This window comes from Pezoporus flaviventris, unplaced genomic scaffold, assembly GCF_033815535.1.
Source record: "Pezoporus flaviventris isolate CSIRO_AGI_PZ_B2104156 unplaced genomic scaffold, CSIRO_AGI_Pfla_v1 ptg000057l, whole genome shotgun sequence".
Taxonomy (NCBI): Eukaryota; Metazoa; Chordata; class Aves; order Psittaciformes; family Psittacidae; genus Pezoporus; species Pezoporus flaviventris.
Genome location: NW_026892605.1, coordinates 1197103 through 1485460, shown reverse-complemented (window position 1 = coordinate 1485460; position 288358 = coordinate 1197103). Strand labels below are relative to the sequence as shown.

Below are 288358 nucleotides of genomic sequence, written 5' to 3'. Positions count from 1 at the left end.
AAGTGAGCCACCCTACTGAAGGAGCTTCAACTTCCCCTGATGTTCAGAGGGAATCTGCAAAAGCCATGCCCTGCAAATAAGTGTGACTTGGGCGCCTGATGTCTCTCATTGTAGCTTCAGATTTGTATCTGTCCAAAACAAGGCAGAATTGATGGTGTAGTCTGAGAGTAAGAAGAGGAATTAGGGATAAATCAGACAAGCGCAAGACTGCTGCATTTGACAGCCTCTTCCTGTTCTCTAAACTCTTCATAGTCTGAAGTGTCACAGGCATATAGTGGAGACAGTTGAAAAGTACAATTCCCAGCACAGCCCTGAGTGAGCTGCCTTGTTTTGTTTTCTTAGCTGAGGTCTTTGGAGACAGTGAGGAAAGGAAAACAACAACAAAACTCTCAGTTGTTCACTCTTCTTTACTGGAAGTGAAAAGGAAAGAATAACAAGCAATGTAGAGAAGGAAGAAGATAGCAGGAGTAATTTACAGGTTGCAAAAGGGAGAAAAGTTGCTCAGAAAGAGTGATGCAGGACATGAGAATGCTTGGAACGATTTAAATAGAACTCACTTGAATGAAAAACTGGAGATTTCTTACATTTTCCCTCTTGCTTCTGTGCCTCATTCAGGAAGAGGCAAATTCAGAAAATGAGTGCAAGCTGGACACAAACAGGTTAAGCTTAGAGAACAAAGTAGTAAAGCCAAAAATATGGTGACAGATCCTGCTCTTGTTTATCCTGGGGTAAATCTTGAATTGTCCCACTGGGATGACTCTGGGTTTGCCTCAGCACAACTGAAAGCAGAATGTGGCCCTTGCACAATACATCCAGATGTTGCTTTTTTCTATGATGAAAATGTGAGAGATTCAACGAGATCTCTCAGACTGATGAAATTCACAGCCTCCACCCTCTCCTCATGTAGCTCTCGTTAATTCAGCTGAGTTACACCAGAGACAACTAGGCTTTTGGCTCATGGAACTTTTTTTTTTTTCATTGTTTTACACTGCAAACCTACTATACAGGTTTGTTGGTGCCTGCGGTTTAGCAAACCAAAGACATCACAGTGTTTTTACAAAGAGGGCTGATCTAAGGGAAACCTTTCTGATGTCTAGGATATCAACATTTTTCTTTCCTTCTTACCCTATCTGCAGTCTACAGACATTAACAACAACCTGCAGAAGGAAATATTCCCCTTGTCCCTCTTGAGCACCATGCAAGCAGCAGATAATCAGCAGGCAGAGAGGTAATTATTCATTATTTGCTGCTGAACTGCTTGGTGCAGGTATATATCCTTTACTTCAGCTGTCTCTCACATTGTTTCTGGCTGAATGATCTCATTTTGCACAGATTTCCGGAACTTTGTAAAGAAGCCCAGAGATATAGAAGGGATCCATCATTTTACACTCCCTTGCCAGATTTTGGCACTATATAAGCAGGTGCTCAGACATGTTGGAGAGTCAGAAAATCAAGGTAACTGCAAAAGAAGATGGATGGTGGATTTGACTCACTGAGCTTACATGGATGTGCCTCATGCTTATCGCAGGAGCCAAATATTGCCCCAGTGAAACAGTGCACAGATCTGGGGACAGCACAGAGTGGAGAGAGCTGGGGTGGGTAAATGTGTAGCACCCTGCTATTCTTCTTCCTCAGAAAACTCTCCGCATTGTGAGGCTGAGGGGATTGTGGGTAGGGAGCAAAATTGCCCTGTACTGCCTGGGAGCACAAGCAGCTGCCTTCTCTGCCTTGCAGTTAAATGCCAGGGCCTGCCAGACTCTGCCTGCTGCCAGCTGGACCTGCTCAAACCCGGAACATGTCCCCTGTGGTGGGGCTGGCCAGGCACAGACTGCATGGCTGCGGTGACTTTATGACACTCACAATCAACCCTTACCTCCTTCCTTCAACAGTATCTCATTGACTGTCCCCAGCAGGTATGTCAGATCTGACATGTGAGTCACAGTTTTGTCTGAGAATCAGAGGATACTTCACTACCATCTTCAAAACAAGATGAGCTAAGGGTGGCTTGTCCTCCACTAATCCAGCTGCAGACAGAGAGGAGTTACTTGGTTATGGACAGGGAATCACCTTCCCTCTGTCTCTACCTTCACTCAATTTACACAACCGCTGGCATCATGCTGGCACAGTCTTTGCTCTCCTGTCTCTTTTTGCCATGCAAACTTCTCCATAATTTTGTCATATGCTATTGAAGCTGCAGGTCCTGATCCTGTCATATCTGGGGTCTCTTATGGCCCTCAAAGTGCTTCTGCTTTCAACAGGCCTAGGACCTGTTGTACTACTCCCAGATTTGGGCAAATGAAGACAAAACACCTGGATGTGCGGTCATAAGGCTCATCCTGCTTCCATGGAAGTCCACAAGAGACTCCCATTATTTCACTGGGCACCTGTGTAGGCTCCCTCCAGTTCTCCCAGTGAAAGATATCTTCTACAAAAGTTTTACCTCAGCAAGCCAGGGCATTTTTTAAACCAATAACTGACCAAAAAAAAAACCAAAAACAAACAAACAAAAAAAAACAACCCAACCAACCAAACACATGGTTGTGCAACAGTGAAATAACTTTTTTCTGCTTCTGAAACAGGAAGTTCTCTGGTGGCTCCTTTCCTGGAGCACCACAGCATCCCTTCTTGTTGGTGAGAGTGTCCCTTTGGTTTGCCATGGTGGACCTAGGCTGCATCATCGTTGCTTTGCCATCTGCAAGCTAGGTGACCAGGAAGAGTGGGGCAGGCATCAGGGTTCCCAGCAAGACTTTCCCCTCCCGCACCAGACCCCATCAGGTGACAGGATCATAACAGGGCTGGTAGGGTCACGGAGTTGTGCAGAACCAGGAGAGAGGCTTGTGGTCCTGGACTAGTGTCACAAATCACCTCTCATGTATTACCCTTGCTCATGGAGAACCTCCTCACAGATGATGTTCTTGGGCACAGTAAGCCTGACATCAAACTGTGTGTCTGTATCTGGGGTTTCTGTCTTAACATCCCACCCTACCCTCCCAGGGCAGTGTCCTTACAGCAGACCAATATGGCCCAGCAAACCCCATGTCATCTGGGACTGCCATTCTATGACTCACTGTTTGGGGTAAACTCACTTAAATCAGCACCTATCGGCACATGCTTCAGCTCCTGTCTGCTTTTACTCTGCAGAACTGCAGAACCACAGATCCACAGGACAAACACACTTTCTGGTTGTGTGCTTTCATGGTGTCCCCCACAGTGGGGCTGTCTACAGAGGTTTCCCTAACACACTTGAGCAGACTGACCAATAGAGCATGCAGGGAGCTGAAATAAATCCTCTGTGCTATTGCTACCCCCCTTTTTAGCTGCCTAATCAGGGCATAGCAGCAGCAAAGTCAGAATTGTTTAATAACTTTTGCCCAGCATGAAAGACACAGAGAAATACCCAGATACCCAGGGAGAAAGAAGCTGCCCTTGGGCACAGGCTTTAGATACACAACAATGAGACACAGGAGGGGGCACGACACATGACATTGCCTCTGGCCAAAATCTATTTCTCAGGGAAGTGTTCAGCAAAACAACAGCCATCACCACCACAGAGCTCTCCGGGTTGTCACAGGAGATGATTACACTGGTTAGCCTTGAAGTTAAAATCAGGAAAAAAAATATGTTTGGATCGATTCTTGCTAGCAATTGAAAAGAGAGGCTCAAACTGCCCTATATGGTAAAAGTGCAGCTCACATTCAGTGGGAAAATGTGGATTTTATTTTCTTCAGTTACAGTGGTTAATGCTCTCAGCTCATTTTAATAATGCTTTTTATAAGCCCGCTTTGATCCAGATGTGCTATGTTATATTGTGTTCTTTTTGGGGATACTGGGCACTTAGTTCGCATTTACAACACATTAATGATGCTCACATAAAAAGAAGGGATCCAAAAGCTATGGTCAAATAAATACTTCTAACTTTTTTCCAGCACTTTTTCAAAACTCCTGAATTTGCTTTATCTCTACAGGATAAGGCTTGTCTATATACCAGGTCTGAAAAAATATAAAAGATCCTGGTTTGACCTGAGGTTGACCTTTCTGTACACAAGCCCCGCTATTGTAGAGGAACCAAAAGCAGCAGTGCTTAGCAAAACCAAACCAAACAAGCCCAAGAAGCAGACGGAGGGGCTGGAGCGGTCGCCCCACAGAGAGGTGCAGCTCAGATTGCCAGCCCCTGCCTCTGAGCGCCCTGGTGCCTGACTGCCAAATCTCAGCGAAGACCTCAGGGAGCGTTTGTCAGCTGTGAGCCCCAGCAGCCACGTTCCTGTCCGACTTTAGAAAGCTCATGTCTAAAAGCAGATCCAAACAACTGTAGTGTTTGCTCACATCTACTCTTCAGAAGAAAAGGGGTTTTGGTTTGGGTTTTTTTTGAGTCAAACTTGCTGTAAGCCTCCTTGGTTTCATCATCCTGAGAAAGGCATGTTCAAAGCAGGCTGCAACTGCTCACAGATTGCTGAAGAATCCGGACTTGCAGTTACTTGCAGGAATTTGGATTATTACTCATCCTTTAAATCTGAGACATTTTATACCCATGCAAATCCTAATTACAGAAGCTGCATCCACTTTGTGATTCCCTGGTTTTTAATGGGTCCTGTTATGTGATACAAGGATTTTTCACACAGACATGGAAATACACTCGTGGCTTCCTGGCCTAGCTCCCACATTTGAACTACTGGTGCTTTGACTTCTCTGCAGGAAGCTGCTGACCACACTCCTGCTCTGCAGATCTTTGCTGTGCTCTGCACATCTCTGCTGCTTAGCAGAACAAATCAGGAAGGGATAGTTCCCTTAAGAGAAAATTGCCTGCAACTGAAAAAAAAAACAAACCCACCACTTTTTAAAGAATTGCTTTGTCAAAATACAGTTATGTTTTTGCTGGAACAATCTGAAAAGTGAGTCTTTGTGTAAAAAACTAGAGATGACAAACTCACAGTTTAGGGGGTACTCTGCAGTAAGGGCAGTTTCAGGGATGACTGCAAGATGAGATTAATCTCCCTTCTTTGGTGCTGTGAGCCTGCTGTAAGGCTGGATGATGCCTTCAGGAGGCATGGGTCTGGAAGCCTTTTGCAGCCCACCACAGACCTTCTCCCCTCACTCCCACTAACACTCCATTGGCTGGCCTGTTCAGAAGGGCTGAAACACCCCCTGCACCTTAGCAAGAAGCTCAAGAGGGGATTTTGCTCCAGGGCACCCTGGGCCACGCTTTCCCAAGGCCACACAAGCAGCCAGCTAGTCTCACTGATTTTAATGCAATTGCTCCCATGAGTGACATGATCAGGATTAGGCCAGAGAAGTCCCACTCCTACTGCTGGCTATACAGATCCCTGTGTCAAAACCAGTTTTCCTTACAATATTCAGTGCTTCCTTTCACAGCACGGGCCAGTCTTGGCCTCCCAACACACCAAGAGATGAAGAGGCTGAGAGGAACAACCTGACTGACCTTCTCAGGACTCACAAAAGCTGCAGTTCAGCTTGTGCTCTGGAGGGAAGTGGTGGTCTTACAGTATCAGAAATAGTGCAGCTGCCTGAGCCACTGAAATATTAACATGCTGCATCAATTTATGTGCTTCCTGAATGAACTATATTTTACTTTTATCAGCCATCTGTTTTTCAGACTTGACATTGGTGGTTTCAGTTCTGCTGCTAAAATGCACTTTGCACTCAAGAAAATATTTCCTGTTCTGATTCCTTCCCGGTGGCTTACAGAAACTGTGAGATCAGACAGCAATGGAAACTGTGGCCATGTCCTCCTGCAGCTGCTCAGCAGCAGAAACACAGATGTAGCCAGCTACTGTTCCTGAGAGGGGGCACACACAGTGAAACCACCTCCTGCCCGGTACCTCTGCTAAACAGGAGCCCATACCAGAGCCTGGCCTACATGGAGGATAGAGCGAGACTGACAGAACCATCTCCCTCACACTCTGGGTTGCTCCCCTGCACCCTGTCTCTGAGCAGAGGCATACTCTCATGTACAACAGCAGGGCCAGCAGGAGCACGTCTGCCAAGACGTGTGTGCCCAGGCACAGCTGAGCCTGGGATGTCCTCCAGTGCCTTGGCCCTAGCATGTGCCCTCATTGTGCCCTGACCTAGCTGCCCCTTCATGGGACCACCCTGTCCCAGGGCATGGCACCCTGTCCCAGCCCTGTTCCCTCCTCTGCTTTGTGGCATTCCTTGTGCAAACCCAGCTTCTCCCAGGGCAGGGGCTGCAGCGCTAAGGAAGCAATGGGGAAGATGTCTGGAAAAATGAAAACAGAAGCCTATCGAAAGCCAGGGACATTTGTCTTCACCTAAATAAACAAATTAAGCTGATTTATGCAGTGGCAGGCAGTTTCACACTTTAAATTAGACTGCACCTATACCATCTGATTGGGATCAGGCTCTATGTAAACCATGAGTGATTTCACACTTCTATCACATTTAGTTCTTGCTATCATTTAGATCTAGTGTAAAATTTCATAAATGAGTACAGAAACAACAGTGTTGCTCAAAAGGCGCTAATAACAAACCAAGGAAGGGGAAGTCTTAAGAAGTCAGTGTACTTGGCCAACATGGCTACAATGGTTATGTTGTTAATCAAAAACTATCGGAAATGTGTATTAAATGAGGCCAAGGCATGTGTAGTAGTACACTGTGACAATACCAGTGGGGGCAAAGTTAGTCAGACCAACACTTCAGGTGCTTTATTAAGTACTGGTGAATAATGTAGAAATAGCCATCAATAATTTAACCAGTGATTCACTGAAACACTGAGGAATTTAAATTATTAAACAAGTGCTCTTTGACTAATTTATAGAGCTGGATCTATAAGATGAAAAATTATTATTCAATTTTATTATTTGACCACAGTTAAACAATACACAAACATGTCATTTGTTACTTAGATGTATTTATGCCCAGTGCTGAAGCTCTTCTGCTGTGGGCATGTTAATGGCTGTCAAACACATATGCCTGCCTTGCACATCCCATTATGTTCATGGCACACATTGTCCTGCTGCCATAAACACACTGGAAGATATGAAATCAGTTTAAATACGTTTCTCTTTCCCTCCATGATCCATTTTTATGCAAATCTTGCTATTAGCTGGTTGACACCAGTAAGAGGTGTGAACAAAGCTGTGTGGCCATTCCAGAGTCTATTTATCCTGAGCAAGGCATTTTGGTTTAGCTGCCACTGTCTGCTCAACACTTCTGGGAAGGCAGGGTCTCAGGTGCAGGCAGGTACTACCAGGTTGCTCAATAGCTTTCTGGATTACCATCTTCTCTTACAGACACTTTTCCTGAAGCGTTGGGTATCTAATTGCAACTAGAAGATTGAAGTTCTTCTTTGAAGTCTCTTTGTCTTTTTTTGTCTCTTCGCAATTAATCTGGACTATAGTGTATGGTCTTTTTTTTTAACTTTGCCAAACACAGGCTGCTTGCAATTGATACAGAAAGGAGGGAAGAAGAAGAAGATAGAAAGAAGGAAGGATTGCATGTTAAGGTCACTGGAGCACAAACTAAGATTTTGGATATATGAAGAATATCCAGCATGATGAAGCATTCATCTCTTCATATGACTTTCATATGATAGTCACAACAAACTAACAATAATTAATCAAGGTAGCCAAGCTATTTTCTCCTTACTTAATTTTAAAGTGCAACATAGCTGTTTACACAGCACTCTGTGAGAAACACAGATGGCAAGTACACATTGAAAAGGCAGCTCTTTCATGGCATTCACCTGGCTTGCTCTTGAACAGACAGCATTCTTTATAAAACAGCAAACAGAGCAACACAGGAATCTACAAATTGTATCAGACTCTTGCAAAAGAACTGATGCTTTATCTTAATGTGCATCTGCAATTATAAAGGTTGTGAGAAAGCTGCAAAATAAACCACAACCCTGGAGGATCTGGTTCTGCACCTCTAACTGAGGAGAGCTGACAAAAGCCTCTTTATGTGAAGCTCAGAAAGCAGTGAAATTTGAAAAACAGTCATATGTTCTTTGTGTATCCGAGCTATTGCCCAGAAAGTCTTAAAGTTTTAAGGTTAGATTTTGTACTGAAAAAAAAAAAAAAAAAGTAGTCGCCTTCGCAGTGACAGCTCTGTGAAAAAATAATACTGTGAGAAAGCATACTACATATTGCATCATGAGGTGGTTCAATTAATTAGACAATATTAGTTTCTGCTGACATCAAGTATTCTTACTTAACAAATCAAATCACAGAGTTTCACAATCAGAACAACATGTTTTTCATCAGAGGAAGAAATAGGCAATTATGTTTTAACACCATGGCCTCAGTTCTCAGGTTGTATTAACCTGCATTTCATGAAACATTTGTGGAATGGATTTTACCTTGGACCCCCACCAGCCAGGGCTTCCTCTGCTTTCAGAGGATTATGTTTTCTTCATGTTACTAGAAAAAAAACAAGCTATGTCAGAGCTGCAAATTGGGTACTCCATCTTCATCAGCATAATTTGTTGGATAAATAATGTGGTCTGGCAGCTAGAAAAAGGCCTGGGAGACATGTCTCCTGGCTTATGTGCCCGTTTTTGCTACCACTGTACTTTACAAACACTCAGCAATCTCATAACCTTCCTGTGCTTCAGTCTCCTGCTTTACCAATGAGGCTAGTAGTAACTTTGTAAGGACTTTGGAGAGCAGTGGGTAGGTGTTATCTCCAGCCTATAGATTATCATTGTTAACTACCAAAAAAAGCCAATAAAAATGGTTGCAATATATTAAGGAAAGAATTTTTTTTAAATTAAAGGTTTAATAGATGTAGTGTTCTGGATCACATGGCAGAGGAGATTTTGTACCATAACAGTTCAGCTGACATAAAATCATAGAAAAGTAGAGCTGGAAATTACTCCAGTAACATTTCCACATTATAAAGATGTATCATGAGTAACCACAGCATCCCAGACAATATTCATACAGAGACAGCAATATAGGTTTAGGAAAGACATGGTTGCCACAATGATCCTAAGAAATCTATTTAGACAATAACTGCCTGTTCAGTTAGAAAAGTTTTCCTCCTGTCTAACTTTGCTGACCTTCAGTTAACTTAATTAAATCTCATCCCACTCTTAATGAATTTGGCAAGCAATTTATTCTTGTATTTTGTTCCAGGTATGCATAGTGTGTCCCTTTTCAGTCCTCTCTTTTGGAGTCAGAGTAAATCCAGCACCTCACAAGCTGCATTTTCTGTCATTGTTATCTCTGAGCTTCTTTGGGCTTCCTCTTAATTGTTTACAACTTTAAGTGCTGAGTCAATAAGTCGAAAATTCACTCCTGCTGAGAAGCCTCACCCAAGCAAATAGAGTAGAGTTACCTCCCATGACTTTCACATGGTGGTAGCTTTGCAGTGCTGGCTCCACTACAACCTTGATGTCCCTTGATGGCAAAACCAATGCCTACCTGTTTTGCATTTTATATTGACCTCTTCTTCATAAATACAGTATATCACATCTGTCTTTTTTAAATGTAATTTGCTCATTTTTAGTCCTTTTCCCAGTCTTGAAAGGCCTTCCTTTTTTATTATCCTGTCCTCTAAAAACCAGGCAATCTTTTTCAACCAATTTTGCAAGTGCTCTCTTTATTCACTCATCAAAATCACAACTGAAAATACTGTATATAGACAGTACTCGAATACAGACCACTGTAGGCATCAATGGAACATCAAATTATTGATGGCACCTTTCTGAATACAACATTTTAGCTGATTGTGACTGAAACATAATGCATACCATTATGTCCTTAGTTTGCTCATCGTAAGAAAGAGTGAGCAAATACTGGCATGAGATAGAAATCACAGAATATCAGTTCTTTAAATGAAAACCTATTACCATGTGGAAAACATGGACTGTTTCCATTATATTTTCATCATATTTCAGCCTTAAAGAAAGGCAGAACTGAACAGAGTTGAAGTAATCCAGTCCTGTTTGCATACTTAATCACAAAGGTCTCATCCTGTAGCAGCCAGTACTTTCACAGCCACCAAATTTTAAGTTAACTTTTTGAATGTGGGTGTGTTGCACTGATATTTACATGTAACATACCCCTGAATCTGGGATGGCCCCAGTTCAGAGCTAGCTGTATCTTTAACCTCTTTCAATCTCTCCTGGGCCATTTCGGTGACCGGGCTTCACCTCTACCTCTTTATAGCAAAATCTTGTCACTCATCCCTCAGTCTCACGGCAGGAGCTTCTCCCCTACTGATACATTAGCCACGTGCACTCAGCTTGCCACAGCAGCCTTGCAAGACATCCCTTTGGGAGCCATGATCACATTGATCATCAAACATTCTTTTCCTAATAGCATCATTAATTTCTATAGAGGTTACTGCAGCAAAGAGCCCACACTCCCAGAGGGAGGAAAGCTCCTTTAGTTTTGTATCCTGGGAAGGTGGGGGTCTGTTGGGTTTCCCATTCACCCAGGCACTAGGTGCCAGGGCTAGGCAGGGAGCAAAATGCCTTCCATATCTGCATTCCCTTTAGCAGGACTCAGGCTTATCTGGCCCTGCATGAGTGCAAATAGCAAGATAAACCTGCACCTCTGGAAGCAGCAGGTCACATTGTCAAAAATGGGACCCCACATTAAAATTCCCAGTCCAGTCCCATTTCCAAAAGATGTTGGTGCCTTATTGCTCCCACGGGGCTTATTTTGCATTGCAGACCCACTGTTATATATCATGGCAGTGATGGAGCTGGAGACAACTGCTGGTGCTGGGGCACATACTCTACCAACTAACCCAGTCCGACCGCGCAAGTGCAGGAATTATACATCTGTACAAACAGAGGAAGTTCCTCTGGTGGCAGAGGCATGTGCAGAGAAAGTGACTTTGCCAATACAGTCCTTACCCTCTTGCAGTGCTAATGTGGATTGTGCCTTCATCCAGCTGCCCTAAAATGCAGCTAAACCCATCCACTTGCCTGTCTCCTTTTGACATTAAATGTGTTAAACATCTAAATGGCAGGATATGACTTCTGTTTTGCACTGATGTAACAGCTGGTGGAGGCACTGGAGAAATAGATTCTCCTCCAAAATGTACTGTCTGACAACACTGCTGATGTTACAAGCTTAATGCAATAGCTTAATAACATCCAAAGTGCAATCGTCACATTTCCATCCTGAGCTGCTAGCTCTAGATGAGTGGATATTCAGCTCCCCCAGACCCTCCCTGGTAACAAAGGAGAAAGGCACATTAGAAAAAACAACGTAGCAAGCTGTTTTTGGATACCGCATTAAGGCTAAATGCCACCCTGCCTCTGCTGAAGATCTGAACATTGCAGCTGAGTCAATAATGTCTTTTCAAATCAGCTTATTCTTTTGCAGGCAGTTGCCCAAGAAAGCACTTGGAGCTATCAATCCCAGCCCATGGAACCTGGTTTCCACAGGTGCTTGCTCTCAGCCGCAAGGTAAACTGCAGCTGGCTCTGTGTGTATAGTGAGCACCCTGCAGCAGATGTGTTAGAGACTCCCCTTGGAAAGACAGCTTCGGGACAGAGGAGTGGCTGCTTTCACGGCTGTCATGTGGAACTGCTGAAATCCTTGCGGGCTGCAACCTGAGCCTCCCCACGCCACAGGGGTCTCCTATGCTCATGCAGTACATTAATACAAACTCTGCCCTCAAAGACCCTGTCTGCTCTGCAGGTGCTTTACCTCAGATGCTGCTGCAGATCAAAGATCCCACAAAGACCAGGGGAACAGCAAAACACTGTTTTCAAGTACTATGCTAGTTGTGCGTGTGCAAAATCTGCCTCTAGTACAAGCACATCCCATATGCAAGCTGTCTGGCTGACCGGGGAAGTGCCAGTTGGTGGATCCAAACGTTTTGCCCTGTGTGAAACTCACCAGAAACTCCTCTTGAACATGTTTTCTCCGCTAAATCACCTTGTACATTTCTCTAGCTTTCAGGAAACTTCCACACAGCAGTTGAGTGCAGTGTTAAATGAATTTCCCTCACTATGTGGCACCTACAAGAGCTGACAGCTCAATATGGCCTCAACATAGTTTATGATAAGGTTAACAAGCTTTTGGGTTTGCTACTTGTGCTTCTTGCAAACCTGCCCTCCTTTTCAGATATTTTAGCTATAATAGCTGCTTAATCAAGGTAGAAGAAAATAGATGCGCTTTGTCATCAATAACAGCTGGTGTATCACAGCCATTTTAAGCCTTTTTTTGCCATTGGTGGAGAGCAGATGATCTTTCAGGCTCTTTCCAGCCTCACGGTTCTTTGATCCTGTGAATAAAGAAGTAACTTCCTAAAGGCAGTTGCGCTGCATGCACTTATAGATGTGGTTAATTCATGAGATTGTCTATTAATAATAAAGCAGAACATTGCTACAGAGAGAATATTGTACTTATTACCAGCAACTCTCAAGAGATCTGTTGGGTGCAAGATTCTGCTTTTCTTAATCAATAATATATAGCTCTGTTATTTCTATATTATTATGCCACTAAAGAAAATCTCATTTAACCAGCTCTGTTTGTCATCTTTCTCCTCTATACAACTGTTGTGGTTTGTTTAGAGAGGATTACTTATCTGCCCTTGTCTCCTCCGTGAAACGACGACAATCTCTTTTCTCTGGACTGTTAGAACACTCCATTTTCCAAGGGGACAGCATTTATACTGCACCTGATATATTATCCAATATCCAAATGATATTAGGCAACATGTCTGCACAGATAATTCATCATGCTCCTGAATGCTTGTCCATGTCCATACTGAAATGCAGAGTTCCAGTTGTTTCCTCTCTCCCAGAAGAGAATTAGCAATGTTTAAGGAGTCAAACTGGAGTCAGGACCCTTTTTAGCTGCTCATACTTGAAAAGGTGGTAGCATACAAAGATGACATAAGGTAAAAATACAAACTTTCAGAAAGCTAAATTCTCTTCTGCTTCAAACCTGCTGTACACTTCAGTTTCATTCAGATTTGGAGATCAGGGAATGGAAGGCCGCTACGTTGCCATGCAAAAAAAAAGTGGCAGCTCTTACCTTATGACACTTCATCTGACATGAGTAGGATAGACACACGTCTGCAGTAGGAGCTTGATAATTTGTTTCATTGAAAAAGGAGTATTTCTTTAAACCACTGATATGCTCTGACATGGTGTCAGATTATATCAGGTCATTTTCCATAAACCAATTTTGCATATGTGAGAGATGCTGTCTGTGACAGGCTCACAACTGAACTAGATAAATATTTAAATTATTTAAATATTTAGTTTATGGATTGTCCAAAATACTAATTTCAGTTCTCTCATCTTTCCCTAGATAATTCAGTGTGTTTCCTTCTCTTCCCCATGACTAATTGTCTGCAGCCTAAATATATAGAGGTCTGTGTGCTTACCCACAAGGACATTTATCAACAAAGAAAGGTCTCCTGTTCAGTTTTCACCAATGTTGTTCAATATGAAAATAGAATATACTTTAAAATCATGCCCATGTTGTTATTTGAAAACCTAAACATAAAACCAAAAAGTATTATCTTTCATCTAGAAGCTGACCTCAATCCCCTATCAGGCAGTGGAAAAAACTTCTGTTAGCAAAAGAGGGGCAGAATCAACACTTTCTGGAGAAATGTGGGTCCTCCTCCAGCTCTGATTTCTGTCTGTATGGCAGGGCTCCTCTCTTCTCCTGACTTTGCTTAAGGTAACAAGGGATGCCCCTGAGTTTCACTTTAACTATCCCTCATAACAGAGACACGTGAATTGGTTTCAAATTCCCCCCAAAATGGTGGTGGTGCGAAAATATCTAAACAAAATCCTCCATGTCATATAATAGTGTATTTAAAACAACCACACATCATGAAGTTAGAAGTACATGTTGACAAGGCCCAAACCAATCAGACATTTCACAATGGGCTCCAGGAATCATAACTGGATAGGTCAAGAATCAACTGTGGTAAAAGAGTGTACGTGTGTAAAACAGCATGTCACACAAACGTTTCGCAGGATTTCTGAGATTGGTTTAGGTCTGCTCTTGTGAAAAGCAATGAGCGCAATCTGTTCACAGCCAGCAACTGGACGCAGTGGTGTAAACTGTGACAGCAGCACAGTGCTTTATGAAGCTGCAGGTGGGGATGCCCAATGAGCTCTGTCCTGCGAACACGGCCACACTATCGCAGAGAGCAGATGAGTCAGGCTCAGAGGCCTGCTGCTGCTGCCAAACTGGCCATGAACAATTTGGGAAATCCCTCTTACTGACCTCTCCTGCAGCATGCAGACCTGTTCTTCTGATTCCCTCACACCTTGAGACAAAACAGACACCTGGAAGTCAAGCTGCAAACATGCCAGGCCAGCACTGTGCAGGAAGCACACAACAAGCAGAATTTCAAGCTACGTCTAATGTGAACACATCTAAACGTGAACTGATAAATCCATTAGACAAAGACACCCAAACCAGACCCCAGGCTGAGGAACTCTAGCACTGCACACACCAGTTTCAGGTGCCTATCTGCAAGAAAACAATTATTTCAAAAACCCGTCTAACCTGCTGAGGCACTTGAAATACCAAAAGCACTTACAGTTCCTGGCAAAAACATCCTCAGGCAACAGTAGCTGTGCTATCTTGCATGCCCAATAGCAACAATCTTTTGGCTGGTGTGACTATCAAGGTACCTATCTTCTTGCCTGTGGCTCTTAAGGTTTCAGAAATTAAGTGCCCTATGCCTAAATCCCCTGAAGAGCATGAATTTTTATGCATACCAAAACACACCTAACACAAACTGAGAGGCTACATGTATTCTAATGAAGAAAATGATTTCTCTAGCCCTCAGGGCAGTTAGCATGGCAGCACCTGAGCTTACCTGGCTTCACCCTGCTTGCCTCCAGAGACGAGTGGCCACATTCAAGCTGTTCCCTGGGAAGGAGGCTGGCAAAGGCTAACCCTGAGCTGCTCCTGCCCCTCACCTCCTGCACCCTGGGCTCTCAATGGCCAAAACCCTGCCAGGGCTCTGAAACTGTCTGAGCATTATGGACAGTTGCAAGCTGCTGCTTAGGTCTGTGTCTGGCCTCCGTTAGTTTATTAGTACAGGCTCCCTGTCCTGAATGATTCATACATTAGGGTGTTCCTCGCTTCACCTTAGACTATGGGTGAGGGCATTTGGCAGGGAACACCTTACAGGGGTATGGAGAAATGCGACTTAATTTCAGATCCCGTTTTCCTGATTTCAGATATAAGCAGAAAAAACCCAAATGGTTAGATTTCAGATCAAAACTGGAGATTCACATCTGGATTTTTGCAGTGCAGAGGGAAGTGCATGGAGGACAGCAAAAGGTAAACTGTCCCTGTAGTTCCCTGCCCAACTTCCCATTGCCTACTGTCAAGGCTACCACTGCTGCTTTGTTGTAATTTCATAGGTTAAATTTTTTGTTGTTGTTGCTGTTTCCATTCATAGACAGATCAGAACTACAGGAGTATGCTAAATGGGTCATGCTTACTCCACGCAGGACACAGCAAGAGTCCTTCTCTTGCTCTATTGCAAGCTACCAGTGCCTGTAGCCTCCAGAAGGCAACTCTGTTTTCCAAGCTCAGGAAAGAATTATGAAATAGTAACCTGTCTAGAAAGGATTTTGATTTCCTGATCTGCCCTGGGGGCAGAGGGCCTTGTCTGGAAGTCCTTGCCCTTCACAAGGGAAGGCCCATGAGCACTGTGAACCCTGCAGAAAGAGGCTGCTCCCTGGGCTGCTTGAATGACAAACTGCTTGAGGGTCCAGCCTGAAGGATGGGGAGGGGTTCATAATAACCCTTTCTGCTGTGTTTCATACTGTTCCACATAGTGGTTATGACAGACTTCACAGAGCTCCTTCAACGACAGCCTGGATTAATGAATAACCTCAGTCTGGGCAGATCTGGAAATCCACCCTTGTTAGCCCTGCTCTTAGCCATTTCAGCTGAGAAGCAGCAGTGGTATTTCGGCTGGGGAGATTTAGGAGAGGGTGCAAGGATAAAAAAACAAGAGCATGGGAACAAGAAGGAGGGAAAATAACTTCCTCATGATTAGGAATGATTGGTAACGAGAAGTAAGCTTGGAGATGGCTTCCCCTGTGGGAACAGGCATGCAAAAGTGAGGAGAGAAAGATGCTAGTGCCACACAGGCCTGCACATCTGTAAAGAAAAAGCATCTTTATGCAAATATTACTTTACTGACATGTTCTGCAGCTGTAGCAGGCCACTCTTGCTTTCTGCTTATGAAATATGATGAAGTCTCACTCCTGACTTGCAGCAAGAGCAGAGAGGCAACCTAACCCTTCCTAAAGGATGCACATGATCATCTGGCTGAAAGAGAGGGAAAAAGAAAAAAAAAGTGAGCGCCCAGAAGGACAGAATAAGAATGGGACATTGTCAGGCAAACACTGGACACAAACCTAAGACTATGTGTCTGTGCTTTAAGATCCTGTCTAGGAGACAAGGTCAAAAGCAGATGGAAAGGTAAGATGTTTGAGGATGCTTGTGGTGGAAAAAAAAACCTACCAAAGATGAAAAGCAGGAGAGGCACAAGTGAAGAAAGGAGCTAGAAAGAGCAGGGGGAAAAAACATGAATGGCACACTTAGGAAACTCATAGCACTCCAGAAGGAGCACTCCAGAAGGAGCTTTTGCTCCAGCAGAGCAAAACTGAAAACAAGAAGGAACGGGGATAAAGATGGAGGGAGAAAATCAGTGATGGGTGAGTGCAGGGGAATGGCTGAGCATGGAGGTCATGGGGACAGAAGCAAGGCCAGCACCCTTATAGGCGGAGCAGAGGCAAATGCACTCATGCCTTCATGCCTGTGCATTAGGCTCAAACTCTGGCAGCCACCTCTCTGCGCCAGCACCGTTTATTCCTTGTTCTGAGATAAAGCGAGTTGAGCGAGGTTGCTGTGGGCTGATCTCCATGCAAGGTCCAGGAGGAAGCTGTCGCTGGCAGCGACTTACTGGGCATGGCACTCAGGGGCTGCTGCTTCAACCCATGCTTAGCAGTTGAGCAGGGAGAGACTGCCGAGTGTGAGTCCAAAGCTGAAAGGAGAGTAAGTTGCCAAACTGACCACCAAAGTTATTAGGGAAAAAACACCTGTCAGCAGCTCTTAAACAAATATATTTCATAAACACACTTGGGCTGCATCACTGGGAGCATGCGTGTGTGTTGCTGCCATTAGTTCATGTATTTGACTTTCAGAGATTCAGGGACATGTGTGCTACATGGGCCTGAAACTGAAAGATGGTGAACACTCTCATCCCATGGCTGCCAGCTCCAGTGGGTACCATGTCCTCTACAGCATCAGGTTGCTCCAAGAAACTCCCCCACCAGGGCTGGAGCCACACACATTTTGAGAGGGATGAACAACACTCCTCAAGAGCTGTGTGCCTGTGTGGCCGGTGACTCCAGTGTGGAGTCATGAAGAGTTACAATTTAGTTATACAGAGCCCTAAATCACAAGAAGGGCCCCAAAATTTAAAGTGAATTAGGCCTTGGAATGGTCTGCTATTTCTAGAACAGCCTGCCTCCGTTCCATTGCATACTGTGTGCTTTCCTCTCTGAGGACTTACATACCCCCAAATGAATGCATCTTTATACATAGGTAGCAATATAGCTTCTACTCCGGGGTGGGCCTTGGAGCATATAGTCATCAGACATACAATCTGAGCTGCTCTAAAAATTACTCCCCTTTGTCAGCTAGCTCTACACCTCATTGATGTGTCACGTTATATATTGAAGGAATGTAGTTAAGAGGGCTAATAGGATTGATCATTTTTCTTCCATCTTTTTGGACTTTTCACCATTACAATCAGATTACTCCTGTTTGCCAGTCACAGAGTCCTCTGTACCATGAGCTGCTGAGCTTCATTTCCCCTTGCCTTGGGCACAGCCACACACTCTAATTCACTCACATCACATCAGTGCTAGCACGGGTCAGCTAAGGTACTGGTGGCTTCACACAGCGCTGCTCCCCTCTCCGTGGTGCGTTTCGAGGAGGTGGTGCTGCCCCGGCATGCTGGGAGCCTCACCGAGGTGGGAGATCTGAGAGTGTTGCCTAAGAGCTGTAGGTTCTTCTGCTGAACTAAGGTTTTCCTGAGGTCTTTATTGTGCAACCACAGCGATTAAGGATTCCATATTTTCAAAAGGAAATGAATATTTTGAGGGCTACGTAAAGAAGAATTTGGGAATTTAGGAGGTTAGGAAGGAAGAAATACAGAAGCCTGTAATTGGGTGAAGGATGAAATGCTTCAAAAACTGCTTCAAATGTTGCAGAATGAGAGGTTAGTTGACAGCAAATTCGCTGAAAGTTGTGGTAGCAGAAAGAAAAGATTTGCAAATTTTGGCTGGGTTAACCAATCACCTTCATTTAGGAAACAGAAGGCAATCACATAAAAAGTTAAAGTGTTCTGAAGATTTTGAATTCCCATGATTCATTCTGAAAAGTCAAGCACTACTTTTTCATATCATGGAAGCTTTGGTTTGAGTTTGTGGGGTTTTGTTTGGGTTTTTTGTGTGTGTTTTTAATTATTATTTTTATTATTTGGTAAAGGCCCTTTAAAATAGACCTAAGCGCTAACGAAAAGATCAAGGAATGAATGTGTATCTTGAAACAAAATGAAATATTTTGGGTGAAAAGAAAGAGAGCACTTTGTGGAAATTATTTTTACAGGAAAAATGAAAAATCCCATTTCAGGTTGACCTGCCTTGCAACTGTTCTTCACTATTTGTCAGCGTGGCCCTCAATGCAGGAACTCTAATTAGTGGTATAGTGAGCTCCAACTCCTTCTCAGGATTACCCAGTACAAAAGGTGGATCTCTTGTGTGAAACAACATTATTACTGGGAAGCATCCTCAGTACTGAGGGTTTAGCATACCTTATTATCCTTGGCAACTCTGGGGATCATTGTTGTGCCAATAATCTTATTGAAAACACAGAGAAGGCAACTTGGCCAATTATTTGATAACCAAAACTAATTGCTAAGATCTGAGTCCAACAGTGGGGTATGGGAAAGATTTCCATAACACTAGCTCTCTGAAAAATATTTATCTCGTTGTTCATTTTTTAAACAAACTATACTTGAAATATAGCTTAATTTTGTAAGATTTTGAGAACATGTGCAATTCTTAAAATCTTTCAACAGGTTCATCTCTTATGTCTCACATTAAAAACACAAACTGAAAATCCTATTCTTCATTCTTTTACACCCTGTATAGAAGGTATATTGGTAAAGTCCCAGTGGAATATAGGAATGCAGTGCATGTAATTCAGACTGTGTAATTTCTGACTGTGCTGCAGAGGTAGTTTAGGCACAGTAAGAGCTCCCTTCCTAAAATAGTCTATAATTCATTGTCTAGAAAATCCAAGGAGGCGCTCAAGCATTCACTTCAACTTCTTGAGCAACCGGGTCTAGTGGAAGGGGGTTAGAAGAAGATGAACTTTAAGGTCCCTTCTAACCCAAACCATTCTATGATTCCATGATTCTTCATAATAAGTACCATTGTACTGCTCAAAGTTTAATGAGCTTTAATAGTACCACTTGAAGGAAGGGTGTTTCCTCCCTCCACAGAAACTGCCTTGTGAATCTTTACAGAAGTGTCCTGTTCTTCCTTCAGTGAGCTAAGGCTTTGGTTAAGATCAGTTTCAGTGGTGAGGTTCAGGATTCGGGGAGGGGGGGAGGGAAGGCACATTTTTATACTGCTGAATACACTGGAACATTTTGCTGAAATATCTCCTTCTATGATGTAGCTGTAGCTGCACAGGAAAATCTAATTAAAATATGTTTTGTTTATAAACTCCTCTTGAAATAGAGGAGACTTGAGACCAACAAACTCATTTAATAAATGAAAGCAGGAGGGAGTACTTGATCTTAGATAGGCACATATTGTTTTCTGTTTTGATTATAGGGTAGAAAGTGTAATCATAGGGGCAATATAAATAATACAATAATGGGTACAGTGAAACTGCATTTAATTAGTATCTAATTAATCAGAAATATTAGAGAGATCAGAGGCAGTATATTGGGAACAAAAAGAATCCTCAAAGAGAAGTGGGAGTTAAGGCATCTGTGAAGTCTGAAAGATTATAGACAGTTAATTTAAAGGTAATAAACTGGAAATGCATATAAATAGCTGCCTGTTGACATTTCTTGTCATACCTAAGAAGTGGGAGAGGAACCAATTTTAAATGTTAGAACTGGAAATTGTCTTTTTCCTTAGTGCTATTCTTTGAAACTCAAAGCTGGAAGATAGTATGGCAGTCAAGATCTAGGAGGAATTTTGTCTTTTTGATGTATCTAAGGAAAAACATATGAAAAGAGGAAAATTGCTGAGCTTCATGGTACAAATCATCAGCTAAGAAAACAAGGAGTGACTAGTTTGTGGATGTATTTTTCATTTGCAAGGTTTCTTGCTTTTTCCTTTACAGTACTTACTCCTAGCTTCTCTTGGAGGCAGGATGCTGGACATGAAACAACATCTGACTGACTCCATGTCTATTCCTATTGCATTCCCCCTGGAAAAAGCCAGTGGATACAGAGCACTTTTGAGTAGGGAAAAGAGCCAAGATAACGTAGAAAATTTTGGTCTGCTGTGCATGTGAGATATAAATATTCCCTTGTTGTGGCTTAGGAGGTTTGGGAGGCCTCAGACTGACTGGAGACACCATGTTGTCACATGCCAGCCTGTTGGAAAACAGCTGGGAAGTCACCACAGAACAAATTACTATTCATGAGGCAAAACCCTAAAACAAAGCCTGTCCTTCAAGTCCTGGTGGCCCAGTAGGATGCATCATGGCTAAGGACACTGGGGCATCAGCTGCACAGCTGAAGAACCTCAGTGATGTATCGCCAAGAGCCCTATGGCTGTGTTTCGTTTGCATGTGCAGGGTTGGATTTAAGCAGAGTTCAGGGCACACAGTTACAGTCCTGCCAGTAAACACAGCATTTCTTCAAACCTACAGACAGAAAGGGTGTGTGTGGTGATTTGATAGGCAGGGGGACAAGATGTGCCAAACCAGCAGTAGACATAGCACCCAGCCTCTGAAAGCATTGCCAGCTTTATTTCTGACACAATGCAGGGCAGTTTCAAACTGTTTGGTGATTATATTCCTTGGGCTTGTTCAGACCTGTGAAATGAAATGCCTGCTCACAAATATATTAGTATTTCCAAAGAGTCCTGTACAAACAGCAGTTCTCACATAATAACTGTCATCAACCAGGCAGCTGTACAAATTCACCTAGCAAAGTCTGGGCTACAGCACCATTACTTAATCAATTCTAACTCAGCTTTTGTCTCAGCTTCTTCTAGGGTTTTTCCAACCCTTTCCTTCCAGGATAAGAACACTCTGAGACATGCTCCAAACTCTCCCTTCCACTCCTCCTGCAACTGGACAACAGGGATTGGGCATGTTCAAACAGTTGCCTCTGCTGAGCTAAGAAACCCTATGACTTCTAGTTGTTGATTTGGAGCCATTTGGGCTTTCCTTTTGCCTGGAGCACCTCGGTCTTCCTAGCCATGGGCTAGCACGCCTGTGAAGCAACAGATGTATCAGGCATGTTTCTAATGGCAGCTCATGTGCAAGGCCTAATGAAGAAGGCAATAACCACAGGAAGATTAGTAGCAGGAATCCGGCTTACAGAAATGGGAGAGTGAGTCTCTGCTTCAGAATCATCAATTCTGCATGTTGAATGTCTGAATCAGAGAGGTCCCTTCAGCAAGTGACTGCAAGTGCAGGTTCAGTCTTATCACTGAAAGAGCACAAGGGATCCTGGGCAGATGCTTGCCTGGCCGTATGCCTCCTATGTATGTTGGGGAGGAAATCATCGTATGCCCACGGGAGGATTGTAAAGGCATAATGAAAAGGGTCACACAGGGCCCTAAGCGTGTTGTCTAGATTACCTTGGAATCATCAGGTCAAAGATACTCCTAAATTAAGGAGAAGAATTGCCAGACTAGGAATGGGAGGTAGAAAGAGGAGTTAGCATGCATATTGCTGCAGAGGAGGATTTAGTGGTTCTCATCAAGAAACAAGCACACTAGTAATGGCTTTCTTCTTAGATGTTCTAGTGGGGAAGACTAGATTCTGAAGAGACTGATGCTCCTGCAGTGCAGTGGGTAGATGTAAGGGAAAAAAAACCTGGCTGTCTGACATGCTCAGTTACTGGAGCACACTGAAGCGTGACATTGCCAAGTGCTTGCATTAAGGTCTCATACAGTGTACACTTATTTTTCTTATGCACTGTGGAAAAAACAAAGAACATGCTGGAATCCCTTGTCCACCTGCACTCTTGGTCTTGCCTTAGCCCTGGTGAGCCCAGAAAGACCCACGTTCAGTGATGTTCCTCACTGAGGTAACTCTCCAAACAGTGTGGGGACCAGCAGTCTGTAGGCTAATTGGAGGCTCTGCCATGTCTTCTCCTTTTTCACCTGTACAAATCAATGTGTCTGCAAAGAGCTTGAATGGCTGAACAACTGTCGTCTTAGAAGAAAGTTGCAAAGCTATTTCATTCTCAGTCCTGAGGCTACAGAAGAAGTTCACGTAGATACACAATTAAGCTGGTATGATCAGAGTTGCTCCTAATATTCTTAATGCCAACAGAACAATTCTTCTCATATGCATATCAAAATGCTGAGAGATGGAGTGTACTGGCTAAAACGCAATGCTTTATGTAACTATGTTTCTACAAGACTCTTACCCAAGGATCGTATTATTCTTTTTGTGCCTCCAAAGTTCAGACTTGTAGGATAATTGGTTTATTGCTCCAGCTGGGACACCTTCTGACCTGCAGCAACTGATGTTTTATTTCGTCCAAATTCCAAACATAAAGCAATATGGTATTTTGCTATTGCTGGTTATGAATCTTTTTTTAAAAAAACAAAATGAAACACCACATAATAGTTATTGCCTTGATTTTCATTGTTTCTCATTGTCATTGGTGGCTGATGCTATCTCTGCTTGTCTGAATGTAATTTGTGACCTAGCTACGCTCATTTTAAGCTTGCTTGACTTTCTTCATGGCAAAGTCACTTACCATTACTGTCTCATGCAACTGCTTCTTTCCTAAATGGATTCACTTGCAAGATTTTACAGAGATTTTTTTCCTACATAATTTAGGACTCTTGAAAAATAAAAAAGATACAGGCTAAAAAAAGAACATGGAAACCTCAGAGAGCATTCCAATGCACGGAAAGCACTGGGGGAAGGTCCAAAAGGCTACAGGAGTGCTATGATAAATGCAAAAGCTTAGTAAGGGCCTGAGCTGTCTAGGTGTGTATGTGTGTAATCTGGGTCAGCTGGAAGACCATGGCAGCAGCCTATGGAAGCAAGGCAGTTCAGAAAGCCCTAGAAAAACCAAGAAATCATCCTGAATGAGCACTTAGGGAGAGCAGTGCTTCCAAGGGAGGTTGGAGGACAGTCAGGAGACAAGAGTCACATCTTCAATGACCTGGATGGAAGCAATACCTTGGGTCTTTCCCTGCATAGAGTCCTCTCTGGTCCTTAGTTGTTCTCAGCACTCCTCAATGAGATACTCTCAGCCACCTTCAGTGCTCCAGCATCACTTTGTGTGCATGGCTATTCAAACACTCCGAGAGATGCATTTGTACCACATATGGACGGAAGCAGTCTGCCTGGTGATGACAGATGACAGTTTGTCACCTCTTCCCATGACCTCCAACCCTCACAAGTGGCCTCTAGACAGGGTATTCCCCTCTGCACAGCCAAGAGGGAATCACATACTGGAAAAGGATGGGGAGATCTCACTCACCATCTCAGATTGGAGGTTGCAGATTTTGCTGTAACCCCATGGCCATTGGCCTTGGCTACAGAACTCATGGGTTCTCTTGCCTTGTGCCTGATTATCTGCCACACTTTCCAGCGCCTTTTTCCAGTGTTTGCCTTCCTGACTTGTAAACCTGGTTTACTTTTGTGCCCAGGAGCATAGTCATAGAATCATAGAACAGTTAGGGTTGGAAAGGACCTTAAGATCATCTAGTTCCAACACCCCTGGCATGGGCAGGGATACCTAATCATATAGTTGGCTTTTCTGAAACATTACTTGCCCACTGCCAACCCCACATAGCCCCTTACCGTGCATCATCAGCCCAGCCCTCTTCCACTTCTTAGTCATCACGTCGATTGCAAATTATGTTTGCAGTGCTATTATGGTTTTTCCCAAGCCACTTGATCAAATTATAAAAGGGTACAGGCTGCAGTGGAAGTAAATTTAACTGGTAAATTTAATTGGTAAATTTAGCTGGCTCACATGGAATGACATTTGTGACATATTGAGTATTTAATTTATTTAATGCATTGATGTGCTATTGATGCTTAAACAAAAGTATCATACACAACCAAATTAAATGCCTTTTTACGTCAGTAATTTCACCAAGAACACTCAGCAAACAGTCTCAGAAAACCCAACAGCCTACCTTGGGAAGATTCAGTTGTCAGAAATCTGCGTACTTTGACTTAAATTATATTGTCAACTCTCTAACCATTTGTTAATTAAAAACTATGTCAACATTATTTTCCAAAGATCAAGATCAGGATGAGTCCTAGACTCATTTAGTTGTTTTCTCCTTTTAAATATTAGCTCCAAAATAGCTGCCTCACAGTTCTCTGGAACTTCTCTAGGGCTCCAGAAGGTACTAAAAATAAGAAGTGATGATCCATAAGATTTTTTTAATGTTTAGATGCGAGTTATCTGGATTTTCTGATTTACCAATGACTTTCTAATAGCTCCAGTTTTGTATTATCCCTAATTATCTTTGCAATGAAGAGTTTTGTTCTGATGAATACTTTCTTTTTAAATATGTACTGACCAGCTGTGATATTCCATCATTGTTATTGACAGTTCCTCTGTTCAATCCACAATTTTATGACTTACTTTTGTTCCTGAATATCTGCTGCTACCTGTATTAGATTGCCTCTTGTGTTCTTTTCCTTCCTCTATTAGTCTTTCATGGTATCTGGCTTCCTCTTTTTATTCATTGTTATCAAATTTCCCCATTTCTCCTTTTTATTTTATATTTTCTTTGTTCTTTCTTTTTTCTTGGTCTTGCACTTTTGTAAAGATGTTTTTAATCAGTGTATATTTCTGTTCTGATTATAGTTTAGCATTTTTAAAGCTACATATATTTGTAAAGAAATCTCTGCTGTTAGTCATGGTTTCCCATTTATGTTTTCCCTCTGAGTCAACTTACAATTATTTTCAAGTTTGAGAAATAGTGCCTTGAAAAGGACCTTTATCTATATATTTATTTATATATATTCAAATACATAGATGTTTTTTACACATAAAATAGCAAAATCATATGTCCTAATCATTTTTTTTTCTAAACAAACATTAGCTTGTAATTTGCAAACAATTTTTTCTTTATCTCATAATATGAGATGCAGAATTCCCTGGGTTCGATATAACATGTTTTGAGGCATTCTTAAAATTCCAAGGACACTGAAACAGTGACAGCATGAGACCACCAAAAAGTCAACAAGAGTTCACCGATCTCTGCAACATAGGCTGGCATTTTCCTTGTTTGGTGGAACTTGATCAGTTCTGGAAAATATCCTGCCTGGAAAACCTGTGTATGTTTGAATTTTAGCACATGCTGAATGACTTTTCAGAATGAGACTGAATTTAAATCATTGTAAAATGATTCCCTGGTACCTCTAGAGAAAAAGGATAGAAGTCACAAAAATACAGAAAGAGCAATTGGTGTTGGCAAATATTATCTAAATGTCTAAAATTAAGCATATCCTTAACATCACTGCTACACTGCAGCAGGTGTGTTCAGACTGTAGCTTGTTATATACTGCAGTATAACATCCATAGGTGATTAAGAGGTGAGATACAACCATATTTCACAGGGTTCACATCTGTGTGTTTGCAGATGAAATGTTGTGGTCTGCTCTCCGTAGCCTTGATCTACCAAGGTATTTGTAGATCTTCAGAGATGAGAGCAAGTAAATGATCCTACTCAATCACAGAGCTATTGCTATGTTTAAAGGCCTTACTGATTGAGGGCTATAAATAGCAGAGTAACAGAATTTACAACAGTAACAGAACATCCAAATTTCTGTCATTAAAACCTGCCATCACTCTTTCTGAAACAGCGCCTGTCAGAGCTCATCAGTGTCCTGGCTAGCACATCTACCACTGCTTATCAGTCTTGTATAGAAACAGTTACTTGCTGAAAATGTGCCTTTGCTGAAATCAAAAATAGCAGCAGATCTGATGCAGTGTCAGCCACAGCAATCAATGCTCCTTGGCTCTGGGAATGAGTTTCTAGAGAAGGAGAACGGCAGAGAGAGTTCATGTACAAGCCCTGCCAGAATTGCAGACAGGCTGATATTCAGAGCTTCGCTTCACCTGGAGAGGGAAAAGCCCCCTGCTGTGAGTGATTTACTGCCCAGGGCAAAACCCATTTTACTAGCCTAATGAATATTTAATTACTTACACAGTGTGAATCAATGGCAGCAGGAGAAAGTGCATCCTAAATAAATTCCCAATATCAATCAGATGGAGCAATGTTCCAGGTGCTCTAAAAGGGTGTCTTGATGAGCAAGTAAATTACTATACTGGTGTTGGTAGGGATCAGAGATAGGTTTTGCCTCCAATTTCTGGCTGAGGAAGATAAAATATTAAAAGGAGTGTTAAGATGAACACATACAGCTCCTTTATTGCAGTATTACATGGCAGGACCGGAAAAAAAAACAAACAACCCAAAACAGGCTCATATCTCTAAGTGTAAATTACCTGAAGGATGTGGAAGTAAAGAGCAGCATGAAGCAGAGCTGCTTGCAAAGCAGAAGTGGATGCAACCCAGACCAAATGAATGTGAATTTGCAACGACACCATGAGAAGTGAGAGCAAGTGCTCTCCCTGTGCTTTGAGGAAAGGGCCTAAGGGGGTGAAACCCCAGAGCTTCTTCTCCAGAGGAAATGGATCCTTGCTCAAAGCAAGAGGGTGAAAAAAAGAGGAGTTTTTCCTTTTCTCTTCTGTTCCTTGTCTTGTTTTAGGTCATCAAAACCTGTGAGAGTGGTGGGACTCTTCTGTTCCTGCTGGACCTACTTTGACTCAGAAAGCAAATTGAAAGCATGGATTACCTAATCCATTAAGTGTGAAGTTTAATGAAATGAGAGGCCAGGGCCAGCCTCCCAGACAGCCACCGCAGCTAGATCTGTTATAATAATCCCTACAAGCCCTGCCATTTTGGAGAATGATCTAAATTTTTGAATCACTCAAAACTTCAGTCTGATTTGAGGAATGATTAGCTCCAAAACCATGTGAGGTGCAAACATACAGTGAGTCAAACTGCGTACGCAGAAAACAGTAACCCCCTGAAAGTCATTTAAAAGCAAGCCTGAGTAGAAACGTTTTGGGGTTTCTGTCTTTACAAAATGCAGGCAGTAAAGGTCAGTTAATGCAAGAATCAACCAGTATGTGCTGTTGAATGAGGAAGGACAGAAGTGAAAAACTGGTTTGCACTGACCTGTTGAAAATCCCTAGAGGTACTGCTGGACACCCTGGTGTAGCAGTGCTTTGCTCATGGGCCAGCTGACCCCTTTGAGCATGGGTGCTCTCCCAAGCCATGCACCAGGGAGCATCCATGGGCAATGCACTACCAGCTTAGGAATGTTGCACTCCCGCTGCTCTGTTTTCTCAGTTGTCAGCTCTGTTTATAAATTGTCCGCTTATAGCAAATCCAGCACCTGCTATGGACACCTCAAGCTGCCAAGTGCTTGAATGTATCTCAAAAAGAGCTCTTCAATGCTTTAGCCCATAAGGCTCAACTCTCTGGTTAAAGCAGCTTCTCAGCATTTCTAAGGGCAAGTTTAGGCTTTTGTGAACAAACCCCTACAATTTTTTTGAGGTAGACCTAACATTTACAGTATTCTCTTTCAGAACAAAATGGCAGATCCACTGGGTCTTGAACACACTACCCTCTGTAAGTGTAGAACATTTGTCTTTTACACACCATTTAAAGATGAATTGAGAGCCGTAATTCAAACAAATAAATATATAAAAAAGAATCCCACTGGATCTTTTGCTATTTAGTTCAGCTGATTCACACTTTTGATATTACCAGAATATGATTATTATTTATGAATAACTCCCAGGTGGAAAATATCAGATGCCTGGACCTGTTCAGACTCAAACAGCAATGAGCAAACAGTTGGTTACACACAACAGAAGACACAAAAGGATTGTATCAGCCCCACTGCTTGACTGGCTCAAGCACAGTCCAAAACACAAGTAGCATGACCCAGCTCCTGCTGCAAAAACAAAGCAACCCTGAGAAAAACTCTAGCTGCCAATCTGTGAAGATGGAGATCCTAGAATTGTTCATATCTGGCTGACAGGGGAGCTGGGGCTGGTGCATCTTCAGCTGAAGGAGGACTTCTAGGAGGCTGCACAATGATGCAAGGGCTCCTGGGTTTTGGAATTCACTCCTCCACCCCTATGGCCAGAAATAACTCTGAATTCTTGACCTCCAGGCATAGTATAATTAGCCTATTTATTAGTCTGGGCTTTTGGGAAGGCTTCAAATGTACAAGGGGTGACAGGGCTCAGAGATTAATGATTTTCTGGGGGTAGTTCCTTTTCACTGGGGTTCGTGATTTGTTTGTGCATTTCTTGCACTTTATGTGGCATAAATGGAATAACTTGAGGCTGCCAGAGTATAACATAGGCTTTCCTCATGTAGCCTAGTCAGAACTCATGCAGAGGTGAATGAAACGTGACTTCAAATGCTTTGAATGTTATAAATTTCTGATTCTCTCTGGACTATTCATCTCATTTTCTCCACTGCAAAGTTGGATCATAATGCTACTGAGTAAAAATCCTTGAACAGTAGTAGCCTTTTACCCAGGCCAGGCTGGCAGCACAAATCATCAGTGACCCTGGCCTACAAGCCTTGTCTTGCTGCCTTGCAGCTGGACCATGCTTACTCAGGAATGGTCTTCATACCATGAACAAGGTGGACCTGGTGGTCTGTCTTCAGGGAAGCCAGCATCCAGTGATGTTGAAGTGTAGAAACACTACACTAATCTGTGAAGCTCACTGCCCCAGAATAAAAGGAGGTCAAGTGCTTAAAAGGACTCCAACTGGATTAACTTTTATACTGTTCCTGCAAACTTCTAATTGTACTAGACATTCACAGACAATAGCAGAGGATCATTCGCACTACAAGGTATTATCCAAGCTTTCCTGGAGTTAAGGAAGGCAAAAAAACATTGTCCAAACAACTTCTCAGGAGCAACTGACAAGGTATAGTAAAAGAGAAACAGTCCACCAGGGAGACACAACTATCATAGAACCACTCCTAAATGCCTCCCAAGTGCCTTCTGACTTGCCAAAGTTAAGCACGGGGCAAGCCCCCATCACTGCTTGGCTGGACCAGGAGATAGTGATTGTGCAAATTATCAACAACAGGTGGAAGCAGAGGTTTAATTGGATAAGACTTAGTGCAGCGTGGATGCGATGGGCTGGCATGACCAAACACAGCAACCCAGACACCTTGCAACTCATGGGAGCAGTGGCAGCAGCCTGGGCCCTTTGCAAGGAAAGGGAGTGAGCTGCCTCCTGACATGTTGCATGTATACCATCAGACAGATCCTACTATCCAGCCGTAGGCACTTACCTCAGAGAGGGCTTTGAATTCCTTCCAAAACACTGGTAAAATTGTTTGAAATACATTGGTGTGGACTGTGTTATTACCAGCTTCTTCTTCCCCTCTAAAATCAAACGGACAATATGCAAAAAAAACATTTATCAGGTTTCTCAGATTTTACTTAAAAATCTGAAATAACATTTTTTAAAGCATATGACCCAGACCTTAACACACAGTTTTGAAATACGTTTCTTTCCTCTGTATTTATTATGCAGAGAAATAAAAAAATAAATTCAGAATCTTGAAATACTTTCTAGGAATTTAATGCTCTGAATTGACCCATGTCTAATGTTGCTCCAGGTAATCTGAAAAAGCCTTAAATTTAACACTCTCTCTCCAATTTTAATGTTACTCACTTTTGTGATTATGTTTTCAAACCAAGGTATTTAAAAATACAGTGCAGGATGTGAATATAAGCTCACTTGCAGACCAGTCTTTCACACCGCAGGTTTCAAAAATCATTTCTAAGCACTTAGGTCTAAAAATGCATTACTTCTTCTGAGCATGGATTAGTAGCCAAGAGAGATTATGCAGATCTAAATTCACCTTCTGCTACCAAATATAGGAAAAGGGAACCTTTGAAGCCCAAGAACAGCTAAGAATAATTGCCAGTAAGAAGATGGAGTCATGTGGACAGGAAGCAATATTCACGTTGCAGCCTTAGGCAACTGTCAAGCTGAAATCAGAAAACAGAGTTTTCAATTCACCAGCAATGTTTAGGTTTACTATCCTACCTATAGTACTCCTACACCTGTGAATTCTTTCAGATGAACTGCTTTTGTTTCTTTTCTTTTTCTTGTCCTTTTCCTTTTACTTTCTTTTTGGTTTTTTTTTGTTTTCTTTTCCTTCCTTCCTTCCTTCCTTCCTTCCTTCTCTTTTCTTTTCCTTTTTTTTTTCTTTTCTTTTCTTTTCTTTTCTTTTCTTTTCTTTTCTTTTCTTTTCTTTTCTTTTCTTTTCTTTTCTTTTCTTTTCTTTTCTTTTCTTTTCTTCTTTTCTTTTCTCTTTTCTTTCTTTTCTTTTCTTTTCTTTTCTTTTCTTTTCTTTTCTTTTCTTTTCTTTTCTTTTCTTTTTTCTTTTCTCTTTTCTTCTCTTTTCTCTTTTCTTTTCTTTTCTTTTCTTTTCTTTTCTTTTTTCTTTTCTTTCCTTTTCCTTTTCCTTTTCTTCTTTTCTTTTTCTTTTCTCTTATTTTCTTCCTTCCCTTCCCTTTTTCTTTCTCTTTTCTTATCTCACCAGTGATTAAAATTCCTTTCTCAATAAAATCCTGGAATATTCCATATAGACATACAACCATGTTAAATCCTAATAATCAATTAATTATAGTTCAGGAAATGCCCACTGAGGTGTACTGATACAATCAAAAATGTTTACATGAGCTTAGAAACCACAACAAAACCTATTCTCAAATTAGGTTAGCTCTCAAATGCACATTAACATTTGCTCCCAGTTCTTCAAGAAAGCTTAAAAGGTTGTGTGTTATGAGTCTTTTTGGAATGTTGCCATCAGTTCCACTGTGAGGGTGGCTGGGTGTTGAGTGAGCACTTCTGAAAGTGCTTTCCAGTCGTGTTTGAGAGTTGAGTATTGGAAAGCATGACCTACTCCAAAAATCTGGCCCACTGCATAGGGCAACAAAAATATGGTAACTGTCAAGGAGCTCAAGTAAGCATCATGCAATACATCTTTACATGGATTACTGTAAACACTCACTGCTCTGGAAGTTATTAGATTGGAATAGGTTTCCAATAACAGAAATGCATTAAGGAAATCATTATATACACCTGGATGGTGGTGACTCATGTCCAACAGCCATTCAGTAACAGAGAACAAATAACTGTTGCAGGCTTAAGGACGTTCACATTTTCAAGGTTAAGGTCTTCCAGTGTGTTCAGATACTTGAGAGAACACAGTTTTAGGTGTCACATTGTATTGACATGACAGATACCTGCACTCATGCCACACAACTTGTGCAGGCATGCAGTCCTTAAAAGAAGCAGCAGCTTTTGGCTCCAGTCAATAGTACGTGCATCTTGACACATTACTTTTAAGATCTTGGCTGGGAGTCCAACCTTTGGGTCACTGAGTCAGTACTGCACAGAAGATATTTTCCTGTATTTGGTAACACCAGTTTTTTCAGAAACGTATCAGTAGTGCTAAGTCCATATTTCGTTTTCATATTCCATATTCTCATATGTGCATCTTCGTGGATGGCATCATATACCACCTATGTATGCTGATCTTCGGCAGTTCCACTGACCTCTGATATTTCTTCAGTGCCAGTTGCAAGGATTTTGCTGACGAATATCTGAACCCTGCCTGGTATGTACCTTTTTCAGTAGAAAAGTTACTGTGCAACTGGTCATGCTCTGTTGCTGAGATGTCTCTCTGATGCATTGGAACAGGTAGCCTCACTCCTAAATCTCCATTGGATTTTGCCTGACACATTGTTATCTGCAAGAATTAGTATGCTAATTGACGTAAATTTGGAATCCTTTCTCTTACTGCAAAACAGTTCCATGCTGTGTGATATTTCCTCCCCCAGTCTACATGAGAATACTGCAGCTAACTATACAAAACTTTCTTAACTTCAACATTCTTTGAAAGCCATGAGTAAAGCATCAGGCCTGAGTTGCCCATACAGAACAGACCCGAACTACAAGTGATAGGCAACACACCTCAAAACGCTGTACAACTGGTTCCTATGCAACTAAATGCCTCTTTCTTTAAGGAACAGGAATTAACATTGCAGCACACATAGAAGACAGAAGCCTTCAGCAGCTTTCCTTCAGTCAGTGCTCAGCTTGAAGACTGAAAGAAACTTCACAAGAGCACCACCAGCTCCAGCTCTGGTCAAACTGAGATCAGGGGGTAGCTTGTGAGATCAGGCCCTTTGTAACAGGCTAAATCCTGCCGTGCTAATTCATCTTTTGCACAGTCTAGTGGTGGGATGCAGATCAAGAAACCCACGCTTTCTTCACAGCTAGTTTGTCCAGGAACTGGCTGAGTCACCTCACACAAAGCCCTTTATCTCAGACTTCAGTGGCTGATTTAGATGCCTTCAGATAAGGAGCTTCCAACAGAAGACATTACTTCCCTGCAGACAGCTTGTTCTAGAAGCAGTGCTCCTCAGATCTTCCCCCTACAGACTCACGAATAAAACATGCTGACCTTCATGGGTTTCATTTTGGGTGACTGCTTGTCCCTTGGGAAGAGCCTGGGCTGACTCTGGAGCAGTGGGAGCACTAACATTATTCATACACTGAAACTACTTACTACAACACCTTAGAGTGGCTTCCAACTACAGCTCCTGCATAGCTTGAATACATTCTACCATGACCTTTCCTAATACTTACGTGGAATCCCTGGTGCACCTCAGCAGTGTACTCAGCAGAAGCCTATGAAAATGGATGAGATAAAAAGAGCTGCTTTTTTTTTTTTTTTTTCAAAATTCTTCAGTTTTCTGTCTGTCACAAGTAGTCAGAATTCCCTGTCCTATGGCTGACGTACTATTGTTAAGCCCTCCACCCAGCTCTAAGATTGCTATAGCTATAAAATGGTTCTTAGTGAGTCCTACTTTCTTACTTGTGGGAAAAGAAAAACAGTATTATGTCCCACAGCATGTCAGGCAAAACATATTTCATTTTAGACTACTATAAAAGCAAACACTAAAAATTGCTACATGAAAACCTCAAGGTATTCACCAGAACACTTTCTGGTCTTTTTTTTTTTTTAATAAAAATGGTTGTGTTTTTCTTCCTTTTATATATAGATAGAGGACACTTGTTCACTTGTTTCCCAGGGTGCCTTTCTGAGGTTAAGACTTTGAATGGGGGTAGAAGTTAAAATTAGGGTTATTTATTTATTTATTGTATCTAGGTACATGACTGGCACTTGGTTGCATTGTTTCCTCTTACAGTAAGTAATCAGTGTTTTTCTTTCTCATATAGCATTTCAATGTTCATTTAGCATTAGTTTAAACATATCAATATTAACAATTGTAAGCATACCCTGAAATAAACACACTATGGTGCAAGATGCCTCGTGCTCTGCTTTTAATTCCAATTAAAGGTTTAGTAGAAACTCTCCTGGAAGAAAATATAACCTCAAGCAAACTATTTTAATGCTGTAAGGATAAACAAACTCTCATGGAAAGCTAAACACAGCTCACGGTAAATTACAGGCCAGTCTTTCCCAGAGTATGAAAGGATATAAGCAGACTAAACTGACTTTCTCCACTCTCACAAAGGAGAAAGAACATGTGGCAGAGAGAGAAGTCATGTGTCTGACCCTGAAATAAAGACCCAAGGTAATGTTATGATTACAGTTGTGGATATTCTCAATAGAACTGCTCTGCTTTATGCCCATCCCTGCAGACAGATCTCAGATGTGCAAGCATGCTCCCTTATAAACAGTTCTTCCATAAAAGACTAGAAAATATGAAAAATGTGAAAATGAGAAGAAGCCCACTTGTAACGTCTAACATTAGGCAGGGATTTGCTAGACCTGTACTCTGACTGATATCAAACACAGACCCTGTAGGGCCATTAGTTTGTGTTACGTATATAAACAGCTGCTCCTGTGCCCTGACTTCCAAACCAAGAAGATATTCTTGTTTACGTTCACAAGGAAAACAGAAGTAAAAAGTGCCTGGCAGTTTTTGAAGGAGAAACACCTTAATTACATGGAGACAGGCAGATTGCCTGTCTGTGGAAAGCTAAGTCTGATAGCTAGGCTTGATATAAACTGTCCACCTCCTGAAGAGCTTTCCCTTTTAGCATTCACTTACAAGATAGGTAACCAAAGTGAAACCCCTTGTATTTCATTAATAGATGTTGTAATTAAAATGAAACTGTTTTCCTGGATACATTTAAATAAAGCTACCCAAAACAGTCGCACACCTCTGCCAAAAATTTAATGCAGTCCAAATTCCCATGGAAATCATCACTGTGTAGTATTTTCTTCAGCCGATGTATAATTACTGCTCAAATGAAATGCCATGTACCTCACCTGCAGTCCAGGAGCCACTGCCATAATCCATAAAAAGGAGGCTATGTACCATACTTCTTTTTCGTGTTGTGTTGAAAGGAGAATGCCTATAATAATGAGGCATTTGAGGCAATGCTGTACTATAAGGGTTGTTGAATATATCAAACAGAGAATACAGTCTGTTCTAAAAAATTTGGCAATGGCTCTACATCAAAACTAATATGGTCAACAGGAGTACATAGAGAAATCTGGAGTCTAAGGGCCAAACTTTATGAGATGCAGAGTTGTCTCATCTTACTCAGAGCATTAAGCATTGTGTCGTCTCTGTAACTAGCCCAGTTACAGAAGAATAAATGTAATAACTCGTATCACAAGGTCAGAAAGACTAATACTGATACTAAAAATAAATAGTTTCTTATGTATTTTTAACTGTCCCAGACCCTTAGTTTATAGTCATGGGACACTACTACTTTAACTGAGAACATGTTAATCTTCCTATTTGCATTTCAGTATAAGTCATCTTGGGGTGCCTTGTGTGACCCAAGATTGCTCTTTGGAGCTGTTTTATAAAACAGTACTTGTGGTTAAGCTTCTACATTCTGATATCTCTGTTAGCTGCAGCAGTTTGTTAGTGTGATAGGTTGTGCTATTAGCATTTAATTTCAGTATCTTTTATGAGCTTTGTGTGAGGCTCTGTTTTGTGCATTCCTTTCAAAAAGGACAGGATCAATACTGTTTCAATTGTGATTTGGTTCTTTTTGTGTGCAAGATACACAAGAAACTCTCATCCTTAAAAGCATTTCCCTGCAATACAACACTATTCATTGTGACAGGGATCAGGAAACACTGTGGAAACTGGGGATGGGGGATGAAGTCAGAAGAATGTAATTATGTAATGGGAAATTAGCTGCAGCAATGCTTTTCAACCTCTTTCTTTTGGGAGCCCCTAAAAATCTGCAAGTGTGTGTAAATCACTTTTTGGAACAGAAGTTACTTGCTAACGTACTGGTGTTTGGTTTGTCTTTCACAAACCCTTTAGAAGAGTAACTGCTAAGCTACAACATTATTACAGATGTTCCTTCTTCACAATCTGGGAAATGATAAGGGTTTTTTGTCATGACTTGCGGTGAGAACCACAGTTACTAGGATTTTAACCACTGAAAAGATATTTATTTCAACAACAGCATGCACAAACACCCTCCTGATTTGAACTGTTTCAAAGAAAAGCCATATTGGTATCTTCTGACAGTTATTTGGATTTTTCTTGGCCAAATGCTATACAGCTTTAGTAATACTTAATTTTATATTTCCTGTCATCATGGACTGAAACAATCTATTTCCACAGTCATTCTTAATTGGCAGTATTAACTAACATGGATTCTGTTGTTCAGTGGTTATACAGCTATGAACTTGCTGAATGTGTTCTATAATTTGACTGTACTTACTGAATAATTTACGTCTTGAATATTTATTTGTTCATTTTTAAAATATAAGGAGAATAATGTCAGCTTCTGTCTCTTTTTTTTCCTCTACAACTTCATCTAGTAAATGTCCTATCTACACTTCATCCCTCTACATATCTGAAAACAAACATATAAGTTCTCTGAGAGATATATGGCACAGATGATCAAGTATCATTCTCAAGAAAGAATCTCGATCAATTCGCATCCCTGCTCTTTTGTATTTAGATGACTAGAATTCCATTATCATAATCACATATTTCAGAGGGACTTTAGACTCCAATACTATTTCCTATTCAAGCACAGGAACTATCCACATTGTAGGAATTCTTTCTTTCATAAATATCCAGTCAAGATTTATTCCTTGCACACAAATGCCCTCCTCCTCTGAGCTTTGAGAAACTGCGAATCCTTCCCAGGGTGAATCATAAATAAAGATTCTTGCTACACTAAATTTCTACATAAGAGCCCCTAGCCTTCAGCCTTAGTAATCAAGCTTGGTTACTAACATATTTGGTTATTTTTGGTTAATGAGAACTTTTGAAGTTACACTTGAATGTTTGGTTTTTTCCTTTCCCTGAATCTCCATGTTCATAGCATTTTCCATTAGCAGTTGTGTCAACATGGCTTAGAGAAATTGGAAGGAAACAAGCTGGAAGACTTTTAGCCTGTAGTCACTTTGTGGTAAAAAGGTACATATACAGATTATTAAAAAATTTTAAACACCTGGTATGGATAAAAGACACATGAATAATTTCTGATGGTCCATAATCTTCTTACGTTTAAGCAGCCATTGCGCTCTGTTTGGAAACAGAATTTGGTTATTTATTTTCATTTTCATTAGAAACCAGTATTTACTATTTAGCCTCTTTAGGCATCTTTAGTCATCCTTAAAAGTATTTCCTTGCAACACAACACTGCTCATGGAAATGGGAGATTTGTGTGAAGAAATGAGAAGGAAGTAAACAAATTGACATCACAATTGGTAATTTTGAAACGAATGTTACAACATAAAACCATTTTTATGCTCCATAACATAGCCCTGGGTTTCAATGTGACTGCATGGACCATCCAGCTTTGTGCGGGAACCAGGCTGCCACAGAAAATATTCCAGAATTTCTCCCAGTAGCTCGAGCCTTCCTCAGAGCTGTAGGAAGTGTTTTTCTGGTTTTGAGCATACACGTAAATGTGTAGCTTGATAGGTTCAAATTTATTACAGAAAGATGTGCTGTCACGGGCAGCCACTGCAGAGTCTATTTCAAGCATAATTTTAGCAGGAAGATAATGTGCAACAGAGAACTTCAAGGTAAAAAGACAGTGGACTATATTATTTATTGTGAAATACAGTGTCCTCACGTAAGCCCAGCTTGAGAGGATGGGTTTTGTTCTGACAAGGAACTGCTCGAAGGCTTCTCTTGATTCCTGATGTAGAGGCTTCAGTGTCACGTGGAAATGATCTAGGATATGTACTGAGTGGATATTTTCAAAGTGAGTAGTTATAAAAATGAAAAGTGAGTAGTTATAAAAAAGTGAGTAGTTATAAAATCTTTCCTCACATGGAAAACGATCTCATTGAAAGAGATGGTTTGAGACAAATGAAGTTTAAATCTGAACACCTCTGGAGAAGTAGCTAACCAACAAAGCAGCTGATGATCTTAATGAGTCATCTGGAGATTTAAGGAAATAAAAGGTAGGTAATTTCTTAGAGGAAGAAATGATGAGAGATTGTACACTTTAGGAGATCAGTTGTGTTCGTAAAGTCAGCAAGAGAGAAGGATTCCAAACTCCAGCCAGTAGAGATCCTGATCTCAGAGTACCAAACCCAAATTTGTTAAAATGTGAAAGAAGTAGTTGTTTGATTTACATATTTGTTGAGCCGCTCAATGTGCTACGTGAGTCAGGGGTTGTTTGCATGGAAAGAGAAAGCAGTGAACTGAAGCACTCATTTGGTCAGACTCCTAGAAAGCCTCGGCTGCAGACATGAAGCACTTCTATGGGCACCCAGACCACAGAGTCCTGTTAATCAGCTGGACAGCAAAAGGCACCTGGGAAACCATAGCTCAACCACCCTGTGATGCAGGAGCCAGGGATTTAGCTGGGGAGCACAGAACAGTCCTTGTACCTTTGCAATCTGAGATTGAAAATGCTTTGGGGCAGGGATTGCCTCACTGTTTCTGGTATTACAGTGGGATTCACATCTCGAGCACCACAATAAAGCAAATGATGACAGTCATCTCCCGTAAACCTACTGAACCCCTGACTCTATTTCAAGGAAGGCATCAGGATTATTAGTTCCTTGCTGGGTAACAAGTATAAACTCTTATCATTCATTTTGCCCTCTAATCTTCTTTCAAGCTTTTTTTTTTTTTTTTTTTTAGTTAACTAAAATAAACCGTGTTTTAACGGATAGCTTTGTAGCAGGTAAATACAGACAGTGTATTAAGAGTTAGCTAATTTGAATTTGAATTAGCTACTTCTGTCCTTACCTCCGTTTTAAATGTACCTCGTCAGAGGGGAAGCTATAAATAATGTAATCGTATATACTCTGTCTGTAGGACAGAAAATGCAAATGTCAGTACATGCCTGAATGAGGACTGGAATTAAGCAGACTAGCCCATACTAACATTTTGATGAGTTCTTACACATTATTAACATATTAATGTGTTAGATACCATGGAAACACCTAAGAATGGTCACAGAGGAATTAAGGCTTCTCCCCTGGAAAAGGTGGTGAAATCAGCAGCCCAACTGAAGTGTATCTACACCAATGCACACATGGATGGGCAGCAAACAGGAGGAGCTGGAAGCCATTGTGCAGCAGGAAAACTGTGACATAGTTGCTGTCACGGAAACATGGGATGGTTCGCACAACTGGAGTGCAGTGGATGGCTATAACCTCTTCAGAAAGGCTGGGCAAGGAATAGCCTTGGCAATGGAGTAGCCTTGTATGGTAGGGAGGGTTTTGATTGTTTAGAGTTTAATGATAGTGATGGTAGGGTTGAGCGTTTATGGATAAGAACCAGGGGGAAGGCCAGTAAGGCAGATACCATGATGGGAGTCTGTTACAGACCACCCAACCAGCAGGAGGAGGCAGGTAGATTTTCTATATGCAGCATGAAGAAGTCTCACAGTCGCTAGCCCTTGTTCTCATGGGGTGCTTGAACTTACCAGGTATCTGCTGGAAATACAACGTAATGGAGAGGAAACAGACTAGGGGGTTCCTGGAGAGTGTGGAAGGTAACTTCCTGACACAGCTGGTGGGGACGAAGTTCTGGCTGAACAGAGAGCTTTGGATGGGAAACAAGGGAGCTCATGATCTTTGGAAGAAGGAACAGATAGCTCAGGAAGACTAAAAGTATGTCATGGGGTTACGTGAGGAGAAAATTACAAGGCCCAAAGAACAACTGTAACTTAACCTGGCCACAGCTGAAAAACACTGTTTTCATAAAAATTGTTTCTATAGATACATTATCAACAGAAGGAGGGCTGAGAAGAATCCCCATCCTTTATTGGATGCAGGTGGAAACAGTGAGAAATGATGAAGAAAAGGCTGAGGTACTTAATGCCTCCTTCGCCTGAGCTTTTAACAGTAAGACCAGTTGTTCTCTGGGTACCCAGCCCTCTGAGCTGGAAAACAGGGACAGGGAGCACAATGAAGCCCCCATAATCCAAGGGAGATGGCCATCAACCTGCCACACAACTTAGACACAAGTCCATGGAACCAGATGGGATCCACACAAGGGACTTAGGGAAGTGCTCACCCAGCCACTTCCCACCATGTATGAGCAGTCCTGGCTAACCAGGGAGGTCCCAGTTGGCTGGAGGATAACAAATGTGACTCCCAGTTACAAGAGGGGCCGGAAGAGGATCTGGGGAACTGCAGGCCTGTCAACCTGGCCCTGGTGCCAGGGAAGGTTATGGAGCAGATCATCCTGAGTGCCATCACACGGCACAACCAGTACAGCACAACCCGCTGATCAGGCCCAGTCAGCATGGGGTTAGGAAAGGCAGGTCCTGCTTGACCAACCTGATCTCCTATCACAAGTTAATGTGCTTAGAGGATAAGGGAAAGGCTGTGTGTATTATCTAGACTTTAGTAAAGCATTTAATAGAGCCTTTCTACCCTCCAGAAGATCAACACTCCTGCCCAGCTTTTGTCATCTGCAGACTCACCAAATCTGCACTTGGCCCCCTTGTCCAGGTCACTGATACAGATATTAAACAGAACTGGAGAAATGGCCCCAATATTAAACCCTGGTATATTTGATATCAAATATATCCGAATCAAAGTGGTATGATAGACAAATCTAACCAAAGTTTGTCACAGATTTTCATGTTATGAATAATCCCATCTAGCTATTTAATAGTGAGCAAAACACATGAAAAATAATCTACAGACACTTTTATAACAGAGCTATTAAAAAACCAGGCTCTTCTATAAGATATGCATCTTAACAGCTGCTGATTGTGAGCAATAGAGAGGGCGAACTACTTTCTAAAAACCAGGCTATTTATTTAACTGCTCCATGTGGACTTAGGTGCATGGATGTAAACATGTATTTTAAAATCTTTAAGTCATGTGGCCCTTTCAAGTATGGATCAAATTATGATCAGGCAGTCACGTGCCTCAATTAAGTTCAAGAAAGGCTGCAGCAGCACATTTGACACTGAAGAAGGGCTCAAATGGTCTAATACTTGCATGAGAAAGGAGGACAGATACTGCATAGGCCTTCATGCCTTGACTTGTAACCTCATTCCCCGGCTCTGATCTGCTGTAAAGCTGCCATTAGTTCAGTGCCTGGATGTGCTGGAAACCATTGATGGAGTCACTGTTTTGACAGTGAAAAATGTTAGGCTGACAATGGCTGAATGTCTCCCACTGAGCACATGGCAGTCAACAGCAGGCTCTCACCTGGATTCATCTGTATTTCTATAGGGTACAAAGTCTTTCAATCCTATGTGCCTTGCAATTATTCTGTGTATGTATAAAATTGGGCATCTCCCAGATGACTTTTAAGGGGACTACAGGCTATTATTTTTACTTAATTACAATAATGACTCATAAATCATTATCAGGACTTGGTCACTTCCTAGCAGCTCAGCCATTCAGCTGTACTGATGCAGGATAAGCTTCTCATTCCATTACTTTCTCAAGGCCCTGGGTCATGTTTGCCACTGACACAACCGTTGCCTTGAGGCCACAGGTCCCCATCAGTCCAGGGGTGACCCTCTAAAAGGTCTAGCTTAATCTCTAGTATCAGGTAAAAAAAGAGACAATTGGGTGGGGGTTTTTGAGGAAATGACAGATCTGCAGTTTGGTCTAATTAGTTCCCATGCTATCCCTCATTCCTCAGAATGCAACAGGGAATGAGCACTCCTGAAGCCAGCGGTCTGAAATCAGATTGTTGCAAAGGCAGTTATTCTCAAATCATAAATTCAAGAATTAGAAATAGATGTCAGGCTGTTGCGTTCCTCTCACCGACAGTTTCCAGTTGTCAGAACATTTTTTAGCTGTTGTCTGACAGAGAGCTCTTAACTGAAAGGCAAACATGGCACCTTTCTGAACTGATTCTAAACTTCCAATTTGTTTAATGGGTGGGGAATTGAAAATGACATTTCGAAAGCCAAACAAATGTCTCTATTTTCCATCCTGTAAAGGCTGGAATGCTGCTTTTTGAAGTGTACAAAATAGTAACACATGCCGACATTTTAGTGACATGTCATTTTGATAACTGGTCACGCAGCATTATTTTATCCTGTTTGCTTTTGGGGTACTTGATTTAGGTACTGACAACCAGGATGAGTGTGAACTCTGTTTCATATTCTATGACATATAAATAATCTCAAAGAAGACAAACACAAGGCCGTCTCCATCTTGTGGGGCTGGTTAGGTTGCAGATATTTTAAAAAAGCAGCAAGTTATAATTTATATTAATACAGAATTACTACTGAGGCTCTTATAACACCAGTAGTCTCTAAATCAATGTAAGGATGTAGAGGACTGGTCTGAGGAAAACGAAGTGTGTGGCTAGTATTTCCACAGCCAGCCACTGACTTTATAGCAAATTCCTGACTGAGATACTTAAGACTGTAAAATTTCCCCCATAAGAACTTAGATTATTCGTGTCAAAGAAGCTGGTATTAAGTGAAAGGCAGAAACATATAAGACTTTAATGTCTTGACATCTTCAGTAGATTACACTGTTTCTTCATATAATTAGTCACACAGATTGGTCACGGCATGTTTTGTAGCACTTTCTCCTTTTATTGCTGGTGCTCATACAACAGAAGCTCCTGACAGCACTTACATTTTTAAAAGGCTTCTGTGAGTTCTTACCACAGTTTAAAAATTATACATGATGATCAATCCTTTTACTAAATCTGGAAAAGAAAATACATAACACTTTTAACTGCATATTCCAAACAATCAAAGGCAGCAGTAAAAACACAAGAGGTCTGAATAAGATACTCTTTTTGTCTCTTCATCACTCTTTTCTGTTGGTAGTGTTCAGATTTGTTTCCCAAAGCGTAAGCAAACAACACCCTGAATTTTGTAAATACATCTTTGTGATCACAGCACACAGGTTCAAACCATGCAGAAATAATATGTGTCCACTTACAAAAGATAAGGCTCAGACCTTTGGTCTGCCTGCTTTCTGTCTCCAGTCTTACACTTCTGCTTTTCTGTCTTGGCGTTTTATCTCCTCAAAGTGGCCTTTATCTACGCTGTGTCTTCTCCAGATTTTCTTTCTCCCCTAGGTACTGATTTGGCCCTGAGTGGCTTAGGGCATTGAAGACCCCAAGGTAACTTCTTGTCTAAGGACAGAATAAGATGAACTACAGAACACAGCAGAGGAATGCTGTCCTAAACTCAGCATTAGCCTCTGTTTTTTAGGACTATCCTATCTCCTCTGTGATCAGTGTATGTCATCCTTGTGAGTACGCATGATGCCCTTGCTACAGCCTTGCATTTAGGGCAGCACAGGAGTGTATAATCATGCACACCTTGAACCAAATTTTCCAATGTTTGGGTCCACAAGCCTGCAAAAAGCTGAAGTGTAACTTGGATGTACTCAAACCTGCTTCCAGACTTTTGTGTTTTTTCATTGCATGTATTTAAACAAGGCAAGTCCAGGTTGGACGGGGCTTTGAGCAACCTGATCTAGTGGAAGATGTCCCTGCCCATGGCAGGAAGTGTTTGAACTACGTGATCTTTAAGGTCCCTTCCAACCCAAAGCATTCTATGATTCTATAAAACACAAATGCATCAAGGTTTACTTAAGTCAACCAAAGGATTAATGAGTCTGGATCACAAGTGTACATCAGGTAAGTTTAAGTCCAGAAGAGCAGCTCTGTTCCCCTTGGCTCACAGCTCCCAGGAGCATTCTATGCATGAGTGTATCTGAAGTCCTTCTCCATGCTTTCAGCAGAGCAGGTTCAACCTGATAAGGATGATGAGTTTCCTGAAAGAAGAAACAGTCTGTTGCACTGAAACTCCAGCTAACCGGAGAGCTTTCAAATCATGTTAAAGAAATCCAAACATAACATGCTCTGTAATCCTTCAGAACCTGATGATCTAAGTCCTATAACTGATGCATAGACAATCTTGAAGATTTTTCAGGGTTGCATTAAACTCTGCACATACTCGTGTAATAAGTACTTCCTAAGTAACTACAACACAATGACTTTCATGGCCAGTCAAGTAACCTATCTGACATTCCCCAAACAATGGGACATCAGGAAGCATTCTGGCACAGATACTACCATAAGCACCAGCTAATTTAGTTTGTTCCAACAGCATAAGGCAGTGATAAAACTTTTTGTAAGCTGTCTTTAGTATTTTGCAAAATACAGCTTGGCCAAATGTATGATTCTGAGTTTTGTATTCTCTTTTTTGAGTCCAGGAAAGTATGTTTGACCCTGAACAATCACATTAATATAAAAACCACTTCTATTTAGATTAGACACTGCTTCTTTCTCCTCTGTCAATATCCATGTGTGACTTTATGTTTTTAAAGGAAAATTAACTTTCCTCTGCCTTTAAGTGCCAAAGGAATACGTTTTCATATTCATTCCAATGCAAATTTTATGCCAAAGTTTGTAATGAAGACAAGTACTCCCTAATCTGTCCCTCTACCCCTTACAGTATCTGGTATACTACAGACAAGCAGGGCTGAAGCCAGTATGGACAGTAAAGTTCAGACAAGGCACCACATGCTTATCCTGCAGCAACTAGCTATAAGAATGATCTGGTCATATATAAATTGTAGATTTCTTTCCCTGAACATAAGGCTTTGTTGTGCATCAAACTGCATCAAAAAGAAAGTGCTTTCAAGTGTTTTCTTAGGGAAACAAAACAAAAAACAGAACGAAAAACCAAAACACTAAAAAAACAAAACCCCAAAAGACTTTTTCCGATTACTTTGTTTTTTCTGGACTTGAAGATTATTCCCCCAATTTTCTGTTGGGGTAATTGATACCATGAAAAACAAGTTGAGAAGAGATGCATTAAGCCTGAAATTTTCCCTGCTGTGCCAAAAAGCCATAAATGGTTTGGCAGAAAATAAATGACTTAAATTAGGCTCCAAATCTCTTTCCAATAAAGCCATTTCATGGCTTAATAAAAACACTATGTTTCTGTGACTGGAACAGCTATGAAGCTCCCTTATCTAAGCAGTACATCACAGGTTACCTGACAAAAGCACCCATTTGCGAATACAGTGTTACCACTGCAATCCTTTCCTGCCCTGGGAGTCTCAACCTCTCATTTAGAAAGATGATTTCTCCTCATGATCATTCCTTAGTCCCAAACTGTCAATTGCGTAGCAGTAAAGATGGGGATATGTAGCCCTTAAGATATGAAATACTGGCATTTAGAAATCATACAGTAGTCTTTTTTAATTACTGTCATAATCTACTCCAGAGCAGAACTAAATATCATTCTAACTGATCTAATTATTCTACCCCAATCTAATTGTCTGCAAAATGACCAATACCTTTTACTTTTTATTTTCAGACATGGTCAGCCACCACTGCCTTTTGTCTAGCAGCTTGCTTAATTGACTACCTCTGTATGAAGCTATAAAAGAAGAGAATAAATAATAATTTTAATCTATGCACAGAATGCTTTCAGTTTGTTGTTTGTTTTTTTTTCTCCTCTTATTATAAGTGTTAGAGGGCATATTTTCATGGACTTTCTGAATAGGCATTAAAAAAAAAATAGTTTTACATAATAAAAAAGTGAAATAATAAGAAAAATTACTGCTCTACCATCACTAATCTTCAATTTCCTTCCAGAGAAGTATAATACCAGAAACATGCTTTGAACTAGATTTTTCTAAGTAGGTAGTCTTGAGTGATTAATGTGAGTAAAAGGTACATTACCAACCCCCTCCACCACTTCTTACATACTGTGAAGAAAGTATCACATGTAGACACAACTGCATTCTTACATGTTTTTTTAAAGCACATTTTGCATTCATTTTACACTTCTGGGGGAGAGACAGCACCCAGCTGATGAGCGTCTGCACAGATCATATAGCTCTTAGGCTTTAAAACTGTCTTAATTACGAGTAGACCCAGAGCATGGATACCTTCAAACCTATTTAATCCTTGTTGAAATGAGTTCAGCTTGTCTAAACACAAGGTGCTCCCTTTGCACATTGCTTATAAGATAATGATTGCTCTAAGGGGCTTTATAATGCATATTCCCTTTCAGATCTTTGAATTTTGATCTCCAAAATGGCTTTAGTAGTACTGTTCTTGTGTTACAGGTTGTTAAAATATGTGAATGCACTGTAATTGGAGGAATATTGAAATTTTGCATGGCTATTCTGCATTTACTAAATGTACAACTTCAGTGCTAAGTACATGCAGCTGTATCCATACGATCATGTTTCATCTTCGTCTTTCTCAGCTGCTAATCCCCTGCCAAGTTTCACTGCTGGCAGTTTTGTATAATATAGACTTGAAATCAGTATGCAGTTGGCAAAAATTACAGAAATGAGTTAAAGGATCCCAGTCCATTACTTATTTTTAAAGTGTCTGGACAATTTTCTTTCTCAAGTTAGTAGCATAAATCATCCCTTTTGTGTCTTGGGGTAGGCTTCTTTCAATTGCTGTTTCACAATATCAGTTTCACAATGCTGAGGCAACAGACAAACTAGTCTGCCTTGGTGACAGACATTGCTATCGGTTCACATTTCCTTTTAAATATTGCTGGAAAATTAGGGAGGAGGAGGGTTGCTGAAAAAAAAAATTTTAATGTCATTGTCATTGTGTTAGACATGAGACTAATGTTTATCTTTGGCTACAATTGCAAGAATTCGGTATGAGGTGTAATCAATGAACCTTGATGTGACTTCAGATGTCTCAAGGTTTTTCTTAGCAAGGACATGAGAGCACTTGGATTTTGTCACCTCACAGGGGGCAGATGGAAGAGCTGAGGTGATGACCATGGGCTTAGGTAACTGGGATCATATCACTAAGTCGAAACCCCAAAGGGGAGGTACTGCTGGAAAACACATTATCTGGCTGTTGTAACTGGCCTGACAAGGCCTTTGTCTCATGGCTTCCTAGAGCAAAAGAAAGCATGCTTTGCTGCCAATGCCAGTGTCACAGGCTTGTAGTGGGGCATATTTGTAGCTATCAGTACGTTTATAACAAGGACCTCTCCATCCCTTGCAGCGAGCTGTGCTGGCCATTAGCATCCTGCTGCTGCTACAGGCAAAGGACTTCCTGCCACTACAAAGCAAGGACATACGGTGATTTCTTTGTCTGCAGACATTAAACTGATCATTTTCTCATTCTTTTTATTTACACAGGAAAACATCAGAAGTCACAAACATGAACAATGCTGTGATGACAGTCATCTCTACTGCCTTCTTCAAGGTCTTTGATGTTTCAGTCCCCAATAAATTATTTCTTTTGTCTCATGTCTTTAAGTCAGTAAAACTTTGATCTACATTTAAATGTGTGTAGTCATGGCCTTTATTTACATAGTTCAGATGTTAGGGAAGAAATGATGCTTCCGATCTTGAAGGCTCTGCCACTGGACTATTAAAACTCTGAGCATATGGTCCTTATATGTCTAGCTCACAAAATGCAAGCAGACTCTCTGTTTCTTACCTCTGTTTGCTGGCTATTGTGGTTGGGTAAAATGAGTTTTAGAAGTGGTTTGGATAGAAATAAGGGTGATGTCTCAGCGTCCCACTGCTCTGTGCAGCACAGGATGGGCTGTGTTCAGACCTTTTGTCAGACTCTTTTGGCTTGTTTCTCTTCAGAGGGAAGGGACCTGGCTACTTAACACGCCCCATGTCAGCACACCCTGCTCAGAGTTGCTTTCAAACCCTGCCTACCAAAATGTCCCGTGTGGCAGCCACAGCCAGACATGGCAGACAGAGCTGGGTATGAGTGGGGGGGGGGGGGCAGTCCCTCCCTGGAAAGCATGTCAAGGGTGGATAAGTCTATCCAGAGCTCCAGAAAAACTGCAGATCCCCCAGGCATCCTCCCACCAACTTCTCCGACTGAACTGCACTGGGTCTCAGTCACGCCAGGATCTCCCACAGCTGCGGTCCTGTGCACGCAGGGCATCAATGAGGTTTGAGAATGAGGATGAGAAGTGCTTGTAAGGCCCATCTGACAGAAGATGACTTTGTCAGGGTGGGGACAGCAGCACATATCTACCTGTAGATAACAATACAAGGAGATACTTACAGCTAGTGGACCGAATTGCCATACTAAAGCAGGGTGTGGCTGTACATCAGCTCTGTAGAGACAGAATGTGGTTTTCAATTCAATGGTTCCTTGTTTCTGCCTCCCGTGCTAGAAGCTGCCATCTCTCTGTTGTGCCAGTAGCTGTTGCTGTGGCTGCTACTAAACTGGATATGTTTATGGTCTGAATCAGAAAATAGCAAACAAACCAGAAGGGTGGTCTTTAGAAAAGGTTCTAATTCACCAGGGGGGAAAGCATACCTTGGGATGGCTGACTAGGTCATTACTGACAATTTCATTTGCCACTCCCCAGTTGCAGAGATGAATATGAACAAGCTGAATATGAACCAGCATGGTTTACAGCAGAATTTGAAAGCAAACGACACATTATCATTTGCAGTATTTCAGCAGCTCATCTGTCCATGCACAGAGGAGAGTGTTCTGAGACGCCAGCCTCAGCCATGCTGCATATGCTCAGGAGTCAGTGCTCTTGGCAGAATTTGTTGGGGTTTTAAGCAGGGTCATTGCACAACTTTAATTTAGACAAGCCACATAAGAAACAGAATAAACACGACTGTAGGGACAGAAACTTTCGGGATGCTGAGACCAAGCTGCTGGGCTTAGAAGTTTGGTAATACCTTGAATAGATCTGCTCCCAACAGATTAGTCATGTGTAATGGGAATCCAGTTTGGATGCAGAGATAACCCAGATGAGAGTGTAGGATTTGACTATGACACAGCTTGTGATTCAGAAGTCTATAAAAGGAGAATATATGCATTCTGCAGTGCCAGTATTTGGAGGTTTATGCTCTCAAAATTTTCTGGGGTTTATGTGGTGAAAAAAAATAGCTGTGTATAAAAAAAAAAAAAACAACCTAAACTAAGAGAAACTAATAAGAAACATAAGTTTATTCAGTTCAAAATGAAGCAACAAAAGAGCTTTCTTCATACACCAATGCTTTAGGAAAAGTTAGAAATCTATGGAATATTCCTGTAAATTCTTATTTGCAGCAAGTTCTTCCACATGTATATCTTAATTTCCTGTACTGCATTCTTCTTTAAATACACATTGCCAGAAAGCCTGTACATCCTCTTTCCTTCTGAAAGTATTTTAAAGTATCTTTCAGAATATCCAACAAAAATAAGATTGTTGAACGTGAAATTTCACTTAATTTATTGCATATCCATTTTTCTTGATGGATCAAGTCACATCAGATGCATGAGCTGACAATTTGTCAGCTGTTCTTCATTTGATGGTGCTGTGAGAAGTTACATAAAAGGATGACATACGGCGTTTGCAGCAACAAAAATCAGCAGGACCCTTGACATCTTAAAATATGTCTAATATATATCTGTTGATACGTAAATTATTTTATTTTTCAGCAGAAAAAAAAATATATAGGGCTTTGGGTACGTCTTCTTAGCATCTTGCTACTTTTCTGTAACTGATAATTTCTAGAGTTGTGAAATAGCCACAACGAACCTATGCCTAGCAAGAACTCCAATGTCCTCATGTTGATATTGTCTGCTTCTGATTTTGTCTTGATTTGTGCATATTTCTTCTAGTAAGATACTGTCCTGTGAAAGAGCTTGGCAGGAGATGCTGAATAAATACCATTATTAAATACCACTTTCACTCTAAACAAAATAACTTCGACAGCTTCGATAAATGTCCCTCCTAATTCTGCTTTACTGTTGCTCCAAAAACATTCAGTTCATCATCAGCTACTCTGGGAGAACTCAGCAATATACAAAGGCTGTTCATGGTTGTACAGTGATATTCAGAAATGTTTGAAGCCAAATATACTTTAGGTGTCCCCAAATAAAAAGCCTTGAACATAATTTATTCAAAACCCAATACTTCTACCCAAAGGTTACTACTGCAGTCAGAGTAAAAATTCCCAATGATACAAAGGAAGCCAAAATTTCACTTGTCTCTAAGAGCCTTCCAGAATCTTACAAGTGCAACAGCAATCCACCAGCAGAAGAGTTTCTTCATTTAAAAATCTGATTTTCTTTTGAATTCAAAATTAACACTCCAAGGGAAAAGTCTGAGGAGAAAAACAAATTAGCTGATATCAACATAAATATTTTGTTCTGATATTTCATTTCAGGTTTGACTGCTAGATGATAAATTTATATACTATAATATGAGATAAAAACTTAAAATGCACAGAAAAAATAAAGTAATTAGAAAACAGCAGACAGGATGTTTATACCTTATCAAAATCCTTACAGGGCTTCTTTACCCAAACAACTCTATGACAAACACTGCTAGAGATGTGATTACATTTCTATGTAGAAAATGGTTCCCGTAAGTGTTTCTGCCTGGCTCTAATTAATAGTAATGCACAGTATACTTGTGAAAATGGTTGCTTCAGATTAGCTATGCCCTACACAGAAGGTAACATGGATGCTTATATTTCTTTTGCTTTGTCTTTTTTCCTTGTGACAAAAGGGAAAGACAAAATGTCTTCCCATTTCTGATAAGGCATTGATAATAAAATGAGTCTGTGGTACCTTTCCCATACTTGGATTTTTCTTGCTAGTTAGTAACCTTTAAGAGCACTGGGCAAAAAGAAATGGCAAAGGTTACAGACCACAATACAGATCACAAAAATTGCTGATCTACATGATTTTTAATTTTTTGTTGCAAAGGAAAAGACAAATCCGAACAGGAGCTAAGTACCATTTCTAACAGGATCTCTTCACTTATAGAACTGGGTTAATGACTGCAACTTATTAATAAAATGCTTCAGCACCGCCTTATACACGAGATTTAGTTTATATGGAAAACTGATTCTTTCCTTGACATAACAGACAGCATACCATAGCAAATCAAGTGTGTTCGTTTTTTGAGATGAAGAATTTCACTAACTTGGCAATTCTACAAGAGTTTATCCATTCTCACGCTTTCTTCTTTTCTCAAGATACTACAGGCCAATCCAAATATAAGATCCATTGCATTAACACCAAGTTTGAAACTGCAAGACTGTAGAAATGTTGTTTGGAAGGACTCTCTTGAGATTATCTAGTCCAACCTCCTGCTCAAAGCAAGACTATTGACAGCATTAAATCAGGTCAGTTGTGGTGGTGTCTAACTAAACCTTGGAAACCTCCAAGGATGGAGATGTCACTACTCCCCTCAGGTTCCAGTGACAGACAAAGAGTGTTTAACAGAAAAAAACATCCACCAGCAGTCCACAACTTGACAGCTCAATGTTAGAACAGCCTTACTGAAAGTATAACCTGAGCTTATGTCTGCATCCTGAAGGCTGGAAGGAAAATAGGATATTGCATTCACTCATTTTTATTGCTTCTTGCTCCTTCTTAAATTAGTTGTGTGCTTACAGTTTGGCTGGTTTATGTTCAGCTATAGCACTGTATTTTGGCTATTAGATGGTTATTTATGATCTCAACATAACTTCAGAGCTAATTTCTGTGGTCTGACTTCAGTGGAAGAAGAGAAGCTCTAGACATTTTACAGGTGATTCTAATATATTTTTGCATAGCAAAAAGTAAATTCTAAGAGATGGACATTCTGTTAGGAGCTAACATTATATAAAACATACTTTAAAGTACAGCAAATAAGACCTATTATTTTGTATTTTTTTTTTAAAGTTGATTATGACTACCATGAAATCACTGGCACACCATTATAAGGTTAGCAGAAATGTGATCCTCAAAGCACATTCATGGCAGGAAAACTTGGAAACCCCATGTGGCTTTGTGGTTGAAACACACTGAATTGGACAGACACAGGTTTTTATTCCCAGCTTTCTACTTGCCCGCATTAGGCAAATCATTTCATCTGTTCCCCATCTGAAAAACAGAGTAAATGGTAGTGACCTACTTTATAAACTTCTTCGAGATCTATTGAATTAAAAAAAAAAAAAAAAAAGAGAGACTTTGCTGATACAAAATAACAGGCCTTATCTCTGGAAATTACTTAGAGGGGCTCTGAGTCAGCATACAAGAGGATTGCTCTGATTTAAATATGTTCCTTTATAAAGTGATTGAGTTAAATCATTGCAATTTCTGTGGTATAGACAAGACCAAAGAAAAAATCTGAAGCAGTAAGTACAGGGGGAAGGGAATGTATTAATAGGTCAAGCAGTGCAGAGCAAAATTCTCTGAAGCAAGCACTTTATGCACAACCAGTTCTCACCAGCTTTCACCTCGTCCTGCTTTAACTTTGGATCACACTACAAAAAAAGATCCAGCCCTTTTAACTGAAGATCAACTACACATTGCTCTGTGCTGCAATATAAACCATTCTTGTAACTTTCTGTAGATCATGAAGCCACAGAGCATAATTAAAAAGAGCTAAGGAACAACCTGTGCTTGACATGGACTTCCTAGTATATTTAGAAGCAGAGATGATTCATTCTGGCAGCAGTACAAAGCCTGAGGCGAGGGGGCAGGGGGAGAGGGGGAGAGGGGAGCAGGCTGTAGGGTGCTTAGCCTGAAGGATAGATGGTGTTGTCACTGTCATACTTCCTCATAGTTTTGTCTGGAACAGCTTAAGAGCCTTTTCAGCAGAGCATGCTGAATCAACTCATTCTTGGCCAGCTCAGTTTGCTTTTTGCTGAGTCCAGTGCAGGCAAAGAGGAGGGTGTGACCACCACAGCCTCTTTATTCTGCAGACTTCCTAGCCCATTTGTCATGGTTTCTGCTACCTGGATCTAGTGAAAATTGATCTGTGTCCATTGTCCACTGTGATTTGTGATAGGAGTTGTAATTTTTATGCATGCTCTTAATGTGCAAAAAATCTTTGTAATTTACTACAATGCTTCTATAAGCCCCCTTATCTGATGCATGTTATCAAAAAATTATTAGATCTTAAAAATATTCATGTGGGCTTTTTTGACTGTAACAAGAACAGGGAATAAGTGACATAGAATGCAATGGCTAGATTAATTAATTCAATCCTGGATGACATTCTATTAATTTGTGGGAGAAATGCACATGTTTGCAGCAGACCTTAGATGAGTCTGTAAGGATTCTGGTAAGAGTATTTTGATGCTTGTATCCAAGAGAAACAGTATCTAGCCAATCTACTATTTTAACTGAAATCAATGGCATTTAGACTAAGAAGCACTGTACAGAGCACTAGATCTCTTTCTTCGAAACTTTGTTGCTAAGGCAAAGGGCAAGCCCAAGCCATGACATGGAATCCCCCTAAATCCTTTATCTTTCCACAAGAAGACATGCCTGGCCTAGTAACCAGAGCAGATGTTCTTACGTTCAGGTTAGACCATGAATTTTCAGTTGTTTCACTTGTCTGCTTTAGAATCGCTGTTATACAAATAAAGTCTGGATATTCAGAATTACAGAGTTAAAGGTATGGGGCAATCTTAACACTTTACCTGGCAATGATTGCTTTGCAGTATTAATACAATATGCCACACACCTTTCATTCATTAGACATATAGGAGGATGACACACAGTATTTTCACGTATCTTTGCCTTATTTAGATAAAAATACCTTTCATTTTTTTTAAGAGGCACTTTTAAACATCTCACAGGGACAAGATCCAGAACTTTAAAGTTGGGGTCTGGGCAAGAAAGGACTTTAGGCAGATATTGCCTTGACTGGGCTCAGGGACCTTAACAGGAATAATAATAGCATCCTTTTCCGCCACTGGAGATGAACCACCTGGACCATGACTGTTGCCCTGCAAAAGCTAAGCTGAGATTGCAGTGGAGAAGTGGACAGATTTTGCCTTTTTTTGCTGTAATTTTGGAGTCTCCATATATCATCTCCTAGACCAATGAATGTCAAAATACTTAGACAATCATACGGTAAGCTTGGGCTTATTAGCACGATTTTCATTCATACTTTCCCATCTTCTGCAGCAAGTCTAGAATGCAAGATATCACTGGAATTCAGACCTACGACCTTCTGAATATTCACAATGAACACGCTTTAGAAGCATTATACACTTCAGTCTCAGGACAGCTTTTGTTGTCTTTGGTGTGGTACAATTACTAAAATAAGATGGTTGGAATGCTTTTCCATGTACCAACACAGACTACCAACATCCTCACACAGCTCATGCATCTGACATTAAATCTAGTTTTAGTTATGGTTTCAAACAAATTAATTGACAGGCTTATAAAGCCAGTCTAAGTCTCAGATTATGAATCTTTATTATTCCAAATAACAGTTATTTATTTCATGCTTTGTTGGAGGCAGGCAAAATAGAAACATTTCTACAACTTCGGCTTTCAAGACATCATAAAAACGCACTTCAATTTAGCTTCTCTACTTTTAGTACTTAAAAAAAAAAAAAATGTAAAGAGGAAGGAGTCAGGAGTTTATGTTACATATATCTCTATCATGCTGTCATTAGTAAGAGTTTTAGAATGAAAAATAAGAACTAAATATAATTTTAAGGAGAAAAAATTGCAAAGAATTTTGCATTTGTTGAATGATTAACACACATGTTCACATGAGTTAGAGAAATGGTTCTATTTTAGACATGAATTAAGTTGCTTTATACCACTCACATTAGGGGAAGTTCTGGGTTTAAAATATAGGATTTCTGTCTCTCTGCAGGCATTTCTAATTGGCCATATTCTTCTTTCACAATTTTCTCAAGTGCTACTTTTCTAATACTCTTCAGCTTCCTTCAAATATTGGATAAATTAGAATGGTGTGCAAATGTGCTGTGATGTTCTCTGATACCCAGACTCATATAGTAGGGTAAATATTACGCCAAATCCTTCAAAATCCGAAAGAGAAGCTTCTTGCGGACAAGTATAGTGCTCCATAGAAGTATGTATCTGACCATTGTGTTAAGATTGAAAATTCCCCTAAACAAAGTTGAGTTTTAGAAACCTGAAGGGATTTTTGGAAATGTGGAAAAGAATCAGGACTCTACTAGTCAGGGAGATAAGAGAGCTATGTACTGATTAGTGATGCAGTGAGTGGCAATCTACTGTATTAAAATTTAATTGGCAGAATAAGAGAATAAAGGATTAACTTGAACTATGAGGCTGTTTTAACATATGAAAAGTACCTTTTCTTAGGGTTTAACGAGTTTAAAGTCTGCCTGTAGCTTAACTGACATGGAGAGCTGGAGAGATGGGCTTTCCTCACACTAAAGATGTTGCTGCAATTACATGAGTTTCCTCACACTTAAAATAAATGTTGCTGTAATTATGTGTAAGAGCTTTCACTGAACTAAACTCAAGTAAATCTAGGTTTTCTGTGAAAAAGAAGGAATATATATTGTCACAATTCTTAGTAAATAGAGGGACTTAGAATATACAAGGGAATGTGGGAGTAACTCAGAAAGGCTGGGCTTTAGGAAATTAAAAATAAGATGAGGTGTTATTTTCTTTATTTAGCTTCTTCACCCTTCACTTTACATTTTGTATCTCTCCATACTTAAAATATACATAAGTATGATGCAGAGGATGAAAGGAGTTATTAGAAAGGGGCCTGCAGTAGTTCTTACTGTAGGCTGAAAGGTATGCTACCACCCTTAAAAGTTTTGTTTGTTCTGGTAAGGATTCTTTGTTCTGGTTAAACAGAGCAAACAGTTACAATCTCAAGACTTCTGTGTCTGAAATTTATTTACATATCTGACTAATATGTAAATGTGTTAATACACATTCTTATCTTGCACAGAAATTTAAAAAAAATTGTTCTTTTCAACATAAAGCAAACAGTTCATGCAGCTTTATGATTAAGATGCTAGGGTCTACATAATTAAGTTAATATAATGAAATTGGTGTTAATATTTGTAAATAAAATTAATTCCAGATGTTCTGTCTAGAGGACAGAAAACTAAGAGCAGTAGCTCAGTAGTGCTCCTTTGTTAAAGAAGTTCAAGGTAAAACCGTGACATGTATTTTTGGACTCATCTGACTTGCACTGTTAGGATCACATACGACAAGCTTGATTAAGGCACTGTCCTTGAAAAGCAGTTGTGCAACTGACTGGAAGTGGTTTGCATGGTTAATTCCTTCATCAGTAAGTGGTCAGTCATGCTCTTTGAGACTTGCAAGCCTTTGGCCAAAATCTGAAAAGTTTTGGCTTAAACCACAAAGAACAAGGAAGATAGGCAATTTATCAAAATATATTATTTGTCCTGCCTTGGCAAGCATTAAATTAATGCCCTCCCCCAGATCCACAGAAACATCATCAGTCAAGGTCATTCTTTGCTTCTCAAGGCCTTCCATAGTGCATGTAAAGTCAGCTCAGTTTTATAGCCTGACAATGTTTTTGGTTACAACAGCAAGATAAAACGAAATCATCAAAATCAAAATTGCAAAATATAAACCCAATCTATTAAAGAATCAGTATATGTATGTTGTCCATATTATAATAGGTTGTCCATATGTTTATAGTAGATACATGTATTTACGTTTCATGCAAATTACGTTTGGCAGTGCGAAAGATGATCAACTAATACAACACCTATTTTCTGTGATTTCAGTATCCAAAAGAAAGATGGCAAATATGCTGAAAGCAGAGGATTTATCTACTGGTGGGATTCATTAGTTTCTACAAACATGAATTTAAATGAACCGGGTGTAGGAAAGGAAGTTATGATATAGGGCAACAGTAGCCCTGATCAGATCTGAAGAAAGGTATGAAATTTGTTTTGCAAAGTTACATTTTATTTCACTGTATTTCTTTTGGAGCCAGTTATTCATGCAATGTAGAGGTAAGTTGTTTGGTTTTAATACTATCCAAATACTAAGACTGAGAAGTTATTTTCTCCAGAATTCTCCAGTGCAATCTTTCTTTTTTCCAGAAACTGCCTTGGAAATATTTTTGTGACTCCTGGGCTCTTACTTACTTCTGTATGCACAGAAGAGAAGACTGTTGAAGCAACACAACATTTAAATTACTTTGTCTGAGGATAGCGAAATGCCTACTGCTCATGTCCACATCATCTGGCTCTGGAGGATGTTTAGTTTAGATCGCAGCTTGGGAAACTGTGATTAACTGTCTTTGGAAATACCTTTTTCAGGAACTGGCATTGGCATGCAAGCGATAAAGTAATGTTGCACCTACTATATTTGCTGGAGAGAATAACTTAAATTTATGAGCTTACTAAAAACATGGTGCAGCCTTTTCTAAAAAGGTGATAAAAAGGTGGGTATAATATAAATCTGACTGTTCGGACATAAAAGATCCCATAGCTATTTTTAAGATCTGTGGACTCCCTGTCATCATTACAGCAAAAAATGCTGTTTGATTCACTTCTGCCACTGTGACAGAAAATTGACAGGCCTGGTATAAAGGGATCACACAATGAGCTAGGCACTAATGTCACTGCTGAGATTCTCTTACTCCTTCTGACATCTGTGAGGGCCTTGGCAGTTCTGTCTGCTGGATTAGGGAAGAGGAACAGCACTGCCACCACTGCTAGCCATCATGAATGAACGCATACAGATAGTATTACTAGAGGGGCAGGGTGGGATGAATAGAAATAAAAAGGAGGGAGAGACTGAGTCAGGCTGGATGCCATTACTGTACCAAGAAATGGTTATTCATATATATACTGGCTCTAGAGAAAGCAAGCAGGATACCCCGTGGAAGTTGCTCTTGCCAGTTCTTTGCCATCTGGTGATTATTTAGGGAGGCAGTTATCCAGAGGTAGCTGTCAAATTGTGTCACTTTTGTCTGCTCCTCTTCTACAGGATTCTCATAAGGCTTGTGTGCTATATGCTGGATATACCAACCACATGAGACTGTCGTTTCACAGCCACAGCCATGCTGAGACACACCAACAAGACTTGGTCTTGTTTACATTTGTTGATGGCTGAATCGTTTGTGCTGTTGTCATGTTACTGTCCTCTAGTAGCTGAAGTTTATTGTTGGTATTGTACGATTCTGCTGCTGGCAAAAGGATGACAGAGCAACTGGCAAGGGAAAAGATTAACTGAAGGGTCTCTGATGAAAGGGAGAAAGTGGTCCTTCTTCCATTGGCCTTTCACAGTCCCTTTCAGTAGGCTGCTGTATTGCCCTCAGAGACAAAAATAAGAGTGAAACTCTTTCATCTGTTACCTTGTAATTTGGAAATCTATAGCTTCCAGTGGAGAAAAGCTTCCACAGTTGGTTAACAGCTGTGCTTGTATCTGTCCCTTTGTCTCACAGAACAGAAGCAACAATAAGCACCATCTGAAAAAGATGTAACAGCCAGTGTTAGTAGTGGGGTAAAGGAAAACTAAGCTATTGCTAGTCTCCTGAGTCTGAAATGGTACAGTTACTTCCCCCTGGGGAGGGAAGAGATAATGGTGCTAACTGCAGATCCAGGCAAGATCTATGTGGTCAGTCAGGAATCTGAAACAGTGTAAGAGAAAGAGCTGAGAGCTGCAATAGTTTTGTTAGCTCTTCGTAAGTGATGTACAAGAAGAGATTTAACAGGTCTTGCTCACTTCATTACTATATTTCCTTTGAGCAAGGTTCACCTGGAAACTTGGTATTAAATCCCTTGTGTCAGGCCTGAGGTAGGTAAATGTATTTGTCACTCAGTTACAGTTGGAGAAAATTGATCCATGAAAGGATGGTGACTTATTCAAGGTCAGAAAAGTCCTTGGTAGCACAGCCAAGAAAAATATTCAAAATAGACACCAAAGTAACAATATCTTAAAGACTGAGGTCACAAAATGAACTGATTTTAGTAGTTAATGAAAGATGTACAAAATGGTGATCAGAAAAAATCAAGCAGCAGATAGATTTCAGCTGTACAAGGACTGCAGTCTAGCTTGATGATTGCTCTGTTCCTTGTCTGCCTTCATATTTAAACTGCAAATTCTTTGTAAACAGATTACCTTTGGGTTTTGGATCATACGGTGGATAGACAAAAAGATTCCCCAGTCCGTAAGTAGATGATACAGGAAGAAAATTGATAACTGTCATGAATGTGACTAGACAGTGCAAGGCTGCTAGAAGAAACATTAGCACTCTTAGTTCTCAAAAAGAAACAGTAAACTGTTATCACATGTTTTGGTAGAAAAAGGAGATTTAAGTCTTATATAATGTGTCTGACACGTAGGTCATGACACGTTCTTAAGTTTTGTGGATCCAAAATACATTTTTAATAAAAGTTCAGCTCTGTGTGAGGGAAGAAATTTTTAAACACATGTTCCATGGAAATCAATGCTGAAATTAATAGGTAAATCAGTATGAAAAATACTTAGGTAACAGTGAGACTAGATAATTCTCAGTGTCTCTACTAAATCCACAGAATTTCCTGTAACAGATTCTGATTTTACTCTCCTGAAAAGTCATATGTCATCCTGATTTTCTGAGGTGGAATTTCTTCTAAAAGGCATACACTGTGAAGTTAGAACTGGGCATCAGCAAGATGGCAAAGCATTTCTACAAGTGAGACACCAGAAGATTTTCATCAGGTCCTAGGAAAAAAGAATGAAAAGGACCTCAGATTCTATGTCCTAATTTAGCTGTTTGACTTCTCCATTACACACAGGAGTAAACAGGAAAGGATTATGGCTTAGGAGCAAGACTGTTTTCCCTTTCTCATAATGGAAAGAATGAATGGAAGATCAAGGTTGGGATAAGTCTTTCTACACAGAAGTACAAGACTGGGAGGATCTAGTTTGTATGCAGTATTAAAGTACTTTTTGCATGTTTAGTCAAGATCAGAAGCTATGGACTGTGTTATCTCTCATATTTATTCTGCTTGCGGATGATGATGCCTAGGTTATGTATTCAGGGGCATAGCAGATTCCTATCTCTAGCATGTTGAAAATTGTTGGTAATTCATGACACTGTTACAGGTTTTGTGCAACAAGGAAAACCCTTGGCTTGCAAAATCTGAGTATGTTCCCAAACAGAAGTTTCTTTGTGTACAACAGTTGATGTTCCAAATGTTGCATGATGCTAATTTGAGGCCAAAGGCTTCTGTTTCATAACAAACCCTGGGTGCTGCTACTTATGACTTAGGGGAAACAGGCCCTCTGCAAACTGCTAAAAGTCTCATGTTACTCTCCAGAGCTGTACTTTAGTTAGACTGAGAAACAATCTGTGCAAAAGGTAACTGACTGTCTTTCTGAGCTCTTCTGTAAATTTTATGCTTTTTACAAAAAGGTCAACCAACTCACACTGATTAAGCACAGAAGGATTTTTAAGAGCAGATCATAAAAAAACCACAGCTGTCAATCAGCATTTTCCAATACTGACTTCAGAATTTAGTACTTCCATTAAAGTCTCAACATTGTGCATAAATCTACATTGCATACAGGCACTGCAGTACCTAGAATTCTGGAGTGAGGCCTTGCAGGTGTTTTCTTTTTGCTGCTGCACCTGTCCTGGTCAAAGTAGAGTGGAGAAACATCCATCTGAAAGAGTAAGGTGAACTTAAGGTTCATAGGCAAATTGTAACTCATTAGAGTTGGATTTCGGTCAGTAATCAGGGTATAAATAGCCCTTATAAGTCATGCCATGTATTCTTTAATGACTAAATAGCGAGGTTTTTTACACTTTCCATCTTATCCAAAAGCAACTCAAAACTTTGATAGATCTGGCCTTACTCAAAAGGCAAATTCATTCCTTAAAAGGGAAGGTGACAGTACTTGTCTGCGCTTTATTATTTCTTATACTGGTGCCTCCCACTGTCCTTGGAGTTCATGTTTTGCCCTGTTTAGCTGCTTTCCAGAAAGCATTTCACCTCAGTGCACATGCACATTCCTCAGCACCCATTGCCACCCTGACATTTTGCCTTGAATTTCCCAAGTTTTCTTCTCCTTTAAGCCTTGTTGGAGCCTTGGCACTCTGGGAGAGGTGTCCCATAGGACTTTGTCAGCCTGAAAGGATGTGTATGCACTCTTACCTCCTAGATTTACTTTTATTAGAAGTTTGCTTTTTCTTCTCTGTATCCTTTTCCAGCCACTTGCTATTCAAAGCTATATTCCTCCTCTCTGTGAAAAGTGTTTACTAAATTCATAAAGCTGTTTTCTCTTTAGAGTATTTTTAAAAGCATTGGTTTTGAGGAGTTGGGGGGGGGGGTGTTTGGTTTGCATTTTTTGTTTGCTTTTTTTTTTCACATTATGGCAGAGAAGAATATTTGAAAAATACATTAGTGTAGTGTTTGTTGGTTTATTTTCCTATATAAGACTAGAGAATCCTGTGTACATGCAGGTTACACTACCAACAATTGGTAATAATTTGGTTTTGTTTCAACCATCTGCTTCAGAATTTGCATGCAACTAATCTCACGCTGCTTTTTCAAAGCACTTACTTTGCTCTCTTCTTCCGTGCATTTAGTAACATACTCAATTTGACAATAAGGCTTGGTTTAGGAATCTTCCAGAAAACTCTAATTTATAGTAGAGGGTTTAAACAAGTGCTAAATACTATCTCTATGAAAATCAGAATTAATTTCTCTTTACATGTGCATCCCTGAGTTGTACATTATAGGAGCATATTTTGATGACCTGCTTATCCCAAAGGCACCCTACTTACAAGATAATAATGACGAAACTTTCTCACAACAACCTTCACTGAGAAACCCTCACATAGGTGGGTACAGTGTGGCATCTTGACAGACCACCTAAGTGACTCATTTAGTGTGACCTTGAGCATACTGACACTATTCTGCAGTTACATCCAGTGAAAAGAGTTTCCTCGGGCTTTTCCTTCTGCAAGTCCAGGGGTAAAGACTTGTTCTAAATTGCCTGTTACACCGTTTAGCAAAGACTCTTAGGTCAGTATCTGAACACGGATGTAAGGCACGAAAGAATCTGCCTCTGTTAGGAGGCACTTCTCACTCAACTAGTGCTTCAGATCAAAGCAGTGATCCGAGCAAAGCGACCGTGCTAATAATCATTGCCGAAGTGCTTAGTTAATGTTACACTTGGCGTATACATAAGCAAATTCCGAAAAACAAGGAATTTATTCAGCTAACGAGAAGCACTTTGAACTGCGTGACTTCTACGTGCGTGGAGAATCACTCCAGTCCGAAAACAGCCTTGTTAACAGAGTGACATTTCATTTTCCTTCCCTTATCTCAGATTAAATCAGCAAACATGTAGGCTTGTTTAAGGGCAGCAAAACCTTTCTGACAGCAACGCGCTCCACTCTGTTCTTGTAAAACTGTAAGTCCCTTCTCTGCAGCCCGGGGGTTGAAAGCACAACCAGCCCGCTGTGGTCGGGTGGAAATCTAGACCAAGAGTAAATTCTGCTTGGACCTCCCCAAGGTTCTGGTCATGTGATGTCTCCTGCCTTTCTTCTCTCCCCCAGCCTGCTGGGACGCAGCCGCAGCGGTCGGGGTGTGTTATAACCCAAGTTGGATGTGCGTACGTGTAGTTACGGTGTGCTCCGCGGAGATCAGCGCTTCTGAGTAGTTACGGGGATGGAAAAGCGGCCGGGGACGGGTGAAGCGACGCCTGCCAAGTGAGGGCAGCCCCGGGAAGGACACGTGGAGGCTGCAAGCAAGGATGCGCAGTGAATTTCGAGCTAATCCCACAGAGGAATGAGCAGGTAAGCTCGGGCACAGCAGCGACTTCCCGGCGCCGAGGCACCGCGCGTAACTCAAAATGCCTCCTGCCCCATGGCTAGCTCCCTCCCGGAGAGCGCCGCCTGGGGATGTTTTATGGAACGGGGGCACACACCAGGGTGCCGCGACGCTGCCCGGAGCCGGCGCCACTTTCGGGAAGGGCTTCCCCGGGCCTCAGCTCCTCACGCGACGGCGGCTGCTCCCCAGAGCCCCAGCCGCTCCCTTGCACGTGGGAAGGGCCCCGTGGGGGCGGGGACGCTCTCCCCGCCCGGCGCCTCCGCCGACTCCCTGGCGCGGCCCGTCCCATCGGTTCGTCTGCGGGTGGCCGGTCCCGGGCTGGCCCTTCCCCTCACGGCCGGGTGCGGCGGTAGCTGGCGCGGCGCCGCTAACCGCCAACACCTGCGCGGGGGCGGGCGGGGCGGGGCGCTGCACCTACAAGAGGCCGGCCCGCCCCTCGCGGCCTGCAGCCACCAATCAGCGGCCGCCTCTCTACGCCGGTTGCGCAGGCAGCGCTGTTTGCGCAGCGGGTCAGAGTGCTGTCTCCCCCCCGGTCTTCGGGAGCCCGATGTGACCCGCCAGAGAAAATGGCGGCGGCGGCTGGGAATCACACGTCGTCGTCGGGTTTACCCTCGGGCGGCGGCGCGGAGGCGGCCGCCGCCGCCTGCGGGAGCCTGAAGGGCGGCGCGGTCGCGGGCAGCGTTGCTGGGAGCGGCGGGGGGCTCTTGCAGGAGGCGGGCGGCGGCTGCCGAGAGCAGCGCTCCGACTGGAGACGGAAGCAGCTGCGCAAAGTGCGGAGCGTGGAGCTGGACCGGCTGCCGGAGGCGCCCCTCTTCCTCGCTACCGCCCCGGCCGCCGCTTCCTCCTCTTCCTCTTCATCTCCGGAGACCCCCGAGACGCTGCTGCTCCACTACCTGCCCGGGCCGCCGCGCTCCAGCCCCGCCAGCCCGGCTACCTCTCCTAGCCGCTGCGCCGAGCTCCTGGAACTGCTGACGGTGGGGAGCCCGGCGGGGACCGACCCCGCCGCGGAGCGGAGGATGGAGCCGTCCCCTCCCGGGAGGTGAGGGAACACTGGGAGGAACTGAAGCGGTGTGCTGGGCTCGACCCTGAGAGGTGGCGGTGACAGCAGTGGTGGCCCGGCTGTTTGTCGGGGAGAACTCGAGGTGGGCTCCGACGTGCCGTTCCCCGCGGCGGGTCGGCTGCAGATCGGCGGGAGCTGCCTGCGGAGAGCAGGGCTGGGGCTCATGGGCAGTCGGTGCGGTGTTGGGGTGACCGCAGTTGTCAGCGGCGGCGGCTGCGCGGAGCCCGGTAGCCGGAGGAGCGGGTCGGGCTGCGGGGCGTCCGAGCCGCGGGGGGTGGCTTGTGGTTTTGCGGGGGGTGCTTTTGTGTTTGACTCCTGCCGGAGTTCCGAAAGGCTTTGAAGTGTGAGTTGGGGTGGTGGCGGGGCCCGGGCCGGATGTGTCGGCTATTGGGTGTCGGGGCGAGCGCAGCCCGTGAGCTCTGCTGCAGCTCCGCCGTGCGGGGCAGGGAGCCGGCTGTGCTCCTGCCTCTTCGGTGCTCACCGGGCACCTGGCCACTGCCTGCAGCTTTCCAGCGGTTCGCTGCACGAAAGTACGGGTTTGTTTTTTCTGTTATTGTTATTATTGAAGGACGTTTCCGAATTCCTAATTATGATTTGTAGCATCGTGATATTGCAGAACTGATTTCTTTATGAACGGGGGGGCGGGTGGGGGCTAGGGGTGGGGAACAGATCCTTTCATATGTCCACTCATTTCTCCAAGAGAAAGTATTTCTGTGGTGGTTTCCTCTAGAGTATGCATTCCAGTGAATTAATTTAGTGCATTCGTGTTTGTAGCCCCGATTTGCCTTCCATAAGTATTATTTGTTAAGTCCATTTTCTTGAGGTTTTATAGAACTACTTTTATTCTGCCTATTTGACATGTGTAGAAGTATGCAGGATGAAAGCGAAGTCATGTCCGTGGTGAAGCACTTTAAGTACTTCAGAATACTTTCAGCTTTAACGTGCAGTTGATAGGTCTGGCTGATACATGTGTGGGAAGGCACTGCAGTGGGGATGGTGTAATTTTAATGTGAAGTTGACAGATTCATATGGATTTCTTGTATGGTTTTGTATGATGTGTACTACGTAGTTTAAGAACTTAGTATCAACATCCAAGGACCTGTTTTAAAGCTGCCTTATAGTTTGTGTGCCTAATTGTTTAAACTCCTTAACAAATCTAGTTTCAGCTTGGACACATGACTTGTGTATTTTCAGTTGTGCCTTACATCAGGTAAACCTCAAGGATATTTTTTAAAGGTCGACTTATCTTGGGACTACTGTAATAATAACCGTTTTGTAGAATAATGTTCTATTTAAATGAATTCCAAGCAATTTAGATGGATTTGGGTCTATTTTTAGGACAGTATAAAAATACGTAATACAGTGCAGTCATAACAGGTAAGAAATATCTCTGTACTTAGAGGATTAGTGAGAAATCTTGTGGGGGGAGGATAAAGTTTTAATTTTAGTGAATTACTTGTCTTTTTATGACTCTTAGCACTGTCTTTGTCTCTATCAAGTAGGGAAATTATAATGTACTGTATCTCGTATTACAATTGTAACCAGTTTCATGACTTTCAAAGAAAATAAGAATTGGTGTCAGGTTGTGTTTAAAATAAATCGGAGCCTTATGGTGATAGCAAGTGAGAGTTAGGTTTGATATTAGAGGTTCAGGGAGGTCAATGTATGTTGCATTGATGCTAAAACACTTGAGTCTGTCCTTACTAGTCAGTCCCACAGCAGCAGTGACAGAGGAGCTGTGGACTTCTTTACTTTCCCATGGACAGTTTTGCTTACTTTTAAGTACCTGCCTTTGGAGTATGTATACAAGTTAACCTTTCTTCTAAATGTTCTGACATTTTGACTGGGAATGTTAACAACTCATAGAAAATACTAAATGCCAAGTGCTTTTCTGTCTACTATTTTAGTAAGATAATCTACTTTGAATGTATCGTAAGTACAGTTGAAAGTACATGGCGACATTAATAGTCATTGTTCTTCAGAAATATCCTATACATGCTCGTGTAGAGTAGATTCTGTATGTCATGTTACCAGTAAACAGATGTTAGACAAAGTACTACTTTGTCTGGCTCTATCAAGAATTTAAAACATCTCTGCCCTTATTGTGATATTAATTAACTTGCTCTAGCCAAAGGAGGGAGGTTTAATTTTTCTGTAAATGTATTGCACATTAAATTTCTACGTGCAGCTGTTGGCCAGACATTTATTAAGAAGCAAACTGAAGGGGGCATAATCAAAATATATTATGTGGAGGTTTCCTGATCTGTTTTCAAATACAGTATTCATACTTTCCTGTAGCGATCGACTGTTAAAGATACTGTGCTTGCTCTGAAGTCCCCCTACCAGTCTCCCTGGTATTACAGTTACTTTCCTTTTAAACAGATTTTCTGTTTCTGTTTATGCTGGAAGACCTGCATGAGCCTCAAAATGAACCTAAGAAAGGCAACTGACTCTGCTGTTAAGTTCCAAATATAAATATTACCTTTTTTCTTTACTCCCTCAAGCATTCTGCTTGTTACAGCACACAGCAAATACCTTCACTAAAAGCTGTGAAGGTTGTAAACTATCTTTCTGTATCACTGTAAGGAGGAGGTGGTAGTTTTACTAGTAATTGCAGCTTCAACATAAAGTACTTCAGACCTCTTATTCCATGTCTGTAGTGACAGTATGTTGATTTGGTTTATATTAAAAGATTCAAATAGATCAGTTATAATTGTAGTATGATTTCTTGTAACTTGAGGGAAATCCATGAAGGCAAAATGCACCCCCTTCTCTGCAGCCTTAACAAAATTCTTTTAAAACATTCAGACCCTGTAAGTGATACTTACTTGTGTCTGAAATTGGTGTAGGTGACTTTACATCTGTAAATACAGGATTAGTTATACTGCCATGACCATGTTTTTATAAAAAATGAAAAGCAGGAAATGCTGCAGTTGATCTCAGCATACAGTAACTCTGTGGTTTATGTGAAAATTGTTTGAATTTGAAAATGTATATGCTAGATATGGCAGATTTATCACAGTTCTGCTGCAAAACAGTCTTGACAGATATTTATACTGTATTTTCTGCAGTTGCTGTTTGCTACCTGCTAGAGACACCAAAGACACACAGTGAAACAGGAATTTTGACTGTATGGGCAAGCGTACTATTAAAAACTTATCTGTTTTAGCTCTGCTCATCAATTTGTAGCACCTTTGGTGACTTTCAGAGGAGGGCACAAATGCTTTAGAAGAGCATTGGACTGGGCAGTGGAATGGGAACAGAGAGCATGTACAGTGAAAGTACAGTGTAGCCAAGGTTTGGGTGTTGTTTTGTTTTGTGTTTTTTTTGTTATTGCACTGAAATGATGATGACTTTGTGTTTTCTAAAATGCAGCTAGGGTAAAAAATGTAGCTTGGTATTGACCTTTGGTATTCCTAGCTAAGGTAAAATATTTTGTGTTTTAACCAAGTCCATAATGCTACATCTTTTTAACTGGCTGCTTAAATAACCCACCAATTTGTCTGCTGGTTATAGCTGTGAGAGAAAATTCACTTCCCACCTCTTCTATGCTCTGTAGCTTGAGAGTACTTTTGGAGAGGGTCACCCTCTACTGTGTCTGATTTTTATCACTCTTAGTTATTGCAAGTGGTAGGGTTCTGCTTAAATGGTCTGATGTGTTATGGCAGTTTCTTTGTTCCTGTGCAAAGTAAATAGATTGTAACTAACTAATCTGGAGCTTTCTGTCTCATTGGATTTACTGATACTAAAGGTTCAGTCTCCACTGTCAGTCAGTGGAGTCTAAGTACTGCTCAGTGCAATACCTGTGTGCAGACATGCGCAATTTGTGCCTTACCCAAAGGTCAAACATGTAGAGCTTGAGACTAGAAGATCAGTTTTTCCTTCTGTGTGATAGATTTGAGCTTCATGGGGTCTTTCATTATTGCTGATGCACTTATTTTGAAGTTGGAGTAAAGGTGATGGTGCAGCTTTAGAAAAGCTTATCCTGGTGCAAAAGAGAATGAGGCTGGAGTGGAAATAGGCTGCTGGGGGTGGGGTGGAGTGGCTGTGGGAATGCTGCTTTTGGCTTTCACAGGCTTCCAGTATTGGTGAAACTTGGCTTAAGCTTGTTTAAAATAGAAATTATACTTTGGCACGTAGCTGTTCTTTAAACAAACTTGTAAAGCTTGTTTTCAGCAGCAGTGCTGATAAGAGAATGGATCTGGTTTGAGTTTCTAATGCTAATCTCTATGTTCTTGCAGGAATCTCTGCAAAGACCATAAGGTCATCTTATTTTACTTTCTATCTGCTCTCATTTAAAACTCTAAAATTACTGTTTATTCTTTTGCTGAAGGCAAAATGGACAGAAAGGCTTTAAAAGGGCTTCTGTAAGTTGTGCATAGCTGACTAGGAGAAGATGGTTAAGTTGAAAGTTGCTTTCCGTTGCTTCCCTCTCTACTTATCTTTACCCGGAGGCTGAGTGTGTTGCCTGCAGGATGCTTCCAATTTCCTGTCTCACTGTGCTGCAGAACTGGAGAAACCTGGTCAGTGATGAATAGTCTTGGTTATTTTTTGTCTGAGAGACATGTTTGGGGGCTTTTTGTTATTGTTTGTTTATTTCTTAGTTTGGGGGGGGGTGTGTGTGTATCGTTTTTTCTTGGGTTTTGGTTGTTAGCTTTTTTTGGTGGCGGAGTGGCTTGTCTAAGTTTTCTTTTTTGAATCTTGACTGAAAAATGTCCTGAAAAAAGAGCAGTGCTATTTACTTGGTACTTAAGAGCCTTTTGAAATTGGGATTTGTTTACCTTCTGTCTGGAAACGGATGAAGCACTTCTCAAATTTTCCTAATAAAAGCTGATACAGCCATAACTCCCTGTCAGAAAATTGGACACTGCTGAGCAAAATTTATAGTGCTTAGCATCTGATGACTGAAGTTTGAAGGTGTTTGCAAAAAGGGACTTTTTTTAATTTTTTTTTAATGTAAGATGTCATTGAGTATTCCTATTTCTCTGCTGTGAGATTAGGCTGGTAATCAGGTCAGTCTACCTTTGTTTCATACCATCTCCACGTATCGCTTTTGTGTCCCTAAAGCATTAACTATTTACATCATTCATGGAAATATAATGCTGTTTGTTCTCATCTCTGTTATCCTCATATTCTAATTTGTAGTGAAATGGCTGCTAATTTACTTGACAGGTGACTACAAGTCTTTTGTAGTACTTCTCATCAGTAGATTTTTGCACTGCCCTTGATACTGCAGTTCCTTGTAACTTACACAGAGCCACTGTGGAAGGTGGGAGTGCTGGAAAAATGAATGGTGTCTGCTAGAGTACACTGACATCCACCACATCTGACATCTTCTAAGCTCTTTCATCCTTTTCTTGAGCATCCAGTCATCTTGTTTTTGAGCAAACTGTAATTAGTCTTTTCTCAGCTGTCAGCAGTGATGATCAGGTCATTTTGTGAGCTGGTAAGTTAACCCTCAAAGATATGCAACTAGTACTCCTTGTTTCAGCCCATAGATATGCTTTTAATTTCACTAGTTATTTCTCTCAATATCCTCTTAAACCCAGAGGGTTTTTTTTGTATGTCCTGTATGACTATTGTGCTTGTATCTTCAGGATTGTTCTTTTCAGACACTGAAAAGTCTTAGTGTAAATATTTTGGGTGTTGAAGGAAAGAAATAAATCTGTAATTACACCAAATTGAGAAGGTTTGTTTTTTTATTTTTTTTATTTTGTTGTTTTGTTTTTAAATTAATTGTTGCCACCCATTCTACTGCCAATAAATGCCTGCAGGACATTTTCTTAATTTTGTGTTTTCTAAAAGCAGTGATCCAAACCTCAGTGAATAAATAATAGGATTTCCTGATTATGCCCAGGTAATATTTAACTGTTCTGCATCTGGAGAGGCATACAAAATTTGTGGTGAAACTTGTAGTGACCTCCAGTGTGCAGTTCATGTAGAGTTTTTTGAGCTTGTCAGATTAATACACTCTAGCAGGCAAGTGTTTGTTTATTGTTGTGGTTAAGACAACATTCTAATTGCTTTGGATTATGACAGTACCTAAATTTCTGGTTGCTGAATCTGTACTTCGAAAATTCATGTGAGTCAGTGGGTTTTCTCAGTTTGTCAATTTATGTTGGTTTTTTTCCTAAGTTCTTCCATACTTTTAGACCATGGAGCTGCTAGGTATGATAATATTCTGTTTGATTTTTTCTCTTGTTGCAAGTTTTAACTTTATCACCATCTATGTAATCAGTATCTTAAATGTTCCCATAAAATACATCTGAAATAAGTTTATTTCACTAAATACTTCTGCAGATGTCTAGCTTATGACTAAAGACTTGTTTGCTTAATATATGAAAATATTGCAGTTATCACTAGCATTGAGGCTCACCGAAGTAGTGATAATGTGTTCTTAAAAATTTTGGAAATGATCTCCCATATTAAAGATATGTATTGCTTACTGATTTTTGTTGGATTATTCCTATAAATAAAACACAGGTGGTGGCTCTTACAGTTGTGTCAAGTTGTTATGCAGTTCAGACTTGAAATGGAGATGTGAACAGCTGGTTTTTAAAAGGAGTGGAGCTGGATAGTATTTCTCTTAGAACTTTACTAAGATGCAGAAGTTTATTTCTAAAAGTTATTTCAGTAATGCCAGCATATAGTTCCAGAACAGGAACTCTTCTGTAAATATAGGATGGGCATTAATTTCTTGGGTTTTTAACTGTCAGTTGTGCATTTATTCTGTAAGCTCAATATGGTAGGTTTCCTGATCTCTGCAGGCGCATCAGATGCCCCAGCCTGTAGGAAGTGCCTGAGCGCTGCAGTCTGTAATAGGTTCTCCATGGTAAGTGTGAAAACTAGGTTTTCCTTACTGCCCAGCAAACACAGCCTGGTTCTTCATGACCTGCCCAGCAGTGGTGGCTGCTGGCTTCTGGCAAGCTCACTATAAGGAGCAGAATGAACTTTTCCTTTGAATCTCCAAGGTTATGGCCAGGATTTTGTGCTGTGGGATGTCCTGCTCCACACAGCTTTGTTCACTCCTTCTTCTAAGATGTTCCTAAAACCAAGTGTTCCACTTTCTTCCCCTGACAGGAATTTGCAACTACATGTTTCTTATCCCTTGCAGAGTCTCTTCTGAGGAAGAGCTGGGGTACATGAAGAAGGGGACTTAGACATGCATATTGGTCTCTGTATGTTTTAAGCCGATATTACAGGAAGAGGGAAGGAAGGGAGCTCCCGCTCCCTCCGGCCTTGTGTATTAGAAGGCATGAAACAAAACTCCTTAAGCCACACAGACCTCTAGCAGAGAGCAATGCAGATAGTTTTTAGGGTTGTTTTAGAACTGTGGTTTACTGAACTGATACAGAGGTGATTGGGTGACTGATCTATTTGGTTTCTCCCACTGTGAAGAGACATTCAGACTGCCCTTTTTTTTCTTTTTGTGGAAAGAAGGCAGATAATCCCCATCAGGAAGCTGAGTAATAAAATTTTTTGGATTAAACTAAGATGTCTTCCATCTGTTCAAAGTTGTAAGGTGCTTTCATCTAAGAATGTGTTCAGTGTTGTAAACCTGCACATACTGAATCCCTCAGCGAGCAGAGTGAGGAGAAATAGTAATGGCTGTCAAAGTGTTTGGCTTGGGTGGTACAGGGCAATTTAGAGTTGCGCCAGTGGGTTACAGTGGTGTCATGTCTGACCATGGCTTTTTGGATTCTGCTGCAGGTCAGCATGCCTCTGTTCACAGTGGTTACTGTTATCAGTCATTTCAGCTGTGTGGTTGATAGTGAAAGATTCAGGTTTTGGAGACAGCTTTTTCTTTGTGTAGTTACTTTAGAGCCAGGTGGGTCCAAGTGACTCACTTGGGAATGGAAAACTGGGGGAAAGAGTTAGAAAGCAGATCAGTAAAATAAACAAATGTGAACAGTTCCCTTGTACAGGCGGTGCTCATCATTTCAGCCCAGAAGAGTTCTCAAGCCAAGCTTTTTTTCTGTCTGCAAAAGAGATTCTTGGGGTTGTAGACTGCACTCCTAAACTCTGATACAAATTCTCTTCACAGTGGAAGCTGGACTTCCCTTTCTGAAGAGGGGAAAAAAATTGTTGAAAGGGTTTGAGCTGAAAGTTGCCCTGTGAGTTGTCCATGGGAAAGGTCTTGATGACCTTATTCAAATGTTTACTGTCTGTACCTAATACATCAATGGCAGTAACTTTCCTGGGCTGTGGCTCTTGCAATACTCTCTCCTTTTTTTTTTTTTTATATCATTGAAAGTTTGTGTTTCTGTACTCAGGGTATAATTATTCTTGGTCTTGAAATAACATTATTTACATTGAAAACTTTGAAGTATAGATTAGCTCTTTCTAAAGTTATGTGTACTTATGGGAAAAGAGTTACTGTTTCTTCAGTTTTGTCCTTTAAGCATGTGGTTAAGTTCCAGCATGTTCAGGTACAATAGTAAACCATCTCATCCTGGTAAATATGCTGAAGTGTATAATTCACCTTAGTATCTCAGCAGAAAATTAGTATGCTTTACTGTTTGCTTGTTCAGACTTGCTGAGCTGCATGTTTATGGCAGAATTTTACAGTTCTGCCACTAGTGAGGATGCCCTGCAAAATCAAGTAGGGAAGGACAGTTGCTTCAGCATTTTGAAATCAGCTATGTGTGAATTGTGTTCTAGTATTTTAAAACCAACTGCAAAGGGAATATAGGTCCAATGTAGAACCTTGGGAGGCGAGGCTGCAAGGGAGAGCATATCCAGCACTTCTGGCTTCCTTTCAGCCCATAGGGTGGACCACCAAGTTGCTAAAAAGGGGAAGTAGTGGGAAATGTGCCAGCTTCTACCATGTAGACAAAGTTCCATTGGAGCTTCATCAGAATGGGTCTCTGACTTTTTCTGGACTTGCCATTTTTTTTAAAAGGTTTTTTTTTCTAGGCATTAGTTTAGCTGTATGCATAAGTATTTCCACTGTCTTCAAAGTACTCACATGTGCATAAGTAGTTGAGACCTAAATAATCATAAATAGCTGGGACTTAAACAAAAATACAGGTTTTAATCTTGTGAGTGAGCCTCTAATAAACCCCTTATGCAGTGGTGGAGCCTTTTAGGCTTTTTTGGTATCCTTTATAAGCAGTTAATTTCTTGTGTATATCTCATTTGCAGTATTGGTGCCTTAGACTGAGTAGGTGGAACTATTCCAAATTGGTTTTTGTTCAGAATGTGAATCCCAGTTTAGAGGAAAAACAGAACTTGGTTTACCACTATGCTCACCTTGGAGTTGCATGTCATTCGTAGGGCTCTGAGGGAAGCTTCTCTGCTCACCAGCTCTGAAGCCTCTGGCAGCAGGCAGTAGTAGCATAAAACATGTTGCACTCACAATGACTATGTAAATCCTGTGCATCTTCCAGTCTTTGGGGGGGAAAAAAGAAGGATACAGGGTCTGGTAGTGTAGTATGTGTTACAAACTGCAAGACCTCCTGGTTCAAACAGGATCTCCACATATAAATGCATGTTTGAGTTTACATAGATTTAATACTGTTAGGTTGCTTTTGCCTACACCATGATAATAGTGTTTTGGTACCTGCTAATTTGTGAAATATGTAAAAATGATGAGTTTCTGTTGATTCAAAGGATGTAACGGTGAAAATTGGCAAAAATACGGTGTTTTTTTTTTCTCCAATACACCCAGGAACTTTTTAATTATAAATAGCTATACTTAAGGACCCATAAGATTTTCAAAATAATTTGTTTCTTCTGTTACTCCGAAATAATTTATCTTGTTTGTAAGGGGTAGACTAGTGAACAAATTTGCCTTCTCTGGTTGCCACTGGTACAAAACGTACCCTAAGTTTCTGTGATCATAGTACTGCACCGGCCACATGTCTCCCTCATTTACAGTCCACTTTACTTAGTAGGTAAACTGGGTTGGAACAAAGCCAAAAACCACATGGAGGACTGATTTATGCGGTTGCAGCATTTTCAGATCTGAAACATGGTTATCTGCCTAAAAGGTCTGCTGGTTATACTAGTTGGGACCAGCTGTGCTCTGTCTCCCCTCTGTGGGAAGAATGCAGCACATGTTATGGGAGCTGATACCTTAAGGAGGCCAGGCTCTTTAAGTATTCTCAGTTAATCTCTAGGGAAGAAGACACCATTGCCTCTGGATTTCAGAACACTTTCTTGTGCAGCAAATACATTTGTGATTTATTAGAGACACAAAGCAGGCCTGTGGATTTTGCCCTAAAGAAAACTTTAAAACTTTTTTTTTCACTTGAAACCCCAGATAATTAGTACGTAATCATAAATGCAGTCAAAGTTTTCATTGTAGTTATAATTGTGTAAGGTTTTGTCATTTGTCAGTAGAAGTCAGTCTATACAATTTTTCCTCTAGTTTCTTTACAATAACTTTTGGAAAATAAAATATACTATGCAGAACTTGTTCTTCCCTCACCCTTTATTCCCCACCCAAGTTCACTTTAGAGAATCAACATTTCACTTTCTCTTCTGAAGGTCCAGTGTCTGCTTTATTGCATTTCTGAGCCTTATTGTGACAAGGTCTGCCTTTTGATACCTAAAAGGAAATAGGAAATGAGGCAATATGCGTCCTTTCCATGTTCAAATAAATGGCATGTTTTTATAGCTGGGAGGGGATAAAGCTGGCTCTCACAAGGGAAGTGGTTAGTGTAGCTGGTTCTTACCGTGGTGACTTTTGATAAGGATTTGTTGGGTTATTGTATACTTCTTTGCTGTTGCTAAAATAATCTGTAATTACAGGATTTAAAATGTTGGAGTCTTTTAGTTTAACTGTTCCTTCAGAAGCTGCAAATGGGAAGTCAGAATTGAAACCTGCTTATCCATATTGAAGCTGTGTGTAGAAATTTGTGTAGATGCGTGCCTGGCTGGCTAATGCTTAACCCAGACCTATTAAGCAAGTAGATAGGAAGGCTCTCTTTTGAAACTGTTGACCTATCTGCAGTGTTCAAAGAGCTACAGTTTGGGTCCTGTATCTGAATGTTCACCTAGTATTTGTTGCTAGAAATATGACTGAAGCTGACTATGCAAATACCTTTAGTCTTCCAGGGTAGGATTACATGACAGTATGTTCTTCACTGGTCCTGTGCAGTCTGGATTGAAGTTGGCCTTGTTCTAACTCTGTTTCAAAGGTGCGTTTTCCTCTGACATCTCTGTGGACATGGGACTCCAACACCATAGTCATAGGCTGCCTGTCAGTTTAATGTAGCCATTAGTTTAACAGGTGACATTAGTCTTTATCTCCTTTTTTACAGCCAGGTCAGTTCCAGTACACAGTGTAAGATTAACTTGTTGAAAAAGGCATTTCCATAAACAGTCCATTAGTAAGACACAAGGGCGTGACTTGTGTCACACATGGACTTTCCCCCAACTGTAGTTCCACTAGTGTTTCCTGGAAGCTATTCTTTATTTCTGAAACTGTATCACATATATGAGACCATAGTGATTTGGAAAGCACTTACACCCCTGTTTAAACAATTATGACTGCTTTCTCTGTTACTGTCCCATTCTTAAGAGGTTGCTTCTGTGATACAGGTCCCCATGGTAAGAAGTAAAATGAGTCTGAAGTCTTTTATGATCTCAAATGTTTGCTAACTTTTTGAATATTTAATTAAAATTTAATAAGGAGTTTACCTGTGTGTTAGAGAAAAGCTTTTTACTTAGACATTTGTCTTGTAAAGATCTTTCAGAATAGCATTCTTCTCATTGACCTTAAGATCATATTGCAAATGTGTTTCAGTAATATAAGACATCTAAAATGTCTTACAAGTTTCACTACTACTAACATGATCGTGCATTGATTTGACATAAAATTCCTTTTGTAATTTCTCAATATGTGGCAATGCCGTTAAAGTGGAACGCCTTCCAGAATTGTACTATGTGTGGATTTTTTCCATCTGTTTTCATTCTTTGCAAGTACATTGCATAGCAGAGTAGAGAAAATGAAATTTGATTACAAATCTCTAATAATTAGACATATTCTGTGATAGATTTCTTACTGTGTCATGTTAACACAAGTTGTTTGTAACTAAGGGTGAAAGTCCATTCAGAAGAGTTGTAACACAGCAGGGTGGTCACAAATGGGGCTGTACACTAGTTGCAGCTGCCATGCTGGTCAGACTGCTTGGCAGGTCACCTGTTTAACTTGTTGCTGCCTTACCTGCTCATATGCTGAAGCAGAGCTGATGAGTAAAAGCTTTCTTGGTAGAACCTCAGGGAACTACTTCAGATTCAGTTGTTACAGAGGAAGTATCTTTCACCCAAAGGAAATCAGTAACAAGGGGGTTAATTTCCCTTCAAGTTGGTTCAGTGAAACCTTGCAATCTCATTTCCCATAGTTTGAGTATTTCACTACTAGAAATTACTAGGTATTACTTTACTGCTTCAAGTCACAGTCTGAGTTTGTTTCCTATATTTTTTGTTTGTTAAAAACAAAACAAAACTCGCACACAAAAAAAACAACCCAAACAAAAAAAAGAACACTCTGCTTTGAATCACTACTGATTTGCGCATGGATTCAGATTTTAAATCCTGAAGTAGGTGGTGGAAGTGTGGACAACGTGCAACTTACTGAGATTTCATTTACGACTTTCTGGGAAAAAAAAACTATGACACTTATAGAGGAAAGCTTTATAAGGCAGACTTGACAATTTGATATTTCCAAATAAGAAGAAATGAGCTTGAAGAAAATTAACTCTTCATTTAATTTAGAGTAAGACAGTTGCAGCTGCTTGCAAATAAGTCAGTTTAAAAATTGTGCGTTGGTCTAAGTCAGGTACTAGACCACTAGAGTGAGCCACTAATAACTTGCTTCAGAAGAAAGAAAAAAATGCAAAGTCATTCATATGGACACTCTTTTGAGCTGTGCATGTTTAGATTTTTTACAGTGTGAAGATACTTTAACCTAATTGAGTGTACAGAGAATTACAGGAATCAGTTCAAACAGAAATGAATCGTGCTTCATCAAATTAAAAAAAAATCAAAAAAAGGATTAGGTGAGTTGGGCCTCACGTGTATATTAAGTACATGCTGATACTTGAATAGGATCACAAACCAAGCCAAAACTCCTAGCAAGCAACTTCTTCATTTGGTTTTTTGTTTGCGGGGTTTTTTTTTATATCCAGTTGTATTCTTACTCAATGTTGTCTCATTTTCCTCATGATTAGGCTTTTTTCGAAGTAACTCATATTCCTTATTCAGTGTTCTTTAATATTGGACTTCTAAAACACATTCTAAGTCTTCTGTTCCTGCATTCTAGGTTTATATAGAACTTCCATCTGAATGTTCATACAAAAAAAACAAACCAAGTTACACAAATTTTGATTACATTCGAATAAATAGTTCGGAATTTCTCTTGCTAGTGCTTGCTTTATGTTTTCTGGAGATGAATGCATTTTCTGTTTGCTTTACTGTGCCCTCTTTGATTAGAATTGCTTGTGCAGAAAGTGAATGTTGGGTTTTAAGTACAGCTGAAATGTGGAATTAGGTACTTAATTTTTTTTTTGAAAACCAGATTACTCCTATGGATACTTCCATATGAATTAGGAAGCTTTTGTAATGTGAAGGCAGGGAGGAGAACCATCCAGAACAGCAGTCACTGGTAACCTTTCACCTTCAGAAATGTGCTGCTGTTGTTTTTCTGAAGCCAGCAATGGGAACAAATTAGCAGAAGAGTATGTTAGCCAGTTTGCTCAAGTGATGTGGTTTATTCTGACTTTTCTTAGGATTGAGTGCACATATTATGCAATGCTATTTGCATTATTAATTTGAAGTTGGAAGCTGTTAAGAGTCGTCTAAGTATAATGCCAGAATTTTACTTTTCTTTTGCTTGAGGTGCTTTTTTAAGTGTTTTTGAAGAGACACTGGTTTGGCCTTTGTCCACCAGTTTGAAAACCAATAAGATTTTTTTTAAGGTTGTTATTCTAATGGACCAGAATTATTTGTTGCATGAAGAAATTTTCTGTTTGAACAGAAATGCAAGATCCGGTCAATGTTTGTATAACCTTCCCTTAGACCACTGCTAGAAAATTTACTGGAAAAGCTCCAGAAACCAGATTAATATACACTTGAAAGCACAGATTCACTTAGTCCCTTTCTTATTTTAGGACATCATGGTGATCAAAACTACAGTAAAATCTTCAGGAGAAACTAGTAATAGATGGAAGAAAAAAATGCATCAGGAATATATGCATTTGTTTCAGAAATTTCTGTTAAAACTACAGTGCAGAAATACGGGCCCTTTGGACCTGTTGGAAGATAAAATGGTTTCCCAGCCAGCCTCCAAAGTTGTAGTTTGTGTTGGTAGGGATTTGTGTCTGGCAGTGGGATGTGGGAAGAAAAGAGACAGGTCTTGGCATTACTAAAACTCTGGAGCTGGTTCAGCATTGTTATTTATGGCCAGTTCTGGGTTTGCTTTTGTTGTACATGTATATTTCAAGTATTTTCCATTTGTTGTTCTTTACTGTGCTAAACAGTACGATCAAAGTTAAGGAAAAAATATTTCTGTAGTTAGGTTCTGTACTAGAACCTAGATCTTGGGAAGTGGGTTTCTGATTTTGGAATGAATGCTAATTTAAATAAAGATGGTTTTGTAGATGCAAAACCATGTAGATGGCTTTCGAACATAACATTAAAAAAATAAAGCACATTCTTCCTTAATTATACCGATGTCTAGGTGAAATGCTGTTGTTTAAAACCCTTTAAATTTATGTAATATTTTTGAAATGTGTCTACTACCAAGTCAGTCTTGCACTTTTAGTATTTTGGGGATGGTTTCTTAAAGTTTTAAAATTGGAGAAATTGTATAATTATGCAGTTTGCTTTCATCAGAGATACAAAAAGCCTAACCTCCAGTGTAAAATTTTCTATCAGATAAACATTTACATTGTGTCTCATGCATGAGTTAGAAAGGTGTCCTAGATACACGGGGATAAAATCACACACAGTATTTGCTATGAAGTAAGAAGTCTGGAAGCCACTTCTAAAGAATAGAGGTTAAAAAAATAAAAAAAAGTGGGAAACAAATATAAAAACTCCAGGTAACTAAATTGCTTCACACATTGATCAGATTTTTTGTTGGCAATGCATTAGTGTATGGGCTACTTTACATGCTCAGCTTTATTCTCAGTAAGAACATTGCTTTTAAGCTAATACTGTTACATAGATGTGAACACCTCTTTTTGCTTATTGTGCCCTGGTCTGAAGGGAATATGGTATGCTGTTGTATGGATAAGAGATACCCATGTCCTATGGATGTGTAGGTAGTTTACTCTTTAACGCACTGTGAAATTGGAGCTGGTAAATTGCAAATGGAACAGCCAGCTGCTACTTGCCTAGTAACATCTCTGAAATTAGCTAATGGGTTTTTTTTTTGCTGTACTGCTTCCAACTAGATGTATTATATGTGCATGACACAAGATTTCTTTTCCTGTAAAGACAATAATTTTGTAAGAGAAATATTTGCATTTTGTGAACTGTAAAGTGACTCTTCTTAAAGGCAGATCTGAGTTTGTTGCTCCTGATGAACTTTTAAAAATACTGCTGTAAAAGCCAGCTGAGATAAATTGCAGGTGGCAAGTGTCTTGTACTTTTTTAGCTTAACTCATGCAGATGAATCTTTAGTGGATGGTGACTTTGCTGTGGATGGAGTTACATGAAGTAACTAACCAAATGGTTACTGTATAGAATGGGCCCAGCGAGTGCATTCTGCAGTGCAAGGAAACAAAGTCCTGATCTCCCCTGAAATGCTTCCTGTTGTGTTCTTAACAGCTCTGTGGCAGTAAATTGTTTATTACTTAAAACAAGTAGTCTGAGGAGAAGCTGAATTGTGACAGATTGTATAGTGTAGTGAAGTTCAGTTCTATGCTGATCATATCCAGTTTATTTAAGTATTATATATTCTAAATTGAGTCAGCACAGTACTGTGCTGTTCATAACAATTCACTGCAAAAATCATGTAAGACTGTCACATGCGTTTCCCTTTTTATAATTGTTGAAACACTGTATTTCTATGTTGTCCATCCATTCTGGCTCTTTGGGTGTAATGATCCATCAGAAAAGAATCATGTTGTGAAACATGCTGGGATGTTAGAACAGTACTTGAAAATTCTGTTTTCCAGATTTCTGGCTCCCGTTAACTGAGTTTCACAGATTTTTTTTGTGTGTGTGTATGTGTGATACACTAGGAAAGACAAGGGTTTTTCTTAGCCAGATAAAAGAACCTGAAAGCATGCAGCTAACTTCTGCAAAATACCTTTTCATTCTCCACTTCCACAAGGGAAGGAGAACTTACGAAGCTGCCTTTAACTTCTGTTAGTAACTATCTTTGTCTTCATGCTGTTTGTGTTACAGCGAATGTAATTTGAAATTCCTGTCTTTTTGTATTTATGTTTCAGAGAGAGCATGAGACTGTGTTTCTTTCTGAATGTCTGCTCTTGTTCTGTCTAGGCCTTGGGAAGAGATTGCCTATTTTTGTTGATGCCTTGAGGAATTTGAGGATTTTTTGTTTTGTTTATCTTTAATTCTGCTGTCCGCTTTCCTTCATGGTGTGTTAATAAAACACTATCAGCATTGAGGTACGATAATCTCTTCATGTCTGTCTGTTAAATGTCGAAAAAGGGACAGTCATTTTGATAGCTTTGCAAAGCAGGAAATTGCAGACTTCTTACACTTTGTCAGAAACTTCAATGCCTAGAGCAGGAAGAACTGCTGAGATCCATAAGAACATGTTCCAAGATACAGTGTTTCTGTTTTAGCTTCACTGTTTGTGAGGAAATATTTGACTGAACACTTTTTTCTTTTTCTTAATAGTTTGTAGTAATTGATAATTATCTTTGTATTTGTTTAGGTATGACTTGCAAGTCATTTTTCAACAAGCCAAGGTGTGTTTGGACCTTACTTCTAAGAATTCATTGCTAGTTTAGATACCTCGGGGAAAGCCTTCATGAAATGGAATTTTTCTGCCTTCATCTCTTCTGGGCTGTATGTATGTGATAACACTGACAAATCTATTTGTTGAATGTCTGGTTGCATGGCCAGCTTCTTTCAGAGGTTTAACATAAACTGTAGTTGTACAGTTTCTCCTTGTTCCCTCCCCCACATGTCATGTAGGTCATTTGGGATTTTCCATTTGCCAGTTTGATTTGAGTGAAGCTTACTGAGTACATCAAGCATTTTGTGGCAATATCAGATGTCCTAATCTTAAGTACTATTTCTCTTCCTCCTCATCCATCTTTTCCCAAAGGGGGGAGAAGTGTTAAGGAAAGCTAAGATAGATTACATATACTGCTAGGAAATGCTGTCTGTGTAACTCATGGTAATATATATTGGAGTCTGTTGTTCTTTGCATTGGGAGAATTATTTGGGGTTTGTAGTTTAAATGCAGTTGTATGTAGTGCATTTCTTGTGTAAGATTTTTCTAAATATTTAAACAGTGGGATTTCTTGAGTATTCTTGTGTATTAATGACATGTAATTAAGGATATGCAATGTCTTCTACATAGAGAAGGTAAGTATCTTCTTAAGATAAACTTACTCAAAGTAGAAATAAGGAAAGCAAAGCCTGTACTTTGTGTATCAATTAGTTTTCTCAGCACTTGGAAGGGTACCCGAGTACCCTCCTCCTTCTTGACTGCTGCAGGAGCGGATTTGATGATTACAGTTTTTGGTTTTTTTTATCTTGCCTCAGGATTTCGAAAGAAAGGAGGAAGCTCAAAGTGTGTGTATGTCTTTATGGGAATTCTTTAAGTTATTTTATTTGTAGGCCTTCGATATTTTGGTTTTGTAACAGTGAGTTTTGTTCCCTGACCTACATTCGTACAAAAACTGGCATGTAAATTGAAATAACCAATGTGCATTTGCTGCTAACATAACTTCTGTTAGTTTCAGCTGTTTTTCCCTGAGGTCAGCCCAGCTTTTTTTAAACATCTCTGGTTACTTCATGTGACATACCTTTGGTTTCTAGAGTGCAGACTACCTACAACCCAGCAGAGGAGAGCTTACATCAGATAAGGTCAGTTGGGTATATTCACATAGAATCATCCTCCTCCAATTCCTCCCTGGAGCAACGCATTGCTGGTGAACATGGGGAAGAAGCTAGGGGAAGAGGTTGCTCAGAGGTTGTTCCTGTGGTTTTACTACAGCATGCACAGGCAGTTGCTGTTTGACATAGAATACTGGGCTGGGTGAACTTCTGGTTTGGTCTTGTAGAGATGACAGACTATGTAGCTGGGAGCCGTGTAAATGCACAAGGGTCTGCAGCTGCCTGTAAGCAATAAGCTCTGCTCTTATATTTATCTTTGAGTCACGCTGCTGTGCTTGCTTTCTGTCCTGAAAATATAGTGGTTTATTCCTATCATAAATTGGAAACAAAGGAAGTAGTTATTTTTTGGGATCAATCTATTAAACAGAAAACAAACAAAAAAGTAGTATTTGCTTTCAGAGTGTTAAGCTTTCTAATTCATAGAATAATAGAATGGCTTGGGTTGGAAAGGGCCCTAAGATCATCATTTAGTTCCAGCCCCCCCCCCCCCCCCCCCCCCATGGGCAGGGACACTTCACACTAGACCATGTTGCCCAAGATGCTGTCAAACCTGGCCTTGAACACTGCCAGGGATGGAGCACTCACAGCTTCCTTGGGCAGCCTGTGCCAGTGCCTCACCACCCTCAAAGCGAAGAACTTCTTCCTTACATCTAACCTAAACTTCCCCTGTTTAAGCCCATCACCCCTTGTCCTTTCGCTACATATCTAATCTCATGGCTGCAGGACATAACCCCAGCTAACTTGCTGAATAAATTCAGGTTGAGGAGCAAACTTCAGATTTTGGGGTCTGTGGTTCCTTCTTCTGCAGCTTCATTTTAATAATAAAACTTTCTTCATCCTATGAAACTCTAGTATCCAGTGTGATAAATCCCACTGCATGTGGGGCATCTCCTCTACTGGAATAACTTTGCCTTCACAGCATGAATACTGTTAAAATGGAGCACCTTACTATTACGATGTTAGAAGACTGACTGAAGCTTATTCATCAGAAATGCCATTGTGTCTATTTTCTTGGGAAATTGGTGCAAGACCATGTTATGATTGTACTGAGATAAAATCCAGTTAAGCAGTTTTCCATTTTCTTCTTACCAACCTCAAATTTCAGAATGTGTGGTGTTGGTTTTAGGTTTTTTTTGTTGTTTTGTTTGTGGTTTTTTGTTTGTTTTTAAGTCAGAGCTGTATCAGCAGGGAGGAATAGAAATTAATAATTGAGATGGGAGCAGGAACTCCTCAAACTGACATTGCTGCTGAGAAGATGGTATATGGAACTGTTTCAACAGGTTACCTATGCAAGTTAGATAACTTCTGGCCCCTGCTTCCTCTGTAGTGGCATATATAGCTGTTCATTCAGAACCTAGGTATTTAAATTACCTAATGTGTTTCCAGGCTTGTTACCATGCCAGTTCTAATGTTAGTACTTGATCTAAGAATATTCTAGCAGCAAATTCAAGTTTCTTCTTGCATGTAAATATTTTATGGACCTTCTATTATTTTTTAAATACTGTGGTGTTTGTTGTTTTTTTTAATGCTTAAAAGAATTTTACCCTATGTAACTTAAGTATTTATGGCTGAAATTTAGGTCCATAACTGAGCTGAATAACCTAAAGTACCCACAACAGCTGTAGCTTGGCTTTTCTTTAATTGATACGAAATGGCACTTACAAGAAATTATATTTGGATGTCTTGCTCAAGTAGGTTTGGTTTTAGATGAAAAACTTAACTTTTTGCTTTTCATTCCTCACAAATTTTGAAAGCTGCTTAGTAAAGAAACAAAAAAAATGGCAATTTTTTTTTGTGTTGTCCCTGGAATAAATTTTCAGTAATCATTATGAATCTCCAGTTTTACAAATGTTCTGTATGTGGTTTGGTTTGCCAGCATTCCCTGAGATTCGGTTCAGCTATTATTAAAGACTGTATTACAATGTTCTACTCATTCTGTGGTTCTATAATGTTAAAATATCTCTTGTCACGTACTGCTAGTAGATTGGAAGTGTTTAGATCTTTGTTGCAGACTGCTGTGAGCTGATTAATGTTGCAAAAAAAATGCAGTACTTGTCATTCTTCTGTTTTATGATCTAGTTCAACTCTGGCCTGTAATTTCTTAAAAAAGTCTAATTTCACTTTTGTTGTATGAGTACATCATTTGGAATATTGAAAATATTATTGGAGCATTAAAAATATAATTGTCAGCTTTACTTGGGTTTCAGTTAAAATTCAACATTCCTGTTTAGTTGATTTTGTGTTTTCTGATGAGCTAATTAGAAAAAATGTTGTATCTTGTGTTTATGCATGACAGGATTTAAGAAATGAATTGCAGAGTGTTTTTCTTATCAGCTTATTTCTTAATGTATTGAACTTTAGGAAGCTGAACTTAAAAACTGCTGTCAGGAAGTAGTTATTTTGAACAGAGCTACAGAGAAAACAAAGCTTTCCATTGAGGCTTATGTTTGAAATCTGCTGCTTTCATGTGGTAGCTAGCTCTATGCCAACAATATATCATTTCTTAACTGTGCCTCTTTCCTGAAAAGGGGAGCACAGCAGTCCTCATGAGTCTAAATGCATGTCACACACTGCTGTAACTGCATTTTGTCACTAGCACTTGAACTAAATTTAAGGATGGCATTTTTACAGTAGCGTGGTCTCCTGGTCTAACCGCATGTTTGCACACACCACCAAGTGCTGAATTCTGTATTACATCAGTTGCACTGGCAGTGCTAGGCAATAAGTTGAAAACTGGTGTGCTCTGGGAGTCAAGGGCTGCAATTGTGTTGCATCCCCCTAGAGCAGGTGAGTGTGGCTGTAAGCATGACCGTATTTCCTGCCTTTTGTTATATTTAAGTTGTCTGCAATACAACACTGCTGGGGCAGTTTAATATAAAGTTTAATATGTTGGCAAATACAGGTAATGGGTAAAACACATCTGTGCATTTAAACAGTGTTCCTGTTAAAAGTTCCCTTGTGCAGGATACATGTGATATGCTTGCAGCAGCATCCAGAGTTGTTCTGCTTTTGAAACTTGACGGAACTACAAAAGTACTGTCCTGTACATAGGGAATTTGTAGCAGGCTATCCACTTAACGTGGATTTCTAGAATGTTAATGTATTTCTGGCAACAGAATTTATAATGAAGTACATTCATTTTATGATCCCTTCATAAATGAGACACTTGTACCGGAGACTGACACAGTTTTAAATGCTTTTCCTGTATTACTTTAACTTCCCCTGCAAGTCCCTTTTTGTAAAAATTAGAGAAAATAAACAGTTTCTGAAGACAGTGGCAGTACATGTGAAACTCTGGTGGTACTTTACTTTACAAAACCAAAGACATGCATGGATAATATGAATAAAATACCTGCTATTCAGGACCAAAGCTTCTATTGAGCCGTTTTACTTAAAACTGCAAAAATGTTTTCAGTTCCACTGCTGCCTGAATCATGCTCACTAATTTCTAATGATCATAGAATCAGCTAGGTTGGAAAAGACCTTTAAGATTATCAAGTCCAGTCATTACCCCAGGACTGTTGTGGTGGTGGTGGTAGTGATGACTAGGAAGCAGAGAAATATAAGCAAAATATTTGTAATATGGCTTTCTCTTACTTCAGAATACTTCAGGATGGGCAATGTTGGTTGGGGTTTTTTGTTTTTTTTTTTGTTTTTTTTTTTTTAGGGAGCATATTAAGAAATGTAGAAAAACAGTAGTTGGGACAAGGAAGTATTTTCACTTGAGTGTGTTGCTGATGGAATTCTGTGTGAAAGATTTCAAGGGTTAAATGTAGATGAATGATACGCAGCTATGTAAGTTATGCTATTAGTCTCTAAATCTCCTTAGTGATGGAAGACACCTTACCAAAAAAAAGTGGATGTTGATATTTCACTCTTTGTTTCTATGTTCAACAACAGGCACTCCTGAAACAGGGACCCATGTATTTCTCCAGGGTTTATAGCTTAGTTATATTTCACAAGTTCTGTAAAAATTAGCAAGGCTCTTCTATACTAAGGTGTCATTTTAAAATGAAGAATAGTCTGCAAATCAAGATGTTCAAAAACCATGCTGTGAATTTGGGCTTGGTAAGAAAACATTCTATAGAAAACTTAATTTATTGTTTTAACTTCATTATGGCCTTGCTTCTCATGTGTCGTAGTGAAATGTCATCTTCCAGACGGACGACAGGAGGTTTCTCTTTTGTTTATACAACTTTCTCAAATACGTATCATGCAAAGTTTGAGAAAAATGTGGAAATTCTTTGCATGTGCGTGTAACTAAATGATCAGCCTATCAAAGCTGGTTTTAACAATTTTAATCTTGGCACACTGGATCAAGTTTTCTTTCTATATACCTTAGTTTTGGCTTTTAATAAAGTTGCTGTTATAAACACAAGTACATTCTCTTTTCTGGTCTCAAGGAGGCAGTACCACTGCTTTCACTTCACTGTAAAGTTCAGATAAGCATCAATATTTCGTGATAGCCTGACCACATGTTTTATATCAGTTTTTTTTAAATTAGTGCTTTTGGGTGGGGATGCAGTGATGAAGCAAGGAAACCTTGTCATTGCTGTACATGAATACTTAGGCATTATGAACTTCACATGGGAGTATCCCAGCATTCTTCCCTGTACTGGGAATATTCATGAAAGGGCCTTGCTGTTGTTGTTTTAGATTTCTCAGTGTAGGTTGATTGATAACATCTGAATTCCAGAGAACTGCTCCATTAAATTTTAAGACTTGATTTATGGAGTGTGAACACAATTGTGGACTGCAGATGGATGTTTGAGGGTTGCATTCATGAGCTTCCACGAGTAGTCCACGAAAACTTAGTGTTAGCATTGCACAATGAACGCAATTTTTGTCTTTTGGGCTATGTGAGAGAGCAATTTAAATATCTGAAAGTACAGCTGTGTGTTAATGTTTGTCTGTTTTTTCTTTGAAGCCATGGACTTAGCAGCTATCTCAGCTGAAACGGTGCTTGAGGGTACTGCACAAATGGTTAATAACCATTTGCTCTCTTGCTCTTCAGGGTCCTTTAGCATGTAGGGATTGCATGGCAATTCTTAGACAAATTTTAATTGCATTGCTTGCTGTTTCACAGCTTGGAGTCTTTCTGGCAGTTCTGCTTTGACTAAGTTAATCAAAAAGCCTGAGTGGCCCCAGGCTTATTCTGTAAGCTGCCTTAGAAACTGTAAAAAAGTCATATTTACTGAAGAAAACTTAATATCACTGGTGTTCAGTGGTAACTGATAACTGGTCAACAACAAACAGGAAATCAGAACCTGTTAGTTTGAATGCTGACAGCCAATTTCTGATGAAATAAAAAAGTTAAATAGGCAGATAGTTTAAAGGAAGTATCTAGTATCATGCATTTGTAGTTAAGTATTCTGTTCTATTTCTGATGATTGTCAGTATTAAATATTTAAAACAAGTGCCAAATAAAGCAAAACTCTAATTTTAAGAACATTATTGTAATCCTGTTTAAGTTCCCTTTTCAAGTGCATTCAGTATGTGAGAGAGATTTTTGTCATTGAAAACATGTCTCCTCTGCCTGATGTATACGTATGTCTCTCTATTAGTCTGCTTCAGATAATTATCTTGCAGATACACTTGGCCTGCATCCCACCGAAAATACCTTTTGTGCTTATTTTATAACCACTGCTGTTGAGTGCAGGTCTCTCAATAAGCAAGTAAATGCTTTTTTTTTTAAATCATACTTATTTTGTAGCTTCACCAACATAAGATTACTTCCTCTTCTAAAACAATGGTTGTTTCTTTTTTTTTTTGTGCTTGTGGGCAAGGATAAATGAAAAAGCTTTCTTACAAGTCACTTTAATGTGATACCTGTCCGTGGCAATAAAGAAGACTACTTGAGTGTGCTGCTCTGATGTTTTTGAAATGAGTGTGTTTGAGATTTTTGAGTTTCAATTGTTCGACTTTTTACAGTTTTTTTTGAACTCCCTTGTATGTCCACAAAACTTGGGTACCATGGTTGCCTGTGCTTATTCCTGTCCATAAATTCCATGGTTTTCCAACTTTTTTTCCTCCTTCCTGGGTGATCCGTTTCAATCAGACAAAGATGACATTGGTAAATTTACCTGTTCTGATTCAACAGTAGTATATGAAAGTTGGAGTTGTTACAGTTGTAACTCATTTTAGCCAAAAAGGTAAAGAGAAAACTTTGATTCCTTTTCAACAGCAGTAAGAAATGGTTCATCATTCTGCCAAACATACAGTTGGCATGACTTAGTTTTACTAATTTTAAAATATTATTACTTATTTCCAGTCTATTTTGTGACCTCAAAGTCCTACATGAGTTTAGAGATAGATTTGTTCCCACTGCTATATAGGAACATATACCAGAATGTTCAAATAATGCAATACGGGGAGATGGGTGAATATCAGTGTAGTCTTGGGGTTGTTCTGTAATGTGGGGGTTTTTTTTGTCCTGTTGGTCATGTCTTAATCTTTATATACTTCTTAGATACAGGATTGCTTTCAGTGTTCAAAGTGGTGTAGTGGTGTAATCAGTTACATTTTATGAATTTTTACAAAACAATAACTACACAATCTTGATGGAAGGAAAAAGACTTCTTGTACCTGGCAAGCATGGAGATCCTAAAAAGTGCTGTCCTTGAATCAGAAAGTGCTAGTTCATTTAAAAAATAAATGCAAGAAATAAGAAGTAGCCAAAGCATTTTCTGCTGAAAGGCAGAATTGAAGTCACCATCCCCAGCTTCCGCATATCATTTACTTTATTTGAATACAAAATGATATTTGATTTTTTGCGGAAAAGTGTAATGCTTTTTTGTGTATTTTATTTTTCACTTACTATTTTGCCTTTAATGATTACTGATCCCAGAGGTCTTGATAACGTGGGGAGTGTGGTCAAACTGGGATGCAGAGAGCTGGTTTGTAGAGCTCTACAAACTGAGCACTACTGTAGCAAGGAGAGAGATGACAGTGCTTGGTGGCCCACAAAACTTGCTGAGGGTTGGCAGTAATCTGGGAAATCAGTGGCATAACAGAAATCTGAAGGTAGTAAAGGCATTTTTTTTCACTACTCATGTCTATTTAAAGCTTTGCACATTGTCAAATAATGTTACTCGTTCACGAAACTGGACTTAGTAAGACCACATACATCTCAATAGATAAAACGAAATCGTTTAAGATTGTTTCATAGGGTAATATAAAATATCCAGTTAACCCAATAGCTTTTACTTTTTACATTCCCCCTCAAATACTGTAGAAATGCTCAATACTGCTTCTGTTTGCTGTTGCATATATTAGCATGTTTTGCATAAGCATAATATCTATATGTTTTCATATGCATGTATCTTTTCTAGATGTATGCAATGCTGTTTTTATCTGTTTTGGCAGGGTGCCCATTGTTTGTGAAACTGTTTTTTTCCCAGGTGCTTGCATATGGGAGTTCATTTTGTGCTTAGGAGCCTGCGAGGGAATGGCTAAACTGAAACTCATGTGCAAAACCTTTCTGATCAAATTCTGTTCACATGTAACTTAGTGTCCTTTCTCAAATCACTGATGACAAGCTGAAGCTCTTCTAGGTGATGTCTCTAGTGTTATGCTTTCAGACTGCTATGTGAATATGTTTGCAATTTGTATGTCAATTTTTAAGCAAATACTGAAGATACCCCTTTTCCTTTATCTGGGCTCCTTTTGAAGGAATGTGTACTCACTGCATTTTCACTCTATGTAATTTATAATTAATACCAAGAATTTAATTTCTAAAGAAGCATGTGTTACTATAAATTAAAAACCTAAGTACATTGTTAAAGTGAGATATGAATGCAGCAGAATGTTTTTCCTAAAACAAAATCTCAGAAATACACTGAGGATGATTTAAAAAAAAGTATATTTTTGTTAAGGAATAGTATGTATACTTACTCTCCTGTAATTGGCTTCCTTGTTTTGTTATCACAGGCCTATATGGTTATTATGCTTGCTATAACATTGATTTTTAAATTATTTTTATTTTTAAACTCAATACTGCCTCCTCATCAGATAAGATTCCTGCTGTTAGTTTCTGTACTATAGATTTTGAAGAAGCTGAAAGAGGACTTACTGAAACTGTAGCCATTTTTAGCCATATGCTTGCAGAAGTTTTGAATGCCTTTTCCTGTCATTTTTTGTCATGCTAGCTTGTTTTATCTTACATAAATAAACATTTGTAATAGTAGCTGCCATTGTTAAAGTGGGTGTAGTTACTGTATGCTTGGCCTGTGGCTAGATTAGTTGACAGATACCACAGGAAAGTCTCCTTGTCGCACAGGGAGATCATGCTCTCCCCATACATGCAGAGCACTTGACAGGACATGTACACATGTACACACTGATGCATTTGAGTTGGTACTGGGAGATTAAACAGCAGAAGGGATGAGAGCCCTAGGAGCTTTTTGCAATACTTGTTTCAGATATCCTGTAACCTTCTTAGGAAACATGAAGAAGAGAAGTCCATTTCATTAACTTTGCAGCAAGCATCTGTTGCAAATACGGGCTAGTATTTATTTGCGTGTTTTGTAGGACTCATTTTCAGTGGCTCTTGAACAGTGCCAAAATCTCAAAGTGTGGCCAGGTTCCTTCAGAATCCAGCCAATGGAAGCAATACAGAGAAGCTGTTTGAGCAGCCAGGGATCAGGTTAGGAAAGCTAAAATCCTGATAGAATTAAATCTGGCCAGGGACGTTAACAGCAATCTGCAGGTACACTGCTGATAAAATGAAGACTAAGGAAAATGTGTGCCCACTCCAGAAGAAAATGGAAGACCTTATTACACAGGATATGGAGAAGGCTGAGGTACTGGGAGAATAAAGAACACTCACTGTAAGAGATCATGTTTGAGATCATCTAAGGAACAATAAGGTCCACAAGTCCATGAGACCTGATGACATGCATCAACAGGTCCTAAAAACTGGTGGAGTAGCTCAGCCACTCTACATCGTGTCTAAGAAGTTTTGGCACTCTGGCACAGTGTGCTGGCTAAAAAAGGGGAAACATAACTCCCATTTTTGCAAATGGAAGAAGACGTGGGGAACTACAGGGTAGTCAGACTCACCTCTGTGCCTGGCATGATTATATAGCAAATCCTTCTGGAAACTATGCTAAGGCATGTGGAAAATGAGGTGATTGGTGACAGCCAACATGGCTTCATTATGGGCAAGTTTGCTGGCCTTCTGCAACAGGGTAACTGTTTGTGAACAAGAGAAGAGTGACTTACATCATTTACCTGGACTTGTGCAAGATTTGACACTCCTGCATGATATCCTTGTCTCTAAACTGAAGAGGATGACTTGGTGGATAAGGAATTAGCTGGATGGTTGTACTGAAAGAGTTAATTCTTCTAATCTCTGTACATCCATCTGAGCTCCTCCCCAGTGTTGACTGTCACCATATATGACATTGGGACTGAGCAGAATATATGATTTCTTGTATATTTGTGCCGTGTTTTTCAGTGCTTTTCCACAGAACCCAGGGCTCTTGTTCTGACAACCTGTTGTTAAATGCATTAATTGTTCTGATGGAGCTGCTGTGCAACCACTTGTTCGTGAATATTTTCTGTGGTCACCAATGGTTTGACCACTGCTGATATGCAAGTTACCTTACCAATGCGCTTCATACAAATGTAAAATAAATAAAAATAATTAAAAAAATAATAAAATGACTCAGCAGCTTACAACTTTTTTTCCTCCCTTTAGGTATTTGTGGATATAGCAGACAGAGCTTTCCTTTTCTTGGTGAATTGACTCTTAGCTGTTTCAGAACTTGCCATTTTCCTGTTTTCCTGCTGCTCATAAAATCTGGTCCAGCTTGGCTACTGAATAAAGCTGCTTGCCCAAATACAATAGCAGAGAAGCAAAGAGCTGTATCTAAACATTAAGAACAGGAAAATTATTTGGAACTATGATTCAGCTTTCCCAAATTGTTATATGCCCTTTGTAAGAATAATACTTGCAGAGAATAAGTATTAAATTTACTGAGCTATTCAGAAGTGAGTCTTGCTTGTGCATTTCATAGTAGTTTGCTAAATAACAAGTGTATTGCATGCCTTGTTTTAAAATATTGAATCATTGATCCATAGAGAGCAAGTTGTTAATGATCTAACTATTCAATTACTCTTTGCAAGTCTTCAGAATTAAGACAGAAACAAAGGGCAATGTTTTGCCTTCTTTATTGCACAAGATGTTCAGTTGATTCTTTCCATGCAGTACGTTAATCTTATTGTAGTTAGTTTCATAGCTCACGAAGCAAATAGTCCAAAGTGGATAATGCAGTTACTAATGTGCAGACCACTGAGCTTATGCATTAAAAAAAAAGGCAGTTGTCACACTGTTGAGCTTGCTTATTACTTTAGAATTAAAATTTAGGTTTATTTCCTTGGCATTTCTTGACTAGTAATACAGGAGTGATGCTGTTGGTTTGAAACTACTGATGAAAATAATTGAGAAGATCTGTAATGCTGCCCTTTTGGGAGGGTGCAAAGTTTGAAAGTGAAGTTTTATCTGGAATAAAAGGTCACTTCTCTTTTTCTTCTGATTCATGAGAAGCTGAAACATTTGAAAGCAAAATGCTTGCTCCATTGTGAAGCAGGGGTTGGGCTGTTGAGAAACAACAGGCACCGTAGTCAAAGCTAGAGTTTCTCTGAGATTTGGATTTTGGCCTGCTCATTAGTCACTGCTGTTCAAATAAAGCGCCACCTGGCAGTCACTTCAGCACGTCGTTACCTTGATTTATGAATAGGTTTTGCTGTATGAAGATCAGAATGCTCCCTATGCTGCAGGATTAAATCCTCAGTGGAATATACTCCGGATTTATTATTCATGCATTGTTCTGAGGTACAGTGATAGGGAGACTGGCAACCGAGCCATTGTGCATCTTACAGGGAAACTTCAGCTTGCCTGGAATAGATGAGGGGTTTGCTTTAAATTAAATTAATAAGAATTTTAAAAGTGCAGGTTCAGGGACACAAAATAAAGATTTCTTGTAGTATTCAGGAGCTCTTTGCAGTCACAGGGAAATATTTTTTTCCACAGACCTAACAGCATCAGAATAGTCAATAAATATTTTAGCCAAGCTTGAGTTAAAATATGAAGTTTTCTTGAGCACTTCAGAAAACATTCTATAAAAATACATGTAATACTTCTGCAAAAAATATAATCATGGTTTGCTCAGCAAAACCTTTCAGACTTGGTTGGTCTTTCCCACCTGCACAGAGGAAAGGCACAAGAGTTCTTTGTGCAGGCAAGAGTAGATCGGTTTAGCTGTCACATGAGAGGAAGATAGCTGCTTCTGCTTTTTAGAGAACAAGCACAGATTGTGAAGCCTCTACTGTTGTATTACATTGTTCAAGGGCCTCTAAAAGGCCTTTTTTTTTTATATCAGTAGGGAAGTTAATCATGGTTATATGAACAAATGAAATACTGTGTCATTCTTTCACTCCTGGGATAGTGTTTTCTGTCTTATACACAAAATACTCGTGCAACTAAGATGGTTCATGTAATGGAATAACTAACATAAAAAAGAGTATATTTAAAACTTGAAGCTGTATAATTTCAGAGCTGTACTGTTCTTTAATGCCAAAATTTTTGTCTTTGAATGGATTTTTTGACTGAGGACAAAATACGAAGTTGACCCTTCTTACACATAAGCTGTTCCCTTATTTTAAACTTTTAAGGCACATTCTCCATTTGAAGTCATCCTGCTGCTATTAAATCTTTGTTTGCCATGAACTATCACTACAGGGTTTTCTTTAATCTCTGTTTCTAGAAAGCAATAGTATGGAATTCGGTGCTGGAACATAAATGTCAGTCAGCACTAGTTTTGAAGTTATGCATTAATACTTAACTGCTGAAAAAAATCTTAGGTGGATTGTGTTTCTCTGTATAAACATTTTAAAGTCTTTAATTGCTGGACAGAGTTCTGAGTGTCTAAGATCAGTTATTAACAGTAGGTTTGGATGCTGCTTGAAAGAAAATATATTTTGTTTACAGTATCCATCTGCTTATTAAGTTTCAGCACTAAACAGGAAGACTTATTTCCTGCCTCAGAATACTTTGTTTCCTTTGTCTTTACAATGAGAGAAAACAAATATAACAGGAATGCTCCTTCTGACCAGGGAAAACTTGTAATTTTTCTAAGTAGGGTTTTGTCATAAGTAAACCGTAGTAATGCATTGCTGATGCAGATAGGAATTGTAATTTCAACATCTTATTGCAGTGAGTGTTACAGGGAGTATGCTGTAGGTCATCATGGCATACATAAATGTAGTTTGAACTGCATAGATAAATGTTGTAGAAGCTAAAGGCTACATGCATGAAATCAGCGGTTGAAACTAGTATTATAGCCTTATCTCCTCCCACTTTGAGTTGTGATTTGATTTTTTCAGATAAAATTTCATTTTGAGACTTGGCTTAATCAACTTGCTTACTTATAAAGACAGCTAACTTCAAGAAGATGGGTGGGGATCATGTGCTGCTGCTTAAGAGTGTGGTTTTCTTGGTGATTTAGTAGATAGCTCAACAGAGTCAGGAAATCTTCCAGACTCTTCGTATTTTTCAGTGTCTGACAGTGTTTTTTGCTTTTTTGTTGTTGCCAGCAATCACAATGAACTACTTTGCTGTAGTTCAAAAAGCACAAGCCTAAATGGATTACACTTTCATTTTACAGATATGAACTTGCTGTGAATTCTGCTGTAATTATATCTGACTTGAAGAGCTATTGAGTCATCAGTCACTTGGAAAGCAGCTCTCAAGGCCAATAGCCATGAGTTTAAACATACATACAGTGTATTAGTTTTGAAGTAGTTTTTTAAGGAAAAGTTCATGTATAGGAAGAGGCGCTGTATACATAGTTTCACACTTGTGCACTGTATGAAGGCAAAAAATTTTCACCACTGATTTACACTGATTTTGTAAACTGTTTTAAGGCAGAGACTGCAAGCTTTGAATTGCCAAGGGCTCCACGAACCACCACAATGCTCGTGAAACCTTTGGTGAATTGCATGACATGTAGGGTTATTTTTGTATTGGTTTAGTATTTGCCAAGACTTTCCTTTTTACTGGGTGTCCAAACAGAATATGCATTTTAATGGAATAGCCCTCCAGACAGGTATGCTGCAAATGGCAGACTAGCAAATTATTCTTGAAAGGCTGGCTGCAGTTTGTTGGAAGTAATGTTTTAGCAGCTGCAGTGTAAAGAGAGGGAGAACAGGATGGCACAAAATTTAGGAATGTTATGGTGGTATACTTTAACTAAAATTAATTGTGTGTATGACTTTTGTTGGTTTTATTTTTCTTTGCTGTAGTCGTGACATGGAGAATAAAGAAACCCTCAGGGGGCTGCAAAAGATGGATGACCGCCCAGAAGAGCGCATGATCAGGGAGAAACTCAAGGCAACATGTATGCCAGCCTGGAAGCATGAATGGCTGGAAAGAAGAAGCAGGAGAGGCCCTGTGGTAGGTGGCACTTATGAAATGGCCATATCTGTAACACCTGTTACAAATTAAAATCCTTTAAATTCCTTTCTATTAGAAATCTTGTTTTCTTAACAATTTGCATACTCATAATTATGGTCCTCCTGTTCTTTTTTTTTTTTTCAAGTGGTTTCACAGGAAACTGTAGGTGACTTTCTGAAATGTATGCATTTCTTAAGCTGTATCTTTTAGGAAAAAGGCATATAGCTGAGCAGCTGACTTGTGTATTATAAAATACTGGGACAACACTGCCCTCTAATGTCTTTAACAATAGCAGCTCCCGTTCATTAGGTTAAAACCCACGCCTATGTGCAAAACTGCACTATGGTGCTTTATACTCCCTTGATACTCAGAGGTTTCATGACTTCACTTTTCCTTAGTTGGAAAGTGTTAATCTTCTGTGTATTGAAACAGAAATATATGGAATTTTTACTAGAAGGAAAATCAAACTGCAGTCTTACTAGAACCAGGCAAAACCAAACTTGTGTAACCCCTTCACACAAGTCTCAGCTCTGCTAAACTTTGGTTGCCAGAGTATTCAAATAGCCTTTTGGGTAATGCTTTTGAATGAATGGCTCAGAAGTGGTTTTAAGAATTGCAGGTAGATCAAATACAAAACTTACTAACAGAGTAACAATTCTATTTAATATAATGCTCACTAATTAATAGCCATTAGTTATCTGTTGGTGCAGTTGCATTGATTCATGTGATTCCCATATACTGCTTGATGGCAGTGTTAATTTAAAGATAAAAGCATCTGATTCAGTAAAAAAGTGTTTGGGGACAGCTTTTCTAGGACAGAAATAAGAGGGTTCTGTGGTTAACTTTTTGTCATTAGAGAGAACATTGAAAATAGTGCACCAAAAAAACAGTTCCTCAACGGGTCAAATAACAAAACAGTTCTTTAATAATTTTTAAATGCATCTTGGTTACTGCATAACTTGAAGTTGTTTCATTGCTCAGGCCACTTCCCTTGAGGTTTCTCGTATAACTTGTCCATAGGCACATGAATCTGCATTCTGACCTTCCAGGAATGTGAAAGCGTTACAGGAATCAGTAGGACTTGGAAAAAAAAAAAGAAAAAAACAAACCAAGAGGCCACCCTGCTTTTTATACTTCTCTTTTGTCCTGTTCACTTTCATAATCAGATACCAATCTCTTAAACAGTATAATGCCTTTTTAAAGTAAAATGAGCAGTTCTTGGGTCAAGGCTATAAAAGTGGGTTTTTCTACTCTTAGACAGTGCCTAACTATTATGTCACAACCTCCTCATTGTCCTCTTCTCTGTAGCCTGCTGAAACTGAAATGCATTTCTGGATAGTGGAATAGCTTCGGTTCGATGAGTTAAATACTTCAGTTTAAAATAGCATTTGACCTTGTGGATGCAGTCCAGATCATCAGGTAGAAAGGCACTGAGTCTGTGTATGTCTTTCTCCTTGTACCCCAAGCAGAGGAAGCCCCTTCCATTTTTTGCCTAAACCAGAGATCTCTGGAACTTTTAGGAGAGGTCTGCTCTTAACCTGAGGTGTAACCTGGAGCTTCCTTCCAGCTTTGAGTCAAGCTCTAAGACATGGAAACATTTAGAACTAAAATTACCCTCTGTGACTGCTTTTAATTTGATTCCAAGGGCCTTATGCATTGTGTGCGTCTGAGAGGCAGACAGCCGAAAGTTGTCTTGAAATATTCCATACCTCACTGTCAAAGTGCAGTGTTAGTACAACAAAGCACTTTATTGGGAGTGTATGTACTCACTTCTGCTTGAGCATGTATCCACTCTTGTAATGCAGCACTGTGCACAATGGATTAGCTCAGATACCAGATGTGGCATAGCTGTTTTACTTCTATGGCAGGCAGAAAACCCAGGTGTGCTTCTTATAGAGCACGGTACACCTTAATTCTGCTTCAGTGTCTCCAGGTTTAAAGTAGTTTTTATTTTGCAACAAGCGTGCTGAAAAAATAGCAACCATAGTTTTCTCAATTGATACTGTATAAAACAGATCCAATGTTTTGGCTCTTAATAAGCAGGCAATGCCTGTAGAAAACAGTCTTTTGGCTCCAGCTATCAAAATTGGTGAACTGCTGTTCTTTGAGATGTCATGAATGACAATTATGGAAGTACTTTGAGAATCAAATCAGTTGCTGCTACAACTAATGTAAGCAGCACAAACAGAAAAAATTCTCACTTTTTTTTGTTGCATGTAGATTAAAAGATAACCCATATTAGATGTTGATACTAGAATCTAGGAAGTAAGCAGACTTCAGATGTCTGGATAATGTATTAATTACATAATGCTAGCAAAACAACTTTTAATGAATTTTGCTGTAGTGTAAAACAATCAATTTGTAACTCTAACATGTTTTAATTTCTGCAAGGTGGTGAAACCTATCCCTGCTAAAGGAGATGGATCAGACATGAACAAACTCTCTTTAGAACCTCAAGCTGAAGGACAAAGTACTGCTTCTTCACCTACACAGAAAGGAAGACGTAGTCCTTCTCCTAGTAGCTCCTCTTCATCTTCATCTAGAACGGTTAAATCTGAATCACCCGGTGTTAGAAGAAAAAGGGTATCTCCAGTGCCTGTAAGTAGCAAGCTGTGATGTAATTTTCAGTTTGCCTATATTCTGCAATCCTTTGCTTACAGAGGCAATTAATCCTCCTTGTGTAGGGCAAAATGCTGATACAAATGAGTTATGACAGGATATCACTTGAGTGAGATATGCAGAGCGTCTGATGTTACATTTCTCGTGTATGCAATTTTAGTCTCTAAAGTTTGAGGTTTTTGTTACTTCAGTCCTGCTTTAAATTTTTATTTGTAGGAAATAAAAAAATATAGATACTTAGTCATGAAGATGTGTATTTGCTCTTAACTTGATTTGCACAAGGAGGTGCTAATACTTCGGGGTTTTTCCTGCAGTTTTGCATGTCGGTTCTCCAGGCAGGTATATTCCATCAGGGACAGCATTATTGACTGTATTAAGATTCCTGCAGAAAAGCATTACTGGTATGCTATTTGTGATCCTCTATTCCAGAACTGATCTTTATGTACAGATTAATAAGATTTATGATATATGCTTTGTTAGTAGACTAAACTCTGTTATGGCATTTGAGAAGATCTGGAATAGAATGTCTTGAGCAATAGTAACTGACTTCATTAAAGAAGATCAAGAGTATAATGTTTTGAGTGACAGTGTTTAATGGGTTTCCTTGTTATGAAAATGCTCATCCACAATTAAGCTTCAGTCGACTTGTCTAAAACTTCACAGTGAATTACAGCAAGAATACAGTCTTATTTGCTTTTATTGTCCTGTTGCTCTAAACAAGGTTTCCAAACCAAACTCTGTACTGCCATTCCGCATTCCTCTGAACTGGAAATGAGTATCGCAAGTTACAGTACTTCTATTGACAAGAGAAATTGAAAGGGGGGGGGGGGGCAGAAAACCAACCAGAAGAAAAAAAAACAGAAAATTCAAAACCCCACCAAACTATTTAGACTTTGATCCATATTTACTTGATTGGTTTTCTTTGTTTTACCTTAACCTTTCACATGGAAAACCTTAGAAGTCTAGACTGTCTCTTACTTATCTGATGGACAGTAAGTTTATTATAACTTGTATTGTAAAATAAAATTCAAAGTGGATGTAAATCAAAGCAGAAGAGCTGAAGTTCAACAAAGTCATTAATGCATATTGTAGCATTAGAAAAGTGAAGAATTTAAATGAAAAAAAGTTTAAAAATGTTTAGGCCATTGAATTTTTGATCATGGGCAAATGAAACACAAAAACCATCCTGAGCTGAAAGTTGCTTTAATTGTGCAAAGGAGAGGAAGCTGTGTCCTTTTTCCTTTTCTTTGGAATTTCTTTTGTTCTTCATTGACTGTATGTTCCCTTTTGTAAACTGTAGTCATAGGATTTCCTCATTTCTGAAGTGTGTTAGCATTATAACCTTATATAACAATTTCCTCTATTAAGTCACAAGTCTATGATTATCTTCTGATTGAATTATACTTGATAATTCCATAGTAATATGGTAAGGCAACCGATGAAGGCTTGAAAACAGAAGCAATTTAAAAGACTTCTGTAATAATGAAAAAATTTCAGTTACCAAAAGCTTCAGTTTTCCTTCTGCCCTCAAATTCTGGGCATGGAAGAAAAGAAATCTTTTTATTATCATACAGTCTAAGCAGGTTTTCGTAGTTTCAGGGACCAACAAAACCCAACAAAATATACCCCACCAAATCAGCACCTAGTTAAACTTGCTGTAATCCTGGAAATGCTTATGATGGTACTGCATATTTAGTTTCAGACTGGACGAATAACACCACCTCGACGAGCTCCATCTCCAGATGGCTTCTCTCCATACAGCCCTGAGGAAACAAATCGTCGTGTCAACAAAGTTATGCGAGCCAGGCTGTACTTGCTGCAACAGATAGGACCCAACTCTTTCTTAATTGGAGGAGACAGCCCTGACAACAAATACAGAGTGTTTATTGGGCCTCAGGTAGAGAACATCTTTGTGTTGTCTGTAGCTTTTATTAATTTAGACTTTTATGTATTTATTTATTTACTCTTGGAAAACTGTTCAAAACCAAATTTGGTCAAGTTAGTTGCCAACCATGATAATGGCTGTGCAAAGTAATGTTTAAAAGTTGTAATCTGTGCTGATGTAATGATCAGCTTATATTTTGTCAAATACATAGCAAGTATCTTAGTTTTGTCTTAAGTCTGTCTTTAAAGAAAGACTCCAGTCTTTTTCTCCTTCCTAGAAATGGCTTCAAATTATGTCTTAAGTACTTCAGTAAGAATTCGGCCACTTCATTTTCCTAGTTTCTCACTCTGAAACACTTTATTGCATCTGTTCATGGGATATATATAAATGACAAGCACATAACATCATTCCTTTAATATTGTGATAACTTCGTTAATAATACCCAAAGTGAGGTCCTTTTTGTAGACTTTAATAGTACTAATTTGATGCTGCATTAGGGAATATTTAGGGTTCTGAGTAAACAGACGCATCTCATTTAAGTTTGATTGCTGTCATGTTATGGATATATGGAGATTATATGCATAAATCCTTTCCAGTAGGAAGCATAGCAAGAACTTCAGTCGGCGTTAAAAAAAAAAAAAGTTGGTTAAAAAAAAAAAAATCAGTTGAAAACTGATGTTGTAATTTTCTGCTTTTCACTGTATATTCCCGAATAATGCTTTAGGAAATATTGTAGGCTGTGTAAGCCATTTATGCCTATATGTGAAATATTTTGCATTAACTTTTTTTTTCTTCTCAGGGCTGGGGGGCAGTATACATTCTGTGATGCATTTGAATGTGTGAAATTATCTATGTAATTATCAATTCAGTAGAGCTTTAGCATATACTTTCTTTGCAGACTTGTAGCTGTGGCCGTGGGACGTTTTGTATTCATCTGCTGTTTGTTATGCTGCGTGTGTTCCAGCTTGAACCCTCAGATCCAATGCTCTGGAGAAAGACACTGAAAAACTTTGAGGTAATCGATTTCTAAAAGATCTAAAGCAGATCTAAAATACACACTCTAGGTAAAAGTCTTTAGGACAGTATCTTAAAAATGCTGAAAGCCATTGCTTTGAAAAGCAATAAGAATGTATGTTTTTAATTATATCTTTAATTCAATCTCAAGAGCTCTCTAAATAGAAAGAAAGTAGCTGAAAATAAGAGACATAACTAAGAGGAACAGTGGAGAGCTGTAGTTTAGTGAGCAATTCAAATTCTGGATTTTCTGCTCAAGTTTGTTTACCTGTCTAACCAATTAGCTGAAAAGTAAACAGAATGAGGGTCTTCAGAAGTAATAGTGTGTATACTTGAAGCTCTTGTTTAGTAAGCAAATAAGTTTTTTCTTGTAAAGTGTCTTCTTTGATCTGTTTGTAAGACTTGTGAAATTCTTGGTGCTGCTACTGCTGCTAATGCATTATTGTGAAGGTGAATAGAAATTTTGTAGCAGTAGTTAAACTTTGGTAATGTTACTTTTAATTACAAGCTATTCATAGCATAAATACAACTGTTGCTATCTCTTTCTGATGTTAGGTTGAGAGTTTGTTCCAGAAATATCACAGTAGGCGTAGCTCGAGGATCAAAGCTCCATCTCGTAACACCATCCAGAAGTTTGTCTCACGCATGTCAAATTCTCATACATTGTCATCATCTAGTACTTCTACATCTAGTTCAGAAAACAGGTTAGTATTTTTCTAAAGGAATTAAAAGCTTTATTCTGTAATTTTCTTTGAATTTTGGAGGTTTAGAGTCACCTGCATTCTTTTCTGTTGAAAGCTGCTTTCATTTCAAGCCATGCTAAGTCTCTGTATTTGCAAACAATTGACTCAAGCATGCGTTAGTCACTGTGGGACCAAGTGGGCATATTTGCTTTAAACCCCTGTTTGAAAAATGTTAGGTAGAGCTGTAGAAAGTGTTTAGTTTTGTTTGGGTTTTTTTCGATTTTTTTTTTTTTTTTTTTTTTTCTCTTTTTTGGACCTTTTATGAATTTGGAAAACAAACTTCTGAAATGTAAGTGCATATATTAACCTTGGAAACCTATTTGTGTGCATTTGTTCAAATACAGCACTTGTGCAGAAGTTGAGAAATGAAGAAACAGGATTTTTCTTTTTCTCTTACCCCACTTTGGAGAATGCTTGTGTCTGTGATAGTATGCTGCAAAATTTTTGGGCAAATGCACTCTGTTTGTGTAAACATATAAAATACAGGTTTACTTACATTTTTATATATGTATATATAAAAAAAATCATCACCTAAAATGGGTGGTTACATTATTTTGAGAGCTGTTAATCTATTAATTTTTTTAAAGTTGATATAATATTAAGCAGTGCCTTATTTATCAATGTTAAGTGAAGTTTGATTCTTCAGTTATTTTTCCCGTGACTCCTTCTAGAGTGCTTTTGCATATTCTTTTCCTTGATTTTGAAAAGATAATGGTTAATTTTTAAACAAGTGAGCTGTCCATTCATTGCTGGGTGAGCTAAACAACCTCTAGAATTGTCAAACTATAGAAGGCAACCTAAATTGTGTCTTGAGTAAAGTGAAGCATAATTTAAGGAGTACATTGATAGGTTACTTTGTGATAATAAGCTTATAGTTAGATTAATATATTCAGACAGGTTTATAATCCTGATGTACAGATTGAGACCTTCATTTCCTATCATCTTTTATTTATTTTTCCAGCTTGCTCAATTGTGTCAGCGTAAAAAAAAAAATTGCATAAACAAAGCAGTTAAATATGTAGTTTCCTCTGGAGCTACTTATCTGTCAAGCCAGTTCCTTTAAAAAAGGAATGTTTTTAAATTTTATTTTATAGAATTGGCTTCATTGGACTGTGAACTTCACTACAATAGTTCTCATTTTTACAGGATGAAAGATTTTTCAGCTGTTTCACAGTACAGCTGATATTAGTTCCTAGCATTACTGGTTCCATGAGATAAGTTACTGTTTTGTGCAAGTCTAATCTTGCATGATGTAAGTATGTGAGCATCAGCTTCGAGATAAGAGTTTACTCTGTTCTTGTAATTATTGTGACTTGCAAATATCTTTGGTTTATTGCTAATTCTTCAAAAACAAGGTTTAATTTAATACTTGTCTTTCTATACTTGCTGTGGAAATGAGTTTGTAAGATTATTTTTGTGGATTTTTCAAGGCAAAAAGCATCAACCATTTGCAAGGATGTAGAAGTAAATATACGTGTATAGAAATTAGGCATGAACAAATTAATTTAAAAATACATCAGGTATGGGGTTCCAGCAGACTTCTGGACACTCACAAACTATAACTTAAATTTTTGCTGTGAATAGTAAGCTTTGTACATTTAAACAATATTACTGAAGATTTAAATCTGTGTTTTTCTCTATGTGTTGTTTAAATTCAGAATAATTTTTCTAAGTCTTTTGTGATATGTACTTAAAAATTAAGGTGAGGATGAACAAAGTGGAAGCAAGTGTAAAATAGAATTTTTTTTTAAAACAAGCTACATGTGATGTGTGTTCACATGTATCTGTTGCATCTGTTTCTGCTAGTGGCAGAGAATTATTGAGGGGCTGTTAACTTCTGGTAATTTTTTGTGTATTATGTAAGTTTGTTAAATAGTATTTACAGTTTCCTGTAATGGGCTAAAAACTACCTTGTGACTCAATACTGTGAAAGGATTGTGATAAAAAAAAATGTGGGTAGCTTTCAAAATAGAAAACAATCAAGTTTTTTTCGAAACCAGATGATGAGTGAAAAAGTAAAGGTCGGTTCATTTTAAGAAGAAACCTTAGAGGAAAAAAGAAAGTGCCCAGCACTGGGCCTTTCAATCTGATTGGTATCTGACCTAGTTTGAAGAGATGTCATGGGTTTTATGACTTTCCCTTTCATTTTAACAAAGTGTTGTTTGTACGCAGTGCTTCTAAAGTTTGATGGCTTAATTATTCAGACCAAGGTTCAGCAGTATGATTTGTAAATAACTGTAGTTATTCATAAGTGACTTTTTCAAAGCTGGAAGTTGTTTTTTTTTTCACTGTTACAGGATGTTCTGAATTCTGATACACCACTTTTACAATCACAAATATCTATTTTTGTAGCATGAAGGATGAAGAAGAACAGATGTGCCCCATTTGTTTGTTAGGCATGCTGGATGAAGAAAGCCTAACTGTGTGTGAAGATGGCTGCAGGAACAAATTACACCACCACTGCATGTCAATATGTACGTTGTCATCTTTGTCTGAAGTTCTGGTGACTCTAAATGTGCAAAAGTTTTACAACTTAGTGTGTTTTCATTGTTTTTTTTGTTTAAGTCAAAAAAAAAAAAAAACCAAACCTGCTCATAAGTCATGACTGGTATTTCTATGTGAGAGTTTGGTATCATCGAGGTTCTGTTGATATTCCTTACTTAATCAGCTATTCACAAATAAAATATGTAATTTGATGCTTTGAGAAAGAAGTTAACTGCAGGGCTAGAGGTTTGAGCCTCTTTCGCCTGAGTGAAAAGACTATGTCCAGTTTTGAGCAATGTTAGGAATAGATTTTTAGATTTATAGATTATATAGTGAATTACGAAGTATGCTTACATGCTACATTAAGTATATGAATACTTACATTTTGCTTTAACAAAAAAAAAATCCATCTCCTGTATTTTAATACTTTTTAAAAAATTGCCTATATTTGAGGTTCAAAAGGAAATGCATTTCAGTTCATAACTTTAAATGTTAATTGTAGTGATAAACTGAAGCATTCCTTCGTGCAAAAAAAGTGTAAATGCCTGTATTTATCAGGCTGTTGCAAATGGCTCAGTTCAGAAGTGTCTATGCTGAAACTAACATTCTTCAGTAAAACTTTAAACCAGAAGATGGCGTTACTGTTTCTATACACTGTAGAACAGAAGTATGCATTATCCTGTTGCTGTGTTTCAGGGGCAGAAGAATGCAGAAGAAACAGAGAGCCACTTATTTGTCCTCTTTGCAGATCTAAATGGAGATCTCATGATTTCTATAGGTAAGGATTTAGTCTGTGTATAACAAACTGTTTCTGGATCCTAAGCTGATGTTCCCAAACGTGTTGAAGTATTTACTTCAGTACGTTTAATTTGTTAATCCACATCATTTGTTGTGCTCTGTAGTCATGAATTGCCAAGCCCTGTGGATTCTTCTGTTCTCCGTATGGTTCAGCAACAAACTCAGCAGCAGTCTACAGCTGGATCACAGAGAAGAACCCAAGATAGCAGTTTCAACCTTACTCATTATGGAGTCCAGCAGGTCCCTTCTGCCTATAAAGATTTAGCTGAGCCATGGATTCAGGTAATCTTACTTTATATAAAAAGCTTCAAATGTAAAAACTGATTTTTGACTGGTTTTGCCAGATTCATCATAGCAATTCAGAAATTTTATTCTAAATCCTATCAGCTTTGTAGTTGATTGGAAAGCATTATATTTAATGTGCATAAGAGGAGAAGGTTTTCCAGTCTTGTTTAACTGGAGTTTCAGTTTTGGACTTCATCTCAGGCCCCAAATGAAGGGTCCATGTAATAAAATGTAGTATTCTAATTTTGCCTGTGCAAGTGTGACATCAATACAAAGCTGGCATTTGTTGTTACTCAAGTTGTGCTACAAGAGCTGAATGACATTCTAGTTAACATCTTCTAGAGGTGGGTTCAGCAGAGCAGGGGGTCACACACTTAAAAGTGGGAGAACTTGTATTGCCTTTATTTCTGCTGTTGTTTTTGTCCAGTGTAGCTGCATTGTTAATATCTGTGTCTAGAAACAAACTCCATAGTGCGTAATTAAAATTCAGAGTGAATGAAACCATGCAGTCATCCCCTTCCTTCTCTTAAGAAAGTTTTTGAAGAACCAATAACTTACCATTTATGACGTTTCTTTTCTGTCACAGAATCTTTTTTTTAAGACACTGTACCTTCTTACACATTTTTATTGTCAGGCTTCTTGAGGTGTGTGTTTGTTTTTCACCAGAAACATTTGTTTGTTGTTCTTGATTTCTCTTCTTGGGTACTTAAGTTGCAGTATCACTCAGTTTGACTTCTGCAATGTTGCTTGTTCCTTGGCAGGTATTTGGGATGGAGTTAGTTGGCTGTTTGTTTTCTCGGAACTGGAATATACGAGAGATGGCACTTAGACGTCTTTCCCATGATGTTAGTGGTGCTCTATTACTGGCTAATGGTGAAAGCACAGGAAATTCTGGAAGTAGCAATGGAAACAACACAAGTGCTGGAGCTCTGGGAGCAGCTAGTGGGTCATCTCAGACCAGTATCTCAGGAGATGTGGTGGTGGAATCCTGCTGCAGTGTGCTGTCCATGGTCTGTGCTGACCCTGTCTACAAAGTGTATGTTGCTGCTTTAGTAAGTAGTTGTTTTCTTGTTGTATCCTAGTAGGGGAGGGAAAGGGAGGTGATGGATGAAGTCAGGAACCCTAGTAATCATTGTCGGGCACCACTGATAACTTTTAACCATCATCTGAAATTGGGATGACCAGAATCCTCAGCAAAATTATGTAACTCCACTGGCCAAGTAAAAGGAAATGCTTACTGCAGTGCTAACAGTACTTGTATGACTAGGTTCTTTCCAGTCTCAAAAGATACATGACTACTCTTAACAGTGAACATGTAGTAAGCTGTTTATCATTTGAATGTTTCACTGGTATTTTGAATGCAATTTATATAAAACTATTTAAAACTCTTTAAAAATATGTACCTGATTTAATTTCCTGGGTATTGTTTTTTTCCTTCCTCTTAGAAAACTCTGAGAGCCATGCTGGTGTATACTCCCTGTCATACTTTGGCAGAGAGGACTAAACTACAGCGACTTCTCAAGCCAGTTGTAGAGACAATATTAGTTAAATGTGCTGATGCCAACAGGTATGATGTCTTACAAACTTCACATTCCTTTTGGATTGTTACTGAAATGTCTTCAAGCTTCATTTATGCAATTTATGTGGAACTAGGAGACCATTTGTAGTTGGGGATGAAATGTGAGAATTGTAAGTATAAATATATCATGTTAAAGTCTGAGTGCTACCAGCAAACATTTGGCTTTAAATATGCAGGTTTTGAAGGCACCTCACTGTACTTTTCTAAAACTTACAGATCTTAGATGATACTTTCATAAGGCATTTTTCTCCCTTAAAGTAAAGGAAGATGTTAGGTGCAGTCAGGAACCATCCCCTCCATCTCAGATGATATTGTTTTGGTTTAATGCGCCTTTAAGCAGTCAGCAAGTACCCTTCAGCAAGTACCAGTCATGTGTTTCCTACTTCAGCAAAAGCTGTTGCACATCTGTGCCATGAAGTGTTAATGTAACACTTCTACTTTTTTTTTTTTTCACAATGTGATATTAGGAGATAACTGTTGTGAGTAAATGCCCTTGGCATTTCTGGCTTGAGTAGTCCTTGTCTTCCTGTCCTTAGCTAAACAGTTTGATTTGCTGCACCAACCATTTCTTCTTTACATGTGCTGTAAGATAGATGCAGAAGTCCACCAGCTTGATTTTGTGTCTGTTTAGGTTTGGTTCCTAAGCAGCATTTCATCTGATACTGTAGCTAGAGATGCTCAGGCAATAGTCTAGCAATAGAATATCTAAAGTTAAGGGAATAAGTGAAATCAGACTGCTCCTGGATGCCTGTTTTTGCAAGAGGAAGAGTTCCTACTTGTTTTTTTGTTTATTAGTGATAGACATTACACTTCTGGAAGTATCCTTGTAAAAAATCCTACAACTATTGGTAGGTTACAGATGGGATTATAGATGGGATTATACAGATTATAGAAATCATTAGGAATAAAGTGATGTGAAATTCTTTTCCACACACAATTCTAAGCTAATGATTATTGTAATATAATTGTTAGACTGTTTTTCTCTGAAAGCATCTACTAAGAGAGTTACTTTTATTTTAATTTCTTATAGTCGAACAAGTCAACTTTCAGTCTCAACACTATTGGAGATGTGTAAAGGCCAAGCAGGCGAGCTGGCAGTTGGGAGAGAAATACTTAAATCTGGTAATAATAGCTTTTCATATATAAATGAATTATAATTATAGCTATAAGCAAATATACAGAAGTGTTTTAAATTTAATACAGGATTTATTCAGTATCAGCATGACAAAGAGAATAATATTTCAGCAATTTGGGAGGGGAATAGTTTGGGCACACAATGTGTATTTCTGTACAGTACAGTCCTGATATTTATTTAACCAAGATATTTGATTGTGAACATATCTAATCCTTAATTTATCAACTTTATTTTGTAGGATCCATTGGTATAGGTGGTGTTGATTATGTCTTAACTTGTATTCTTGGAACCCAAACGGAAAGTAGCAACTGGCAAGCACTACTGGGGCGACTCTGTCTAATAGACAGACTTCTGTTGGAATTTCCTGGTGAATTTTATCCCCACATTGTCTGTGGAGATGTTCTGCAGGCTGATACTGTAGTAGACAGGTACTTGCTTACACTATGTGACTATTACTCTTTGTAGTTGAATGTGTTGTTAGTGACTTCTTAAAAAAAAAACAGCTGTTCCAAGTCCTGTAAACAAATAGTATATGTTTATATGCAAAAGTGTCCTTACTGTAGAGAGTATATGGTTGCCTTTTTTTAAAACTTCTGACCTGTGAATCAGTTTTGAAGCACCAGTGTAGCAATAAGTCTCCTTTCTGCTAAATAGCTAAATAAGTTCTCTTGAAATGGCTTTCTTGGCGCTAATTAACTCAAACATACTGGTTTATGAAACACCTCTTTTCATTTTTTAGGTATAAGAAACTTCTTTCCCTCTTGACTTTCGCCTTGCAGTCAATTGACAATTCCCACTCAATGGTTGGTAAACTATCACGGAGAGTATTTTTGAGTGCAGCAAGAATGGTGGCAAGAGTGCCCCATGTTTTTGTAAAGCTGTTAGAAATGTTGAGTGTGACAAGCTCCACTCATTATGCAAGGATGCGCCGACGTCTCATGGCAATAGCAGATGAAATGGAAATTGCAGAAGCCATCCAGCTAGGCATGGAAGACATGCACTCTGGGGAATGCCAACATGAAGACTTTTTGCAGCCACCTGTACCAGATAACTCTCCAGAAGCCACAGAAAGTAATACTCCTAACAATACTGTCCAGTTATCAGGGAAAAGTGGGAAAGGGTTAAGCGATAAAAAAATGAGTGCAAGTCCAGAGGATGTTTCTGAGATGCTGGCTGGCCTTGCTGTGGGACTTCCTGTTTCATCAGCAACCACTGAGCAACCAAAGCCAGCCATTCAAACAAAAGGAAAAACCCCCAGTCAGTGTTTGAACTCCTCTCCCTCATCCAGTCATCCCCAGTCAGTATTCCCAACACTTCTGTCTCCTTCAAACCCATCTGTACCAGCTGGCACTGTAACAGATGTCTCTAAACTCAGAACTCCAGGATTTGTGCCCTGCAAAATCCCCTCACCTTCTCCTCAAACACAGCGGAAACTTTCTCTCCAGTTTCAAAGAAGCTATTGTGAAAATAAAGAATCAGAGAAGCTCTCTCCAGTTTTTACCCAAGCCAGGCCATTGCCATCCAGTCACATACGCAGGCCAAAGCCATCACGGCCCACCCCAGGTGATGTGAACAAGCAGGGAGAAACCTTAAAAAAGAGTATGACACTTGATCTGAATGATATTTCACAGTGTGATGGCAATAGTAATAGTAGCAGTGCAGTTATACCGAGTGAAGAGACGGTGTTTACACCAGTAGATGAAAAATGTCGATTGGATGTTAATGCAGAGCTCAATTCTAGTATTGAGGACTTGCTCGAGGCCTCCATGCCAAGTGATGGCACAGTTACATTCAAGTCTGAAGTTGCAGTTCTTTCTCCTGAGAGGGCAGAAAATGATGATACTTACAAAGATGATGTAAGTCATAATCAGAAATGCAAAGAAAAGATGGAAGCTGAAGAGGAGGAAGCTTTAGCTATTGCTATGGCAATGTCAGCCTCTCAAGATGCTCTGCCAGTAATCCCCCAACTACAGGTCGAAAATGGTGAAGATATCATAATAATTCAGCAGGATGTAAGTATACGCATGGGAATTTAGCATAAGTCATAACTGAGATTCACTGAATTTATAAAGTAGGGCTGTTTTGTTTCTAAAGTTACACAACACACAAAGGTGCTCAATACCTTCTCATAACAGTTAGGATATAAACATGTTGCCAGTTGAGGGTGCTGACAAGACTTCTTTCATGTTATTAACAAGGTCAGAGAGGTTATTTGGAAGAGAATATACCAGCCTTTCAAAAGGCAGAAAAATAGAAACTGGGAAATCAGAAAATAAGAGCAAAGTTTTTAAGTAGAACTGTGCTGAATCTTAATGCTGATCTACTTTGAAGGCAGTTGTATAAAAGCAAACAAGTTTCTGAAAGAAAAGGTAGAGTTGGAAGAGATTTTGTTGTCAGTGCACCTTGAGAGAGAAGATGCAAGATCCTTTAGGAGTCAGAAAAAACATTCTTGTTTGTAAATATACAAAAGCCTAAGAAATAAAAATCAAGAAGTATTTTATTTGTGATCCTTTGAATGATTTAACAATATGTGAAGCATAAAATGGGGGAAGTAAGTAAAAGAAACAACATTATTTTGGTTCTGCTTACTATAAGGGCTGATGAAAACCTTAACTAGATGTGAGATCAGGAATGAAAAAGAGGTCTTGCTTCCAGTTGTGTCATTAAATCTTGCCTTTCTTCTTTGGATAGTAACGTAGAGGCAGCTGTGTTCTTGCATACAGTAGAAGTACGTGGACTACAGAATACACTGGTGTTCTGATCTCAGCTAAAAGTATATGACCTGCAGAACACAGAACTGTAGGGGAGAAGCATAAGAGCTTGGATATTTCATGACATTCCAGGATGTCTACATTTTAGGTGCATGCTGGTAAATTGATTTCAAATTTAATTTGCAGACACCAGAAACCCTGCCTGGACATACCAAAGCAAAACACCATTACAGAGAAGATTCAGAATGGCTTAAAGGTCAGCAAATTGGTCTTGGAGCTTTCTCTTCCTGTTACCAAGCTCAAGATGTAGGAACAGGGACATTAATGGCTGTAAAACAGGTAAGTATTTCAAATACTCCACTTTCCTGAATATATTGTGCTTGTTTTTCTTCAATATTTCTTTGGAATATTAAAGCTCTCTGCTCTCACAGACTTCTTGTATTCCTTGCTTCCTATGCTCCCTGTTATTTTCTCGCATAACAAAATCTTTACATGCATATTAACATAACATTTTCAGGTTTTTACTTCTCCTTAAACTGAAAGCAAACAAACAAAAACGGCTGTACTTTTTTATATGCACACTTTTTTCATAATTCTTCAAAAGCATTTTTATTAATTCCATAAATGAGTGACAGGAATGCAGCCCAGATTTCCCGATTCCAAATAAATTCCATATATGCAAGGTAGCTATTAAAAGTAGTTTCCCCTTACTTGTTAAGTTGCTTTTTGTTTGTTGGTTTGTTTTTTTTTTTCCAGAAAATAGTTTCAGCAGAGGAAATGTAGCTTAATGTTTTTTTCCACTGATCTAACGGCAGACTTTAAGGCAACTGTTTTTAATACTTAAATGAATAAACACAGAATTATGACTGTGAAGAGGCTCAAATACACATTCTTCACTCAAGATTCTTGGAAGGTTCTAGGTGTGAGTAAATCTTTGACACTTAAGGTGCCCTAGGTCTAAGTCAGTGATGCCAACACAGAGAATCTTAGTCCTAACATTTCAGTCTAGAATTGATAAGAAACTTAGTTAGGGAATTCAGCAATTTCAAGACATTAGTCAAGGAAAAAATCTGCTGTCAGCTATTCAAGCTTTGAAACTCTCTTGTTTGTGAAAGAGTAGGACTGTCCATGTAGTTGTTTGGGTTTCTCCTAGAGATACAGAGTTGATTCTGGTGCCCAGATGACATTCTCTGCAGCATATTGTTGTTTCAGATTTAATACGGGTCAGAGCTGGGATTGGCTCCAGTTCCATTACATGACTTCTGATCTGTTTCCCTCACCACCATCGCACCCCCACTGAATTTCTGGGATAAAAGACTTAGTTATGAAACAGCTAGTGTGGCATTAAAATCATAAAATTCTGACAAATAACATTGTCATAATCACATTTTGATCCTTACCGTTCTTCCTTTTCTTCAACATCTGGAATTTTTTTTTCCTAGTTGATGCAGAGGAGAGTGAAGAGGGAAATTTCCTCACTCCATTCTTGGAGATATTTTTGTTAATATTTTCCCAGAAGATCACTCTTAATTTTCTGTGACTGTCTCACATGGAGATACATTCAGCTGAAGAAGCTTGAGATAAAAGAATACTTGCTTTTTACAGATAGTGAAAAGGGACAGAAAACCATCCATTCTTGTTACTGTAATGAAGGGGGGTTTACAAGACTGGTAAATTATATAAGTCTGAATACCTGTGTTTCAAAACAGGTGACGTATGTCAGGAACACGTCATCTGAGCAAGAAGAGGTAGTTGAAGCACTAAGAGAAGAAATAAGAATGATGAGTCATCTGAACCATCCTAACATCATTCGAATGTTGGGTGCTACATGTGAGAAGAGCAACTATAACCTCTTTATTGAATGGATGGCAGGTAAACAACTACTGTGCCAAAGAAAATGAAGATATTGGTTGAGTGTAGAACTATGTAATTTCATACTGCGTTTTGCATCACTTCAGTTTGCAAATTCGCATCTTCATTGCTCTTGGTAACCAGTATAAAAGTCTACTTACAGAACAGCTTAAGTGGTCATAGCAACACTCTCACTGGTGCATCCTTTTTGTTTTAGATTTGGAATTTTCCATACCTAATCTGTGATGCAGTTAAAGCAGTAGGAAGCCCTGAACAAAAGTTCTACTTTTTCCTCACTTTCTAAATTCAAATGGAGAATTAGAAACTTTGCATTGAAACAGGCTGCCCAGGGCAGTGGTAGAATCACTGTCCCTGGAAGTGTTCAAAAGCCATGTAGTGTTTAGTGACATGGTTTAGTGGTAGACTTGGCAGTCCTAGGGTAATGGTTGGATTTGATGATCCTAAAGGTCTCTTCTAGCCTGGCTGATTCTATGATTCTAAACTGTTGAATTTTTGGTGCATTTTTTCTATAAAGTTTGGAATACCTGTCACTTGTTTTTGTCCCAAGTGTTTTCATAAGAATTGTCTGAGGTAACAAGCCAAAGACATTTAAGAACTTAAAGTAATTTAGTAATAAGTAGTAGTAGTATTATTATATTATATATATAATAATATATTATTATAAGGAAAAACATGTTAAAATCTCTAGTTGTTTAGTATCAAATACTAAAATCTTTTCATTATTGTAGAAGCAGGGATAAGAAAGTCTGGGTTTTTTTTTTTAACTAATTTTGTGATGATGTTATATGTCCAGTTTGCCAAGACTATATTTGGTGTTATATATGCTGTTATTTCTTACAAAAGAAAGCATTGCCCCTTAACTTACATTCTTTGGCAGAAACCACTTAGCAATACCTAAGTGCTAACAAGCAAGGCCCAAGTATGTGTTATTACAAGAAGTAGTGCAGAAAATATTTTCTCAAAACTAAGGGTGGGTTTTTTTGAGTATAATTTTCCTGACATAATATTTAAATAATAAAATACCTCATTCAAGCCTAACTTCTCTTAGAATACTTTGAGAGGCACAATGGAAATAACAAATCTTGAGGATTTATATACCAGCTGGGGGAGAAGAGGGGTAAGAGGTAGATAATACTTTTTCTTGCTTTTCTGCTTGCTTCTGTATACTAGTACTTGGACAGAAACAGAAGTAAATTAAGATCCTCAGAGGGAGTGCTTGCTGGGGGCACTTATCTGTTGCCCCGAAGAAAGCTGCTGTTAATGCAAAATATGGATAAATATGTGTCTTTGTGTACAGTTCCAGTTAGAAAGTAATTAAGTGTATTACTTTCTGCCTATAAAACTTATCTTATGTGTTGGGGGAGGAAATATAAGTTAGTTCCAATATCAGGAAGCAGTGCTGCATTCTACTAATAAAAAAATGTAAGTGATCATAAAATGTTCTATTTCTAGGGGGCTCAGTTGCTCATTTGTTAAGTAAATATGGAGCCTTCAAAGAATCGGTTATTATTAATTACACAGAACAACTGCTACGTGGCCTTTCTTACCTCCATGAGAACCAGATAATCCATAGAGATGTTAAAGGTAAGAATTACCTGGAATGTCTTTTCAAATGATATATTCAGAAAGCAGCAACCTGGAATGTCTTTTAAAAGGGATATTCGGAAAGCAGCATCTATTTTGGATTGAGAACTATTGCTTCTTTCAATATCATCTTAGGAGTGCTATTTCTCTTGTGTTCTCTGATCATTCTTAAGAATCTTCAATTACTGAAATTAATCAGAATGTTCATAGCATGATTGGGGATATTTGCTACTTGCGCTGATATAGGAAAAAATGGTTTTCTGAATTGGTTCAAATAAAATATTAAGTTGCCATGTAGCTTTGAAGATTGCTAGTTTAACATAAATGTTTACACTGAAATAATAGTAAAATCTGTGAACAAACCAAGATAAAGGGGTCAGGTTTCCAATGTATAGGAATACTGTGACTTTTTTTCATCCTAATTGAACATAAATACGGTTGTATTGTGTTTGGACAAAATGTGGACTTGACTGGGAAATACCAGTCTTACTAAACTTTTTCCTTTAATGTCACCAACTGTCCATGAACTGGTGAGATACCCAGATAAGTAGCAAGGTAGCTGTGGCAAATATTTGTCTTTTAGTATTTGTTCTTGAAATAGGAAAACTTTTAATTCACTAATTCTCTTCAAAACAACCCAAAGTTGCTTAAGAATGAAATAAGTCTAAATTTCAAAGGCAGCTGCAGACAATGAAAACCTTCAGGGTTTTCGGTTGCCATTTTCTTTCATTATTGTGTCTCCAGGCATTGCTCCAAAATCCTGTGTTTGTCCTGCTTTGAAAGTTTTACTGCTTCTCTAAATCTCTTGACAGCCTCAAGCTGTGTGCAGTATCATTCAGGCATAACAGAAAGCTGACATTATTAGACTTTGTGCTTGATTTTTAGATTTTCTTGATACTGGGGGTGGAGAACATCAACCGATGCAGTTTTGAAACAGAGAGTGGAAGAGTGTCTGTTCATCCTTCTGCCTTTAACAGAAAGCCAACTAGCAATATTTTTATTATACTGTTGACAGGTGCCAATTTGCTAATTGACAGCACAGGTCATAGATTAAGAATTGCCGATTTTGGAGCTGCAGCCAGGTTGGCATCAAAAGGAACTGGTGCTGGAGAGTTTCAGGGACAGTTGTTGGGAACTATTGCATTTATGGCACCAGAGGTAAGAAACCAGTTTTGGAAGTTACTTCAAAAACTTTGTTTAATCTCTTTGAGCTAATTCATACAGCCAAATAACAGAAAATTGCTGTAAGTGCTTTGAATACATGTTAAATGAACTTGTTAGAAAGAATGATTCCAACATGGAAGTAATGACATTTCTTTCTTGCTGTCAAAGTTGGTTTAATTAGTTTGTTACAAGATGAATCTAAGTATTGTCACTAAAGCCCAAACGACCATTTGGTCAAAAGCTAAATATTACAAGGTACTTATGTTTTTCCCCTGATCAGGCATTTTATTTAGTAGCTCTCTGCAGCTGTATAGATCTTACAATATTTACATCACTGATCACTGTATCAACCTGAAATATCAATCAGAGTGCACTTAGCTGATGATATCAGGGGGTTTTACATCTCTATTACTTACAGAGTTAAGCAGATAATCTGAGCTTTGGTCTGTCTGTCTGTTCAGGTTCTGAGAGGCCAGCAGTATGGTAGGAGCTGTGATGTATGGAGTGTTGGCTGCGTTGTTATAGAAATGGCATGTGCTAAACCTCCCTGGAATGCAGAGAAACACTCCAATCATCTTGCTCTGATATTCAAGGTGAGGTATTTTGTTGCTACCAATATGCTACAAAAGATGCTGACTAATTTAATAAACAGCAGTACGAATTACACAAAAGTATGCTAGTAGGGGTTGTTGCAATAGCTCTTCTTTATATTGGAGCTGTTTATACAAAATCAATACTAATACCAGTGCTTTTTTTTTTATTAAAGCAGTAATGACCTTCAGATGGCAGTAAAAAATATGCTAAGGGGAGATAAGCTCATAAATACAACTTGCCATCTGAAAATTATAAGCTTGTGGAATGTTTTGGGGGTAGGAGAGGGTGCTTGAGTGACTTCTAAAAGTTATTTTCCCTTTGTTCAGATTGCTAGTGCAACTACAGCTCCATCAATCCCTACACATCTGTCTCCTGGCTTGAAAGATGTGACTCTTCGGTGTTTAGAGCTTCAACCTCAGGACAGACCCCCATCAAGGGAGCTGCTGAAACACCCAGTCTTCCGTACTACATGGTAGCTACTTACGTACAAGGCTGACATACTGAAGAAGATGCTACTGTATATACAATAACTGTCTCACAGTGCAGTTAAGCACAGCAACTTGTGTTACTCTGCTGGCCTTAATAATAGATACATCAAGGACTTAAGTCCAGTAGAGGACCCTATCTAAGTATGTGATTGACAAATCAAGATCTTTACCTAAGCTCAGTATGCAATGTTTCACAACTTGTGCAAAGATTTGTAAACTGTGCCTTTTTCAAATATCTGGCTTTTTGTGAACACAAAAGCATTTTTCCTTAAATCTGCATGATTATTTAGCAGATAAGTGACTTTTATTTTATTTGGAGCACTTTTTCAGCAATATTAGTAGCTGAGGGGCTCAAGATCTACTTTAATATAGCAATCGCTGTTCTATTTTACATCAGTAGATGTAAGCAGAGGGCTCTGCAATTAATCAGTTTTCAGAACTGGTTAAAAGGAAGTTCTGTATTTGTCCCTTTCAATTATACAAAGTTCTCTGAGTAACAAATCCAAACATTGATGGATACTTTAAAAACATTTTGCCTTCCTTCAAGTACGGTCAAACAGTTATGGGTCACTGTGCATTTACTGCTGGCCATGTAATTTCTTTTGAAATTAGTTTGTTTTCATTGTTTTTTTAACTTTGAGATAAAGGGGATATTTTAAAATAGTCTTTAGAAAAAGATGCAAGCTGTGTCATGGAACATCATTGTGACACAAGAGTTTTAAAAACAGATTTGCTGGAAATCTGGAATAAAATACCACCTTCAACAAGGTAGTGTTGAAGGTTCTGATAGTAAAGGTTATTTAAATAAATAGTTTAGTCTGAACCATGCTAAAAGTTGCTGAGCCTTTTTATATAGCAGCTTCTTCTGGCAAATCATGTAGAGAAGTTTCATGTCAAAGGCTCTAAACCCAGCTCCCGTTAAAATTTATGGGAGGCTTTGTCCTGTACTTCAGTGGGAGCAGGTGCAAACTATGAGCAAATCTCATTCTTTGTGTAACAAAGCTGAGGTCACATTCTCTACTGATAATAAGTTTTACCTGCTGTTTTCCTTCTGCCGTACATCATCTATTTACTGTAGCCATTAGTGATAATTTAATTTGAAAATGTTAAAAATATTACCACAAGAAAGGTATTTATTTTAACAAGAAACAAACTTGGACTTGAAAAGCAAGATAAAGTAAAATGTGAAGTAAAGCTTCACCTCTAGTGCAAAACTTGTGGGTTTTAGCAGGTGTTTTTTTAAAAACAGGTTTTTAAAATTATTTTAAAGGCAGGCTTTTAGATTCTGATGCATGTAATTCTGAAGGAAAATGGCAGCTTTTCTTTTGCTTTTATTAAAGGGGATCTTTTTAAATCAGATACTGATTGTGTTTAATCCTTTTGGAGAAAAATACTGTTTGTCTTCTAACTCTTCAGAAGCCAGTTGGATTGTTGGACTGAAATAGAATTGGTTATTTCAAAGACTCAGGACAAACTAAATAAGCTATAGTACCTTAAAAATGTACAACACAAATTGGAAGTAAAACATCTTTAAGATAAGTTTACAGAAATGATAGTGCTCATACTAATAAAGAAAAAGCGGTGTCATTAGTTGTGAATGTGTTTCTTTTGGAAATTTTACATTCCTTTGTTTTGGAAGATTGGTGGACTTTGAAGAGTTAAAAAGATACTATTGAAATGTGAAGTTTGGTAGCTCTGTTTTGTACTTGACTTTTTTGTTTTTTTGACCACTTTAGAATTTCTCATTCTAGTAAAAGATTGTTTCCAAGTCTTTCTTATGTGCAAGCTTTAAAGGATGCACTCTTGCCAATTCATGTACTGGAAGATCAGTTGTCAGATTAATACTGTTTCTGACAGAAATGTAAACTGTATAAACTGATGAACCTCAGCTAATCAGTATTACTTTGTAGATCACCATGCCTACCACATTTCAAACTCAAACTGCCTCTTGGTGTCCAAATGCATTTGTTTGAGTTTGTTTGCATTTCCCCTGGCTTGCTGGTAATTGTGGTGTTTTTAAAATGCAGATGTGATGTAATATTCTTATTTTCTTTGGATCAAAGCTGGACTGAAAATTGTATCGTGTAATTATTTTTTCGTGTTCTTAATGTTATTTGGTACTTAAGTTGTAAATAACGTCTACTGCTGTTTATTCCAGTTTCTACTACCTCAGGTGTCCTATAGAGTTTCTTCTACCAAAGTTCACTTTCACAATGAAACTATATTTGCTATGTGACTGATTCCTAAGACTTCCAGGGCTTAAGGGCTAACTTCTATTAGCACCTTACTGTGCAAGCAAATTTTACAGAGATCTCTGGGTTAAGAAATTTGGCTTCATTGTATCCTTTGTTATTTTAAATATATCAAGATATTTTAATTAAAAATTTTTACCCCATTGAACCAATTTTATATAGTATAATTTGTATGTATTTTGGTGGTCTCTGTCTTTATAGTAAATAAAAGCTTTTGAACAAATCTTGTCCTTTGCTTATTGTAAACACATTCAGTTTACTGATGTGAATAAAATTTCTGGTACACTTCACTGTTTAAACACAATTTTCATACACAGTATTAGTTTCTAATATTAAATTGCATTACCATTAAATCTAACATTAACATTAACTCTAACATTAACTCTAACATTAACTCTAACATTAACTCTAACATTAACTCTAATATTAACTCTAATATTAACTCTAATATTAACTCTAACATTAACTCTAATATTAACTCTAACATTAACTCTAATATTAATTCTAATATTAAATCTAATATTAAATCTAACATCAAATTATTAATTATTATTGGCTGATATATCTCAGTTTTACCAAAGAATGCTTGACTAAAGGGCAGGAACAAGCACTAATTTTTTTTAATACTGATAAATGTGTGAATTTCTCTTACGAAACACTGTAGCTATGAACCTTGCTTGCTTATTCCTTAGATAAAACATGAAATGCCTAAATTTTGCATTGCTGCAAATGTAGCTGTTAATTACCAAGTCAGGTGAGCTGATCTGGTTAGATCAGTTCTGGAGCCATTGAGGTGGGAAGTCAGTCTGCTGTTTCATGTTTTCAGTGAAATGATGCTTTTCCTTGTGATTTAAGTAGCAAACATAAGCCTTTCCTTATTCAGACCGTCTGAATACATATTGCAAAGCTAGAGCTTGTTTCAGTTGCTTGTCTTAGGTTGTTTTTTTGGTTGGCTTGGTTTTGTTGTTTGTTTTATTTTTTGTGGTGGGGGTGTTAATTTTTAAAATTAATCCATTTTTAATAGTGAAAAATCCAGTGTTCTGTAGCCTTTTTTGTGAGGACTAAATTCTACATCTCATGAGACCCCACCTGCAGTACTGTGTCCAGCTTGGGGGGGCCCAACACAAGAGGGACATGGACCTGTTGGAGCAAGTCCAAAGGAGGCCATGAAGATGCTCAGGTGGCTGGAGCACCTCCTCTATAGAAACAGGCTGAGAGAGGTGGGCTTGTTCAGCCTGGAAAAGAGAAGGCTCTGGGGAGACCTCAGAGCAGCTTCCAGTGCCTAAACGGGCCTACAAGAAATTTGGAGAGGGACTTTTTACAAGTAATGACAAGTCAATGGGGGAATGGCTTTAAGCTGGGATAGGGGAGATTCAGATTAGAAATTGGAAATTCTTTACTGTGAGGGTGCTGAGGAGCTGTCACAGGGTGCCCAGAAAAGCACCCAGCAAAGTTCAAGTGTTCAAGGCCAGGGTGGATGGGGCTTGGAGCAACCTGGTCTACTGGAAGGCATCCCTGCCGAGGGCAGGGGGTGTGGAACTGGGTGAGCTTTAAGGTCCTTTCAACCCAAACCATTCTATGCTTCCATGATCACTCTTTTTACAGTCTCCCTTATTTATGTGACTTTCTCCAAATAGAAATGAATGTATCAATTCACCAGCAAAACATGGCAACAGAAATCTTCTAATACCTGGTTTTTAAAATCAGAAAAATCTCCTAACTGAAATACCAAGAAGGAAAATGTGTAATAAGGATTAAATATAAATTGAGTCTAGTGTATCTTCCTTTATTTGATTTACTACAGAACTGAATCTTTACAGTACTGTGTGGTAATTGCAGTGTTGCAGTCTCCTTTTTAGGAACAAGGAATGGCAGAGATCACTGTCCCAGCAGTCAACTGTAAATGTCAAAGACACCTACTTAGAGAAACAAGCGTCTTCATTTGCAAAGGGCATGTTCAGTTCTTCTGAAGGCAAGTAGTAAACTAGGCCCACTTTGGTTTTTCTGGTGGGAGTAACATTACATTCAGTGTTCCTCACAAGCTGAAGTCTGATAGTGTCTCAGCTTCACAAGCTCTTGTTGAAAGGTTCCAGAGCATGTTGGGGTGTCATGATGACCATGTATTTCCTCATCACCATCTGAGTGGGAAGCTTGGATGTGTGGCTCCTCTGACCTGATTTCCACCTCCCTGGACACTGTACCTCCCTTACTAAAGTTTCTCCCATTGCTTAGTGTTCCTTGCTGCGCTGAATCACGAATGTGAAAGGCTTTTTAAGAACCACACTGTGCGCGTACGGCGCACGCTGCTCCACTATGGCACGCAGCTGCTGGAATGCGCAAGTTGCGAATCCTGACTTTTCTCCCCTGTTATTACGAGGGAAGCCCAGCAGGTGGCAGGGAAGCCTGATGAGTCAGCGGCTACCCCGTTTCCCTTTATTTCCTTCAATTATTTCAGTTTGCAATGTATCACCGCTTGGCTCCTCTTCTGCGCCAGTGCCCCACCTCCCTCTCAGCGGAGGACTTCTTCACCCTACTCTAACTCGACCCTCTTTTAACGCGTAATTAACAACCCCGTAACGGCACCTCGCCGGCCCACGCGCGGAGCCCGGGGCCTGCCCGGCTCCTCCGAACCACGCCAGCCGTTGGACCTAAAAGACCAATGGTAGCTCCGTACGCACAGAGGGCACCGCCCGTCCGGCGAGGTGATTGGTTGGGCCGTTCTCGCGGGCGCGGTGGCCATGGCGGCCGTGAGGGAGCAGAGGTGAGGGGTGTTGTGCCGCTCGTCTCCTGCCATGCTGCGAGGCCTGCGGCGGCGGTGGGACTCCTACAAGTACCGCTTCGTGCCCTGGCTGGCCCTCAACCTCCGCCGCAAGCGCAGGTGAGGCGGAGGAGAGGGTCCTGAGCGCCGCAGGGTAGCGGGGAGGTCTGTCCCGCCGTCCTTTCTGCCTTCCGGCGGCGTGAAGTGGAGACAGCCACGGCTGGTGGGTTTCCCGCAGGGTGTTTCGGCCTGGAGTAGCTCTTGGAGCAGGGTGGGAGCTTTCCTCAGGGGGCGAGGAGCTGCTGTGGCCGAGACCACGCTTGCAGCATGAGCTGAGGAGCTGCCTGGTGTCTTCCACCGGGGGTTTTGCGAGTGGCTCCTCCTTGTGTGTCACTGCACTGGCCTAAAACTCTTAACGCTGGCATACTTCGAAGTGGTAGTTAATGTTAAATCTAGGCAGATAGTTTTTTGTTTGGGGGTTGTGTGTGTGTGTTTTATGTAGGGGCTTTTTTATGTGTTTTTGCCTAAAATTCTAATACTGGGATACTTTGAAGTGGTATTCAATGTTAAACCTAGGTAGATAAGGTTTTTTGGTTTGTTTTGTGTGTTCTCTTTTTAAGCATGAAAGTAGTGCTTGAAGTTGACTGCACCATTGTTATATGTAGCATAAATCAGTCTCCCTAGTCAGCATAATGTTTGTCCTCACCTCATTTGAAGTGTAATGAGCCGTACGTAAACTTAGGTAATCACATATATTTTGGTTTTGGTATGCCTGTCATTAACAGCTCAGTTTAACCTACTTGTCTTGCTGCAAATACACAGATGATGATTTTATAGTAGTCTGGGCATGAAAGAATATTTTTTAGAGTTTTTGTTTGTTTAAACCAACAGTGCATATAAGCTTCTGCTGTGAAATCGCTCTTCTATATTTTATTTAAGATAAATATAACTTTAAAATACCATTTTTTTTCCTTTTTTCTCTTACAGGACGCTCCGATATGTTCCTGAAAGCTCCCAAGACAAGATTATCTCTGATGAAGATGTCTTTGAAACACTACTGAAAATATTCAAAGCTCTGTTCATAAATGACTTCAGTAGACAAGCACATATTTTGGCCTTTCTTCCAGAAATCAAACATAAATACCTGGAGTTACTGACTGCGGAGCAGAAGCTATCAAAAGTACACTCATGTAACCATCTAAATCAACATGTGTTTAGTCCAGAGGAAGTTCTGTTTAATACACTAGGGTTCATGGTTAGCCGGGACCGAAGTTCCCTGGTGTCTGCTGGAAGTGGAGTCTTTGTTACCAGAGGTTTTGTACCAAAGGGGACGGTTGTATCTATGTATCCTGGTAATGCAGCATTCTTATTTCTGGTTGCGTTAGATGTGATTTCTAACCATCTGATTATAGAATGCCAAAGTGCCGCACTAGTTTTTATTTCACAGCTTTAATTTTTGTCATCCCTTAACAAAATCACAAGTTACAGTGAATGAAAATATACCTGTGTAAGCTAACTTTCATTTGGAAATGAGCTAGGCAATATGGAGGGGGGATAATTTTGTTTATTAAAAAAAAAAGACCAAACAGAAACAAAACAAAAACCCAAACAGGTTTCAGTACTCAAAGTTTGATTTTTTGGCTGCTAGAAAAGTTGTTCCACATTTTTGAAACACAGATGCAGGGGAGCAGTTTCAAGTGGATGAATGATACAGTTTAATTCTTGAGGGCTACTGTTGAATAGGGATCTGAGAATGAGGTTTTGAGATACCCACACAGATCAGCAGACATGACTATAAACTTTTTCAAGCACAAAAATGCAAATTGGAGAATGAAAGTAAAACCTTTATTTAGCAGAACTGTCTTAGAATCATAGAATCATAGAATCGTTAGGGTTGGAAAGGACCTTAAGATCATCTAGTTCCAACCCCCCTGTCTTCCATGAAGTATACTTGGAAAATCGGCATTTTTCTGTTCCTCCTCCTTATTGGACCTGTATTTGTTTACATTTAAAAAAATTGTAATTCTGCCAGGATGGTCAAGCTAAGACAGCTCTGCTGAAGTGCTTTGGGTTTGTTTCTGCTTCATCTGTCAATAGAATTGTCTTTTGCATGTGGTCCCTCACTTCTGCCAGTGTTGCCAGTCAAGACCAGTTGAAGCACTGGGCAGCGGAGCATGTTTTTGCCATGGCAAAGCAGGAGCGTGGCCATTACCACTGACTAGTAAACCGACTAATGATCAAATGACAATCACGGAATGAGCCTGCCACCTTTCAATTTTCTTCAAATTTCAGGCACATGATAAATGTGAGATTAGGTTTATTGAGAGTCCCCAGTAATAGCTCATGTAGCAATACAGGATGAGCTGCTGCCATGCTTTCCTTCTTCAGGGGCATGAAGGAAGCTGCAGGGTTGCTGACTGGGGAAAGGACCCTGTGGAGAGAACAGGTCAGTGCTCTCCTGCTTGTTTGGCATCAAGTGCAGCCTGCTGGCGAGGCCTTCACCTAGCTCCTTGTGAGATAGCAGTGAAGGATTTCTGCAAAGGGTTGTAGAAGATGCAGTGGGTGTGAGAGATGTAAGACTGCAATATCATGAAAACTTGCAAGCTAGTCTGCAGTCACTTCTCTTTGCTTGGCACCCAGGGCAGGTTAAATTCTGTCTTGAGAAATGCTCTGCTGAAATAACTTGTCTGTTCTTGGTTTGTCATTTCTCTCTGCTGTTCCACACAAACTCCCCAGTCTGGGTGGTGGAGGGGGGTGTTTCAGGTTTTTCGCTGTCTGTGTGTGTGCTTCTCAAAGACTCCTGACACAGGAGTAACAATGCAGCTGCACTTTCCTAAACAAACTTCACTTCATGTTTTCCTCTACAAAGCAGACCAGCTGGCTATGATGTTTTATCTACCTCTCACACTGATTCTGGACAAAGATCGTTTTCACGATTTCCTTCAGTGGCTTTTCTCTTTGGAATATCTCAGCTCATGTAGGGTTGCATGTTTTTGCATCCCACAAAATGGGTCTAAAAGCTTGTAGGTTACAAGTGTTAATGTTATTAATTAAGAGAGGAATTCTATCCCCTCTGTCTCCTTTGAATTTCTGCATGGATGGGAGTGCATGAAACCATAAGCCCATTCTGACAATTAACTTACTTTCTTCTGAAATAACCATATCTGTCTTGCAACAGGTACAGTATACAGAAAGCATGAGCCCATCTTTTTCCAGTCCCTTGGCAATCCCTTTATTTTCAGGTGCATAGATGGTGTCCTTATTGATGGGAATGATAAAGGACTATCAAGATCAGTGTACAGGTAAGCAGTCAAAAGAAATGGGGCAATGCCACTCAACTGATTTCAAATAGTGGTACTAATAGTCTCAGTTCGCTTTTTTGTATGCTAAATCGAGTTATATTTGAGTATCATCTATCTATATGCACCAGGGTGGGATCCTTTATGTACTCCTTGTGTCTTCATCTGTAATACGAGTGAAAGGTGTCTTGATGTACAAAAACTTCCCTGTAAAGAAAATAGTTTTAATAGGAACAGGATGTAGCATAAAAAATTTTAAATGCTTCTGAGCTGTTACTCAAATCTGCTTAGTGTATAAAAAAAAAAAAACAAAACCCAAACTAAAAGGCCTCTATGTGCACCTGCTAATACCACAAAGGTGACTGGTACCTCTGGCACTGTCTACAGGTGAAGAGCATTTAGGAATGGATCAGTAACTCTTACAATAATGATAATCATTTTTATCTCACATTGGAAGGGGACCCATAAGGACCATCAGGTCCAATTCACTGCTCCTTGCAGGACTACCTAAAACTAAACCATATGACCAAAAGCATTGTCCAGGCACTCCTTAAACTCTGACATGGTTGGTGCTGTGACTGTTTCTCTGGGGAGCCTGTTCCAGTGATGGACCACCTCTCAATGAGGAACCCTTTCCTAATGTCCAGTCTGGATTCCCCTGACCCAGCTGGCCTGGACTGTTTTAGCTTACCTGGAAGTATAATTTGTAGCAAGTTGTGTTCAAATATGACATGAAAAATAAAATTAATAACAAGCAAAATGATCTAAAATAATACCTAATTTGAATAGTGATACCTAACTAATACCAGATTTTAATTCCAGGAATGTGTTTGAAGTCAATACTGTAATGATCCTTCACATTTTAGTGGTGGATGAGATGTGTTGACACTTCTGAAATGGTAACTTTTGATGCTGATTTCTGGAACTGCATGTCGTGCTCTCGTACTGGTTCTTCCACCAGAGTCTGAAAGACACCACACACTCGTGGGAGGTATAAATGTACTTTGAAAGTATCAGCGAGGTGCTGATCCGTGCACACACACACACATACATCCCTAGTGCTTTCCTGTCTCCCAGGTGGATTGGACAGCCATGGCTTTGCTTGGTGATCATGGCCATTTCTGCAGTAGGAAGTACAGGTAACCTTAAGTGAAGGAGGGATTCCTGTTAAGGCTGTTGGTCATTACAGGTCTTGCTGCAGAAGAGACCAGCTTGGCCCGTTTCAGATGAGCGATGAGAGCTGGCTCACAGCTGCCCCTCAGAACCCACTGGCAGTGGGACAGTATGTCAACAACTGCTCACACGGTGAGTTGCCCGGAGAATTTTCCTGTTTGTGTTTATGGATATAAATTATTTTGGAAGTGATACAGAGAATCAGATGCTGGGCACAGTAGTGCTGTTTAAAACAAGGCAAACACTTAATGGGATAAAAAGTTTTTGAGATCTTTTGTGGCAGCTGGGTGTTAGAATCCTTCAGTGCAGCAATGCTTCAAATATTCTTGTGCTTTTCTCACCAACTGCCCCAGTCTCCATCCTGGTATGTAGAATTAAAGGCACACATCCCAAAATGCGAGATGGTGGGAAAGGGTATCTGGCAAAGGACAGTATAGCTGAGGCAGCACACAGAGTTACAGATCAAATTACCATACGCAAAGTGACATATACAGTAAGATTCTGTCACTGCTTAGTTTGAACTATAAAACTTCTTTTAGACTTCATTATGTTTATGTGCAAAATCTAGGAAACTGTTGGTATGGTCTAGCTGTTGGGCATGAAGGAAACTCTTCACTTACTCTATCTCATGCAGTATGTGTTGGTCTTAAAGGTCTGGGGGAATAAAGAACTCATGGGAATGGTTGTGATTCAGAAGATTGAACTGCTAGCATACCTTCTACTTCTAAGTGCCTTTCAGAGCCTCCATTACACTAAAAATACCCTGCCTCCAGGCAGCATCCAGAAGGGTTGCCGGAGTAGCAAGTCAGGTATGCTAGGAAACTGGTATGGAAACAAAGGCAATCTCATCAAGCTGTTTTTCTCAGGCTTAATGTCCATGTAAGGAAAATTCTCTTCTTCCTGCTGGGCAGATGGTGACCTTTATCCCTGGCTTTATTTATGACATATTCTGCCACCAGGAATTATTTTTTTAAGATTTTTCTTTTTTCACCTATGAAAGCAGATGTTGTATATTAACAACATTTAGCAGTGCAGAGAGCTACCCCTGGTGCTGCGCAAAATTATGCCCCTTCATCCACATGTTGATAATCAGGTAACCTGTTGAATGCAGTAAGGATGAATTAAAGCTCTTATAGTTGGTTGTGCATATCTTGTGTTAGTTCAAAGTAGGACTTCAGAGGGGTGTAGTAGCTCCCAACAGAGGCATGGTTTTCAGGCTTGGTGAAGCATCTGGTGCTTTTGCAGCAGTACATTTGATGGTTTTACACATCTTTAAACCCTGTCTGAGATTTTTCTCAGTATCACAGAGACCTTTTTTCTTTTTTTCTTGTTTCTAGAAAAAGCAGCCAACGTGTGTTATCAGGAGTTTGATGTGCCAGCATATTTTCCAATAGAACTGAAACAGTATCTTCCAAACATTGTCTACAGCCACGACATAGAGAGGTTAGCTGTAAAATCAAAGAGCTCATAGATTTGTGTGATACAAAACATACTGCATGTGTAAAAAAGACAAACTTTGTTGAAGAATAATGTTATTCCGTATGAAAATGAGTTACACGAAGTGTGCACCTCTATGAAAAGACGTAGCTCTTTGAGTATACTAATTTTAAGTGATTTATGAGACTATTTGGTTTTGTTCCTTTTTCCACATCTTTACAAATGAGATCAGAATAGCTCTGAAGACATGTTTTTACAGGCAGTGGTTACACTGTAGTGTGACTCTTCTGAATCCAGTGAGGCACTAGTTATATTTTGCTTGTGTCATAATGCCAAGGTTTTTGAGTATGTATTTCAAATGCAGTTAGCAACCCTTGACCAATCAAAGCCCTTCTAAGGTAGTTGAGATGTAGGCTTCTTACACTCCTGTTTTCCATGGCTTCTGCTTATGTGAGAAGTAAGCAGATTAATTTGCAAAAAATACCTCCTCATAGTAATTTGTATTGAGACAAGTGAAATACTCTGCAGTATAAAGGCATGTGACTTGTAGTTACACTGCACAATTACAACATCCTCATTATGACCTGAAAATGCACCTCTTTTAGAAATTAAAACATCTAAAAACCTTTCTAAGATTTCTGTTTGGAAATGTGGGAAAAGCAACAATTAGGTGAATATGTACAAGGAGCAGTGTGGACAACAAGGAGAGATAGTATGCCTGAGTGTCCTGTACTGGGATGTAGTCAATAACTTTGAAGCTGTGACAAAGTAAGTTGTAATGTTGGTGATTAATTTAATACAAAAAAGAAATTGCTTAGAGAGGATGTATAAGGATTTTAAAGCGGATCATCTAGACTTCCTATGTAATTCTGGGGCTATTTTAAAACCCTTGAAATTTGCTTGGAAAAACTTACGGTGCATACTGGAAAACTGGCTTTTCTGAATAAGCTTAGAATTTGTTGAGGCAAGGTTAGACACAAGCAATCTGCAAATAAATAAAAAATGCTAATAAAATTAAAACTGTGAGACTGAACTTTCAGGAAGCCTGAATGTTGTACTTGAAGTGTGAAAGCACATGAGCAGAGCTAAGCTATGGCACCATTTCAGGAAGGGGAAATTTCGCTCTGTTCCTTGGAATCTGTCCAAGAAAATATAGTATTTCAGTCATCAGTTCTCTCAGTGTACACCTGTTAGATGGAACATCCCATCTGCTTCCAGCTGCTTGTTTGATGCTGATATTTACAGTACTGACAACGTAGGTAATCTGGTTTCTAAATCTTTTTCTGTGTTGTAAAAGAGTCCCTAGTACTTATTTACCTTTTTTTGAATGGCCTCACACTGTATTTCTGAGTGGTAGGGGCTGCATGGGTTGATGCTGTTCTTCACTTTCATGTTCCTTGGCATCAGAAGAATGTGCTCTCCTTCCTGGGGTACATACTCTGCTTTAGAGCATGGACATTTACTTAAGAAGTTGGAGGGGTGGGTTCCCAAATCTCTCTAAGAAAACTGTTTGCCAGCCACTGATTTGAGCTTAGGGTTTGTGGAGAATTTGCTCATCACTGTTCAGTTGCAGCAGGTCTCTGATGTAGTTCAGAGAGTGAACTACAGAGAGTGGGTTTAGCCAACTAGCACCTGTAGGTGTGTCTAGAGGAATGATTTCTGCTCCGTCAACCTTGCGGTAGCTTCTGTCTGTGTGTCTTTTTCTGTCTTGACTAATTCTTTTCATTTCTGAATAATTGTGTGAGTTGAAAAGTTATTTGTATACCCACAGAGGCTGTGCGTTTTATTTTATGTTTTGAAATTATATTGTTTTGCTTATACTTGCTATCTGTATTTCAGTGTTGTTTTTCCAGGCTCCCTGGCCTGTGTTATGCATACATGTCATGGTTTAAGCCCAGCTCATAACTCAGCACCATGCAGCCACTTGCTCATTCCCTCTTTTTCCCCCATTCCTGGGTGGGATGGGAAGGAGAATTGAAAGAATGTAAATCCCACAGATTGAGATAAGAACAGTCCAGTAACTGAAGTATAACATAAAACTACTACTACTATTACTAATAATAAAGAAAAATAATAAGGGAAATAATGAGAGAGAATATAAAACTAAAAGAGGAAAAGAAACCAATAAACACAGGTGATGCACAATACAATTGCTCACCACCCACTGACTGATACCCAGCCCAACCCGAGCAGCGATCTGCCCTTCCAGGTAATTGCCCCCAGTTTACAGACGGGGCATGACATGCTGTGGTATGGAGCACCCCTTTGGTTAGTTTGGGTCAGGGATCCTGACTCTGCTTCCTCCTGCCTTCTTATGCCCCTCCTCACTGCCAGAGCATGAGAGACTGAAAAGTCCTTGATCAGAGTAAACATTATTTAGCAGCAGCTAAAACATTGGTGAGTTATCAGCATTGTTTTCAGACTAAAGCCAAAACACAACACTGTGCCAGCTACTGGGAGGGAGAAAAAAATGACTGTTACAGTTGAACCCAGGACAATATTACTCCCAGAAGTAATCCAGAGACATTGTTTTAGCTCCTTGCCATGGAAAGTTAAAAAAAAATAAAAAGGGAAATAAAATAATTCATTTTTTGCTTTTCCTTTCTTATAGCCTCCTGCGGTGCATTGTGCTTGTCACTCTCAGAGACATCAAGCAAGGAGAAGAGCTTTTTTCCAATTACTACACTGTTGTCAGCTGAATTAATAAATTCAAAACTGTAGAAATCTGTGTCATTAAAATAGTTACTGGGTGGGTACTTCAAGCTTCATGAGCATTTCTACATAATGCAAGGCTGTAGTTTTACCATGTAGGAAGCAAGCTGCGGGCTTGTAATTCCCTGAAAATACTCCACATTTGATGCAGAGGTGAAGGTGTAACCTTTTACATCATTAGGTTCTCGGCTGTCTCCTGTTGTGGACGTTATTGCTTATTGGTGTTCAAACTGTCCAACAATAGCTCATAAAATAAAAACCTAGGTTCTGGACACATCAGTTAATCTGGTTTGCACAGTTGTCTGTAACTGTGGCTCAGTTTTACTGTTTTGCCATTTCACTTCTTGTGGACATGGTAAAAATTACCACCCTCTCATGAACTATTCCTTGGAAAATCCTCATAGTTCATGGTAATTACTAGTTCTTGTTCTGGCTTTCTTGGAGTTGGTCCCTTTGGTATCTGCTTCCTTTTAGAACGTATTTGTTGTCCACATTTTTTATGAAGCCAGTTTTGGAGCAGTGCTGATGGGCACTTCAGGTGTGCCTGTCAGGTATGTGTGTGTGTAACCTGAGGCCTGTCCTGTCCGAGATTCGGTGGTTCAGTGAAAGGTTCCTGTCATGTGGCAGCTTTTGCAGCTTTTATTCTCAAAGAGAGAGGACGTCATGTGCCACGTAGCTGGAGGAAATAATGCTAACCAAGTGTGATGTGTATGTTTGAATGAGTTACTGTCATAAACAGAGCCTGCCGTTCCTACGTTAATTCTTGCTACTATCTGCAAACTGCCTTCAGAAAGTAAACAAGAGACAGCTTGCCAGTGTTTCAGTCTGGCTAAACAGCTTGGGAAAGGAAACTTATCCCATCATTTACTGTAAAACTCCAAGCAAGTATCCCAGTGAATGAATATGTGGTTGGCATAAATTCATGAGAAAGAAGGGGTGGGAAGCGGTGTGCTGTGATGTCATCTGGCAGTGTTTGAGGCAGCCGGGGTCCCGGATTAGCTGCAGAAGTCTCCTGTTCAGAATGCAAAGCTTTTCAGTGTCAGTGTTAGTTGGTCTCCTTCCAAGCCTGAACCTTGTCTTTCATATTCATCTGGAAGCCCTTCCACCCATATTCATCTGGAAGCTCTTCCAGCCCTTTCAGGAAGCTTTAAATAGAGCTGTGAGAGAGCAGTGTGTGGCTCAGACTTTTATGGGGATGCTGGGGACAACTTCTGGTGACAGTCCTTGTGTCTTCACTTGCATGGTGGCAGATGAGAGCAGGCATTTTTCTGCAGTCTACTGAAGGGGATGCTCATCCTCTGCCTGAGGTTGCCTTCTCTCCGGAGAGATTTTCTCCCCAGCGCTCCTGGTGGGAGTCCCTGGGCATCTCCCAGCCACTGAAGAGGGGGCTTGTACTCAGGGTGCCTGCGTCAGCAAGTCGGGGTTGATGGGTAGTTAGGGGACGCTGGTCTTAGCATCCCAGAAAGGCAAGTGCTATTGGTGATCCCCAGGCTGAGATGCTGTCAGGAGAGGACGTGAATTACCTCAGCTTGTTTGCACCTTTAAATGTCTGAGTTTGAAAGCATACTCCTGTCTGACAGCTGTGGAGGTTAGGTTTACAGCTCTGTCACTGAGAAAGGTTTGCTTTACAGCACTTGCTGCCTCTTGCATGTGGATGGCATGCAGTTGTGGGGGACTGCAGTGCTCAAGTGCAGGATGCCTGTCACTGACAGGGTACCTGGGACTGCCTTCTCCTCTCTGAAGTCCTGAAACCTGGCAGCCTGCTTCAGGGACTGCTTAGACACGAGGGAGAGCAGGACCTGGCCTGTAATGGGCCTGATTTCTGTCTGCTGGTGTCTATAGAAGGCCAAAAAGCAGGAGGAGAAGGAGGTGCAGTCAGGTGCTGCTTCTGAGCAACAAGCAGCACAACATGGGGGCTGAGCAGGAGAGAGTAAAATGGAAGAGTAGAAATAATGGTCCCGTAAAGTTCTACAGCCTGTGAAAGGGCTCCAGGTATGTCAGAGCTTCCTTGTCGTCTTCAGCATCCCATGTGTCCCTTAAGGGTGGAGGTCATTCTAATCCCCTCTGTGCCCACTCGTTACTACCAGACACCACCAGTGTCTGAGAGGAGGATGTATTCTGATGTTACATTAGATGCAATTTGCAGTCTGATAATAACCCTGTGAAATTCACAGTGAAACCTTTTTATGATTTATTATTAATAATAAATTATTCTCTCCCAAATATATATTGAATATATAAAATATCTCTCTCAAAAGATGATTTGCCTCGATGATTTCCATTGGAATTCCCTACAAATAGGGGCTTACATGGCTAACTTTGCTTCTACACACCTGTACACTTAGTGCTAGAAGGAGGAAAGAAAAATGGAGCTAAAATTGAAGGTAGTTTCAGTTACTGACACGGCAGATCTATAAAGTCTGCTTCCTGGATGTGCACCCATGTCCATGCTAAATACTGAACTGATTCAGGATAGTGTCTGTGTCTAAATCCATTGCCTCCATGGGGATCTCCAGCTGCCTTGGGCCTGGCTGGGACAGAGCTCCCCTTCCAACAGCATCCCTCGTGGTGCTGAGTGTTAGTACCTGGCAGGGTGCTGGTGCCAGGCAGTGCTCCCAGCACAGCACCCAGGCTGCCTCCCCAGCTCCCCTGCCCCAGTGGGTGGGGGCAGGAAAGAGGTTGGGAGGGGGCAGATCCAGGACGGCTGTCCCAGGCTGACCAAAGGGACATTCCGTAGCATATGATATCATAATCAGCAACAAGAGAACGGAGCAAGCCAGGGGCATTTGTTGTTAAAGTGTTTGCCTTCTGGACCAGCTGCTCCATGTGCAGAGGCCCTGCTTCCCAGGCAGCAGCTGTATGTGCCTGCTGATGCGCAATGGAGAGTAAGTATTTGTGCTTACCTTTGCTTTTCCCTTATTGAACTGCCTTTGTTTGGACTCACGACTTCCTTTCATCCTGCTTTCTTCCCTACTGTCATGCTGAGGAGGGAAGTACTACTGCGCTTCGTGGGCGCCCGGTGTCCAGCGTAAGAGCAAAACTAGGAGTGCATGGGGAAGATGGAAAGGGCCATCACTGCGCAGGGGGTTTAAGGCTTACTTTTCCCGTATTTGTCTGACTCCTTCCCCATGTGGTAAGTGTCCTGGTACTCCTGCTGCTGCCAGCAGGGGTGTCCCTGACTGCAAGCACCCAGGTACATCTTGCCAACCAGGGTGGAGGTTGAAAGGCTGAGATGCTTAGCAGAGGGGGCTGAATCCATGTCCCTCCTCAGCAGGAGCCTTTCTGTTGCATATAAAGGTGATGCTGTGCTTACCTGACAGCCTCTTGCTGCCTGCTGTGCTGCTCTGCATCTTCGCTGTGATAGAGCTGGAGCTCCCCCAGCGACACAGGAGACAGAGTCAGTCACTGCAGCTAAGGGGAGCGATGCGCTGCTGCAGCAGAGGTGTGCAGCACCGAAGCAGAGAAGCCGGTGGGGTTTAGCACGATGCTGCAGGGCGGTATGGCAGCAGAAGAACGTATTCATCCTGGCCTCCTGCCACAGCAGGGACCAAGGTTTGCTGGGAGCAATAAATGACTTTTCCCAGCAGAGGGAAGAGAAATCCAGGGACTGGTAAAAAGTGTTTTTTAGCAAACGCATTACTAGTGTTTATGGTTCCAGTCTTTGTTGCCATGTGTTCTGTGGACAAAACGAGGACTTGGGCATCCGACATCCATAAGGTGCCATAAGGACTTCAGGGGCTGCTCATCTTTTTAGTGGCAGAAGTGGATGTGACCTTGTTACCTGGCACTGAAGAAGTTAAGGTTCTGCGATGTGTGTGAAAGCTTAAGAATCTCCATTTTTAGGAAACAATGTTTCCTGAGCTAAATTTTGAAAAGCTGAGCAAACCAGGAGGTAATTGTGCCTCTACAGGAACCGGATTCATTGTAACATTAAAAATGGCACCTCCTGAGAGACCCTTGCCTCCAAAGACCCCTGCTCTTGTAACATACACAGTGAAAAAACTATGAACTGTGTCTTTAAAGGCCAAGACAGAATGTAGTAGTGATTGTAGCTACAGACTGTACATAAGCAGAAGACAGTGTTTTTTGCTGTTTAACAAATGGAAGAGGGCAGCTGGCAGGCTGAGGGTCTGCTGCCTTTGTGGAACTAACACATAGCACCTTACTTTGCACAAACAGGAATCAGTCTCTCTTGTGTGTGAGCCTGGCTCATTGCACAGCAGATAAACCATCCCACATCCGGGACATCCTCACATTAGTTTAATGGAAATGCAAGTTTCCATTGGGCTGGGGGAAAGAGTTTACATTATATATACACATACACTAATTAAAACCATTTTTAAGACACCAGCATCACACAGCTAACAATTAGAATCATAGAACTGCATCAGAACAGGGATGAGATGGGGCCAGTCATTATGATTTGTTCTAGCAACACTGATCTTTACCCTGAACAACCAGAGGAAGGGAGGTGCAGCTTGTCACTAGAGTTTTGGATGGGTGTTGTCTTTTGCACCTCTACCAACCACCACTACAGACACTTGTCTTGCATCTTCTCACAGGGGGAAGTAAAGGTCATTATGTTTCTTGGCAAATTAGAACTTTCTCTGTTCGGGATGGTAACAGCTTGCATCCTATCTAATTAAAAAAAAAAAAGAAAAAAAATACCCATTTCTTTGCCCGAGGCTTTGTTATACCAGAAACAAGCAGAAACAAGCACACTGGACCTAGGAAAGTAAGAGTCTTTGACAGCATTGGCATGCAAGATCCTAGAAGTAATACGGTGCTTTTCAGGGTCCAAGGTTAGCGTTCATTTTCTTGAGAAAAAGGAAAATCAGGACAAAAAGCATTTGAAATAGTTTAACTTTGGCATAAACGCCTAAACCATGTGGAATTGTTATATCCTCACCTGTAATCCAGCCTGATGTGGACTTAAGGATTTGGGCAAGTTTTCTTACCCTAGAGAACAAGAATGCAGGTCCCCCATTGGCTCACCATGCACTCTGAATGCTGGGTTACAGGGCTGGGATGTGTTACTCTAAGATGTTCAAGTCCCATCTATGATTTTGCTATACTTAAGCCACGACGTTTTCATATCTGAGGGAAATCATTACTTACCGTTTTACCTGCACTGCATTTTTCACTCTATGTACACTGGGTAGTGTGGCAGCGTGCACTTTAGTGGTACCTAGAGTTCTTAAAGTGCATTCAGAGTTACTGCTAACTATCTCTGAAAATCAGGTAGCAAATACAGTGCAGATGCATGAAAAGTTTCACAAGCAAAGAAAGGTTTCCAGACATTTATTTCTGGAACTGTACACCAGGTATTAAAGTACAACAAATACAAAATAAGGCTCAAAAAAATCAGTGTTTATGTACAAATATTAAAACCAATGCAACAATAGCGACTTCCTCTTGAACATCTGATACTAAAACATGTTCCGATTGTCACTAGACTTGTTGTTACGCACAGGGTATGTACTTTGAACTGCGAATAACTAGAATCTCTGTTTTATCAGGAGGGCTTTAACCATTCCTACTGTATTTTACAACTGCTAGCATCTTCCTCCTTCAATGAAAAATAGAAATAAAAAAAATAGTAACCTTGTCATTACTTTATAAATTACTGTATTTAGTTTCCCTGTCTGTAGACAATGTGCTTGTAATGCTGGGCAAATAGTGTCCCTGTTGGTCAGTTTATCCATTAGTTTACATTCAAAGTTGAAACGCTCACTATAGACTTTGGTTAAATTAAGTAGTATCGCTATGTTCTACTTGATCTGAAGTTTTCCTATGTTTTTGACCCTCAGTTTTAAAAAATTAAAAACAGGAAACAATTGCACACTTCATTGACCTAATCGTACACAATTTAGTATTCTTCTAACAGTATTGTACATCCTTCAAGTAAATTCAGCGGCTTGACCATGACAAGAGGAAAACTAAACATTTAAAAACCTATTATGAGGAGACGTATGACTTATCAAAGCAAAAGTATTGCTATAATCACAGCACCAGTTACACTTCTAAATGAATCAGCTACTCTCTTCAGGTTCCCTGTACATAAAAAGGATACATCTACCAACACTGCAATTGCCCCTTATGCATTTTTTGGTTTGTCTGTAGGAAGAACAAGAGTGTCAAAGGACAAAGAATTCATCACAGTTTGTTATAAGAATTGTGCTTCACCATCTAGGGACCAAGGCAATGTAATTTCTTCGTATGGTTGCAATTTAGTTATATTCATGCTGACTTTCGAAACACAATTCTTTTAATAAACAGTAACAAGTTCTCCATTTAAATGTTTAAACTGAGAGAAAAATAAGTAAGTCCAGCTTTTAAAAGAAAATTTCAATAAATAGTTATTTTACATGGATAAAGTCATAGTGGTACAAATTTATGAATGTCACATCAAGCATGCACAAAAATGTTACTATACATGGAAGTAGTCAGAAAATATTGAAATAGATATCTAAAAAGATATGAAGAATTTACATATTTACAAAATCTTGCAAATTATTGCCTCATTTTAACAAGGAATTAAAAGTAAACGACACCAGCTAGCTAGCCAACAGGCTAAATATGATCAGCATTTAAAAATCTACTAGACTAGCCGGAATTCATTTTTCTCTCATATCATTTTCTGAATTTTGGTCAAAAGTCTTTATTAAATAACTAAAGTGTCCATTCAACTTGCTGACAACCCAAACCTTAGACAAGCCTCTGTCTACATTAAGAGCCCAGCAATGCATAGATAAACTGAATATATTACTGCATCAGCTAATGAGAATGGGCATGTTCATTTAAGTGCAACTGGTATAAGCATTCAGTCATCTTTGTATAATGATTTCTGTACAGACCAGCCACTCACTGTAAACCCATAGATAAACTTGAATGTATAACAATGGAAGATCATGGCCAGTATTTTACAAAATTACATAAAATGTGCTGATTCATAAAGAAAAGAAACCAGGTACAAAGTTCAGCACAAAATGCAGCAAGAAGCTGACAACTTGGCTAAAAATGTCAAGAGTACAACACAGGGCCAAGGCTACCCGTTATTTACTGTGTACTTAACTAAAGTTACCTATTTCAGATGTGTAAGTTAAGAACTGATTACAGAATCTTCTCTACTTTTGTCCACTGTGCTAAACTAATTTGTTTTTAATATGGTAAATGTGCTATTGCATGAACACTTCAAAGCAATCTTCATTACAATGCCGTAAAGAGAACTCCACATGCTGCATCCCAAACTCAGGATGTCAATGCAGTTCACAGTATGCATAATAAATACCCTCTTCCCTTTCAAATATTTAAGTCACTAGTTTCTAATTACTCAGCATAACCTTGAAGCAACCACTACAAATATCAACAACACAAACTTAATCACTTGAATAATGAAAACAAATCAGTGGCAATTAAATCTGTAATACAAACAGTGCAAAGAAAAAGTACGGAGGAAAAGGGGTTATTCTATTTAAGTGAGGTTCAGATTCTAATTGGAAAACCCTGTAAGTTCTGTGCTACAACATGTTGCAATCCAGTCCTATGTTTGGTTTGACTTCCCTGCAGGAATTAGAACAAGCGTTAGCCAGACAAACTTCCTGGATGGCTAAATTGCACTCAATGTTCAAAATAAAAAATTTATGGAAGTTAAGTAGCTGCTGAGAGACGTTTTTACTTAACTTTTCCTATCTGAGCAATGAAGCGAAGTGCCATTTTTAAGCCAATGACTTTTCTAAACAAATAAATGCAATCCATACTAAAGAAAAACTTTAAAATACATACTTCAAGGTTCTACTATTCCTATCTAAACTAGACAGTCCCTCAAAACTAACACTTTGAACTGCAGTGCTCCAAACAATTTAAGATGTCTTCCAAATGCAGACTGTTTGTTTAGTGGTAAATCCCAAGCTGTGAGGACTATAGCTTTATACACCAACAGCTGTCTTAGGTACATGATCACATTATTCTCCAAGGTTGTGGACAAAACCCACTGAAACACAATATAGCCTAAATAGCATCTGTTTCAGCCAATTTTAAAGTACACAGACAGTTATGGCAGCATTATTACTTCTGTGTAAGGTAGCCATGGCCTGTAGTTTTTTGCAACAGGATTGAAGTGTAGGTCTTCACACTTTACCCATGTTAAGTCCCTTGTGCTAGCTTTCACCAAGATGAACTTGCTGTTTTGTAAACTGAAGTGCTCTAGTTTAGTATCACATGAGAGAAGGTTCCATTTAAAAAACATCTGTGTATGTTTGTGCAGTTTAAATTAAAGAAACCCATCCCTGCCTTTGTAAGAAAAAAAAAAATGCTACATTGAGCAGGGATCAGGATTGGTACCTGTAAACATTGTTATTCCACTGCATCCGTCACAGCAAAAGTAACTTAGACTAAAAAGCCACTCCAATCCAGTCAGAACTTCTGTGCTGGTTTTGAAATGGTGGCCTCCGTCTACAGGCTTTAAAAAAAAAAATGGAAGCAGAGCTTAAAGCTGCACCACAGAGTTCTCTGAGTCCCAAACTCCGCCTAACATCCTATGACATTTCCACATTTATGGACTGAAAAAAGAAATTACTCTTGATAAATCAAGATATAGTTCTATACATACAAAGACATCACTGATGTCAAAGTTCAAACTTCCAGTGAAAGACTAAGCAAACCTGATAGCTCCCATCAAGTTTACTACTGCATAAAGTACCCACTGTTTGTTTAGTTTTCCACAGTCATTCTGAGTGAAGGGCAGCATGTTGGTGAAGAGCATGGGTACTGATAAAACCATTTGTTTCATTTGCAGATAGACTGCTGAAGTCAGCCACTGAAACAGCCATTTTGGCACTGGTAATATGATGTGTGTGGTTCTCCAAGTCTACACCGAGGTTATTTACAGAGACATCATTCATGAAAGATTCTGGGACAGGAATCCCCATTTTCAATCTCTTTGCAGGCCTTTCTGTCTCCTCACTGCACACGTTCACTGGGTTTAGCTCTGAATGATAAAAGCCAGTCTCAAATAAATTAAAACAATCACTTTCACCATTGCTAGGCAAGCTGAGCAATTCTTCTGTTCCAACAGGCACATGATTAACTGGTGCTCGGGGTAAGCTGTCCATAGGAGGAAAGGCATCATCCAGGCAGTTCACATCTGAAGTATGGCAGACTGTAGCTACACTGTTCGTCAATGCTGAAGAGAAGATGAACACAAATGCAGATGAAATAGCTGTTTGCACAGTTACAACAAAAAGTTTTCTTTTTTTCTTGATTTACCTGTCAACTCATTGGCAGTGATAGAGTTCAGAATGCTCAGTTGTTGATCGGGAATGGTTTCTGTTCGACTATTAGATGTTAAGGCTGAAGAATGCACAGCTCCACCAAGGGCTTCTGCTTCATCTACCAAACGATCCATGTAGTCCCTAAAATAAATTTGCATCCATAATGTTATTACTTAATAAGACAACAAAGCCTAAAAATTATGATGGGTTTAATTTCAGCTGCCGTAGCCGCTGCAGCATTACACTGCAATAGCAGAAGGGAAAAAAATATTCCGCATTCATGATTTGTAACAGAAAACACATTCCAAGAATGTTTTACTTACGTAACTCCTGGATGATGGTTATATTTCTTCTTTCCAAATCTTGTTTGCTGAGCAAAGTAGTCATAACGTTCTGACTTCTTCCACATGTAATAGAAAGCCACACACTCAGCAACTGTTCTGGTTCTTACCTAAAAGAAGGCAGGAAGAATTGACAAGATTAACATGAAGACTGACGTTTTGACATCTCCCCCATTCCCATTCCTGCAATATCATTAGTTTTATTGTTCTAGTATCTGGAACAAACTAATTAAATCAGGAGACTTCAAACAGATTAATAGCATTGCATAGTATTACATGTGTTCTACTGTACACATTACTAACTTTTTAAAAACTAGACTGAAACTGTATCTACATCTGAAGCATATATATATATATATAAATAAATATATATAACAATTTTTTTAAACTTTTAAGATGCAAAAAGCTGAGCAGATCAATGACCTAAGAGAAGTGAAGCGGAAAAGATTTGGGTACTTATGCCTTTTAGGAAAAGTGGAGGGTTTTAAAAATAAATATTCAAACAACAAAATAAAACTGTAATCTGGTTGAGTATGTACAAAGGACTCAAAAAACTCATTTTGATCTATGTTAACTCTCTGTCTCCCCAAAATGCAGATAGCTATGTGAAGTCAGTTTCTTGGAGAAAACGTAATTCCTTCTACCTGCATTCTTACAAACTATATCCATTTTTAGATGCAGAAACATTTCACATCATGATCAGCCCACAGCTCCAGTTTAAGTTTTACAACTGTAATATACAGCTCTATCCAGATAAGTCTGGCCGTAAACTATACTTGAGCTTCATCAAACTTAGAGAAACATCAGAGGGAAACCCAAAATGCCTTGGGTGTAAGTAGTAAACCTTGCTAGTGAGGGCACAACCATATGAGGCAGGGTAGGAAATGAACAGATATCCTTATGCCTAGTACATGAACTCCCAGTGAACACTGCTCTGCAGCTGGGTCCCACAACTTTCCCTAAACATTCTGGTATTTCACCTACTTGAAAAGAAAACCACTGCAGATTTCTAGGACAAATCCTGCTTCCTCCTGGCAGATACATCAACACATGTACTTTCCTGCATGTTGAAAAAAGCATTTTTAAATTGTTTCTTTGCATATCTGATGAATTGCTGTCTATTGGCAAGGTCCATTTAAAATCTGAACAACCCAAACATTATCTAGGATGGGCTGAACCAGGTATTGAGCAGGACTGTTGTTGAATAGCAACCACCACCCTAGAAAGTTCACCTGAAATACAACAAAAACACCAGACTTCTGAAGAAAAAAACCCTTCAAAGTGGTATCAAAGCATAAAGGAGACAGACAGAAGATCTGGAAAGAGCTCTTGCTTTTTGACCGCAAAAAAATTATCCCTATTCTGCAGGCACAGAGGAGTCAATCAGAAGCAGTCCAGAGCAAGATTAGAACTCCTTCACTGGCAAGAAAAGAGTACCAATGGAAGACTATGCTTCCTGAGAACACAAATAGCTAAAGCTTGTTTCTGTAAACTACACCTTCCTCATGACAAAAGTAAGTTAAGATGCAACTTCCCCTCCCACAGCTATAGTATTGAAATACTGTACTTCTAGGTGAGCACACATTTAAAGTAACTTATAACACAAATGAAAAAATGGATGCAACATCAATGTGTCAGTTTCAAAGCTGATACATTTACTCATCTTGGAATGCCTAGTTTTTCCAATGGCATCTAAGAAAAAATCAGCACAAAAGTTCCAAGCTGGTTTTAATATACTGGTTCTAATTTCAGTCTTCTTCATGGCTTCTGACAAACGTGTTGTTTTTACAGATTTTCAGCATTATATCACATACCAATTCTTCCGTTTAACTAAAATACTAACCTTGTTTTTCTGTATAAGATGAAAATCTTTTCCATAAATCCTAAGTGCGTCTTCAAAGCTTCTGCATTCTTCTTCTGTCCATGCTGTCATCTCTTCTAGACAATTTCAAAAGTAGCATGATAAACTCACCAAGCTTTTACAAAGAATAAAACATTTGTCGCTAATGGAAGAGTACCCAAATGCATGTTAAAAAAACTCAATAGTTCAGTTATTTAGATCTATGTTCTTTTCTCTATGGTACAGATATCCTACCTGAACTCTAACTTTTGTTATAAAGACTCATAGACGAGTTTGATTTCTAAGATCTTTTATCGTTAAGGGCAAAGGACATTCAAAAGATTTATTATTTAATGTCTGTCATCGAAACACGAAGTTTGATAACATCACCAAGGTATAAGTGAGATAAATTGTCTGAATATTCCTTCTCACATAAGATACAAAGAACAGTGGTTGCTGGAAAAAAAAAAGTGAAGAAACAACCTGTTGCAATGGATGCCCCTGCTCCGATTCAGGCACCACCAACATGAAGGCCTGAGATCAGGCCTGCTGTGAAAACCTGTAAGAGCTGTGCTAGGCTGCATCTTCTCAGGAGCTAAAGAGTCTAGGCCATGTCTTACCAAGAGCCTGAGCTGGGACTAGACAAAACTAAAACTGCTACAGCTGCACAAAAAAATAAAGGAGGGGTTGACTATGAGTAGTCTGCTTTACACTGTAAGTACCTGTAGCCTCTGAAAGCCCACTGAACTCTCCTGTACAGCAGCAGGCTGCAAAGACATGACCTCCACTACAGCAGGGAATGGACATCTCTCAAGATGACCCTTCAGGGCTGAGACACCACTTACCCAGCACCTGACAGCTGTAATAAGGTAAACTGTATTTTACCTAAAGCCTGAAAGTATATTATATACGAGAGATATATATTTATATTAGCCTATAGCTTAATTATTAGAAGTGTAGTAAGTAGAGTTTGACCACTGCCCAATTACTGACTATTGTTAAATTATTGTTAAATCATCATTTAATTATTATTCAATTATTGCTTAATTGTAACTTGATAATTTAATAATTTAAATTTAGTTAATCCCGTAACAATGACATTTAATAATTTACCTATGACAAAAACTGGTGTAGTTGTCAGGATGGCACTGACTACTTACAGAGGCATAGAGATAACCCTCCACTGAAATTTTCAGATGACATGGATGTGTGAAAAGCAGGACAATTGAAGTAAGGTAAAATAACAAGAGGTAAAGAGAGAAACTGAAAGATGAGAAAGAGAAGGTGATAATAATACACAAGATATTGAAAGCATATTTAGTAGCTGCGTATCAGCATAAGGAATGCGGTGAAGAAATGAGACCGTTACAAGATGAGGTTGAAAAAAGAAAGTGTCAAGAAATGTTGTTACCTCTGTGAATAGACCAACTGCTTTAACAACTTGGGGAGACAGAAAGAAACATGAAGGCAGAGGACAAACTAGAACTCAGGATAATCTGGGCCACCCAGATTATTCAGATCTTGTAAAATTCCCAGATCTTGTGAAACTCATTAGCTAATCATTTCGCCAGAAGATAGTGACAGAGAGATCAGAATTCAGTGTAGCCCTTTACTGAAACAAGTATATGCTGGGCCTCAAGGAGGCAAGTGGAGAAATACAATAAAGACCACTCTGTGGGACCCCCTTCAACTGGCCGATCTGCACAAAAAATATGTGTGGAAGTCTGGTGAAAGCAAGACTGAGTATCTTCAGCATGTCCCCTTAATTGGGGGAGACTGTATTACTTTAGATCATTATGGCTTTTGTGGACCAGGAGTGCGCTTGACTAAGGGATTATCCCCAGCACTGAACCACACTCTATTACGTGCTGAGTATCATATCGGTCGGGAGGCACAGACCCTCAGGATAGAGGGGAGCCCACTGCTATACCAGTAAGATTAAGTGAACTTTCTACTGCTGTAGACTACAAAAGCAGTCTGCCTTCAGGCTATGAATGACAATGCAAATAGTGATTATCCTATCTCTGTCCCTGCAGATACACCACTTGTTTCACGTGGGATAGAGTTAATTTTCTTTCTAGTAGCTGGCACAGTGCTGTGTTTTGGCTTTAGTCTGAAAACAATGCTGGTAACACACCAATGTTTTAGTTGCTGCTCAGAAGCACTCTGAAAAAGGACTCTTTCATTTCCCATGCTCTGCCAGTAAGGCAGGGGACAGGAAGCCGGGAAGAAGCAGACACAGGACACCTGACCCAAACTAGCCAAAGGGGTGTTCCATACCACAGCACGTCATGTCCGGTTACCTAGAAGGGCTAGATTGCTGCTTGCGTTGGGCTGGGTATCAGTTGGTGGGTGGTGAGCAATTGTACTGTACATTACTTGTGTTTATTGGGTTTTTGTCCCTTCCCTTTTTAATTCCATATTCCCTCCCCTTGTTACTTCCCTTATCATTGCTATTGTTAGTAGTAGTTTATACTTTACTGTATATATCATACTCTAGTCATGGACTGTTTATATCTCAACCCATGGGAGTTAACATTCTTTTGATTCTCCTCTCCACCCGGACTGGGAGTTGGGGGGTGGGGGGAAGAGGGAGTTTGCTGTGGGGGTCTGAGCTACCACCTGTGCTTAAACCATGACAATAACCCCTTCAGGCTTCTTAAAAAGGACCTGCAAATCCCCTTCCCACCCACCCCCCCCCCCCCCCCTTCTTTTTTAATGATAAAACATGCAGTTTCCAAACTAAATTTTAGAAATACACAAATAAATTTAAAAACCCACTAAAAAAGAGCAAAACTTTTAAAGTTCGTTTTGAATAGGTTTGGTTTGTCTCAGGTATTGTTGCTTCCCTATCTTGATTATGGCTTTGGATCTAATTAAGAAGGGATATTTCAGGCATTTTACATTCATAATGGTGATCCAGAAATTTTCCGATAAGCTGACATTTAAAGCCAATAGAAGGAAAAAATACCACTGTGTTTCAAAACATTTCTGGCAGCAGACACTGAAACCAAGAGCCTGCTGCTCCCAGATGAAGGTGATAATCATTTCACTGCAAGGCCATTTCTTTCTTCCTCAACCCATTAACTTTGCATTCCTTACTACAAAGGTCTCAAGCTTAGAAGAGAAGAAAAGATCTTTACCACTGTAAAGTCCCATTGTTAAGAAATCTTCTTGGGAGTGATATATTTTAATTCTTGTGAATAAAGTTTTGTGAATAGAAGTGAACTTCAGTGCGTGGAAGCAGTGAATTGCCCCCATTTACTCTAAAAGACAGGCAGAGAAAGTATTACCATCCTTTACCATTTTTAATGAGGGTATAATGAGTCCCATCTGATTGGGGTGGGTAAGGTACTAGTCCTTGGGATAGAATTTTAGGCTCTGAACCACAAATCGTCAGAGGTAATTTTTCATCCCCAAACAGGAATCCAAATCCTACAGGTGTGTGAGTTTAGATACAACCCTGCAACTGATACTTCCTTACTGATAAGGTCTACACAATCTCCTGTTGTACATGAACTTTCTGAAGCACTGCTCTAGTAGTCCTTATTATCCACTTCAGCTTTACCTTAGATATTTTCACAGCCCTTTTAAACACCAAAGTTCCCTCTAGATCCAGTTCTTAGTAGGCAATATCTGCAAGAATATCAACTTATACCAAAGCTCATACTCCCATTTCTGCTTTATGCAACACATATGTTAAAATACGGGACAAAGAACTGTCTTTGTTAAATGATAAACTCTGATTTTCATTTAAGGGAATAATACAGTTAGGGACAAACAAGACAGAAACTTGTTTTCACTGTAAACTCAAGCAAAGCTTTCCCTGCTCTACCAAAGACCTGCGGACTTACACAGTGGAACAAATTTAGGTTTGGCATAGTATAATGTTAATAGTGAGGAAGAGAGTGAGACCTCTTTATACAGCTAGCTATATTTTCCTGATTTTGGTATAAATATTGTTGTATTACAGTTGATCATGATCTCGGAAAGATACTGTAATGTGGGTAAGAACTGCCCAAGAGCAAATTCACTTCTCCCCCAACCCCTCTCCTCAGTCTCTGCCATTGTTACAAGAGCAATGAAGGAAAGAAGGGAAGGTGGAAAGCTGACCCTCAACTTCTATGCAAGTTACAAACTTCTCTAGCAGGAACTTCCAACTGGCCAACAGTCAGTTTATACCTAATCAGTGCTAAAGACATCATGGAAAGGGATATGCTCATCAATCTGATTCTTACTTAAGGTTTTGCCACACAACTTTCTTTTTTTCTATTTTTTTCCATTTTTTCCCAACACACATTTCTGACAACACAGGTCTTCTCTCTTACCCTGAGATGTCTTTCCTTTTGAGCAGTATCTCTCAATTGCTTCTTTAACATTATGGCTACTTTTAAGAAGTTCATGCAGTGCCTATAAAATGGAAAAAGTCTTTAGAAAAAGTCAAAGTTTGCAAATATTAAATCTAGACCAGCAAAACTATCTTTTCAGTGAGCATATCTAATGTAAAAAAGATTTATCTTTATACATGATGAAAATTTCAAAACAACAACCAAAACCATCAAAAAAATGAGACAAGTTTTAATTAAAAAAGAAAAAGTAAAACACTATATGCAATTATTAGAAGAGCTGGATTTGTCAGCAGCATGGCAATCAGAAACATCACAGATCACATCGCTGGCAACATTCAAATACTCCATGCTTAAAATGACAAATAAGATCCTGATCCCAATAACAGCTAATTTAAAAAAAAAAATAAGAAACTGAGTATTGTTGCATGTGTAATACAAGGCAGAGAAAGAGAACACATGTTAATTGCAAAGCAATGTGTCACAAATGGAACAAGATATAAAACATACTTGTTCATTGTCCCGTGTATGTAGTCCTTCGGGAATTCTGCCAATCATTTTTTCATTTCCTGTTCTTAAGGAAGTTTCAAAAAGGTATTCTTTCACTTTACTTTCTGAGATCACACCAGGTTTCCAAAGTAAATGGTCTTCATTTTCATAGGCTGTTGAAACAGAAACCCATTAACACCAGATGTGACATTTTTAAGGCTATAGCATTAAAAGCTATTTCACAAAGATACAGAACAGGAACACAAAAGTAACCAAATCAAGCATCATCATGCTACTTTTAAATTGCAGCTCACTTTTTCCCTAAAAGCCTCAGTTAAGAAACAGTGTGACATGGCAAAGAGATTCAGGCTCCATAAGGATAAGGGATGGAACTATTGAGACAAGGAGTCTACAGAAGAGCAGCCTGCTGACAGCTAGATGATTCAAGTCTAATTATGTGTATATATTCATCATCTTCATGTAAACAAACTAGCCAAACCATTCACAGTTGTATTCAGCTGTTTTCAAAAATTATAGTTCTATAGTTTACAGTAAAAGAGTACAGGATATCATTTTAGTATTTCAAGTGTTATTTGTCAAAAAAAAAAAAAAGGAAAAAAAATACCAAAGAGGCTAACTGGTCAATTTCAACTAGAATTTGCCAAAAATTACTTAAGAGAATGGAAATCTAGGTCTGAATGTGGTAATCTGTTCTTCCATTCACTAACAACTGAATGCTGTTAAGAACTTGTATGTTGCATACTTGACAAGCAACCAGGATGTACAGTCCTCCTTCACATTATGTTGAAACCAAGTATGCACCTCTTAAAACAGCTTATTTGAAAGACAATATACTGGAAATACGCTAGAGGTGGCCTGAACCTTTGCTGGCCTTTGCATATGTTTCAATTCTAGATTAAACTATAAATCCTTTACTCTGATCAATAGATGTGGTTAACATTGCACACAATGTTTCACACACACACAAGTATAATGGTTGTTACAGTAGAAAAGATGAAGATTCTTAATTTTCATAAAACTGCAAGAAATAGTATTAAGGTAAGGTGAGGAATAAAATTACATCTCTGAAAATTCTCTTACGGCTTAAGAACATGGAAACTTTCAACAGACATGCTACAAGTGTAAGGTTTATAGATGAGCAGCACTGCCTTCTAGCACAATTCCGCTAGCTGGGAATATACAGCAGAAATGTAAGCCCCTGTTTGCAATCACAAGCTCTTCAGAGTACAGAAGAGGCTCTCACAAAATCCTCCACCCCTACAGCCAGGTCCAACCTCTTCAGAACACTGCTTATGCTCATCTTCAACCTCCTTTATCAACCAAGACAGCCCAGCACTTCTAGCTGGGGTCCATGAAGGATAATCTCTAGAGAAGCTCCTCTGTCTCTCTCATTTTGCAGCTACGTCATTGCTCTTGGCCATGCCAGCAGACAAGACTCTCGATGGTTCTCTCTAGCACCAGCTCATTCCAGAGAAAGTTGTCAGATTAACCCCTTCCTGGTCATCCTCTGGTTACTAGCACTTCTCTAGTTCTTGGCTGAGGAGAAGTCAAGATGTATAAACAGTAAAAGGACTATCCAGATAAATCCAGTCTTACTCCTCCATTTCTCACAAACAATAAGCATCATGCTTGAATCTTAGAAAATAGGAGACTTCCCTAGGTCTTAAGCAACACAAGAGATGCTCACTTGCCAATACTTCCGGCTCCATCCATACCCAACATTCTTCTTCTCTACTGCAAAGCATCATTCTTCAAAAAAGCAGCTGGTAATGGTGAAAAGACTTTATATACTACACTAGAATAATATCCCCATGAAATGTTACAGTGCAAACACAAGTAACTTGCAGAAAATTTACAGAAAACAAACAGAATGCCCTTCATTTATTAATATATCCCCCAAATTGTTCTGTAATTTCCCAGCTGTACCACCCATTAGCAAATTTCTTTCATTAGTTGCTTTCTCTATTCCACAGCTGTATGCACTCTACCTTTCTCATAGTAAAGTTTTCTAAAGATACAAAATAGAACTCTTCTTTTTTCTACTCTAGCACAATTGCGGTTTTTAACCTGAATTTGCACTGGAATAATATAACACTTAAAACATCGAATTTTTTAGAAGACAGAAGTACCTACATCTTCTACTCATGCTACGGAAATTTAGTTTATTGCATTGTTTTCTGTATCTATTTTGTAACCCACAGTGTTGTGCTCCCCCCCCAAAAAAAGTAAAATACTGTTTTGAAGATCTTCAATGTTAACTAAATTACATGCTCGTAGTCCAATTACAATACTCTAATGAAAATATTTCCTTCTTAACCCTGTTTGCTACACTCTTAATAATATTTCAGGGCTAACATTGTAATCCACCTTCCAATGTTTTCTTGAGAATGTCCTTTCAAAACTGAGTTTCGAAAAAGAAATCAAATTTCTGAGATACAATTATGTGACTGTGTTATTACAGTTTTTTTTAGTGCCTTTTTGTGTGTGTGTGTGGTTTTCTATTGTTCGGGGTTTTGCTCGTTTGGTTTGGGTTTCTTTAAGATCTGTGAGTCTTTAAGCCACCAAATTTATCTTATAAATTTAAAGAACATTTTTTCATCAACTACTATGTATAATCATAAAATAAGAAGTAAAATATTGAGAAGAACTTACCCTTTCCATTATCAGTGTATTTGCCAAGATAAGGTGGAATTTCAGCCTGGTACTGTGAACCAACCATTATTTCCTGAAGATGTAACAAAAGTGAAAAGACAAAAGTATTAACTAAGTATTTTGTGTATGGAATCATTTAAAATGCCATTAACCTGGCATTTGACAGAGAATTCCAGAATTAAGGTAATATTTTAGATATGCACTACAAATCAATGCATTTTTCGTCACAGTAAAGGCTTTTTTAACTTCTTTTTTTTAAGATATAATTATTACCTTTCTCAAATCTTCAGATGAATTACCATTGTCTGCCTCTACATCTTCACCATCTGATTCTTTATCTCCATCACACGTAGTGTTTGCTTCAGACACAAAGAAGTTTGGTTTTAGCTAGCAAGAATTTTCAATTTGAGCACAGAACTACGAGGTATCACTAACTTTTGAAAGGAACACCTGCTTTTATTCTGGGAGACACTTACCATGAATCTATTAACCTACATTTCTATGAAACTAGCATGAAGTCAGAAAGTACTGGTATTTGTATACTGCAGAACTGAAACTTTAATCATCACTGCATCTTAGACAATCTACTTTATTTCTAAAATTCAAAAGGAAATGAGACCATTTTTCTTCATCTGTTTTCTCAATAAAGGCTTCTACCTTACAGAAAAGGTATGAGAAAAACAACTTCCATGGCTATGACTTAGCCTCAGGTTAATCACAAAGAAAGTAAAGTTGAAGGCATGTCTTTATAACCTACTAAACCCTTTCATCAGGAGTTTAAATGGGCACTCAAAACATTTAAAAGAAGGTTGCCTAAGCTTGGAGTGAAAACACAGGAGAGATATACAAAATGGAATAAGCAAAATCCAGCAAGACTGCTTATTCGTCTTTAATCTCCCCGCCTCCACCCTTCTCCCTCTACCCCCCAAAGAAATACCCGCAGAGCACTCCAAGCAATTCAAATCCATAGAAGAACTCGTATTTTATAATTTGAAACACTTTGGTACCAGGTTCTGAAGTAATTCTATTTTTATAGCTGTATAATCCTAGCACAATAAAATCTACAATTCTGGTATGATTAAAGCTATTTCGTATTCCCTAACTCCAGAAACAACATACTTATAGATAAGGTTGCAATTTTAGCTTCATCACAACTAAACAGAGTCATCAATGTCAGATGGAAATTTAATAAAATAGCCAATATTATATAGTAGACATGTTTATCTTAAAACTTAATGTAATCTTAATGTCTGAGGAACAGACAGAGAAAAAAAGATGAAATTGCCAACAGCAGAAAGGACAACTCCCTCCCTGAAATGGCAGAAATTTGATTTTAAAATGTCCAGCCAAAAGTTTTAATAGAGAAAGTAACACTCTGATAGAAAGCCATGACATCTGAAAACAACAACTGTTTTTTAATCCTCTGTACGATGATGGGCTAGTCATTTTTTCTATAAAGCTGCCACACTTTCAGTCTCATATTAAACAGTTCACAAGCAGTGTTTAAATGGTGGCCAAGTTTGGCCTTTGCTTGATTAAAAAAAGGGCATGATATTTTTTAATATATTTGTATCTCTCTTCAATAAAAATGTCTTGTATTTAGCGTACAATCAGCAGCATACAAGGGGCTACAACTGTTGATGACTGAGGCAGAACATCCCCTTTATTATCTCCCTTCTCTAGAGGAATGAAATACCCCAAAAATAGCGTAAGATACTTGTCAAATTAAAACTGTAAGAATCCTCCACATTGCCCTAGTACACCAGTGAACAAAGAAGCTGCAACAGCAATGAGGACTACTTTGTCCAGGTTGGATAAGTGAACCATTGGTTCTCAGATCTTTCCTGTAATAGCTCCATGGGCAGTGAAATTTTGGTGGTCATGGGTTTATAGGCCCCATCAAATATAAAACTACTTTGGATCACCCTGTGAAATCCTAGTGGAAAAGTGTTTAATGCGTGAAAGGAAATAACCATAAAGAAACTGCATCCCTGTTCACATACACAGGATGCATGGAGGAGTCGCTGCCTTAAAAGCAGCAGCAAATAATTTAGAAGAGAAACACTGACTTAATAGAATGGGTTACATATTAACGTAATTCACTAACATATTGAAAACCATTAAGGGTATTCCTCAATACCATTAAGTTATTGTATTTGTAGAAAAATTAATTTTACTTGTGCTTTGAGCATAGTACCAAATACAAGTCTTTAAGGTAATACCAAAGACAACAGTCATGTATAACATCCTGCAAAGTACTGTTTCTCAGTTCCCAGTAAAGTCAGCACTACTCTGCAATTCTGATATTTTAAGCTAAGAAGGTGTATACAATGCTAAGACTTTTTTAGTACTATTATAAAATTAGGTCTCCTACATCTTAATGGCCGAGGAAAGAAGTCAGTAGCTTCATGTGAAGTAACTGATGGTGTCAAGTCATCAGCAGAGGACTGTGTTTCTTCATCATCACCTGACAAGAGGTCTTTAGCAATTTCCTCCTGTATCATTAAAATAAAAACACAAAACCTCAGACTGACCATTAAGTATAGACTGGTGAGCATTTAGATACAGCAAATTCTGGGTATCATCAATTAAAATGCTTTACTGTAAGTAAATTTAGCAGACCACATTCCCTTAATTAAAATGATAGTTTGCTCCTCCTAAATCTAAAACTAAATACACCCATTCATTTCAGAGTTGGACACATGGGTTAATTTTCCCTTAGTCTTCTATTAAAATGAACGCACAAGAAGTAACTTCTGCACGCATAAGATGTTTTTCCAACTGCTTCCAATGAAAAATGCCAGTGGAAACTAACTCAAATATTTGGAATTCTGTCATTCTTTGCATCACAGACAAACTAGAGCTTTAAAATGCTGTTTCCCCTTAAACTCTGGAAAAAAAACAAAACAAAACAAAACAGCCAGGCACTTTTGTAGACTTTTGCTGTGAGGACAGTTACAGGTCACAGTATCTTCCCAAAACACGTACAAAAACTGTTGTTTCTGTATGTTAAAAAAAAAAAAAGAAAAAAAGAAGAGGATATTAAGAAAGAAAAAGCACACTTCCTCCACTAGCAGATGTGTTTGAGCCCTTTGTATAGAGGGTAGGAAGGGAAGAACTGCGTTAGACAACAAGCCGACTACATTTCTGTAGCCTCAACACAATCATGAATCCTAATGAGAATCAGATGTGCAGAGCCATCATTATACCCTACTTTCTGTGGAGTTCACCGTTACATCATACTCAGAGAGAGGGGAAAAAAAAAAAGAGACATATGCCTATTACCTCCATTCTTTATAATCCAAACTACTAACTGCATATGCTTTATAGCAGAAAATCAGACTAAAATCTCAGAATTCAAAGTTAGCTTGCAAAATCACTAAACCCAAAGTTTCGGTTTTCTACATCAGCAATGCAATATATTCAGTCAGTGCACATAAAAGAATTTCTCGCACTCCCCCAAGTTAAGAACTTTCCAAACAATACGCATTTGAAAGCCACATTCTAAAGCACTCAGGAATGCATTTTCAAGTTATCCACAAATGTTTTGATATTTGGCAAGTGTGTTACAAGCCAGAATTATTATTTTTGGACACTGCAAACATTATTAAAAAAACCCACTTCTATTTAAAAAAAAAAAATAAAAAATCCAACCCATTTAAAGTTCTTTGGATGTGTTTTAGGACAACCGATAACTTTCTAATTTCTCATTTTAGTAACAGTGCTAATTAAGTTGCTATGCATTTTTAAGTGTGGTAATAAGAATTAGAATAAAATCCTCAATATCCTTGAAAAAGAATTAATTCAGAGTAAAACTGTACATTAACAAAGATACATAATCTGTAATATCAAGAGACAGTGCAAAATATTTTAAGGTCACTTCTATTTCAGCTTTTAAACCATAATACATGGGAAAACAGTTCTAACTTACTTTATCTAGAGTCATATCTGGAAGTTCATCTGCAAGTTCACTTGGAGAGCTATCCGCACTGGAACCTGCCATAACTGGAATTGTGGGTTCATAGCCATAGAATGCCAGTAAATCTTCCAATGGCATGTTTCCTTCCTAATACAAGAGGATTTACAAACATATCAACACATTGCCAAATACTTGTAAACAGTTCAGACCTAAAAGGTTAAGCCATTACTCTGAAGAAGTTAAAAAACCCAAAAAAACAACAACAACAAAACCAACAAAAAAACCCAAACAAATGTAACTGAAACCATGAATCTTGATTAGAGATTTAAAGTATTTTCAGGCACAGGACTGAAATTATTCATAACCATGCCTCTTGGCATAAAGGGAAATTCCACCAAGCTACTGAATAAAACTGTTTACCGCATGAAACTAAAGAATAAATATAAAAAACTTCCTCTTATTGAATTTACACTGTAAAGCATGATTTGCCTATATTTCAAGACAGTGGATAACCTAGAATCACTAACAACCCCCCTACAAGAGAGAAAGCCAGAAAAACTTGAAGCTTTCAGTCCTACAGTTACAGCTGCAAGTGTGCAAACCCCTGTAAAAATAAACCAATCTAGCAACTTTAAAGCCCTCCTTTCCATCTCCCACAGAACATACTTTTATCATGATCACTGAGAAGGTAACAGAAGACTAAGTCTTGATTTGTAACTTGTTTTTTCCAAGAGCTTCTGATCAAGTGATTTTAGCAAGCATCATTATACTTGCACCCTAATACAATTAATAAGACAATAAACAGCAAATATTTTTTAAGTTACCTGACTCAAGCCATCAAAATATTAAAAATATTTTCCAATGTTTATACCTTTAAAAGTTATATTACCTTTAAAAAATTCTTGTTGAACTCATACACTGATTAAATTACTTGTTTTCTTTAGTCAGCTAAGGTCTTAGTCCTGTAAAGACTTTTCACAATGGGTAAACGTAAAATCATGTCCAAGTCTTTCCAGGATCGGGACCTAAAGTAATAAAGCGTTTAAGATGAGTGGCTCTCTCTTCTTCCTTCATTATAGAAGCACAAGATAATTTTGTGGAGTAACAACTCCATTTTAACCACCAGACTTGCCAACCTGCTTTGCTATTATAATTGCAAGCTCATAATTAGCAAAAAAATCTAATTGTAAAGGTAGCATGACAGAAAAAAAAACAAACCAACCAACAAAAAACTCCCCCCCAAAAAACAGGAGTATAAAGAATGTCAACTCCATACTTAGAAAATTGTTTTTTACATAGACTATAAAAACACTGCCTCTTATCTGATGCTAAAAATTACTTCCTTGGGGCTCTGTTGACCAAAATCTGCAGTTATGCCGAGTACTGTAAGCGGGTCACTGAACAGTAATGCAAGCAGCATCAGTTTGTGGGTGTTCAGCATACTTTGAAATTTTTAATGCACTGCCACAGATGAACAAGAGGTTTACACAGGAAAAACATGTCATCAAAAATGGTAAAATGGAATAAGGAAAGCCAAGGAGCATGTTTGTCACTTCGTACACCCACCAAATGCCAAACTGATGAAGCTAAGACACAGAACTGCCATTTACATAGCAAATGAATATGATCCATCACACCTAAAGCAGGACTGTTTGTCTGCATATCGGAAAAGCAAAACCTGACCAACAGAATCAAATACAGCTGGCTGGTCACTTAACAGTATGCAAAATGGGCAGTGTCAACTTACATACAACTTATAAAACTTAGAAGTGATACTGGAAGACAGGACTCTAAAACTTCCTTCCATGATTCCCCTACCAAAACAAAAAAGACTACTAAATGAACTTAGAAGTGATGTTAGATGATAGGACTCTAAAAACCTGCTTCTGTGATTCCTCTACCAAAGTGAAAGGACTACTAAATGAAAAGTATGAAGTTAATATAACACTAGTATGAACTTATAACACTAGTATCTAAGCTAAGTTCAGCCTTTTTGTGAAGATGCACTACTACATCCTAACAAGACCTGATTTCCTTTTTTTTAACAAGCTGCAAAGGCATGTTGCAGGAAACTGACTTATACAATACAAACTGAGGAGCAGGCTGAGTTCTTTTCACTAGAAAAATTGTGACATGTATGGACATTTACAAGAAAGCAAGTCACTCTTACCTTTTCTAAATCTTCAATTTCAGTGCTGAAATTTTTGCTTTCTTCCATCATTTCCTCTTCCTCAAGGGTTCGCTCATCATCATAATCATGTACCAGCATTTCAGCAGATGGGTCAAAGTCATGATCCTCTGACGATAAAGAGCCAACTATCAAAAAAACTTAATTTGAGTAATCCTTTTGTTTCTATACCAACATATGAAATTACATCATAAAAAAAAAAAGCATGAATTCTCTTACACACAGGGTCAGAGCTCTCAATGGAGTAACTCAAACAAAGTCCTAACTACTTGACAAATTCAGCTGTTTTCAGCTGACCTCTTTCTGTGTTTGTAAGCAATAGGTGCAGTTTTCTCTTTTGCAGTATAGGATACTTGGAAGAAGTACCTAAACTACTGAAACAAAGTTTCACAAAGTAAAATCCCAAATTAGTATTTTACAGAGTAAAAGGTTGCTCAAAATACCCTTGAAATCATCATTAAGGTAAAAAGCACACGTCAAGGTTTCAGATGCTGCAAGACCATGATTTACAGAGTCTGATTCTACTCATGTGATGTTTATGGTAATGAGTATAGTTTTTCACTGCTAAACAGGTAAATTAGGTTATGAATTACCTTCTCACCACAGTAGGAAGGTAAATAAAGGGTAAAGATTTGCTTCAGATTTGCATCACATATGTAGCTTTTATTAAAACTAATTCTTAGCACTTGACCTAGAAAGGAAGAATAAATGTAGCAGTTTCAAGAAATACTGAGGAAAATATACTGGAAATGAAGCAATGCTTCCAGTAGTTCACATTAACAAGGCATAGTGACAGCTCTGTGGTCCTTTTCATTACTTAAGAGGATACTTTAAATCATTGAAAAAGTAGTTATTAGGTGTATCTTGCATTTATATGTTAAGTGTATTTTAAGTGTATTTTAATGATAACCTTTCTGTTATAAAGGTTATCATTAGATTCAACAAGTTTTAAAAATGCAAATATTCTGCACCCCAAAGTGGTGATAAAAATTACTAAATTGCAGGGTTGTTTTGCTCTTTAGTGTTAACTTCCTTACAGAGGAAAGAAACAGATTGGGGCACTTCTCTTTCATGTCTGGTTTCCCTTTTGGTTCTTACATTCTACTGCTCTGTTGCAATCCTTAGCTTACAAGCAGCTAAGAAAAAGTTTACTAAGAATTATTTCCATGTAAGAACTTCTGAGGAAGTTCTGCAGGGAGCAGTTACAAATTTTCAATCCTTTCCAAAAAAAATAAAGCAGTATCCCTCTTTGCACCACTTCCAGTCTTGAAAGAGACGGTTCTATACACTAATGCTTCCAAGTCTTAAAGCACCTAACTAATTTTATATCGATTAGGTTAAGTGCTCATTCCTAATATGCAGGTAATTAAAGCAAACTTTCGCTGTTCCCTTAATACTGTGAAAGTTCATATCATACTGCAGAGAAACACTCATGCCTTAACAAATTTATATCTATGTGTGCTCCAGAGTATTGTTTCTAACCCATATTCTAACTCATTTTATGTTTGAGTAACTGAAGTGAAAGCTCTTTTATCTAAAGTCTACGACAGGAATAAAGTCCCAAGTATTCAAAAAACAAGTTCAATAAATTTCGTAATAGTTATAAGAGAAACAACCAATGCAAAAGCAGCTACACAGAAATACAGCCCCCAAATACTATTTTGAGAGTAGCCCTGCTGATGTTAACTATGTGTGCTTGTGTAAAGTATTCCAAAGAAACTTAAGAGCAGTTAAAGGCTTAAAAATTACTTATCACTATGATTCAGAACATCCTGTTATTACTAAGAAGTCAAAAATTTACACAAGCATATAGTTATCAGCAACAAGAGAAGCAGTCTCTCTCTAGGCTACCTGGCTTTACTGAGATGCTGACTTAAAAGTGCAACAAAACGTTGTCCTCATTTTGGGTTCCGAGCAGCCAATTACTAACTGCAACCAGAGTTAAGGGAAGGACTTCACAGTTCACATCTCCTTCTCTCAAATATATCTAGCAGGCGGTTAATTGCGTGGAGATGAAGCGTTAGGAAAGGTACGAAACGATAAATTTGGGAAGAATCAGGAAGGCGAGCGCAGCGTGCGGGCTGCAGGCCGGGTGCCGGAGCAGGAGGTGGGCGAGGACGAACCTGGGCTCGAACTCCCAAAGGAAGCCTGCGGAGAGAAGCGAGAGCAAAGTGAGAACGGGCTCCCACCGGCCGGGCAGCAGACAAGAGTCTTCATTTCATGCTCCCCGCCTCCATCCCCAGAGCTGTCCGCCCTTCCACTGCCGCCCCCCACCATCCCCAGCCCCTTCGTCCCGCCCTGCTGGACCGTCCATCCCGTTCACCCTCTGCTTTCCCTCCTTCGCTAGCTCGCTCGCCGCCTGCCGCTGTCCTCTCCTCCTTCCCCGCGGGTAAAAGCCCCCCAGGAGCTGAGCCCGGCCCGACCGGCGCTACCGATCGCTCCAGCAGTGGCCAGGAGAGACATGACAGGGGCACGCAGCACCGGACCGGCCGCCGCTTCTTCCCCGCTCCCAGCCCGGGGTTTGCTCCTCCTCCCTCCCGCCGGGCTCTTCTCCATCGCCCGAGCTACGGAGCCGCCGCCGGCCCGACCCGCTCCCCCCAGGGCCCTCCGCACCGGTCGCGCCCCCCTCCGCGCCCGGCCCAGGCCTGTCGGCCGCCCCCGGGCTGCGAACCCGGCACCCGCGCTGCGCGGCGCCCGCCGTGCGGCCTAGTCGCGCAGGCTCCCGCTGCCCCGGCGCCGGCGGCTCCACCGTCTGTCCCGCCGCCCTGCAGCCCGGCACGCCTTTCCGCGGCGCCGGGCGGTCCCGGAGGCGCCTTACGGGGATGTCGAGGCGGGCGCGGGGGGTCTGCCGGTGGCGGCGGCCCACGGGGAGCCGGCCGAACTCCGAAGCCCCAACCCGCTCTCCCCGCTCACCTCCGCCATATTGGGACGATCGGGCTGAGGAGCAGCGCTGCGCCGAGTGCCCGGATGGGGCCGCTAAGCCAATGGCAGCCGCCGAACCCCAGCCGAAGCCGGCCGGGAGAGAGCGGAGGGGCCGACAGGACCGACCTGGGGCGGAGGAGGCGGCGCCGGGGCAGGGGCAGGGGCAGGGGCCGGGGCAGCGCTGGGACCCCACCTCCGGCGGCGGGGCCGCCTTTCGCCCCGGCCGGAGAGGGCGCTCTGCTCTTCCCGGTCCGCTGCGCGCCGGGCCTGCCCCGCCCGGAGAGGGCGCTCAGCGCCAACCTGTGAGCCCAGGCCACAGCGGCTCGGGCTGGCTTCCGCCCCCCGCACCTGGGGAAGCCTGAGGCGGCGGAGGCTGTTTGCTCTGGGGCGAGGCGAGCGGCAGTCATGCCACCCCAGGGCCGCCCCCGGCCGGCTGGAGCTGAGGCAACTGGGTCATCATGACCGTCTGGGTCAGCGTGTCTGCGTCGTCGCGCTGTGCAGTCCTGGTCTGTCCTGTCCCGTCCCGTCCCGTCCCGGGCCAAGGGGTGCCCTGCGGGAGCAGTATCAGCTGTGTCACCCGCGCCTCCCTTGGTGTCGAGCCCCTTCTTAGGTGCTGGAGTGGAGGGCGGCTGGTAGTTACACTGACACCGAACATCCTAAGAGTCTGGAGCAGGAAACAAATGTCCAAGCCTTCAAACCGTGCTGTTGTTGTTCGCCTGCTGTGGCTTAAACAGAGAAAGTTCAATTTACTTTACAGTGGGGGTTTTCTATACAAATGTTGAAGCGATTTACATGCAAGTAGTATTTATTCTATTTCTCCATGGGTTTTTGTTTGTTTGTTTGTTTGTGGTTTTGGGGTGGTTTTTTTGTTTTGTTTTTTTTTTTTTTTGTCCTGGTACACATAAAGGGTGAGTCAGGCAGTTTTAAGCTTCATCCAGGTTTCTTCATCCCAGGCTACAAAGACTTTTAATTTCAGAGTCACATATTTCTGCTTCTGGCCAAAATAGCCTCTGCCATGCTAGCTGTATCAAATACTGCACTGTTGAGGGGGTGCTGTGCATCACAGCAACATTTGTGCTACAGTGCCCCAGACTGCGTCCAGCCCCAGGAACCTGGGAGGTTCACAGATGTGTTACAAAGTGAACAGCTTCTTTGGGTGCTTCCAAAGTTGGGCTTGGGGACAGTGTAGAGATCCCAAAATAGTTAGGTACTTAAGCAGTGCAGCTCTATACTGTTTATTTATTCTGCTGGGACCTGTCGCTTTGAGAAAGTGTAAATTAACTTGTGTCATGGGCTGCACTGATGAGTCTAGTCTAATTCCAGTATATAAGCTCTGCATGTACCTTCATACTACACAGCAGCCAACAATGTAGACATACCTGCTCTTGATGTACCTGGGGTAAGGTGCTGACAAATCTCAAAAAAAAAAAATGCAGAAATGCTTTTCTTTTTCAGGAAACTAGTCACGGTCACAAACAACTACAGCAGTACCTCATCCTCTGACTGCTGATCAGTCTTTGCCTTTTCCCAAAGTTGTATACACAGTGTACATTGCATGTGCTCAAAAATTAAGAAGAAATATTTAATCAATTACTTTGACTGATCTGGAATGCCATTATATGTCACTAATGTTCCTTAGAGTCTTTCAGTTTTGTTGCTCCCCACATACACAGAAACCCAGTTTCTATCCCTTTTCCCTTGAAGCCTCAGCTCAGGTAAGATTCTGATGTATGCGGAACATGTAAGACATACACAAGCCTGTTCATCTTATCAAAATATAGCACAGAAAGTGCAGCAGGAAGAATCACCAGTCCAATACATATTTGCTACTATATATGTTTTGTCAATAGGAATTCTTGCCAATTTGGATGCAAGTAGCTATTTCCTAACTTCTGAAATACTTTACTACTTCAACTGTTCTTCTTGTTCTTCAAAAGTCTTTCAACTGTTACATGTGATCAAGTTTTTCAGTTGTGTGCAATTTTACAGAAAAATTTTCAGTTACTAATTTGCTGCTTAATCTTTTATCAGGTTTAGATCAGATTTAGAATTGAGAAGTTTTATTATGATTCAGACCTCTCTGATAAAATAGTATGAACTTATAGCTCTACCACAGCAGGTCAGAGGGTTTGTTCCAGAGCTGTCATAGAAGTTGCAAAAAGAATTCTGGAAAAACTAGTGCTCGGAGTTGTGGATAGGCTTAAAAAATAAAACCAAACAAACAAAAAAAACCTTACTGGGTTCTAAATCATAACCAAAAATGTCATGAAGCTGATCAGTTACAGATGAGTTTTAAGGTAAGACTGCAGAAGCTCTAGAAGAAAATCTGTTGATCTGTAACGTTTTTTCTCCTTTACCCTTTATGAATAGTGTAATGTCTTTCCGTTCTCCAGTCTTAGGTGTATGGTATCAGAGATACATCCAACAGATACTTGGTGATCAGAGAATATCATAACCATGTTTGAAGTCTTGTCCTATATCTGGGTGTTGTGAATGTTTGGATAATTTTTCACTTCAGTCCACACTTTTCTAGCAAACCTGTTGCCCAAAGCCCTGGAGTAATGGGTCTCAGATAGCCCTTCCTGTAGGCATACTGGCAAAAAGTAAAGCCTACTTGTCCAGGAAATGGAGCTGGTCTTAGATGCTTCAGCTGTATCTCTGCTAGTAAAGTAAGTATGCTCAGGAATGTCTCCTAGACATTGAAAACACCAAAAAGCACAAGGCTGCCCACATCTCTGCTAGCAAAACCTCTGCTTTCTTCAGAGAGTGCCTGTGGCAGATGGACCATCGAACACAGTAACTCCTGAAGAAGGAGGCAGGCTCGTGTGAGAAGTGCATGAAGCATGTGGAGACCATCCTAATAGTCTGATGTGATGGATTACCATATGCCATTGCTATTTAACTTACCAGAAAAGATAAAATCATAAAAGTACAAGTCACCATCTCCTGCCAATCTATATTCTTTGAGCTTTGAGATGGGAGGATGGAAGGAAGCCCATCTGCGTATTAGGCATGTCACCACTCTTAATTACATTGCTCGTTGTGCAGATACTATGGTTTTGAGGATCGTATTTGGAAGAGAATGGATACGCAAAAGAAGTCTTTAAATCCCTAGTGGTGTCTGTATCCCAGTACTTTAATTTTCATCAGTGCAAGTAACACAGCTTTCTGCAGTACTGACTGAATTACTGGCTAACGTAAGGAAGTTTGACTTTTTAAATAGTACTGCTCACTTAACCTCTCATGCCAAGTTTTCAAAAGGAACAGTTTCACATACTGCTTTTAGTATTCTGTTGTTTTTTAAAAAAGTATAATTTCTCCCTAGAGAACCTGGGTGAAAAGTTGTGATTTACTTCTCATAATAATAATAATTTTATTAACATGCAAACCAGCCTGTTTTTCTCTGAAGCTTATCAGCAGCTGCAGATTTACAGCAAGGAGGTGTTTTACCCAGACATACAGGCAGATAAAGCACATACATATAATGACAGCACTGGCAATTACATAAGAGATGGTATAATATGAGCATAATAAATATTTTTAATTTAGGGAACCTTTTTGTGGTTTCTTTCATGAATTTAAACAATTTCATTTGTATATAATCATAAATAGTTGTAGCAGGAATGTAGGCAGCCTGACTCTCCTGGTTGTGTTACTCCCTCAGTTCACTTCTACCAGGAGAAGCAGCTTTTCCATGAGCACTTCCTACCAAACCATCCTTAATTGGAATCACCATCTTTGTTTGTGCTGTCATTCAGTCTAAAGTGCCAAGGGGCTTCTACCTAGCCAGTATATTTGTCAGCCTCTTTTATTGCTTGCATAGCATGTACTGTCTTTCTCCCTTTTTTCTAGAGAATGCATCCTCTCGCATCCCATGTGGCTTCTCTGTTTCCTGACTCATCCCCATGCATCTCCTGCCCACTTGGGCGTTTTGAAGATGTGGTCTGAGGAATGCTTGTTACCAGGGACTCACCTTAGGCTGCACCCCGCAGCTCTTATGGTTTTAACACTGAAGGGATGGGATAATGCTGGTGCGAACAGGACAAGCCCCATGCTCCCTGAAGGGCTCAGCTATCCCAGAAAGGGCTCCTTGCTTAAAGAAAGAGGCTTTCTGATTGTCTTCATGCTGAAATGTGACTTCATTTTCAGTATAACTGAAACCAACTGTTAGTTATGTATAGAAAAACAGATGACCAAGAACCTCCTCTGTATGTCTTACTGCTGGGCAAGGAGGAGTGTCGGAGTTTATAATCAATGGGTAGGTGTATGATTAAATTGTAAACAATTAAACGCATGATGAGAGACAATTTCTCCTACGTATAGTATCACACCTCACTAATTTTATAGCATTGACAGATATGTCACATTGTATGAAAGAAAAAAAATCAAGCTTTTTGGTGTCTCTCAAAATATTTTAAGCATATACACAATAGCCACCATAATCAGCAAAATATTTACAGGAAATTTGCTTTTTTTTTTTTTTAGTAAAGAAATGCTATTAGCCATATAGTATAGTGTAATAGGATATCATTGTTTTGGAATGACTGAAAAGGAATGTTTCTTTAAAAGGAAGCCCTATAGTTGTGTTTTGAGGGTGTTTTCCCTATTTCTTTTGAGCCAAGTTAGAATAACTAGGAAGTTTACAGAAAGTATCATCATTGCCTTTCAAAAAGTTCATGAAGATATGCAAGCATTTATACATGACTCTTGCAGATTGTGAAAGCTAAGGCACAGAAAAGTAAAAAACAAAACAAAACAACCCCCCCTGCTCCAAACTCGGCCAAAGGCTAATGCAGGATCTCTGGCAGAAGTGAAAATCAAAACAAGACAATGCTTGAAGCTTGAAGCTATTGCATCATCTTCACAGATTAAAGTTTGTATTTCAAGGATTTCAAATTTATTTTCCACAAATACCAGGAGTTTCTACTAGCAACATACAAAAATGCCACTATGTGAGAGTATCACTTCTGTTGGGTAGGTGTCTGTATAGAGGGACATTTCCAGTTCTGAATGGAGAGCCTCTGAAATTTTTTCAGTGATCTGGAAAACTGCATAACATAGCCCCAGGCAAGTAAGACTGAGAAAGTATTTCGTTTGCTTTTGACCCTATTCACACCCTTTCATACAATTAATTTCCTTGGGTTGCTTTTTTGGTATTTGTTTGTTTGTTTTGGTAGGTTGGTTTGCTTTTGTGTGGTGTTTTGTTTTGTTTTGTTTTGTTTTGTTTCCAAAGTTTCAGATAACAGAACTCTGCTGCCTGGTTTTGTCTACAAAGGGAAAAACAGAGAAAAAGGATCAGCTGAGAAAGAGCTTGATTTTCCTCTTTAATCCTTTGCATTGAATCTTCTTAGAATACTAGAGCTTTGCTGGGGCATTTCAGCTTGGTTTAAAGATATAAGAAACCTGCTAGTCAGAAAGCTGGGTTTAGTCTTTATTGAAAATACTTGTAAGTGAATCTTATTTTGGTCATAAATCCTGCAGGGTTTTTTTTGTGGTTTTTTTTTTTTTTTTTTTATCCTCTCAAAGGCCGATTGAAGGTAGGGAAGTGCAACAGCTGAACCCCCTCTACCAACCATAATAGTTCTTTCTGGGGATCATTACAACAAACTCGGAAGATCTTTACAGCCCATGTTATACCATATTGTGTTTAGTATTTATGACAAAATCTAGGCTTCTAGCAGTTCTAGGAAACAAATCTAAAAAAAAAGTCTACGTTTGTTTGGTTTGACTTTTTAGAGGGGATGGGGTAGGGAAAGATTATTCTATTAATTAGATAATATAGCTGGGGAAAAAAATAACAAATTTTGCTACGTGCAATTCCTTCATCACATCTGCCTATGTGAAGAAACAAGGCATCTCTTGGCCAGTTTGCAAAGGTGAGCCTCTAGTAACTACACATGCTTCTGGAAAGCATGGTAATGTATACACAGATGGTGGGCAAAACTGGCAGAAAACCTTTACAAAAATGTTTTTTTTTTACACTTTATCTGAATGTGGAAAGTTTCTAAATTAATCTAGACATTAAAAAATCAGAAAAATAAAATGTAAAGTTGGTATCAGTACAGATTTTTTCATATATATGTAAGTGTGGTGTTTTTTTGTTTCGTTTTGTTTGTGGTTTTTTTGTGTGGTTTGTTTGGTTTGGTTTTGGATTTTATTTTTGTATTTTTTTTTCATAAGAAAGAAGGATAAACCAAATAGATTTGGGTATGAAATTAACTTGGACTAAAATGAGATTTGCGCATTTGTGTTCAAGATCCTATCACTGTTCTGGTCCTCCGGTCTCCTTATTTCAAAATTAACGTGCTCTAAGTTCAAAAGATAGCTAGGTTTGTTGTAAGGAAAATACAGGAATTTCATTTTATAAAAGAGTAGAGTAAAGACAAGCATCTTATGAAAAAGTAGTAACTTGGCATTGTATCTTCAGTTCATAATTCCTTCCATTTGTTTCTTTTCATCTAAACTCTTCCTTGTGATTAATAGTTATTCATTTTAGTTCTTTGTGAAATTTAGAACAGCGGGTATTCGGTCGCTGTTGTTTCACTTTCCAGGGTGGAACAGGGCAGAAATTAAGTACATTTAGGATTTGCTTGCATATTATTTTAGATGTGGATAGCATGACTTTATCTTCCAACAGAATAAATATCACACGGACAGCATTCATCTGGGACATATCTGAAGAACAGTTGCACCCTTTTAACCTCAATTCATTAGCTGGATAACTTATATGAAAGGAATACTTCTTAATGGAGATAAACCATTAAAACAGTTTCAAGTAACCCTTGGTTTAATACTGCCCAAAGTTTCTGAAATCCATTCTTGGAGATTTTTTCAGTTACAATATAGGTGAAATGAAGAAGCTGCTCTTTTAAAAGCTTGATTCTTAATAATCTTTTTACCTTCAATTAGTAGAAACAAAAGAATGGCCTCTGAGTTCTTATCCTGGCTTTTCACTAGTGTCACAAAGATACTGATTCTTTTCGGTAGAGGCAGTCATCACTTTTACAGATATAAAATCATCAATTAATTTCAATAATATAGGTCAGATTTTTACTTTCGTGTCATTCAAAGTTAGTATGTACACATGGCTTCAAAATATGAACCGCTACCTACAGCTTTCTTGAAGTCTTTGCCCAGAATGTTACTCCTGTCAAAGTAATTTTAATATTAAAGTTCTTCAGGAAAAAAAATGACTCAACATTATGTTTTATGCTTTAATTTTCAGATCTATTTAGTACTTGTTGCTTGTTATTAAAGTGCATTAGACATGGTAATTATCATGAGATGCTCAGAACTCTTGAAAAAATCAGTAACTACAAGTTATACATCCTACAATGTAAATAATAATGGCCAATTGCTTAATACAATCAAATCCCGTTGTCTTAATTGTGTTGTTAGACCCGCTGAAATCCTGAAGCAATTGCAAAATTTATCCTACCTTCCTTTCCTGGAAGGGATAACATATATGAACAGACAAGCCAGATACTTTATGCTAGTGTTCATTGTGTTACTGCAAGAGATAACGACTATGCATTTTTGTAAAATGCCTCTATTCTTTTAATTTTCCTACTTAAAATACTTCACATTGTGAACACACAGCTTAAAGACATGTAAAACTTCACAATAAGGACTGTTTATTATAACTGTATTTGTACTGAAGAACCCTTACTGAGTCTGGGATCTGGCTGTACAAATACTTCTCTGTTGAGAGAAGCATGTATTAGAATTGGGGTTTTATTATTAAGTTAGCATTTTCTTCCTACTTTTTAAATACAGGGCTCACTTTATCAGAAGCTTTCTGGATCAAATCTGCATTAATCAGATTTTAAACCCGTTACATGAAAATTCAATTGTCACACTGGGATTTTAGTACAAGGTCAAGTGTTTTGTACATCCTCATGAGTGACATGAAAATGTGTAATAGTAAGTAATTAAGTATGTACCCATATTTTTTTCTTTAATATTTGCTTAATTAACAATCTTAAGTGTGTAATACACTTGGGTGTCTTGTATCCTATTCCTAGAACAACTAGAAGTCATCATATTTCAAGTGCCTGTCAAAATACATTTTTAAAATACATTTTTAACTTTTGGTCTTGTACTTCATCCTATCATCCAAGCTTGCACAGTAAATGAGTTAATGTTAAATTCATTACACAGTTTTCATACTAAAATGAGTTCTAAAACTTGTATTTAGATATGGATGGTGAGTATCCAATGGGAGGTAAAACATTTCTGGTTTCATTTCTTATATCTCAGCATTTTCCACACATTTTTGTTTTGTTGTGTTCATTCAATGTTTTCATATGCTGATGTAGACAGTTCCTTACGGAATGAGCTCTCTCTCTTCTGTTAGCTTTTAGTCCATAGTCTGCTCTGCACCAAACAGAACCTTAAATTACATATAGTATTAAAAATACTAAATTTGGATGAAAGTGCTAAATGTGTTTTGCTTCTCTCTTCATCAAACTACACAAACATTCAAAACAAGTAATTTTTAGCTTGTTCTTAAAATATCAGCTATTGTCTAAACTCCAGTTGAGTTACCCTTTGCTTACATCATGATTCATTGAAGGACTGCTAAAAACATGTGCGAACATCTGTGGCAAAAATCTTGGCCTACTTTTCCAAGTATGCCTAACAAAAGAGAACTGTTCACATGGATATACCTTCCTCCCAGATACTAACTTCCAGTGTAAATGTCATTGAATCATAGAAAGGTTTGGGTTGGAAGGGACCTTAGAGATTATCCAGTTCCAACCCTGAGCCGCGGGCAGGGACACCTTCCACTAGCATGGGTTTCTCAAAGCCCTGTCCAACCTGACCTTGAACACTGCCAGGGATGGGACAGCCACAGCTTCTCTGGGCACTCTGTACCAAGGCCTCAGCACCTTCACAGAGAGGAATGTTTTCCTAATGGCTAATCTAAATCTCCCTTCTGTCATCTTAAGCGGGTCACCCTTGTCCTGTCACTACACGCCCTTGTAAAAACTTCATTGTAATCTCCTATAGCATTTTTCCAAAACAGACAGGTTCTGCTAGGCCTAACTAGTTTCAGAAGCTGTTTCTGTTAAGAATCAACCACTTTAATGCTCTCACCCTCTTCTGGGCTCCATATACGTCAGGAAACCCAGGTACAGTTGGGTTCAAAAGAACAAACATGGTTTACAACCAAAAAGTGCTGTAAATACTTCTTTGCAAAATTACTATTCTGACAATCTTCTTACTTCTTCATAACAGATAATGACTACGCTCATACTAGGTTTTCTTCATCATGGAATGGAATATGTATAGTTTTATCAGTGTAGTTCAGTAATTCCACACACAAGCAAAACAACATTGTATCTGTAGAAGCACTGTTTTGCTGGTATAAACTTGGTGTGTATCAGAACCAGCTGGTATACTTAGGCCATGCGTGGCAGGAATCCCTTCACAGACAAAATTCACATGTCAGCAGGCTTGCAAATTAATTCCTTTAAGCAAATGCTTGCATGCTAATAATGTCTTGTTGACTTTGATGGAACTGCTTAAGTGCTTGTGACACGTAAACTAAAGTGTGCTACAAGAGGAGAGCTCTTGATTTTAATTCAGTGTGAGGTTTGCCACTGATCTTAATGAGCCAAGGACATCACCTCAGCTATCTGCTGGATCAAACTCTTGCTTTTCATGAAGTGGAAATGGCAGTATACCTTCTTTTATGAAACAATTAGAGATATAAATCAAACCTGTTTCCCATTACTACTTTAAAGTAATTACCCCAATGACTATCACAGCTTTTCCTGTGGTTAGTAACCAAGTAAAATTGGTTAGATGTGGTTATTGTCAACAGAAGGAAATAGAAGGATCTTGCATGAAGCAACACAAACAAAAATTCATTAGGAGGACTGATGTTAAATTGACAATCTACTGCTACTTACTGTGTTTCTCTTTTGATACCCATGGTATATAATTGCAAAGCCAGAAAATGCTCAGAATAGGTGAGCAGTGTGAATTGAAAGGTCATTTCAGATCATTAATACAGCCTTAAATGTGTGTTGTCAAGGTGGCCTGGAAATGCTTTATTGACTCTTTGTTTTCATGTTGCTTCAGGTTCACCTCTGACCTTGTTTTCCTAGAAACTGTTACGCATCCTATTTTAGGATTATACATGTTGCCTTGGGATTTGTATATGACCTCTTTGTTCAAAGCTTTCTTGGTATTACATACGCCTGAATCACACAGCATAAAGCGTCGTGGAGTCCTGAGATGTTTTTGGTAACTTTTCCTGATTGAACAAATCTGTTAGCTTCTAGCTACTATTTCGGCACATGTCTGATATGGGTTCTAAATTACCATTTTGAAAGATATTTTAATAATGAAACCTGAGAGTGTGGGCGCTTTTGGTACCATGGTCCTGGTGACTGCATATGGATGTATCAGGCTTGGCTCCTTGGCAAGACTGTGATGGGAACCTACAAGAACACTGCTGCTGTTAGGAATTGGAACTGGGGTTGACTACTCAAGAGTTGAGTGGATGGCAAATGTGACCAACAGCAGCTTCAGAGCTTCTGACGGCCTTTTAAAGATTAAACTCATGCATTTTCTACAATTTTTCTTCAGTTTTTAGTAATTTTTATAGTAAATGTTGCTTTCTAGTAATTTTATCAATTTCAAAAGTGGGTTGACAGCATATATATATATGCCCGTTAAATGCATTTAAAATGCATTTAAAAAATCCAGGGTCAAATGCAGGCTCTAGAAACACTCTCCAGTACCCTTTCTAATGATGCTTAAGCACGATTTCATGTATTTAATTCTTCTCCTAATTGATTGCAAAATAACCTGCCTCGTGCTGGAAATAGGATTTAAAAATCGAAAACGCCTAAAACGTGAATTCACTTATTTCCCAGCCGGCAGAAATCCATCACATTTCTTCCAGAAAAAGGAGCGCAGAAGGACTGCACGCACGTCCAGGGCTTTTCCCGGCTTACGCTTGTAAACTGAAGCCATTCCTTCTGACCGAGTGAAGACGCCCGTTTTGTGCCCTTCGATCAAACGGCGCTCACTGACGCGCTCCCTTCCCCCCCGTCCCCGCTACGCCTGCGAGTCGCGCTTGGCGGGGTCGAGGTTCGGGAGGACTTGGAATCCGCCTACGCCCGCCGCCCTCCCACCCCCCCTCGGGCACAGCGGACTTTCCCCGACACCTCGCCTCAACCCAGGTGCCCCGTTGCGGCCGCTCAGCGCGGTGCCAGTGCCGCTGTCGACAGGGCCAGCGCCGCGCTAGGCCGCGCAGCTACACTGTTAATTACGGCGGCGGTGGCGGCAGCGCCGGGGACTCCCGCGGGCGGGGCGCGCTTGGGGGATTCCCAGCCTCCCGCGGAACGTTCGGGATCGTTCCGTGACGTCACGGCCGGGGGGCTCCCCGCGGCGGGGCGGTGTCGCGGCAGGCAGGCCCCGCCCCAGGGTCGTGCGGAGGCTCTCGCGAGGCCTGCGCGCGAGGAGCACTGAGGCTCGGAGCGGCGCCATTTTAAGAGCGAGGCGAGCGGGGTGTGTGTGTGTGTGTGTGTGAACGCGTATGGTGTGTGCGCTGCGCTCTTGCGCCCGCGTGTTCTCCCCCTCCTCCGGTTCTCCGGGTGCCACAGCCGCCAGGCCCAGGGCACCACCCCCCCCCCCTCCCCGGGGGGCTCCGGTGGCGCCGAGCAGAGGGCGGCTGGGTGGGCACCGGCAGTGCCGTGCGGGGCGCCCCGTCCCATCCCGTCCCCTTCCCTGCCGCGCGGCCAGGCCCGCCCCCGGGGCCCCGGTGAGGCAGGACGAGCGCGGGCCGACGAGTCCAGCTCACCCCCGCCCCATGCCCGTCGCGGCCCCGCCGCGGAGAGGCCGGGGGTAGCGGTGGAGCAGAGGGTCTGCCCGCGCATTGAGGAGGCGGGCCCCGCCGGGGCTTCCCCCGGGCGCGCTGGGGCTTCCCCAACGGCTCCCGCCGCTCCCTAGGCTCGTTCTGTGTTTCTGCTCAGTGTCCCTGGCGCAGGTCAGCGCCTCGCTCTCGGCTGCGTTGTGTGGAGACATCCATCCTTCCCAATAAAACGAGAAATGCCCTTTCCCCCGCGTCCCCTCCTGTCCTTCCTGTTTTCCTTCCCTTCTCTAGGGAGCTGGAGGCAGCGTTCCCCATGATCGTGATTGTTCCGTTCTCCGGGATGAATGAAGGTTTAACTGAGGCAGCTGTACCCCCGTTTGGCCCCCTGGTTGCATGTGTTTGCTTTGCTAGACTCAGGCATCTGTGTGTGTAACACCAGGTTTCAGAAGGAAGAGCTGATTGTTCTGGTTCTTTTTACCGTAGGCAGTTCGGATTACAGCTAGAGTCCTGGATTTTCGCAGCCTTTTGCTTCAGCTCCTGGGCAGGAAAAGAGGTGGAAACCGACCTGCTGCAATTGCGTCCTGTGAAAGGGGAGGAATACCGAACACTGCCCTGGGATAATTTGGCAAAGTGCTTCCTCCTGAAAAGGCTTCTGAAACAATCACCAGACATCTGGGAAGCGAATTGGAAGTTGAAGTCGTGAGGTTTTTCTTTCTAGCGGTGCTGAGCATTTCACCCATGGACACTGTTGTCCACATGGCATGGATGTATACCTAAACTCACTACGTGCTCCGTATTCCAGCTGCCAAAATAAAGTGCTTGCTTTCTTTTAAATACTTTTTTTCTTCTGGGCAGTATTTTGTCTTGAGTCATCGGTATAACCGGTTTTGGTAACTGGTTCCACATTAAATGCAGCCTGAGCCACTGTGTAGACAGTGCTGAGAAGTTTCATGGCAGATATTTTTATCCCTACCTTACTTTTCAGATTTTCTGACATAGCCTTCCATCATTTTGTAATGAGACCTATTTTCTAAATGAAGACTCTAATAGACGCTTGTTTATCATTTTTTCTTTTATATTTTATTTAGTATTTTTGTTAAAAAATGTTGCCAATAAGCAATATGGAGGTATCCAGATAGCTCCTGTTTACAAATGCCTGTTATGTGAAGCTAGAAAGTGTTCCACAGTTCAGATGTGAAATCTGGATTTTCAACTTCACAGGTTGTGTGTAAAAAGTGTATTTATTTCACCTGGAGCTCATGCTTCTTACAGTGATATGTACATGGAATAGACGAGAGAAGAAGCTGCCAGAGGAGAACAAAAAGCTTTTTAAAACAGAATTGGCAAATTTTGGAAATAGCCTTGCAGAATCTGTAAGCAGGAAGGATGGGTAGCTGATTTCTGTGAGGTCAAATCTATGTCAAACAGCTACGAATGTAGTATCAACGAGAACTGGGGATATTATCTCAAGGAAAACAAACTGGAAAAATATAAACCACGCAGTACTAACACCTTGTGTGGTCCTCTTGGGTTAGGTAAGTGGTGTGGTATTCATAAATAAGTTTACACTCGAATAAATATCACTAGGATGGTTAAACCAGTAACATTTACTGCCTAGAGGTTGTTGGTTTTTTTGAGAATCTTGAAATGTGCTTGCAGAATCTAAGTTTTACTTGCTGTTTTTAATAATTGACAGAATAATTCTTTAATATTTGATGAACACAGGTACAGGGAGAAATGTGTGGGTAGGAGTGTGGCTTTTCTGGGAGATTGAAAAATAGGTACATCAAGACTGTATCTGTAGGTAACAACCTTCATGCTAATATTGTGATCTCAGCAGTGAGCTATTATGCTTACTGAACAAGTCTGCTGGATGGCTTGCACATCTCAGTCTTCAAATTTGTATTAGATTTTTTTGCAGTATGATAGTACTAATGCAGATTTTGTTTCTCCCCTTTTCTGTACTTTGTCACTTATGGAAGCCAGGTATTTTTTACCATAAATTAGTTTACTGCCTATGCAAACTATTTTTTAATGTGTTGATACTCTAAGGTTAGGTTCAGAGTAATTTCCTATTCTGTAATGGGAGTGAATGAGTCTGGTCTGCAAGTATAATATTACAAAAAACCTCTACCTTTTTGGAAGGATTCAAAACAAAATCTAGTGGTGAAATAACTGAACTTGCATGCTGTTTTTAGATGTATTGCTGTTCCCTTCCTCCCGTAGTGTTTAAATGTTTCTGAAGATAGATACAGTTTAAATGTTGAAATTAATATGTTCACATTTGGTTTTCCTTGTAGATTTGTGTTCAGCTGAACTGCTGTTTCGAAGAAAATTAAGATGGACAGAGCAACGTAATTCAAAAGTTAGTGTTATTTTCCCTTGAGCTCTTTTCCCCTTACCCCACCTTGGTTATTCATAAAGCTTTAAATAATTAAAGCATTACTGGATAAACTTTAAACTATCTGGTGAAGATGACACATTTACCATAGTTGCCACCTCTTTAATTTTTTTTTTTTTCAGAGCTTCTGCAATACTGAATTATTACTAGTAGTGAGCTAGCAAAACAAAAATGTCCTTCTCTAAGGGCAGTGCAGAGGTACTTGGGAAGATGGCATATGTGAAAGCCTTGTAGAAAAAGTAAAGTTTTATGTGCTTATGTGAAGCTGTATCTAAAGATTACTGGGGTGTTTCCTCCCTGTAATTTGTTATTTTGACCGCAGATGAAAGACTTCCATATAAGTTTTACAAATTTTGAGGCTCACTGAAGTATTTCTGTGTCTTGTCTTGTCAGTGTCTAAAAGTTGATACAGCTTCAGTATTTTGCTTTCTTTGGGTAGCTCTGCTGTTTTGTTATGTAACTTCTGTTTCAGTTTTGATGTTTTGAAAACATGGGAAGTGTGGAATGTGAACAGGAGGTGGTTTCTGTACTCTCTTGTGTTTCTGGCTTTGTGGCTCTTCTGTATTGAGTTCAGTGTGGCTGGGGATTGACTGAATGAACTGAGCCACAGGTGAAGGAAGGAAACCAACAGAGAAGAATGATCTTCTCATTCCTTTGTCTGGGTTAATCTGTGTTTTGTTTGGAAGCATTTGGTAAATGGAAAGAGTTCAGTAAGTGGCCATTTCTTTCATTTTTTTTTTTTTATCTATTGTATAGTCACAATAGTAATACAAGTACTTGCTTCTTAACTCACAAAGTGATGTCTCGTTTTTCAAGCTATTGACTTTCAGTGCTGTGAGATACTTCTTCAGTAGAGGCTCTCAGTGAAATTAAGGAGCTGCATCCCCACTTACTATTTTGGGTGATATCTCTATCTGGACTCTTGTGGATATTGCAAAGAGTTCGCATTTTTGAGCTTCATTAAATTAACTTTGTCTTTACATCTCTGTTTGCTGGTAGGATCTTTTTTTTTTTTTCTTTTCACCAAGTTTGCACCTTGGGAAGTCCAGTTGTTCTTATTGTGTGCCTATTCATTCATGTTTTAAAGGTGTCCTTGTACTGTAAGTAAAATTCATACTTGGGTGAGTCCCTCTGAGCAGAAAATGCCTTGCATGCTAGGCCATTTTAATTCCTTCTTTAGGTTTTTATTTGTGTAGTGATGACAGTTTGTTAAGTGGTTTGCAGACAACTATGAAGATAAGGTCCTTGTCTCCAAGAGCTTATGCTTTAAGCCTGCATGTAAACATAGCTTTTGTACTGGAATAACTGTCAGCAGCTTCACTCTTTTACTGATGAGGTTATTCTGGTAGAAATCCTAAAAAGGTACATTTGTGTTGAGAAGTTCTCTTGAATGGTGTAGGCTGCTCTGCTGCGTGAAAAATGTGTTGGTGGAAGCTTGTAAGATTAAGCAGAGTTTACACTTACAGCAAAGCTTAAGTGGAATTACATGGTTAAAATGATACAGGGAGATCATGTAGATATTTAGGTTTGTTAGTACTTAACAAGTTAATATATTTTAGGCTCCTTTGTTTTTCTCCTTTCTAATAAGATTCTTCTGATTAAAATATGTGGATAAAGCGATGTGACAGAGTTCATCAGTAAGTTTTGGGGAAGTAGCTTTTATTTATTTTTTTAGTACTAGGAATAGATTGTCTCTTGCAAGGAGAACTGTTTGCAGACCTTATTATAAATGAGCTTGAATGAGACTTGGCATGCTTTTTGTTTGGGTTTTTGTTACTGTGTGTGTTTCGGCAGTGGTATTACACAGAAAATGATGATAAAGCCCTGTGTGGTGCTAACAGCTCTTCCACAATTGCCTCCTTCCCTCCCTTCAGCTGTTTAGCTGAAATAGCGTTTTTCTGGTTTCTGTGCTCAGGATGTCAAACCTGCTACTATTTTCAACTACTTTTTCTTCAGATCCTTGTGAAGACCGCAAAGTGCAGAAGAATTCCTGGTGAATTTGTTACATGATGTGTGCTGAATGGGGTGGTGATGTTATTGCACCACCACTTCAGGTTTTTTGGACTTTGAGCCTTGTGAACAGCAAGCGATTAGCCTTTACCTAGCTTTCTGCTAAATGGTGCTGCAGGTGTGTTGGGTTTCAAGCAGAAGGAACCTGGTTGTAGTTTACCTTCCAGTATGAAGTCTCTCTGTGTTCCAAAATACATTTTATGTTTAAATTTACATTTTGGTACAGTGCAAGAAATAAAAAATAAAAGGCAACTTGTAGAACTGATGATTAAGTTATTTGAAGCACTCTCATTAACTTTGGCTGTTTCTAAAACACCTTGTAAAAGGTGTTTTGATTGTTGTTGTCATTGTCCTGAACTCGGTATATATACGTCATTGTGACATTAATATATGTTTCACAAAGTGATGTAAACCCTGTTGCTTGTGGACCATATCTGTATACAGAAAGGAGAGTACATGATAAAGAACAGTGGTTGGGATTTTTAGAGCAGTGTCCACCTAGGCCCATTGGCATTCTTATGCAAAGCAAAGCATGGTTCTGTTTATTTTTCTCACATAAGGAGGTTGATCCCTAAGTAGAAATGAAGGTGGGTTTTTCTTGTTTGTTTGTTTGTTTTTTGCTAAGGCACTGCAAAGCTAGGTTTTAGGGCTGTGGCTGTACTGGAGAATGTGTTTTCTTTCAGTGGTTAAAAAATGGACTGTTACAGTGTGACTCTCTGCAGTCCTCGTACCTGGATGTTTCATCAGACTTCTGGAAGTGTTCAAATTTGAGAGAGGACCTTGTTCCTTCCTCGGTGTTCTTCAGGAAGCCCTGGTTCTCATACTTCATTTTAAAAGATGAGGCAAGAGGGTAAATGAAAAAAAAAAAAAATCTGGATGTTTTATTTTATTTTTCCTTATTGTCCAGTGCTAGAACACTCATCAGAAGAGTTCTGTATTGGATGGTGAGGACAGCAAGGCTAAAACTGGAGATTTTACTTGCTCTTCAGTAGCAGCATTGAAAAAGAAGAGGTTTCACTGAGTTATCAAGATCTGTTTAGTATTTGTTGAAGCAGTGGGAGAGAAGACCTTTAAAGGTTCAGCTCCCTATCGTTTTATTGGAGGTGTGAGTCTGACAATAAATTTCAGAGAATCAAGGAACTTGAGAGAGTTACCATAACCAAACTTAACTTTGTGTGTAAATTATGTGTCTGTAAACAGTCTTCTGCACTGAAATGTGGTGGTGAGTGTGGCAGGCACACTTTCCTTTCAAAGTGTTAAAAAGTTCATTGTAAAGATTTAAGCTTATTCTGTTGTTGTGGCTATGCATTTACATAGAAAAGAAAGGAAATAATCATCAGTTGAAGTAGTTGTCATGTTTTTGCAGTGATACATGATCACTGGAAATGCTTCCATTTTTGCAAACTTAGTAAAGCTTATGTTAGGTTTTGAATATTAATTCCTGTTTTATTAACAGGAAAATTTTGGATAGCAGAAAAAACTCGGATTTAGCTTATTTTGCTTTGCTCAAACTAAATAAATCTCAGAGTTAGGAAGATCTCTGTGTTTAAAAGGGTAATGAAAATTGAGATTTATAGGCTTTAAACAAAAGTACTGTTTAAAGCTTACATTTAACAACTTCAAATTAGTGCTGCTCTTGACTCTTGGTAACAGGGAAGAATCTGTTATCACAACTTTTTTTTTTTCTCATTAAGTGAGTTGTGGCAGAAAGAAAAATGTTTGATGGACTGGATTATTTTAAAGGCCTGTTAAGTTTGAGAATAGCCCTCAACATTTCTGTTTATGAAGAAGAGGGACTATAGTCTATTTAGTCTATTGTTTTTAATTCTGATGACTTGCAGCCTTCTTTTATAGAATCATAGAATGGTTTGGGTTAGAAAGGACCTTAAAATCATCTAGTTTCAATCTCCTGCCATAGGCAGGGACGCCTCACACTAAACCATGTTGCCCAAGGCTCTGTCCAGCCTGGCCTTGAACACTGCCAGGGATGGAGCATTTACCATTTCTTTGGGCAACCTGTTCCAGTGCCTCACCACCCTCATAGTAAAGAACTTCCTTATATCTAACCTGAACTTCGCCTGTTTAAGTTTAAACCCATTACCCGTTGTCCTGTCACTACAATCCCTGATGAAGAGTCCCTCTCCAGCTTCCTTGTAGGCCCCCCTTCTGATTCTGGAAGGTGGCTCTGAGGTCTCCACACAGCCTTTGCCCCGTTTATAAATATTACACTAAAACTTCTGTGACAAGGAGAGGGTAGGTTGTCAAACAAGTGTGTAGCTGGAGCCAAGGTTCCCATGAGTATTTTGTGGTGTGCTGCACTTACGACAGTAATAATCTGTGAGGCATTAGGTAAAAGTTCGTGGGTATGTGACACTTAGATATGCACACATGCTAATCTCAGACTTTCCTGAAAATTATGAATGCGCATATATCCATGTGCTTTTAACATCCTGTTTGTGGGTTTCTCTATGCAAATCAATAGGCTGAATTTCTAAACTGGTCTTCAGGGAGCATCAAGAAATCTGAATCTGTATCTTACTTCTAACTTCAGGAATTTGTGGCTTGAAGCTCTTTTTCCCTGTTAATAATTCTGCAATTCCACTCTCAAGCTTCAAGTATTCCTAGCTGTTGCGTATTGCCTTTTATTTTAATTGCTTTCTGACAACCTCTTAATTACCCAGAGGCACAGAAACTACTTCCTGAAAAATAATGTAGGCTGTTGGGAGAGCGTGAGAAGTACAGAAGTTGAAAACGCAGAACTATTTTTCCTTGTCTTTAGCTTCTGGTGAGATGGGTTCAGCTGTTCTTGTTCCTCCCCATCTTCCCCCAGTTCTAGCATTTTTTTTTTTTTCCTCCCCGCTATAAAATTTTGGTTAGCTCCACTTAAATTTGATATATTTCTTAATTAGTTAAATTCACAAGATGGCCAAAAGCATGCGAATTAATACAAAGTAAATTAAGTTTTTAGATTGTAGGTGTTTTGTCTGTTTTACTGTTATAATGACCAGCTTTTTTCATACTGTAGTGATGTCACCATTTTTTGTCTGTTTCTTCATGCTAGGACATTATGGAAAAGCAAAATTGTTTTTATTATTCTGGTACTTCAGACAAATAGGGCTACCAAAGGTATCTTGCCAACAGTAATGAAACCCGTCTTCAGTATTTAAGGCATCTTTCTAGGCTAGAAAAGTACTTTAATTTTGTACACTTGAAGAAACCTCTCTGAAGTTGGATCTCTTCCATACCAGTGGGACTGTCTTTCCTCTGGCAGCTAAATACTGGTTAGACAAGTTAAGCAACATGCCCTTAAAAATGGGTGGTGATGATCTCTGATCTCACGTCCTCATCCTCGTCATCTTAAAGTTCTGCTGTGCTTTTTTTTCTCCACCCTCAGTGGAGAAAGGATCAGGTTAGGGAACACTTAAATAAGGTATACATAAATCTGTGGTCTTGACAGGATGCTCCCATGAGTGCAGCGGGAGCCAGCTGGTGTCATTGCAAGGCTGTTCCATATGATCTTTGAGAAGTCTTATGGTCACCCCACTGTGAGAGGTACTAGAAGACAGCAGATGTCAATCTTATCATCAGGAAGGATAAGAAGGAAGATCCAGGGAACTACAGGCCAATCAGCCTCACTTCAGTTCATGGGAAGGTGGTACAGCAACTTACCCTGGAAACACAAACACATGAAGGACAGGAAGGTGAGTGGAAGGGAAAACCATGCTAAACCAAGCTGGTAGTCCTCTACAATGAGGTGACTAGTTTGGGAGAGCAATTGATGGTGGTTGTCCTGACTTCAGTAAGGCTTTTGACATTGTCTTGCATGACATTCTTATGGAAAAGCTGACAAAGTATGTGTAGAAAAGTGAATGATGAGGTTTAGCAAAAACTGTCTTAATGGCTAGGCCCAAGTGTGCAGGATTGTGATCAGTGCCACAAAAGTCATTTGGAGGAAGCCATTATTGTATCCTGGGCTTCAGTACTAGAGGCTGAACTATGTAACATCTTCATAAAAGTCCTGAACAATGAGCAGAATTTACCCTCAGCAAGTTTGCAAATGATACAAAGTGGGGAGGAGTGGCTGATAGGCTTGATGTTTGTGCTGCTGTGAAGAGGAGCCTGGAAAGGCTCAAGAGCTGAACAGAGGATCCTCATGAAGCTCGGCAAAGGGAAAATGTGAAATCCTACCTCTGGGTAGGAGCAGTGGCATGTGCAAGTAAATGCTGGGGGCTGACTAGCTGCTAAGCAGCTCTGCAGAGAAGGACCTGGCAGTCCAGTTGGACAGCAAGCCAGCCAACTGTGAACCAGCAGTGCATCTTCATAATAAATATGCCTACGATCTCCCTGGTCTACATTAGAAAGACTGTTGCCAGCAGGTCGAGGGGAGTTAATAATCTTTCTCCTCTCCTCAGCCCTGTTGAGCCCACATTTGGAGTCCTGTTTCCTATTATAGGCTGCTGGTACAGGAAATATGTGGACTTAGTGGAGTGAGTTCTGCGAAGGACCACAAAGATAATTAAGGGACTAGAGCATCTTTTCTGTCTGGAGAAGCTGATACTCCATCCGATCCTTAAAGGAAGTGTGAGTTGGACCTCAGTCTTTTAGAATGTTCTTTGGACGTTTTATTTTTTTCAGAAGATAGTTTCCAGATTTTTAATTAGTAATCCATTAAACCAGTTTTTCTCATGTAAGGTTATGTGAAGGTGAAAATGGTGGGGGAGACTGTCTTTGTTAATGTTGTTGATGGGACTACAAACAGTTGGGACAGGAGCAGACAGTATGCCCTCAGAAGGATGTTACAAGTGTCATGGTTTAACCTGAGATGGTATCTAAGTGCCATGCAGCTGCTTGCTCATTTCCCCCCTTAGTGCGATGGGGAGAAGAGTCAGAAAAACTGTAAACCCCCAGGGGTTGAGATAGCAGTTTAATAATGAAATAAAATAATAATAGAAAATGGAGAGAGAGGGGAAGGAATAAACCCTGCTCCCACTCCAAAAAACAAAACCCACAAGTGGTGCACAGTACAACTACTCACCAACCCCTGACAAGTGTCTAGCTTGTCCCAGAGCAGTGACCTGGCCTTCCCAGACATCTCCACCCAGTTTATATACTGAGCATGATGTTCCATGGTATGGAATATCCCTTTGCGTAGTGGGGCTCAGCTCTCCTGGCTGTGATCTCCGGGGTTCATGTGTCCCTTCCTCACTGGGAGAACACGAGAGACTGGAAAGCGCTCACCAGAGTTAGCACATTCCAGTAACTTTTGGGCAAGCTTTTTGTGAGCAGCCACTAAAATACCAGTGTGTATCAACGTTATTCTCAGATTAAAGCCAAAACACAGCGCTGCACCAAACAAAACAAACACAAGGTAACGCTGCCATGTTACAATGTCATAAAAAGTTGTAAATTCTGTCTGTCGTAAGTTGAAGAGTTGAGGCATTCCTGCTATCATCTGCAGTGGGTACAGACCTGTGAAAAGATAGGTTATGCATTTTACACTTAGTTCTTACGAGTAGCAGAATTGTTACAGAATTTATAGTTAAATACATTAAAATACAATACTGAATGCATTTGCTCTTGTTGGAACTACCTAAACCAAATAATGAAAATAGTCTTCCAATATCACAGCAGTTAAATGTGAATGCATATTACCTTGTATGCCATAGTCCTTTCAGGATTCTCCTTTCTGGATTCTGTACTTTAATAATAAGGCTAATTTTTTCTTATTTGGCCTGTTTATAGAAAGCAAAACATGGAACTAATACTCAGAATGCTTTGATTATATCTGCTTGCTCTGTTCTTTGCGCTTGCAATATCCCAGAAGATATTTTGTCCCTGTGACTGTGGGCTCTCATGTCCACCTTTGTAGCCAGTGCAGAGATACTCTTGAGATGTGTTTTCATGAGAGTCACTTTCCCAGCTCTAAGAATATTTTGCAGTTCCAGAGATGCTGTATTTTCATATTGTAGAAGTAGACAAGTAGAGAGAGGGTTTCTGTTGCTGGAAAGATTTTATGAACGGAAGTGAAGCTAGAATAATTCTGGATAAAGGATCAATCATCTTTATAAAGGAGTAGGAATGATCACTTACTTTTTTTTTTTTTTTGTGTAACCAGTTTATTCCAGTGCTCAGTAGCCTTTGCTTTCTTGATACATTTAAGGTTAGGTTGAAGACATGTGTAAAGGAAATGACTGTTGCTCCATTGTGTTAGCGGGAGTAGTGCAGGAAATACGATTTTCTAGCATATGAAGGAAGTCAGGTTAGATTATAAGTGTTTGAGCTGGAGACTTTTGAAGTTTATTTTAAGGCTTTGTCAGGTGTAATTGTTTCCAGCATTTTACATATGCCTGGCATGGGGAATTAAAAAGTGAAAGTCTGTATCCTTGCCATACTCTTTTGCTCCATAACTTCTGGCAGCGCAACTGCTTCCTGGCTTAGCACTGCAGCAAAGTTGAGTTAATAAATCTACCCTATTCTGTCTGTAGTAACTCTACAGTTACGCTGTAATGAGTCTGATACGTGACTGCACTGTATTACTGTATTCCCATTTTTGATGTGCTGGACTAACAGATGGTAGGGTTCTGTGCTATGTTTAGCTGGTAATGCTCTCACACTTCGCTTACCTGTTAGAAGCTGCTGCCATGTATTGCCAGTCTGCCTACCTTTCAGCAGTGAAGGAGGGTGACATCTGTAAGTGCTGGTAGTGGTGGCAGAAGTCCCTCGTTTAGGTCAGACAGTGTAAGAATGAGAGCTACTTTGTAAATAGAGGGGGAAAAGAGTTTGGTGTTTTTTTTTTTATTAGTAAGTTTTACTGGAAGAAATTACACAAATTTTATTAAAATGTGAGAAAAAAATACTGCTTACCTTTCTAGAATTGTGCAGCCTTGTTTCGGTAATAGGCAACCTGATAGTTAGCTTTTATGACACTTTTGTTAAATAATGGTGGGTCTATTTTGAGTTTGTGCTGGTAGGGAATGATGACTTAAACATTCAGTGTTAAATTTTGGGCCTACTCTTTTGTTACCAAGAGAGTTTCTGAAAGGGATGGAATCATGTTTGGATCTGTGGTTTTTATCTTGATAAGCTTTCTTCTGATAACATTATTAATGCAGGGAGTACATAGCTGGTTTATCAGTGTTAATGAATAGCAGTTGATCCTTTGTGTGGTGTGTACCTAAAAGAAGATTCGCTAGCAGACAAATGGGTTCTTCACATCTGTTATAATTAAAGCAGTTCCTTGTAAATGCTTGTGTGAGTGCATACTGACTACAATTCTGTTAAAGTACTTCAGATGTTTTTGGTTTTAATTTAGAAGTAGTTCTATGTTTCTGAAAGGCAGAAATGCTCTTCCAAAGTAAATTGCTGATCAGTGTTACCTCTTTGCCTTAGTGGGTCCTCAATTTCTGTAAAGGCAGCTCTTGTTTGATCTAGCTCTTGTCAAGCTAGAAGGATGTATCAGTAAATTCCTAGAGAAGTCTCTCCAGTATTTTTATTGATAACTTCAGTTATGAAATAGAGTGGTTGCTTATTAAATTTATAGATAGTACAAATCTGCATAGAGGTTGCAAGTGCTTTGGTGGACACGGAATGCAGAAAGTCTCTGACTGCTGAGGGCAGCTTAGGTAATGGACCTAAATAGCAGGAAAAAAGACCTGGTAGAAGGAACTTCCTAGTGGGGTGACGTGTTGCAGAATAATGTGGTAGTTTCAGTTGTTGGTCTAACTTATGTTGGAAAGCAAGCAAGGAAGGAACAAACTGGTATTTGGCAACCAAGCTGATAATGAAGTGTTCAAGCATAGTAAATCCTGCCTGTGGCAGTGGAGCAGTCTTGCTGGCATCCTGTTCTCACTTTCTGTGATCTGTTTTCAATTTTCCAAGAATATCTTCCGGAGAAGGAAGAGTATCTTAGAGCTGTCAGTCATCAAAACAGAGCTCATGCTTGTAATTAAAATGTTTTTATATTAAAATACATTCTAGGACAAACTCATTGGCAACATGAGAAAGGAGCATCTGTAAGCATTTGTATGGAACATGGAACTGGCAACTTAAAGCTGGGAGGGCTATGTACTCTAAGATAAGAGTTTTTAAAAAAATGCTATTATTTGTCCTTTCCTGATCTGCTGACTGTTTTCCAACTTAATTGTGGCTAGGGTGTTTCTCCTTATTAGTAAGGTTGAATAGTGAAAATAGTTGATTTTCCCATGTCCAATTGCCAGACCAATAATATGTACAATCAGATGGGAGAAAGTGTTTTTTTTTTACTTCTGTGGTGTGGAGATCAGTATCCTCAATGGTTGTTTTTTTTTGCTAATCTTTAGCTGTAGACCTGTGAAATTGGTCAGATTTCTAAAAATACATCTGTGCTTTTATTACCACTGCTCTTTTATCATAATCAGTTGGAAGAATTAGGCCTAAAAGACTTTTTGTTTTATGCCCTTACTGAAATTTACAGATATTCTGCTACTGCCTTTATGCTCTGAGTATTGTGCAGTTTTTCCCCAGGCCCCTGTCTTTACCACTTCATTATATGGCGTTGTAGGAAAGGGATTGACTCACATGATAGAGCAGCACCATTAAAAACCTTTTCTAGAGTTTTTAGCTGAAGAACTGAGAACATGACAAAGACTTGACTCTGCTTCTAGAATAATTTTTGCAGTAAGAAATATACACCCAATATCAGTGGGCTGTGGACAAAGCTCAGTTGAAAACAACTTTCCAGTCCTCAGATGCTTGGTGATCACCAAATCTTGCCTGAGCCCGTGATTTGTAAGGAAAAGGTAAAAGGTAGGAGTGTTAATGAGTAAGAATAAGCTCTCTTCATGGCAGTTGGATATATAGTGGAAGCTTGAATAGTTTTCTAAAAACAGTAATGACTGTAATGACCAGTGGATATATTTGGAAGCTTGACTAGTTTTCTAAAAACAGTAAGTTGAGTTTATTAAGAAATAACATTGTTGGTGCCTTTTTTGTCTCGTACATAATGGCCAATTCACCAATAACTTGGTGAACTTATATCCTTCGTTTTGTTCTTATTTGGTATAAACCCAATCTCTCCCCTTGTTTTTCAGACTGTAAGTACTTTGGAATGAAGATTCTGTTCTTGTTATGCTTATCTTCCAGTGTTAATACCTGTCTTGATCCTTTCTAAAGATTTCATGATTCTCCTGCTTGGATAGGAGGACTGTATCGGAGGGAAGGAGAAAAAAGTTATGAGTTGCATTCTGCTCACATTTAATTTGCTGTTTCTTAATGTAGCATCTCTTGTGTTCATTCATCTGTAAACACACACCCATTTCTGTTTATATACTACTGTTGAAGATGAAAGTGAACTGGGCTCCTGTTAGAAAGACAAGCCATTTTTTGTGTTGGTTCTGTGACTAGATCTTTTCTTCATTTGTGTTTTAGTAGTCTGACACAGTTGCATTCTTTAGAAAATTTCTCTGAAATTTTTGTTGAGATTAATTTAGAAGAGAGTGTTGGATGATTTCACAAGAATAATTTGAAATGTTATTTGGGTGAGATACCTTTACACTTGTGTCTGTTTTGTACATCTCACCTTACAGTTTAACTCTGGTATTAAGAGACACCTAAAAAACCTATGTATGAGCTCACAGCATAAAGAAGAACTGGCAGCTCAAGTAAATGCAGTTTAATGCTTACAGATGTGTTAGGCTTCCATTTAGAAGCTGGAACATTCTCATCTGTCACTGGAAATCTGCATTAGCCTGGTTCATGCCAGAATACAACAGTTATGAGTTACCAAGTTCAGATTACACAGCTCATGCTAATACGTTACAGCAGCCTTAAAGTGAACTATGTTAGTTCTCACTTAACAGATATGTACTCTTGAGCAGAGGTGTGGAATACGTGTTTATTTGGGTTTCCCTATGAAATGCATGTGGGTGTTCGTTATGTTTTTATTAGCTGTATTTCAAGTAGTATGTATATCATACTTAAAATATTTTTGCGTCATTGGCAATATTTCAGTCTCCAGCAGGCAGTGTTTCATCCATTTCTTTCCTTTCTGTGCTATAGCTCAGCTTCAGGTAATACAGTTCATATTATCTTGCATTCTCTTGCTTATTGAGAGATGTTTTCCTACCTGTGGGGTAAGCGTGGGGTAGAAAAAGTATTCTTATGTTTTAATCTTGTCATTGCTTCCTCTTGCCCATTTTCAAACTAGAGAATTTTACTGGATTTGACAGTGTTTTTTTGACACATAGACTGTTTCTGTTGATTCCAGAGATAATACGGGATTTGTGGTGGCCCTGAGCATCTATTTTTTTCATAAGGAAACTTAATATAGCCTTTAAGACTAACTTTCAGGGGCTAGTTACATCAGCTTCTTCTAGTAAACTGATTAAATACCTCCTGAAATCCATTCTAGATAGTACCAGAAAGTATTTCAACAAGGTAGTTCTGCCACAGTTTTCTGGATCAGACCTTACACAAGACGTTTCATTCCATTTATAAGAGGAAATAAAGGATTAAATGTTACAGCTGTATTTTCATGATACCTATGATATATTTCATTAGTGTGACACTTTGGTAGTAAAAGCACAAATGTGGTGCAATAAATGAGATGAGGATACTTAGATTCTAAACCAGATCTGTGTGAGAAAATCGTAACAGAAAGCAGAACAGAAATAATAATTGAAACACCACAAGTGTAATCCTTTTGTAACATAAGCATCTGAAGAGTATTTATTTCTTGTTTGTACAACTACAGGAACTTGCCATGAGGTGTTGAAGCCTTGTTTCATTGATTCGAAGAGACTGGACCTAAATGGCGCAGCATGACTTTGCTCCAGCCTGGCTTAATTTTCCTACTCCACCATCATCAACAAAGGTATGTTCTCCATTGCTCTTTTCAAGAGGCACTCTCATTATTAGAGAGGTCTAAGTGTCATAACCTCAATCATAGTGAAAAATGCAAATTTCCTTGTGAATAGGATGACAACAGATATTACTTGGCAAGTCTTCTTGTTGGGATTTAAGTAGCTGTGCTGTGATTGTAAAGCTCATACTCAGAGATTTTTGCTTGAGCAGCTGAATGGAAAGAACTGTGTGCCTGGCTGTATTATCAAAGCTGTTACTGAATTAAGATTGCCTTCATTAGGACTTTAAAATTAATTATTTTGTGCTAGAAGTACCAAGGCAGAGACATGTGCTTGATGTTCTTGCTTCTGATTTTGCTCTGTGTCCTAAAGTTTTACAGATGTGTTATCCTGTCATCTAAGTGACTAAAAAACCAGCTTTTGAAATAGACCATGACCTTCTGAAATGGCTTCTCATTTGCTGGTGGGATGCTTCTTACTGCAGGTGGAGTGTAGAGCTTAAAACTAGTTATGTATCTTCACTCCGGTTGTTTCATCTAGATTACTGTTTCGTTATACAATGGGACAGTTAGTTTGGAAAGAGGAAATAGCAATCTCTGAATCTTTAGGATTTGTAAATATTCTAGGATGTCATCAGTATATCTTATCTCATAAATGTTTTTTTTTTTCTGGCCTATCCTGATCTTTCTTAATTTGTGTGAATGCAGAAGGAGAAGGCAGCACTGGATATTCAAACTGTCATCTATTTCCTTGTTTGTAGACCTTTTTTCATTGTAATCTTTTGAATCTAATATCCATACCTGCAGCTATGAAGGTGGCGTTGCCTTACTTTAATGTATTCATACAAGTTTCTTTCTGTCTTTCATGTTCATGGGAAAAGTTCAGCTTTTATAAATTTACAGAAATAGGCTTCTTGTGCTATTGTTAATTGCACAGTTAGCTGTGTTACTTCAGTTAGCTATCAGTATTACTTATGATCCCATTGCTTTGCTTACGTATGTCTACACACATGTGCGTACGTGTGTGCATTTTCTTTAGTCAGGTCGTTGAATGTCCTTATTCATATTGCTCTACTTACATTTCTTCTACACTGACCTAGTTAGCTTCTTGCAGCTTTCCTGTAGTCTGTCAGCAACCCAGTTGCTGTTCTGGGAATATTGAGCCCATCTCGTTACAATTGGTTCCTGTGATCTGTTTTTGTTCCACTTGATTTCTGATATGTTCAGCTATTGTGGTTGGCTTTTTACAACTTAATACATTTTCAACTGGAAAAGTAATCAGAGCTTAGTTAAATATGGTGTCACAGTTACAAAGCAATCTTCACCATGTATCTTAAGAGTCTGCTGGAAAAGCGTAACCTGCATGCTTAAAGTGTAAATACAGCCGGATAAAAGTTCCAGAGCTACTCCAGTACCTCTCAACTGTATCTGAGTTATGGGTTGTATTTGACACCTCATTCCTGAATTGTGTGAAATACCATTGAAAGCATATGTTGTGTATCCTTTTCCATGACACTTCAGCTCAAGAAATTCAGATAGATTTTCTTTAACCTCTTCCAAAATCTCGAGTTTTATGCTTTCTCCATTATATTCTTTGTACTTCACCTGTTTGAAATGCAGCTTATTTGCCTGTGTCACTGCCTTACTTAGTGACCAGCATTCTGTGGTACGCAGCATGTTTGGCTATTAAATGCTTGCTGTCTTTTGGTCCTACCCATTGTGTAGCCACTCTTAGTTTACAGAATAAAGCATTTCCTGTCATTCCTCTACCAGACAGGTCTTAAATATTGTGGCCCCTTCTCCTCTCCATTTCCTAAAACAGATGTTTATTTCTATTTCCCATACATATCAACAAAGCATCTGAAGAACAGATAATAGGGATGGAGATGAAGAGGAAAAATGGGGTGAGGAAGGCAAGGTGTTTCATGTTTCATGCAGAATGGAGCTGGGGTGAGGCTGTGGTATCAGTGATGTTCAGACTTGAGAAATGAAACTGCTCTGTCAGTTTTTATTTCTCTGAAGAGGCACTTAGAGAAATTGCATCTTTAGGAGTTTGGTTTCCCCCTCAATCCTGGATAGCTGGGGCTTTTCCTTACATAGGTAAAAGCTAGCATTAGAAAAAATGTGATGCCAGGAAGCTGGGATTGTGAATGAGCTTTCTTAATGTGACAGGTACAGATTACAGCTTGACTGAAATCCATCTCGCCTATTGCTAATGATTTCCTTTTAAGGATAAGCTTTTATAATGTCATCTCCCCAACACTTACATAACAAAGTCCACTTACAGCTGGGTATCCATTGCTAAGTAGCTTTTGTTCAGGTCTGGAACTATTTGTGTCCGTGCAGTATTGCAGTTGGGCAGAGGTAAATGGGAAGGTGTTGTGAATAGTGAAACCACCGTGGGACACAGACAAAGCTTTTCAGAGAGGACTGCTGTAAGATATGTATGGGAAGATTGTAGATGGACTGGTAAACTCGTTTTTTGCAAACTTCTACTATATGTTCAGCAATAAGAAGACTACTTTTTTATATTTCAGGAATGTGTGTTGCTTGTTTACTTCCTTGTCTGACTGAAACTAGATAATTTCTCAACTTCCAGAAACTGCCAGTAGGTTGGGTTCCTGTTGGTGACAAAGTGTATGGTAATCTCTGCCACAAGAGGCTTGTTAGGCTAATACCTCCACCGTGTGGGGAAAGTGCAAACTGCACTGTCTTTGCGCAAAATGCAGAGACTTCAGATTCGTTATGTCTTGTGCAACACAAACACTACGTATAAAATGCTGTCAGTTATACTTCGGGAAAATTTGATCGTTCTTCAGAGTTCATAAAAAATATCTGAACTACAAAGGCAGTGTTAGAAGGTTGTTGCATGTAAACAAACACATGAAGTTATCTTCAAAAATGCCATCATGATCAAGAGATCTGGAGCTTTCTGAAACTTTGGGAAAGCTTATTCAAAACATATTATAAGGATTTTTTTCTTTTTTTTTTACATAAATATTTGAGATTCATTGTCATAATTTTTCAACTACTTAGATCTTTTGATAGTTTCTTGTGGTTTTCTGTTTTTTGTCTCTCTTGAAGTTTGTCAAGGAAATAATTTGCTTCCCAGGTCTCAAATTGAGAGGGCAGCCCCTCATTTGAGCAGTGAATTTTGAATAGCACCTTGAGCTCTGGTAGGGCATTGTCGTGGTTTAAACCCAGTCAGGTAACTTGTTCACTCACTCCCAGAGAGTGGTGCCGAGCTGACAACAATCGAGGTCCGTGTCCCCCCCCCCCCCCGGGGTTCTCCCCTTCCCCGCTCCCTGAGGAACAAGGAGGAGGATCAAAAAAAGTGCAACTCCCACGGGTTGAGACAAGAACAGTCCAGCAACCAGTGTACACAAATCACCACCGCTACTATCAACTACAACAATGATATGGGAAAATAACAAGGGAAGAGAATACGATACCACCGGCCAAGAAAACGAGTTCCACCCGGAAGCCCGTGTCCTTCAGGGTAACTCCCAGTCACCCCCCACCCCGGCCATGACGTGCTGTGGTATGGAATACCTCCCTGGCTAGCTCGGGTCAGGCGCCCCGCGTCTGTGTTTCTTCCCGGCTTCCCCTCCCTGGCAGAGCATGAGCCTCACAAAGTCCTTGGTCAGGGTAAACATCACTTAGCAACAACTGAAAACATCGACTTCACCAACACTGTTCTCAGGCTGGAAGTCAAAACACAGCACTGTACCAGCTACCACAAAGGAAAAAAAAAACATGACTGCCACTGCTGAACCCAGGACAGGCATTGTCAGTAGAACTTGGCTATCTTTTTTAATTTGACTGAATATTTTTCCCAAAGTAATTCAACTTACTAATGTGATTTCCTTCCTCACTCCCCTTTCCCCCTCACTGTGATCAGTGCAGTACTTCAGATATTAGTAAAGCTCAATTAGATGTTAATGGATAATAACTGTTGAAATAAAGTTGGGGCTTATATTCTCAGGCATATACCATTACTGCTATACTTTTTGTCCTGAGTGTTATTTAGTCTGGAAAGGGAGTGAGCTTCAGGCAGTGAAGTTGATACTTTGAGTGCAGTGAAGTTCATACTTCTTCATTAAGCTTAATTTGCTGACACAGTACATTTCCACAAAGCTGTGTGTTTATGCATTTGTATCCCTTAATGCCCTGGATTGTGTTGATCCCGTGTGCATGTTGACATACATGTGCATGGTGAGTCTGCTTGGAAGGAAGGGGGCTTTGCTTCATGTTCACCGAAGGCTGGCTGCGTGGCAGGGAGATGCCGGATAACACAGCCCTCCGCTGTCACTCACTGGGAGATGTGTTGTGTGAACAGCAGTAAGACTAAGCACTGCTTTTGCAGAATGAAAATATTTTCTTGAATTTTTAAGATGGAACAGGGAAAGAGATACATTACAGTATTAAAGGAATAAAGCCAGAAGTAGCAGGGAGCACAGCTGCCATAAGACATGGTCTTTTTTGGTTTAATCCTCTCAGGTATGAGTTTGAATCAGGATGTGTCAGTGCTGTTCTCAATATAAGGTTTTTTAAGTTTCCAAAGTACTTCCTACCGATGTATTAAATACTTTAAATTTCTACCATGCCTACTTACAAGCTGATAATTTGAAGTATACTTGTATACTTTAATTTGATCAGCATGCTGCTGACTCTAGGTTTTATTTGTATTTCATAACTAGTTGCATGTGCCTTATTAAGTTATAATGACAAGATTAATAAATTGGGCCTTTTTTGGGTGGAAGTGACTTCTTGCTTTCTGTGGAACGCATATGTGTAGCCTCTGACCAAAATTATGATCTCAGACTTCTTTTCTGCTCTCCAAGCTGTGATGTGCTCTCCTTTCTTACCTTTTTTTTTTTTTTTTTTTATTATTTTTTCTCTGCTGCAGCACATATCAGTTGTGCTCTGTCCTGCTGCCAAAACAAAACAGACACTTGGATTTTTTACCTTGTGTCAGAAGCGTGGTCCTTGACGCTGTGTCAGTGTCCTGGGGCAGAAGGTACAGCTTCCACTTTCTGGTGTGGGAGATGTTGACATAGCTCTGAACATAGGTATCCCTTATGGCTGCTGCACTGCCTGTCATTAAAGGTCATTTTAAAAATGAATTGCATGTATACTATGAGTAATGTGCATGTTATGGTTCTGATAGTTCAGTTTTGTTATTAATCAGATGTCTCAGGTCTACTGCTTGTGCTCCTTTACAGTCAACACTGAATTTTGAGAAACATTCTGAAAATTTTTCGTGCACAGAGAATCGTTATGAAGCAAATCGCAGAAGACACAACTCTTCAGATGGGTTCGATCCTAACGTTGGACGGGCTAGTGGAGGTATAATTTAGTTTTCATGGAACTTTTTGAATACTTAATATTGCTTTGTAGCAACTTTAGACAGAAAAAAATCTGATGATGAGGTTGTACAAGGACAAATATAAGATTTTGCAGCTCTGTAAACACAATCCAGGGGTGCAGCACAGGCTGGGATTTACCTGTCTGGGGAACAGCACTGTGGAAAGGGACCTGAGGTTCTTCATGGGCAGTTAAGGGCAATGTAAGCGTACAGTGTACTGCTGTGGCAAAGAAAACCAACAGGATGCTAGTTTGTATCAACAAGGGGATCACCAGCAGAGGTAGATGACATTATCCCACTCTACTCTGCACTTGTCCGGTCACACCTGGAATACTGTGTTCAGTTTTGGTCCCTGCTATACAAAACATATGTGGACAGGCTGGAGAGGATCCAAAGGGCCGCCGAGATGATCCAAGGACTGGGAAGCCTGGCTTATGAGGACAGACTGAGAGAAGTGGGTTTGTTCAGCCTTGAGAAAAGAAATCTCAGGGGAGACCTTACCACCATATTCCAGTATTTAAAGGGTGTCTGCAAAAAAGATGGAGACTCCCTTTTTACAAGGAGTCACATGGCAAAGACAAGGGATAATGGGTACAAGATACTCTTGAGAAGATTCTGACTCGACAGGAGGAAATTTTTTCACAGTGAGGACAATCAGCCACTGGAATAATCTTCCTAGGGAGGTAGTGGGTTCCCCAGCGTTGGACACTGTTAAGATTCAACTGGATGGGGTGCTGGGCTGTCTTATCTAAACGGTGCTTTTGCTGAGAAAGGTTGGACCAGATGATCCTTGAGATGGATTCCAACCGGGTATTCTGTGATTCTGTGATAGCTCTCCTATGCTAAATTATTATTCTGTAGTATAATAGAGGTAATGGGAAGACTGATCTTTTGGGGGAGGATGTGAGGACTAGGGCTGGTTAAAAGTAGTGCGCTTCCACGTGTATTTCTCTCTTAAGAAGAAAAGTATCAAGTTAATACTCTAGCCACCAGTATGTGAACGAACAGCTATCACTCATCAAGGAGAATGACTTGGTTTGCAATTGAATTACTGTTTTCTTTCTCTGGAACTGTTTTGTAAGATTTTTCCCTGCTGCTCATAAGAATATCTCATCCCAGAGTACACAGCTGCTGACTTAGCTTCTTTAATAATTTTGGAAGAGTAGAATATTATTCTGAATTGTTTGTAATTACATTTCTATAAAATCTAAGGTTATTTTGGAAGAAAAGAGAAGACTGGTTGGCGTTCACAAGGCAGAAATTTTACTGAAAATTTAAACCATCACGGAGGGTACTATGGTGGAAGTTCCCGGGCTTGTACCAGCGCTTTCCACTGTGGCAAAGGCCAGGGACTGCATGAGAACAATGTACCTGATAACAAAACTGGAAAAAAGGAAGACAGAGGAGTACCCAAGCAGTTTGAGCCTGAGGATTTTGTAAGTTAATTGTAATTATAATTTTAATTTTAATAAACAAGGTTTCATTGTTTCTGCAAGTGCCATTTTGTCCATTACAAGCTGTTTCTTGAGATTTAACCAGTTTCAGATCATCATACAAGGGATCACCCTACCCATAGGTGGGAGGGTGCTAGTCATTTGTCCGTTAACTTGTTCGTCCTTTTATATCCAGCTTTTATCATATGCTTTTTATTGTCACTTAAGTGTTCAAGTGAAACTACAGTAGGGTTCCACTTTACTGTGGTATGTGTATGTATTAAATGCTACACAGTTACCTTACTGGAAATCTGAAGTACTAACAAAGTGATGTTTCTGCCAGGGGCTATTTGAGATGCCGTGCTTCAATGTAAAATTGTAGAATGTAAGAGGAACATGAACCTCCTCTTTGAAGTACATCACTGTTTTTTGCTTTCTCTAGGCAGTTCATGTAATGGTATTGACTGCTGCCTGAGATGTTTTGTTGGGGATGAGAAATAAGTGAGCACTGACCTATTTGGATCACAGGGAGAAGTGTCTAGTCTGTTTCCATTTAAAAATCTTTGACAGCAGAGGTCATACTGCTGTTATCATTGTGATTCTTTATTTCATTGGTCCCAGAATTCAGTACTTATTTAATAATGATAACTTTCTTTCAGCCATCTTTGAACCCTAAATATGAGAGGGAACCAAACCAGAATAAATCTTTTGCAGCAGGTGTATGGGGTGAGTATTTTTTATGTTTTTAAATATAAAAATGTAGTGGAAATGTGAAGTTGTTTTATTTGAAACAGGATTTTTTTTTTCTTAAAATTATAAAGTTACAGCTTTAAATTACAAAGCTATAGGTTGAATTTGAGGAAACATCTATATTATTACAGTGTAAGTATCTTTTAGTATGTTAGAGGTAACAGTTCTATTTGGATATCAGTCTGTTGGTGTGTAGATGCAGCCACAGCTAGGATTCTTTCCCAGGACAAGTATACATCTTTTTTTGTAAAGCTGTCAAGAGTTTTTTCTTCACTTTGTTTTCAAGAGGAAATGCAGTGAAGGTGGGTTACCTAAAGTAGTGATGTGATTGTAGTTGAAGACTGTGAAAGAATGCTTCATGACCGATTAGAGCTGTTGAAAGAGTTTGGAGAGGAACCTGGGAGGTTTGGGAAAAGCATGTTAGCTTGCAGAGATTTAAAGTCACTTCCTGAAAGTAAGTATCTTAAGCTGTTGGTTGTGCTTATGAATTACTTGTACAAATCCAGTCCTGAGAACTGAAGTGTAGTCTGGATTGCCTTCTCATTTCACTTGATTAAGTTTGCTACCACTTTACAATTCTGTGGGCTTAATGTAGTTTATTTTTCATTCTTCAGAAGGTGGCAGCTTAAACTGCACAGATTTTAAAGTAATAAACCTACTGAAAATAAGCAGCTTTTTCTTTAGGAAGAAATAACTTTAATTAAACAAAAAAGCTACTACCTAAACTGTTGCCAATGCTGAGATCTTAAATGATACTTTTGTTTGCTGATTCTTTTTCTCATACTTCTCCAGTATGTTTTGCACTCTTAGATAGTACTAGGTGTAGATCAGCCCCTCAATATAAATATCTAACTGCTAAGAACTTTTTCTGAAGCCTGAAAATTGGACTGATTTCCAGTTCTGTGTGTTTAGCAGTTTTCTTGTGAAAACTGGGGAGGACAGTTACCCCTTTAAAAAAGAGCGACAATGACTAAATTGTTTCCTAACCAAGTTGGGAATAATTACAGACCAATTTGAGAGGTTTGCAACCTTTGCAGCACTCTGGCTGTGCTGCTGCATGATGTGGCATAGCTTGACCTGCAGGAGGGCAAGCTTTCCAAGCTTTTTGGATCTCACTGTTCACAAGCAAAGGAAGGAACATTTCTGTTAGCTAAATAAAATAAAGAGAATGGTTTACTTCGAAAGGCACCTTTAAGGACCATACAGTCGAGCCTGTAAGCTACAGTGCGGTGCTTTGTTACGTCTTAGAGCTTGGTATCTTGCTATATTACAGCTCTGCGATTGCAAATCTTGTTTTGTAATTGAAAAACTTAAGGCTACTATTCCCTTTTAAAGGCAGCAGTAGGACAGGAGAGATGTTAACATCCCCTTCTAATACCTGTTAAAAATGTGTGCTTCTATTAGATTTCATTTTACATTGTATATATGTGATGGCAGCATGCAAGTATTATGGAAAATGCTCCATTTAACATGGAAATGTAAGCTTCACATGTTCTGTTTCATTTATCTGAGGTGTGGAGATAGAGAAACTGGTCATTACTGTCGTCTACAGTAGTGCACATACTTATCTCTCATTTATGGAGCCTCAGAGGGGAGCATTTGGCTCTAAACTGACCTGTTAATATTTAAGTAATGTTTCTTGTAGTAACCTTAAAGAGCAATATGAAAACCATAATCTCTTTTAAATACTGTATAACTAGCAACAAATAGTAGTATTTGGATTTTAGATTTGCAAACAAGAACTGTGTAGCTGGCTACTGTGAAGAATATCTTTACTTTCTGAAAGTCAAATTGCAGCCTTGCTAAGTAAAATATTTTAGAAGTATGATTTAGCGTAAGGTGTCCCTGCCTACGGCAGGGGGGTTGGAACTAGATGATCTTAAGGTCCTTTCCAAGCCTAACTATTCTATGATTCTATGAAATGCTGGTTGTAGAAAACGGAACAGAATCTGCCTTTATCCTGGTTTGCAGAGTGTGTCATTTGTGGAACTAATACTGGACTACGTTCTTGATTTATGTCTGTTTCCTTTGGACCATATGGCTACAGTACCTAATGAAGTAGAAATTTAAAACCATATACAGAAGCATGCACACACATGCAAACATATATATATATATATATATTTTTTTTTTTTTTTTTTCCAGAATACCCTTTGAATCCTAAATCTAGATGTCAGAGAATGCTGGTCATTAAAAAGGGCACTACAAAAGAAGTGCAGATAACTGGATTCCCAGTAGTAGGAAATCTTCATTCACAACCAGTAAAAAATGGAACTGGCACAAGTGTTTACAAAGGATTAGTCCCTAAGCCTGTCACTCCAGCTGTAAAGGTGAGTCTTGGATATATGGATACATTCATGGATACATGAACAGCATACTGAAACAAATGATTCTTTAGTTCCGAATGTGCTTATTTCACCCTAAGAGTACTGTTCCGGAGTACTATGCTTCTGGCTCTTGGTAAGTTCAGCACACCCTAAAAGTGAACGGAAACAACTTTTTGTCACTTCTCTTTTTAAAATTTACTGTACTTTGCTCTTTCTTTGTTTCTCATTTACCTTTTTTGAGAAGTGCAAAAGCTGTACAAGTGAGAGCGAAAAGGCTGTTTTTAATTTATGGAATAGCAATGTCTTTCATTTATACAATTTTTAACAGAATAGACAGTTACTGGAAAGAGATAGCCAGCATAAAAATATCTTCAGAATTTTAATTTATCCCAATTATTGATAGATATATTGCAACCTGTTAGTGTCATTCTGGTCCCTTGCTAAATGCAACTTTCCATGTTCATCTTTAGATTGTTTCAGGAATTTTTCTGTGCTCCTGAGAGCGTATAGAATCATAAGAGTCATAGAATAGTTAGGGTTGGAAAGGACCTTAAGATCATCTAGTTCCAACCCCCCTGACATGGGCAGGGACACCTCACACTAAAACATATCACCCAAGGCCTCGTCCAGCCTGGTCTTGAACTCTGCCAGGGATGGAGCAGTCACAACCTCCTTGGGCAACCTATTCCAGTACCTCACCACCCTAGCAGGAAAAAATTTCCTCCTTATATCCAATCTAAACTTCCCCTGTTTAAGTTTTAACCCGTTACCCCTTGTCCTGTCATTACAGTCCCTAATGAAGAGTCCCTCCCCAGCATCCCTATAGGCCCCCTTCAGATACTGGAAGGCTGCTATGAGGTCTCCATGCAGCCTTCTCTTCTCCAGGCTGAACAGCCCCAACTTCCTCAACCTATCTTCATATGAGAGGTGCTCCAGTCCCCTGATCATCCTCGTGGCCCTCCTCTGGACTTGTTCCAACAGTTCCATGTCCTTTTTATGTTGAGGACACCAGAACTGCACACAATACTCCAGATGAGGTCTCACGAGAGCAGAGTAAAGGGGCAGGATCACCTCCTTCCACCTGCTGGTCATGCTCCTTTTGATGCAGCCCAGGATACAGTTGGCTTTCTGGGCTGCAAGTGCACGCTGCCTGCTCATGTTCATTTTCTCATTGACCAACACCCCCAAGTCCTTCTCTGCAGGGCTGCTCTGAATCTCTTCTCTGCCCAACCTGTAGCTGTGCCTGGGATTGCTCCGACCCAGGTGTAGGACCTTGCACTTGGCATGGTTAAACTTCATGAGGTTGGCATCAGCCCACCTCACAAGCATGTCAAGGTCCCTCTGGATGGCATTCCTTCCCTCCAGCATATCAACTGAACCACACAGCTTGGTGTCATCGGCAAACTTGCTTAGGGCGCATTCAATCCCGCTGTCCATGTCAGCGACAAAGATGTTAAACAAGACCGGTCCCAACACTGATCCCTGAGGGACACCACTCGTTACTGGTCTCCAGCCGGGCATTTGAGCCATGGACCACAACTCTTTGCGTGCGGCCATCCAGCCAGTTCTTTATCCACTGAGTGGTCCATCCATCAAATTGATGTCGCTCCAATTTAGAGACAAGGATTTCGTGTGGGACAGTGTCGAACGCTTTGCACAAGTCCAGGTAGATGACATCAACTGCTCCACCCCTGTCCATCAGTTCTGTAGCCCCATCACAGAAGGCCACCAGATTGGTCAGGCAGGATTTCCCCTTAGTGAAGCCATGCTGGCTGTCACCAAGCACCTTGTTGTTTTTCATGTGCCTTAGCATGCCTTCCAGGAGAATCTGCCCCAAGATTTTGGCAGGCACAGAGGTGAGACTGACTGGTCTGTAACTCCCCAGGTCATCCATTTTCCCTTTCTTGAAAATGGGGGTTATATTTCCCTTTTTCCAGTCATCGGGAACTTCACCTGACTGCCATGATTTCTCAAATATGGTGGCCAGTGGCTTAGCAACTTCATTCGCCAGCTCCTTCAGGACTCGCAGATGGATTTCATCAGGACCCATGGACTTGTGCACATTCAGATTTTTAAGATGGTCTCGAACCAGTTCCTGTCCTACAGTGGGCTCAAGGTCTTCATTCTCACAGTCCCTGTGTCTGCCTTCCAATACTTGGGTAGTTTGGGCAGAGCCTTTGCCAGTGAAGACTGAGGCAAAGACGTCATTCAGAACATCAGCCTTCTCCAAATCCTGTGTAGCCAGTTCTCCCGAGAGCTTTCTGAGGGGGCCTGTATTCTCCCTAGTCTGTTTTTTATTTGATATGTACCTGTAGAACCCCTTCCTGTTATCCTTAACATCCGTAGCCAAGTTTAATTCTGACTGGGTCTTAGCTTTCCTAACCTGGTCCCTACCTTCTTGGACAACATCCCTGTACTCTTCCCAGGCCTCCTGTCCTTGCTTCCAGTTTCTATAAGCCTCTTTTTTCATTTGAATTTTTCTCAGGAGCTCCTTATCCATCCAAGGAGGTCTCCTGGCCCTCCTGCTGCACTTCCTTCTAGTTGGGATGCAGCACTCCTGAGCTTGTAGCAGGTGATCCTTGAATATCAACCAAGAGTCTTGGGTCCCCCTGCCCTCTAGGGCTATATCCCATGGAACCTTACTAAGCAGGTTCCTGAAGAGGCCAAAGTCTGCTCTCCTGAAGTCCAGGGCAGTGAGCTTGCTGCACGCTCTTCTCACTGTCCTGAGGATCTCAAATTCGACCATCTCACGATCGCTGCATCCAAGGCTGCCTTGGAGAGTCACATTTCCAGCGAGCCCTTCCCTGTTGGTGAGCACGAGGTCAAGCATGGCACCTCTCCTTGTCGGCTCCTCTATTACTTGCAGAAGGAAGTTGTCTTCCACACAATCGAGGAACCTCCTGGATTGCTTGTGCCGGGCCGTACCGTCCTTCCAACAGATGTCAGGGTGGTTGAAGTCACCCATGAGAACAAGGGCCTGCGAGCATGAGGCTTTTCCTGTCTGTCTATAGAGTGCTTCATCCGCAGGTTCTCCTTGATCAGGTGGTCTGTAATAGACCCCCACAGTAATGTCTCCCATAGCTATATTCCCTTTAACCCTGACCCACAAACTCTCTGTTAACTGCTCACCTGTCCCCAGACAGTTCCATACTCTCCAGCCTATCCCTAACATAAAGGGCAAGTCCCCCTCCCCGCCTGCCAGGCCTGTCTTTTCTAAAGAGCCTGTAACCTTCCATTCCAACACTCCAGTCATAGGAACCATCCCACCATGTTTCTGCAATGCCTGTTATATCATACCCCCATAGATGTGCACACATCTCTATATGATGGAGTAGTTCCTAACTCTCTAACATTCTACATTAAAAACAGTTTTCTTCTGTTGAAGACATACGTTCATTCTTAATAGTTCAGATATGAGGGTCTTAATTGTTTTTAAATTTTAGTCTTTATATAAAATTTAAACAGTATTTGTGAGTGTGAAGTTGCTCATAAATCCTGTTGTAGTTAATGACTCTTTAAATTCCTGTTTAAATTTTGTTTAGCCTACACAGTGGAAAAGCCAAGCAAAAGAAAATAAACTTGGAAATCTATTTCCTCATGAATCTGCATATGGTGTTTGCAGTTCCAGTCCTATCAAATCAATTGCCAAGGGGTTTACTGTATCACAGAATTCAGTGAAAGAGGTAAAGCAATGCCTGTAGTTTTTATGAAATCTATAAAATGTTTCATTTGGTTAGATAAGGAGATCAATAGATTTTATGCAGAATTGTATTTCATAACTTTTTTCAGAAGGTGTATCACTGGCCTTTAAGTACTGCACAATTTGCTTTGTAAGTTTGATTTGGAGTAAAAATGGTGCGTTAGGACGTATGTCCTGTCTTCAGCAATAGCAGTCATTTTTGTCCTGCTTAGTAGCTGGTGCAGTGCTGTGTTTTTGCCTTTCAGCCTGGGAACAATTCTGATAACGCCAATGTTTGTAGTTGTGGCTCAGTAATGTTTACTCTGACCAAGGACTTTCTGAGTCTCATGCTCCGCCAGGGAGTAAGGGAAGCCAGGAGGAAGCAGAGACAGGACACCTGACCCAAGCTAGCCAAAGGGGTATTCTGTAGCACAGCACGTCATGCCCACTATATAAACTGGGGGCAGTTGCCCGGAAGGGTTAGATCACTGCTTGGGTGGGACTTCATGTCTGTCCGCTGGTGAGTGTTTGTATTCTCTTCCCTTGCTATTTTGCTTATTGTTATTATTATTGGTGGCAGCAGTAGTGGTTTGTGTTATACTTTAGTTACTGGACTGTTCTTATCTCAACCCGTGGGAGTTACATTCTTTTGGTTCTCCTCCCCATCCCTCCAGGAGCTGAGGGAGGAAGAAGGGGGGGGTGTGAGCGGGCAGCTGCATGATTCTGAGTTACGAGCCGGGCTTAAACCACGACAAACGTGATGATTTTAAACTTCAAAGCTGCTAATAGTATGAAACACTTCAGAAGGCGCACTGTTTGTTAGCAGTGCTCCATAAACCTGCGTTTCTAGGTTTACATGTAAGAACTACATATCCTGAAATACAGGTATCTTTCATCTGCTTTTGGCTGTGGATATATGTAAAATGTGAAGCTGCAGGGACCAGGGAGTCTTTTTGTCTTTCATTCAGAATTTTCTAAATGAACCTAAATTTTCTAACATTCTTTCTTTTTCTGACTCCCTGTATTAGTATAATCGGTCAAATTCTTCATCCCCTGTTGACAAAGTTAGTCAGCCTCGTTTAACGAAATTGACGAGAATGCAGGCAGATAAGAAGAGTGAATTTTTGAAAACATTGAAACAAGATAGAGTGGAAGAGGAACATGAAAATGCAAATGATGCTGCACAAAATAAGGTAGGTTTTCATACCTATTTATTGTATGTATATCTTGTACTACAGCAGTACTTTTCATATGGACCATATACTGGTTTTTATTTTGCTCTAAACAGTTAAGTCATGTTCTGGGATCTCTAAATGAAGGAAAAGAGTTACATTTTGATGAATTTGAAGTTCTTCGAAGTACTGTTCTTCCTCCAGTGCTTGTTTATAGTTTTTTTATCTTCTGCAGTATCTGTTCATACATGTTAATAGCTCAGGTACATCTGCATCTATAGCAACAATAAAAAGAATAAATTAAGCTTAGTACACTAACATAATCATAGAATTGTTTAGGTTGGAAAAGACCTTTAAAATTGAGTCCAGCCATTAACCTGGAACTGCCAAGTCCACCACTAAACCATGTCTCTAAATGCCACATCTGCACATCTTTTAAATACCTCCAGGGATGGTGACTCAACCACTTCCCTGGGCAGTGTGGTCCAATGACTTCTGATTTCAGAGAAGAAGTTTTTCCTAATATCCAGTCTAAATCTCCACTAGCACAGCTTGAGGCCATTTTCTCTCCTGTAGCTTATTGCCTGGGGGAAGAGACTGACCTGCACCTCACTACAGCCTCCTTTCAGGTAGTTGTAGAAAGTGATCAGGTCCCCCCTGAGCCTTCTCCTCTCCAGACTAAACAACCCCAGGTTCCTCAAACATTCCTTGTGCTCCAGATCCTTCACCAGCTCTGTTGCCTTTTGCTGGAGCTGCTCCAGGACCTCAGCGTTTCTCTTGTAGTGAGGGGCCCAGAACTGAACACAGGATTTGAGGTGCATCCTCAAGTGCCCAGTACAGGGGATGGGCACTTCCTTAGTCCTGCTGGCCGCACTATTTTTGATATAGGCCAGGATGTTGCTGGTTGCCTTGGGTGGTGGATCCCATCTAGCCCCCTCATGGAGGGCAGTATTCCATACCTTAGCTGTTAGTTATCCTACAAAACATTCAGTTGGAAACTTTGGTTCTACTCTTGAACCGTTTCCTTTCTAGTTAAGAGTGTTTAGGTAGCCAGAAATTCTCCTATCTTGGTCTAATCATAGGAGCAGTTGTTCAATTTCTGCATGTATAAGTAACCTGGGTTTATTTACTAATTGAGAACTCGGGAGGCCTGTTCTGTCAGTATATAATATTTGTCAGGTTTCTTTCAATCTGGATCTCTTTATTGGGTACTCAGCTGTCAGCAGAGAATATTTGTATCAGTGCTACCAGCCACTAACAAGCTGTAAGCATAGTTATCAGACTAGCAGGTGTGGAAAGATGTTAAGTCAGTCATCTGATAGTTGTCCTACTTTCAACATTCATTTTCATGATCGTCAGTAGAAGACAGTGTGCAACTGAGTGGATAACAGTCTTACGTCATCTTCTTGATAGAATTTTAAGGCCTGCAGTAACAGATTTCACCTCTGAAATAAGGCAAATCATAATCAGTAGCTGAATCATACTTGGAAGAAGCTATTTTTTGCCCTATGTGCATTGAAATTGTTTATAATTTTTGTAAGTTTTGTTTGAGAATCTGAGATCCATTCTTCAGGCATGTGATTTAACAGCTGAATATATGTCTATTGTGATACTTGTTCTTAAGAATTTCTTGCTGAGGATTCTAGAATTTCTGGAGTGGGAAAGAAATGTTAGTGATGGTGTTGATCCTGAATTCTGAAGTATGCTTTCTTGCAAGTGCAGAACTGGCTGACTGAGTGATTGCCACCTTCTGTGGATAGTGCTGTCATATGCCCACGTTAGGGATTTTGTTGTCAAAAAGATGTTAACTAGGTAATCATTATACTCTCCTTTCTGTTTTTATAGTTGGTAGGACTTATGAGGCTATTTGGCTCATTGCATTAAATAAGAATTACAGGTTGCTGAATGAGTAGAATTAAAAGAATCATCACTGGTTTATAGGATTAAAGAGCTTTTAATGTTTGAGTGAACCTGAACAATCTGTTTTCTGAACAATCTGTTTCTAAATAAACTTTCTTAATAATTCTTATTTTGTGGCTACTAAGTTACAGTTGCTGTAACTGGGAAGCTGTGGTGAATACATGTGTGTAGGGGAAGTTGTCTGAATTTAAGGAGCAGTACCCTGTCTTCCTGAATGTGTGGCAGGTGAATTTGCTGATTGAATGACTGTCACCTGTCCTATACACTAAGTAGGTTTCACAACTTTAATGCTTTCAAACTCCTCCTGACACACATTTCTGATACCTAATTAGGAACATTGTTTGCAAGTTCACAGATAGATAGCCTGTTATTTTGGTGAGTATGAAAGGCAGCTTAAATAAGTTTGAATTTTAAGATACATTTGAAACTTAATGGAAAAAAAATTGAGGCAGAGCATGGGAGTTACTTTCCATGTTACTTTTTCAGTGGAATAACTTCAGATTTATGTTGTATTCAGGTATTGCAAACTGTAAAAGTATGAACAGGATTACCACAGAGGTAGTATAGAGTGTCTCCATTTAAACTGAACTTAAATGGAATCACTGAATTGCAGCACTTGCAGATGTTAACTTGTGAACAGAATTTCCTTTAAAATTTGCAATATGTAATTATTTTTTGACAGAATGATGAGTCCTTTGACTTGCATAACAGCAACAGTCCTCCTCATGAAAGAGATATAAACAGAAACTTTGGAAATGAAATTCCAGAGGAGAATGCCAGCGCTTCAGTTACATCTCAACAGATCATTCAGTCTTCAGCTTTCCCTCAGGCAGATGCTCTTTCAAGCTCACTTGAGGCAGAGCATAGGTATGTACTTTATATAATATGGAGAGCATAGGTATGTACTTTATATAAGATGGAGAGTTCCTTCATGGTAAGTGAGCATGTCATAAATTCTTACTCGTTAAGTCAGAATCTGAAAACTGAGAACACATAAAATATTTAATGAGCACTGCCAAAGTTTAATTTTTAGACATGTACTAATGTAATGTGCAATATACTTCATTTCCACTAGACTTGAGTGCTGATTTAAACTTGCTTTACTAAAAATTCAGTGTATTTCCTTATAAAGAGATAAACTGCATAGTGAGTTCATCCCTCTGATTTTGGTCTGCATGTCTATGAGGAGCAATGCATGTAACTGCTATTTATATTAATAATCTTTCAATGGCTGCATCTGATGTAAAAAAGAAACTTCAGTGAGTTTTTCCTTGTTAATCATTTCTGTAGCTGACTAGCTGGCAGTGATACACAAGATAATGTACTGGAAAAGGAGAAAGTAACTTCAAAAAGGGGTTGAAGTAGTTCTGGTATCTCAGAAAAGTAACTGCAGTAGCAGCTGGTGGAGATGACTAGCTTGGAAATCACAGCTCAGTCTGGAGATAATGCTTGTTATGAGCTCTGTCAGATTCCTGCTCTTTCTGGCAACTACAGAATTGCAGTTATTTTGTTTGTTTATAGTGATATAGGTCTACATTGGACTAGAGAACTTTCATATTTTCAGTACCTGCAGAGGAACATTTCATGACCTCTTATCCCTCATGAGTATGGAAAATGAAACGCACCTTGTTTTGTTCCTATTTTCCACCATTGGCTGTGGGAACAGAAATCTTTGACCACTAGAGGCTGCTGCTGCTGACTTTTTTACTAGAAGATAGGAATCCAGTCTAACTCTCATTTTTCAATTCAGGTTATTTGAACGGCCTTCATAGGGTTTCCGTGCACGTCTGTCTTTTGTGGTATACCAGAAAGGGTGTATCTCTGTAATGTCCCAGCCCTTTGGCTGTGACTTCTGCATACATGTAGACAGATGTTAGGTGGTAAGCCTTTTTGTAGTAAATTTAACTTGAAGTGGCCAGGTTAACTCAACGGGATACTTGTGCATACCTAGTAACAGTATTGGTGTGTCTTGTACAAAATATATCTTGGGCTTTCCTTCTGCTGGGGAAGTTGCCACAATGCAGCCATCCTGTTGGTGTCAAATTTGCTAATCTGAAGTTTAATTTTTTCATGTAGTTCACCCTTTTAACCATTCTAGAAGTCTTGTATTGTTTTAAAAGAACAGTGGCCCTGCTAACTTTAGACAGCATTGCTTAAATGTTAATTAGCCATTGCCTTAAGTTTAATTTACATTAACAGCAGCTCTGTGGCTGTTCACTTTATTTTACATAATATTTTTAACATTTTATCTTGCTCCAGTAAAATTTTCTAAATCAAATTGCTGTTGCCAAAAAGTAAGTATCATTGAACTGAATTTGGCATTGTGAGTCTTTTTCTGTATGTCTACACAAATGCGTGCATTCACTTGAAAGAGAGTTTTGGATGACTTGCATATTATTTCTGCTGCTTCCTGAGGATTTAGTTGCTCCTGGCTGTCACATTGTCCAATTTGGCCCAAATACTACAGAGAATATAATTTCCATTTCTGTACTTTTTTTCTTGTTTGGTTTGGTTTGTTTTTTTCGTTTAACAGAGTAATGTTTTTTTCTGTTTCTCCCTTCTACAGTTCCAGACTTTTACTATGAAACATCTTTATTTTCTATGAAATAGCTTTAATTTCTCTCACCATATAAGGTCAAAGGTGCATGGCTTGCCTGAAAAATGTGCTGATCCTTTTTGCAAAAACTTTGCAGCAAGAGAACTTACTGTCTTTGTTGTTAAATGTCATGGTGTCTTCATTCTCATATAACCCCTATTTTTACAGCTGCTTCACATGTAAAACCACTCTCTTCCTGTTCAGATACTGCTGTCGCACTTTGGCACTAGCTAAACCATGTTGATTGTTGCACCTTTGGATATCTTAAAACTTAGTTGTGAGAGGAATCTGTCTCTTCTTTCTTTTCATCGTGTCATGGTTTAAACCCATTTGGTAACTAAGTGTCATGTAGCCACTTGCTCCACCAGAGCAGTTATACAAAGCAAATGCATTCTTAATTTTCCACCTGACACAGATCTCTGCTTGGGAATAAAAGTACAGTTTTTACCCCTTGTAGTGGTAAAGCAGGGTGGTCTGTGAAAGACCTGAGAATTTCTCAACTTTTATGCCTTATTTATCTTTCGTAAGCTTTTTGACCTATCTTTAAGTAAGCATTTGTTCAAAAAACGCTATGGACTGATTAATCCATTTATTACAGATCTTCACACAGATATGTAGGCGCAGCTTGAAATGTCCAAGTGTGTGTAGCAGGTTCCTCACTTTTCCTTTTTAATTTAAAGGTTGTTAAAGGAGATGGGCTGGCAGGAAGACGGTGAAAATGATGAAGCATATGCTCCGCTAACAGAGGATGAGATGAGAGAGTTCCGTGTCATTAGTGAACAGGTAACAGTAATGTTCCCTTATAAACTTGTAATTGGCTACCCTAAATTCCTGTCTTTGAGGAGGATCTGCAGTAATTTTGATGGTTACGGATGTTGCTGTTTCAGTATTGTCCTTTTGGAAGAGTAATTGCTTTAAAAAGATAGGGGACCAGTGCTTATTGTCGGTAAGGCCTATTCTCTGAGTATGAGGGAAAGGAGGGTAAAGGAGCATTGCTTCCGAGTAGTTTCAGAATTGGAGCTGATAGAGTAGCTCAGGCTTTCTAGCTCCTCAGCTTAGCCTGAGGAGAGGGAATTTTCTTCCCAGGTTTTTATGCCATGTCCTTGGGTCTCCAAATCTGAATTGTCTCTGGAAATCAGACATTTAATTCAGTAGTAACAAAGTCTGAAAAGGCAGCCTAGACTTGATTTTTTGTTTTATTTTAGTTAGGAGTGTTGTATATACCTGAATGAGTAAGTCAGGAGGAGCTGGAAGAGGGAACCTTACGTGGTATTAAATAAGAATAGTTGATATTTCTGTAAGTCTACCACAGACTTATTAATTAGAGCATTTGGAATGTTGAAATGCAGCAGGTTGTTGTGTTTAGCTTTTTCTTTCTCTGTACACAACTTGTTTTCTCATTTCAGTTACGAAAAAATGGTCTTCGGAAAACTGGCATTTTGAAAAATAGTCTCATCCGTGATTTTAAATTTAGTCCCTGGAAAACCAGCACTTTCAAACCTGCTCTGGAGAATGAGGATTCAGAGACGAGCAGCAGTGATACATCAGATGATGATGATATGTGAAGATTTCTGTAACATCTGCAGAAGCTGGTTTTGATCTCATGAAAGTTTGGGGTTATATTGTCCAGAAAGATTTTCTGATTTATAATACACACTAGAGAAAAATTGTTGTAACTTTTCTCTGAAGAAAGCAAGAAATGTTGGGTTGGGAACATTACTGTAATTTCTTTGTAAGCAAATGCTGTAGATTGAGGGCTTGGATTGAGCCAGTATTGACCTTCATCACTGAAGCATTTCTGACTAGCTGTGTGACAATGTAACAAAGCAGACTTTTACGTTTAATAATAAAACTGAAGAGCTGTGCAATGTCTTGCAAAGCTTTTGTTTCAAATTTCCAAGTCTGTAAGAAAAAATGGGCAGCTTGACGCAGCGTTTTGCTTGCCAGGTCATTTCTTTGTTACAATGGAAATCCTTGCGTCCACTTTGTATTCAAAAAGGCAATGTAGCGTGTTGGGTAAAAATGAGCAAAGTGCACTAAATCTCTTTTTCCTAATTGAGCTGTTGTACTGTACTTCTTCTTCCACCCACTTTTCCACCCATAACTGCGCTTTAGCCATTTGTAGTGTAGTAGTTATTAATGGCAAAACCCTATGTTTCAGTTCAAAGTTTCTAGAACAAACCTTTAAACTGAAGGCTTTATGGGGGTATTGTAAAACCCAGAATTCTCACACCAAACACATTTCTTAATGGGAAAATAAACCCTTTGATTTTACTATTCACATACAGGAAAATAATTGTACTGGCTGGATTTGTCTACTACATGGAAAACAAACTGTTTTACGGAGTATTGTCTCAGTGCATAGCAACAAAGGTATTGTTTTTAAATCTGGTAAGTTTTGTTTGCATTTATATTGAATGTACTCTAGCAGCATTGACTGCATTTCAGAATGAGGTAAAAATATTTTCATCTCCATATCTTGCTTTTATAGCAGCAGAAGTATATCTATGCAATAAGCACCTGTTTTGCATATTTGGTGTCAGATTTTTTCTTCATAATTACACATTTTAAAAACAATATTGTATTATTCATAGGTTTATTTGGTTCATTTTAGTTCTTTAAATGTTTTCCACAGGGTTGAACAAACCATTGCATTAATTCATAAGAACAATTGCTCATGGTGATGTCACATACACTTACAGCTAATGCATACATATAGACATTCCCCCTTCAAGATATTTTTGAATTGTAGTATTTCTTATAGTAAGTAAAACTCTAAAGCAAAAATATTTAAAGCTTTGGTTTTATCCATATTTGACTTTTTAAGGAAAAGGCATATATAGGTGGTACCTATCAATTTTTGGCCAAAGGTGGTATGCTTCTTTTCTAAATTATTAATTTAAATAGAGATTTCAAGAGGTCAGTTTTTGTCCTGGAACAGGCATACAAATGTTGATATAGGTAATTGTGGCAAAATGTATTGAAATCACCATTTTCATGTCCAAATAAGAATTTTTTTTTTTAAAGAGATTGCTGCTATATCAGTAATGAGGTCTTTCCTACCAGTTTGCATTTTTTTTTTTTTTGTTTATTTAACCAACATTGACACCTTGCTGTGGTCTGTTCACATCCTAGCAACAGGATCTTTTGCCTATCCAAAGTACTTAGTGGTATGTGGATCACTATTTTTATTACTAAGTGAAAACTTTTTTGCTTTGGTATTTCTCAAAGTGACATGTAGACTTTTTCCCCTCTTTATTTGGTTCATTAACAAATGCCACCTCTATAATTAACCCTTTGGGAAGATACTATAATTGTAGAAGAATTGTGTTACAGTAAGTGTATAAATTCAGGTAATTTCTGAGTTATAATTGAGAAAATTCTCTTCAGAGAAAGTAGAAAAAATAGTTTTATGTGGTACATCTGTTTCACTACTTTATAGCCTGAAACTGGCCATGGAAGCAGTGGTTACAATGAACTGTGAGAAAGGAGGTAACAGGACTTGAGCAGTGGTTTTGCTTTGTAGAGTGAAACACCTTTATGTTATGTAACTTCTTTTCTGTAAGTGTGCGGCTTTTCTTGTGTCTGCTGTGTTGTCCGTCCTGACTCTGTGCACGATATAATTCCTCTATACTCCTTCTACACCATATTTGTGTTTCTGAAATCTGACATGTTTGGCTCACGATTCTACGATACTTGATTTGGTATTGTGCAGAACTTCACTTACTCATTGTGGATTCAGTTGTAGTACTATAAAGTGATTCGTTCTGCCAGGTTAGAGACATGCCAGAACTCTGCATTGCCTCTATCTTAAATGTTATCTGCCTCCTCTTTTACTTCGTCCTTCACCGCAGTATGGAAGTGGGGAAGCTTTGATGTTTCTAGTGAGAAGCTGGATTGCCTTATGTTATACTTACATTAATCCTCTTTTTTGCCACCTTAAGAAACACATCTTTTAGTCGCTCAGGGAAGAACTCTGTTTTTCACTTCTGTTTTCCTGGGAAATGTCACTTGAAACAAAGTTTAGTTCTTACGTTTTGCTTCTGTAAAATGAAAGCATCCTTTTATGCTGTCCCCGTCCCTTCTGTTCAGTGATGAGGATGTAAAGCAGAAGGAAATCTGATTCTGTAGTATGTAAGAATGCAACTTTTTACATCTTTGACTTTGTTCCTAACCCAGGACAATTTTAGTTGTTCATTGGCCTTTCTCTTCTATTGCTTGTAATCCATGCCCAGGATACATCCTCTTGTTTTTCTGCTTGAGCAGGTTAAGTATGAGCAAGGAAGTCTACCTTAAAGACTTAAGAAGTTGGTGGACTACACTTGCACATTCCCTTAGTAGGTTCTAGTAAGCTTTGGATGTTAAGGAATGTCTGCTGGAGATATTTTGTGAGTGCTGAATGTTGAAAGACCCACCACAGCAGGAGAGACACTAGAGGTAAGTATGGCAGCCAAACCTGCACCAAAGATAGCAACAGTGAAACTAGGAAAAAGTGATGAGTGATAGTGGTAGGTGACTCAGAGAGTTGTGGTCAGTGGGTCAATGTCCAAGTGAAGACTGGTGACTACTGCACCCCCAGCAAGTTTGCCAGTGACACCAAGCTCTGTGGTGCTTTAGACATGCTGGAGGGAAGGGATAGGTTCCAGAGGGACCTGGAGAAGTGGGACAGTGCCAGCCTTACAAAGTTCAACAAGGCCAAATGTAAGGTCCTACACTAGGTTGAGGCAGTCCCAGGCACAAACAGAGGCTGGGCAGAGACTGGATTGAAAGCAGCCTTGAGGAGACAGGTCAGGTGTATGGGTTGATGAGAAGCTCAATGTGACACGGCAGTGTGCGCATTCAGCCCAGAAAACAGCCGTGTCCTGTGCCGCATCAAAAGGAGCATGACCAGCAGGTTGAAGGAAGTGATTCTTCCCCTCTACTCTCTGTTCAGCTCTGGTGTCCCCAACATAAGGACATGGACCTGTTGAAGTGAGTCCAGATGAAGCCACAAAGCTGATCAGAGAGCTGGAGCACCTCTCCTATGGAGACAGGCTGAGAGAGCTGGGCTTGTTCAGCTTGGAGAAGAGAAGGCTCAGGGGACACCTTAGAGCAGCTTCCAGTGCCTAAAGGGGCGAAACAGAAATCTGGAGAGGGACTTTGCAAGGGCAGTTAGGCATAGGACAAGAGGGAATAGCTTTAAACTGGGAGAAGGGAGATTTAGCTGAGGTATTAGGAGGAAACTCTCCCCTGTGAGGGTGGTGATGCCCTGGCACAGGTTTCCCAAAGAAGCTGGGAAAGCTGGGAAGGCTGGTCCATCCCTGGCAGTGTTCAAGGCCAGCCTGAATGGGGCTTGGAGAAGCCCGGTGTAAGTGAAGGTGTCCCTGCCGAAGGCAGGGGAGTTGGAACTGGATGACTTTTAAGGTTCCTTCCAACCCAAACCATTTCTTGATTATATCATTCTATGGCCTCAAGTTAGGCAGTTGCCCTGAAAAAAAAAGGAAAAACTCTATATGCTTTGTGTAGAGGTTTGGTGTGATTCTCTTATTTCTTGCCTCCATTTTTTACATTTTTTTTTTTCTTTGTGTTGAGAGAACATAAAGCTGGTCAGAACATGCCAAGTTTAACAATAAGCCAGCGAGATGGATGGACTGCTCGGTGGATAAAGAACTGGCTGGATGGCCGCACACAAAGAGTTGTGGTCAGTGGCTCAGTGTCCAGCTGGAGGCCAGTAACGAGTGGTGTCCCTCAGGGATCGGTGTTGGGACCGGTCTTGTTTAACATCTTCGTCGCTGACATGGACAGCGGGATTGAGTGCGCCCTCAGCAAGTTTGCCGATGACACCAAGCTGTGTGGTTCGGTTGATACGCTGGAGGGAAGGAATGCCATCCAGAGGGACCTTGACACGCTTGTGAGGTGGGCTGATGCCAACCTCATGAAGTTTAACCATGCCAAGTGCAAGGTCCTACACCTGGGTCGGAGCAATCCCAGGCACAGCTACAGGTTGGGCAGAGAAGAGATTCAGAGCAGCCCTGCGGAGGACTTGGGGGTGTTGGTCAATGAGAAAATGAACATGAGCAGGCAGCGTGCACTTGCAGCCCAGAAAGCCAACTGTATCCTGGGCTGCATCAAAAGGAGCATGACCAGCAGGTGGAAGGAGGTGATCCTGCCCCTCTACTATGCTCTCGTGAGACCTCATCTGGAGTATTGTGTGCAGTTCTGGTGTCCTCAACATAAAAAGGACATGGAACTGTTGGAACAAGTCCAGAGGAGGGCCACGAGGATGATCAGGGGACTGGAGCACCTCCCGTATGAAGACAGGCTGAGAAAGTTGGGGCTGTTCAGCCTGGAGAAGAGAAGGCTGCATGGAGATCTCATGGCAGCCTTCCAGTATCTGAAGGGGGCCTATAGGGATGCTGGGGAGGGACTCTTCATTAGAGACTGTAGTGACAGGACAAGGGGTAATGGGTTAAAACTTAAACAGGGGAAGTTTAGATTGGATATAAGGAGGAAATTCTTTCCTGTTAGGGTGGTGAGGCACTGGAATAGGTTGCCCAAGGAGGTTGTGACTGCTCCGTCCCTGGCAGAGTTCAAGACCAGGCTGGATGAGGCCTTGGGTGATACGGTTTAGTGTGAGGTGTCTCTGCCCATGGCAGGGGGTTGGAACTAGATGATCTTAAGGTCCTTTCCAATCCTAACTGTTCTCTGATCTGTGATTCTAAGATGTTGACTTTAGTAGATATTTCTGAAAAATTTTATCTTGGTAATCTGTTTACTTGGAGAAAATGAATACCGTGGGCTAACCACAAGGATATGAAGGCAAGTTAACGTTAGTGAAGGACTTAGTGTGAAAGTACTAGAGGCATGCTTATGAGGAGGGGAGTAGTTCTCTATTTCATGCACTAAATGCGTGTGTGGACGATGTGTGACGTAGGTAAAAACAAAATAGTAAGGCAGGTGTCCTGCCAGGTGGATGGTTTGTGCTCATGCAATTAAAAGCTAACAAGTAATGCATGCCTTAAAGGGCTGGCAGGTTGCACAGGCTTGTGTTTTCTGGACTTCAGTCAGGTTCTGTCTTTCTCACCTCCCAAGTGCCTGACCTTGATTTTCTTTAAATACCTTTCTTTTGCTGCTTAATGGAGGGGGTCCTGATGTTGGAAGAGTTTTTAAGAATAGGAAAATTAAGATTGAATATGGGATTAGGAAAAAAGTGGGTCTTCTGTAAAATCCTGGAGGGCTTTTTAGAAGCAGGCACAGTCCTGTGTGTAAGGATGAGAGCATCCTCCGAGTAACTTGGAGTGTAGAATTGCCCTTACATAAAGAGTGCATCACTGCTTGAGTAGGGCAGGAATGGGGAAAGGCCAGAGCTCTGCAAGGAGGTGAGGCTGGTACTGGACTGAAATGAAATCAAAAGAAGTATGTGTAACCTGGCTTAACCCATGCATTGATCAAAACCGGCAGATACAGCTTAGGTTAAATCTGCAATTTTCTTCAGCATTTTCTTTTGCCTGGATACTGTTAAGCCATCAGAATGGCAGATGGCCTTACCTTTGCATTTTTGACAGGAAGCAATTACAGCTGGAGTGGGCTTCAAGGAGCAAGGTGGAAAGATAAGGCTGGAGCAGAAACTGCTCTAATAAAGAGTGGAAAGTGATTTGTAAAGTAATAGAGCAAAGAGCGAAGAGGACTATACAGAGGCATGGCTTGTGGGGTGGGTGGTGGAAGAGCTATTCAGCAGAAAGCATATGAGCAGCACTGTACAGCAGAGACATCTGAGTACAATGAAAGATGGGCACCTTGGCTCTGCTGAGCATAGGGGCTTTAGCAGTGCTGCAGCTGTGGAGCAGAAGCTGCTTGTTACCTAGCTGGTAGGCCTGAGCTCTGGTGACTGCAGAGAGAAAAGACCCTGGTGTGGCCAGACAGAACAGAGATGATTGTTTTTGAAGTATCTGATCCCCAAGAGAAAGAAACTGCTCAATGTTGTGTGGCCCAGACCTCAGAGCTATTAACACCAGTGACCTAAAATACCAGTGTGACAGGAAGAAAAGTGAATGGCTCCACACGGTTCAGAAGCAGTATGGCTTAGCCAAGAGAACAAACTTTCCAATCAATGACTTTGTTTATATTTTCTTACTTTTAAATGGTATCTTCTGACCATTCCATTCTTCACTTCCGTTCCTAATTATTAATTTATCTCATGTCTCTCTCCATCTTTGACAGTCTGTGAGTTCTCATATCCATCTCTGGCTGTTGCAGATTTTCACTGTATAACATCTCTAAGGTATATCTTACTCTGCCTCTGTACCTCAAGATTCTTCACTGGGGCTATCTGCCCAGCTCTTGAGTCAGCAGTGTCATCTCTGGCCTCAGCACCATCTTGCCCCCCACCTGCCGCAGGGTGATGCTGCACAGGTTGTTCTCCCATCTTTGATCCTCTCTGGCTCCTTACATTTATCTCCTGGTCCTGATTACATTAAACATACTTTTTAGCCCTCTGTGATGTAGGCACTCCCATTAAATGGGTCACTTTTCTCTTGACTTCAGGAGGATGACATCTGCCTTTGGCGGTGATGCTGGATTGTGTCATCCATGTGGTCAGGTTTGAAAAGGGAATCCTTATACTTTCTTCCATGCTATCTTTGGAGGTTACAGAAATGTCATTGTTACCTTTTCATAGATGTTGTTTGAAAGGTGTCTCTAACCCATGAAGTGAAATAAAGCAAAATGAGGAACCTTGACAACTCAGGATACTCTGATCTTTGCCTGGCTCTTGGACCATACCACATGTGAGGTGTCTCTGCTCTCCACCCATTTCTTGTAAGCCATTTTCAACAGTGTCTCTACGTTGTCCAGTACACTAAGATTCTGGCCCTTGCTTTATGATTTCCAGCAAATGCAATAACACAACTAATGTATGCTAAGACTCATAGGAACAACATAGCAAGAGCTGAAACTTCCTGAAATTTTCAGAACAATAGAATATCATCTATTGTTCACTGTAGTGCTGCTGAGGGCACTGCATGCTGTTAGCTTGCATCTGGATGCCCGTTAACTGCATCTATCGATGTCCCTTGAGCAGGATGGTTTCTAGCTGCGATCGTGCCTGTCGGCCCAGGAGCCAGAAGAGGGTGCTGGAGATCTACGGCTGGCTCTGGTCTCTGCTCCAGCTCTACTCGCGGATTTTGTACAACTGTTACTAGTTAATCTGATTCCGTTTTTCTGAACTAGTGGAACTAAGTATTCTTGGCTTTGTGGATATCTTACCAGCACCTAAATGCAGAGATAATTATTAATAGAACTGCTCTATTTTGGTATAATTTATGACTCTGCTTGTGAAATGACTGAAATAACTGCCTGTTGCAGGTCGGAGTTTGGATAGAGATGTTTTTAGGCAGAACAGCCTGCATGTACAGGTATATTGTAAATCAAGGAGGGAAACACAGTTCCATTATGTTTTTAGCTACACAAACTCTCTGCATTCAAAAACCTTGTATTTTTAAAGAAAAGCTGGGAGCAAAATCAGTTGTGTTCTGTCGTGATTTATCCCTGAGGGAAATTTCCTGTTTGAAGATTGCTGGTTGTGTTGATATGATCCACTGACGCTGTCTGAAACTTTGCAGTTGGGTTTGGGGAAGGCTAATGTTTTTCATTCAAAAATTGGCCTCTTGTCAGAGGTGTTTCTACTAGTGCTCACAATAGCAGAGATATTTCTTTGCTTAAGAAAAACCCAACCAAAACCAATTAAAACAGACAACAGAAAAAAGCTGATTGTGATTTTGTTCATCTCAGAAAGCTGACACTAGAGAACGGAAAAGATACAGTTGAGATGTGCTGTCATTTATGAGAGCTAGACTGCTTCTCAGAGTTGGAATGTGAAGGCTTTTTGCAGTCTGCACGTTGCAACTCAGAGTTTTGTTTTCCACTAGGTTTTTGTGAGAAGATTTCGTTTCTCTCCTGCATTGCAATTCTGATGTGGATGCTTGCTTGCTGGAAATGAGCTGCGAGCACTTCTAACAAGTTTTTATGGCTTCTGGTCAAAACCTTCAAATCTAGGTAGCTAGTGGGAAGCACCTTTATTTTGACATGCGGTTGCTTCATTTTTCAAAGATGGAGAGGAACCCCCTTTCCTCCTCACCAGTGGGATTAACAGATTCTCACTGTGACTGAAAATAAGACATCACAACTGGGTTTTAGACTTTTAATTAAAACCAATTTTAACTATGCCAACCTAAGGGAGTTAGGGAATGAGGTGTATTAATGTTCCAGCCTGTCTCTAGGATGTGAGGTGATGCTCTGCCTCTTGCTCTGGGAGGAAGACAACAGTTCTCACTAGTTTCTCGTCACACTAATTGGGTAAGGGATGCTGCAGGTGTTTGCATACTGGGTTAAATGCCCTCTAGTTCTGTGGTCACGTTTGCAGATGTTGGCCCATCCTGTTGCAGGGAACAGAGATGTGTGGGGCCTGAAAGCTGCTGAAGTATTTTTATAAGTAAAAGGCCACGTGTGTACGTACATAGTACAAAGTTCTTTTATAATAAGACTTTGGGGATTTATGGAGTCTACCACTGGAGGAGAAGCTAGCTTTTATCCTGGGAGTGGTCCAAGCAAAATAAAGCTCCCTGCTGCTGTCTCCAGCTCCTTGGAAATGTTCATTCAAGAGAGGAGAAATAAATCTACCGGACTCGTTCTTGCTAGTTCTGCAGTGGAGGAATTATTCTGCCATCTGCTTATGCCTCAACTTGAGTTACGGTGATACTCAAGAGTTTTTGCTATACCTCTCATACAAACCTTCAAATTGCCACCATTTGAATCAGGGCCTAGTTTTTCACTCCTTTAAAAAAACTAAAAACAATCCCTCCTTCCACCCCCCCAACTCATACCTACAAAAAGTCACCTCTGCCCCCATCTTTTTGAAGCATTTGTCAGTTGTTTTTTTTGCCTTGTAGGAAGAGCTTGGGCATTTCGGTTCTGCCTCCATTCGGCAGGACTATCACACAGTGTTTCAAATCTAAGGAGTTCTCCTCATCATGGCAGAGGCAGAGCAGATTCCATCTTTCACACACTGATGATTACTGCAGTGCTGCACAAGTTGGGACTCGCATGGTGCATCATGCTACTGTAAGCAGTAGCACCGCTGTGTCAGTGCTCAAGTCAGGGATGTGCAGCAGAAGAAAGACTAAGAGAAAGTCCTATGAGATTATTTCTATTGCCTATAACACAGGCCAAATCATTAATTTTTCTAGGTAAGAACATTTTGTACCCTATCTTGCTCTACAGGTAAAAGCAGAATATGTAAATCAGACTGATACGTGAGGGATGAGGCTGCCAGGGCAGTAGGAGTTTGAGTGAAGACACTGGTCATACTCACTACTCTTTTCTAGAGGAACTGAACAATAGACCAAGGTGGAATATAGGAGAACTGAGCAACCATTTCTTTTTACTGTATGATGTGATGTAGGATGCAGTACATTCAGGAGATGAGACTTTTAAGTAGGAAATGTACTTCAGCTGAAGAGTTGAGGGTGTTTTTTTTTTCTTGTTGCATCTTCTGGAACTTTCTGCTGGATATGGAAATCTATTAAAGAATAAAAAACATACATTGTGGGTTTGCTGATTTTTAACCCCACAGAAAATTCTTTAAAGCCCATGGATAAGCATATGCATATAACTTTTAAGCTCTGTGAGGACTCCAAGAAAAGATCCTGTTTTAGTCCTTAGTTTTTTTTAAAACCATGTCATTTTCTGTGGGGTGTTTCATTGCTTCTGCCTTCCCTGTTAAAGGACACACTGCTCAGAAGTTTAAAACTGCTGTTGCAGCTATCCAGTGGCACATTGGTTGCTGCAGTGATCAGAAATGCAACTTTTGCTGAAGGTGCCTGATTTGAAGATACATAAGGGTGCTCAGAGGAGCACCCAGCTGCACCATGTACTGCTTTGTGTAAGCAGAATATGCCCTGAACCTCCCTCCAGGTTGGGGCTACCTCCCAGGAGTCACAAGTTAGTGTCTGTGTTTGTTACTGATTAAAACCCTGCCTTGGGGAAGCAGAATATAAACTCTTTGCTGAGGCTTGAGTGCTCACAGGTTATTTTCAAGTATGGTAGGTATGGACTGAGTAAGTCTGAGTGAGGATCTGAAAGAATGATTAAGAGTAATGGTGCTGTCTCCTTCCTTGGACTGCTTATTTAATAACCCACAGGTGGCATCTATGCCAGTGTAATACCTACAGATCTTCCTAAAAACATCTTGGTGATCCTTCCTGTGCTAGGCATGATGATTTTTTAGGATGTACTAAGCCCTGTGGTAACTTCTGAACATGGCAAGTGTTTCTGTGCAAAGTGAGGAGCTGGTCTGTCCCTCTGCCATGCTCTGCCCAGTTGTGAGGAGCACCGCAGAGCACAAGGCTGTCACTGGGCATCACTTCTGGGGTCGCTGCTGCCCCCGAGTGCAGGACAAATGGTTCCACTTTTCAGGGCTTTTCACAAAAGTTATATTTTTTTCCCCTTGAAGTTTGTGATTTACTCTCATGTTTGAGCCCTAAACTGGCTTACTTCACAGGAAAGTTGGAGGCAGAATTCCAAAGGTTATTTACTGTATGCTTAAAAACCACAGTGTGTAACTGAGGAACAGAAAGCTCTTCTCACGCAGTGTTTGTACATACAGGTTAATATATTCTGGGGTAAAAGCAAACACTTGGTTCAGTGAACTCATCATGTCTGTTGGTTTTTATAGACCTTACAACATGTATGGGTTTACATTTGGGAAACAAAAGCAGCAATCAGCAGCTCTTGGCTTTTGTCTATCAGATATTCCCTAAATGCGCTGCAAATATGCTTTTGTAATATTTAGCTTTGTGTTGACATTATTTTTTAAACTCTTTCTGTCACTGCTGGTCACATCAATGAAATAAAAAGGTACAGGCAAAGTAACTTTTTTTTAACTGTGTTGCTGTAGCTCATTACCTGCAGGTTTTGAAACTGTGTTTTCTTCCTGTTTATTGAGCAATAAAAGTGACTCACTTCATGTCTTACTGATTTTTAGAATTTTCACGTCCATACCGATTTGAGCGATTTTCAGTTGTCTTTCTGGATGTCTCTAGGCAGGTTACATAAACTGAAGAACTCTCGTCACTGGAATGGTGTTTGATTTGCAGCCATGCAGAGACAGATTGCTTAAGCCATTTTTCTACTCCTCAAGAAAATATTTCAATTCTAACTGGTCTCTTTCTAAAACCATGTTGATACAGAAAATCAAGATTTTCTTGGACCTAACACCAGCTGGCAGTGTTCATCTGAGTATGCTGATTTGCATTGTATGGGTTTTCAGATATCGTTTTCTGGTTCTACAATCCTCAATAAGCCACCATGGACAGTGCAAGATGCTGGATTCGGCTGCTGCTCTGAACAGAGCTGCAGCAGCGCTGAGAAAGGGTTTGTCCCTAATTCTGGGTTGTATGGATGTGCCCAACCCTGACGAGCCTTTTGTGCTTGCAGGTGTTAAATAGCTACTAACAGCAGAGAGCTGCCTGTGTTCACTGCTATCAGTCCTCTGTTTATCACCAGCGTAAAAGCACAAAGAACAAAGCAAGGGAAGCAAACTGGAAGCAAAATGGATAGGAAGACAGAGGATCAGGCTTTTCTTTGTTTTGTGGGCAAAGCTTTAAAATAACTGAATAACTGGCATTTGTCCACCTCAGAGGTGGTCCTTTTGCAGATGAAATTGCTCTCCAGGTCTAGATATCAGATTGTACTCTGTTGTCAAGAGTGCAAGAATGAGTCGTTAGGGAGGGGAAGAGAGGGAGAAGTGGTCTTTGGAAAGAGCTGCTTAACCTATGGTATGTATAACCTGGCAGAGTGGTACCAGCTCCCAGTGTGATCAGTTTGAGATTATGAAGAAAAAGGTGGATGTCTCTTGGGTTCCTTCAGGCTCTTGAAAATTTAACTGTGAACACAGGAATGTTTTTGCCAAGACAAGCAAGTGGATATTTAGGAAAGCAAAATGAAAAACTTCTGGAGAAAAACTTACAAATGATGGAACCAGCAGCAGGTGAAAAGCTTGTGTGTTACTGGTAGTGCCTAACAATCTGGTAATGTCAAATGCTCCATCAAAACAGAGTCAGCTTTATCATATTCAAAGTGAGACGGTAGGTACTTCCCACTATCTATATGCAGGCATGGGAAACTGAAGCCAAGTGACTGCACATGCATGCACTGCTGGTGATACTGGAGATGGAGGCTTTTCTCCTGGCATTCTCTGCAGACAGGGCTCCATCCGTGCTGTGGGTCTGTGGTACTATTAGCTGATGCTGAGGAACATTTCCAGGTAAATGGGCCTGGGTAGTTCTGTGTATTAATCATTCCCATTGTTCCTGTTCCATTGGCCTTTGTCTTGCTTAATTAATGCAGGCGTTTTAGCTAGCTGCCTCATGGTTTCCAGCATAACTCTGGCCAACTCTCCTGTCATAATTTCGTTCCATACCCCAGGCTTACAAAGCTTATGATCCTCCCTTTGCACAGTGCAGGTAAAATCATTATTAAATCTTTCTGCTTATTAAAATATAAAATTGAGCTATTTTTACATTTTTCTGAGCAGTCTTTAATATTATGTTAACCATTGTACAGTGTTGCTTTTCATATTGTTAGAAGATGGCTCCATTTTATCTAGCAGTGGAACGGAGTAGAGCATTGGCAGAGAGTTATTTCCCCAGCCGTACTGTCCTCCCTGCCCCATGTTGTGCACTCTTTGGAAACAGAGCAGACTGGATAGAATTGCACAGAACTGTTGGTACTAATTAGGGTAGCAAGAAAAGGAGAGATCTGAGTTTTAGGAGTTCAGGTATAGAAGAGAAATGAAAAAAAAAGTGGCAATTCTTCTGATAGACATGTATTTGGTGCTCTGAGCACTGTGTAGGGGAACCAGTGCCCTGCATAACTCTGCCGGCTTGCTTCCATCATGTTCAATCAGATGTGCATGCAAATTAATGAGCCCTTTTTCAAACAAGTCCTTAATCAGGAGCTGGTGCTATAATAATTACATCCTAGTTCCTTGAGGGCTTGTTGAAGTAGTTACTGATTTAAAGACATCTTTGGCTTGTAAGTGTGTATGTTAGGGAGTATTTGGAATGTAGTAAGTAGCTCTAACCTTCTCAGAGGCCATGTTTATTTGAATGTAATATAAATCATGTCACACTGTAAGGTCAGACTCTTCCAACAGCTGGGGAAGGTTGTTCCTTGTGTGTATTCTAGTAGAGGTGAGCTAAGTTTAACGTTTGAAGAGGATACACCTTGGAAGGGTTTGCCATATTTAAGAGTTGTCAGCTTCTAGATCAGTAGTTTATGTGGGGGGTTGTGCACAGATTTCATAAAGTGTGCTCCTGCAGAGACTGCTTGCACATGTAGTTTTACTTTCACAGGGAAGCCACACCATAAAAAACTGTACAAAATACATGCAAAAGGTAAAGCTCAGTGTTTGGGTGGAAGATGAGATTTCAGGCAAATGCTGAGCATGAAGAAATTGTAGCTCATGAGAAACTGATGAGCTTCTGCTGTGCTGGATGTTGTGTTCTAAGCCTTAGTGCTAAAGTTAAATGGCTGATCCTGCAGGCCATCTGCTGTATAATAGAAGGGTGCTTTAGATTATTTGTTCATCTGTAATTATTTATCCAAACAATGACAGAGCTTCCCTCAGCCTCATTGAACAGAGGCCAATAATGCTCAGGGGGATTTCTTGTTCCTTCACCTTGCAAGTCTGGCAGTGCTGGTTTGGGGATCTGTGAGAGGTGGTGTATTGCCAGTGTCCACCAGAAGGTAGAGTTTGCGAGGCAGATTGCATTTGCCATACTCAAAGACAATCAACTTTCTTTTGAAATATGGGGAGTGTTTTCCATACCTTAAATTAAAGGAGTTCCATTTACGTCAAACTCTCAATTTCCAGGAAAGATGAAGATGTTCAACAGGATTATATCAACACTGGATTTTTTTAACCTAAACACTATCTGACTAAATTCAAAAGCCTTAGCAGAAACTGCTGACCTTTTGCATGATTACAGCTTCTGCCCTGCTGAAGAACTGTAAATGAATCATCCTGCAGTGAAATGTAAACAGGATGCTGCCCTTCCATTGCAGCTCTGTTTACCAACATGTGCTCATCTGAACTGCAATGATACTAAATTAGGTGACAACAGCAGTTTGTGGCAACACAGGGATCCAGGGTCAGAACTGTGGGAGTGGGTATTACTCCCCTTCTCCACCCCACTCTTCTAAGCAGAGACTAAAGTGGAGTTCTGATCCTCTTCTACAAGGTCTGAATAGTCTTATTTTGAGATTGGTTAGGATAAAAGTTAGCAGTGATGTCTGAAGTGTAAGATCTGAGGATCTTTCCCTGTTGTTCATGTTTCACTTGGAACCACAAAACCCAACCACGTCTCACAGCAAACCGGGAGTTGTTGTCTCTCTTCTCCTGCCAGGTTTCTTGCCCACATGAAAGTGAAGCAGCAAGATGCCAAAGTAAGTTCCTAAAGTTCAAAGAACATGAAACAGGGTAGCCAATATAACTATGTTGGTTTGATTTGCATCCATGCAGGTTGACTGTGCCTTCAGTGTGCTTCCCCATGCTGCTTTTTTTCCTGCTCAGTGTGGGTGAAGCCAGGGAAGTCCAGCTTTGCCCTCTGTCCTCTGTAGTAGCAATAGGAATCAATTTGATGGTGGATTGAAGCAAAGTAAGTAACAGCTGAGCCAAAAGATCTTAAGAAGGCCTTGGGTAATTTAATGAGAATAGATTGAATACCCAAACTCTGATTCAGGGAGGCCTGTAGGTACAGAAGTTTGTAAGCTGAGGTAATGTCATAAGGAATGATCACTGTGGTGCCATTCTGCTTGCACCCATACTTCTGTGCTGGCTACTGGGGGAGACAGAGTACTCAGTGGACTTAGTCCAAATGTGAAATTACTCTCATGGGTTGATTTGGTGAGGTGTGGATTCATAACAACAACTTCAGTTTTCTCTGCCTAGTTGACCTTATGATATTTTTGGAAGCTATCATGTTGTGATTAGGGTTATTAGTCTTTAGATGGGGGCACTGATTTTTATGCTAGGCACATCCTGCCACTATTTCAAAGTCTGAGGTTCTTAAAACAGTTTGCTTGGTATGAAAACCAGCATCAACGCATAGCAAAATGGTAGTACAGTCTGAAAGCAAATAAAGAGAGACCAGTGAAGTCTATGGATGAAACTTATTTGGAGATGCTTTAGGGACTGAAGAGTAAAAAAGTGCAAGGATATGTTGTTTTTTGTAAAAACTGACTTCTCATATTCAGTTGTAGAAACTCCTGGGAGTTGCTCTGTGCCTTTTGCTCCCAGTTTACTCCTTTTTGGACAGTCTTGTGATATATCTCTTTTCATAAGAGAAGATGACTGAAAGGGGATTGGAATCTGGTTGTGGGTCCCAACCCACAGGACAACAAAATAATTCAAAGGTTATTAATGAATCAAAATAGGTCATGATTTTTTTGTTTGTTTGTTTGTTTTTTTATTTTTATTTTTAATATTAATTGGATAATCCTGGAGATAGTGCTTTAGGATGTTCAAGTTTGTTTTCACCTTGATACTTTCCTCCTTGAAACAAATTTGGCTACAAAGGGAAGTGCCTCTGCTTTCCAAACTAAGCATAGAATTGAAAGGGATAGCAGGAACTGGATGCAGGAGTCTGAAATGAGTCTGAAACACAGCGTTAGGCCAGCTCATGTGAGCCAGTGACACGTGCTGATGAGTCCGTCCCTAGTCCTGCCTGGTCACGTGTATTTGTTTAGTTTGGTTGGACTTCAGTTTGGTTGTTACAGCAGGCACACTGACATCTGTCTGGTCTCTAATCACATAAACAGCCAGAAATTCTGGCTGTAGAGTTGTTGCTTGCTCAGGAGACAGAAAACATGAGAGCAGAGCACAGAAATTTATCTTTTCTGCACTAGATTTATAAAAATAAACAAATCTCCACAGGAAATTCAAGGTTATATTTTTTTTTGTTTGTCATCCTCTTTGGGATGGTGGGCTGGAGAAGTTCTGTTCGTTTATTTATTTATTTATTCATCTGACACGTAGGTGTATTCTATGAACCACATTGGGTTCTTTGCAAAACATGATCTATGATGAGGCCTGTTTACTATCTGCAGGATGACAGGAATGAATCTGAAGAGCTTTCACTCAAATTAGGTTTTTTTTTCTTCTGTATTAGTTTTCAAAGTTCTCATGTTCATATGAACATGTATATGATGTACACCCCTGCTAGCAAAAGATGCTCTTGCCATTCATGAGAAGGAAAATAATGTTCCAAAAAAGCTGTTTATGTGACTTGCAATGTTCAGTTGTAATGCACACTTCAACCATGAAGAAATAAGGTCAAGTCTCATGTGCCTGTAAAAAGATAATTTTCACATTTTGGATTATAAAGGTTTAATATCTTGTCATAGGCTTACCAGTGAGTCCTAATTTCTGCATCTGGGGAAGGAGAGTTCCACCTCATGCAGCTACAAAGACAAATTCAATTGCAGTTATAAAGTGACCTTGTTTCTGTTATGTCAGGTTGAGAATTCATAGTGTAATTTTTCCCCAGACAGGTGCTATTTTGCACATCCAATGCCAGTTTCTGTCACTGTGATTCCTGATGTTTTTACTCTAGGCCTTTTATACCAGAAAACAGTAAAATGACCCTGGTTTAAACCATGTGTTATAAAGGGCTATACGGATTTGCAGACTGATGCTGGTGATCATAGAATCACAAAATTATTTCGACTGGAAGCAACCTTAAAGCTCATCCAGTTCCAATCCCCTGCCGTGGGCAGGGACACCTTCCACTAGACCAGGTTGTTCCAAGCCCCATCCAACCTGGCATTGAACACTGCCAGGGATGGGGCAGTCACAGCTCATCTGGGCACCCTGTGCCAGTGCCTCACCACTCTCAGAGAGAAGAACTTTTTCCTAATTTCTAATCTCAGTCACCCCTCTCCCAGTTTAAAGCCATTCCCCCTTGTTCTTTCACTACATGTCCTTCTAAAAATCTCCATATTTCTTGTCAGCCCTTTTAGGCACCTGAAGCTGCTCTAAGGTCTCCCTGGAGCCTTCTCTTCTCCAGGCTGAACAGCCCCAACTTTCTCTTCCTGTCTCCTTAGGAGAGGTTCTCCTGCCCCCTGATCATCTTCCCGGCCTCCTCTGGACTTGTTCCAACAGTTCCATGTCCTTTTTATGTTGAGGACACCAGAACTGCACACAATACTCCAGGTGAGGTCTCACAAGAGCATAGTAGAGGGGCAGGATCACCTCCTTCAGCCTGCTGGTCACGCTCCTTTTGATGCAGCCCAGGATACGGTTGGCTTTCTGGGCTGCAAGGTAACACTGCCAGTTCATGTTCATTTTCTCATCGACCAACACCCCCAAGTCCTTCTGCACAAGGCTGCTCTGAATCTCTTCTCTGCCCAACCTGTAGCTGTGCCTGGGATTGCTCTGACCCAGGTGTAGGACCTTGCACTTGGCATGGTTAAACTTCATGAGGTTGGCATCAGCCCACCTCACAAGCGTGTCAAGGTCCCTCTGGATGGCATTCCTTCCCTCCAGCATATCAACTGAACCACACAGCTTGGTGTCATCGGCAAACTTGCTGAGGGCGCACTCAATCCCACTGTCCATGTCAGCGACAAAGATATTGAACAAGACTGGTCCCAGCACCGACCCCTGAGGGACGCCACTCATTACTGGTCTCCAGATGCACTTCGGGCCACTGACCACAACTCTCTGTGTGCTGCCATCCAGCCGATTCCTCATCCCCCAGCTGTCCATCCAGCACACTTATTTCTTTCCAGATGAGAGACAAGGATGTCTGTAGTTTCCTGGGTATTCCATTTTATAGAATCATAGAATCATAGAATAGTTAGGGTTGGAAAGGACCTTAAGATTATCTAGTTCCAACCCCCCTGGCATGGGCAGGGACCCCTCACTCTAAACCATATCACCCAAGGCTCTGTCCAACCTGACCTTGAACACTGCCAGGGACGGAGCATTCACAACCTCCCTGGGCAACCCATTCCAGTGCCTCACCACCCTAACAGGAAAGAATTTCCTCCTTATATCCAATCTAAACTTTCCCTGTTTAAGTTTTAACCCATTACCCCTTGTCCTGTCACTACAGTCCCGAATGAAGAGTCCCTCCCCAGTATCCTTATAAGCTCCTCTTCAGACACTAAAAGGCTGCTATGAGGTCTCCATGCAGCCTTCTCTTCTCCAGGCTGAACAGCCCCAACTTTCTCAGCCTGTCTTCATACGGGAGGTGCTCCAGTCCCCTGATCATCCTCGTGGCCCTTCTCTGGACTTGTTCCAACAGTTCCATGTCCTTTTCGTGGTGGGGACACCAGAACAGAATTTTCCCCTTCTTGAAAATAGAAGTTACATTTCCCATTACATGACACCTGACTGTCATGAACTGTGTCTTCTGCTGACTGTGAGCTGTTTTCTTGGCCCATCTTGTAAAATGTCTCCCTGGCTTTTAGACAATCTGTTTACATGCAACTAATGCCCCCTCCTGCAGCTGAAACTCTTCCAAGTGCTTTCACGTTAGCATGACACATAAATGTAGCATCTCATAAATCACCAACGTGATCTGAAACTGACTGAGCCGGAAGGAATCACACCAGGTGCATACAAATAGTAAGTTGTTTGGAAATTGCATGGTTGATGGAAATAAAATGGTCTTTAATGGCATCTGATCCTGGCAAAGCTCGTTGCTTGTTTGTTTTCTGCTGGTTTGAGCTAATGGGTTTAAACCCAGACTTTTTCATGTTATGCAATGAAGTAGTTAAAAAAGCATTAAGCAAAGCAAAGATAGTTTAACTGTTTTGATATACTTTGCTTTTCCTCTAAATCAGTCAGAGTCCCTTGCAATTTGTGCAAACAGGGTTATTAGGAAAAGTATGTGATGTGAAAGTAGAAGACGGAAGGACAGCATAGGGCAATTTTTTTAAATGCAACAACTGTGTTTGTGGAGAGGGAGCAAATGCAGCTGAGAGCTTGCTGTCAGCCAGTGGAATGGACTAAGACTACTTACTTCTATGTTTGCTAGATATTATTCAACCTCTGATTTTCCATAGCTTCTTTATCAGTTACCTAGCTCAGCCTGTTTCTGTGGCGTGTCAAGGTATGGTTTGATCCCCTTTTGACCTGCTCAAACCTCACAGCACCCATGGCTGATCTAATGCTGTGCTGATCAGGATGGGCAACTGGTTGAGGACATGCAGGAGTGAGTGCTAGAAGCAGGCTCTTTTCTGGATATGGGACCTGAGTCCTGCTCTCTCCTGGAGACTGGTCCTCCATAGAGAAGAGCACTGACTTGCAAGACTTTGGGCTCAGGAGTGAAAATGAAGTTTTCTTCATTGGACATGGTGTTTTCTAAAGGTTTACCTTGTTTTGTAAATACTGCTTGTGCTCATCTCTTACTTTGCCCTGGTTCTCGTGCAGAGTGCTTATCCTGCTTTAAAGCTTGCACCCTGCTGTGTCTCTACAGTCTCATGTTTTTTTTTTTTCTCTTTTAACAGACTTCTTACCATGTCTTTGCTACATTTGAACTTCAGTGTTTTGTATCTGAGGCCTTAAACTGTCAACAGTAACTTCTGCCACTATTAGATGGCCCTTACTGCACAACTGTACACTGGAAATGACCTTCAAGCCTGATTCCAGGTGAAGTGACTATGAGTTTCAGGTTTTTGGTAGATATATCAGGGTGTCAGGATTCCTTGGCACATTTTTATTTGCCAATAGTTGTTGATCTTGCTCATGAAGAAAAGATCAAGTTTATCATTTAGAGATGATGAACTGCTTAGTTCATCACATGTGCTTCTAATACCCTCCTAAGGTGGAAAGAAAGGTGTGGGAATGCACTCTTCTGTGGATGCTTAGCATTTTCTGTGTATTTATCAGCACACAACTACGCAGCTCTTTAATTAAATCGGATAACAACTAATAGCCCACAGTAGTTATTTTTCTTATCTATCACCCCCTAGGACACCTTTTAATGAATATAGCAGCAAGTTTTGAAGCTGCCGGAGCAGTCTTGTCTCCTAGCTAGCACCGGATCACCAGCCATGCTGCACTGCACGGCTGCTGTATTCCCAGATGAGGGTGGCTGATACCAGTTTAGCCCTTGCCAGATTGCAGAGCTTTCTCCTAATCCTTGTGTGCGGCCATAATGTTTTGGCAGGTGTTTGCAAGCTGCTACCTGAGTCTCTGCGGACTGCCAGGGATGTCCTCTGGCTCTAGGCTTTTTTGGTGCCCAACAGGAAGGGACCCTCAGAGCTGCTTCAGGCATTGCGTAGCTTTTGTGGCATCAGCCATAGGAAAATGAGCGCTTTCAATGTGAGCAGCTCTTCTTCACCTTCGCTACTGTGTGCTACTTCTGGGTGTCATTAACTATTATGCTAAAAAATCCTGTGACAGTATGTCAGGTGACTTGGCAGCAAATGTACAAATTTATTTATGTGTTCCCCTCACTTTCTGTTTCACATTTGAAAATGTGTGAGTCCTCCATGTGGGAGGACTATCTTGCCTGTGTCACACACCAGGAGAGGTGTGTGGCATATCCCTTTCCCTTGGGCAAACCCAGTCAATTCAGAATATGACAATGTTGGTGGACAGGAGTGCAGGAGGTCTTTCTGGTTCTGCCTGACGTGTGTCCACTTCCTACAGTAATTCCCCTTTCCACAACACAGCATGATTTCCAGCTGCTGAACCTGTAAGCAGCTTTTGAAATACACAGTCTTTGACCTACCCAGGGCCAGTGCTTTAAATAATGCATCTCTGGAGTCCATGCCACCAATAACCTCTGCCTATGATGCTTATTTGCTTTATAGACTCACTTTTTAAATGAGAAGGAAATCTCTCTGGGATAAAATCTAAGTTATATTTATAAGATCCATGAACTAATAATAAATAGAAGTGTTGACATCACTTGCTGTGGTTTCTTGGATAACTGAGCTTGCCTTTGCAATGGCACAATGAGTTTCTCCTCCATAGAAAAGGACAGTCAGTCAGGCCACGACCTGTTTTAATGAGACCTGGCATTTGCATAAAATGTGGGAAGGAACAGAAGAGACTAAGGGAGTGGGCAAAGGCACAAGAGGCAGGTAGGGGAAGAGAGGTAAAAGCTGGAAAAATGCCCTCTAAGAAGGGGAGTCAGGATTATGTTGTACGAAACCTGTCTCCTCCAGCAGCAAGAAGTACATTATTTATTAAGGCTGCTTAATGCTTTCCTTCAGAAGATGTTTTAGTTTCTTATTACTTTGACAGACTAGAAGTGCATTGGCTGATATTATGGGTGCCAGAAGTTTCTCTCAAGCTGACTTCTGTATGTGTTTATTTTTGGAAAAGCATTGGTGGGACATGGAGAAGTTTTTGCCCATGGCTCTCTGTGAGCTGCAGGCACGGAATGCCAGATGGAGAGATGAGTGCCTGGGGACAGCAAACCCAGCTAGTAAAACCCTGGGACGGGAAATAAAAATACCCAGGTGATCAGCAGAGAGAAGTAAACCAGTGGCTATAAAATGGTGCTAAAGGAGAGGATTTACCTGGGGCAAGAATATGTTGTGTGTGGTGGAGAAGAGGGTGTCATAGTTGAACAATGTCAGGCAGAAGGGTCCAAGATATTCCTGGGGAGCCTGGGAAGGGACACTGTGGATGAGGAAAGCCACAGCAAAGCTCAGTGGGAGAGTAACAATTATGCTCTTTCAGAGCAGTTTGAATAGTGGGCGGTAAATGAGATATAAACATATGTCCTCCATGGGGAGAATCAGAAATGCTGATCAAGCAAAAATATTTGTGGGGAAGGGGCTGGTTTAACAGCAGCATCCAGTAAGATAGTTCTGGGTAAAAACATCGAAATTGGCCAGAAGGCTCCATTTCCTCCTTCCCCCCTTTCATTTAGAGACAATTTATTTTTACGTGCCAAACAGTTTTTCACCATAAATATTTAGTTCGCATCAAATAATTTATAAAATTAAAAGGCAAAATCAGAACAAATGTTCTGAAAATGTTAAAATAACCCAATTGCTAAGGCAATAGTAATTTTCAGAATGTGATCTTTGTCCCTAAAATCGAGCTGAGAAGCAATTCCAAAACATTAGACTGGTCTTGGAAAAAACCTTTGTGTCCTACCTGATGCGATTCTAATTTCTGGTGTTTTTTACCTTGCACGTACTGTTTTTTCAGCCTTACTAACAGTTTTCTGCCACAGTTTGAGTATGAGCTGGAAACATTCTGCTCAGGTGGTGGTCTGGGGGCCGTAATTCTGGCTGTGTTGAAATTGCAGGCAGCTCCTTGCAGGTTTTGCTCTCCTTCTCTCTGCTCATTGCCGTGCTTGGTTGCCTTGAGCTTTTCACAGTAAAGGTCTGCTTACCTCTTTTGTCAATGGAGGAGTGAAACAGAATGGAAATATGGAGTAGTGGAAAACACTGTGTGTGAACCTCTCATCCAGGCAGATGGTAGATAAAAAAGACTTGGCCCTGATGCTTGGCTAGCAAGTTCTTCCTTGAAGAGGGACCTGTGAGACTTCCATGTGGTGCTTGCAGCACAAGATGGATGGGCAGGAGACTATTCAGGTATACCTAAGGACTTTGGTGTTGCCAACATTGCTTTACAGTAATAACTGGTAGCAAAAGCAGTTTCACCTGAGCAGAGGCCAATAACTGTATATAGGCCAGTGTTCAACTTGCATTGCGTATTTTCATGAAATGCCTTCCCAGGCTGCCAAACTATTCCCCTTTATTAATAAGGTCTAAAACAGTAGGCCTGTGGCTTCTTATATAAGCCTATGTTTATATTTGTTCTCCTGAGAGGACCTACTTTTGACTTATTTAATTAAGTGGTGAGAACCCAGAATAAAGGCCTGCAGGTCTGAAGGATACATCAGCTCTTCAGGTGTAACTAGCAAATATTTGATCTCAGAAACTGTGGTTATTTCTGGTTTAGGTAATATTTTAGTGTATATGCTTTGATCTGCTGGGCTGCAGTTCCAGGAAGCTCTGATTGGCCATGCAATTTGTAAATCCTTATGTATAATAATTGATTTTTGCTTACTTGTGATGCATTATTTACTTGCTTGAAGTTTCATGTGTCTTGTGCCTGTGCTGTATAGCTGCTTTATATAATATGCATAGAAATCACCACACCTTGTTGATAGTCATGCTTGTAGTTGTGCACAGCAGCTGCTTAACCTCATGCAGTAACAATAGATTTCAAATTTTCATCTTAAAGGAAGAAAAGTGATGTAATTTAAGGAATATTTCTAAAGCAGGATATGATAAATTTGTATCTTGTGTCGTTCTAATGCCTCTTGGGAAGTAAGTTTTAGTTAAGAAAAGGATTTTGTTTGCTTTGTGGTCTTTCTATTAAATGGAGTACATCTAGGATAAAGCTGCTGAGATGCTATAAACCCAAACCATAAACAGTCAACTTTTATGGAGTCACTTTTCAAGCTAGGGCCACATCTCTGAGAATAGTCTGTTGAAATTCATATTTACTCAATACATCTGGCAGTACTGCCATATGTTGTGGTAACTTTCATTGGACTTTGTTGTGAAATGTTTACTTTATTCTTTTTCTCCTTGTTTCCACACATTCCTTCCTAGCTCCTGCTCCCCCACCCCAGCCTCAGAACAAAGAAATTAACCAGTCTCCACCACAAGTGTTCTGGAACAAATAGGAAGGACACGTTTTTGTTTGTGAGAAGACAAGGTTGGTGATGATACTTGGCTCTGATTCTGCAAGTGCAGATGAATGTGGTTGGTTTCCAGGGCTTTTAGTATGTATGAAGTTAAAAGAGCTACTCATGTGAGTAAAATTAAATGCATGCCTCAGTTTACAGAATTGAGGCTATGCTATCAGACATTAGAATGTTTGTTTGCTTTCAACAATTAATTAAAAGTGGTGGAAAACTGCTTTTAATGTGCCACTAGGCAGAAAGTCATTAGAATTGGTAATCTATAAAAGGCATTTAGGTCACGGATAATTTCCAAACTGAAATTAATTCTGCAGCATTTTAATGACTGTGTTCCCAGTGTGCATTCTGGCAATTCCACTCATTCTATCAGGCTGTCCTTGCTTCCTTGTCTTGCTGCTGCTCTTTCTGAAAAGAGCTTCCAGGGCAATTACAAGTAGTGCCAATGTGGACAGAGCTCTACTGACATGCACTGTAGGTCACTAAGGTAACAGATGGCAAATGTACTTTATTTCCAATAATGGAATAATAAGCATGAGAACAAATAATTCCTACTCAGTAGCCTTGCATTTAGCAGACACTCTATCATCGTTTTATGCTAAAGATTTCTCTTTAACCAAGGCAGCCTGTTAAAGCCAGGGGAGGCATGGTAAGATAAAAAGATCTTGTTCCACTGGCCTGCTACAGAAGGGCAAAAACTTGGAGTGTTCCAGACTGCATGTGATAACAACTGAATGCACTGGACTGTAACCTGGAGAAGATACCATCGTAGCATATGGCTCAGATGAGAGCTCCGCTACAGCACTTTCGTATCTGTGGTTGCATAGCTTCTGTATCTGCCTGTAACACAGTGGCAAGAGCAGATGCACACACACTGCCGAATAATGTCACTTGCATATATGTCTTGCCCGCAAGAAACAAGAACGTACAGCTGCCCTGCTACCTTTATGCCATTAAGCACTCCTCTTACAGCAGGAAGCACTCTTCCTGTTTGTAGTTAAAAAGTTACATAGTTAAAAACTGTTAAATAGTTTTGGGTGTTTTTTTTAATTTAAAAACTCTCTCAGTGATGAGCTGAGGCCCAGTGAGAAGTGACTCTTTTTGCACTTATCAGTATTCATACTAGTGTAGAAGCTGCAGAGGTACAAAATGTTGAGCAACAGGTTCCAGTTGCTTATGCAGTGAGCTGCAGGAGCATCTTTCAATGTGGATGTTGTGCTTTAGGAAAAAATAACATATGTAGTTAAAAGTGAAGCAAGTCTTAATTTGAAGGACCAGAACATTTGAACATTTGCAGCTTGTATATATCCAGAGCTGTATTTTTGGATGAGGCCCCAGAACTCATGGGAATGGGTAGCTTTTGTGTTTCCACAAAGTATATAAAAAGTGGCTTAGAAGAGGGCTTCATGCTTCTTTTGAGAGTAGATGAAAGGATAAACTGTGCTACAAAGGTGCATTTATGTCTTTGCTTTTGTCTGTTAGCAACTGCAGTGATTTTCTTTCTGTGATTCCATGTGTTGTGGTGTACGGAGCGACGTCCCAGTGCACCAGAAAGGCAGAAATTACTGTGGGCATGCAATAGCAATCTGTCCTAAAGAACTGAAGCTCTATAGGCAGAGACATCTTTGTCAGTGCTCCCATTCCCATCTCAACTAATTCTGGGCTTCAGCCAGTACATGGATACTGTTAGGACAGAACAACAACTGACATGTGTTGTGCTCTGTGAACAAAAAAGCAATCAAATCATTAGGAAAAATGGAAAGGTTTAAGAGACTTCAATACTGGCCTTGAAAGAGACATTTTCTTGCCAGATATATAGTCTTGAGGATGCCAAATAACCTGAAGAAGGATGGACACACCCAGAAATTTGTCATCTGTTACCCAACTAGTGTTAGATTTAATGAGACATTATCTCTCCCTGGAGATATTAGTTGGTCAAATTACTCCTTCAATGATTGATGCTACAGTGGGCTTCCTGGACAGTCAGCCCCCCGTTGCCTTTTCTATGTTGCCTGCCAGATGTTGTGCCCGTGTCCCTGTAAGGTGTTGTGCTTTTGTGGACCTCTATAATTTTCTTCCTCAGTTGTTTCTTTTTCAGGCTGAGGAGTCTGAAACAACAACAAATACAGTTTTTGTTTCTTAATGGGAAATAACCTACATGTTTGAGCATCTTTGCTGTCCCTTCTCTGAACCCTTCCCAATTCTATTATGTCCTGCTGAAGATGAGAGTAGTGGAACTGCAGACAGTGGATAATTTGTGGATAAACCCTGGACTGGCACAGGGACATAATAATGTTCTTGGTTTTATTCTCTATTCCTCTTCCAATAATTCTTAATACCCAGTTTTCTTTTTTGACTGCTACCAAGCAGTAAGCTGATGTATTTATGGAACTATTTCTCAAAACCTCAACATTTTCTCTTGAACAGTAATGGTCAGCTTGGAGACCATCATCTGACATCTGAAATCAGGAACTTTTTTTTTCCTTTGGGGCTCACTTTATGATTATCTGCATGGGTTTCACCTCTGTGTTATTATCCAGCTAGTCAGTCTCATGCAATTGTTGAAGATTGCCCTTTTCAACTACCCTGAATAAATAAACATCAGCAAACCTTGTCACTACTTTGCTGTTTCCAGATCACTCTCAATTTGCTGAAAATGACAAGTCCCAGTGCAGACCCTTAGAGAACACTGCTTGTCACTGTTCTCCATGGCATTGACTGCCTTATGGCTGCTGAGTTTCCTTAGGAGTCTTTGGTGGATGACCTGCCACATGGAAGCGTTAGAAATTCAGAGATATTACCTGTCAATCATACATCCTCCTCCACACACTTGCTGATCCCTCCAAACAACTAAAAAGAGGTTAGTGGAGGAGGAATTGCCTTTCCAAAACTCTGCCAACACTTTCCAAGTCTACCTCTCTTTGCCATATTTGTACCCCCATCCTGCTTGATTCCAGCTGTCTAGCTGGGCACCCTCTTTGGGATGCTTTCCTGATTCACAAAAGAAGAAGGCTGTGAGGCCAAGGAAATGCCGAGCTGAAAGGGTCAGCTTTGGTGTGGGAGGATCAGTGGTTTGGTTAATCAGCCTCTGAGACTTCCTGCTTCTTGAAGCATATTGTGCTGCTTCTCTCTTCCTACTCCTCAGGTTCGTATTGATAGATTTAACCAGTGGACTCCTATATCCTGTACCCCAAGGCCATTAATAAGAAAATGAAATAACATGGATGCCCTAAGACAAATTTCAGGGCACTGTCCCTCCAGAGTGACAGTTCACAGAATCATAGAATGGTTAGAGTTGGAAAGGACCTTAAGATCATCTGGTTCTAACCCCCTGCCATGGGCAGGGACACCTCACACTAAACCATACCACCCAAGGCTCTGTCCAAGCTGGCCTTGAACACTGCCAGGGATGGAGCATTCACAGCTTCCCTGGGCAACCCATTCCAGTGCCTCACCACCCTAACAGGAAAGAATTTCCTCCTTATATCCAAGCTGTTCTTACAGCACTGCTTGCCGTCAGCTCTCCTGTAGCTCTTGCATTCCTTCTTAGCAGTTCTTGTAATAATTCCTTCTCTGATTGAGCAATAATCTTCCACAAGATGCTAGCTGGTGTTTATCACAGTTTGTGTCTTCACTTGCTTTTTAAGAAGCCTGTTTTTCTTCCTATGGCCTGGCTTTGCCTTTGGTACACTTCCATTCTCCAGTTTCTGTTTCACTCTGTCTTTCATTAGGCTGCATTTTTTAATTTGCTTTAAATCTTTAAATGTCATTGAGGTTTGGCTAACATAGATCATTTTGTGCAGTTCACTTCATCTCTCTAATTCATTGGATATGGATATTAATTTCTTATTATCCACTCATACTGTGTCTTCACTAATTAGAGAATTTTATGGAAAATATTTGCTACCAAAGATGAGGTTTCACAGAAGAGATGGAATTTGTCTGGTTGCTTAAATGAAGAATGCACAAAACCTTTCAGTTCTGCTTTCACTTTCTTTGAGGTAATTTTCATTTTCATACCCTTACTCCCATCTTCCCTTTGCCCCCTGTACTAACATTTTCCTCAATCAGTATTTTACTTCTGATTTCAACTAGCTTTAGGTCCTATCTATTCTTTTTTTGTGGTATTAGAGCTGTTCTGACTTATGTAGCTGGATGTAGCCAATTGTTTAATTTCTGATACACAGTTACACTCATCTTAATTCTCAAAAGTTTTTGCATTATCTCTGTGCTTCTTTACTCCTAAAATATTGCTTCCTCTTCAATCTTTCTTGCCAGCTTCTTTGACTAACTGTGAAATTATTGATACATAACTCATTATTTTGTACATGCAAGTGCACGTTTGGGTGTACGCTGACTCCTGCCCAGTGCAATACTTTATTACGTGTTAACATGGTCCAGTAATAGTTGCACAGAATTCAGTATTTGGTAATGCCTCATGTTAATTTGTAGAAGTTCAGCCTTGAATAATACACTTACTCAGCCTTTGGAGTATGTAAACATTTCCCTTCAGTGTAACTCTGTGAGCCTCTGGTGGATGGTGAAATTACACAGAGAAATGCGTGGTTTTGATCTTCCCTCTAAAAGGACTTAGACTGTATATAGGTCTTACAGGATGTGAACTGAAATTTCTTCTTGTTTTTTTCATCTGGGTATAGGGATGCTGGAGAGGGACTCTTCATTAGAGACTGTAGTGACAGGACAAGGGGTAACGGGTTAAAACTTAAACAGGGGAAGTTTAGATTGGATATAAGGAGGAAATTCTTTCCTGTTAGGGTGGTGAGGCCCTGGAATGGCTTGCCCAGGGAGGTTGTGAATGCTGCATCCCTGGCAGTGTTCAAGACCAGGTTGGACGAGGCCTTGGGTGATACGGTTTAGCGTAGGGTATCCCTGCTCATGGCAGGGGGTTGGAACTAGATCATCTTAATGTCCTTTCCAACCCTGACGATTCTATGATTCTATGTTTCTATGATCGAACATGCAGGAAGGTCAGTGTGCTCTTGACTGAAAGAGTTACCTGGAGTTGCAGTAGCAGAAAATAACTTGTCAGTGAAGCTGTCTTCGGTTTCTACTGGGTGTAATAGATAAAGACGACACAGCATTGCTATGGGAGGGCTCCTTCTGCTGCGTGGATAATACACAGCCAAGCCTGGAAACTCAGCATGCTGCTTGCTAGGAGTGCAGGGGCTCATGCACAGCTTTCACTTTGAGCTTAAGGCACCATCTTTCTGTGGTGGCACGAGACAGTGAAGGTCACAACCGATACACAAGCAAAGCACTGTTGTCAGTGCCTGCTACAGAAAGCACTAGACAGGCGTCAAAACATTAAAGGGTGGTCTCTGAGATAAGGAGTCCTGGGTTCAGCCGGGGCTGCCAGGGACCAGGATAAGATTGCACTATTTCCTCTTATTCAAGGCTAAAGATAAATTATTGTTGTTTTTATCTACAGAATATAAGACCTACTTAGCTGTGTGCAGTGCTTTGTTTCTGTAAGAAAGTAAATAGTGCTTTGTGCCCATGTAGAAGCATGGCAGGGGGACTGTGTTACATACCTCCCTGACACGCATGTCCTCCACCCGTCTTGAGTGGTACCTGGATCTTTTACCTGCAAAGGTAAAGGTCCCATTGACATTGGCAGCATCCATGTTTCATCCCCAAGGACCACATTTGGAAAGGTTCTCAGGGTTTGTGGACCTTTTCCACACACCTTCTTCACCCTTTTTAAGATTTTTTTGCTATTTGCTTTTTTAAAATATATTTTGTTCTAAATCATGGGTGGGTATAGAATTGCTAGAAATATAGAATTGATAGTATAACAATCATTTGCTCTGTGTGTATATTGTGCGTGTATGCGTGTGTGTACAATAAGTTCCCAGTCCTGACATTCTAGCAAGTATTGTTACAGCATACTGGTCCAGACAGGATCATTTTGAGCACTGTATAAAATATGTTCCCTTCTAGATCTAGTACATATGTTACATTTATTACTATTAAAATAATGAGTTATTAAGACAGTGCAAGAATTTGGGTTAATTGCTCTCCACCTCTAACTTGGAAAAAAAAAGACTTTCATTTTTCCCATCAGATCATACAAATCAACCCCATGATGTCAAACAAGATACTGATTTGATGCCTTTTACCTCAGACTGATTTAATGTACAAAGCAAAATTATTTGACGTAAGCAGTACCCTAGCTGGTACAATGTTTAGACTCAGGCATGAAAAGAACAAGTAGAGAGCAGAACACTGAGAAGCGTCTGACAGCTGGTATCACTTTAATGGATTCAGAGGATTATACAAAATTAAGCCAGGCAGAGGAAATCTTTTCAAACTGCTGCTTTAGTGGGTGTGCTCAGTTCTGCTCAGGGGTGATCTGACTGAATGACACACTAATAATTTTCAAACAAAAAGGTCTAATCTCTTCTGCTGCCTTTGCCTAATAATGAAAGCCTCTGTGCTTTCATAGCACTAAGCTTAGGAGCAGAACCTGTCCTCTGTCCATGCTTTACAGATTACAGCCAACCCCCCAGTGTTAAAGTTCCTGGCATCCCTGCTAGGGAAATGACAACCTCATATTTCTTAGGTAATTAATGCTTTGCTAATAGTTTCCAGCTTCTCCTTGAGTCACTGACTCTTACTCAGTCACCCATTCTCCAGGGAATGCCATTGACCTCTGTTATTATCGCTTAAATATTAGCAGATTGACTGATTTTCTGTTTTATTTATACATAATAGTGCACTGACACGGTTGCAAGGTTAAGTATTTGTAGCATAAGGAATGCCAAAATGGCAGTTTTGAGCAGCCTTATTTAGCATATGCATTACAACATTATCTCTAATTACAAGACGATGTATTCTGCTTCTGGCACAGGACCTCTGCCTTATCCACTGCTGAGAGCAAAGCTGCTTTGAAGCCTCACTGGAGCTGAAGAGCCGATGAGGCTCCTTTTTCTTGGAACAGCCTTATTTACATTGTTTTTGCAGGTGTCTAACAAGCATGCCAGGGAAGAGTCCTGACAAAGCAGGGCAGAGTCCCTGTCCCAGTCAGGTCTCCTGCTTCTCATCTGATGGGGGGGGTCTCACCAGCTTGTCCAAACCCCACTTCTTCAAGGCCATGAAAAGATCAGCAAGGAGGTCCCTTGGTGACCCCTGTGTGTGGTGCTTAGCACCTGTCCCCATCGCCCAACGCTTGAGTGCCCAGTTCACTGGACGGCAGAAGCAATGCCCCATCTCTGAAGGCTGCAGAGAGGCTCAGCTGCTTCTGGGGCACCTGCTGGAGCTCTGAGCAGCAGAAACACGTGCAGCAAGCCTCTGGAGTGTAAGGTGACTCAGACTGGACAGATTTTTGTGGGAATTGCAATGACATTTTCACTGGCTAAGGTTGATTATCCCTTCCTTGTCCCTTGGCTCTGATCATAAGTGTTTTTTAACAAGGATTCACAGACTTCAAGTTATTTTTTCCTGTCTTTCTTCTTGAACAAATGCAACTGGTTTTGCTGAAAAATGTCAGAAGAATTGTCTGAAACAGATATCCAGAATGGAGGACTTCAGCCAGAGCAGTCTGCCTAGGAAAGCTGAAATAAGGAGTGAAATGCTTTAGTTGCATAAGCATGTATGGTTTTCTAGATGGTGGTTAGTAAGCTAATTAAGCACACTGGTATGCTGGTAGTCTTCTATGATGTCTTCTAAGAAGAAGAATGGCAGCTGATAGAATATTGGGATTGCTTTATAAACAGTGGTGATGCATTGTTGCCATTCACATAAGGATTTTTCTAACACCTCATTAATTTATTAAAACCAGATATCAAATCTTGAATAAAATAATGGCAATGATCCCAGAATAATTAACCACAGATGGTGAAGTCTGCTTAGTTTAAAAACACACACACAAAACAGGGTACCATTTATTGTGACTCTTGCTGTCATGTTTGAATGTGCATGTTGACTTACTAATGATTTTGGGGCACATTGAATGGTTGTATCTTCCTGTTATAATTACTATTTGTTTTCAGCAGCTGTTGAAACTTGTTTTGTGATACTGAATAAATTGTTTTATCTACAAGAAATATTAACTGTGAACCATCTGTTTTGGGATACATTAAGATCTCATTTAAGATAATGTTTGAATAATCACTTTCTCATTTTGAACTCTCCAAAAAGAACTTAGTTTTTCAACCAGTGATGGCTTATGTTAATGTTTTGTGATATTTTCCTTACAGAATCCATAGTGTTTCTTTGTAAAAGAAAAGTATTCTGCCACTTTGATGTTTTGCAAACTTTCAGCCCTCCCTAAATCGTATTTATTCCTCCAATCCCTGTAACATGAAGTAATATCCTTAGAGGGATTGTGATGTGCAGGTGAATACATTTTTTTTAAGTATCCTTATAATCCTAATACTTTAAAGAAAATTTGATAAACTAGTTGTAAAAATGTAATGCATGCTTTTATAGGCCAGATGTTCCCCTTCTTTAAGAGGTAGGATAAATCCCAAACTTTCCTTCTTACCCAGGCTTGTTCTTCAACAGATGAAGCCAATGGGAGTTTCTCCATTACTGCAGGGTTGTCACAGATCCAAAGCCCCTGAAAGCCGCTCTGTGCAGATATTAGAGCTGGGAGATCTTTATATAGCATGCGTGTCCTGTGCAGCAGCATGCCTGAATGTACTGATAATATGTAAACTGATGCCTGGTAGGCTTTAGGTACTTCAGAAGGATGTGTGTGCCCTGCGATTCTAAAGAAACCAAGTGGCAAGCAAATTGCAGAGATTAAGGCACAACACACAGGATTCAACTGAAAGTTAACTTTTTAGCCTATGCAGATCATCTTAGGTTCACTTTGTTGCCAGTAAACAAAACCACAATATGGTGGTTACTTAGTCTGAAGTAATACCGAAGCTCTGGCTGTGACCAGATTTTAGTGGGCCCACTGTCTTGGGCAGGTGGGGATAACATCATTGGCTTTGTCCTGTGATATTCCTCAGGGGTCAGTACTGGGACTGGCTCTGTTTAACATCTTTGCTGGTGACATGGCCGGTAGGATTGATGAGCCCAGCAATTTTGCAGATGACTCCAAGCTGTGTGGTCCGGCTGATACGCTGGAGGGAAGGGGCCATTCAGAGGAACCTTGACACGCTTGTGAGGTGGGCTGATGCCAACTTTATGAAGTTTAACCATGACAAGTGCAAGGTCCCACACCGGGGCTGGGGAAATAGCACAAATACAGGGTGGGTGGAGAACGGACTTATCTTCCTGGCCACAAGGGCGCACTGCTGGCTCACAGTCAATTTATCATCTACCGATACTCCCAGGTCCTTCTCATCTGATCAACTGTCTCGTAGGTCAGCCCCCAACCTGTACTGATACTTGGGGTTCTTCCTCCCAGGTGCAGTACCTTACACGTGCCCTTGTTGAACCCCATTGTGTTTCTCTCCACCCAGTTCTCCAGCCCATCAAGGTCCTGCTGAATGGCTGCAGCTCCTTCAGGTGCATCAGTCACTCCCCCCAGCTCCGCATCATCAGCAAACGTGCTGAGGGTACATTCTAGCCCTTCATCCAGGTCATTGATGAACAAGTTGAATAGGACCAGACCCAATATTGGTCCCTGGGGAACACCACTGACTACAGGCCTCCAACTGGATTCCACTTTGCTGATCACAACCCTCTGAGATCTGCCATTCAGATAGTTCTCAATCCACTGTCCAGTGTCCACTGTCAGAGGAGAGAGCTGAAGCTGCACCAAAACTTTTCTTTAAAATGCCAATGAACTCTTCATTAAAACAGTACATTTTCAAGCTGAAAAGATTAAGTAAATTCTTATTGGACTTTTTAATCATGAAATACTGTTGAATACATAGTGAATAAACAGGTTTATTCACATTAGACTTCTGTGAATGAATGTTATGGGAAAAAAAAAGTTATTTATACTTCCTTCCCCCCGCCCCCCCCCCCAGTATCTTTTGATAAATGCAGTTTTGGAATTTAAAATCATGTATTCTTCCAGTCAGAAAGACAATGGGGTTTTAGTAAATGAAAGATATAGGACTTTTAGAAGGCCCGTAGTATACGTATTTTAAGAAACTGATGCTGGAAATCACATAGCTGCAAGTTCAAAATATGGAAGATTTACTTGACTCAGAATATAAATAAAGATGAAAGTTTGGCCAATGAATGCAGATATGAAGAAAACTGTGCTACTGCACAGTGATCTAATCGGTATGGGAGACTGTGGCACAGACCCCAGTGTTCCATGACAGGCTGTCTTTAGAAATAAAATTATCAGTCTTACAATTACAGATTGTTCAACATTTTATTCAAAAGTGATCCACAAAATCATAAGATGTTTTTAAGCTTTGCACATGCAAGCCAAAACCGGAACGTGGTTATTGACAAGTGCCTTCATATCAGAACACATACAGTGCCAGAGAAGTCTGATAAGCCTTTTTATGTCTCTTCAGTCTTTGTTGTCATATTTTTTCACTTTTTCTTCCATCAGGTTTTCTGTGAGATTTTTGAAAAGGGTAATTTTCTTAAGACTGTTACTTTGTTATTCAGTTCAATTGTTACACCTGAACATTTTCTATAAGTGGAAAAAGATTTTGTCTTTGCAGTGAGAGTTAATTGTATGCAATTTTCTCTGTCTTGTGCTTATAATGTATACAGCTTGGGAAAGTTTCACTTTGGAGAAAGAAGAGACTTTTTAACTATCAGACAAGACAAACTCCCCTCCAACTGAACATTATCTTGGAGCAAACAAAAAGAAAAGGGTAAAGTTTTCCAGATAAAACAAGTTGCCAAAGCTTGGAAAAGCTGTCAGTTTGTCTTTTTTTTCTTTTTAATGAGCTCACTCTTAACTGGTGCCTTTTCAGTGCCCCTCATCCCTCTACAAGCATGTTCCCTAGCTGCGTTGGTTCTTACTATACTGTTATGTCTGTGCTTCTCATTTTGGTACCCTCATTAAGGGTAGCTAGAAAATGCATCCTGCAAAGGCTCCCAAAAGCCTCTATAATTTTCAGAATCAGTTCAGTTATTCATGAAGCAGATTCAGGTTTGTAAAAGTGTTTCAGGCAGTTAGGAGTCCCGAAAGAGATCTCCTTGTGCTTAGAGACCCCAGGCTACTCAAAAGCAAGTGAGAACATCACTCTGTAATTTCTGGGTTTTACGCATCTACCACTAACATTGCTCAAAAGAGGTTACTAAGCAGGATAAATTTTTACTTTGACCTCGTGCTCATGCCAACATTTGTTATGCAGTGGGAGCAGCATTTTAGCTCTTCTTCCTCTGTTATGCTGATCCTGTTTTGCTTTTGGTTCTTAGCATAATTTGGTGAAAACTAAACCTTTGTTGTCCTGGCTTTCTATGACACACAGGCTTTGAAGTCACTTCTAAAATGCTAATTAGTCTTTCACATTGCTTTTGAACTTCCAGTGTGATGTCAGAATTTTCCAATTGTGTGTAAGGCCTATTTTGGAAATGCTGAGCTGGGGTCAGGAGGAGTTGCAAATGTTCAGCACCATGGAAGAACTGCACATTTTGTAAGCAGTAAATAAGGATTAATGATGTAGGCACCAAGCAAAATGATGGGATTCCCACTGCATGCATCTTGATGCTATTGACATAGGTTTGTGAAAAAGATACTCAAATACCTTTAAAGGATTTATCAGAAATTAAGCTGAGAAATCAGGTGACCTGCTCAAGGCTATAAAGGAAGTCTGAAGACTTCCTTTGTCATCTGACAGTGTTCCTTAAAAATGGGAGTATCCCTCCCTTTCCATTATGGGAAATCTCAAGGAAGCTCACCTCATAGTCTGAATGAGTAGAGCCTCAAAAAACCCCCCATAAAATGACAAGAATCCACGCTTAACCAGCTGACGTGGCTCATCTTAATCCTCAAGCTAGTTGATGCAGATAGTTGATACTTCATACACGAGTGTCCTCTCTTCCAAAGAATGCTTCTCTTCCAAGGAATGCTGTGAGCAAATTTACTTATTTATTTATTTATTTATTTTAGATAAATCTTGGAAGTTTTGAGCTTGTGCATTTTGTATCTATCTAAGCCCTGATCTTCCCTTAAGGTTAGTGCTTCTCATCTATGTCTCAGAAATCAAGGGACAGCTAATCTAACATAGAGGAATGCAGTTTTTTTTTTCTTAAAAAGTGATAGACAAATTTACACATATGTACATGCACTTGTGTGTGTACTAAAAGTCCTTATGTTGTGTAGTTAAGGGCCTGCTGTGTTAAATGCAGAGCTTTGCAGTCTGTTAAACCCATAATTTGGTGGTCTGTAAGGCTGTCCAGCCTTTCACAGTTAGGTGTTTGCCCCTTGACAGGTTTCCACTGAGGTGCTAAATCTCACTGAATGAAGCCCCTTTTGCATAGGAAAGGTTTACTACAGCCAGTAAAATGTGCAAGACTGATTAGACCAAGACTCTCTAACAGGTAAAGAGGCACCAGAAACAACATAGATGTTTTCAAGACTTAAGTTTGAATGGGTCTGTAAGGAAGTAATGGCTGTTATGTAGTGTTTTACAGTTGCTTTTGTGTGATAAGGAGATCATCTTAAGACTTCACAGGCAATGTTTGCAATTCTTCACAAAGTGGACCTGAAGATGGATCTGAACACTCTTTCACACTTTTGTTGCTAAATTCTTAACTTTTGAAGTGTATGTGCTTATTTGCCTTTCATTTCAGATTTGTTTTAAATTAAAAAAAAAGTTGATCTCTATTACCCTTGTGTGTTAGGGAAACTTTAGATAGACTTTATTTTTTTTCTTCACAAAGGATCTGTATGATGCTGTATTTCTGTCAAAAGTCTCAGAAGTAATGGTCTTTTTTTCAACCAGTAGTCATAAAGGCATTAATAACTGAGCTGGTTTATAGGCCATCTTTTCTAGAAGATAAAAGCAAAGATAAAGATTGGAGTACAGTTCTAAAAGTTGAACCAGAAAGATGAGTTTTGTTAAAAAAGGAAAAAAAAAAGAAAATAAGCTAAGCTTATTTTTCATCTGAGACACCAAAATTTATGGCTGAGTAAAGTCTGAATTTCTCACTTTGGTTCTCTCATCCTTATAATAAAGAAACATGAATGATGGCAGTCTGTAAAAATCTTTGATGAAAGTGTTTGTCTTCCGAAAACTGAATGAAGGATAAGTGGTTCTAAGTTGTTAGAGTAGCACTTTGGATCAAGCATGCTACTTTTGAGACAACTCTAAAACCATATGAAGAAGAACCTAGGCAACATCTTTCTAGCCTGGAGGCAATCCCTGGAAGGGTTTGACTGAAGGAAGGTCATGGTCATTGGTTCAATGCACAATCAGGATGAAAAGCAGGGTTGCAAGACACTTGTGTGCGCAAGGAGGAGTGAAAGGCAGGAGTGTGAGTGGGAAGATGCTGGAGGAGACCATGAGAGTAGGAGGGGGAAGCTGAGCAAGATAAGAGGAGGGAGATGATGAGGAGAATTGGAAGTCGAAAGACCTGGCTGGGGGAAGACTGTAGGTGGGGACCTCAGGGGCATTGTTCCCTAATGGCATTTCCGGGACATGGCTGTCCAGCTGTAATATGTGGCTTTCCAGGGTGGCTGGCATGTCTGCCATAGAGGCTTTTGTCAGTGAAGGTTGTAACTATGAAAAGCCATGCAGAGAGAGATGATGCCTGCCCTGCTTGCCACCAAAGCCATCTGCAGAGTGGTCTGTCTCAACCTATTTATCTGGTAGGGGCATGGGACAAGCAGAATGAAAGCACCAGCCTGCAGAAGTGACAAAGCCTAGAGTATGGAGACGACCATGAAAAAGTTGAGATTTTGGAACTAAGGGCTTTTGGAGAACAGCATCTGTCTGCTCCAACTTGGAATGTTAAAATAAATATTTATAACGTAATTTCCATTAGGACAGAGGAGAGGCAGTAGGCTGAATGCTTTGGATATAAAGCTTACAAACAGCCTGTTAACCTGCAGTTAGTTCTTGCCATGTGATTTTTTCCAAATATGTTTTCTTGGGAAATATTTTCATCTCTTTTGCTTGGCAGTAGTATTTGGAGATAGCAGAGAAAGTGCAGAGGTGCCAAGTTACTTACTGCTCCGATCTTGCAGTAAAGAGGTTGTATTATTAATTACAAAACAACAGATTCATTCAGAGATGCTTGTTGTTTGGAATATGACGCACCATATGTTCAGTGATTCAGTTTCTATCATATGCACTGCCCTGCCTCAGATGCTGTATTTAGTTTATTAAAATCTTGTATCCTGCTTCCACTCCATCAGATATTTTTTTTTTGTTGCTTGTCTACATAAAATATTCAAAGCAGTGTTTTGGAGGTAGCTGTAAGCCAAATTGCTGAGGGCAAGAATAAGACCTTACCTCCCATAGAGCCACAATACCCAGGATCTTCAGTCAGCGTGAATGATCTGGCTTTTGTGTGGTTAAAAACTTTACTGATCCAGCTGCCACTGGAGTCAGCAGGAGACATTTCCAAAGAGGGCTGCAGAGAGCCTTTCACCCTTTTATGTATTGGTCTTCATAATGGAGGATTTCACCCCTCAAGCCAGAAATGAGCACAGCACTTTGATTTTGACTAAGCTAAACCACAACGAGAAGGGTTGTTGATTTTGAAGTTGTTCTGCTTGATCCATCTTTTGTCTGGAGCTATCAATCTGTAAAAGTAGCTTTTAAAAATAACTTCATTTGAAATAACTTCTCTTCACAGCCTGAGCTTGGCTGTTGTACCTGTGTGGTGGTGCGAGGGCTGTGCTGGGCTGGCACAAGACCGACCATGCGTTCTAGGTCTCCAGATGCAAAGGGAGAACTTCTGTTTCTTCTATCCTTCTAAAATATATGTGGTAAAATACATCAGCCATTTGGTATTTGGGGCAACAAATACATTAAACCTCCCACATTAAAATAATATCTTCAATCAATGATTATTAATTGCAGCTCATTTTTTAAAAGGTCCATTGCACAAGATCACAATTTGCAGCATTTTGCTCAAGTAGGAGGTGTTATAACTTCTTGCTGGCAAGGACATTCACAACACAAAGTATTGCCTTTTTATTAAATATGCCACCCACGTACTTATGGCCAATATCTTTCTGTTTTTTAGTTAGTCATCCCTAACTTTAGTGGTGGTATTTAAATGTCAGTACTGTTTATTTTTACTGGAAAATTCTGGCTCTTTATCCTCTCTGGTTGGACTTGCAGGTATCAGAGGCAGAAACACATTACTAGTTCATTTTTTTCCCTGTTGCCCAAGGCAAGTGCAGGAAGAGATAACATCTCATAACAGCATTAACTTTTATGCTGTGACATTCTGCTCCTAGCTGATGTGAGAGAGTTTATTATGATGAACACATGGATGGATGTACAAGGAGGTAAGTGTGCTCAGTCAAAGCCAGACATCAAATGGGATCGGAAAGAATTTTTTGCATGGGGTTTGGAAGTTATACACCCTATTTCTACTCCTGGCCCATCAAAAGCAAACCCCTAAGGGGGTTCAGAAAATACCCTGTGGCCTGTGTGCAGGTGTCTGCTGTTGAACTGGCTTGAGAGTGTACTGTCTTTAGCTGTCTTCCCTGCCCCATGCAAGATGCTGGGACACGGAGGCTGTGCTGCTGCCAGCAGTCAGAGAGAAGTTCAAGCTATTGCACTCTGGTAACCTGGGGTGGTGGTAGTCTGGATCTGTCTGATAGCATCTCTCTCCCTGCCCCTACCACAAATGTAATAAACTCAGGAGAGCCTGCAGACATCATGAGGGTGGACGGCATCTAAAATGGCGTGTGAAGAAATATGGCACATTGCATGTCCTGAAGGACTTAAAGAGTAAGCAGTAGCTCAGAGTTGGCCTGTGCAATGTTATTTTGTTCCAGCAGCCACGAATCAGCAACTAGCAAGAGCAAAGGCTCGTCTGTGCCATCCATGCGGCCCTCTGGTGAATTGTGTCCCAACAGACCACACAGTGGTTAAGGAAAACATTTGTTAAAATACTGTTTTCTTAAGTGTGGTTGTACAGAATGTTGTATTTTCAGAACTGCACTTTGTTTAATAGTGGTTTTGAGCACAGCAATTTGGCATATGGCTTTGAAGCTAGGAACATCATCACAGGAAACATTAGGCTCTTGAGTTCACTGTAGCCCACTACACTCAGAGCTATGAAGCCGTTTCATTATAATCCCTTCTTAACAGCAGCTCCATTCAGCTGTTTGAAGTCTGGGATTAAATTCTGCTATATAAACTTTTTAGCCTAAGGGCAGGCTTCTCTTTCTTCAAAAGGAAGAATAAGGGTAGCAGTATATTAATGGGCCATGTTTGTTCCTGACGTAATTTGATGTCAGTGGGATTGTACTAAGCTTGTCTATAGCATAAACATGAAAGAAAAGTGATACTTGAGGCAGCTTTCAAACTGTGATTTCTATAAAAAGTGAGCCTGTATTTGAACTGATCCTGGGGGGTGTTATTTACTGCTTAAATGCAAGTTTAACTGCCAGGGAATTGGGCTGATGTCTGGATGTAATTGTGGAGGAGTGGAAGGTGCCAGCAACATGTGTGAATTAAGAGTGAAAGCAGAGCAGATAAATGCATGCATAGGTACATATAATCCATACAGGAGGTATAGTTGAACCCTAGAGATCTCAGACGAGGAGATGACGATACTGGAAGTTGCAATTTACCTTTGTTTCTTTGTGCAGGACATAACCCATCAGCAGTTTGTTCCTGTTACACTGTGTCTTTCTAGTATACCATGGCTCCTTGGGACTTAAGGGTGATGGTGGTGTCCTGTCTTTGCGTGCTCCTACACAAAGAGCTGAAAGCATCAGATTTGTGCAACTTGATTCCTTTTCCCCCACATCTGTCCTAGGTTAACCCTAGCAGGAGGAAAAGCTTGCTGTTTTATGGGGTTGCTGCACAGGCTGATGCTGAACAAGAGGGACTGGTGGCCTCTCTTAGTGTGGTCCTATAGCTCATGTCAGCTCTTCTGCAAAGCCAAGCACACAGCTCTCTCTGCAAGACTGTGGCTTGTGTATGCACCCCAGGCAGGGCATTTAGATCTGCTTCTAAAACCTGGCTCAGCTTCAACTCACTCAGCACCTCCATTACCAGGTGGAGGTTAAATACCTGGTAGCACCATGAGCTCAGGCTGTACCCATACTGGATCTTAAGGATCTTAAGCTTCCCACAAGACCAGAGTTACTGTCTTCAATGGAGCTGGAAAGGAAGTACACTGTGTTGACTGCTTTGGCTTCGATTTAATTTTACTGAGCCCTTTCCTACCATCCACATATGAGGCCCATTTCTGTGAAAACAGATATGCACAGCACTAATGAAAAATGTATTTTCCCTGGACAGCTTGACAGAAATTCTTAGGGTGTTTTTGATCTTCTGTTTTTTTCCTATAATCTAAGCCAAAATTATCATTAAAAAAAAAAACAACAAAAAAAAATACAAACCCAAAACCAACAAATCCAAAGGGAATAAAACCCTCCTAGAACACACAGGGAAGCCAGTTAAGACTTAATTAATGGGCTTGCACAAGCAATAAATTTCATTCAGTCTCTTCAGATCTCAGGCCCGCAAGTGTGGCGCTCTTTGGGAGGTGGTGGGTGCCTGCAGGCATGTCGCTTTGGCTCACATCTCTTCAGCTGGCCTTTGGCAGAAGACCCTGTCCATGAGCCAGACTGGCCACACAGCCTGCACCAGGATGAGTTGCTGTTCCACTTCCCACAGCTTGGAGTGCACAGTGTGGATTTCACATGTTTTCTTTTCTTTTCACTTACTCAAACTCACAGTTAGTCGGAAGTTCAAGGTATTATTTCATGACGCTGATCACCATACATAAATATTAGATCTAAGGAGCTAAAACTGGAAGGGTGGTAAAAAGGTCACTTTCTTTCTTATCTGTTTTTGCTTCCTTTTGAAGTTACTAGGAATTTTGTCACTGTGTCACAGTGGGAATAGGAACAGGTAAAACTGGCTTTCGTATAGTTAATGTCTGAGATCTGAAAATATTGGGCAAAGAATGAGTATATATGCCAAAGCTGTTTAAATGCACATATACTGCTTACAGGGAAACCCCACATGTACTTCTTGTAAGGAAAGCACTTATACTTATCATTTTCCTTTTTTGTCTAATGTCTGTAACTGTAGTTAAAATTATCTTCCTGATACACTCACTTTGCTGGCTGCAATGGACATCTTGGGAAAAGAATTTTTCTTCTGTAATATAAACTACTGAAAGGTGGGATTCACATCTTCCTAGCTCTTTGGCACCTTTGCGTTGTTTGCACAGAATTAGTCCCATCAGTAAGAGATGCAATGTTTCAATACTTAAAGGGGACAGAAAGATGGGGACAGAAAGATAAGGACAGGCTTTTTAAGTAGTGTCTGTAGCAGTATGACAAGGAGTAATGATTTTAAACTAAAAGAGGTGGATTCAGACTAGACATAAGGAAAAAACTTGTTATGAAGAAGGTAGTGAAACACAGGAACAAGCTACTCAGAGAGGTTGCAGATGCCCCTTGTAGATGTTTCCCTGGAAAACATTCAGGGTCAGGCAGGACAGAGCTCTGAGCAACTTGATCTAGCTGAAGATGCCCCTCTCATTGCAGAGAGGGTTGGACTAGATGAGCTTGAAAGGTCCCTTCCAACCTAAACTACTCTGTGATTTGATGATAAATCTACAGTGCAGACTTGAACTCTAAGACTTGCACTTGTATCAGCTGTAAGGAAGTTACAACCCCTTTAACCCTGATGTAGCTGCAGTGGTGCATCTCTGTGACAGCAGGGAGCAGTCAGACAGGCCCCTGCTCTTCAGTGACATGGTATATCCACATCTCAGCTCCTGTAGCTATAATTCTTTGGGTAAAACCTCTTGCTTGCAATTACATTATTAGACTACTGCAATTTCTCACCGTAGACCAAGCTGGTACCTGTGACATGAAGTATGTTAAAGATCAATCTCTCTGCTGGAATGAATAAAGGTAACTACTTTTAGAGAGAGGTTCTGTACAATAGAGTCTGTAGCTGGCTCCTTATGAAGGGAGGGTGTGGAAATAAAATAAAATGCGGAAATAAACGGGTTTACATTTATTTACAATTGAAAACCCCCAAAACCTGGCATTTACATTTTAATTAAGTTTCTCAGAGTATCTAATCTGTATGCATTGAACAATACAAAAGGTGGTTACAGAGGAATGAAAGTCTCACTGTGGTAGGAATGGAATAAATCCATTTTTCATCCTTGGCTTTCCAGACAATACCTGCACAGTTTCCTGTTTTGTATTCTGTTGCGAACAGTCAGCCTATTCATCTGTCAAACAAAAGAGAAAGGGAATGTAACACTAGAACCAGCTTTAGCACTAGCTGGTAAATACAGACCACCCCGAAAGACAGCACCTCCAGACTTTGGGAAAGATGGTAGTCAGGTTCAGCTTAGACTCATTTTTGCTTAGTAGCTGCCACATCATAGAATTCTGCATATTTGTTTCCTGTATCTCTGGTTTCAGTTCTTTCTATTAGCAGGCCCTTTTAAATTTGAATTTTATTACAATGTATCACAGCAACACCATTCTCTTGATGACAGATTTTTTTTTAAATCACTTAAGGTTTTTTTTTTTTTTCTGATGAAAGAGCTGCACAGGAAACCAGATAAATTGTCAGAGGCTCTTTCCCCCAGAGCCAGTAGCATATTCATACTTTTCGTATTCGTATTTGCTGTCATCGGCCACAATTCTGTTTCAGATCAAGAGAAAGGGAGCCTTTTTTTTTATGTGGGAGGGTAGGATTGAACCCAGCGAACTTAAAACGGGTACCATTTGTCTTGCTTTAAGTCATTCCGGTTTTAAAAATCCTTTAAAGCTTTTCATTTTTTGTACGACCAGAAAACGTTCAGTTCATCTCCATGTTCAAAGTGATGAACTTTGGAAGAAGCAAATTATCATGTGTTGTTAATTCTCTATAAACAATCTCATTTCCAGCAGTCAGCTGGCGTGAATTAAGGCATGATTAAGCTTTCATGTCTAGAAAATGTTATATACACTTCTTTGAAAGTGTAGAATAAATCCAGCAGTTTTTTTGTTCTTGAATATAAATGCCTTTTCTGTATGCCTGCATGTGATTGTTTTTTTAGATATAAAATGATTAAAAAAGGGAAAAGTTTGGGGGAACCCGGTCAGTCGTACCGGTCTTAACTCACCCTTCACAACCTTGTGACAGGCACACGAAGCAGCTTCTGAGGCAGGTATTTGCACCCCTGGGTGTATTACCAGACCACCACCAGTCTGAAGCCTCATGAAGCAGAGGGATTGCTGGGCTGGGATTTACAGGCCCCTCACCTCCCAGCTCTGGTTTCAAAGGATCACCTTTATTCTGGGGAATAAATTTTCATAACAGTGGGAGTTGACTCTGGTGACTGGTTTGGGTAAGGGCTTTTTGCAGATGCAGAACTGAAACGAAACCCTGCCTATTTTCCTTACACTTGGTAAAAACGTCCCAAGAATCATTCACTGCATTCTAATGCCAAATGTTAAAATACATCCAAGATGTTAATGTTAAAAAAGGAGGACTTTATTGTTTATTAGATGTACGTTTGTTAGATCAATGCAGATGCACAAGAAGCTGTTGTTATATACTGATTGAGAGAGAGGCCTCATTCTTCATCACTGCTCTAGAGCAAGCAGAGCAGGATTATCTGTGCCAAAATGAAATGTTTCGTCTGCGCCAAAACAATCTACAAAAAATTGGAGCTGTCTTTGGTGTGTTGGCACAGACCATAAAACATCAATGTTTCTCAAGACCTGGTCTTCTGGGTTAACGGTGTTGTGGAAGCAAAGCTATATCAGGTACCTCTGCTAAGCCAGCATTTTCTTCTGTTATCATTAATACAGTACAACAACATCTGTTAGTGCCTTTGGGGAAAATAGAGAGGGAAAAAGAGTGTGCTGTCACAGCAAATACACTCTGGGTTACTGCTCTGGCTGCAAGGGGGATTGTGGTGCTTCCATTGACTCTGCTTGCCTCAGATTTAGGCTCAAGTGGCAGTGCAGCAGGCACTTGGACCTCTGCATGGCAGTGCACCCTGAGTGCTGTGTCTGCAAAAGAGCTTTGCCTGGCTTTTCCACACATCTCTGCTCTGTATGAGCACCTCATCATTGGTTCATTACAGGCAGGCAGAGCAAGAAAGTGGATGTGCCCCCTGAGGTATTCCTCCTCAGAATTGTTGTGGACCCTAGTGCCTGAATAGAAGATCATAGGACCACAGAATCACAGAATCGCTAGGGTTGGAAGTGACCTCTGGAGATTATCTGGTCCCCCCTGCCAAGGCAGAGCGACCTAGAGCAGGTTACACAGGAGCGTGTCCAGGTGGGCTTTGAATGTCTCCAGAGAGACTCTGCAACACCCCTGGGCAGCCTGTTCCAGTGCTCTGCCACCCTCATCGTAAAGAAGTTCTGCCTCATGTTGAGGCGAAACTTCTTGTGTTTTAGTTTATGGTCATTGCTTCTCTCAACTAACACAAATACAGTTCACTATTTTACTTTTCTGTCTATCTTAAAACCCCGGAAAGATTCTTGGAGCTTTATAGTAAGTGACAGCAATTTCTATAAGCATCTCCCATAGGAAGCCTCATTTCAAACCCTGGAGTACACAGGCTAAGTTCTCCCCCAGAGGTCTAAAACTGAAACCTTCAGAAGCTGGGTGCAACCTTGCTAAAATTAATCCTAGCTGTTTTCAAGCTGACTTTAGCTTAACCTCCATCATGATGATCCTGTTATGAGTCAGTCAAGAGATTTAAAATGAAAGGAAAAAAGTGAAACTTGTATTTTTTTTAAAAATTAATAATGAACTGGTATCCAAGCACCCCTAATTGTTCAATACCTAAGGAGGCAGGATAGCAGGAGAGAAAAAACAGAACTTAGAGACATCGATGTACATCAGTGTTGTTTCATATCTAATAAGCCATGCTGTACACAAGGTGGTTTTGAAAGTCCCTGAAAATGGGAAAGTGGTGCAGGCTGTGTGAATTGGGCTTGCAGGGCACCACGAGAAGTTGTGTGAAGAGTAATGGCCACATTTCTGCCAAGGCTCATCTTCTGCTTCCAGGATTGGGCTGGTCCTGGGAACAGATAGTCATGTTTGTGCAGGGCTGAGCTTGACCCTGGCTGAATGCATATAGCCTCTGAAGAGACCTAGAATCATTGCGGACACTAACATCCTTCTCCACGTGCCAATATGAGGTACCAGAAAACTAATTCGACATTTTTGGGTACTATGCATATAATGAGGTAAAAGAGGAGCAAGCAGAACTCTCTGTATCTCTGGACTGTTCCACCATATATTTAGCTTCACAAGATGCTTGTAAATTTAAACAGAATAAAGCAGAGCTTGTGCTTCATTGCTCTGAAGGTTTGGGGGAACGCTCCTTAGGAAGGTAAGAGTTATTTCCCAGCTCAGCTGACATAAGTGAGCTCAAAAAAGCTGTCCTGCTTTGGTTAACTTCTTTATTCTCACCCTTATTTTGGGAGAAAATCCTAATTTCTAAAGCTTCAGACTGCAATAGAATGAAATTTGATTTCAGCTTCTCTTTTATTCCAAACCATCTGCACCACTCCACTTGCTTGTCTTTCAATGCTCTTAATGTGAAAAGTAGCTGAACAACAAACATGTTCTTACTGCTCTTAGTAGCAGTTACACTAGAGGGTTTAGAGTAACCATTGTCCTAATCTCATGCCACACCTAGCAAGGACTCTTTTGCTTCTACTTCTAGCCACTTCAGGAGTCATATTTTGTTTTAACCTGACATGCGTTTGACTGGTCTGGCCAGAGCTTAACAGGGTTTGAGAAGCAAATCCAGATTTTCTTTTGCAGTCCCTGAGGTCTGCTGAGGTGTGGTGGCTTCTGCTGTTACTTTCACTCTGCAAGCAGTGGATGCTGGTTGATATTTTTTAATAATTTATAGTAAAAAGGAATTGTTGGCCTCCCCTCTCTTCCTCTGGGCTAAACTGATTCTGACTGTTTATTCCTTTTATTCCTATAGGTGGATTTCCTGGTTAGGTTTCAGGAGTCTTTAATGCCTCCTAATCAGAAAGGTCAATTTTGCATCAGTGATGGGGTTTGCTCATGGTGAATCTATTCAGTGGTGGTTAAATATCTTTGTCATTGTTTTGCTACTTGAGGCTCAAGTCATAGGCTCGAGATGAATCCCAAAACCACTATAGCCTGGGGACTGTTAAGCAGTTAGGAAAGAAAGCTGGAGGAGTATGGCATGAATGAGCAGACAGGATGATGGTGAGACATTCCAAGGTATTCATCTGGGCTCTACCACTGAGGTGTCTCTGTGGCTTGACAGCGAACTAAATTAATATTTTACCTGGAGAAGAGAAGGCTGCGTGGAGACCTCATAGTAGCCTTCCAGTATCTGAAGGGGGCCTATAGGGATGCTGGGGAGGGACTCTTCATTAGAGACTGTAGTGACAGGAAAAGGGGTAACGGGTTAAAACTTAAACAGGGGAAGTTTAGATTGGATATAAGGAGGAAATTCTTTCCTGTTAGGGTGGTGAGGCACTGGAATGGGTTGCCCAGGGAGGTTGTGAATGCTCCGTCCCTGGCAGTGTTCAAGGCCAGGTTGGACGAGGCCTTGGGTGATATGGTTTAGTGTGAGGTGTCCCTGCCCATGGCAGGGGGTTGGAACTAGATGATCTTAAGGTCCTTTCCAACCCTGACGATTCTATGATTCTATGATTCTATATAACTGGTATCAGATTAAATTAGTATTTCGCTGAATATAGAAACGTAGGATTCTTAAACCAGAATTTTACTGTGTAGAGAGGCTATAGAGACTTGTGTAGAGGAAGAGGAAAGAAGAAGAAAACATGCAAAGGAGAACCAGATATCTTCCCTCAAACCAATATATGCCTTCCTCCTGCTGATAAGGCCTGAGAAATAGATAAATGACTGTGAAAGAAACCAACCCAAGGAGCCTCTCAGGGTCATAAATTAGCCCAAACAAGAACATGTAGTTAATTGGAAAGGCTAAACACATTCCAGCATCCTTCACTAATAGATTTCCATAAAAGGATAAAATGAGTGGGGGTATTTCTCCCAAAATGACCACCACAAGCCCCAGAGAGCACTCCTCAAAATTCACAGTGCCTGTGTCACGGCCTTATCTACCCAAATTACCTATGCATGAGTAACGAGAATTGGTTGAACATTTCATGGCATTACAGTGGGTATGTGCATAATGAAGATACATAAGCTGCAGACTGTCTCTTCTCGGTGTGTGTGTCAGGCTGAACAATTCCCCCATGCACCTTAGTACCTTAATAAAGTTAATTGCGGTTTTTAACCTGTCATTCTGGTTAGAGAGTTTCTTTTCAGGATTTCAGTGGCAGTTTTTGGTGACCCAGATGGGACCCTATTTTGGGAGACTGGCAGACTGGTGGAATCACCAGAGTTCCAGCACGTACTGAAGTGTTTTAAGGGAGATTTTTCTATTCCCTGTTCTGGTGAGTACTCCATGCATTTCCCTCTGGGATATAGATAAAGACATTACTTTAACTTCAAAGGTATTTGTCTGTATGTAAGTCACACTGAGTGGTAGTACATAGTGCTGGGCTGAAAGGATTTGTACTGGCTTGCTGCTGGCATTGGTAAAGCTGTATGTTACTATGGGGATGTCCAGAGTACAACTCAGGATTTTGGTGACAGGCTAGCAACTTGTTTCAGCTCTTTGACTTTCTTTGTCATTTCTAAACCAACAATTTGAATAGCAATAGCTGTTCTACCAACTCTTAGCAATACCTTGAAGTCACTGAGACCAGTCAAGAATGCTTAACATAAGGATATAAGGAGGAAATTCTTTCCTGTTAGGGTGGTGAGGCACTGGAATAGGTTGTCCAGGGAGGTTGTGAATGGTCCATCCCTGGCACTGTTCAAGACCAGGTTGGACGAGGCCTTGGGTGATATGGTTTAGTGTGAGGTGTCCCTGCCCATGGCAGGGGGTTGGAACTAGATGATCTTAAGGTCCTTTCCAACCCTAACTATTCTGATTCTATGATTCTATAATATACACCTGAACTACAGAATTAGGTCTTTACTGGCATCATTATTCTCAGCTAGTTCTGCCAGGCTTTTGGCTTCCTAATACTTCTCCAAATAAAAATTGTTAGCAGTGATTTACTTTGTGTACATGGCAGTAAGTCAGGTGAACAAGAAGGCTTTATTGGTAGGTGATTGGTTTTCAGACCAAGCCTGCACGTATTCATTATTCAAGGGCTATTTGTGTCTTCTTGTAATTTTCTGGAAACACATTGATATCTCTTAAAACAGCAGTATCTGTTTTCATTGTCTCCTAAGGGGTGTTGTATGTTCCTTTGCTTTCATTCAACTGTATTTAAGGCTGCTACCTCTGCCCAGGTAGAAGAAAGCCCCAGGCTTTCATCAGAGTATGCTACCTCTCTTCATAAACTGCTGCTGGGAGCTTCAATTCATTCATTCATGGAACACTAACATCACAATTGCCATCACAACTATTTTTCTTCAGGAGCTTGCAAGGTGTTGAAAGATAGCTGCAGTGATTACATTTCCTAATTCAGTTACTTGTCTTCCTGCTGGTTACGGAAATGCATTTTTATTAGGCCCCCTATACAGCAAAGCTCAAGACTGTTGCTGTGTTGAACCAAACCCTGATTTATAACTTGTCCTGTTATTATCACTCATGAGATAATAGGGTTAACAATGTGTTTTCCTTTCAGCTGTGTTTTTTTTTTAGGGCATTTCCTGAAGATAGGACATAATGACAGTCCATAGAAAGTTAATTTGATTATTATATAGACCATTAATTAGGCTTTAGATTGGTGCAGCAAAGAAGAGTATGAAGCTTTGCTAAGCATTATTTAGGACCCTCATGTGTTGCAACTCCCTCACACACCAGTAACTGACTAATTGCCATTCATTATTACTACCAAAATTAGGATGCATTTACTATGATTTAGTAATGTGAAAGATTTTCCTTTGTTGATTTTAGGTGGTGGATGGTACCCAAACCCATGTGATGAAAGTACTTGAACAGTATTTCTATTTTGCAACTCTGAATGATTTAATGGCTAATCTTGAGGATTTGGGAATGAAAGGAATTCAGTTTCTTTCTGGAGCAGAACATATGCAATACATGATGCTACTGAGTGTGCTTAGCTGGACTTCACAGATACCACTACAAGCAAAATAATCAACTTAATCCTATTAGGACCAGTACTGTGCTGTCTGTGCTCACGGATTATCAGAGTGGAGCAGATGAAGTGAGATAAGACACTGCTTCCATATGCTGCTGCTCTATCATTGCTGCAGAAGCTTTTAATCACCCCCTGAAAGCAGGGGTCCTAAAAATTTACATTGTACTTAGTTGCCATGAACATCCCTTATTTTCAACAGCCTTGGCTACTTCAACACTTTGGGCTTTGCTGTTCTTTTACACAAATTTGTAGTAGCTGGTTTGCCCCCTCAGGTTTGCTCACAGGTTTCAGCAGAATGGTGAAGCAGATCCCCAGGTGGCAGAAGTCCACATGTTTTATACTTAGGCAGTGACGCTGTACTGACTGCTTTAGCACCAGCCAGGGTGTTGTGTAGAAGGAGGAAAGGGGAGATGGCAGCTATGGTGGTTTGAGAAGGTCAGAGGTCTCCCAGCAGGAAGCTCTGAGAAAATGGTTTTCATAGTTGGCTGCTTTGGACTTTCTGCTGTCTTTATCCTAGCAGCCTTGCATACTGTCAGAAACAGGCTAATAGCCTCAGTAAGTCTGGTGTTTCCCATTCATGTCTCCTCCTTTCTCACTACATCTCCACATACAGTAACCTGGACTTGAAATGTACAAGACTTTCCAAATGCGACTGGAGGTAGCCCTGAGAAATCTTATCTGACTCTGAGGTTGGTCCTTCTTTGAGAAGAGCATGGAGATGACAGCCTACACTGCTCCATTTCAGGCAGCAGAGCAGGTTTCTTTCCACTCTGCAGAACTTCACTAAAATATAGAGAATATTAGTCTCTATACTCAGCTGTGTTGTGAAGTTCTGAAAAATGGTAACTACCCTGCCTCCTCTGCATAGTCAGGAGCCCTGCAAAGTCTATTTTCCATTTCATTTTGATGTTGAGATCCTAAAGGACATAAGGGGTTTTTGCACAGCTGTGGCCTTGGGCCCCAGTGGCACCAGACTTGAGTCTGGTTTAGAGGAGGTCAAGTTTAGGGGTGGTTCTGGGATGTTCCTGCTGAAGCATGGTGCTGTCTGCAGATGGTACAGCAGCCACAGGGGTTGGGAGTGTGGCAGGAGTCCTGTGGTACACATGGTGCTTCTACCAGGGACTGGCAGCTCATCTGAGCTTTAAAACAGGACCCATCTGTTAGTCTGTATTTCCTTGCCTGGTCCCATACATGATTATAACGTCATTGACTGTTGTACTGAGACACTTTCAAATGGTTAGTTTCTGTGTCGCAGGAGACCTGGCTTTAGAAACAATTGTTTTCAGTCTTGGGGTCGTACAAAACAAAATGCTTCAGAATTTCTATGAAAATAACAAGACAACACGTTTAGAGGTAGACATGAGTAATGAATTTCATCCTGTCATCCACCTAGAATCTCCTAAACCCTGAGGACCATCCTGTATTACAGGCATCTCAGCCGATCAAACAGGGAGAGAGTTTTCATATTATTTCTATAAGGTTGTTACTTTCCCCTTATTTATCATTTCCTGAAATTACAAAAAGTGAAATTCTCCTACTATAAAAAAGTATCCCAGACCTGCCAACTTAATTTATGATGCATTATAGCCATCAAAGCTTCCTGGTAGTTCAGTTGCTTCTGCTTATTTCAGAGCAATTCTGTTAATGTCTTGATTTCTTCAATAATTGCCAGGTATAATTTTGAAAGAGTGTAAAAGACATATTCATCATCTTTATGTACCAAAGCAATGATGTGTCATTCATATCCTTCCACCTATCCCGTATGTGGGATATCCCATATGAGATACCCACTTCAGACCTAAAAGATATCTACTTTGACAGTGTAGCTCTTCCTTTAGTTTCTGCTAAGCAAGTTAGTTTGCATGGTACTGCATGTTATCTCAGCTTTTTGAAATGGTATCATGTTGAAACTTGGCGTGCCAGTTGTCAACTTGGAATCACATAAAAAAAAAAAAGAGTATTGCTTTGATCCCTTTGGCCAAACATGATATATTGCCTGAGGGTGGATTAACACTCTCATGTTCAAATTTGAGATCCAACCCCTCTCCTCCAGACTCCAAAGAGCTTTGTTGACTTTTGATATTCTGAAAGACAGTTGTGATATGGAATAAGCAATGTAATATTTGAATGGCACAATCTCTTCCTATGTAGTGGTAACTAGTGTCTACTGAAAGCAGAACTTTGTTTTACTCTTTGTTTTTCATCCAGCATTTTGGATTAGTCAAATTACCTCTGAACTTCCTAGGCCTGCAAAATTAACGTAGATAATCTTGGAAGAATAAATTGTCCTTAATGTTTCCAGCAATTTCTGGTTAGGCTTGAATGGCTTCATTAAGTGTTTTTTTTCTGAGCACTGTCTTCAAACTCCTAAAGTGAAGGCATTTGAAAATGAGTAATAATTTATTGCAATAATAAAACTGGGTCACTGCTAACTGATCTGACAGTGTTGTGCGTCCACAAGCAGTTGTCATCCCGGGAGGTAGCTTAGGTTGTTGGAGGACATGTCTTCTGCCCTGGGAGAAGATGGAAACACCGCTATTAACTGGCAGAAGGTGGCCAGCTCATTTCCTACAGCAGCTGGTGGTAACTCATCCAAAGGAGCAGTGACACTGTATAACAGCTTTCTCATACTGATACTGACATTATTTTGGTATATCTGAATTTTTTATCTCTTCTTCTGTGAAGGCTTGGACAAATTGATATACATTGACTTCTGTAAAAAGACAGTGGGTTTCTACTTACTGTAAAAAGACAGTGGGTTTCAGAGGGATTGACGGTGACAGGAAACATACACACTCATGGTGGTTTGAAAGCAAGTAAAAGCAGAGTCAGATTTTGATCCTGCTTGCAAAATGGAAATAAAAGGACTAGCAATGTGCTGCTGGCTCATTTGAGGCTTGGTGCCTGAACCTGTATTTGCAGTTCAGTAGTGAATCAAATGACCTTCGGCAGTCAGCAGCTTCAATGCCATCGGTGGTTCCCTGCTACAGCTCCAAAGTGCCCTTGCTTGGGTTGCAGGGAAACCTGCCTGTGCCATGTCATCCCGAAGTTGGCATCATGCTGGTTGGCATCACTAGAATAATCTAGATTTTTCTCTTCTGAAAATGACAGTTGAAGCTGGCCTCTAGGGTTAGACTAGTTGAGGCTGTCAAGCCAACTCTTCATGAATATATAGATTGCAAAGATTTCTCAAGGTAACTGTGAGCTCTTCCCGGAAGTCCTCATGAGATGGAAATGATGAGGGAAATTATGCATCTCCACTTCTGCAAAGTGTTGCCCTACTGTGTGGTTGTACTTTGTCCTGATCTCTGTACCTTGTCCCAGATCTCTTCAGACACTTGCTGAGGTGGTAGTAGGGACCATAGTGATCAAAATGTATATTCTGTTTGAGCTTTCTTATGCTTGGTAGCTGCTTCCAAACCTCATTATTTAATCACTTATTGTGGAGGTCTCTGGAGTTCTTTTCAGTCAGATTTATGTTTGGATGAAGGCAAGATTTTCTTTTTAGAAGTATCTTTGATGAAGTAAATGGTGGAAAGGAACTGAAAAGCTGTAATTCACTCAAGACATTTATTTATGGCATAGTTTGTTATAGAAGCTTGGTGGAATTAAGGTTTTCTATACAGCCAAGAAGCAGGTATTTTCATGACAAGCATAAAACAATAGTTTTTTTTTATAGTAACGACAGGAAGATTTACATATTTTTTTCAAATAATTATAATTAGAAAAGAATTAGTTTCTAAATAGAGATGAAAAAATAGCATACTCTTAATTCAGACATGGAATACATAGTTTCTTTATTTATATTCTTCTGGTTTTATGTTAGTGGTTTTGGCAGCACATCTGAAAATGAAATGTTATGGAGAAAATTAAAATCAGAGAAACTTTAAGGCTTTATTTATAATGGCAGGATACAAACAACTACTGTGATTGAAGAAATGAAGTTGCTATATCAGAGATGATCTGGCTGTAAACATGTGACCCATATTTGGTAAGGAGAGCAGAAATAAAGCTCTGGCCAGCTGCTATTAACTATCTCCAGGCCATTTTATCGTGGCAGTGCTCCTCCACTTGTGATTTGCAAGGTCCTTTCTGCTCCCACAGGGATTGTCCCTTTGTTTAAAGCTAAATAGTGCAGTGGTATTCAGCAGCTCAGGGAAAATTAGGCTTTGGTGTCCCACGGTGTATAGGCTGGCTGGCTTCACTGGAGGGGAAGCTCTGCAGACCTGGGTGTGCTGCTGCGGTTGAGGTGTTGGGCTGGGAGTGTGGGAGCTGCTGCTCTTCAGTGGGGCCCATGCTTACTCTAAACTTGCTCTCTAGTTCCTTCCCTGTGTAGCCAGCCTGTTTTCCTCACCCCAGCAAGTTGCTGCCCATAGGAGCTGTCTGCTTTTTGCATACACTGTCAATCCTGTTATAGAACCGTATCTGGTGTGATTTCTCTTTTACAGTAGATACCCACTGGCTTGGATTTTCTTACAAGCACTTGGTTGCTACATCTTGTAATTTTAGATGATCAGCCATTGGATTTGGCTTGCAAGCACCCAGATAAATGCTTCAAGACACAGTGAAATGAAAGCACAGAGGCCCACCCTATCTAGAATGTACTGAAGACAAGATCCAGTTCAGTTTCCCTTACACCAGCTTTACATGTAATAAAGATTCACCAGAGTACCACAGATAATGAGTTCCTGAGGAAGAGGTTTTTATGGGCCAGTATGCTGGTAAACTAGACTAAATCAACAAATGGAAAAGTAGAATATGGATTCCATTTAATTTTTGCTGCTGGAATGCTTGATTTCTTCAGTTAATCCTTTGGTTTGCTTTTCCATGTCAGCAACTTTCTGCATTTACTCCATTGCCTCTGTGTTTTGTACTTTGTGTAATAGACAATCCTGACAATATGGCTAAAAGCTTTCTAATTTTGACAGATGATAAATTATGTTAATCTGTTTCATATAGAAACAACAGGTTTCTTTTACCTCCCATGCTGTGTGAACCAAACAGATTTTGCATGGAGTGGGCAGCTAGCTTGTGTCCAGGAGGACTACACAATCGATGCTTGCTAAGGTATGATATCCATTAAAGAACGGTTACACTCACTGCTGTTCATCATAATGCTGTAACAGAACTAAAATCCCTTCCCTTTGTTAAACCTGGGCAGAGGAACAGATAAGAGAATTGCTGTTGGAAACTTCCTGAAGTAGTGGTTAAATCAGATGTCTCTTGCCAAAAACACATTCACTCTTGGCTGAATCCAACCCACAGACAGCTGTCTGTGTGGATTTGGCAGGGAAGCCCCGCTGTTGTGCCCATTTCTTGGACCAGCCTCTCAAATGGAAGGTCAGAGTGCCAACCCTTGATTGCATTGGCTCTTCAGGTGGCCTGGTAACAGCTTTTGAAATGGACCTGCTGACCTGTCAGCCTCACCTCTGTGCCTGGGAAGATCATGGAACAGATCCTCCTAGAAGCTATGCTAAGGCACATGGAGGACAGGGATGTGATTCAAGACAGCCAATGGTTTCACTGAGGGCACATCTTGACTGAACAATGTAGTGGCTTTCTATGATGGAGTAACTATACCAGTGGTCAAGGGAAGAGCTACAGATGTCGTCTATCTGACTTCTGCAAGGTCTTTCATATGGTCCCCTACAGCATCCTGCTCTCTAAATTGAAGAGACATGGATTTGATGGATGGACTCTTCAGTGGATAGAGAATTGGTTGGATGGTTGCATCCAGAAAGTAGTTGTCAATGGCTCAGTGTCTGGATAGAAATCAGTGATGAGTAGTGTCCCTCAGGGGTGCATATTGGGACCACTACTGTTTAATATCTTTATCAATGATACAGATTGAGTGCACCCTCAGTGCAACAATTCTAACAGTCTTTGTACCCATAAACCAGTTATTTGTTGTTGTGAATATTTTATCATCGTTAACTCACTTTAAAGACTATTCTGTGCAAGATGAGGCATACAAGCTATGCTCTTGATGGATGACTGCCAATTTTTGGTGCTTGTTCAAAGACAAATTATGTCTTCTTCAAAGAGTTTTAATTCATTTTACTTCAAAAAAAAAAAAAAAGAAAAAAAGTGAGGTTTTTCTTTCCAAATGTCTGAATGCTATGCAGGGTATTATTTATTTAATTAGTTACTTCTACCAAATGTCCATTAATTAAAAAAAAGTCCATTATCTACAGGGTGATTTGTAATTAATACCTTACGCAGCATAACAGAGTCAAAAGGCAAGATGTATTATATTGGATATATTGCACCTTTTGCTTAAGTAAATTCATATGAATAGGCTCCACTCACTTCCAATTTGCATAAATATAAGGGTTTTTTGTTATTCAGGCAAGCTTGAGGCAAACAACGTCGGGCAAACCATTTTCCTTCCTTTTGAACATCTGTATCTCTTATTTTATGCTTTTTGAGAATGCTTGGTTCCCTTCCAGCTCACAGATGTGCTCAAAGCACCTCGGCTTTCCACAACCTGCTTTGCTATTGCTTAAGTACATTATCCTCATGGCATTTTAGTTACTGTGGATATCACTGGCAGGGGGACAGATAGCAGAACTGGAGATAAAGTAGTCTTTTGCATCAAACTCTGAGTGTTAATAGATTTAAATAGATTTATGAATGTTCTCAAAACTGTTGTGCTGGTGAAAGGTTTGCTGCCTCTCTCCTGGTGAGTTGTTATGTGTCCATCAAATTGGTCTAGATAGTTGATGTGATCTGAAGTCCCTTGGCAGATACAAAGCAAGATAAGGAGTATTACACAAACCCTGTTTAGACAGAAGAAAGAGGAGAGGAGGAGGAATCTCTGCCAAAGGGCTAATGTGGGGGTTACCACTCCTCACCACCTCTGACAGGGCACTGAGGTGCTCTCTGGAGGGGATTAAGAAACTGAAGGCCTGAGTTCACAACCTTGGATCCACTGTGAGGCGGAAAGTTTTGGCTGTGCTTTTTCAGACATCTGTGCTGATTTATTAACCCCTGGAGAGGCTTGTGGCCGCTATACTTTATTTTACTATTCAGCATGAAAAAAGTTCCAACTCTTAGAAACTATGGTGGAAGACAGAAGACAGGATTTATATTGCTGTCAGTTTAAGATAATTTTCTATTATCTTTCAGTGCAAGTTACAGGAAAGATACATTTTCTGTTTTAAAAGGTTATGGAAGTGAAGAAAGTCAAACCATTCATTTAAAACAGGGCCAGGGATAGCAGGTATGGAGTGTTCTGAAGAATGCCAGAATAATTTACCTTGAGAGGCTGATCATGTTCTTTTTTTAAACCCATTCATACATTTGTTTTCCCCCTTTCAAAAACTTTATATTTTCCCTCTTTCTCCCTTCCCTAGTCTCCTAGAGCCAGCTCTTCTTTCAGACACAATTTGCTTACAAACAGTTGCCATTAACACACCAGAGGAACAAAAACACAGGCTTTCAATGAAGTCTACCCAGCTTCTGCAGTAAAGAGCTGGTTGAAAGTAAGCTTTCTTGTGGTGTTTCTTGTCCCGACAATCCTATTTAAACTGTCATATTTTTTGTCAGGATGTTGCTCCTTTTCCCTTCTTCTCCCCACAAGGGATTTGGTACGTTTTTTTTGCTTCTTTACAGCTATCTGAGTTTCACCGGCTTGACACAGCATTAACAGTGTTTGTACTTTGTCTACAGCAATAAAAGCAATAAACATCAGCAAAATTGCCACAAATGCTTCTGTGATACATTGCCATTAAATACAGCTGCACCTTTCTGGATGTGGGAGGGAGGATGGCTACAGCTCTCACCCGAGCTGAGGATAAGGCCATTTGCTTGTGCAGAAGCAAGATGGGGGACCAGATATGCTCAGCTGTGTTTATCCTCCCTCCCACACATGTGCCCATACAGGCATCCCACCAGCCCAATGTCAAGCAAATCAAAACAACATGAAGCCGGCTGAATCCCAAACCAGCTGCGATGAGGCTTGTCACGCCTGTACCATTATTGTTGTTTCAGTTGGTAAAATCAGCCTCTGCTGACGGTCCTGCCTGCAGCTGCCTCTCCTCCAGCCTCTCTGCAGCTCCTGCATCCTGGGGCCTCCCTGGTGTTCCACAGTTTTGAACTCCTGCATGGTGTTCCCTTCAGCCCCCTTTGGGACCCAGGGCTCTGAGAGCACTTTGTTCCCACCCTGCCTCCTGCCACCGGGGTCTGCTGTTTGAGCTGCAAATGAATTCAAACCTCCCATGGAACAGAAAGCTTTTCAGATGATCAAATGGCTGAAAACTTCACCATATGCTGCTGCATGAGTTTGCTGCAGCTGTGCAGGTCCCTTTGTTAAAACTTCTGTACTCTGCCTAACATAACCTTTGCCTGGCTCCAGCTGAGGAGGTGAAGGGCTCTTCACCAGCTGATTCCTCATAGCCCTGCATGGCTTTGCAGTGACTGCTGTGGGACCCTCAGCCTAATTCGTGGGCATCCATCATTCAGTGTTATCCTGATGGACTGCTAATGTATTTCTCCCCTACTAGAAAAAAAATAGCGTTGATTTTTTGATGGACTCATTGGGCCTACAGAGTTCAGAGGTGATGTTACCACTCTGCCTCTCACTGTGAGAAACAGGTTTGGGGTTTCGAGCACAGAGACCAATTTTGTCTGCTGTGGCAGGCCCACTTCAGAATTCATGGCAGCCTTTCGAAATGTGTTGATTAGCTCACAGAGGAAAAAAAAAATAAAAGAGGCAAATGGGTAAGATAAGACATGCTAAAATAGGAATCAGGTGGTGCCCAAAGTAGCTTAATGAGAACCTGTGAGCATCCCTCCCTCTGGCAGGGCTGCTGCATGCAGCATGTGGTCTGTCTGCTGGTCTTTCAGAGTGGGAAAGAAGGTGTCAGTCGTGCTGTCAGGATCATTGCGTGCAGCAGGGCCTACTCATACTTTTTGGCAGAAGAGAGAGAAATGTGGACAGGGAGAAATCTCACTCTCCTGGTGCTTCCAGGATGGGAGTTGTTGCTTGGTCGTGCTGGATCTGCTGCACAAGCAGGTTGAGTTACCCACCATGGCCAGGCATTCGGGTTCTGGTGCTTAGCTCTGCCATGCAAAAGGCATTGGCCTCATATGGTCAGTCTTCATAGGCTGTGTGGTGGCCAGGGAAACACTGCAACATGCTGTGAGCTCAGATCAGGAGAGAAGGAAGGTGGAGGGGGAAGTTATCTGGAGGGGGCAGTGGCAGGGTCTGTGCTGGCTCACCCTGTGTGCCTGCCAGCAGTTTGGTCACATCCTAATGAGCCTGTGGCATCCTGGCTCACCAAAGAGCAAGGTCTGCATGGCTTAGTAGCTTTTCAATGGGGGATCCTACAGAGCTGCTGCAGATTTGAAGTCTGCCTGGACTCCTGCAAAGCATTTGACACTGTCCTGCACAACATCCTTGTCTCTGAATGTGAGAGCCATAGTTATGACAGAAGGACCACTCAGTCAATGGGAAATAGGCTGAATTGCCACCCTCGAAGAGTTTCAGTCAATGGCTCAATGTCCAAGTCAAAACCAGTGGTGAATGGCATTCCTCAGGGGTTGGTGTTGAGACCAGCGCTGTTCAACATCTCTGTCAGTGACATGGACAGTGGGATTGATGCACCCTCAGCAAGTTTGCTGATGACACTAAGCTGTGTGGTTCGGTTGATACCCTGGAGGGAAGGAATGCCATCCAGAGGGACCTTGACACGCTTGTGAGGTGGGCTGATGCCAACCTCATGAAGTTCAGCCAAGCCAAGTGCAAAGTCCTACACCTGGGTCGGAGCAATCCCAGGCACAGCTACAGGTTGGGCAGAGAAGAGATTCAGAGCAGCAGTGCAGGGAAGGACTTGGGGTCGATGAGAAACTGAATATGAGCCAGCTTCAGCGTGTGCTTGCAGCCCAGAAACCAACCATGTGCTGGGCTGCTTCAAAAGGAGCGTGACCAGCAGGTTGGTGTAGGTGATCCTGCCCCTCTACTCTGCTCTTGTGAAATCCCACCTAGAGTACTGTGTGCAGTTCTAAGGCGCCCATCGTAATAATGATGCGGACATTTCGGAATGAACAGGGCATGAAGATGTTCACAGGGTTGGAGCACCTTTCCTGTGAAGACAGGCTGAGAGATATGGTGTTGTTCAGCCTGGAGAAGAGAAGGCTCTGGAGAGACCTTAGAGCGAGCAGCTTCCTGTGCCTAAAGGGGTGAAGAAGAAATCTGGAGAGGGACTTTTTACCTGTAGTGACAAGTCAATGGGGCAATGTCTTTAAACTGACAGAGGAAAGATTTATATTAAATATTAGGAAGAAATTCTTCCTGGAAGAGGTTGCCAGAGAAGCTGTGGCTGCCCCATCCCTGGCAGTGCTCAAGGCCAGACTGGACAGGGCTTGAAGCAGCCTGGAGTAGTGGAAGGTGTCCCTGCCCATGGCAGGGGAGATGGACTTGATAATCTTTAAGGTCCCCTTCAATCTAAACCGTTCTGTGACTCTTAGAGGAAAGGAGTCGATGGGACAATGCAGTAAGAATAGAAATTTATGCCATAAACACAAGTACTGAAATAACAGATTTATCTAAAAGACTGCCTGACTTCTGGTTCCTGTGCTCCTGTCTGCTGGTGAGCACTGCAGCCTCTTCCCCCTCCTCCAAATCTCTTCACATCCCTCTCCCACCCGTTTCCCACTGATGAACTACCAGCTGGTGATGTGAACACACTTCAGCCATTATCCTATGGAGGCGGCATGAAATTATGCCCAATGCTTCCCTCTCTCCAAAGCCTCAGAATATCACAGAAAGAAAGCTCTTTGTACTGTCTTTCTGACCCCCTGTACACACCAGAATGGTTTCAGCATCTCCTGATCAAAAATCTGGACTTGTTACCTGTATAACCTGTATAAGAAGTGTGAGGCTACTGTAAGAAATATTTTCTTCCCCCCAGTTAGATCTCATGCTGGCTTTATATTAACATTACTGTGCTTCCTCAGTGCAAGGTTAATTGGTGTATGTAAAGCAAACATGATGATCCTTCATTTAAAAGCACAATTGGGAATTTGTTAATCTCCCTGGAGGTCTGGTCAGGTTTAATCTGTGTGCTCCTGTTTGCTTCTGATTTTTGTTTCAGACACATGTCACTGAATCATCTGGATACTGCTTAGAAACCTGGCTTTAATAAAGCCATCTGTCTAATATACACCTCATTCTGGAAAGATCTGACTAAAATATTTCTTCTCTTACCATTTTTTTTTAATCCTTTTTAATCTTATTTTTTGACTTTTTAATTATCATGTGAACTGGTTCTGTTGAAACTTTTTGCTTTTCCCTCTTGTTTTTCTAGTCTCATTTTAATTGGGTGGTATTAGTGCTGCGTGGTGCTGCTGACAGCTCTGCCAGCACTTCCCACCCTCTGGGGGTGCCTTGGTCACACGCTGCTTCTTGTGGCTCTCCCAGGGTCGGTGATTGGTCTTTCCCCTGAGCAGCCTTTTAAGAGAAGGCTTAAATTGGCAGGTAGGGGCAGGACCTCCTTGGTGGTGGTCTCAGAACTCCTTTTGTGACCTGCCTCTGAGGAACACATGAAGATAAGCCCTTACCTGTGGCTGTACTAGGACTTATTTAAGTCACTATATAATAAACCTACTACTAAAAATCCCAATTCTATTGATGGGATTAGAGTACTCTTTCATTTGTAGATGTGGGGCCAGAGATGCAATATGTCTATATGCTTCCACTGGTCCTGAGGTGGGGTTGGAGGCCCTCAGTTTCCACTTTGACCTATGATGTCCTCATCTTATCTGGTCAGATGATGTGGAGAGCAAGGTCAAGGCTCACTTATGCCTTTCTGCTGGCTATGCAGTCTGCTGCCCACTGCTGCCTGCAGCTGGCTCACTGAAAGCTTGTTCCTCAGAAGGGAATTTCTCTACAGCCGAAAGTATCTCCTGTTGTCCATGGATTCAGTTAGTGCTTAAACCCAAACCTGTATTTCCAAAATATGTTAGGATGTGCTTAGCTTATTTTCATTCTTCCTCTGATCTTTAAAAATACTTGATCTTTAGCTATATAAAGCAAATGGTAGTTTTCATAGTCGGACCAACCAACTTTTCTGGGAAAACTTGCTTTTGGGTTTATTTAGAGAATTAGAGTTAGCATTGCTGTCCTTTGCTGTCATTGTACAAAGCTAGAGCACACTGAGATAAAAACATGACTTTATCCTTTGAGAATGCAGACTGGTTATTCAGAACTCCTTTCTTTTAACACTAGCTTGTGTTCCAAAAGGGCAAATTGTAATTTGCAGCTCCAAATTTCTCCATTCCTTGTGCCTGGTTGGGTTGGTGTGATAAATGCATGCAGAGTTCAAGGGGCGTTTTGTTAAATCTTGTGGTATTTTCACACATCCCCCCATCAATATTATTATACTTCTGCATTGTGATCTCCTCTGAGCCACAGAGTTTTGAGGGTTCTCAAACAATATGACTTTGTAGCTTTTGAGTTGTGAAAGCAACATGCCCTATCAAGATGCAATACAGTTATGAAACAATGGCTACAGTTACCTTGACCGTGCATCTAAATAATGTATTTTCATTAAAAATTCATACTAACATAGATGCCATGTAACTGATTAAAACCAATAGTTATTTTTGTTAAAATGCCCACCTACTATGAATACCCTGCAATCCCACCATAGCTCTTGCCAGATGTCAGAATCTTGAGACATATCCTACCTGTCTGCTGGCCTTAACCTCCTACTAAGTCTTTCCCAATTTCTACAACACCAGTCTTCAGGACTTACCATTAAAAATCTTTCAGCCCCTTAAAATAATGAAGACCATTGGGCATAGCACAAAATTAATTTTTATACCAAAGGAAAAGACCTTAGGAACACTGAATCTCAGTCTGACATTTACATTATATTTTATTCTAAAAGAAATGTCCAAATTTTCACTTAAATGAGGCCACCAACATCTGTAAGAAAAAAAGTTACATGGAAATCTGATTGTTCCAGGTTTTAAGTCAGTCTTGGTGCATTGTATACAAGCTCTCTATTAAAAAGGGTTTAATGATCTATTGTGAAAGTGAGCTTAGATGCATTACTTACACAAACTTAATGCATCTTTTTTACTGAACACTGGCTCAACAGTGATAGCATGTATCGTTAGAAGTATGGTGCACCATGGACTGACATGTTTTTCTATGAAAATTTAAAAATAATGTTAAATACAGTCAGCAGAGCAAATAAGACCATTAGGCAAAAACAGCTTCCAAAAGTTTTGATTCACATGGAATTAAATATTCTTATGACAAGATGTTGCAGAGCTCCCTACAACAACTGATACGTGCCCTAGGAGCTGAAGCAGTCATCAACACTTCTGGCAATTGCACAACACACCTAATTGCACATGAAATGCTTTCTGCAAAATTAATAGTCCATATTAATTCCTGGTGTGACTCCAGCTGAAATCAATGATGTTACACTATTGATGAACATGGACAAGTTGTTTTACCAGATATCTGCTAAGTAGTAGATCAGTGAAAATCACTTTTCCCAGCAGGTAAATCCAGTCAGTGGAACATGGCTAGAAATTTTGCTGAAGGATAGGGGATCTGGGAAAACATGGAAAGAGTGGAGTCAAGAAAGAGGAAAAGGCATCTCATTTTGCACTGGGAGAGAGAAGTTTTCTAGGTTTTTTGTCTGACCCAAGGAACAGGAGGAAAGCTACAGAAATTAAGAACTGATGCAAAGATATGGGAAAGATTTATTTTTCCAAAGTGTCCGGATAAAAGCAAGTAAGTCCTATAGGTCCCAAATCAGCAATGGACAAATTTTGTTACCTGCATTTGGGGTTAGCTTCTCTTCAGGAAGAGTGAGAGGGGGAAAGTGGAAAATGTGTAAAGAGGAAAGCACAGAGCAATTAAATCACAATCTTTGAAACTGAATACAATGGCTATGGGTCTTGAGTTCTCAGGCATACTTGTTTCTTAGTAGACTTGTAGCAGAGTGGAGTTTTACTCCATTGAACACACCAATGTCTCATGAAGCTCTGCAGATATAAACTGGAAACTGCCCTCAAATACAACACAGTGAAGTTAAAAAAGAAGATCAAACCAAACCCACCCAAAGTAATGTATTCCAGTCCATTGTATGCAATGATGAAACCTGAGAACAACGTTTAGCACCCTTCCTACATATGGAAGCCAATTTTCTATTTTTCTAATGGTGTATCCTGGTGGCGCTCCACTCAGCTTTCTCCTGTTTGGCAGTGTCTCTGTGCTGAACACTATGGACAGTCTGAGTGATGGCTGCACTGTGACCACATGTGCTGTCATATACTTTTAGGGCAAGTGGTAATACCTGAGATAACATTCTGTAGACATCAGGAGAAATAGGTCTTCTGGGATGACAGTCAGCCCCTACTTCTACCAAAATACAGAAGTACGCATCTGTTAGTTTACTTTTACTAGGTTACAGTGATTAATGTAATTGTTTCTATGCAGTCAAAAGAAAACTTGAGTACTTACTTCTTGAGCTGGGAGATCTCCTGGCCCATCTCCTGGCCTACTCAGTTCTGCTTGTAGAGTTATGGTACCTCTCTCTCCAGCACACACCAGATGCTCCAGGTTCCTGGAAGGAGAAAGCCAATTGACTTCTGTGTCTCTGAAAGCCACTCTGGCAGATAGAACAGGACTATCAGCTTTGCATTTTGATGTTAGAGGTTCAGTTTAAATTTCTGGTGCTAAATCATGTAAGGTACCAGTGAACATCTGCAGATCTGAACTGATTTCCTGTGGCTGCTTCTTGGGAAAGAAATTGTGTTGTATATTAGATCTGAACCACAAGAGGAAGCCTGTTTCATGGTACTGATCTGACTTTGTCCAAGCCTTGAATTTAAAGATATTTTCTGTGAAGCAGAATCTCAACAGGCTTTACTGTCGTTTTGTTTTACTTTTTTATGCCCTCCCACCTCCATTGCACAGCACTGGAAGAGGTTGTGGACTTACACCCTAGGGGCACAGGCAAGCAATAGAACTAATTCTTTTTGCTTTAGGCTGGGGTCCCCCGTGAGAGGTGACCTACCTGTGTGGAGTAAGTGCATGATCATATTGACTTCATATAGAGCTTATGGTGCAGAGGGTTACCTCTGGTATTCAAACATGTTCCCTGTTTGGGGTATCCTAAGACACCCTGTCTTGCTTTAACCCAGGTTTCCCTTCCTGACTGCCAGCTGTTATATTTCCCCTCTTTAAAACCTGGTACTGGAGATAGAAGCATGTGTGTGAGAGAAATGCATGGACTTAGTTTTCCCTAATACATGTTTTGAGGTAAGTCCACTGGGCTTATACTTCTCTTTGATGAGAGGAGATCAGGGCAGCTACAGTGCTGGGGCTCTCTGAGGGGCCTAGGATCTCTCTCAGCCAATCACTCCTTGCAGGCAGTGATTCAGCCTCTTGTGGTACATGAACTGCAGTATGGAGATCTGTGGCAGGCTGGCATCTAACCTTCCCTGTGCTCTAAGCCTTCCACAACCATCTGCTGCATGCAGCTCCTCTGAGAGGTATGTGTTTCCTCTTGCTGTGTCATCCATCTGTTTTCTACGGAGACAGTCCAGTGCTGGATTTATCCTGATTTTCTTGCAACACCTGAAAGGTGCTTGAGAGTAAAAAAAGCAAAAGTTTTCAGTGAAATCTGAAGTGAAGCTTTATTTACAGGTAAAATAAAATGTAAACTGCAATTTTTATGTAACCTTAGACATTAAAACATCTTCTCACTTCCTCTCCTCAGAGACCCCTTAGAGGTGTCTTAGCTCCCGCAGTCAGATTCCAGATGTGCCCACTGTGTTGCAGCATTTCTGCCTTCAGGGCAGATCTGGAAAACAATCACCAGGGATGGAACCTGCAGCTGCTCCTTTCTTCCCCTTGGCTTCCACCTGCTGCTGAAGTCATGGGAGGTGAGGGTGGGCTATCTGTGTGGTCATCATCACTGTGATTATCAGTCCAAGGGCTTCCTGGTTTCTTCTGCACTGCTCATCTGGTCCTTGTTTCCTCCCAGGAATTCTTTGTGTGCAGCCCTAGCTGCTCCTCCCTGCCCAGGCTGGGCATCTGATGAGGCTCATTGGTGTTGGGGTGGCTGTGTCCCTGGGAAGCCCACATATGTCATCTCAATGACACAGGAGATGGGCTGAACGCTGGGGTGCCTAATCTACTCACATTCCTACCTACCTCTGTACTTCCAAGGATTTCTCTGTCATGCAAACATACATGCTTTAAAATGAGTAAATGTGATCTTTCAGGAAGGTGTTCAGTTATTACAGTTTGGGCTCTTAGACATGGTCACATTATGATTGAATCACAGTGGTAACTACAGATGAGGGAACCAAGCAATTGTACACTTGCCAGCAGTGGCTTTTCTTACACACTAACTGCTTCTGACTTCATAGAAGATTAAAGTAACTACTTGTACATTTTTTGTCGTTAGGAAACCCCTTCCTATTCACTTAAAGTCATTGCCAAATCTTGGAATAGTTGTTATTTGTGAAGACTTGAAATGCCTAATTTCAGTCCAATAAGCAGATCCAGACTTTTCACCAATCTGCCAAAAAAAGCATGCTTCTTTTTAGGGAGTGTAACAAAAGTAAACAGCACTAGAAAATTAAATTGCTCCTTTGCTGAAAGTTTTCTGTTAAAAGGGATATGTCAGGAGGTAATGGGGTAAGTAATGAGTAACATATTGCTCTTTAATAGCGCCTTTAGCAAATTTTATAGGAAAGGATCAGATTTGCAGTGGGTCAGAGGAGAACTGTGACCAGGAAGCCTATTTTCTTCTCTCCCTCTGACAGTTTCCCTTGCTTACATTACCTAACTTCAGTGTTGTATCTTTAAGTATAAAAGTTTCTTGAAGCATAAGTATCTAATATGTATTGTATTTGGACCTTCCAGGTTAAACATGGCACAGAGACATTAAGGAGTAAGAACAGATCTAATTGTCTTTAATTGCTTGAAGACCTATTTGAAACCAGTAGAAAACCTACTCATTCTCATTTAGCTTTGCTCCACTTTGTACTTGTATTGACTAGATAAGTGTGGCATGCAACAAAAGGGAGCTGTGCTCTATGTTAAGAGAATAGACAAAAATACCCCTAACTGATTCACATAACTTAGGCCCCCAAAACTGGACTAGAGCTCTTAAAAGGGCAGGCATTTTCCAAAATGTAAATATATTTTTGTTTTAGCAATGCTTGAAACGTTGTGAGAGTAATATTTCTCATGGCATTTTGATCTTTCTGCTCCTAACAGCAACAAAACTGGAAGTGCAGGGACAGGAAAAGTGATAGCTCAAATAAATTCAGCAGCACATGGAAAATATACTGCTCTATAGCTGTTCTGCTGAAGAAAAAAGGAACAGAGGAGATAAAATGTGATTAGACAAAAAAAATAAAATCTTTGTAGGAGAATGTCCCGTCTTGCGGATCAGCTTCACTCGCTGCCCCATCATGCAGTGAACTCCAGTCTCCTGGGAACTGGCATGTCTGAGGGCACTGGTACTGCTGCATTGTGCTCTAGATGGATTGTCTTAGCCTGCATGAAAATAAACGAGAAGTGCTCAAAAATAACACTGTATTGCTTCCATGAGAGGCAAAGATCAGGCATGCTGAATAGTCTGGGTGGCCAGAGCTCCCTGCTCTGGAGAGAATGCAGTGACAAACAGTAGAGGCTCTAGCATCCTCAATTTAACCTTTACTCCCAGCTACTTGAAAAAATAGAAAGAAACATACAAAGCAATGCCTACAATGCACACTTAAGCTGTAAGGAAAAGAGACTGTTTTCAGGCTATGTACTTGCATAGCAGTAGCATGGTATCATATGCTTTTGTTTTTGGAGCTCCTAGGTGTTGCCAAGAAATTGAACAGAATTTATGTGATTAGCTTCTTGAAACATTAGCTGTTTTATCTGGGCTATGCACAGGAGTTACTCTTTTCCAAAGTGTGAATGCACTCTTCAAAAGGAACACCTTTAAAATGTTTTTACAGCAATTAGGACTTGGAAATGAAGCAAACACAGTGATTTTTCCTGAAAGAATATTGATACTGATACAAGTGAAGTCCATTAAACAACTTCTGAGAGGGATTTAAAAAATTGTATTCAAAATTCACCCTCCTTTCCCCCCCTGTGTTCTTCTGTCACATACCTTTTTTAATTTTAATTAATTCGATGCAGCAGAAACATGACGAAGGCTGAATTTAAAGGCAAAGAAGAGGTGACTTTTCAACAAAACACATTTCTCAGAAACAAATTAATGGCTCATGGTGTCCTTGCTAGGATCTTTCTTCTTATCCTTTTTCTTTTAGCAAATAGTCTCCAGAATTCCTAAATGGCTCTCTCTTACATGGTTTCATGATTTTGCTTTAACCTTCCTGTTCTTTGTCCTTTCTGATCATTTATTCTCCTGGCTGTTCTTCAGCCTGTATGCTTGTATAACCAAAATGGTTCCTTGCTTGTTTTGTTCTTATTTTTATTTCCTCTGTTTGTGTCAGCAGTATACAGTGTTTTTTTCTTCTTTAACTGATATCTTCAAGTCAGTCAGTCATGAAATAGAGAGCTGCACAGATTCAGTTTATCTCCAGGGCAGAGTTGCCAGTGTGACCTGCTGGGAGGAGGGTAGAAGGACAGACAAAAATCCTCCAGCAGCGCTTCTTCTCAACAGTAACAGCATTTTACATGTGGGACATGACTGAAGAAGGAAATGATGAAACAAAATAGCCAGGAACAGGGCCGAGAGAGCTGTTTAAATACAGGGTCATCATACTGGGTCACCTGCTCCAATGACTGCTTGCCAGTATTATCTCAGTAGGAAAGCAGTCTCGCATGAGTCCATCCTGGAGCCAAGGAGTCTCTCAGTAAATGAGCCCTACTATAGTTTCACGTGACTCCTTTTCATCCAGCAGCAGTCGCCTACATCCCCCAGCAATGCAGTTACCCCTTGGGGTGCTGGCTGCAGGAAGAGCCTCAGGCTGCCTGATGCTGCTCTTGCAGAGTCTCACTGCCACGTTTGGGCTTGTAACCTCACTACGCCCGTTTTATTCTTTCTTGTTGGCTCCATTCTGGACATCTAGGTAATTGATTTGGACATAGGCAATTGATTTGGACTCCCTCCCATTCAATTTTTGCAATAAAAGTTCTTCGGATGTATTTTAAAAATATTCTCTTTTAATTATTCCCACACTTTTTTCTCTTGAAACCCTTCATCCCTGAGGTCCAAGTTCCCAGGGAATGCCATGAACGAAGTCCTATGAAGAAGTATTCTTTTCTGTGGTTTGCAAACAAAGTTTTTTTGGTGGGTGGGTTTCTCCCCTCCCACTTCCCCCCCTCCCAATCTAGTTTTAGTAACTGTTTTAGTGAATTCTCATTAGTTTGCAGTTTAGAAAGATCCCAATAGTTAAACAGCTGTGAGTACCAGCAGTCTTATATTCTAGATTCTCATGAGGTCCATCTTTCTATTATGTACATGAGCAACAGCTAGTCCAGACACTTGATTTATAGTCCAATATTGCCACCATCACACCAATTAAAAATAGTTCTACTGGCAGCAAATTATCTTCAGATCACATATATTTAAAGTAGTTAAAGGATTAAAAGCAAAGTAACTTGTTATGCCAGTGCTTTCCGTAATCCTGCAGGGACATGACCTATGTCAAAGAGAGGATAGATCTCTTTCTTATTGCTTACACTGACTTTGTCTAAGCTTCTATTAGTCTCCACTACAGTAGTATTTGAGCGCTCATCTGCCTTGTATTTGTGTGCTCACAAAAGGGTGGAGAGTGACGAGTCATCAATATATTCAGGTAAATGGCAAAATCCAAGTTTATAGAAAAGGAGCTACAGGAAAGGAAGGTTTAAGAAAGTCACATAGGATGACACCAAAAGTCACTAGCAAAAGTTGGTGAATCAAACTACTGCTCTCAATGATCCTAAGTTATCACCCAAATCATCAGAGTCAAGTCTTCTTGTTGGCTGGAGATAACATGGTAGGAGTAAGAAAAAGCAAACCATACTGCATCTGACATAGGTGTCTTTTAAGTAGCTTTTAAAGGAATGCAACGTTCCCTTTGTAAAAGAAGGGTGCTTCTTTATCACAGTGTTGCATGACTTAGCAGGGCCAGTGCAACACCTGAACCAGGATGTCCTGTTGCAAGACAGCGGTGCTAGGTTTTAGTGAGAATTTCTTTACCGTTTCTATAAATGTGCAGTGCCCCTGTTCAGTATCTGTACTCTGTGCTTCCTCTTTGTGTCCAAACCAGAGGATTTGGGAGCTGAATGTAGAAGTCTAACATTAGTCAAAAATTACTTTCTTAGAACAGTATTAGCTTCTCCTGAATTAATAAGTGTCAAATTTTCTGCCAGTGTGCTGACTTAGAAAGACATGGCCCTCCCTGGAGTATCTGCTCACCAGAAGAAGACGAAGGCACAGGTGCAGGATTCCCAAACTCACTTTTCGCATGCCCATGGCACTAAGACCCTGAGCTTCCAGGTAGCATCTGTGTATCTGAAATTGGTGTAGCCACAAACACAGGGGAAGATATGTTGGTCTTTTGGTAGGTGTACACTCAAACTGGGTACAGACAGCCTGCATTCAAATTCTTGATCCTCTTGATTTGAAATAAGTACTTGAATAAAGTTTTTATTTGCTAGAGTTCATTTCTATTAGACCTATCATCTTGGCTAGGAAACCAGGGTAGGTTTACCTGAACCAGGGTTAGGTGTCCAACCCCAACTTTATGTTTAAAAATCCCAAGCAGAGGTGAAACTTTGGAACCCAAATTTGGCACTTTGATTCTTGCTGGTGTGTATGAATTTCTTCTGCAGATCTATTCTTGAGTCCAGCTTTAATGCAGTTTGTAGACGCCTAGGGTCTTGGCTGAGAACGCCAAAAGTTTAATCCTAGGGAATGACTGAAGTGTTATGAAGACAGGAAAGATCAGACCCCAACTTATGATCATCTGGATGCAATTATGAACCTCCAGAATGACTTCTAAGATGTGGATTTCTTCTGCACAATGAGGAAAGATACAAAGCAGCCACATCCTCCGGAATACACAGACAACGCTGCATGCCATTACATCTTCATCTGTGATTCATTTAGAAGAGTAGAGGAAATAGATCCTTATAATAGCAACTACTATCAGTTTTCTGTGTAATGGCTATCCAGCTAGCAACAGGGTTAACATAGAGACTTTGCAGTGCAGGGGTCAGTCTTCAAACAATGTATGCATTCTGTTATTTTTTCAATATTTGGGGTGCTTCGTTCTTTGTTTATCCACTTTCATTCTACACCTCAACATACATCACTTCTGAGCTGTGTTTTATCTGAGGAGACATGGGTACCAATGTAGCCTTTACAGTTTTGGGAAATAAGATTCTCTCTACTCTCCTCTTTCTTCCCCCAGTAATTTTGTAACACATCCTGCCTAAATGCTCTGCTGAGAGCACAAAGCCAGACTACTTACATGCAGTTAGTTGTATACAGCTGGGACTAAAAATGTTGAGGGCAGTTTTCATACAGAACAGTCAAACTTTGTAACTACCACATGTTTTTATTATGCTGCCATTCAGTTTTGAGCAATGTGTGTTCCACGTCTAAAAGCAAACAGAATAATTCCTGGTGATTTCCTGTTCACTCTAGGTTGTGAAATGTCAGCATGCCAGAAACAAGCAAACCGTGAGATGACATACTGAGTAGTATCTGAAGTATCAAAGCCACAAGAAACACACATTTCTGTCTCTTTCTTCTTTAATATTCCAGATAAAGAAATGAAAATAACACTTCATGGCAGATTGTGTTAAATCAGAACAGAGTTGTCTGGCTTTTCATTGCCTCTGTTGAGCAGGATCATTCCATGAGTTTTGTGCAGAGCAGGGATGAATACCTTCCTAGATGCAACAGAACAAAGGGTAACTGAGTTTTGGACATTCTTGGCATAAAAATATGCATCTTTGGCACCTGAGACAAAAAACTTGTGCCAAAATTTATGTACATGTGTTGCTAAGCATATAACCAAAGTATGCTGGTTTCTGAACAGAGGAGGAAAAAAATAACCATTTAAAAAGAGGGTCAGGTAGCATCCTCAACAGAAGGAAAAGCAAGCATATGTATGAGTAATCATTCCTCCCAATGCCATCAGCAAGGTGTGTGTGTATTTTCTTTAGCAGTTTCAGTACCATTTTTGCATTCCCGCAGTTAGTTTTGGCACAGCTGAGTATACAAGGTTGTAAGTGTACAACACCCCTCAGGTGGCCTCAAAACAGTCTTCAAAGGAGCTTTGGTGTTCATTTTCAGTGGCACATCTAGGAATTATTGTGCAATTGTAATAATCACTTTCTCCTTGCAACTTGCTAGTCACAAGTAAAGATTTGCTCACGCAAGGGTTGTATTTTCATAAGAGCATGGTTAGTGTATCGTATAAGTTTTTTGTTCCAGTATACTGCATGGATTCAGCTATAGTGCTGTGAAGATACTGAGTGTTGGCAGACATGTTTCTATAGATAATGTGAGAAATAAGTTATTGTAGTGTATGTCATAAAGCCACTTACATCTGTATCCACATGGGGACAGTGCAGTTCTACCATACAGACAGCCTATGCAACTGCTTCATTCTAGAAATGATGGAAGATCGCAGGATCACAGAATGGTTTGGGTTGGAAGGTATCTTAAATGTTATCTATTTCAAAGCACCCTCCACAAGCAAGGACACCTTCCATTAGACCAGATTGCTCAAAGCCCCATCTACCTTGGCCTTGAACACTTCCAGGGATGGGACAGCCACAACTTGTCTGGGCAACCTGTGCCAGAGCCTCACCAGCCTCACAGGGAAGAATTTTTTCCTAATGTCTAATCTAAACCTACCCTCTTTCAGTTTAAAGCCATTCCCCATCATCCTGCCACTACCTGCCTTTGTAAAAAGTCCCTCTCTTGATTTCTTGCAGGCACCTTTAGGCACAGGAAGTTGCTTTAAGGTCTTCACAGAGCCTTCTCTTCTCCAGCCTGAAAAAGCCCAACTCTCTCAGCCTGTCTCCATAGAAGAGGTGTTCCAGCCCTCTGAGCATCGTCATCATGGCTTTCTCTGAACTCGCTTTCTCAGGTCCCTGTCCTTCTTATGATGGGGGCCCCAGAGCTGAATGCAGAACTCCGGATCTTCCCTGTCTTGTCCCTACAAGACTCACTGTAACCTTTACAGGCCTAGCTCATTCTGAACACCCTCCCATGCATGGAGCAGAAAGCTTTTGGCTAGTTTTTGTAGATTATGTTTCTGCCAGGATATTAAATTTTGCTTGATTATTGAGTGGTGCAACAAGACCCCAGACTGGAGGAAAGTGCAGCAGCTTGTACTATTAGTTGTGTTAGGCCAGCTCATCCCATCATGTCTGGCTTTGCCTTTGAAGAAATGTACTCTTTATTCATTTGGGAGTTGTGTTTGTTCATGTAAGGAGGAATTCAGAATTTAAATTCACAAGCTAAACAAGTGCCGACTGGAAAGGTGCTGTAGAAAAGCAAGGGGACTGTGAAAGGGAAATCCCTGCAAATATTTTGGAGGTTAAATGGGCAATGCTGAGAATTTTGTGAGACGAATTGCATACTTGCCTATCCCTTGCTCTCACATTTAACATTTTATTTTGCACTGAGCACACTATGCACCCCCCAAACCTTTATACCCCTCTAGCAGGGAGTTTTTGATAGAAGAAAAAATCCATGAAAAAGCTTTTTTTTAAACTTTTAAGGAGCTCTGTTGTCCTAATAGCATTTAGTGTTCTACAGAAAGGCATGCTCAATTGGGCTGTAAGACTAGATTTATGTTAAATAAAGAGAAGTGTTTGACTCTATTCAAGCAAATATAAGAGACCTCTGCTTTCTTTGATGTTTTTGGAAGTTAATGTGTTCTTGTTCTCTTCTCTTGGAGCTGATAGACTTGCTCATGAGGTAGTGCAATAGATATTAAGGATAAACATCTGCAAAAAGTGGAAGAACAACCCTGTAAAATAGTTAAGTCATTTCTGTTTCCCAGGACCGTAACTAAGTACTAAAGTGAGTTACTTTTTTCCTACTGTTATGAGAATACCAATCCAAACAAGCTCCAGAAACTTCTCCCTTTCTTTTCTTCGGTGCTTTAAGGCTTAAATGACCTGTATCATGTGAAGAGTCAGAGAAAGGAAGCAATTGATATGAGAGCTGCAAGGAGTCTTTAAGAGCACCTCTGTGCCTGATGCACATAGTAAACTTTTGTCCATGTACCCTGTTTCAGACCAGAAGACTGTGTCAGGGGAAAATTCTCCTCATCCCAGGTCTGCTGTTAATACAACCTTGGCAAAACTTCCCCAAGCAGTGTTCAAGAGCATTTTTCATGCTGCATCTAAGCAAAGATGAAGGGCATCTAGAGACAGGCTATCTTCTATTCTCATCCTCACAAGAGATGAAGGGAACGGGGTCTTGTTACACACTAGAGATTTCATTCCTTTCTTCACCACCTCTGATCTGAAAGGGGGTAGGAAGATTGGAAAGATGAGCATGACCATAGTCCTCATCGAAGAGCTGTGAGACTTCAGAAAATAAGCAAGGAGGTGAGAAATGATGCACAAGGAATTAGTCAATAGAAGCCCATAGGAAACTATCATCAGGAGCAAGAGAGCGCAACTGATCTGACTGATCTTTAAGAATGCTTTCCGTAGAGTGCAAGAGCTCTTGATCCTCGGGTGTAAGAAACCAGGAAAGGAAGGCAAGAGATGGGCATGGACGAGTCAAGACCTGGTGGTCAAACCTAAAGGAAAGCAGGAATTGCACACACCTTGTAAACAGCGACAGGTATCCTGGGAAGAGTGTAGGGACACTGCCTGGATGTGTAAGGGTGGGTTCAGGAAGGACAAGGTGCAGCTGGATCTGAACTTCACAAGTGAAACAAAGAATAATATAAGGGCTTTCAGAGGTATGTCAACCAGAAAAGGCAAGTCAGATAAAGTGTACCTTTAGTCCTAAGGGCATTAGCTGATATAGCTGCTGAATCACTCTCCATGATATTTGCAGCCAGGTAAAGTCCCAAGTGACTAAAAAAAAGAAACGTTGTAACCATTTTTAAGAAGGATAGAAAGGAAGATACTGGGAACTACTTACCTGTCAACCTCACCTCTGTGCTGGGGAGACCGTGGAACAGATCCTCCTAGGGGTAATGCTAAGGCACATGGGGGACAGAGAAGTGAACCAAGGTAGCCAGCATGGCATCACCAAGGGAGTGTCTTGCCTAAACAACCAAGTGGCCTTCTATGATGGAGTAACTACACAAGTGGAGAAGGGAAGAGCTACAGATGTCATCTATATGGACTTCTGTAAGGGCTTTGATATGGTTCTGTACAATATCCTGCTCTCTAAATTGAAGAGACACGGACATGATGAATGGACTGTTTGGTGGATAAAGAATTGATTGGATGGTTGCATCCAGAGAGTAGTGGCCAATGGCTCAGTATCTGGATGGAAATCAGTGATGAGTAGTGTCCCTCAGGGGTCCATACGTGACAACTACTGTTTAATATTCTCAATATACAGACAGTGGGACTGAGTGCAGCAAGTTTGCTGATGACGCCAAGCTGAGTGGTGCACTTGACATGCCCGAGGGACAGGTGCCACTCAGAAGGACCTGGACAAGCTTGAAAAGTGAACGTCAGGAGGTTCAACAAACAGTGGTGCAAGGTCCTGTTGTCAGGGAACCCCCTGGTATCAACACAGGCTGAAGAGATTGAGAGCAGACCTACCAAGAAGGACTTGAGGGTATTAGTTGTTGAAAAGCTGAACAGAAGCCAGTAGTGTTCACTGTCAGCCTAGAAAGCCAACTGTGTCCTGAGTGTGGCCAGCAGGTTAAGGGAAGTAATTCTACCCCTCTGCTTCACCCTGGTTAGACCCCCCTGGTATACTGCATCCAGTTCTGGAGTACAGGAAAGACATGTACTTGTTGGATTGGGTCCAGAGAAGGGACACAGAATGATCAAAGGGCTGGAGAACCTCTCCTATGAGGAAGGGTTGAGAGAATTGGGGTTGTTCAGCCTGGAGAAGAGAAGGCTGTGGGGTGACCTTACTGCAGTCTTTCAATACCTAAAGGGGACTTATAAGGAAGATAGGGCCTGTTGTGGCGGAACAAGAGGTAATGGTTTTAAACTAGAAAGAGGGTAGATTAAGACTAGATATAAGGAAAATATTTTTTAGAATGAGGGTGGTGAGGCACTGACACAGGCTGCCCAAGGAGATTGTGGATGCCTCATTCCTGGCAGGTACAAGGTGTTCAAAGCCAGGTTGGTTGGAGCTCTGAGTAAGCTGGTCTAGCTGAAGATGTCCCTGCTTTTTGTAGGGGTGTGGGATGTGTGGAACTAGATGATCTTTAAGGTTGTTTTCAACCCAAACCATTCTATGTTTCTATGTTCCTGTTCTATGATTTTGTCATATTCAGCAGTTGGAAGAGGTAAGACTGGGAAAAAACTTTGAGGGATGACCTCACTGGGATGCTTTTAAATTTTATTTTTTTCCCCTCTTGTGTGAGCAGGACTTTGTCCTGAGTGAAACATGTGGCCTCTGTAACCAGTGCAGTCCATAAAAATACCCAATATTATGGGAGCTGTTGGCCAAATAGACATAAAATACAAATAACTCTGATGGGCAGTTGGTGCATTAGCTGCGCTGGTGGCTTTGGGTAGTGATGCTGCAGGAGGCCTCACTTGGACAGTCACATTGCACTGCAACTGTGTCCCAAAGGAAGCACGAGGACACCATGGCACCATGCAGTACTATGAATGGGACCTGTGAAGACAGACCTGAATTTATTTTTGTGATTTGGGTCTCAGTGAAACTCGCCCTAACAAAAAGGCATGAGTTTTATCTTTTCCTGAAAACAGTAATGTACACTTGGCCCTTCAATGCCCACAAAGACTCTCTCCCTTGTGAAACTGTAATGTCTAGGACAATTTTTTGCATAAGTGGATTACGATCAGTAAAGTTAATTATGCAAATATCTAATCACAGCTGAAGTCATCACAGTCACCTGCTTTTCAGATTTTCAAGTGCTTGTTGAAGTGTTTTCCTATAAGACTGCAGAAGTAAGTTTTTTTTCCTGATGTGTTGCATCAGATCTGCCTGTAGAAAATTGCTGCTTCTGAATGTGAAAGTTCCAGTACTATCTGGCATGGATGTGACAGGAATTTGTTTTTAATACCAGTGGAATATTTCCTGCTTATTTGCAGTTTCATTTCCGCCCAAATAGGGTTTTATATAGTGGAGAGTTAGGCCAGAATATTTTACGTTCCCATAAAGCGGGACTCTGATGGACTGTTTTCCACCACCACTGCAAATGAGAATTTGATTAAATTTGAGTCTTTGATTGCTTTAAAATGAGCTTTGATTTAAAAGAATGTTACTCCTGTAAGAAGGAGCATGCTACTCTTTAAGTAGATCAAAACTTTATGATTGTAGAGCTGCCTGTTTTTCTTAAATAAATCTGAGAGCTATTTTCATTTCTCATCTTAAGCTTACAGTTATACATTTATGCACTGAGTGGTCAATGAATACTGTATGATAACAGATACTAACATTAGAACAAAATGATTTAATTAACTCTGTCTTTTTTGCTTCACGGAAAACATGGACTCAAATACACTGTAGGTTGTTAATTTACAGTAAATTACAATTTACCAGCCAAAGGATACTTATAGCATAAACAGATACCGTCTCCAAATCACACAAGTATCTAAAAAGTATACTCTTCATATTTTTGACTATTACACTGATATTAGTCAAATTTAGCCTATTCATATTGTAAGTGAACTGCATTTCATATGGAACAAATTTACGCTGGCATTTCAGCCCTGACCTCCCCAGACATTCAGACTAGAATGAAGTTTAAAGTACTCTTCCTTTCCTTCAACATGACAAGTTTTGTTTCAGTTGTTGGAGTCAAATTTCAGATTTCATTATAAAGTAAATGTAACTGTGGGAAAAAAAGGCCCTATTGCATCTGCATGAAGCCAGAGGAGTTCCTGAAGAGACCCCAGATATTCTGGAACCCCAGAACCACTCTATAAGAAGCTGTTCAGTGATCGTGCCTGGAGAAGGCAATAATTTAAAGGAGGTATCTTTAGACCGTATGCACAGGTCATAGACACTACCCTACTTTTTCAGGAATAGATTTTGCATATCTTTGCTCAGGGCATTGCATAAGGAGGAAAGTAAAGAAAGTAAATCTTCTGTGAGTAGCTACTATTTTTCTACCAGGAAGAATATTGTTCTTGACAAGGTGGCTGTAGTTTGATATACTAGAAAGTTTAATCATACAGTAGTTAGCATGAAGTCCTTTTAGAACTGGTTGGTTTTTTATGGGCAATATAAAAGCCAGCTTTATCATACATAGTGTAATTTGCTAAATGAGTGCACTGGAAAGTAGAAGAGATGGTAGAATAGAGATGTCAGTCTTCATCAAATATTTGTGCAAAGGTTGGAAAAGTATATGGATACTTATGGTGCCTGGTGTCAAAAGCATAATCTGTGAAGTCTGCAGGCATGGCTGAATCAGCGCTGCTCCAGACAACACCTGGCTTCTAGGTAAGTCCTTGAAGATACCCATGCTACACATATTCTGGTGTCAGCTGTGCATTTGAAAGGTGCCTGGAAATTAAAGATGCATGTAATTTCCTTCTTAAGGGATATTTAAGAATGTGTTTGTGTTGGACTGAAATTACATGGACAAAATGTACTCTGACATAAAAAGAGAAAATGATACATTCTTCTCTAAATTCAGATCAAGTGAAAAACACGTGTCCAACTAATCACCAGTCTTACACTTGGCTTTTCTGCTGTTATTTAGCTATGCAAGTGTGACTAAAATACCGGATAAGTAGATAGACAGTGTATTTGTTTCCTTATTAAATAAAATGTGTTCCAAGAAGTTTTCAAATAAATTATAACCTAGGCTCTAAAAAAATATACACTTTGCAAAAAAAATCTGTTGTTTTTTTTTGTCAGCGAAGAAATATTTTTGTTTTTCCTGTGAACACCAAAGCTTTCTGCTTTATCATGTGGTTGGCAACACAGGTATTATTCAGGGACTGATATGCCACTTTATTGGCAATTGTCATGACTGTGTGAGCCTTAACTCTGGATGCACTGGATGTCTGCCTCAGTCTGGCTTTTTGGCCAGGAATGACAAGGAGATGCTTTTGAAATGAAACAATTAAGCTATTTCAAAGTATGCATCAGAGGAAAAAGCTGTCCTCAATGCTGCAGCGATTTTTACTTTAAAACAGCTTAGAAGTTTCCATGCTTCAAGGAAGAAGCTTTGGAATCTGGTAGGAGGTATATTTTTTAGACACTACTTGTATACTCAGGACAATTTGTCTTACTTGGGTCAAGTTTATTATATTCACTTTATATTCCCAGGATGGGGAATAGCAAAACCCATGAACCCTCTTCTAATGAGCACACTTAACTCTGATGGAAAGAGGAGAGCTGTGAATAAACACAGTATTGAAACCCATAACTGCGAGGCATACTGTTGGTATATGTTAACATTGACGCGCTTGACATCTGTTCCCATTGTACAAGGGCTACACTTTGGCAGCTTTTCAATGTATGTATGTATGTATTTATTTATTTTTAAAGAGATAAATAAACAAACAAATAAGTGAAACCTCATTCCTGGTAGAAAAATTATCTACCATTATGTTTCAAGACATTTACCCATCTACCCTCTCATCTCTAAAGTAGGGTATAAAGAAATGTGAGAGCAGAAATAAAAGGAGAGATATAAATGACTTGCTGAAGGCTATACAATAATTAAATGGCAAACTGGAATGAGAGTCATGATGAGATAGCTGCAACTCAGTGATTTGTGTTGCAGACCATGCTGTTTCTCACTGAAGTCTACTGCACTGCAATGCATTGCCCCATTTGGTGAGTAGTTTTGAACTGCTGAGAACAGGTCCCATAAGCAGGTGCAGTATTCACAAGATTGCATTTGATGTATACTTTTGTAAAACATAAGTTCTAGAGCAGATAGTTGATCAAATATTACTTTCTATTAGATGGAAGATTTCTTTTATTTTTGGTAGTGTAGGAAGCTGGAAAAAGCCCTCTTGCATTCAAAAGGATTTTTGTCTTCCTTTTCCAATATGACAAAATGGAATAAGGATGTCTGATGTCATATGGAGAAGTTAAGTTATAGAAACAATCTTTTTCTCTCCAATAAATACTAACATATGTTGCCTTGCCCTATCTACTTACCTTCTGACATCTGAGGAGAATGTATTGGTGCCTTTCCTGTCATGAGGTTTGAGATCTGACGGTAAGCCAGGTTCATAGAATCATAGAATCATAGAATAGTTAGGGTTGGAAAGGACCTTAAGATCATCAGGTTCCAAACCCCCTGCCATGGGCAGGGGCACCTCACACTAAACCATATCACGCAAGGCTTCATCGAACCTGGTCTTGAACGCTTCCAGGGATGGAGGTTCCTTACACAACCTATTCCAGTGCCTCACCACCCTAACAGGAAAGAATTTCCTCCTTATATCCAACCTAAATGTCCCCTGTTTAAGTTTTAACCCATTACCCCTTGTCCTGTCACTACAGTCTCTAATGAAGAGTCCCTCCCCAGCATCCCTATAGGCCCCCTTCAGATACTAGAAGGCTGCCATGAGATCTCCATGCAGCCTTCTCTTCTCCAGGCTGAACAGCCCCAACTTCCTCAGCCTGTCTTCATACGGGAGGTGCTCCAGTCCCCTGATCATCCTCGTGGCCCTCCTCTGGACTTTTTCCAACAGTTCCATGTCCTTTTTATGTTGAGGACACCAGAACTGCACACAATACTCCAGATGAGGTCTCATGAGAGCAGAGTAGAGGGGCAGGATCACCTCCTTTGACCTGCTGGTCACGCTCCTTTTGATGCAGCCCAGGATACGGTTGGCTTTCTGGGCTGCAAGTTCACATTGAAGCCGGCTCATGTTCATTTTCTCATCGACCAACACCCCCAAGTCCTTCTCCACAGGGCTGCTCTGAATCTCTTCTCTGCCCAACCTGTAGCTGTGCCTGAGATTGCTCCGACCCAGGTGTAGGACCTTGCACTTGGCATGGTTAAACTTCATGAGGTTGGCATCAGCCCACCTCACAAGCGTGTCAAGGTCCCTCTGGATGGCATTCCTTCCCTCCAGCGTATCAACCGAACCACACAGCTTGGTGTCATCAGCAAACTTGCTGAGGGCGCACTCAATCCCACTGTCCATGTCAGCGATGAAGATGTTAAACAAGACCAGTCCCAACAGCGATCCCTGAGGGACACCACTCGTTACTGGTTATCTTTATGTGACCTCTCCCAAGCATTTAGGCTGTGCTTTAGCTTCAAGGTTAACACTTGCAGAAAATGTATCTCACTTATTTTTCTGGTCTTTTGTTTGTTTTGACATGCATTTCAAAATACGTTTATGAAAATAAAGCAAACTGGGGTTATATCAGCAGTATCTGTTTTCTGTTTTCCCTTGTACAGTTTGTCTAACTCTGTACCAGCTTTAATCAGCTCTTGTGATGTCTCACTGGTGTACCTTTTGAGTTTCATTTCATGTGGTGAAATTTCACCCAGGCCACAGGCAGCTTTGGGCAATCGAAGGCTGGTTTTGGAAGGTGTGTTATTGCTGAAAACTGGCACAGCATCACAACCTGAAGAGGTCTCCTGTCTTGCTGTGTGAGGGCTTTCTTTGATTGGTGCCTGACCAATGGTCTTCATAGGGAATGCTGATCCAACAGTTTATAAACTATAATTCCTTGACAACACCTGCATATTAAGTACATTTTTAAACAGCTTTTTTAGACGAGAACAGTTGAGCATAGTCCCAGCTTAGTTTGGCAAGACTTTGCTAGATGGGAGCTCAGACGCCCCTGGTTTCTACACTGAGTTGCAGAAACTGTTCCCCTTTTTAACATACTTACATTTCTATACATGTGATGCAGGGGTGGTCCAGGTTGCCGGCTTCCTAGTGGTGTACTCAGTGCAATTAACCATGTTATGCCACTGCATTTGCGAGTAATGAAGAACAGTGGCCAACATCCCCAGCTGAAGAGCCCTATGATGCTTCTGGGGATTCGTGCACAAACCCACTGGGTATGCTTTGCATCAACAAAATGAAGATTACAAAGGCAAGTTTCTTTTTGAAGTGTTTTCTGATGTTCTTGCATCTAGCCACTTGGAGACTGGTAAGCTCAGGCAGCAACTGTGCTTATCAGTGACAACAGTGTTTTGTCTCCTCCTGCTGAGCAGCAGTTGGAGAAAATGACAGAATGTCTGAAACCAATGATTATAAGGTAGTGTGCCTCACATAGATTTAAAGCTGATCTGCAGCATGATGTGCCTTACTACTGTGTGCCTTTGGTGTCTTCTCCACAAGCAGAAATGTTTGACTGATCGACTCACTCAGCTCCTTGATATTGGGCTTCATTTCAGACTATTCATTTTAGATATTGGACTTCCATTCAGAGCGAGGCAGCTCCGAATGGAGGTATGCTGGGGCTGGTGGGTGGCAGGGAGGGACATCAGCACATGGAACTATCCATGCAACATGCAACACAGACACATTTAAGGGTCTCATTAAAATTAGAATTGGAAAAAAAAGTATTAAATTAGCAAACAGATTTGTACCCAGTCAATGAGCCATTTGCCTTTGTG

At 40.3% G+C, this 288358-nt stretch overlaps 4 protein-coding genes across 23 annotated transcripts; 3 read left to right on the top strand and 1 right to left on the bottom strand.

Moving 5' to 3' along the window:
* The first annotated feature begins 61203 nt into the window (after window positions 1-61203).
* On the top strand, window positions 61204-118262 carry MAP3K1 (mitogen-activated protein kinase kinase kinase 1). 3 transcript variants are annotated; one of them, XM_061469348.1, is made up of 21 exons: window positions 61204-61846; window positions 61992-62231; window positions 94682-94832; window positions 97224-97430; window positions 99148-99348; window positions 100235-100351; window positions 100906-101054; window positions 103446-103567; window positions 104274-104355; window positions 104480-104657; window positions 105422-105712; window positions 106106-106227; window positions 107270-107361; window positions 107613-107802; window positions 108114-109386; window positions 110272-110424; window positions 111795-111957; window positions 113410-113541; window positions 114557-114699; window positions 115167-115298; window positions 115626-118262. In XM_061469348.1, the coding sequence occupies exons 2-21, from the start codon at window positions 62224-62226 to the stop codon at window positions 115773-115775; spliced, it is 4056 nt and encodes a 1351-aa protein (XP_061325332.1). In that variant the 5' UTR covers window positions 61204-61846; window positions 61992-62223; the 3' UTR covers window positions 115776-118262. The 3 variants fall into 3 exon arrangements, with proteins under 3 accessions (XP_061325332.1, XP_061325331.1, XP_061325330.1); XM_061469347.1 differs by having other exon boundaries at window positions 61204-62231; XM_061469346.1 differs by lacking the exons at window positions 61204-61846; window positions 61992-62231 and adding an exon at window positions 62753-63304.
* Window positions 118263-120774: 2512 nt separating this feature from the next.
* SETD9 (SET domain containing 9) lies at window positions 120775-129430 on the top strand. Of its 4 annotated transcripts, XR_009746236.1 has the most exons (7): window positions 120775-120917; window positions 121785-122149; window positions 123976-124099; window positions 125286-125401; window positions 126607-126712; window positions 128560-128915; window positions 129318-129430. XR_009746236.1 is itself a non-coding variant. In XM_061469370.1 (6 exons), the coding sequence occupies exons 1-6, from the start codon at window positions 120832-120834 to the stop codon at window positions 129403-129405; spliced, it is 885 nt and encodes a 294-aa protein (XP_061325354.1). In that variant the 5' UTR covers window positions 120775-120831; the 3' UTR covers window positions 129406-129430. The 4 variants fall into 4 exon arrangements, 3 of the variants coding, with proteins under 3 accessions (XP_061325354.1, XP_061325355.1, XP_061325356.1); XM_061469370.1 differs by lacking the exon at window positions 128560-128915; XM_061469371.1 differs by lacking the exon at window positions 129318-129430 and having other exon boundaries at window positions 128560-129181.
* Window positions 129431-134703: 5273 nt separating this feature from the next.
* MIER3 (MIER family member 3) lies at window positions 134704-157546 on the bottom strand. 10 transcript variants are annotated; one of them, XM_061469356.1, is made up of 13 exons: window positions 157400-157546; window positions 156610-156634; window positions 154469-154614; window positions 152311-152445; window positions 150754-150874; window positions 148653-148738; window positions 148380-148452; window positions 145728-145879; window positions 145200-145281; window positions 140875-140969; window positions 139014-139141; window positions 138686-138831; window positions 134704-138602 (listed from the first exon to the last, which is right to left on the bottom strand). In XM_061469356.1, the coding sequence occupies exons 1-13, from the start codon at window positions 157406-157408 to the stop codon at window positions 138145-138147; spliced, it is 1656 nt and encodes a 551-aa protein (XP_061325340.1). In that variant the 5' UTR covers window positions 157409-157546; the 3' UTR covers window positions 134704-138144. The 10 variants fall into 10 exon arrangements, with proteins under 10 accessions (XP_061325340.1, XP_061325341.1, XP_061325342.1 ...); XM_061469357.1 differs by having other exon boundaries at window positions 154469-154596; XM_061469358.1 differs by having other exon boundaries at window positions 156338-156634; window positions 157400-157510.
* An 11238-nt stretch (window positions 157547-168784) lies between these two features.
* GPBP1 (GC-rich promoter binding protein 1) lies at window positions 168785-205599 on the top strand. Of its 6 annotated transcripts, none has more exons than XM_061469364.1 (13): window positions 168785-168934; window positions 169722-170773; window positions 171539-171603; window positions 184379-184498; window positions 189712-189835; window positions 191067-191290; window positions 191947-192013; window positions 194183-194367; window positions 197907-198047; window positions 199072-199236; window positions 201818-202002; window positions 204412-204514; window positions 205138-205599. In XM_061469364.1, exons 4-13 carry the CDS (start codon window positions 184436-184438, stop codon window positions 205294-205296), a joined length of 1416 nt encoding a protein of 471 aa, XP_061325348.1. In that variant the 5' UTR covers window positions 168785-168934; window positions 169722-170773; window positions 171539-171603; window positions 184379-184435; the 3' UTR covers window positions 205297-205599. The 6 variants fall into 6 exon arrangements, with proteins under 6 accessions (XP_061325348.1, XP_061325350.1, XP_061325351.1 ...); XM_061469363.1 differs by having other exon boundaries at window positions 168810-168936; window positions 169726-170773; window positions 171539-171609; XM_061469365.1 differs by having other exon boundaries at window positions 168916-168936; window positions 171539-171609.
* Window positions 205600-288358: the final 82759 nt, after the last annotated feature.

Bases quoted from the DNA above. Each gene is read 5' to 3' on its own strand.
- MAP3K1 (XM_061469346.1), top strand. From the start codon at position 62,832: ATGGCGGCGGCGGCTGGGAATCACACGTCGTCGTCGGGTTTACCCTCG. The intron at 104,356-104,479 runs GTAAGGATTTAG...TGTGCTCTGTAG, and splicing joins AGATCTCATGATTTCTATAG to TCATGAATTGCCAAGCCCTG. The intron at 107,362-107,612 runs GTAATAATAGCT...TTTATTTTGTAG, and splicing joins GAGAGAAATACTTAAATCTG to GATCCATTGGTATAGGTGGT.
- SETD9 (XM_061469370.1), top strand. From the start codon at position 120,832: ATGCTGCGAGGCCTGCGGCGGCGGTGGGACTCCTACAAGTACCGCTTC. The intron at 120,918-121,784 runs GTGAGGCGGAGG...TTTCTCTTACAG, and splicing joins AACCTCCGCCGCAAGCGCAG to GACGCTCCGATATGTTCCTG. The intron at 125,402-126,606 runs GTGAGTTGCCCG...TCTTGTTTCTAG, and splicing joins TGTCAACAACTGCTCACACG to AAAAAGCAGCCAACGTGTGT.
- GPBP1 (XM_061469364.1), top strand. From the start codon at position 184,436: ATGGCGCAGCATGACTTTGCTCCAGCCTGGCTTAATTTTCCTACTCCA. The intron at 192,014-194,182 runs GTGAGTATTTTT...TTTTTTTTCCAG, and splicing joins TTTTGCAGCAGGTGTATGGG to AATACCCTTTGAATCCTAAA. The intron at 199,237-201,817 runs GTAGGTTTTCAT...ATTTTTTGACAG, and splicing joins ATGATGCTGCACAAAATAAG to AATGATGAGTCCTTTGACTT.
- MIER3 (XM_061469353.1), bottom strand. From the start codon at position 156,703: ATGAAGACTCTTGTCTGCTGCCCGGCCGGTGGGAGCCCGTTCTCACTT. The intron at 152,446-154,468 runs GTAAGAGTGACT...CTCTTGTATTAG, and splicing joins AAATTGAAGATTTAGAAAAG to GAAGGAAACATGCCATTGGA. The intron at 145,880-148,379 runs GTAAGTTCTTCT...CTGTTTCAACAG, and splicing joins ATACACTGATAATGGAAAGG to CCTATGAAAATGAAGACCAT.